The 288,358-nt window shown below is 39.6% G+C and overlaps 13 protein-coding genes across 18 annotated transcripts; 6 read left to right on the top strand and 7 right to left on the bottom strand.

Annotated features, from left to right (window-relative positions):
• Nucleotides 1-48,164: 48,164 nt before the first annotated feature.
• On the bottom strand, nucleotides 48,165-49,016 carry LOC135466273 (dentin sialophosphoprotein-like). The gene is made up of 2 exons (XM_064743684.1): nucleotides 48,879-49,016; nucleotides 48,165-48,809 (listed from the first exon to the last, which is right to left on the bottom strand). The coding sequence occupies exons 1-2, from the start codon at nucleotides 49,014-49,016 to the stop codon at nucleotides 48,165-48,167; spliced, it is 783 nt and encodes a 260-aa protein (XP_064599754.1).
• A 4,832-nt stretch (nucleotides 49,017-53,848) lies between these two features.
• On the top strand, nucleotides 53,849-59,262 carry LOC135466217 (N-acetylneuraminate 9-O-acetyltransferase-like). Its single transcript, XM_064743620.1, has 6 exons — nucleotides 53,849-53,956; nucleotides 54,400-54,451; nucleotides 54,841-54,912; nucleotides 55,187-55,277; nucleotides 57,723-57,828; nucleotides 59,115-59,262. Exons 1-6 carry the CDS (start codon nucleotides 53,948-53,950, stop codon nucleotides 59,190-59,192), a joined length of 408 nt encoding a protein of 135 aa, XP_064599690.1. The 5' UTR covers nucleotides 53,849-53,947; the 3' UTR covers nucleotides 59,193-59,262.
• Nucleotides 59,263-67,256: 7,994 nt separating this feature from the next.
• LOC135469013 (uncharacterized) lies at nucleotides 67,257-75,524 on the bottom strand. 3 transcript variants are annotated; one of them, XM_064747529.1, is made up of 5 exons: nucleotides 75,402-75,524; nucleotides 71,819-72,138; nucleotides 69,737-70,012; nucleotides 68,356-68,646; nucleotides 67,257-67,978 (listed from the first exon to the last, which is right to left on the bottom strand). In XM_064747529.1, the coding sequence occupies exons 1-5, from the start codon at nucleotides 75,434-75,436 to the stop codon at nucleotides 67,755-67,757; spliced, it is 1,146 nt and encodes a 381-aa protein (XP_064603599.1). In that variant the 5' UTR covers nucleotides 75,437-75,524; the 3' UTR covers nucleotides 67,257-67,754. The 3 variants fall into 3 exon arrangements, with proteins under 3 accessions (XP_064603599.1, XP_064603601.1, XP_064603600.1); XM_064747531.1 differs by having other exon boundaries at nucleotides 68,461-68,646; XM_064747530.1 differs by having other exon boundaries at nucleotides 75,275-75,515.
• Nucleotides 75,525-83,469: 7,945 nt separating this feature from the next.
• On the bottom strand, nucleotides 83,470-87,346 carry LOC135466756 (signal recognition particle 9 kDa protein-like). Its single transcript, XM_064744420.1, has 3 exons — nucleotides 87,186-87,346; nucleotides 85,457-85,525; nucleotides 83,470-84,195 (listed from the first exon to the last, which is right to left on the bottom strand). Exons 1-3 carry the CDS (start codon nucleotides 87,255-87,257, stop codon nucleotides 84,097-84,099), a joined length of 240 nt encoding a protein of 79 aa, XP_064600490.1. The 5' UTR covers nucleotides 87,258-87,346; the 3' UTR covers nucleotides 83,470-84,096.
• Nucleotides 87,347-87,539: 193 nt separating this feature from the next.
• On the top strand, nucleotides 87,540-110,882 carry LOC135466755 (vasodilator-stimulated phosphoprotein-like). Of its 2 annotated transcripts, none has more exons than XM_064744419.1 (10): nucleotides 87,540-87,817; nucleotides 103,441-103,606; nucleotides 105,502-105,667; nucleotides 106,148-106,238; nucleotides 106,513-106,559; nucleotides 107,159-107,499; nucleotides 107,940-108,092; nucleotides 108,568-108,701; nucleotides 110,224-110,360; nucleotides 110,816-110,882. In XM_064744419.1, exons 1-10 carry the CDS (start codon nucleotides 87,813-87,815, stop codon nucleotides 110,842-110,844), a joined length of 1,269 nt encoding a protein of 422 aa, XP_064600489.1. In that variant the 5' UTR covers nucleotides 87,540-87,812; the 3' UTR covers nucleotides 110,845-110,882. The 2 variants fall into 2 exon arrangements, with proteins under 2 accessions (XP_064600489.1, XP_064600488.1); XM_064744418.1 differs by having other exon boundaries at nucleotides 108,568-108,716.
• Nucleotides 110,883-116,721: 5,839 nt separating this feature from the next.
• LOC135466268 (prolyl hydroxylase EGLN3-like) lies at nucleotides 116,722-131,161 on the bottom strand. Its single transcript, XM_064743679.1, is given in 8 exon segments — nucleotides 116,722-120,265; nucleotides 121,286-121,356; nucleotides 123,220-123,356; nucleotides 124,044-124,163; nucleotides 127,984-128,096; nucleotides 130,293-130,687; nucleotides 130,778-131,139; nucleotides 131,141-131,161. Coding segments are annotated over 8 exon segments (1,263 nt in total). The 3' UTR covers nucleotides 116,722-120,221.
• A 3,542-nt stretch (nucleotides 131,162-134,703) lies between these two features.
• LOC135469357 (bifunctional glutamate/proline--tRNA ligase-like) lies at nucleotides 134,704-166,123 on the top strand. The gene is made up of 34 exons (XM_064747986.1): nucleotides 134,704-134,840; nucleotides 137,778-137,862; nucleotides 138,569-138,668; nucleotides 139,701-139,857; nucleotides 141,687-141,835; nucleotides 142,709-142,794; nucleotides 143,153-143,279; nucleotides 143,648-143,840; nucleotides 144,259-144,430; nucleotides 145,206-145,330; nucleotides 146,554-146,662; nucleotides 147,196-147,280; nucleotides 147,698-147,757; nucleotides 148,289-148,399; nucleotides 149,056-149,192; nucleotides 149,819-149,873; nucleotides 150,159-150,311; nucleotides 151,096-151,208; nucleotides 151,524-151,638; nucleotides 152,159-152,314; nucleotides 152,825-153,028; nucleotides 153,267-153,488; nucleotides 154,467-154,739; nucleotides 155,114-155,418; nucleotides 157,362-157,413; nucleotides 158,498-158,707; nucleotides 159,321-159,473; nucleotides 159,747-159,848; nucleotides 160,251-160,406; nucleotides 160,768-160,962; nucleotides 161,820-161,993; nucleotides 162,490-162,650; nucleotides 163,986-164,129; nucleotides 164,882-166,123. The coding sequence occupies exons 1-34, from the start codon at nucleotides 134,798-134,800 to the stop codon at nucleotides 165,036-165,038; spliced, it is 4,839 nt and encodes a 1,612-aa protein (XP_064604056.1). The 5' UTR covers nucleotides 134,704-134,797; the 3' UTR covers nucleotides 165,039-166,123.
• A 70-nt stretch (nucleotides 166,124-166,193) lies between these two features.
• LOC135469358 (DNA polymerase eta-like) lies at nucleotides 166,194-174,266 on the bottom strand. Of its 2 annotated transcripts, none has more exons than XM_064747987.1 (10): nucleotides 173,823-174,266; nucleotides 172,408-172,542; nucleotides 170,882-171,096; nucleotides 170,391-170,560; nucleotides 169,897-170,000; nucleotides 169,284-169,403; nucleotides 168,909-169,032; nucleotides 167,906-167,971; nucleotides 167,311-167,483; nucleotides 166,194-167,154 (listed from the first exon to the last, which is right to left on the bottom strand). In XM_064747987.1, the coding sequence occupies exons 1-10, from the start codon at nucleotides 173,945-173,947 to the stop codon at nucleotides 166,194-166,196; spliced, it is 2,193 nt and encodes a 730-aa protein (XP_064604057.1). In that variant the 5' UTR covers nucleotides 173,948-174,266. The 2 variants fall into 2 exon arrangements, with proteins under 2 accessions (XP_064604057.1, XP_064604058.1); XM_064747988.1 differs by having other exon boundaries at nucleotides 173,852-173,979.
• An 897-nt stretch (nucleotides 174,267-175,163) lies between these two features.
• LOC135466265 (lysosomal-trafficking regulator-like) lies at nucleotides 175,164-226,120 on the top strand. Its single transcript, XM_064743675.1, has 55 exons — nucleotides 175,164-175,545; nucleotides 178,210-178,298; nucleotides 179,035-179,200; nucleotides 179,849-179,957; nucleotides 180,233-182,928; nucleotides 183,717-183,869; nucleotides 185,137-185,275; nucleotides 185,939-186,138; nucleotides 186,573-186,639; nucleotides 187,621-187,730; nucleotides 189,164-189,290; nucleotides 190,988-191,161; nucleotides 191,597-191,657; nucleotides 191,991-192,126; nucleotides 192,441-192,609; nucleotides 193,083-193,276; nucleotides 193,723-193,989; nucleotides 194,184-194,393; nucleotides 194,504-194,785; nucleotides 195,565-195,763; nucleotides 196,437-196,550; nucleotides 196,968-197,408; nucleotides 197,780-197,922; nucleotides 198,459-198,628; nucleotides 199,719-199,848; nucleotides 200,410-200,510; nucleotides 201,814-201,888; nucleotides 202,310-202,395; nucleotides 202,823-202,969; nucleotides 205,036-205,566; nucleotides 206,317-206,450; nucleotides 206,707-206,775; nucleotides 206,908-207,039; nucleotides 207,241-207,426; nucleotides 208,118-208,194; nucleotides 208,522-208,710; nucleotides 209,730-209,875; nucleotides 210,305-210,410; nucleotides 210,938-210,999; nucleotides 211,345-211,403; nucleotides 211,619-211,771; nucleotides 212,175-212,419; nucleotides 212,819-212,885; nucleotides 213,420-213,579; nucleotides 213,905-214,045; nucleotides 214,707-214,924; nucleotides 215,470-215,712; nucleotides 216,149-216,341; nucleotides 217,094-217,230; nucleotides 217,782-217,880; nucleotides 218,496-218,638; nucleotides 218,971-219,068; nucleotides 221,675-221,828; nucleotides 222,315-222,389; nucleotides 222,945-226,120. The coding sequence occupies exons 1-55, from the start codon at nucleotides 175,492-175,494 to the stop codon at nucleotides 223,069-223,071; spliced, it is 10,953 nt and encodes a 3,650-aa protein (XP_064599745.1). The 5' UTR covers nucleotides 175,164-175,491; the 3' UTR covers nucleotides 223,072-226,120.
• A 1,363-nt stretch (nucleotides 226,121-227,483) lies between these two features.
• LOC135469036 (U11/U12 small nuclear ribonucleoprotein 48 kDa protein-like) lies at nucleotides 227,484-233,692 on the bottom strand. 2 transcript variants are annotated; one of them, XM_064747553.1, is made up of 9 exons: nucleotides 233,586-233,692; nucleotides 232,425-232,559; nucleotides 232,032-232,148; nucleotides 231,241-231,307; nucleotides 230,634-230,687; nucleotides 230,063-230,224; nucleotides 228,876-228,997; nucleotides 228,210-228,514; nucleotides 227,484-227,668 (listed from the first exon to the last, which is right to left on the bottom strand). In XM_064747553.1, the coding sequence occupies exons 2-9, from the start codon at nucleotides 232,548-232,550 to the stop codon at nucleotides 227,569-227,571; spliced, it is 1,053 nt and encodes a 350-aa protein (XP_064603623.1). In that variant the 5' UTR covers nucleotides 232,551-232,559; nucleotides 233,586-233,692; the 3' UTR covers nucleotides 227,484-227,568. The 2 variants fall into 2 exon arrangements, with proteins under 2 accessions (XP_064603623.1, XP_064603622.1); XM_064747552.1 differs by having other exon boundaries at nucleotides 233,435-233,672.
• Nucleotides 233,693-233,739: 47 nt separating this feature from the next.
• On the top strand, nucleotides 233,740-235,273 carry LOC135467944 (transmembrane protein 223-like). Its single transcript, XM_064745888.1, has 2 exons — nucleotides 233,740-234,310; nucleotides 234,740-235,273. The coding sequence occupies exons 1-2, from the start codon at nucleotides 233,797-233,799 to the stop codon at nucleotides 235,033-235,035; spliced, it is 810 nt and encodes a 269-aa protein (XP_064601958.1). The 5' UTR covers nucleotides 233,740-233,796; the 3' UTR covers nucleotides 235,036-235,273.
• A 914-nt stretch (nucleotides 235,274-236,187) lies between these two features.
• Nucleotides 236,188-250,771, top strand: LOC135467943 (lipoxygenase homology domain-containing protein 1-like). Its single transcript, XM_064745887.1, is given in 14 exon segments — nucleotides 236,188-236,273; nucleotides 237,041-237,226; nucleotides 237,520-237,666; nucleotides 238,647-238,708; nucleotides 239,029-239,193; nucleotides 239,458-239,520; nucleotides 239,523-239,609; nucleotides 240,614-240,785; nucleotides 243,898-244,093; nucleotides 244,784-244,832; nucleotides 247,867-248,008; nucleotides 248,572-248,738; nucleotides 249,502-249,588; nucleotides 249,945-250,771. Coding segments are annotated over 13 exon segments (2,088 nt in total). The 5' UTR covers nucleotides 236,188-236,273; nucleotides 237,041-237,084; the 3' UTR covers nucleotides 250,554-250,771.
• Nucleotides 250,772-255,878: 5,107 nt separating this feature from the next.
• Nucleotides 255,879-273,032, bottom strand: LOC135466828 (BTB/POZ domain-containing protein 9-like). Its single transcript, XM_064744543.1, has 12 exons — nucleotides 273,005-273,032; nucleotides 269,934-270,157; nucleotides 268,804-268,939; nucleotides 267,828-268,058; nucleotides 266,797-267,061; nucleotides 265,182-265,401; nucleotides 264,582-264,701; nucleotides 262,746-262,855; nucleotides 262,018-262,207; nucleotides 260,402-260,509; nucleotides 259,709-259,787; nucleotides 255,879-258,778 (listed from the first exon to the last, which is right to left on the bottom strand). The coding sequence occupies exons 2-12, from the start codon at nucleotides 270,116-270,118 to the stop codon at nucleotides 258,566-258,568; spliced, it is 1,857 nt and encodes a 618-aa protein (XP_064600613.1). The 5' UTR covers nucleotides 270,119-270,157; nucleotides 273,005-273,032; the 3' UTR covers nucleotides 255,879-258,565.
• Between the last annotated feature and the right edge of the window lie 15,326 nt (nucleotides 273,033-288,358).

Raw genomic sequence — 288,358 nt, 5'->3', positions numbered from 1 at the left:
TCAGTAGTCTGGGACACTATGTCAATAGTCTGGGACACCATGTCAATAGTCTGGGACACCACGGGATGACCTACTCCACTCAATACTATACCATAATACGCACCCTATACCGGTCGACTGCCGGCCAGACCTGAGGGGACATCTTGGTCACCAGTTAACGTCGTCCTATAAGACCTTAGTCAGTTTTAGTATACACATACAGGTCAAAAGTTTCAGTCTTCCCTATATCAGGTCTTTAATCCAATGAATGGTGATGTCGTGATGTCGTGGGGCCAAGTGTGTTCGTCTATCAAAGATAGACTGACAACAAAAATGGCGGACGAATAAATTATCTCGTGACCTTTATTGCATGTAAGATAACATGGTCTGTGTAAAATTTAATATGATAATGGCTTTTCTGAAGCTGACTAGCAAGTACATATAAACAACAGTCAATATTTTCATTTTTCGTTAACTACATACCAAAACCTTGACTCAAATATGGAAGTAAAGCATAACTTCATGCTGACAATTTTCAAACAACGCTCAGGACATGTTTTAAAAGTTTATTCTAAAAAAATATTTGTCATCAGCAGAAAAAAAATAGGAATATAAAAACCATTTGAATAAACATTTTGCATATGTTTTTGTTGGTAAAGCAGTTTTGTTTATAGCTTTTTACAATAGAACTGGTTATCAGAACCTTATCACAATATTTTTTCTTCCAAGTTATAGAGATGTAAAAAAATGTTTCCAATTTAGTATACCCAGATATTACCACTAAACTGTTTAGGATTGCCATGCACTCAATCACACCAAGCATTTACCAAGTTCATTTTTTCATTTTTTTCTGTTAAAATACTATCATGTGCACTGTCAGAATGTCAGTGTGTATTTTGGAGAGCATTTGGTTTATTATTGACCAACAATTAATTATAAATAACGTTCTACTAATAGCTAGCTCTTTACGAGAATAGCTGATAATTGGCTAAGAACGTTGTTCACAAATTTTGGACAATTTCGTTTTGCTGCTGTTCAGTCCTAATGTATCGGTGATACAAAATTGTATTCTGAATATTATCCTTAAAATTTATCTCGCCAGCCGCAAAAAACAGCGTTGACATTTCACTGTGCGGATTGTTCATCCAAGAGCTAAACATCGTTTAATGACTTCATATTTTACATGTGAGAGAACGTTCCGATCGGTTTGGCTTTTCTCCCTTGTAGGACATTCCAGATATCTGATAAGTTCTTTCTACCCTCATGATATACTACACATATATTTAATAACTGTTCAAACAAAATGACAACTTCACCTCATCGCTAGTTTAATTAGCGTAATTAAAGACTTAAACTAATAACAGTGGCACGGATCAGCATGTACATACACACAATACCAGTACAGGAATAAATGTATCAGTATAAAACAATAATAACAAATAGATTGAAGTAATCAAAAACCTATCACCATTGCTCATGACCATTACTCGCGTGATATAGAGCCATCCTATATTACAGAACCATGAATGTGAAAATCTTCCCAGTGGAAATCCTGAATTTTGTCTCCAAAAAAGTAGATATGGAGGTTGATACATCACAGTTAAACTTATATGCAGGGAAAAATAGAGAACTCGCGGCCTTTATAAAGCAATTTAAGTTGAGGAAGTAACAAGAGCAACCAATCAGCATCGAAGTACAGACGTACCGAAAAAATACATGTACAAATAAAAGTACATATTATATAAATACTTCGCCCATAGTGTGCCAGAATTATGACGTTTATTAAAAATGGCCGAAATTTGCCAAGGCTGGTCTACTCCTCGATATGTGGGACATAACCCGAGTGTTATCTCTCTCTTCCTAAAGTCTTTCTTGCTACCTGGCTTTACCCTTCAGCTTTCTGTCCGTCCCTTCGGACAGTCTTACCAGTTCTGGTCGCAGACCAGAGGGAGACGCGTGGCAATTTCCATTCAGCTCATTACAAATGCTTACGGTTGACAGAGGGTACATTACTGTATTTTTGTTATGACTGGCTGAGCGGAACAAACATGGAATTTTGTCGACCAGTAATGCATTCCAACCACACGAGGTTTCTGCCATTAAAGTTTCGAAATCATATGATCAGTAACATGAACAAAAGTTTATCTAAAATCTTTACCCCTCGTGCGCCATGTCTACGTCATCTTGGCGTACCATGCATTTTGCACTAAAGTCTCAGCGCCTATCACAGCATTTCCTATTTCAGTTTCGATATATGGACATGTTTATTTGCTGGAATATTTGATGAAATCAGGGACTTTCCTTGAACAGGTTAGATGGTATTTAGAACAAATGAACGTTACTGTATAAACCTTAAGTTTACCCATCAAAGTAAACGCCGTCATTCACGAATCGTGGACTACGTAGTGCATCATCAATATAAAAATAAACCAAAAAAAAATGGTTGAGCTACCCCTAAAATTGATGCTGAAAGTGTGATGTCTTTTTCTCTCCCATGTCAGTTTTGCCACAGATCTGAAATCAGAGACGAAAAGACAAAAGATTTATGTTGGTTGTGCCGACAATTACCTTGAGCACTGCCTCCCTGGTGGTACCTGTACACCCTTGTGTTGCGATTGAACCTCTGAAGCTTACGTACGCCATCTGTAAAAGCAGCCATCTGTCCTCGGCACATTGTCACACTGAGGATATTTACATCATGAACAGGTAAATTTTGAAAAGCGGGTATCGAACAATAGTCATGCTTTCTCAATTTCTTGACTTTGTCTTCATTAAGACCATGTTCACGCCGGAAGGGCTCAAATCCCCCATTGAATTATGTGGAATAAAACATATTTGGGTCTATTCTGTACAAGTCTGACATCGCTTACCACATTGTTTCCCTCATATTACAACAGATTTTCTTAGCAGCAAGCCGATCCAAATGCATATTTATTACTACCTCTCCGGAATGCCATAACAAAGCCTGAAACATGATGTCTTAAATATGCACATGATCATCACCTACGCAGGGGGTAAATATGCACATGGTGATCACCTACACGTTTGATTTCCTCAATATGCGTGTTTTAGCTCACATTGAACTGGGATATCTCGCTTTATCACAAAAAATAATAAGGCACGCATTTCATGTGGGATACTTTACCCATGCATATATATATATATATATATAAATATATAATTATATATATATATATATATATATATATATATATATATATATATATATATATATATATTTCAGATAAGGCACGCATTTTATGTGGGATACTTTACCCATGCATATATATATATACAGTTCTGGAAAAAAGTTTGGAATATTGTTTTCACTGGTGATAGCATTTACCAGAAACATACTTTTGTACGCCTTACATTAAATGCACACATTCTTGTTTGGGTGGAAAATGTAGTGGATTATGTCCCCTTTCAGCTCATACACACCATTATTGCTTGTGTCACCTGAGCAAAATTACAGTTGGGACAAAGCATGACCATCCATTTCTCAGTGAAAAAGTCATGTACGCAGACATGATTATAATTTAACCTTGTAACTCTTATAAAAGCTGGGTTAAGGCATGCCAGTGCTCCAGAGTGTTTCCAACAATACTGCTGTGATCATGAGACGTCAACTGAGTGCTGCAGTCTGCAACCGTATCGTTGGTATGAGCCTGGCTGGAGCAAAACAGAAGGACATTGCAGCAGCTCTTGGTGTCACTCAGGGAGCCGTCTCCAAAATCTTTAAGCGACACCGACAGACGGGTGTGCCGACGCCTAGACCGAGGTCTGGTCGGCCACGAAAGACCACCGAGAGAGAGGACCGGTATCTGGTGAGACTTTGCCGCAATGGCCGTACGAAGAGTTCCAACCAGATACGCGCTGACTGGATGAGATTTACCAATACTCCTGTGTCAAGCCGCTTAATGCGATCCAGACTGTTGACTGCTGAGTATTTGGTAAGGAGGCCTAAGAGAAAGCCTTTGCTACAGCGTCGACACCGCCAGGCACGCTTATCCTGGGCGCGGGAACACCTGAACTGGCAGGTGGGACACTGGCGACACGTGATATTCAGTGATGAGTCTCGTTTTGTCGTCTACCGGGAAGATGGCCGTGTGATGGTGCGTCGTCAGGCTCACGAGGCTCTGAACGAAGATTGCATTATGCCCAGAGTCCAAGGCGGGGGCGGTGGGGTCACCGTCTGGGGTGCTTTTCATAGCACTGGTAAATGCGACCTGCACGTTTTGGATGGACACATGAACCAGCACCAATATCAACGGATTCTGGAAACGATAATGCTCCCATTTGCTCGGCAACAATCCAGGGCAAACTTTGTGTATCAGGACGACAACGCCACGCCGCACCCGACCGAACTGATACGGAATTTTCGGGAACAGGAGGGTGTTGAGCACATGCAGTGGCCAGCCATTTCACCGGATATGAACCCAATTGAGAACTTGTGGGCGGAAGTTTCCCGTGGGTTGAATAACCTGGATGAAGCCCCAACGAACGTGGCTGAACTAACTCGTGCTGTGCTCACTTGCTGGAGAGATATACCGGAAGAAACTTTCACTTCCTTAGTTGCCAGTATGCCAAGACGTGTGCGCGCATTGTACAATGCGAGGGGTGAGCACACCAAGTACTAAATTAATTTTCTTTATTGTTAGTGTTTTGCATATTTAACTTACCAAGTATTGTAGACATATTTCCAATCGAATAAAAGTTACAGCTCGTAATAAAATACATGGGTTTCACTGAATTTCTGCACTTGTTTGGGGCGCTTTCAGAATATCGTGAAAAACTCGTCTCCTATAACATTTAGAAATGTTTTGGTTTGAGGAAACTATGGATAATGCATCATAGAGACTAGTCCAAGTGAAACCAATCGACAGATTATTGACCTGAACGCAACGAACCACGCTCTTCGTGGAGATGGTGTGAAATTCACCAATATTCCAAACTTTTTTCCAGGACTATATATATATATATATATATGACTATATAATGGTATATATATATATATATATGCATGGGTAAAGTATCCCACATAAAATGCGTGCCTTATTATTTTTGTGATAAGCGAGATATCCCAGTTCAATGTGAGCTAAAACAAATCAAATATATATATTTGGTCTCGTGTTGTCTTTTCTTTTAAGTAACACGCCTATTTATGACGCTTTACCCCCTTTAGGTTTTATGTATAGGGTTAATTGATACTGTGGTCTACATATGTATAAAGAAACAGATTAACATATTTTCAGCTGCTGTTTTTGCAAAGAAGTAATTTTTGCTTGCACATAATATGTTCTAGTGTATCTTGATAACCTGCATTTCTTTGGTATACAATATTTGTATCTAGGCGTGGTATAAGATTGTAGAGAGACAACGTCTGAGGGTCAAAGAAATACGGTATGTATATATCAGCATAAGAAACTTTTCGGGGACATATTCGATCTAAATTTAATTATGAAAGATCCTTCAAATTTTACCACACTCCAAGGAGTGTTGGCCAAGTATGTTGAATCACTGCCTCTTAAAAATTGAAAGGTTTCAAAGAATATAGTTACTTTTCGCTTTCTGTATTTAATTTGTCTGCAAAAGACCTGATTGGTAGGAAGTTTGTGCTTTTTCATGCCTGGTGTCCTTCCCACGCCTTTCCAGTGAGGTAGCATGGGGAAACCTGCCACAAGACACTGTCGTGATATACCCTAAACTCTGCAGAAAGCGAGAAAATTAAACGATAGCAGTAAACTGCTATACAAGGCATTTAACAGTGGATATGTTCAAATAGCAAAAGATATCTGGTTTCTGTTTTTACACATTGTCAAACTCTTTCTACCTGATTGTAAATTGTCTATTCCCTATGCTGATGTTAATCAAATGGATAAAGACGCTGAATGATTAGCGTTTTATATTCAAGTTACACATACCTATAATTTGACCGGTTTAGGCTCTAGAGAGTGTAGAATTCTGTAATTCTCCACTGCTATGTAAGATGAAAGTGAATTACAACTTGACTATGGTCCGGTATGACATAGAACTTGTAGGCCTGATGTATGCCCGCTTGCTACATGGAAAGAGTCCAGCTTATATGCCGAAAATTCTGTGTCAGTTCTGAGTCGGGTCTTATCGCCTCCAATAACATATCTTTTCAGCAGTGTCAGTTCTGAGTTAAGTCATATCGACTTCAGTAATGTTAATTTCAAGCGCGGTGTCAATTCTGAGTCTGATACCACCATGCATTCTCTCAATCTTTGTGTGTTTACAGTGACACAAAGAAGATTACAATATTGTTGTAATGGCCTCCAAACTGCTCGACATTTCCGTTCCTTTTTATCGGGAGTATGTTCATTTATACCCCATCGTTGATAAATACGTAGGTTTAGTTAAGTTGTTGTTGTATACTCAGCTTATATAATTTACTTATAAACCTGTATCATAATTATTACAGTTTACTTTCAAAATCGTTATACAGTACATTCTCATGAAACATTCCCTCTCTAAACGGTTAGCCACATTTGGTCTCTCGTTCGGTAAGTCGTTAGCAAACCTACACAGTAGCCACATATCGTCTCCTCTGAATGACCCACCAATGAGATCGCTGTGTTGAAGTCCAGATCATGTTGAGCAAACTTACACAGTAGCCACATATCGTCTCTTCTGAATGACCCAAGATCCCATGACCAATGCGATCGCTGTGTTGAAGTCCAGATCATGTTGAGCAAACTTACACAGTAGCCACATATCGTCGCCTCTAAATGACCCAAGATCCCATGACCAATGCAATCGCTGTGTTGAAGTCCAGCTCATGTTGAGCAAACGTACACAGTAGCCACATATCGTCTCCTCTGAATGAACCAAGATCCCATGACCAATGCAATCGCTGTGTTGAAGTCCAGCTCATGTTGAGCAAACCTACACAGTAGCCACATATCGTCTCCTCTGAATGAACCAAGATCCCATGACCAATGCAATCGCTGTGTTGAAGTCCAGCTCATGTTGAGCAAACCTACACAGCAGCCTCATATCGTCTTTTCTGAATGACCCAGGAGCCCCTCACCAGTGAGATCGCTGTGTTGAAGTCCAGCTCATGTTGAGCAAACTTACACAGTAGCCACATATCGTCTCTTCTGAATGACCCAAGATCCCATGACCAATGCAATCGCTGTGTTGAAGTCCAGATCATGTTGAGCAAACCTACACAGTAGCCACATATCGTCTCCTCTGAATGAACCAAGATCCCATGACCAATGCGATCGCTGTGTTGAAGTCCAGCTCCTGTTGAGCAAACCTACACAGCAGCCACATATCGTCTTTTCTGAATGACCCAGGAGCCCCTCACCAGTGAGATCGCTGTGTTGAAGTCCAGCTCATGTTGAGCAAACCTACACAGTAGCCACATATCGTCTCTTCTGAATGACCCAAGATCCCATGACCAATGCAATCGCTGTGTTGAAGTCCAGCTCATGTTGAGCAAACCTACACAGTAGCCACATATCGTCTCCTCTGAATGAACCAAGATCCCATGACCAATGAGATCGCTGTGTTGAAGTCCAGGTCATGTTGAGCAAACCTACACAGTAGCCACATATCGTCTTTTCTAAATGACCCAAGATCCCATCACTAATGCGATGGCTGTGTTGAAGTCCAGATCATGTTGAGCAAACTTACACAGTAGCCACATATCGTCTCCTCTGAATGACCCAAGATCCCATGACCAATGCGATCGCTGTGTTGAAGTCCAGCTCATGTTGAGCAAACCTACACAGCAGCCTCATATCGTCTTTTCTGAATGACCCAGGAGCCCCTCACCAGTGAGATCGCTGTGTTGAAGTCCAGCTCATGTTGAGCAAACCTACACAGTAGCCACATATCGTCTCTTCTGAATGACCCAAGATCCCATGACCAATGCAATCGCTGTGTTGAAGTCCAGCTCATGTTGAGCAAACCTACACAGTAGCCACATATCGTCTCCTCTGAATGACCCAAGATCCCATGACTAATGAGATCGCTGTGTTGAAGTCCAGCTCATGATGGCTTCGTTTCCGGTCCTACGTTGAAAGATCCACCAGCAACCTGCGGATGGTCGTGAGATTCCCTGGGGATCATATACATGGTCTTTTGAGTTCCTTGAGCTACTGAGGGCACAGTTGGCCACATTAGTCTGTATTTTCATGAGTTGCTTTAGTGCACACCTACACACCTATAAACATTTAGACAAATTTTGTCACTGGGTTCCAAGAGCAGGATTAGCACACCTACACACAGCCAGACATATATTGTCACGGGCTTCCATGAGTAGGTTTAGCACACCTACACACAGTTACACACATATTGTCACGGGGTTCCATGAGCAGGTTAGCACACCTACACACAGCCATACCACATATTGTCACGGGGTTCCATGAGCAGGTTTAGCACACCTACACACAGTTAGACACATATTGTCACGGGGTTCCATGAGCAGGTTTAGCACACCTACACACAGCCATACCACATATTGTCACTGGGTTCCAGGAGCAGGTTTAGCACACCTACACACAGTTAGACACATATTGTCACGGGGTTCCATGAGCAGGTTTACCACACCTACACACAGCCATACCACATATTGTCACTGGGTTCCATGAACAGGTTTAGCACGCCTACACACAGTTAGACACATATTGTCACGGGGTTCCATGAGCAGGTTTAGCACACCTACACACAGCCATACACATATTGTCACTGGGTACCATGAGCAGGTTTAGCACACCTACACACAGTTAGACACATATTGTCACGGGGTTCCTGGAGCAGGTTTAGCACACCTACACACAGTTAGACACATATTGTCACGGGGTTCCATGAGCAGGTTTAGCACACCTACACACAGCCATACCACATATTGTCACTGGGTTCCATGAACAGGTTTAGCACACCTACACACAGTTAGACACATATTGTCACGGGGTTCCATGAGCAGGTTTAGCACACCTACACACAGTTAGACACATATTGTCACGGGGTTCCATGAGCAGGTTTAGCACACCTACACACAGCCATACCACATATTGTCACTGGGTTCCATGAACAGGTTTAGCACACCTACACACAGTTAGACACATATTGTCACGGGGTTCCATGAGCAGGTTTAGCACACCTACACACAGTTAGACACATATTGTCACGGGGTTCCATGAGCAGGTTTAGCACACCTACACACAGCCATACCACATATTGTCACTGGGTTCCAGGAGCAGGTTTAGCACACCTACACACAGTTAGACACATATTGTCACGGGGTTCCATGAGCAGGTTTAGCACACCTACACACAGCCATACCACATATTGTCACTGGGTTCCATGAACAGGTTTAGCACGCCTACACACAGTTAGACACATATTGTCACGGGGTTCCATGAGCAGGTTTAGCACACCTACACACAGCCATACACATATTGTCACTGGGTACCATGAGCAGGTTTAGCACACCTACACACAGTTAGACACATATTGTCACGGGGTTCCATGAGCAGGTTTAGCACACCTACACACAGTTAGACACATATTGTCACGGGGTTCCATGAGCAGGTTTAGCACACCTACACACAGCCATACCACATATTGTCACTGGGTTCCATGAACAGGTTTAGCACACCTACACACAGTTAGACACATATTGTCACGGGGTTCCATGAGCAGGTTTAGCACACCTACACACAGTTAGACACATATTGTCACGGGGTTCCATGAGCAGGTTTAGCACACCTACACACAGTTAAACACATATTATTACTAGGCTACATGAGCAGGTTTAGCACACCTACACACACAGTTAGACATACATTGTCATCCGGTTCCATAAACAGGTTTAGCCCTTCACTACCAAGAAAACAGAAGATATGGCTAAATAGGTGGCCTTCCTAGACACAGTATTCCAACTACATATAAACACGAAAACAATAGAGTTGTAACTTACAGATATGTTAAAATATTCACTCGAATTTGTTCAAGTTATCCTCAAATACAAAATTTTCAACTAGTCTGGTTCACAAATTCTATCTCCATTCCATTCGTAATGTATAGCAACAGATTAGTTCGAACAGGCCATCTCATAGCTCAAGTGACCTGTGGAAATAAAACCATTACATGTAGCCTACATTGCTGGCCAACCAGGACCCGTCCTCTAATGAATTGCGTGCGCAGTGAATAAGACAGTGTTTTCGGCTATTGCCGGTGACATAGTATCGTTTTAGATAGGTAAAGAATTTACACCCTCACAGACACATGTGAACGGCTCGGTCAACCCAAAGGCGGTTTATAGGCTAGGTACAATTTTAACCCGACGGGCAAGCAGGTCTGCCAAAAACTTTTTACTGATTCTCGACTGGTACTACTTTGTTGGTCATTAGAAATCATGTTGCTCAGTACTTACTTTTAATTTAAGTGCGGTCACATTTCCGTTCAAGGTGATTCTATAATCCTTGCGATATAAACGCAAGTGTAAGAATGTCAACACTCTCTATAAGTGTTAAGCTGATAAAACGTGTTAAATGCTGTCAAATGTGATTGCCCATTAAAACTATTAAATCGAGTAATGATTGCATGGCATGTACATAATGTTTGATTAAAAGACTTTAAAGATATAATGCGGTATATACACAAAAGAAGTGTTGTTTGGCGTAAGATAATGGTAAATTACTGCTTTGTCTCCTGATATAAACCGTTAAATTTCTTAAACCGCAGAAGGCTTAACCTAGCACTCTGAATGATTTCACTGTCAGCATGTTGGAATTAGCATTGTTAAATTTGTATACAGCGTTTCAATTTTAGGAAAGTATTCAGTTTAAAACCAAATCAATGTATCAGGGTGACAGCAGGTTTGAATATTTGATTCAACATCAAAAGCTTATCTCACAACAACAACAGAACTGAACAGATGTGACACGGCTCAGCGATATGTAGTATTGCATGATTCTAGACTGCACTGCACCCTGCGGCGTCTACAAAGTGCTGACATGAAACACCCCACATGAAACAGTTCCGAACCATCTGAACCACCAGACATGTCATGCCATTGCTGTGTAGTATATGATTGATATTCTAGGACGTGAGGAGAACGCAAATGTCCGGATCTCTGTGCAAGCTGATGATGATGATGGCTGTAGTTTTATGGCGACGAGTGGTGTGCACCAAGCCATTGGTATATATGTTTAACACACTTATCCATTATTGTTACACTATATGTATCCATCCTGACGAAAAATACAACGAAATATGTGTTTATACATTTTCTTAAAACTTCTGTATAAACAAAACTGGTGCAGTGGTACAGCTGGTACATCTATACTATATTTTCCATACACAAAGGCAGTCGTATATTTAAAATACACAGGACTTACAATACACAGGACTCCACAATTTACCTGATGGATTATAATGATACATAATGCAACCCCATACACTATAGCTACACTGATTGTGACCTATACCAAATCAGACTAAACCATTCAAAAGCAAAACAAGAAACCATGACCAGGAAAATATCCGTCATTATGAATCTACAAAAGACACACGTACATGGGCAGGGTAAATAACTGGACCTAAATAAAACATATTCAATGTCCCATGCGAGCAGGTGTACATTATATGCATATTAGTGTACCTTAATAAAGATGTACAACACCCACGCTGCTAACCACAGTTAATAGGGCCAACCCGTATGTTACGTAACAGACGAACACAGACAATCTTGCCTATGTTAGATTAATCTCATAAGAAGCAGACCTGAAATTTTTGGATGAGCCTGTATATAGCTAGAAATGGTTTTTCACATTAGTTTCCTTCGTGCGTGTTAATTTACAATAGCTTCTGCCTTGCTGAAACTTATACATAGCCTGCTGGTCATTCCGTCTTCACACCGAACCTGCGAGATCTATCGAGAAAGCTTACTATAGAGGCATTAACGTATGAAGCTTGTTTTTCGAAGGAATCGTCAAGTTCATCCTCGGCATCCTGGTCGTGCATTTGGACCTCCCAAATGTTTGTTTTTACTGTAGACCAGTCAACCTTTAGCCCTTGACATACACGTCAACGGACACCTTGATGTTTTCACGCGAAATCTGGATATATTTGCAGAAGTGTATTAATGACTTAGAAATTGCTTTCTTGAATGTTTTGTCTGTAATACAACAGAAAAGTTTAAAAAGCGTCAAAAAACATATATGTGATCAATATATAAATGCTCAAGATTAACAACGTACATTTTCTGCAAATGACAGGGAATCCTCTAGATTCCCTTCATCATTCCCATGACAATAAGTGATAGACAGGGCCCGCTTCGGTGGTCGTTCATTGGGATTAATGTTGTTTCCCTGATCAACAATATGATAAAGGACTTAATTAAGGGATATACAGAGATTAAAAGTCAGAGTATAGTACGCAGATGGTCCGATGTACATGTAACTGATGAAATACGGGCCTATGAAATACATGTCGTTTCTGTTCATCTGGTGAAAATTAATGTCTCACAGTTGGTGATTTGTGTCTTTTGGATAGACCCAGATATGCGAATAACTGGCCCCAGATTGTTATGGTCAAAGGACTAAACGGCGACAAAGTAACAATAAAGTGGTATAAAGGGTCGGTTCTGTCTAAAATCACACCTTGGGTTCTCATCCAAAGTGGCAAAGGTTGCATCCATTGGACAGAAGAAGTTCACAAGAACCTTATTTGGTACTTTGGTTTTGAGATAACAGACAAAGGGTACTTGCCCACAGATAACCGAAAAGTAATTCAGACGTACGAAGAAACTATGTAACTAAGATCATATTTAAATTTCACGAGTATATTCTTCCTCACACATCTAAATGTCACGATTAAACTGTTGAAACCAAAATAAACTGTTGTGAAAAAATGTTAGAGAATATATTCAATGTACACAGTATGCAAACTATATACCTCCACTCGCCCTGTAGAATTACTTTTCTAAATACTTACTTGTTGGAAATGCAGTGACAAATTTTCTGTAATGTGCTGTCTGCAGTTTTATCAGGGAAACGCTCGAACCCTTCTTGCCAAGTAGCAATGCCAGTAATGCACAGATAGATGTTTTTTTTTTGCAAGGTTCATCTTTTTCATGGTTATTGCTTTCTTCTCGGCAGTTTCAAGCGACAAACCTTCTTCTGCCATTTGTTTCAACAGAACATACCTGTCGATTTCAGATAAACGTTGAAATGTTTGCCTGTTGAAACAAGCAATGAAAAAGCTTCTGGTAACATTGCATCCCATTACTAAGATAAAGCTGCTTTGGATTTTCCGTCGTACGTTTTCACTTATATGATGATGAGGTGTCATTATGTGTGTCTACACATATTGTGTCCTTGTGGAAGGGCAAGTTGTTGCCGCCAAAGTGCTGCCGCCACTGAAGTATCATGCCGAAGACATTGAACAGGACATCCCATCCAGTCGCATTATATACTGACAATGGGCCAACCAGTTATGTTTCTTTGCTCTAATCTGTGAGTGCTGAGCGCCGAGCTGGAGCAACAACCAGTACCTTTGGTATGACCAGACCCGGATTCGATCCCGGACTTCCGATTTCGAGGTTGACGCTCTAACCATTAGGCCACAAAAGCGGTCCAGGAATCTTTTAAGGGATAAAGCAATACTTTTCTTACCGTTTTGTTTAACCCCTTTCTGACATTCATAGCTGATTACTGACAGATTTGTGGCTATTAATTCCAGTTGTTCCCATCAACGTAAACTCTACTTGGCAACACGGAAGGTCGTGCACAGTAAATCACTTTTCTGTCAAATGTAAAAAAGAAACATTTCATTTAACTAAATGCCTTAAATATGTATCAAACCGGAAGACTGGTATATAGAGAGGAGTGTAGCATGTGCTTATTGTATTTGTTGCATTTGTTGATTGTGCCGCGGTTACCTAAACGCCTTGCCTTTTCCTTAGACAGTCCAGCATGTATGTCGACGTCTATGAAACATATGTGGTCAAGGTGATGCGTATCCGTTTCGGACAGAATTTCTTGTGTTGCTGTCCTCGAATTGTTACCGACTAGAGCAAATAAGGTATAATCGTGGACTCTTTCAGGATCGAAATCCTTAGGGTTACTCATTCGGGTTCACTAATACTGCCACGTGTGGTGAAGCTGATGACCGCATTGATGATTTGATATCCGGCAGGAGTACTCTTCTGGGGGAGACTGAAGATGTACCATAGACCTCTGAAACCTGCCTGTTGAAAATGAAAAAGGGAATGGAAACATTGTCTCTTTTGTGATATGTTTTTAGTGCTAAACGACAGGAATGTGTGTTCCTGTTATGAATAAAATACTTGTAATGGCGAACAGAGAGCAAATGCAGATTAAAAAGTTCTCGAAAAGAGGCAAGAATTACCTCACAAGCTTTTTCCAATAATATATTTTACCAGTATTCTGTAAACGATTATTGGGTATCGTCGGCGAAAAGATTTAATATACTTTAGATATTCAATGAAACTCATGTTCGATTCACAAGCAGAAAGCTCTCTGCATACGTCGCCTTTAGATAGGTCACCTGTCGTTCTTTCAAACCTTTTACCAGCCTCACAACAGTGAAATTTTAACAGCAAGAAAGATAAATGCACACACTTAACGGTATTTCTAATTTACTCAGCCTTGAAGCGTTATAAAACTGTACAACACTTCAAGGAGAATTGTTAAATTAATTTAGTGATAGGAAAGATAGCAAATTTCTGAAAAGCGTTTTTTCAGATAGACAGTGTATCCAAAGGACAGGTCAAAATCAAATGATAACAAGCAAGCGTAGCATGGCCATACTCTTCGGAGTTCCGTTTGCACACTCGCCTACCGCCAATAAGTGCAAACACACTCCCATTGTCGTCTTTTTCCAATGACCACAAAACTGCCATATTGGGGTGAGTTATAAGATAATGTTAAAAACTAGCCTGTTGCCGATACCTCTCTTTCTGAAAGTAGCACTGTTTCCAGAGTGCTTATAGAGCTGCTGGGGGGCCTCGGTGGCTCAGTTGGTTAGCGCGCTAGCGCAGCGTAATGACCCAGAAGCCTCTCACCAATGCGGTCGCTGTGAGTTCAAGTCCAGCTCATGTTGGCTTCCTCTCCGGGGGAGGGTCTGCCAGCAACCTGCGCATCATCGTGGGTTTTCGTCGGGCTCTGCCTGGTATCCTCCCACCACAATGCTGGTCGCCGTCCTATAAGTGAAATATTCTTGAGTACGGCGTAAAACACCAATCAAATAAATAAATATAGAGGTGCTGAGTCAATGGACTTCAGAAAAAAGGGATTCTGATTAATATTAATACATCACAGCTTAATTAGGAGTAGACATTTTGCAAAGCTCTACATATGACACAAATGTTAAATGTTTTATTTAACGATATTATTGTTATATTGTATGAACATTTTATTGATTGATTTATTGATTTATTTATTTATTTATTTATTTGATTGGTATTTTGCGCCGAATATTTCACTTATACAACGGCGGCCAGCATTATGGTGGGTGGAAACCGGGCAGAGCCTGGGGAAACTCGCAACCATCCGCAGGTTGCTGGCAGACCTTCCCACCTACGACCGGAGAGGAAGGCAGCATGAGCTAAACTTGAACTCATAACGACCGCATTGGTGAGAGGTTCCTGGGTCTTTACGCTGCACTAGCGCGCTAACCAACTGAGCGTATGAACATTTTTCTGATGTGAACAGAAAAGGTCATCTGAAAACTGATCGCCTCTCTGGATGCCGAACACCCATCTGGGTGACGCAGTTAACGTTAATTCCAGCGCAAACGTAAACAAGATTGAAATTTACGATGAGTCCACCGATGAACTCTAGTCACGGGATGAGATAAGTTGTTTAAACCTCCGCCTTTCAGATTTCCATTATTTACTCACTACATTGTATGGAAGTGTTAAACTTGTTAACGGAGAAGCAGTAATTATGGCATCGAATTATACCACACAGTTTCAGCAATTTGTCTCTTATGTAGAATAGCAATCATTCCCTGTTTTCCTTACAGAAATGGGAATGTTCCGTATCTGTTTCATCTTATGCGAATAAGATATTTTAGCTCGGCGTATTGCATTTACGTGACACAAGCATGACTTGCATGATTCGCAGAATTACGCTCACCCATGCACACCACTAGGATATGTTGATAAATGTAATATTTTGTGAACATGGTGACAGGGTGTAATTGTAACATGAATTCGCACATGACCTTGAAATATTCATTATTAATTTTATTACCCGAACGTAACGAACTTAAAGATATGTCAAAATAAGATACGGTTTGTTCTCAGTTTTCTCCAGTGCTGTGGGAATATAGTAATTGTTATAGTACATGTAATATACATGTCGATATTGTGGATATATTTGTTACACTCCGCGTGGGAACTATAAGTTTAGCGGACATGTGTATGGGGAAACGACTGCAGAAATTAATGCTGTTCATTTATCTTTTTAAAAAATTAAACACGTGTCGTTTCAACATAGGTAACGTTCCTGCATGTAGACTAGTTTGTCTGATGGCCTATTTTATGTTATACATGTACGTACATCTGTAATGTTTGCTTTCATGAAAAACATATATGTTCTTTGCTGTACTCATCCTCTCAAAGTAAACTTTCAAAAATGCGTCTTTGATTTCTGGTTTCGTTTATGGGTTTGATTGTAATGAACAATGCCATGTAAAGTATTTTTCCTTGTAGTATTTGGAAACACACGTACCTGTCATTCGCGGCCAAGTTTTCCCTCTTTTTACAGTGAATTCAAGGCGTCTGGGGGGGGGGGGGGAGGCCATTCACTCGGAACCGGTTCGATATAGTTGTACTGGAAAACATCATTGTGCACCAAGCTACCCACATCAATCTCCCTGCTAGCGTAGACCGAGATAATGTATTACGAATTCAAAGGACGGATACTGTGTAGTCTACACCGATAGTAGTTTAATCCGTTCAATAATCCGTGGATGATAGAAACGAATGCAAAATTAAAATGACAACGGCAAACAGTGGGGTTTTTTGACGTTTACATTCGACCTATTGCAAGCAAGAAACTTGTGGTAAATTAGTTTTTTTACTAAAACTTAGCGTTAAGAGTAAAAAAAAAGTCAACAGAACAACCAAGTAGGTGAGACTAATGTCCCGCGCCGTACATTACGCTTTCAGGTGAAGGGTGTGCACGTACCCGTCCTCTCTGGGCGTAGTTGCCCTAGACCTGCCTGTTTTTGGCCTGTCTGATGTCTGCCCTGTCTGTCTGTAACGTTGCATCAAGTTTGACACAGTTACACGAGATCAACCGAAGGTCCTTGCAAAGTGGGCATGGGTGGCTCCCATGAATACCAAACCCAGGGCTCTCTCGCGTTGTTCTGGAGTCAATCGAGGCATTACTTTGGTGGTTTTTAGTCAGTGTGCAAGTCCAAATTATCCTGTAGCCGACATAAAGCCAGAAATAAATCGTCTTCAGTCAACATATGTTCAAAATCTTAGGTTGAGGTAGCATAACTGAGTTCTGTCTCAGTTGAACTAAGTACGAAAGCCATTGATAAAGTACAGATGTGCAAAGCTCGCGATGTTTTACTCGTATTTCATAAAAGAACTTAAGATTTAAGTCATAAATTGCAAGTGCTAAAAAGTTTAACTCGGGACAGAAAAACCCTCAAACTGTGATCTGTACACTGTTCTGTAGTTAGGAATTAGTGTACAAATTTAAGACTTCCTAGAGCAAATCATTTTACTTGCAGCAGTGTTTGAAATCTTGACTTAAGTCTTAAGACGCTTGATGAATATAGTCCATGGCTATCATCGAGTAAGGAAACGGCTTCAGTAAGATGTCAAGGATTATATAAATTACATTCTGTGCCCGTCTTAACAGGATTGCCGCTCATTAAACTGATCTGTATGATGTATGTATGTACAAGACTGGACAGAGCACGATGGTTTATCGATGTTGAACAGTCAGTCTGTAATACTAGACAGCACAAGCTTTATCATTGTCAAACTGTCAGTCTATCCTGAACTCAGTACAATATATGTGGTTGTCAAACAGTCAGTCTATAATACTAGACATCACAATATTTATCGTTGTCAAAGTCAGTTTATACTGGGCCTGAGCACAATATTTATCGTTATCAAACAGTCAGTCTATAATACTGGACAAAGCACGATCTTTATCATTGTCAAACGCCCAGGCTATAATACTGGACTGAGCACAACATTTATGGTTGTCAAACAGTCGGTCTATAAGACTGGACTGAGTACATTATTTATTGTCGTCAAACAGTCTATAAGATTGGACTGAGCACAGTATTTATCGTTGTCAAACAGTCAGTCTATAAGACTGGACTGAGCACAGTATTTATCGTTGTCAAACAGTCAGTCTATAAAAGTGTACTGAGCAAAACCTTTAACGTCGTCATACAATCAATTTTTGCTTGAAATTAGCACCATCTCCATCTTTATCAAAAAGGCAATCTATGATAAAAATCCGACGTTGATAAACGACTATAACAACTGAGAAATGTTCATTTGGTCTGTGGGGAGATTTAAGCTTGCAAAGGCTATTGATATGGGACTGAAAGTTATCGGACTTAATTCTTGTTGATATTGATGATTGTGTCCATAATTTCCTCAAAGCGCCATGGCATGTCTTTGTTGGATTTTGGAACGTCGTGATGTCCTAATGATGATGGTTCACGTTAACGAGGAAGAAGAAGAAAAAACAACTGCTACATTTTTAACCTGGCTGGTTCCCTCCCCCTGAAGTCAGGTGGTGGTAATCGTTTCAACCTGTATAGAGTTCTACGGAGCCGTAAAAGTGACGTGGTGAAAAATGTTTAAAAAATTGGAGAGGGGGTGGGAAGAATAAAAGAGAAAACCTAATTCTTTTAGTGAAGAATTATGTTTACAGTTTTAATGACATAGGATTGTTGAATCATGCTATAAATCGTGATTGTGATGACGTTCCCTGTCGTATAAGATGAAATTTGGCAGAACATAATAATTCGCGAGCTACAGTAGTTGCTCATTTGCATACTGGCATTATAGACCAGGCAGTAGCCGCCTACATGGATTTGACTGGCACAACCACTATCGTTGCAAACGGTTGGTCAGTTAAGTAGGGGCCCGATTTCCAAACCCTGGGTACTGTTGTTCAAATCTGTTTTAAGAGTTAATAGCAGATTTAACGTTAAGCCAAGTATTCAATTTTGTACTTTGCCCCGTAATAATTAGGTTACAGTAAATGAAACATGAACTAAATCCACGGGTCTTATCCTTTGACTTTGGACAACTGCATTGGCTACTGACTTTTTGCCAAATCTTAAATATATAATATGACTTAATACTAGTATTAGCTAATACACTTTCCAGCAGCTTTAGAAGCTTCATGGGTGCGGTGGTGCCGATGGGCTGAAGTGGCGCTCCCGGTTTCGTAGAATGATCTTCCTGTAGACTCGAGGAACAACGGACTGCTCCACAACAGCTCCATCGGACATTTCTGATTGTCTATGTCTAATAGTAAGCCTCTTTTGACAGCGAGATTCAGTACAAGTCTGTTGAGGCCCCATTCATCATGACGCTCCTTCTTCGGCATCCTGTCCTCCAATTTTTCAGAAAGATACCTACTTTTGAGTCATTATTCTGAGCCAACCGTAGGCCCACATCTAAGATCCTGGAGAATGTCGCACAGAATTGCATGCTAGAAAGATTCAGGATCATTGGAGATCGCTGTGATCCAAGTCACATCTTCAGTTATCTGCTTTCCTTGTGCGGCCATTGCAGCTCCTATCACTTCTGGGGGTAGAACCTCAGTACATCGGCTCATCACATCTGTTACGTCCAACGGCAAGCGAGAAAGTCCGTCTTCGTCTGCACTGGCTTTACCAGGCCTGTACTTGATTGTGAATTTGAAGTCACATAGCTCTGACATCCGTATCACCCGCGCTGTATCTAGTTCAGCTGTTGACATACAGTTGATCATATAGGAGGATTGTTGTCGTTGTACACGGTAATATCAGGAGCGTAATCTAGAATGCCTCTAAATCTTTCCGGTAAGTGCCAGAAACTTCAGTTTACCAGCAAGTATGTGATAGTTTCGGCTGGACTTAACGTACGGGAGCCGTGACCAATAACTCTCACATCATCCTAAAGTTGGTACAACCCTGCTTCCAGACTCCTCAATGTTCAGATAGGTCATTACATCAAAACTCACGAGCAAGTCGATCAAGCCTTACAACACTGACTGATGGCCAAGGGTCCAGGTGATCTTGGTACTTGACGGTATCTGATTACTCTTCTGGTTTCTAACTGACTTAACTGTGGAACCATTCCCTTTCAACAAGTCAAAGTGTTGTTTGACTCGGCGACTGAAGTCAGGTAAGTAACGATGGTAATACCCAATGAAGCCCAATCCTTTTCTTACCGTTGTGGCTCGCTGGTCTTTCAACATCTGCACTGCCTCAATGTTAGCTGAGTCAATCCGGTATCCACTTGCACTGAGAGTGTGGCCACGGTACTTCACCTCGTTCCGGAAGAGCTTGCACTTTGATGGCTTCATTTTTACTCCAAACTTCTTCAAACGCCTAAGTACACTTTGAACCTTCTTGATGTGCTGTTCAAAAGCTTTACTGAAGACAATGATCTCACCTTGGTATGGTAGGCTGATGTGGGAAAGTCCTTCTGAGCAGGCGTTCATCAATCGTTGAAATGCTGCTGGTGCATTTGTTAGCCCAACTGGAATTCCGGATCACTCGTACACTCCATCAGGGGTGAAATGTGCTGTGTACTTTCTTGAGTCACCTGAGACACAACCCTGATGATAGGGTTTGCCTTGGTCTAGAACAGTCAACCAAATGTTTCCACCGAGACTGTCCAATGCATCTTGAATTTTCGGTATAGGTTGACGACTGGGAACAATTTTGGCGTTAACTCGTCTGTAATCGATACAGAGCCGTAACGTTCCATCTCTCTTTCTCACACAAACAACTGTTGACGAATAGGCTGATCTGGACCTCTGGATCCATCCACGTCTGATAAGGTCACTGAAATGGAGCCTGGTGTACTAAGTTTATGTCCATTTCCAGCTCCTTGATGCAGCCTATGTCATCCTCGCACTGAGTAAAAAGCGCCTGACCATCTAGCATATCTAACACCCTATCATTTTCCTCTGCAGTTAATGATCCGTGGCCCAGATCTATTAAGGACTTCCAGTTTACCCCAGGATCACTAATATTAACAGTCTCACTTGAAGTCTCACAACCCCAATACTGGTCCACCTACACAGGTAGATTTCTGATTTTACAGGCTGTAACACATCTAATACTGTTCTTCTTGGTAAGGTGTTGACACTGACATTAATTCTGGTCACAGAGTCCTTTTGAAGTGTTACAAGTGCCTCATTAACCTGTAAGTCATCACGCTAAACTTCTTCCATACTAGGTTCTAATATGGCATTTATGTCAGTATCAACAATTCTGGTGTGAAGTATACACTTAACAGGTGCTCTGGTTATGACAACGTTAGTTTTTCACACCTTGACTGTACCAATGTCACGCCCGTAAGAGCTGGACGATTTCGTTTGCCCTTTCGTTACTGAGGCACAGACTGGTTTATAAACTGACAAGCTAGTGAATTTTGTTTTCCCAATTTACACTTACTGATACCCCTCATGTAGTGTTCAATTATATTTTACCCAGTGATGAGCAAGTTAATATCGGGGTTATTGACGATCAATTCAGGGATAAGTAAACACTGACTTTGTCAGCTGACAATGACTGAAATGATACTTCTATCCAACCTTCAAATGGAATGACTGTCCCATTTCTTGCTACCAGCTTAAGGCTGTCTGTAGATCCCACTAACTATTGTACAGACTTAATATCAACATTGGGCAGATTCTTATCTAAGCATTGTTTTGACATTATACAAACCTGTGACCCGCTGTCCCACATGATTTCTGTCCCTAGACTACCCAATATACGCTTCATTTCACATTTCTCACCAAACAACTGTACAAGACGATTTCTATCCTTTGGTGACAGCTCACAAACTATACCTCATAGTTCATTGCATGTTTCATTTACAGTCTTACATTCAGTACGAAGTTCTTTATTCAGCATGGCCACAACTTCTCCCTTGGTCATGGCCAAATCTAGTTTACCTCATTGGGTCTGTTTGGAACTGGTTGATCGCAGTGTACCTTATAATGTTGTGGACTGCTACACCTGAAACACCCACTGCCACTTTTACGGCAGTGAGGACATCCGGTGCGGTTTGTTTCCTTCCCTCCTGTTGACTTATCTGATAACTGCTAGTTTGCTGACGTTGACATTAGCTTCGCAATGTCCCTTTCAGTTCACGGATCTCCGCTGACCATGAAAATTCCTTTTTTTTGCTTGTGGATAACTAGGGGTGCTCTCTGGGTTACTCTCAGGTTGTAACACACTATTCCCTTTAGGTTGCAGCCGTTGTCCTCCCAGTTTCTTTCGACACTCTAGTTCAGTGGAGGATACCTCGACCACTTACTCTAAGAGGTCTTTGTCCGTAATGCTCCTGTCTTGTAACATCAGCATTAACTCATGTCTGAGATGGTCACTTTGTAGGCCAGTCTTACGGGCAGAAAAATTCTCTGAACCAGCGAAGAAACGAGTCCTCGTGTTTGGAGGCATACAGGAAACTTTGTCACAAGTCATTTAAATTGGTGACAAAGTCTTGCGCCTTCTCCTGTGTCTTTTGGGATGAGGTTACAAGCCTCATCATAGCGATGCGAAACATATTTCTCACTTCTCATCATAGTGAACCGCGACATCTTTCTCACTTTTGAAAGCTTCAGGTAATCACATCTCTCAAAGTATCGTCGCATGTCAACACCTGGATTGATGCCCTTATTATGGCTTCTATGACTTTCTTCTCGGAATGCCCCTTTTCCAAGCCAATGTCAAGTTGCCTATTGAGTAAGTTTTTGTTGCCTGACTTCGTGATTCATCATTCAGTCTTAACTCTCTGCGGTACAGGGTTTCGTTCCTTCAGTCAGGGTGTTGTTGTTGGTGGTGACTTGTACCGTCGTCAGGGTGTTCCTGGTCTGCATTCCCATCATCTACAATCAGCGGGACAACATCTATCACTGCGTCAGGGTTCTGAAGATTTTCCGGCGCAAGATCTGAGTTTCCTCGTCAGCCATTGTTTATGTTTACCATTATGCTAAAGCCACCCAGGCAAGGATCTTCAGGATTGGCTTCTGGAACATCAAACATAGACGCTGGATAAATTGTTATGGAACACCTCGTCAAGTTTGACGGCAGAACTGGGCAGGACATACTAAAACCTTATCTCGTCATCAAGTTGATGTTAGAAAAGCTGACATAATGCTTAAAAAAATAAGAGGGAAGGGCCTCACACAATCAAGTAAACGTAGCCATGTTGTTACCCACGGCCCGAGTTCATTTATTTAAAAAAAAAAATTTTTGAGGTCAAAATTCAGACGTGAACTTTTGGTTAGAGATCGCGACAGGCTCTGGGTCTAGTCATACCTAAGACTTTAAAAGAGGAAGTTGTAGTTTCCTCGCTTGGCGTTCAGTATTAAGGGGATAGTATAGCGACTGGTTGACCCGTATCAGTATAATGGTTCGGGCAGGGCGTCTTACTTGCCTTCGGTAAGTCGTCTCAGTGAAGTAGTACTAGATAAAAGAGCGGTGGAAATCCGTCCTGCAACAAGGAGGCACATTACACATACATACACTCTAAGGACTCCTTCGTCGTCATATGACTGAAAACGTGTTAAGTACGACGTTTAACCCCAAGCACTCACTCACTCAACCCTAAAACTGACCCGCAGACGTTCTCGCCACCCAGTAGGCCTACTATAATAAGGCGCACTTTAGGCCCGAACACAACGGCAAGACCTAGTTCCATCCCTTCGTTCTTCATCTCTCCATACTCTCGCGCACTGCATGATCGTCCAATCCAGTTGTGTGTTTTAAGCCAGTCTAATAATTGAATTCGTCAGTGTTTAGTTTAGCGCCTCATAGCAGACAATAGTTATACGTTTTCTTTTTACGTGTATATGGGAAAACAGTAATAGCCATTTTCATTCGTGTCTATACAAAATGATTATAACTAAGCTGTTTTGAGTGAAGAAAAGACCACTGAATCTAGTGAAAAGGTCAGTACATAGGATAACCACGTTAACGTTTTTATTCTGTGCATGTGAAAAAAAACAGGTGATCGAGGGATTCTTCGAAATATGTTGTTGCAGATCTGTGAGTCAGATACGAGTGGCGCAGTCATGAGATGCAGTGTGTTGTAGTCCCTGATAAAGGATATTTTCTCATGTTGTATCCCAAATATAACTGTGTACCAGCTCCACTTGTAGCAAAATAAATACAGAGAAGTTTCTATTGAAACAAAATAAAATGTCTTACATAAGAATAACGCTATATAAAATATTCTGTCTCAATCGAGAATTAAATAAAGATTGCGACTGGATTTGATTTATAGCTCGATTTGTAAATTATTCCACAGTCTAGGTCCTGATAGGTTTGTGGAATAACATGAGAAGTTAAAATGGTACAATGGAGAAAGCCGTTCTCGCGTTTCTTATACATTGGGTGAATATGAACACATAGTTAAAATTCCTCTGCATCAGACGGTAATGATGTATACTTTTTGAACAAATTGTATTTTTTTTGGAATGTGTTAATCTTCACTAAATTTAGCTGTTATAAATCTTTAAACAAGGGTTCGATGAAAGGATTGAAACCAAGACGATTACCCCAATAAAGAGCGATTGGCAACTTGTTCGGGAGTTTTAATCTTCATTTTTGTTTTAATACTCAACAGAAGCCAGACAAAAAGATGATGATATTGATTTAGGGAAGGCAGAGTGACTTGGATACTTTGAACACAGCGCACGCGACATGACGGGTTGTAAATACGACCATTCAAAGCGATTAATGTGAAAGCTATATGCTGGGAACATGGCCTATAGATCTCAGAGCGTGTCATATAGGCCTACATAGGTATAGTTTCATGGGAAAAAAAGGAGAAGCACGGAAACCACCAACCTTTACTAGTCTCCTGCTTAAAAAAAATTACAGATTTCAATAAATCTTTTGCCATTTAGTTCATTAATAATAAGGCGTTTATACCAAAAACTTGGAAAGCCTGCTGTTATCGTAAGGAGTATTAGACTTCCAAGCTGGACGCTGCGATTGCAAAGTGAAAATATCTGGATGATAAGCCTTATGGTGCAAATATCGATCAAAATTCATAAATACGAGTTTATCTACTTTTGTTAAGTATACAGTATTTTGTAAGGATCAGAATCCATGAACGCTTCACCAAACAAACTTGAAAATGATCTGGGTGTTATAAAAAAAATCGTTCCCGGAAAAGTCTTGCCGTTATTCGTTATCTCCGATTTTCCGCCTCTTTTACTCCAGAGAAGTAATTTCACCGAATTATGCACCTGCTTCTGATAAAAACTATTTATTATGAAGCAGCATAGATTGTTGCCCCGTGGGAAATCCTGATGATATTTCTGGCCGTATTACGGCTCCCACAGGTCTTGCTGCATTCAATATAGGGGTGTCAACTCTACACAGCACGTTCGCATTCTGAACTGACGCAAAACTGCTATATCATTCTTTAGGTGAAGGGTAAAATACATTAGCACCAGTCTGGGAGAATTTGTAGATTCTCCTGAAATCTCTATGGATGATCACAAGATGCTGATCAACACCTATGGCCGGTTGTGTCATTGTGTGACCAAAATGATGTTCTTTTTGTGCAACTCATCAATCTTACAAGAAATGAAAGAGGCAAAAAGTTGTTCTCTATCGACGCCTTGGACTTCTTTGGGCTGAGAAACAAGTGTAGAACCAATGGATTATCTCTACATTTTTACAAGTAATACAGAGGTACACAGACACGGCCCGTAATTTCCCGTGTAGAGACCCAGTTACTATAGAAAACTTAAATAAAAGATCAGCATTATTCTGAAGTATTCAATACTAATCCCGTGAAATCACGAACACTCGATCGTCCAGCATGTATAATGTGCACCAAAAATATTGATGTCCGATACCCTTGTAAACCAAAAAATGGAACCATTTCAAGGACTGATAAGCCCACAAACTCTGTTATTCCGTCAACTGTTCATATACCTTGGATAACAAGAAGGATTAAAGTTGAGAAATTCAAAACCTGTCTCGATGGAACCAGATGACAACACCAATAGACCTTTCCGCACTCTCAACCAAGAACAGACAATTCACCAGTCATAAGCAGTATTGTTGCTAATAGGTCAACCGGATGTTCTACACATTGGTTACAAATGTTAAATCTTTCTGTGACATTGGGACGTCACAGTTGCTTTCACCGGGAATGGAATGAAAAGCAACGTTATCACGAGAAGAGGTGGTGGGACATTGAATGTGTTGGGTCCATCCATTGATCCGTAAGAAGACACAGTTAATAACAAAGGCGACATTATTCCCCTTAAAATTGGCCTGGGTATCAAGCTCAAAAAAATAACAATTAATAAAGCAGTACTATATAGTTAGACAAAGCATATGTTGGACTAAGCCGTGTAACATCTGTCCAAGGTCTAATAATTCAAGGTTTCAAACTTCAAGTATCTACTGCACTCAAAATAATACATGACGCAATGGCTGACTCGAGGACGAGGTACACAGACGGTCCAAGTGATAGTAGATCGTTTTCTTCTGTGACGTTGCACTACCTGTGTACTTCCTATATGTTCTATGAGCACGCCTACAACTATAATTGTGACGTAGTAAAGGAAAGAGCATGAGTGCATGAGAGCATTGTTAATGCATAACCGAAACTTGGTTACCTGATGTTCTTCTGGAATCTTGTCTTCATCTATATGGCTTCATCCAATATATCTCAGGTATGATCAAAACAACTGAATTTCTTTGAAACTAAAAAGAACAAGCTCATGGAAATGTTGGGGTGTATGCAAGCAAAAATAAACATGTGGACATTAACACGATACCTGTTAACAACAAAGAAAGCATCCCCTTCCTCATTCCAGAATCAGATCTGCGAGTACCTGTGAGACAGAGTTGTATGAGTTTATCAGTTACGTACACCGCACATCCAAAAACAGCCCAGTCATGGATGACTTTAACCAGACATTCTAATGATAATAATCTAAAGTCTATACATTTTCTGTTTCCAAATATGTATACATGCATTTATGTTCATTCCCAACTAATTCTCTTAGTGCCTGTTAAGATGTAAAAGATGATTTGTTTGAATGCTATGGTATTTTTCAATTCCGAAATAAAGTTTATAATAAAATAACGACTATTTCTCTGAGTGCCTATATTACTATATATTTTATATGAATTCCTCTCAATTTTATGTAAATCGCAGGGTTTTTTGGAAGGCCTACAATGTTTCAATGTACATGTGAAGTAAATGTTCATTTCCTTACCAATTTCTTGTTTAAATGAATGTACACAAGACCGATGACCAATTAAGTATTTTTCCGAATTGCCGAATTTTGAATAATCTAGGAGTATTTTAGTATTCCGACATTTAATTTTGTGTTCTGTTATAAGCTTTGTCAAATCAATGCTTTAATTTGGTATTTCGTTTCTACGTGCTTTTTATACAATGGTAGACTTTTAGTACTGTGATGAAATAGAAGTATAATAGCGATTTGGAACTCTACATGTAGGCGAATCGTTCACTGCCGAAAGATTGTATGCAAACCGAACATTGCGCTTGTTGTTTATAACACTAGAAAGCAATTAGGTTGTTTAAACCATCGGTTATATCATCTCTTATTCAGATTAAAATGGGTGGCCCTATTAACTTTTCTTAAGACCATTAACTGAAATGCCACTGATGAGTTATTGTTTATATATTCAATACATTTGTTAATTAGCATTTCATACTAATGTTTGAGTAGATGCAAATTAGCAGAGGGTTTAACACTGAACGAACAAAGTTAAAAGTATGGAGTTTAAAAGGTTATGAAGGCAATCTAAAAAGAAGTAAATTAATTGCTGACACAAGCAGATTGAGTTATTCAATTTGAAAAGTCAGAAACAAATTCATACGCATGTGATGATGTCCTACTGAATAGGTGAGGGCCTCCCATTTATATCGACCCACGAGCAGCGAGACTTGCAACAACAGCCACACAGACTGTTGATAACTGATAGTGCAACACATGTAAATAAATACAGAAGTATACGACCAAGTCCAGACGGAAATGCTCTAGTTTTCACCACGGTAGCAAGAACAGTCTAAGTAGGCCTACATGTTCTCTCACACTGTACGTGATTTACTCTCATTGAAGATGTCGTGCCTGGTCGAATCAGCGCTTTCTGTGAAGCTTTTTTCGTTGGTAATAGTTTTTAGTACTTTAAACCATTAATATTGTTCATTTACATATGTGCAAGAATTTTATATGTGCATCCTTACAAGTTACCGGTAGTACATAGGACAATTAGTTGTGCTCAGAGTTTATGTTCGAGAATGGTGAACTAATGCCAGCTGGCTGCTACACGCAGTCCAATGTAGGCAAGCTGACAAGCTCGGGCACTGCATGGCTCCTCGGGCCAGGTTACTGTTCCGCGCCCCCCGGCCCCTATTTGGTTTGTCTCCAAAACAGGGTTATTTTTACAGTGACCATTGTTATCATCACTGCAGGTTTTTTTTTTTTTGGGACTTTGATATGTTATTACCCACCCCAAACTGCATAATGAGCAAGAGATAAGCGAAATCGTTTCTCCGTTTTACATATTACACTTAAAACCGTTAACTACTTATCCTGTATTTTCTCTGTCTCCTGATAAATCCCCAATTTCATTCATTACAAACATCCGCAATGGCACAAAATCAATAACACACAATAACTATATACACGCCGTAGACTAATAAATCAATACTGTATGATTCCTACACATATTACAAGTCACCTGTGTTACGCTTTTACCGACACGGGATTTTGCCTTTCCCTAACTCTTGTAGTACTGACGGGATATATATATATATATATATATATATATATATATATATATATATATATATATATATATATTTTTTTTTTTTTTTTTTTTTAACAAGCTCCACATTCATATACACGACTATATATGGTATAGATGAACGTGCTTACGCACGCATAGTTACGGGTCATAATCGGTGCACTATAATCTGTACCTCTACATAGCGGTGAATTACACTGCGTGTTATGGGGAAATACAGACCTAATACACCAACAACGCTCACAGAACTAAGTATGCATCCACACCTGAGACGGTTTATTCTTTGTTCGTGTGTTATAGGTGCGTGTATTTTACTATACATTGGGATCGCTGTTACAGGTAAGTCGTATTCGGAATCATCTTATTGACAAGACTATGTAAACCTGCATTGCTGAGCCATACACCTGTGCAATGAATGATCAGAGAATGTCCTTTAAGATTTCTGTTCATGGGACCAAAATCAAAACAGAGTCAAAAACACATGTTCCGGACATTTCACTATGATGTTCTACCTTGTTTTACTTGAAACGGTGATCAAATCCTTGTCCACCGCGGAGAAAACCATCTTGATTCAGCAAAACTTGTGCCCATATGGCAGAAGGATTTCAACCGCATGATGGCATTATTTAAATATACAGTAACAGAAATTCTTGAGTACGGCGTAAAACACCAATCAAATAAATAAATACAGTAACAGGCCTATGCAAAGTGTTCCTGCATTGATATAAAGGCCTATCGTCTATCGCCCAACACCAGGCCAGATCCCGTTCATTATATCAAGGTCTTTTCCTGGCACATTTTTTACTTCAGAAACTAGTTTGCCCAGGTTACATCATAAAACACATCCATTATAAATATCTTAAACTTTATAATCAGTGGAATACTTTAATGATTACTATAGAAGTATTCGGAACGTTTCGACTTTCGCACCTTTACACTTCCTGAAAATCTGAATATATCCCGGTTCACTATTGAAAAATTCCCACGCAATTTCGACTGGGCTCTCTGGAATTCATCAGTTGGTGCTTTAACGTTAACATAGACTATTTTTGATGAAATCATAGCCAAATTTGCATACGCACTATGTATATGTTTTCGAATACTAGCACTGCACTTTTTTCAGTACCCAACAACACACCTCACAAATCTGAAGTCAGTCAAATAAGCAGTTGTAGAGGAGACACAATATCTAATATACAAAGACATACACGTATGCAGACAAACAGAGATTCTTACCTTTACAGTTGCATTTCCTAGAATTTTCAGCTTGTTATAGCATCCTAAGGTAACTATTTCAATTCGTCCCAGGATAAATCAATTTTAATGGAACTAATAAATTTAACTTGATTAGAGGTTTACGACGTACTCAAGAATATTTCTTGCAGTTGTAATTCACAATATGAAATATAGGCTACCTGGGGAAGTATGGTGCATGCTTTTGTCCAGATCTTCACATCAAAATGGTTTTATTATTTAATTACCTGTAATATATTATTTATTTCTCTCATTTCAAAATCCGTAACAATATATAGCTCATAAAATTAAAATTCCTTGGCTTCGGTAAGTTGTCTCAGTGAAGCAGCACTAGATAAAAGGGCGGTAGAAATCTGTCCTGCAACAAGGAGGCACATTACATTCACCCCAAGGATTCCTTTGTCGTCATATGACTGAAAAATTGTGGAGTACGACGTTAAACCCCAAGCATTCACTCACTCACTTTCACCTCCTGAGAGAAATATATTTCATCATGTCGTTTACATTTAACTTAGTGAACTATGCATTCGTTGCAGGCCATACATCATCATCTGCACTTTGCAACTCTTTCCAACAACTGTTTCTATTTTTTATCGAACGTGTAGTTGAAAAAAAGGCTAAGGAAATGTGAGTAATGTAAATGAAAACACTTAGTAGAAAAAGTAGAAAAATCAGTCTTTTTAATCCATAGCGTTGCTGTTGTGTGCCTACAGCCGATGAAATGAACTGTTTGTGCTCTCTTTCATATCATAAGACCCCCATCTCCTCCACAATAAAACAATAAAAAGAGCAATGCTTTTGAATAATGAGAATTTAGTAAACTGTCAGGCAATTGTGAACTAAACACTTCCTATTTGAAAAATGTGGATTTACATCCAACTAGATCATGTAAAACTGAATCTCGTTCACAGCTATAAAGACCAACTTGATCTCTCGTTATTGAGTGTGTATATCATATCATACGACAGCGAAAATCAAAAGCGTTCAGTGTAGATAAACTTTAACATTCAATATATCAACATGGCAGTTAACATAAAAATTGGAATTTCGGTCGCCATATTTACCTTATCTAACGAATATCGCTCCTAAATGAGCGAACTCACTCGATACCTATACAGGCCTATCGGCTTCTCTTCAATCGGCTCGCGACCGTCAGTCTCGTCTCATTGAGTTCGTTATTAGGATAATTTTGTGCATACATTAAGAGAAGTTGCACAAGCTCTAGTAATCCGAACGACTATTTGAGCCTTTGCCACGCTTACTTCGTTAGAAAAACTAGATAACGTCAAAGAGACGAAAGGCAACTCTAGACTATAGGTATTCTCCATGAATGGAACATTATGTTGCCCAGAATATCTGGAAGCTGGCCTTCTATGGAGATTTTCGTCTTACTCCTACACGACGATCTCGGATGATGCTATGGCTTTTGTGAACGTAGACATACAAACAGATCTTCGGACGTATTCAATGTGCTCTATTTTAGTTTTTTAGTCGTGCGGCATCGCTTACGCCCCTTATTATTAATTAATTAACCATTAATATGGTTAGAGCGAAATTGACGTGTCAGCTTAATACATATATACAGTATGTACGCGTGTACATACGCGTATATCTATCTATCTTTTTTTTTTTTTTTTTTTTGTACGCCACAGCAATCTAGGCTGTGGGAAAACAGAACCAAGTCTGTCCGCGGTATGTAAAACATACCTACATCCTTACTAACAGGACCAGCCCATCATTATATGACTAAAACGTCACAACCGGCATAGATAGAGCCAGGACAGACACAAGAAACAAATATCCATTAAAATTTACAGTAAAACTTCCGCCTCAGAATAGGCGGAACTGCTGAAAACGTGAAGTTATGACACCAGGTCACGAACAATTGCGAAATTAAAATTGGACAACGGGCCTGCCGTTCCGCAGAACGCAAAGAATAGAATTGCGACACCAGGTGGTATTGAATGTCGCCAACTTTCCCAGCCTGCGATGCCGTTCAAAAACAGTCAGCAAGTGGTACTGCAGGTCTCTGTGGAAAAGGCTGGGCACCACCTTAAGATGGTCGATCACGTGATTGTGTGCTATCACGTAGCACCGGTGCCTCCAAATTGACCAGATACAAAGAAACACCTGATCTCTGACGACCGGTTTCAATGAAGGCGGCACTTGTCTCAAGTCCCCCCACAAAACATCTTCCAGGCTGAACGAGAACCCTCGTCCAAGGACGCGCCCAATCGTCCGTTCCAACATCTGCCACATGCTGGACGCAACCGGGCAATGCCACACAAGGTGTTCTACGGTCTCGTCCTGAGACGAGCACAAAGGACAGTCGGCAGATGCAGACAGTCCTGCTCGGACTAACTTATGCCCGACCCACCACTGTCTGTGCCACAGCAGCCAAACAGCCTCCTTGACTCGGTTGTCTACCCCAGACTTCCAGAGCGATAAAAACAAGTTCCTCCAGGACGATGGCACCGAACCCAACTGTTGCCACTTCTAGACTCCGGCGGGGGTTACGCTGTTGTCCACCAGAAGGATCTGATACCATCTCCTGGAGGAAAGCTGAGAAAGGTCCTGTTGGTTAACTTGATACCTCGTCCGGCTGGGATTCGTTACAGTATCCGGCAGATTGAACCATGCCTTCGGTATTGCCCTTCGCACAGCTGCTAGGTGACGCCAATTGACGGACTCCAAGACCAGCCACACTCTGGTGCCTCCATCCACAATATCCGACAATCGCCGGAAACTGGGCGTGGCCGTCTTACCAGGCATCAAAGGTCTTCCACCCTCTCCCAAAATTAGAGGATTTCCATACAAAGGCTGATCCAGAGCTTCCTGCCTCGAAACCGGATCAGCCTCAGTCCGTTTCAGCTTAAAGAAGGTTTTCAGATGGTCGAAGTACCACCGAGGGAGAGAACTGAAACGCGTTGGAGCTTTAAGCAGCCGGAAAAAATCAACCACAGCGTGGGGTTCACTTTTCGACGCCACAAGCCTCCGGCCTACCTGAGCCCACCGAGACGAACTCAACATAAGCCGCTCCAAAAAAGCCAGCTTTAAGGACTAAACCTTCTTGGGGATATCTACGAGGCCTAGACCTCCACTTGCCTTGGGGAGGGTACAAACTTTGGAAGAGACCAGAGGCTTTTTACTCTTCCACAAAAAATCCCGACACATCCCAACTAATGTGTTCTCCTTATCCGCCGGCAAGTCAAAAACTGAGGCAACATACCACAATTTCGACATTGCCAGCAAGTTTAACACAAGGACTCGCCCAACAATGCTTAGTCCTCTCTTGCTCCACCCCTTGAGGGTGCTGCCGACCTTCTGGATGCGGTCATTCCAGTTAACAGAAGCCGCGTTTTTTGCACCTTGTTTTACCCCCAAGAGTTTGACGTGATCTTGTGACCATTCAATACCCAAAGGAGTATCAGCACGACCCCTCCAAGCACCCAAGAATAACCCTTTTGACTTGGATCTGTTGACTTTGCAGCCAGATGCTTTCTGGTACTTGTTCAAGATCGCCTCAGCAATGTGGAAGTCTTCATCATCTCCAACGAAGAGAGATGCGTCGTCGGCATACTGGGAGATTTTGATCGGTTCTTCGACATCAGGGACTCTCACTCCCTTCATGTCAGAAGACCTCACAACCACCCCAAGAACCTCTGCGGCCAGAAGGTAAAGCAGGGGAGACAGAGGACAGCCCTGGCGAACTCCACGCTCGAGGAGAACAGGGTCACCTATAAAACCATTCACCATTACACGACTTACAGGAGACTTGTAAAGAAGCCGGATCCATTTACAAAAAACAGGCCCGAACCCCATCTACTCCAACACTTTGTGCATAAAAGCCCATTCCAAACGATCAAAAGCCTTCTCGTTATCAAGGCTTATGATTGCCGCCTCGATATCCTCGTCTTCGACCAGCTCTATAAGGTCCCGAACAATGAAGCTATTGGTGAGGATTGATCTCCCTGGCACAGAACAGGTCTGATCACTGTGAGCAACAAGGCCCATCACGGATGCAAGTCTGCGGGTTAGCGCCTTCGTCATGATCTTATAATCGGCACACAAGAGTGAAATCGGCCTCCAATTCCGCAGGTCCTCTTTTGGCCCCCGCTTGTGAACGAGCCTGACAAGAGCCTGCTGCATTGAATTGGTTAACTCACCCTGCTCAAAAGCCTCGTTGGCAACGTCCAGCAGGATAGGGCCTAGCACATCCCAGAAAGCCAAATACAGTTCGACAGGAAGACCATCGATACCGGGGGACTTGTTCAGCGTCATGGATTTTGCTGCAGAGTGCAGCTCTTCCAAAGTGAACGGCTGTTCACAGATCGCGGCCTCCTGAGGAGGCAAGATCTGGGAGATCTGGGAGATCAACTCCTCCATGCAATTTCTCTCAACTCCCTCTGAGGTGAAGAGGCTCTGGTAGAAATCGCATGTGGCTTGCAATAAATCCTCGGTGGACCGGACTGAACGGCCATCAGGAGTTGCTACTTCGCGGATAAGTTTTTCTGTGGCACGCGACTTCTCCAAAGAACAGAAATAGCGAGTGGGGTTCTCGCCTTCCACCTGCCACTTGACTCTGGCACGAACGGCGGCTGCTTTATAAGCCTGTTGCTCACCAGCCCGCACTTTACGTTTTAGACCTTCCAACAGGTCAACTAGATGGGTCTCCCCATCACTAACTCTTTTAGAGACCTTGTTGTAATCCTTTAGGAGTTTACGTTGAGCCCGTTTACGGCGACGTGCCCTAGCTTTACTGTACGACAGTGCCACCCTCTTAAGCCCAGATTTGCCCTCCTCCCAGAATTCAGCAGCAGACCTAAAAGAATCCCTCTCTGACATCCAAGCGGCAAAATAATCTCGCATGTTCTTGTGAAACTCTTCGTCATTCAATAGTCTGACGTTGAGCTTCCAGAACCCCGGACCTTTCTCTACCCAGTCCCCTGAATCAAATTTGGCTGTGGCCATAGTATGATCAGACATGGCAGTGGGTTCATGACCTGCATGAACCAGATGTCCAAGGAGATCCTTGCTACAATACACTCTATCCAGACGCGAAGAGTGCGCTCCAGTTGGCGAGGTCCAAGTGTATTCATGGGCATCAGGATGAAGGAACCTGAAAGTATCCGACAGAGAATATGTTTTAATCAAAGTTGCCAAGGGAGCAGTAGACGAATCAGAAGCTACCGCGGCTGTGCTTCGCCTATCTATTAGAGGATTTAAGACGCAATTGAAATCGCCGGCCAGGAAGACGTTGGTGTTTGAATCACCCAAAACTCTTTCTAGACCTTGGAAAAACCGACGACGGTCAGGAACATATGTTGGTGCATGTACGGCGACAAACGTAAAATCAAAGCCTGAATACTCCGCCTCAACCTTGACCCAACGACCACCGGGATCAGTGACAGATGACACTATGGTCCCCGAGGCGAGGAAAGAAGCAAGAAACACAATAGCCGTGCCCGCTCTATGATTCGAGCCGGAAGAGGAAAAAACTTTCCCTTTCACAGCTGTTTCAAACCGGGTTACGTCATTGACGTCAGTAAAATGCGTCTCTTGTAGAAAAGCAACATCTGCTTTTAATGACCTGAAGGTATGGCCAAGGGAAAATTGCTTCCAGTCCGAAAGCAAACCCTGACAATTTAGTGAGACAACATTCAGAGCCATTATGGATCTATTTAAGTTTTGTTTTTCTCGACTTCATGTACAGGGCAGCCTTGCGTGCAGCAAAGTCCTCCTGGGACAGGTAAATGACTTTCCTCTGTTTCCTGACTTTCTCAATTTTTGAGTCGCGGCGCATGGTCCGATAATGGACTCCTAAAGAAGTGGAGACAGGGACTAAAACCTCGCCTTGATCGTTAGCGTATGCCGGCATTGACTCGTCTAGGTCTTCTCCCGGAACGGAATCCTCCATTTCCGACATCGTGTCGTCCATGGGGATAACCGATCCAGAGGCTTCAATGCCGCTAACTTGATCTTTTGAGGTTTCTACAAAAATGGCCTCTGAAGCGGTGCTCCATAAGTATTCATTTATATCTTGTTTTGCAACTGGCTGGGAAAAGGTAAATGACTGACTCCACAAGTCTTGTGAAGAGTCTTGCTCGGGAGACTGACCGGTCGAGCTGTACGGAACCAACGGTTCAGTGAAACGCAACGATACTTCCTCATGTTTGACCTGGCTAGAAACTGATGAAATACCATCATCTGCATTTTTGTCCACATCATTTTCCTCCTCTTTACCCTCTTCATTGCTACCACCCTCCAGCCCATCCTTACCATTATCCATAGCATCTTTATCCTTCCCGTCCTCTGCCTCATTCACCTCATTTTTATCATCATTACCCACTACATCATTGCTACTCTCCTGTCCACCATCCGTATCCCCATTCACCATTTCACAATCATCCTCAGCCTCATTACTATCATCCGTGTCATCATCACTGTCATCCCTTCCGTCATTATCTCCCTGCTCATTGTCATGATCATCATTATTCATATCCTCGTCGTCCTTATTACCATTATGATCCATCGCAACTGCGATGTCATCTTCATCTCCACTACTTGTCCCATTGTCGCTACTCTCAGTGTCCAGATCTTGAGGGCAATTCTTTTGGAAATGACCTTCTTGCTTGCAAATCAAACATTTGTTTCTCAGTGGACAGTCATTTTTTAGGTGGTCTGTCGCCTGGCACAGGTGACAAGCTCGCACCTGCCCTCTGTACCAGACTGGTAACCGAAAAGATGCTCCCACCCATATGGCTTCAGGAATGGTGGACGAAATGTTGCTCATCCATATTCTCCTAACCCCATTTTGCAAGGTTCTGTCGAATAGGTAGCATTCTCGTTCAACAGAGTGCACCGTTCCAAACTGTTTGAGAACAGCCCCTATCCGTTCATCCGGAATCTCATAAGGGCTCTTCACCTTCACCAAAGTTCTGGATTGCTCAACTTCATAAACCGGACAGTTTACTCCATTAAGTACCAGATCTTCATTAAGTAATTTTAGCTTGACCTCCTCATTGGCAACAGTGACATTCCACAGATCCCCAGTAACGTGGACCAAACCCCTCAACACTTTGGGTCCGCTGCCGATGCGTTCCTGCAACCCATGATAAACGTCAATGGCTTTTACATTGCCTTTAATTCGCAATTTAAGGCTAAGAGGCCTTTTAATGCGGAAAGCCATTCTGTTGGTTCAAAAAAAAAAAAAAAAAAAAAAAAAAAAAAAAAAAAAAAAAAAAAAAAAAAAGAACCCCTCGCCCAAAGGTGCTACCCGGCTGACACGTCCAACTGTGTTGGCAGCCAGTCAGGTACTGCACTGTGTGCTCAACCCCTTCACTGATCAATGAACAGTGGCCAATAAACTTCGTGCAAGAGTGCACGAATTTGCTGCCTGTTATTCACAAAAGCCTTTGTGTGCCCTGCTAGCCCGGGATGAATGGCGCTCGACCGGCCAAGCTGACCTTGTTCACTGTCCTATGCTGTAACCTGTATAGGCCTCCAACACAGGCCACGACAACTGGTGCCGGAGCCAAGCCGCGCGGGCTGGCCCACCGGCCACGCTGGCCAAACAGCAAAACGTCAAAAAACTAGTCAAAAATATAGAATTTCTGACTACAAAGTATATCAATGGATAGCTCGTGACAAGAGAAATCTGTGAGTATCAGAAACACACAAGAAATCACTGGAAATTCAGAGAAATGAAGTCTGACAGATGGAGCGATCTGACAACACGTCCGACCTCCAAAGCTCTATCTATCTATCTTTTTTTTTTTTTTTTTTTTTTGTACGCCACAGCAATCTAGGCTGTGGGAAAACAGAACCAAGTCTGTCCGCAGTATGTAAAACATACCTACATCCTTACCGACAGGACCAGCCCATCATTATATGACTAAAACGTCACAACCGGCAGACAGATAGAGCCAGGACAGACACAAGAAACAAATATCCATTAAAATTTACAGTAAAACTTCCGCCTCAGAATAGGCGGAACTGCTGAAAACGTGAAGTTATGACACCAGGTCACGAACAATTGCGACATTAAAATTGGACAACGGGCCAGCCGTTCCGCAGAACGCAAAGAATAGAATTGCGACACCAGGTGGTCTTAAATGTCGCCAACTTTCCCAGCCTGCGATGTCGTTCAAAGACAGTCAGCAAGTGGTACTGCAGGTCTCTGTGGAAAAGGCTGGGCACCACCTTAAGATGGTCGATCACGTGATTGTGTGCTATCACGTAGCACCGGTGCCTCCAAATTGACCAGATACAAAGAAACACCTGATCTCTGACGACCGGTTTCAATGAAGGCGGCACTTGTCTCAAGTCCCCCCACAAAACATCTTCCAGGCTTAACGAGAACCCTCGTCCAAGCAGGCGCCCAATTGTCCGTTCCAACATCTGCCACATGCTGGATGCAACCGGGCAATGCCACACAAGGTGTTCTACGGTCTCGTCCTGAGACGAGCACAAAGGACAGTCGGCAGATGCAGACAGTCCTGCTCGGACTAACTTATGCCCGACCCACCACTGCCACAGCAGCCAAACTGCCTCCTTAGCTCGGTTGTCTACCCCAGACTTCCAGAGCGATAAAAACAAGTTCCTCCAGGACGATGGCACCGAACCCAACTGTTGCCACTTCTAGACTCCGGCGGGGGTTACGCTGTTGTCCACCAGAAGGATCTGATACCATCTCCTGGAGGAAAGCTGAGAAAGGTCCTGTTGATTAACTTGATACCTCATCCGGCTGGGATTCGTTACAGTATCCGGCAGATTGAACCATGCCTTCGGTATTGCCCTTCGCACAGCTGCTAGGTGACGCCAATTGACAGACTCTAGGACCAGCCACACTCTGGTGCCTCCATCCACAATATCCGACAATCGCCGGAAACTGGGCGTGGCCGTCTTACCAGGCATCAAAGGTCTTCCACCCTCTCCCAAAATTAAGGGATTTCCACACAAAGGCTGATCCAGAGCTTCCTGCCTCGAAACCGGATCAGCCTCAGTCCGTTTCAGCTTAAAGAAGGTTTTCAGATGGTCGAAGTACCACCGAGGGAGAGAACTGAAACGCGTTGGAGCTTTAAGCAGCCGGAAAAAATCAACCACAGCGTGGGGTTCACTTTTCGACGCCACAAGCCTCCGGCCTACCTGAGCCCACCGAGACGAACTCAACATAAGCCGCTCCAAAAAGGCCAGCTTTAAGGACTGAACCTTCTTGGGGATATCTACGAGGCCTAGACCTCCACTTGCCTTGGGGAGGGTACAAACTTTGGAAGAGACCAGAGGCTTTTTACTCTTCCACAAAAAATCCCGACACATCCCAACTAATGTGTTCTCCTTATCCGCCGGCAAGTCAAAAACTGAGGCAACATACCATAATTTCGACATTGCCAGCAAGTTTAATACAAGGACTCGCCCAACAATGCTTAGGCCTCTCTTGCTCCACCCCTTAAGGGTGCTGCCGACCTTCTGGATGCGATCATTTCAGTTAACAGAAGCCGCGTTTCTTGCACCTTGTTTTACCCCCAAGAGTTTGACGTGATCCTGTGGCCATTCAATACCCAAAGGAGTATCAGCACGACCCTTCCAAGCACCCAAGAATAACCCTTTTGACTTGGATCTGTTGACTTTGCAGCCAGACGCTTTCTGGTACTTGTTCAAGATCGTCTCAGCAATGTGGAAGTCTTCATCATCTCCCACGAAGAGAGATGCGTCGTCGGCATACTGGGAGATTTTGATCGGTTCTTCGACATCAGGGACTCTCACTCCCTTCATGTCAGAAGACCTCACAACCACCCCAAGAACCTCTGCGGCCAGAAGGTAAACCAGGGGAGACAGAGGACAGCCCTGGCGAACTCCACGCTCGAGGAGAACAGGGTCGCCAATAAAACCATTCACCATTACACGACTAACAGGACACTTGTCAAGAAGCTGGATCCATTTACAAAAAACAGGCCCGAACCCCATCCGCTCCAAGACTTTGTTCATAAAAGCCCATTCCAAACGATCAAAAGCCTTCTCGTTATCAAGGCTTATGATTGCCGCCTCGATATCCTCGTCTTCGACCAGCTCTATAAGGTCCCGAACAAGGAAGCTATTGGTGAGGATTGATCTCCCTGGCACAGAACAGGTCTGATCACTGTGAACAACAAGGCCCATCACGGATCCAAGTCTGCGGGTTAGCGCCTTCGTAATGATCTTATAATCGGCACACAAGAGTGAAATCGGCCTCCAATTCCGCAGGTCCTCTTTTGGCCCCCGCTTGTGAACGAGCCTGACAAGAGCCTGCTGCATTGAATTGGTTAACTCACCCTGCTCAAAAGCCTCGTTGGCAACGTCCAGCAGGATAGGACCTAGCACATCCCAAATACAGTTCGACAGGAAGACCATCGATACCGGGGGACTTGTTCAGCGTCATGGATTTTGCTGCAGAATACAGCTCATCCAAAGTGAACGGCTGTTCACAGATCGCGGCCTCCTGAGGAGGCAAGATCTGGGAAATCTGGGAGATCATCTCCTCCATGCAATTTCTCTCAACTCCCTCTGAGGTGAAGAGGCTCTGGTAGAAATCGCATGTGGCCTGCAATAAATCCTCGGTGGACCAGACTGAACGGCCATCAGGAGTTGCTACTTCGCGGATAAGCTTTTCAGTAGCACGCGACTTCTCCAAAAAACAGAAATAGCGAGTGGGGTTCTCGCCTTCCACCTGCCACTTGACTCTGGCACGAACGGCGGCTGCTTTATAAGCCTGTTGCTCACCAGACCGCACTTTACGTTTCAGACCTTCCAACAAGTCAACTAGATGGGTCTCCCCATCACTAACTCTTTTAGAGACCTTGTTGTAATCTTTTAGCAATTTACGTTGAGCCCGTTTACGGCGACGTGCCCTAGCCCTACTGTACGACAGTGCCACCCTCTTAAGCCCAGATTTGCCCTCCTCCCAGAATTCAGCAGCAGACCTGAAAAAATCCCTCTCTGACATCCAAGCGGCAAAATAATCTCGCATGTTCTTGTGAAACTCTTCGTCATTCAACAGGCTGACGTTGAGCTTCCAGAACCCCGGACCTTTCTCTACCCAGTCCCCTGAATCAAATTTGTCTGTGGCCATAGTATGATCAGACATGGCAGTGGGTTCATGACCTGCATGAACCAGATGTCCAAGGAGATCCTTGCTACAATACACTCTATCCAGACGCGAAGAGTGCGCACCAGTTGGCGAGGTCCAAGTGTATTCATGGGCATCAGGATGAAGGAACCTGAAAGTATCCGACAGAGAATATGCTTTTATCAAAGTTGCCAAAGGAGCAGTAGACGAATCAGAAGCTACCGCGGCCGTGCTTCGCCTATCTATTAGGGGATCGAAGACGCAATTGAAATCGCCGGCCAGGAAGACGTTGGTGTTTGAATCACCCAGAACACTTTCTAGACCTTGGAAAAACCGACGACGGTCAGGAACATATGTTGGTGCATGTACGGCGACAAACGTAAAATCAAAGCCTGAATACTCCGCCTCAACCTTGACCCAACGACCACCGGGATCAGTGACAGATGACACTATGGTCCCCGAGGCGAGGAAAGAAGCAAGAAACACAATAGCCGTGCCCGCTCTATGATTCGAGCCGGAAGAGGAAAAAACTTTCCCTTTCACAGCTGTTTCAAACCGGGTTACGTCATTGACGTCAGTAAAATGCGTCTCTTGTAGAAAAGCAACATCTGCTTTTAATGACCTGAAGGTATGGCCAAGGGAAAATTGCTTCCAGTCCGAAAGCAAACCCTGACAATTTAGTGAGACAACATTCAGAGCCATTATGGATCTATTTAAGTTTTGTTTTTCTCGACTTCTTGTACAGGGCAGCCTTGCGTGCAGCAAAGTCCTCCTGGGACAGGTAAATGACTTTCCTCTGTTTCCTGACTTTCTCAATTTTTGAGTCGCGGCGCATGGTCCGATAATGGACTCCTAAAGAAGTGGAAACAGGGACTAAAACCTCGCCTTGATCGTTAGCGTATGCCGGCATTGACTCGTCTAGGTCTTCTCCCGGAACGGAATCCTCCATTTCCGACGTCGTGTCGTCCATGGGGATAACCGATCCAGAGGCTTCAATGCCGCTAACTTGGTCTTTTGGGGTGTCTACAAAAATGGCCTCTGAAGCGGTGCTCCATAAGTATTCATTTATATCTTGTTTTGCAACTGGCTGGGAAAAGGTAAATGACTGACTCCACAAGTCTTGTGAAGAGTCTTGCTCGGGAGACTGACCGGTCGAGCTGTACGGAACCAACGGTTCAGTGAAACTCAACGATACTTCCTCCTGTTGGACCTGGCTAGAAACTGATGAAGTACCATTATCTGCATTATTGTCCACATCATTTTCCTCCTCTTTACTCCCTTCATTCCTACCACCCTCCTGCCCGTCCTTACCATTGTCCATAGCATCTTTATCCTTCCCGTCCTCTGCCTCATTCACCTCATTTTTATCATCATTACCCACAACATCATTGCTACTCTCCTGTCCACCATCCGTATCCCCATTCACCATTTCACAATCATCCTCAGCCTCATTACTATCATCCGTGTCATCATCACTGTCATCCTTTCTGTCATTATCTCCCTCCTCATTGTCATGATCATCATTATTCATATCCTCGTCGTCCTTATTACCGCTATCATCTATCGCAACTGCGATGTCATCTTCATCTCCACTACTTGTAACATTGTTGCTACTCTCAGTGTCCAGATCTTGAGGACAATTCTTTTGAAAATGACCTTCTTGCTTGCAAATCAAACATTTGTTTCTCAGTGGACAGTCATTTTTTAGGTGGTCTGTCGCCTGGCACAGGTGACAAGCTCGCACCTGCCCTCTGTACCAGACTGGTAACCGAAAAGAATTCTTCTTCAGGAATGGTGGACGAAATGTTGCTCATCCATATTCTCCTAACCCCATTTTGCAAGGTTCTGTCGAACAGGTAGCATTCTCGTTCGACAGAGTGCACCGTTCCAAACTGTTTGAGAGCAGCCCCTATCCGTTCATCCGGAATCTCATAGGGGCTCTTCACCTTCACCAAAGTTCTGGATTGCTCAACTTCATAAACCGGACAGTTTACTCCATTAAGCACCAGATCTTCATTAAGCAGTTTTTGCTTGACCTCCTCATTGGCAACAGTGACATTCCACAGATCGCCAGTAACGTGGACCAAACCCCTCAACACTTTGGGTCCGCTGCCGATGCGTTCCTGCAACCCATGGTAAACTTCAATGGCTTTTATATTGCCTTTAATCCGCAATTTAAGGCTAAGAGGCCTTTTAATGCGGAAAGCCATTCTGGTGGTGGAAAAAAAAAACACACACGCCCAGCGCTACCCGGCTGACACGTCCAACTGTGTGGACTGTCAGTCAGGTACTGCACTACGTGCTCAACCCCTTCACTGATCAACTGTCTAGTGACAGTGGCGAATAAACTTCGTGCAAGAGTGCACGAATTTGCTGCAAGTTAGTTACAAAAGCCTTTGTGTGCCCTGCTAGCCCGGGATGAATGGAGCTCGACCGGCCAAGCTGACCTTGTTCACTGTCCTATGCTGTAACCTGTATAGGCCTCCAACACAGGCCACGACAACTGGTGCCTTAGCCAAGCCGCGCGGGCTAACCCACCGGCCACGCTGGCCAAACAGCAAAACGTCAAAAAACTAGTCAAAAATATAGAATTTCTGACTACAAACTATATCAATGGATAGTTCGTGACAAGAGAAATCTGTGAGTATCAGAAACACACAAGAAATCACTGGAAATCCAGAGAAATGAAGTCTGACAGATGGAGCGATCTGACAACACGTCCGACCTACAAAGCTCTATCTATCTATTTTTTTTTTTTTTGTACGCCACAGCAATCTAGGCTGTGGGAAAACAGAACCAAGTCTGTCCGCGGTATGTAAAACATACCTACATCCTTACCGACAGGACCAGCCCATCATTATACGACTAAAACGTCACAACCGGCAGACAGATAGAGCCAGGACAGACACAAGAAACAAATATCCATTAAAATTTACAGTAAAACTTCCGCCTCAGAATAGGCGGAACTGCTGAAAACGTGAAGTCATGACACCAGGTAACGAACAACTGCCAGATTAAAATTGGACAACGGGCCTACCGTTCCGCAGAACGCAAAGAATAGAATTGCGACACCAGGTGGTCTTGAATGTCGCCAACTTTCCCAGCCTGCGATGCCGTTCAAAAACAGTCAGCAAGTGGTACTGCAGGTCCCTGTGGAAAAGGCTGGGCACCACCTTAAGATGGTCGATCACGTGATTGTGTGCTACCACGTAGCACCGATGCCTCCAAATCGACCAGATACAAAGAAACACCTGATCTCTGACGACTGGTTTCAATGAAGAAGGCACTTGTCTCAAGTCCCCCCACAACACATCTTCCAGGCTTAACGAGAACCCTCGTCCGAGGAGGCGCCCAATTGTCCGTTCCAACATCTGCCACATGCTGGACGCAACCGGGCAATGCCACACAAGGTGTTCTACGGTCTCGTCTTGAGACGAGCACAAAGGACAGTCGGCAGATGCAGACAGTCCTGCTCGGACTAACTTATGCCCGACCCACCACTGTCTGTGCCACAGCAGCCAAACTGCCTCCTTAGCTCGGTTGTCTACCCCAGACTTCCAGAGCGATAAAAACAAGTTCCTCCAGGACGATGGCACCGAACCCAACTGTTGCCACTTCTGAACTCCGGCGGGGGTTACGCTGTTGTCCACCAGAAGGATCCGATACCATCTCCTGGAGGAAAGCTGAGAAAGGTCCTGTTGATTAACTTGATACCTCGTCCGGCTGGGATTCATGACAGTATCCGGCAGACTGAACCATGCCTTCGGTATTGCCCTTCGCACAGCTGCTAGGTGACGCCAATTGACGGACTCCAAGACCAGCCACACTCTGGTGCCTCCATCCACAATATCCGACAAACGCCGGAAACTGGGCGTGGCCGTCTTACCAGGAATCAAGGGTCTTCCACCCTCTCCCAAAATTAAGGGATTTCCACACAAAGGCTGATCCAGAGCTTCCTGCCACGAAACCGGATCAGCCTCAGTCCGTTTCAGCTTAAAGAAGGTTTTCAGATGGTCGAAGTACCACCGAGGAAGAGAACTGAAACGCGTTGGAGCTTTAAGCAGCCGGAAAAAATCAACCACAGCGTGGGGTTCACTTTTCGACGCCACAAGCCTCCGGCCTACCTGAGCCCACCGAGACGAACTCAACATAAGCCGCTCCAAAAAAGCCAGCTTTAAGGACTGAACCTTCTTGGGGATATCTACGAGGCCTAGACCTCCACTTGCCTTGGGGAGGGTACAAACTTTGGAAGAGACCAGAGGCTTTTTACTCTTCCACAAAAAATCCCGACACATCCCAACTAATGTGTGCTCCTTATCCGCCGGCAAGTCAAAGACTGAGGCAACATACCACAATTTCGACATTGCCAGCAAGTTTAACACAAGGACTCGCCCAACAATGCTTAGGCCTCTCTTGCTCCACCCCTTGAGGGTGCTGCCGACCTTCTGGATGCGGTCATTCCAGTTAACAGAAGCCGCGTTTTTTGCACCTTGTTTTACCCCCAAGAGTTTGACGTGATCTGGTGACCATTCAATACCCAAAGGAGTATCGGCACGACCCTTCCAAGCACCCAAGAATAACCCTTTTGACTTGGATCTGTTGACTTTGCAGCCAGACGCTTTCTGGTACTTGTTCAAGACCGTCTCAGCAATGTGGAAGTCTTCATCATCTCCCACGAAGAGAGATGCGTCGTCGGCATACTGGGAGATTTTGATCGGTTCTTCGACATCAGGGACTCTCACTCCCTTCATGTCAGAAGACCTCACAACCACCCCAAGAACCTCTGCGGCCAGAAGGTAAACCAGGGGAGACAGAGGACAGCCCTGGCGAACTCCACGCTCGAGGAGAACAGGGTCACCAATAAAACCATTCACCATTACACGACTAACAGGAGACTTGTAAAGAAGCCGGATCCATTTACAAAAAACAGGCCCGAACCCCATCCGCTCCAAGACTTTGTTCATAAAAGCCCATTCCAAACGATCAAAAGCCTTCTCGTTATCAAGGCTTATGATTGCCGCCTCGATATCCTCGTCTTCGACCAGCTCTATAAGGTCCCGAACAAGGAAGCTATTGGTGAGAATTGATCTCCCTGGCACAGAACAGGTCTGATCACTGTGAACAACAAGGCCCATCACGGATCCAAGTCTGCGGGTTAGCGCCTTCGTAATGATCTTATAATCGGCACACAAGAGTGAAATCGGCCTCCAATTCCGCAGGTCCTCTTTTAGCCCCCGCTTGTGAACGAGCCTGACAAGAGCCTGCTGCATTGAATCGGTTAACTCACCCTGCTCAAAAGCCTCGTTGGCAACGTCCAGCAGGATAGGGCCTAGCACATCCCAGAAAGCCAAATACAGTTCGACAGGAAGACCATCGATACCGGGGGACTTGTTCAGCGTCATGGATTTTGCTGCAGAGTGCAGCTCTTCCAAAGTGAACGGCTGTTCACAGATCGCGGACTCCTGAGGAGGCAAGATCTGGGAGATCTGGGAGATCATCTCCTCCATGCAATTTCTCTCAACTCCCTCTGAGGTGAAGAGGCTCTGGTAGAAATCGCATGTGGCTTGCAATAAATCCTTGGTGGACCGGACTGAACGGCCATCAGGAGTTGCTACTTCGCGGATAAGTTTTTCAGTAGCACGCGACTTCTCCAAAGAACAGAAATAGCGAGTGGGGTTCTCGCCTTCCACCTGCCACTTGACTGGCACCAACGGCGGCTGCTTTATAAGCCTGTTGCTCACCAGCCCGCACTTTACGTTTTAGACCTTCCAACAAGTCAACTAGATGGGTCTCCCCATCACTAACTCTTTTAGAGACCTTGTTGTAATCCTTTAGGAGTTTACGTTGAGCCCGTTTACGGCGACGTGCCCGAGCCTTACTGTACGGCAGTGCCACCCGCTTAAGCCCAGATTTGCCCTCCTCCCAGAATTCAGCAGCAGACCTGAAAAAATCCCTCTCTGACATCCAAGCGGCAAAATAATCTCGCATGTTCTTGTGAATCTCTTCGTCATTCAAAAGGCTGACGTTGAGCTTCCAGAACCCCGGACCTTTCTCTACCCAATCCCCTGAATCAAATTTGTCTGTGACCATAGTATGATCAGACATGGCAGTGGGTTCATGACCTGCATGAACCAGATGCCCAAGGAGATCCTTGCTACAATACACTCTATCCAGACGCGAAGAGTGCGCACCAGTTGGCGAGGTCCAAGTGTATTCATGGGCATCAGGATGAAGGAACCTAAAAGTATCCGACAGAGAATATGTTTTAATCAAAGTTGCCAAGGGAGCAGTAGACGACTCAGAAGCTACCGCGGCCGTGCTTCGCCTATCTATTAGAGGATTTAAGACGCAATTGAAATCTCCGGCCAGGAAGACGTTGGTGTTTGAATCACCCAAAACTCTTTCTAGACCTTGGAAAAACCGACGACGGTCAGGAACATATGTTGGTGCATGTACGGCGACAAACGTAAAATCAAAGCCTGAATACTCCGCCTCAACCTTGACCCAACGACCACCGGGATCAGTGACAGATGACACTATGGTCCCCGAGGCGAGGAAAGAAGCAAGAAACACAATAGCCGTGCCCGCTCTATGATTCGAGCCGGAAGAGGAAAAAACTTTCCCTTTCACAGCTGTTTCAAACCGGGTTACGTCATTGACGTCAGTAAAATGCGTCTCTTGTAGAAAAGCAACATCTGCTTTTAATGACCTGAAGGTATGGCCAAGGGAAAATTGCTTCCAGTCCGAAAGCAAACCCTGACAATTTAGTGAGACAACATTTAGAGCCATTATGGATCTATTTAAGTTTTGTTTTTCTCGACTTCTTGTACAGGGCAGCCTTGCGTGCAGCAAAGTCCTTCTGGGACAGGTAAATGACTTTCCTCTGTTTCCTGACTTTCTCAATTTTTGAGTCGCGGCGCATGGTCCGATAATGGACTCCTAAAGTGGAAACAGGGACTAAAACCTCGCCTTGATCGTTTGCGTATGCCGGCATTGACTCGTCTACGTCTTCTCCCGGAACGGAATCCTCTATTTCCGACGTCGTGTCGTCCATGGGGATAACCGATCCAGAGGCTTCAATGCCGCTAACTTGGTCTTTTGAGGTGTCTACAAACATGGCCTCTGAAGCGGTGCTCCATAAGTATTCATTTATATCTTGTTTTGCAACTGGCTGGGAAAAGGTAAATGACTGACTCCACAAGTCTTGTGAAGAGTCTTGCTCGGGAGACTGACCGGTCGAGCTGTACGGAACCAACGGTTCAGTGAAACTCAACGATACTTCCTCCTGTTGGACCTGGCTAGAAACTGATGAAATACCATCATCTGCATTTTTGTCCACATCATTTTCCTCCTCTTTACCTCCTTCATTGCTACCTCCCTCCAGCCCATCCTTACCATTATCCATAGCATCTTTATCCTTCCCGTCCTCTGCCTCATTCACCTCATTTTTATCATCATTACCCACTACATCATTGCTACTCTCCTGTCCACCATCCGTATCCCCATTCACCATTTCACAATCATCCTCAGCCTCATTACTATCATCCGTGTCATCATCACTGTCATCCTTTCCGTCATTATCTCCCTGCTCATTGTCATGATCATCATTATTCATATCCTCGTCGTCCTTATTACCATTATCATCCATCGCAACTGCGATGTCATCTTCATCTCCACTACTTGTCCCTACTCTCAGTGTCCAGATCTTGAGGACAATTCTTTTGAAAATGACCTTCTTGCTTGCAAATCAAACATTTGTTTCTCAGTGGGCAGTCATTTTTTAGGTGGTCTGTCGCCTGGCACAGGTGACAAGCTCGCACCTGCCCTCTGTACCAGACTGGTAACCGAAAAGATGCTCCCACCCATATGGCTTCAGGAATGGTGGACGAAATGTTGCTCATCCATACTCTCCTAACCCCATTTTGCAAGGTTCTGTCGAATAGGTAGCATTCTCGTTCAACAGAGTGCACCGTTCCAAACTGTTTGAGAACAGCCCCTATCCGTTCATCCGGAATCTCATAAGGGCTCTTCACCTTCACCAAAGTTCTGGATTGCTCAACTTCATAAACCGGAAAGTTTACTCCATTAAGTACCAGATCTTCATTAAGTAATTTTTGCTTGACCTCCTCATTGGCAACAGTGACATTCCACAGATCCCCAGTAACGTGGACCAAACCCCTCAACACTTTGGGTCCGCTGCCGATGCGTTCCTGCAACCCATGATAAACGTCAATGGCTTTTACATTGCCTTTAATTCGCAATTTAAGGCTAAGAGGCCTTTTAATGCGGAAAGCCATTCTGTTGGTTCAAAAAAAAAAAAAAAAAAAAAAAAAAACCCTCGCCCAAAGGCGCTACCCGGCTGACACGTCCAACTGTGTTGGCAGCCAGTCAGGTACTGCACTGTGTGCTCAACCCCTTCACTGATCAATGAACAGTGGCCAATAAACTTCGTGCAAGAGTGCACGAATTTGCTGCCTGTTATTCACAAAAGCCTTTGTGTGCCCTGCTAGCCCGGGATGAATGGCGCTCGACCGGCCAAGCTGACCTTGTTCACTGTCCTATGCTGTAACCTGTATAGGCCTCCAACACAGGCCACGACAACTGGTGCCGGAGCCAAGGGGCGCGGGCTGGCCCACCGGCCACGCTGGCCAAACAGCAAAACGTCAAAAAACTAGTCAAAAATATAGAATTTCTGACTACAAAGTATATCAATGGATAGCTCGTGACAAGAGAAATCTGTGAGTATCAGAAACACACAAGAAATCACTGGAAATTCAGAGAAATGAAACCTGACAGATGGAGCGATCTGACAACACGTCTGACCTCCAAAGCTCTATCTATCTATCTATATATATATATATATATATATATATATATATATATATATATATATATATATATATATATATATATATATATATATATATATATATAGATCTATATATAGACCTGTAAATATATATATATACAGCTTAATACATATATACTGCATGTAGAGAGAGAGAGAGAGAGAGAGAGAGAGAGAGAGAGACAGACAGAGAGAGACAGAGAGAGACAGAGATACAGATATATTTGTTTTTCTTCGTTTTCTTTTGCTTTGCGCTCTATCGTTTCAGGTCCATATTTACAGGAATACCGGATACTAAGAAGCAATCAAGATGTGTACAGATTTTCAGCTGACCTCCAAATCCCATGCGCCGAGAGTCTGCTTCAGGAGATAACGTTAGTCGGGGAAGGTCACGACACTGACCTCCTCCATTCCAGCGGCTGTAAGCTGTCAAATATTACACAGGAGTAAGTCTTCATATACATGTATTTACTTATCCTTTCTAACGTCAACAAGTACCATATAACCGCGCGTAGGCAATGTTGAGACGACATATGTTTTAATCCGGTGAGGTGACCCTAGTGTGAAGCAGAACCTGGAGCCATTGTTACGTCAAGAATGGATTGTAGCGTAACGTCCACCCGTTACAATGTATTACGGTAGCTTCTACTGTAACGTCGTACTGTGTTTAATGTGATGTCATGACGGTGAGCTGGGAAGGAAGAATTTGGCGTCAATAAAACGGCGTTAACGCTCTCCTGCCGGCCGGTTGACAGGTCCCCACTGTAGTGAAAAAGCCCACGGTCACTTCAGACTACATTACGTTGACTAGTGGGGTCCGAAGGCCCTCTGTCACAAAACTTCGTAAATCAATTTTTCGTAGCCTTCTGTCGTAAATGACTCTCAAGTCTCTCATATAGTGCCATAAGTTGCTTTATGGCACTGTAACCTAGACGACGTTTTTTACCAAAAAATGTTACGAGAAATATGACTTTTTTATGACAGTTTTGTAAAAGTGGCCCCTGATCCGCACATATGTCATCTCTCATTGGACTCGCTGTGGCCTTACGTCTAAGGGTTTATCAGGTATACAGAGGTACTTCCCCTCCTGTTCTGTCTGTTCTACTCTGTGGGTTTGTCAGATGTCTGGTAAGGTGCCGTACTTCCCCTCCTCTTTTGTCCGGTCTACTCTGGAGGTTTGTCAGATATCTGGTAAGGTCCCCCCACCCCCGCCCCTTTCTTTCTGGTTTACCCTGTTGGTTTGTCAGATGTCTGGTAAGGTGCCATACTTTCCTTCCTTTTCCCTCTGATCTACTCTGGGGGTTTGTCAGATGTTTGGTCAGGTCCCGTACTTCCCTTCTTGTTCTGTCTGGTCTACTCACGGGGTTTGCTAGACGTATTGTAAGGTACCGTACTTCCCATAGATCTGTCCGGTCTACTCTGGGGGTTTGTTAGATGTCTGGTAAGGTACCGTACTTCCCCTCCTCTTCTGTCTAATCTACTCTTGGGGGTTGTCAGATGTCTGATAAGGAGCCATACTTCTCCTCCTATTCCGTCTGGTCTACGCTGGGAGTTTGTCAGATGTCTGGTAAAGTACCGTACTTCCCACTGATCTGTCTTGTCTACTCTGTGGGTTTGTCAGGTGTCTGGTAAGGCGTCGTACTTCCCCTCCTCTTCTTCCTGGTCTACTCTGGGGGGGGGGGGGGGTTGTCAGTTGTCTGGTAAGGTACCGTACTTCCCATTGAGCTGTCTGGTCTACTCTAGGGGTTTGTCAGGTGTGTGACAAGGTACAGTACTTCTTCTCTTCTGTCTGGACTACCCTGGGGGTTTATTAGATATCTGGTAAGGCACCGTACTTTCCTTCCTGCTCTGCCTGTCCTACGCTGGGGGCTTGTCGGGTGTCAGATGAAATATTTAAATATACAAATACTAATAAAAAGGATGAAAATAAAATAAAAAAATTTTTTAAAACACACTTTTGATTAGACTTTTCTTGTAAAGAGCATATGAGCCATCACAATGGTTCTTACCAAATCGTCAGCGTACAATGTGTGGGATCGATCAAGAGTTAAACATTGTCTTGTCTAAGACACAAATTAACGTTCAGATATGTATAGTGTTCCGCAAGACTAATGGAAGTCAGTGTGATTCATGAATATTTAGCAGGCCGGCCTGGAAATGTGTGCAGCCTGGATTCCACATTGTCTTTGTGGGGGATTCCAGGGTGAGACAACTCTACTGCTACTTCCGGGGAATGTGGTCACATACAGCCACAACGTGCTTTAAATTTCAAAATGACAAAAAATCCCGGCTTGATCGGATGCATCCCATGACAGTGGTGAGTTCCAAATTTAATAAAATCTTGTAAGCACAATTACCAAAACATACCAATTTTCAATGGAGGAGAAAACACGAAAAATTAATAGACGATAAGAATTTGTTCGTTTTATGTCGTAAATATTTTTCACCCTGATCTGTTTACACTACCATTAGACTGACTGTGTTACGTGTTTAGAAATGGTGTTGTATGAAATGATTTCACAAAAATGAAGTTCAGGGCAATACAATTATATGGTAAGTGCCTCATATTCTTTATGCGCTCAGACGTGCTGTCTATGTGGGAAGTGCCTTGTACTCTCGATACGCGCAGAAGGGCTGTCTTCGTGGTAAGTGCCTTGTGTTCTCGATACACGCAGAAGGGGCTGTCTACGTGGGAAGTGCCTTGTGTTCTCGATACACGCAGAAGGGGCTGTCTACGTGGGAAGTGCTTTTTGTTCTCGATACACGCAAAAGGGGCTGTCTACGTGGTAAGTATCTCATGTTCTAAATGCGCGCAGAAGGGGCTGTCTACATGGTAAGTGCCTCGTGTTCTCGATGGGCGTAGAGTGTGCTGTCCATCCAATGAGTGCTTCGTGATGTGTGCAAATGGTTCTGTCCTACGACTGCTTTGTCTTCCCGATACGCGCAGATAGGTAACACCGAAGCATTGTTTATAACCTTTATTGCACCTATTCCCAATAATTTTGAGGAGACTGGATGGTTATCGCTTCCTTCGTATCTGGTATTAAATTTCAAGATAGGCATACACTAGCATTAAAAAGGAATTGAAAACGTTGAAGTTGAATTTTCACGCCTCCTTCAACGTAGCTTTCTGTCTGAAGATCTATTAGAAAATAGTTCTTTTCATTCGGGAGAACAATTCAACGTCTGGGGAAAATTCTCCTTTTCGGAATATTGTATTGCATATTCGAATCTGAGAGTGTCGACAATGAATGCAATTAATGTGATTAATCTGATGTAAGATATTACATAAACCTATTCAATTCTTGTGTGGTGTGAAATTGTTTGATATATGTCAGGAGAAGTTTGCCGACCAGAGCTGCATGGTCGGCAAAATAAGTGTATCATTACAAGCTGGAATGATAATATCGAATGTGGAATACGGGCAGACTGAACGATGACCAGAGAAACACAATTGATGGATTATTGTATATTTATGTCAGTCTGGCGTGTATTTACATACGACAAATAATTTGATAATTATGCATCTGATTTCTGATATTGTTACTATCCTGTGGTTAGTACATGTAGGCAAGGTACCTTTAGACGATAATACATTATCTATAGCCTTACATTATTCTCTATGTAAGGAATTCCAGTGGAGACCTCATATAAACAGTGGACTGACGTTTGACTTGAAAAGTTGGCTATCCCTGTCTCCGGACGAAAGACCTGACGTCATCATTGCGGGAATGGGCGTGGTAAGAATACACAAAAATCCACATAAGCAATAAAAGGATCCATGATTGTGTGGGGTACCTTATTTAGTTACGTATTGTGCTTAAATGGAAGCAGTAAAAATAAATAGTAAATTAAACTCAAGAATGCAGAATTGGACTTTGACACCGAAATACTGACTAATGAGGTTTAGAAAACCCAGAGTTAATCAGTCTAATTTACACGCCTAATAACCTTAGGGCCATCGATGACTTATCAGGATCATCAGGAACTTAAACAATGAGGCAGCATGGTCGACCGCAGCATTAAGTCGGTAGATTTGGTAATTACTTAGGGAAGGGTGGTGGTTTGCTCCGGGCTATATGGTTTCCTCCATCCATAAATCTGATGGGCGTCGTGTAAAAGTTATTGTAGACAACCTTCAACACAAACAAATCAATAAAAAAATATAATCTTTTTGTTTTAGTGGCGCATGTATGAGAGTAATGCGTCAGTGGAAGGCGAAGAATCCTACCGTGGTTAGTTTTACTGTAATATTCTACACATATGGAATAAACGCCAGGGAAGTATTGTAACCTTCAACATTATCCGTCACTACGCGATTTGTAAGCTTTAAGCCAGCTGTATCGGTATATGGTGCAACAGATCCGCAAAATCAATATATTTTCAATTGTAAGAAGCCTCTGCTCAAAGTGAATAACGTCCGAACTGATTTCCCGGTATCTTGAAAATTCTTAATCATTTTTGTTCAACAAATTAATGTGTTTTTACCATACTTTCGTAGAATTTACTTGAATATGGTTTTCCAACATACCATGCTGAGCTTGGTTGAAAAGAAAACTAGCGACCTATGTATTTACTGAAGTTAGGAAGTTCTGAAAAGCTGGGCCTCCTTTTCGTATTTCAGGAAATCTATCAGCTTTGGTGCCGTATTTCAAAGAATTAAAGAAACACAGTCATGTAGTCTGGATGCCTCAAGGTAAGACTCTGCCTTAGTTCTTGGCTTCCAGTAGCCTACAGGTGTCTAGACTGGACCGATGTAATCGTGTGATAAACGGATGCGTTTTACAAATATTTTGATTCTTAGTGTGGGATGAAACTTTAGCAAAAAGCATTCCATTTAACTTTAGAGAAGTGAAATTACAAGTAGAAGTTAAATGCACAGTTGAAAAAGAAACTGGGCTGTGTCCAGGGCAACTATATTTTTTACAATAAAGAAATACTTGTAAAACATCTGCTTGGTTTGTCACCAGATCCTGTTAACGAAAGGATTTTGGATGAAAAAAGACGCATGTTGTCCAACAGGCTTGTTGATAGATACAACACGATAGCACGAGATGTCTTGTGAGTATACAATATCAGTACTTTCCTGTCGTCTATGTAACTTACACGCTTACATGACGTCAAAATAAACTTCATCCACTTTTTACTCACTTTAGTATTATGTATCGTACCTAACAGAGGCGATAGTGTCATATAATTGTCAGACATTTTGAACTGCACCAAACAAAGGGTGTAAACAGACCGCGTACCCTGTTTTGCAAAGAATTAAAACAAAAATATGAAGCTCGCACAGCCTTGTTTGGAGTGGTTCATTGGAAAGTCTCAAACAAATTAGGTTGTTACCGTTATTCGAATTCAACACAAAGAGGGCGGACCATTTTCCCTCATTTATATTCAACCGGAAAGACCCAAAGCATATGCGCAACGTTCGAAAAGAATACCGACTTTCGATTTGTCGACGTACACACAGATACATACAAGTTTACCGAGCGCTGTGTGTATGCTCCATTTCCACTGAATTGACAGCGCCTCATTTAAATATTCTGGCATAATTTTTCATTTTTCAGTGTTGCTATGTAAACAAATATATGTATAGATGTATGTCAGTTTTCAATTTTTTTTTTGTTGTTGTTATTTTTAAACATTCACTTAACGTACAATCCTGGGTGTGGGATTAACGGAAAGCTTGTGACTTTTACTTATTGAGAAAAATACCCGATAGTCATGTCATTCTGTATAACGCCAAAATACTTAGCATGCGGGCGACCATGTCACTTTAACGCTCTGCTTTTGAGTTGACTGGACAAGACCCGGTTGGCGACAAAAACAAAGCAGGAAATTGCTAGAAGGCATTTAAAAAGTGGTTTTAACTTCGCCTACCTGTTTTTACCTGATTGTAGGTTGATTAAAGTTCTACATTTCTCAATACGGCATTTAAACTGGTCGTGTCTATTACCTGTGCTGCTGTTAATCAAATGTATGAGGACACTGAATCATTAGTGTTTTACACTCAAGTTACAAATGCCTATAATATTATGGAAAAGGATATCCCCCAAAACTCCACGCGTACAACCCCTGTGTACTGCATGTTACTGACTCCAATATCCGTGCGCTGTTACAACCATGCCTGCATCGACTAACGGCCATGTTATTCGCAGTATGCTTGCATGGAATGTATTTTATAAACCATTTCCCTAACGATGTAGTGTTAAATCACTGTCAACAGGGTGAGCCGGCGCCGCATATGTGCCTAACGAGTTAATCGCATTTGGGACTTACAAGGCTTTTCTCATATGGGACAATGCGCAATAAGGGGCGCCGTGGATTAGTAACACGAAATAAATAATCAACATTCTAAAACATATCGTAAAAATGTTTCTACCTTCACCCAGGGAGCAGTTATTATTTCAGCAGAGCATCCTGTAGCCATAATGGTGCATTGCCACATATGTGGCTAGCTCTATTAGTGGTAAAGTGACCAGCCCCGTTTGACACATATGTGGCTTACCCTGTCGAAAGAATTGGTTTAACAAACACATTTCACTCCCACATACCACTAGCCACATTGTCGCTAGCCGACAGAGGCATAATGGTAACAGAGTACTGTCATAGCAGTTGGTAACTTGCAATATATGGGTTGTACACATGGAGTTTTCCCGGATATCTCCTTCCATAACTTATCAGGTTATGTTGCAAAGCAAAAGATGTGATCTACAGACCCAGGATCAATCTCGAGTCAGATCAAACTGATCATCTCCACTGTTATATAAGCTGACAATAAACTGCAACTGTATTAGTTCAGCCTAGCACGGTTGAGTCGTGTGATATCTGGTCTCGTAATGTTGGTTTCCAGCTCACTGTCAATTCTGAGCCTGGTCATATCGACTTCAGTAATGTCGGTTTCCAGCTCAGTGTCAATTCTGAGTTGGATCATATCACTTTCAGTAATGTCGGTTTCCAGCTCACTGTCAATTCTGAGTTGGATCATATCACCTTCAGTAATGTCGGGTTCCAGCTCAGTGTCAATTCTGGGGGCCTCCGTGGCTCAGTCGGTTAGCGCGCTAGCGCAGCGTAATGACCCAGGAGCCTCTCACCAATGCGGTCGCTGTGAGTTCAAGTCCAGCTCATGCTGACTTCCTCTCTGGCCGTAAGTGGGAAGGTTTGCCAGCAACCTGCGGATGGTCGTGGGTTTCCCCCGGGCTCTGCCCGGTTTCCACCCACCATAATGCTGGCCGCCGTCGTATAAGTGAAATATTCTTGAGTACGGCGTAAAACACCAATCAAAAAAAAAAAAAAAAACTGTCAATTCTGAGTTGGATCATATCACCTTCAGTAATGTCGGTTTCCAGCTCACTCTCAATTCTGAGTCGGGTCATATGGACTTCAGTATGTCGGTTTCCAGCTCACTCTCAATTCTGAGTCGGGTCATATCGACTTCAGTAATGTCGGTTTCCTGTTGAATGTGTAAGTAACACAAGTATTTTCATTATCTTTACGTGTTCACAGAGAAACAGAGAAGATTCCAATATGGTGGTCATCGTTCCTAACTGCTCGACATTTCCGTTCGTTTTATAGGGACTGTCTTCATATATATCCCATCGTTGATAAATATGTAAGTTTAGTTAAGCTGTTCTTGTAAATCCATTTTGTTTAATGATTATTTCAGCTTACTGTCAGAATTGTTATACAGTAGATTCTCATGAAGCCTTCCCTCTTAAACTCAGTTTTGGACGGTCTTGCAGCAACCAACTGTGCTGTCAGGGCCGGTACCAAGAAGGACGTTCCTAGCTAATAATCGCAAGGCCAATTCCATAAACAATGTTCATCACAAGCCACTAAAGAACTAAGAATGTATAAAGTACTAAATCATAACGGATTGAAGCAATGTAAAGCAGTCATTAGTTTTCATTGATAATGGAAAGACATTAAGAATGTCGTAAGCGAATAAATTAAAACTGTATCGTGTATCAGGTTAGTTTATAAGTTCTCGATAATCAGAGTTTGTATCGCTGTTGCGCCTTGATTGTAACTATTCACATAGTTACAATTACTGACATCGTAACATATGGTCTGTCGGTTCTCTTAGCGATTTCAGCACATCTACATCATACTTTGCGACATTTGACCTCCATGTTTCATGGGCGGTTTTACCTCACTGACATCGTAACATATGGTCTGTCGGTTCTCTTAGCGATTTCACCACACCTACATCATACATTGCGACATATGACCGCCATGTTTCCGGAGCTGTTTTACCACAGCTACACAGTTAGTCACGTACACGTACGGTCGTTTTAGTTCCATTACCAGGTTCAACATATATACACAATCAACCACATAAGATTGGCAACCAGGTTGTTCGATGTGCAGACAGCTTCAGAACACCTTGAAAGTTAGCCACGTCTGGTTTCCTTTTCAACGAGGAGTTTCACAAACATATAAACACAGTCAAACTACGTCTTGGTGGCCTAGATAGTTACTCGGTTGGCTCGTTGCAGCCCGGGGCGTCTGACTTATGAGGTCGCGTGTTCGAATCCCCACCTCATGGTTTTTGCAGCTTTGTCTTTGTCAATAAGCTTGGCAGTACCTGACGTTCATTACTCCGAATACATCGCGTTTGCCTGTACTAATAAACCAGACAAATGTCATATATGTAGGAATTCTTCACAATGGCTTTAACATCAATCAATCAGTAAGTCGCGTGAAAACAACAAGATTTTAGCAGATTTTTTCAACTGAATGGAATTTCATTCAGCCGTTTTTGTCAAAGTTTAAAGTTGGAAAACGAATAATATGTTGCGTGGTCCATAAGCGACATACACTCTTGATGTCACTGTTTTGTTCATACTCATGCAGGCTGTTATTTTACATTATTTTATATTACCTTATTTATTTCAGAAAAGTCAAATACTGGTGAACTGGCTTTGCCAAAACCAGAGAAACGCATCGCATCATAAAAATTGTTGCGAGATGTAAACTGTCTGAATCATTGTGGGCTGTCAGCTGTGTTACTAGTTACTCCTCTGAGTAGATACAGGATGCAAATACTCGGGACGGGGTCGCCAAGTCTCTGTATCTCTCCTCTGAACAAATACAGGACGTAATGACATGGATGTGTTACCTAGTCTATGGCTCCTGGACCCTGTTATCAGGATGGATTACCAAGTCTTCGTGTCTCACCTTTATACATATACAGAATAACAAGGATTGCCATGCCCCTGTGTGTCTGATTTGAGCATATACATAATGCAGTGATCAGACATTCAGTCTATAAGATTGGACTGAGCACAATATTTAGCCTTGTCAAACATTCAGTCTATAAGATTGGACTGAGCACAATATTTAGCCTTGTCAAACATTCAGTCTGTAAGATTGGATTGAGCACAATATTTAGCCTTGTCAAACATTCAGTCTATAAGATTGGACTGAGCACAATATTTAGCCTTGTCGAACATTCAGTATGTAAGATTGGACTGAGCACAATATTTAGCCTTGTCACACTGTCACTTACATGCTGAACTAAATGAACACAATCTTTATCGTTGTCCATAAGGTTAGACTGCATGAGTACAATCACCAAAAAAAATAAACTACAAAAAAATGCAATAGCCATATTTCCTCTCGCCATTTTAGGGGCCTCCGTGGCTCAGTAGGTTAGCACGCTAGCGCAGCGTAATGACCCAGGAGTCTCACCAATGCGGTCGCTGTGAAGTCCAGCTCATGCTGGCTTCCTTTCCGGCCGTACGTGGGAAGGTCTCTCAGCAACCTGCGGATGGTCATGGGTTTCCCCCGGGCTCTGCCCGGTTTCCACCCACCACAATGCTGGCCGCCGTCGTAGAAGTGAAATATTCTTGAGTACGGCGTAAAACACCAATCAAATAAATAAACAAATAAATCTCGCCATTTTATGACCGAGTGAGTGAGTGCTTAGGGTCTAACGTCGTACTCAACAATTTTCGAGTCACATGACGACGAAGGAGTCCTTAGAGTGTATGTAATGTGCCTCCTTGTTGCAGAGCGGATTTCCACCGCTCTTTTATCTAGTGCTGCTTCACTGAGACGCCTTACCGGAGGCAAGTATGCCGGCCCGCTCGAGCTATTATACTGATACAAGTCAACCAGTCGCTGCCTTAATGCTGAACGCCATGCGAGGAATCCTCTTTTGAAGTCTTAGGTGTGACTCGACCCAGGATTGACCCTGGATCTACCGCTCCCGAAGCGAACTTTATGGCTGAGAGCTATGAGAGGAATTAATACAGTTGAACTCGAAAGATTTGGCTACTATAGGGCCACAGTCGACTAAAACCTGAAACTTTACTGAACTGAAAACTGATATATAGCAAATCTCTGTCCAAATCATACATGCATGTATTTATATTTATTTATTAATTTGATTGATGTTTCATGCCGTGCTCAATAATATTTCACTTATAGGACGGCGGCCAGCATTATGCTGGAACGAAACCGGGCAGGGCCAGGAGAAACCCACGACCATCTGCAGGTAGCTGGAAGACCTTGTCACGTACGAGCGCAGAGGAAGCCATGAGCTGGACTCACAGCGACTGCTATTTGTTGTGAAGCGGACAGAGGGAAAAAATAGTAAATAACGGTCAAATTTAGATAAACAGGTTAAAGCTATATCTTACCTAGAACAAGCCACGATAGCATAGGTGGTAGAGCGTCCACTTCAGGGGCGGTAGATCCAGGGGCAAACGTGGGTCGGGTCACACTTAAGACCTTCAAAAAGAGGAAGTTCTAACGTCCTCGCTTTGAGTTCAGCATTAAGGGGATAGTGCAATGACTGGTTGACACGTATCAGTATAATTGCTCGAGCGGTGGTGCTTACATGTCTTCGGTAGGTCGTCTCAGTGAAGTAGCGGTGGAAATCCGTCCTGTAGCAAGGAGGCACATTATTTGCACTCTAAGGACTCCTTCGTCGTCAAATACCTCAAAAATTGTAAAGTACGACGTTAAACCCCAAGGACTCACTCACTCAATCCTATTGCTAGTGACCGGCCGCGATGGCTCAGTTGATAGAGCGTCCACTTATCACAGGAAGGTGTATCTTCCTCGCTTGGCGTTCAGCAATAAGGGGGAGTGCAACAACTGGAGAAAACCACCTGAAAGATGGAAACCCGTCCTGCAACAAGGAGGCACATTGCATGCACTCCAAGGGCTGCTTCGTCGTCATATAACTGAAAAATTGTTAAATACGACGTTAAATCCCAAGCACTCACTCATTCACCCTATATTGCTAGTGGGGCCTCTGTGGCTCAGTTGGTTAGCACGCTAGCGCAGCATAATGACCCAGGAGTCTCTCACCAATGCGGTCGGTGTGAGTTCAAGTCCAGCTCATGCTGGCTTCCTCTCCGATCGTACGTGGGAAAGTCTGTCAGCAACCTGCAGATGGTCGTGGGTTTCCCCCGGGTTCTGCCCGGTTTCCACCCACCATAATGCTGGAAGCCGTCGTATAGGTGAAATATTCTTGAGTACGGCGTAAAACACCAATCAAATAAATAAATAAATAAATATATTGCTAGTGGGGTTGGAAATAACTCGCTACAGTGCATCTAAAAATGGAATGGTTTTAATACGTATAATGCCCAGGTTGTAGAGCCTAGATAGCCTGGGGTTGGCCCTCTGTGACGTTGAACCCGCTGAACCGTACCGGGCCGCTAGCTGGAAATTGGATAGGGCAGTAAATCTATTGTTTTGGTGGATTTAAAGTCATTATTACATTTTTCTGGAGCCCTCCCAGTAATGTACTATTTAAACAGGTTATATTTTTTATAGTTAGAACCAGTAGCAAAATCTGGACATCTTTTATATTACTGTTATATATACAAAAGTAGGCTTACCCTGTCGTGTTGCATGAATGTTATATGGTGATCTGGACAGACGGCTCAATTCAGTCCTCCCGAATGCTCTGTCACAATATAAAGTGCACAGTGACTTTGAATATGTAGGTCTCACAGCGGGTCAATCGTTCACATATCCAACGTAACGATATAGTACCTAGAATTCTGATTCTGGTACGTTATTGCCACGAGCGTACATATACGATTTTATTAAGTTCGCAGCCAGTTGGCCGACTTCTCTTGAAATAAACAAGAGATATATCCATAAAATGACCCAGACCTGAGAACATCAGTATACAACTACCTCACACTATAAGTAGTTAGTGCGACACCCTTTACACCCGTATATCGAGCTCACGAAGACATAATCCGCTTATTCAAGATTCAAAAAGATTCTTAATGACTTATTTACGTATTTATTTGATTGCTGTTAACACAATTCTAAAGCACACTTGCACGAAGACGGTTAGCTTTATGACTGGAGGTAACCGGAATATTTGGGGTAAACCACCGACCTTTGACAAGTTACTAACCAACTTCCCCATGTCTGACTTGCTGATCATGATTTAAAAAGCACGATGGGCTTGTATAGCTTTCTATAATAAAAGTGAAAGAATTTTTGTAGAAATTTACACAATCTATGGGTTTGTCAGTTACGCAAATATGTTAAAACATAGCCCCCAGTCTCTGTTGCAAACCTCACCACAAGAAAATGCTGTCTGGTGGTCAACACAGGTTGGTGTATCTGGTTGGTCTGGCAGACGGATTTTTTCACGGCATAAGGCTCTCAACACCGTCTGACACAAGGATTTGATTCGCTTCATAAGGCTCTCTTCTCGATGTGACAAAAGGATTTCATTCAGGGCATAATGCTCTGTAGTCGGTCAGATTTGAGCATTTACACTCTCGTTTACAAGGATTTGATTAAAGGTTTAGGCCCAATTTCTTATAAAGTCTGTCACAAGGATTTAACTCCTCTCTTACGGGCATTTAGACTCTCGTTCACACGGATTTGATCCCAGGCCTAAGAGCAATTCCTTATACTGTTTGTAACAAGGATTTAGCTCCTCTCTTACGGGCATTTAAACGCTTGTTCACAAGAGTTTGCTTTCAGGCCTAACATCAATTCCTTTTACATCTTGCCACAATGATTTGACATCTGTCTTAGGAGCATCTTAGACACTCTCTCACAAGAGCTTGACTCCTTATGCAGTTTGTCACACGGACTGGACGTCTGTCTTATATCATCTTAGACTCTCGTTCACAAGGGTTTGATTTAAGGCCTAACACCAATTCCTTATACAGTTTGTCACAAGGATTTAACTCCTCTCTTACGGACATTTAAACGCTCGTTCACAAGGACTCGACTCCCGTCTTTTGGGCATCAAAAGATGGTCGTTCAAAAGGATTGACTCCGCTCCCAATGTCATCTCTTTGGAAATCTGTCACAAAGATTTGACTCTTGGCCTATGGGCATCTCCTCAAACGGCCTGTCAGAAGAAGTTGGCTCCCGGTTGCCTTGCTGCATGAGGTCCTTTCTATGGCGAGCTTTCGGAATGCGGTTCCAGCTGCAGACGTTTAAGGTTCGTTGCTAAATCGACTGATAAATCGACTGAATTACTCATCCGTGCTGTTGAGCTACCATCACCTGTTGCTGCAAACAAGAATTGATGAAGACATTGGAAAAAGAATATTAACCACAGAGAAGGTATAGCTAATAAGTAATATGCAGACAAATTGTATCCACATTGTATGTTAATAGGCGCCTTCCCGCAAACAAAGTTTTTAAAAATCAGACGTAAGGGAGACAACTCTGTGAAAATCACCTGACATCTCAAAGACACCATGTACCTTGATTTACATTTACACAAAAGAGTTCTCAAAACTGTATCTTCTCACACATGATTCTGGTAACGTGCTCGTGCTCGTATGTGAGCCGCAGGGGATACATAGGTGTAAGACTTCAAGAATCTAATGTGACAGCATTTGTTCTGAGTTTTATTTCACTATGTTGATCTTGATTTCGCCAGCTTTTAAGGTCTTTGTTATCAACCCATCAACCTTCTTAACAAGATAAATGGTACTGGTCTCTAGCCTAAAGTTCATACAGTAAATGACCTGAAGTTTCACCCTGGGACTCGGAAAGTGTATTGCAAGATTCACTGCGTTTGGTTGTGGTTTTTACGGACTGATCGCCGCGGGGGAGCATCAGGGGTGGACAGGGGATTATACTGACAGTTCACGAATGTAATAAACACGCTCATGCTTCACTGAGCAGTTAGTCTATGCTCCTACCACCAACAGTAACTGGTTTCTTCAGTTTTAATCATAATAATTTTAGTACATGCATTTCGCAACAAGTTGACTGTTTCATTATCGTTATATTGTGATGACTGGGAATTTGGAAGCAAACCCTGTGGAGATTAGGCATGACTACCCAGTACCTTTACGCATGTGGAGTATCATGTCAAATATCCGTTTTTAACCTGTCTACAAAGCTCTAGCAGAATATAGCACAACTCATACTCGCAAACTTTGCCTACGACCAGACGAGTTGAAGATGTCAAAATGTGATCAAAGCGACACCTGCACACTTGCGCTTGCACCGCTGCAGCTAAACATTTATTCATTCTGGCGTAATTTGAAAGCCCACTTCCGCCCAAAGTGACGTTGTATACATGTATAGATAAAAGACGCTTTCAATCACAGGACTCAAAATTTCCACGTTTCGACCCATCAGTTACGTGATTTTTGCTGGCGAGAGGCAAAACAATAATGTTATCTGTCGCTGGCGACACCTAAATCTCGTTTGGGCAGAAGTGTATACAGGAAATCATACAACATTTTGTTCATAAAACCAGTGACGATATTGTGCGAACTCCTAATGTGATAGCAACTCAAACAAATCCTGTCTCCCGATATGACGGACTCGCACACAGTGCTACCAAATAGGGGTAAAAGTAAATTGTGGGAGTTTTCGGGCCCCTTACGTGGAGTATGTTTTCTGTGTTTAATGGAGGTAACCGATATTAAAAAAAAAACTAAAATAAAAAAAAACCGCCGAAAAAGGCACTCTTCTGCAACATGAGGACAGTTGCGATTATAAAGAAGCAAAAGGTGCGTGTTGACTGACATATTAAATCGGAATTTCATGGACACGGAAAACTGATGACAGATATTTTTCGCTTATATTTTCTTATTACATTTTTCGATTGCATTCATATGTATTTAGAGATGTACATGTTCTACTAGTTGGGAGACCTGCACACCTTACTGTCAGTTACTTGCCCGCATGTGGCGAGGATTAGCAGCCAGCCCTGCTAAGTGCCTTGCAGGGTAATGAAACGAGCAGGGGACTAATCATTGTCTTCTGTCATCTTGCCGCCAACTCAGATCGTGCGAAAGTAAACTTTAAGTCATCCACCGTACTTGACTGAAGACTACTTAATAGCCCAGCATTTCTCACCTGGTTGATCCGAATGTGGGTCCATCTTGTGATCCCATTCAAAAGTTTGGGGACTGGACTCTTCCGTTGGGAAGTTTGTTCCTTTCGAAGAGGCGACTTAAAAAATAAATTATAACATAAAATGAATACGTGGTGAAGTTTCTAAAGCACAATGCAGTCAACCACAAAACAATCATGTTCAGTTCATAACTAGGATTAGCGTCCCAACTCGCGTCAAATCTCTATATTGCCAAGGGAAGTAAATTCTGAAAATGAAAAATACATTATTCCTTGTGAAGTAATGTAACCTGAAGCAACGTATGTGAATGTATATCAGTAGCAACGTACGTAAATGTGTACCTGTAGCAACGTACTGAATGTACTTGTAACAATATATAATGACAGTATCTGTAATAATGTACAATATGTACCTGTAGCAACGTACTGAATGTAACTGTAACAATTGACCGCACCTGTAGCAATTGACCCCATGTACCCGTAAAAACATACTGAATGTACCTGTAACACCGCACTGAATGTACCTGCAGCAATGTACTGAATGTACAAGTTACAACGTACTGAACGTGCCTGCGGCAATGCACAGAATGTACCTGCGGCAAATTGCACACTGTACCTGTAGTAATGTACTGAATGTATCCATGGCAACGTATTTGATTTATTTATTTGATTGGTGTTTTACGCCGTACTCAAGAAGATTTCACTTATACGACGGCGGCCAGCATTATGGTGGAAGGAAACCGGGCAGAGCCCGGGAGAAACCCACGACCATCCGCAGGTTGCTGACAGAACTTCCCACGTACGGCCGCCCATGCCAACGTACTGAATGTACCTGCGGCAATGTACTGAAAGTACCTGTAGTAAATTGCACACTGTACCTGTAGTAATGCACTGAATGTACCTGTTACAAGGTACTGAATGTACTTGCGGCAATGTACCGATAGAGCAGCATTTCGTGCAGCCTAAGCTGTGGGCTTAACAATGTAAATTAACACTATATCTGTGATAAACGTACTTCACATGATACACTGTAAAAGTGTGCAACATAAGACACCCAAGGAGCTGTCAAATTCTTCAGAGCTGAAAACATGCATCTTATCATTGATCACGTGTCTGTTAAGTGCCACTATTTTCCTCGGACGGAAAGAACTAAACTTTTTTGGACAAAAATTGACGCTAAATGTTGATCACTTTGGACAAAAATTTACCTTAACATATTTATTACCTTCCAGCTAACTGGGTTTTTTTTTTTAGCATTTTACTGGAATATTTTATGCTGTTCATCTGATTCGAACTGGAGTGTACTATTACACAACATGGGGACAACGCCTGACTCTCGCAAACTCGCGTTCTCTCGCAAGAAGAAACGTGAACCTGCTGACGTCACTCCTGTACAGAGGAATTGTGTGATAATCTCCAACTGGGTCGTTACCCTCTTTGTCACAAGCATTACCAACATTCGCTTATTCTGTTCATACTTCTGGCCTACACCCCTTGAATAGCAGTTGCGAAGGCCTGGACGCGCGTGTCGCAGATCAAAATCAAATTATGGTCTGCAGAATCCTTTAACATACAGACGCTAGAAATAAATGATAAGGTGTGGTACCTTCGAGCTTAACCGAGTGAACCGAGAGCAGTGTGCTGTTCTCAAGTAGATAGATTCGAATGAAAATCTGGACCAATGTTGTTTTTTTTGTTTGTTTTTTTTTTTTCGGTCATCTACTTGGAATGCCATCCCCAGAAAGTCAGCTAGATCTTGAGCTTAATACAAATCGGTTTGTAAAATGCGGCTTCGCTTTACGAAAATACGACGGGCAGTTCAGAACAGGAGTTAACAGGGATCCCAGCCTGCAGTTGTGCATTCTGAACCATAGATGTTATCTTTACTTCCTACAAATTCTTCTACCTTTGATTTACCATTGGGCATCAGTTTGTTTTTTATACGTGCCACAAATCCATGGAGAATCATACTTCCGTTATTTCTGCTGTTTATATCATAAACCATACCCATTATGTATCCGAACATAACTTGAATAGTAATTTGTTTCTGAATTTGTTGTAAATAACCAATGACAGGCCTCACGCATTTTAAGTGAATTTGATAAAGGTGGAAGCTGCCTTTATATTCCTTGTTTACCACAGATTCGCTGTGTTTTGCTTTGTCTCATTTGTCTGAGCATGAATTTGAGTTTCCTACAATAAATACAAAGGTAACTATCAAACTTCTACGAAGACCAAGGGTACGTTTGACAACGAGGTGTCCGTGAGATCATTCTGTATGTCTACGGCTTTCGTCCCCTTGTGAATGTGACAACTGGGTATACTCATTGAATTCCTCCGTAGACGTCTAGGCTTTTCTCTGAGGGCTTTGAGAATGTGTCCAGATTCCTGCTGTTGCAATGGCAATACTGGTTTCTTATTTGTGAAGGCGTTTGTATTCGCTGAAAGAATAGAAAAATAAACATTCATCTTGGTTAGTTTATTGGTGCTAAGTCGAGTTCTTGACAAACCATTCTATCTGTCATCTAAATAGCAAAATGGGAGCTGAGCTCATATCTATTCTTTTTCAAATGTGCAGTTAATTCATGAGCGTGTATGTAGTAGATACAACAGTAAAATATATAGCCCGAAGACAACTGTTATCATATGTTACAAGAAATATTGTAAGACAGCTTTCTTCACACCATTTGTAACTAACTCATGCTATCCATTTTTTTGTGTTCATTTTTGTGTAAAATCTGAATTCGTATTAATTTGTTGTCTTGTCCAAAGGTTACGTGCAATGAAAGGGGAATGAAAGTTAAAAAAGAGAACTTACCTTTATCACAGATTTTTCGTATTTTATTTCGACCAACTTCAACGATATTCTTTAATTCACACATCCGAGCATCTCTGAGTATCTGTATGAGTTTGTCATAGTCACCTATTTTTATATATCCCCTCTTCATAAGAACATCCCACAAGTCCCTTATATCGTTACAGCCATGTACATCCTTGTTGCTCAAGACAAATTTAGCTGCACGTTTAATGTCTTCAAAGTCTGCTTTCATTGCAAGTTGCTGGTAAAGATCCATTGGAATGAGGTCGTGTATACGTTTCATGTCTTCATCTGGGAAAAAATGTTAAATTTTTAAAAATTAAAATATCAGTTTCCAGCGCTCTTGAAATGCGTGATATTAACCCCAGAGCTCCCTATATCCGTTGGGCTGTTGGATTGAGCGGGCATTGCAGAAACCCAAGGTTAAAACCGGTAAATATCAAGCTTGACTCAATCTGTGCATCTAGGGACTAAACCAGTTGGGAGACCGTGCCATATTGCATCATATTTCGCTAAAACCTCCATATACAAGGCATGAAAAATACATTAAACAAGCCATATGTCCCATACTCTAGGGTTTACTAACCACATTGTTAAGCTAATTATATATACGCCCTAACAAGGATTGCTGATACAGCCATCTCTGTGGAATTTGTCTACAAGTGCAGCCTCGTAAGATCTTACCCCACGCCGGGATAAACCGTATGACTAAGCGGGATAAGTTGCAACAATTAAGTTTCTCATTAAGTCCTCATTCATTAAACTGTTTTATTCTTAAGTTAAATCACAAATTATTTCAAGAAAAATAGATAATCAACATGTTCTTTACATGCAAAAGTTTAATACCAAGAAGTTTAAGTTGATTTACATCCATAATGCACGTTGCAGCTTTTCCCATATTTGGTTCAAATGTCAGCGAATATTCTTGAGCATGGCGCAAAACACCATTCAAACAAATAAATAAAATAAATTAGTTATTTTAGATAAATTATAAATAAAATAAATTAGAAGACTTAAGTTTTATAAGAACATCGCTTTCGGCATGTTTTTGCGTGATCCAGAACATGCATTTTTGCTCTATACTCGCAGCTTTAAGACCATGGGGGGAAGGTGACTCTTATAATAAGATCTGCTAAGGAGAGACTACTAAGCTATTTTACTGATTGCTGTAGAAATACTGGCACTATAATATTTTCGTCTGCCGTAAACAGCGGCGTCACATAACCAGGCGTCGACGCAGTCACAGTATTTACAACTATACCTATATGTGACCGACCAACTTGAGACATGTGACACACTAAGGGTCTCGAATTGGAAATGTGTGAAGGTTGAAATGTAGAGGAGTAAATCTCAATGTGATGAAAAACAAATAATAGCTTGCCACATCGATTTTGGGAACCGGGCTCGTCTTGTGTGTATGTCGTCAGGTTGGGCAGAGACATCGAATGTTGGAGTTCGCGCAGCACTCTAATGCCTTGGGTCACCGCAGCTCTCTGACCTACAGACAACTCCCAAAGTAACCCATTCAGTTCACTGGAGGGTAAATGTCGTAAAGCCGGTAGTGAGTTGCAATCATATTTACTCAGTACGTCAACAGTATCTGGTTTAACATCATGTCTGACGCAGAATTCCTTAAAATCCTTGGCGTGGTCAATTTCTGGAAAAGCAAAACATACAAAAGAACGTGTAGGTATATTTGATGGCTGCTTTGTGTATCAACTGCCTACAATATAGAGCCTGCATTTATATGTCATCTATATAAGTAATACATCAGATGGACCCGAAGCAACGCGCCCATTCAGCAAGGTTGGAATCTAGCCATACGTTTCTAGTGTAAATTACGGTTTTGTCACAAAGAATCACATCTTTTCTCGTATTCTGAGTGTTAGTGATAATGTTTCAACAGAAACATAAACCTTGCTTCTTAGAACCCAGGTTTGAATAAAATCAGATAATATAGGGTCACATATACATAGCACGCTCGGTGTTTTACACTTTTTATGGTATGGCCTATATGAGAAATTAGACAACAGGGGCTGATGGTGAAGAAATATTCAAATCACAATGTAAAGAAAATCTGAAAATAAAACAGGGAACTTACGTGGACCACTAATAACTCGTACATAATCATTCGAGATGGAGGAGATTTAGCGTTTTTAATGATTTCAGAAGTACAAGGCCCATCTCCCATGAAGAATCTTCCAGACCTACTAGAAATGTATCGTTCGTTCGGGAAATGAACGATACATTTTGAGGTCAAAAAACTGAGGGGAACAGGAGTATTGCTGGCGCAAAATAGATACCTTAGCTTGGACACAAATTACCATTGTGTCCCAATATCACATATTGTTGTTAAATGAGTTCAGTTCATTTGTTTTTCAGACTAAAGGTTTTGAGTCCACGTATTTCATGAAGAGAATGTCTTTTGCACGGAGTGGGTTAAGTATATATGACAGATCCAGCATTGCCATCTCATATAGTAGTGTCACATCGCGGTGGTGAGACTACGAAGCGATTGCAAAATGATGACGCGATCGCTCCTCACCAAGATGATGATGGGATGTTGTGACGATGGTCTTACCGGGCTTCCGTGCTATAACAAGGATCATTAACTATTCATTTAACGAGGGACAATGTCATACCCGTGTAAATGAGTTTACTAGCACCGCATAAACGCACATAACCCGTTTTGCTATTATTTTCTTTCATTTTTTAAAAGGCCCAGATGAGAGAGGTGCGATCGAGTGGTTAAGACAGATGCTTGTTCATCAATTGCCATGTCACACAAGAGGTGGGTTCATTCCCGCGTTGAACCTAAACAGCATTTGTGAATTCCTCCGCTACCGGACTACTTGGGACCTTGGTGACAATATATACGGTCGACGATTCTCATGTGACCGTTTGTGCAGTATAACGTTCCTTCACCAGCTGTTGTTCTGTCTTCCACCAAGTATCATATGCGTATCTGTTTGTCACATAGTGAAGACTTCGCCCGTAACGTGCTAAGAGTCCTGGACAGCCGCCTATTTGTTCAGCGTGGAAAAATTCAATGACATTTATAGCTCGCCCCACCTTCATATTTGGTATTCCCCGACTCCCTTAACCATGTGAAGTGTAGACATGTCAACGCCTGCTTCGGTTACCATCTTTTAACAGTAATCCAGATGTTCAAACTTTTTAATCAAACAAATCAGACCAAACAAATGGAAATTGTCCTGTTGAGTCAGATACAATGCCCAGTCGGGCCACATGTACTTAGTTAATAGTTTCCTCCACTCGTAAACTACCTCCAAACTTAATCGCCGTCATGTATATATGTAGACAGTTCTGAATATGGCCAGTAATATTTTCTGCTATATTTTAATGCAGATAATTCCGTACTTAAGGTATGATTCGTATGGCCCGGTCTTCATATAAATTTGACATATGTGTTGTAATAATAATATTACTATAGAGTACGTACTGGATACGTTGACACTGTGGTTAGTATCTGTTTCATAAAGGCTCAGACAGGAGATGGATCTTGACCATTTCTGTAGCTCCATTATTGCCCCAGTGATTCGACTCCCGTAACCTATGGACAATTCCCTCGTTAAACACATTGTGCGTTCTTCTGAAATATGTGTCAGGGCCACGATAGAGTCGAGGTCGTGGGATTTCAGTTTATTTTTCAATGTATCGTCAATGTCATATGTGTGGCGCAGGTTTGTGAAGCTTCTGTTGTGGTGGAAGAGACGAGATTCTGCCATGCTTCCTCGTGACCTCTTGTCATTAAAGATACACCTGCAACAAGAGAAAGAGTGCTGTTATACCGATTCAGTTATAAGCAATTGACGAATGATGTGTTTAGTGACAGAGGGCACTGGGGAGACCCGTGGGAAGCCACGGCACTTTATTAAGTAACCGACAAATTTCCCTTCACAGAGCTATAGGCGATCGAGGTGGCAATACACCTGCGTTCATTTCATCATCAGTGCATAAAATATCAGTAGGCCTACATCATCGCGCTAGGCGTTTTCCCAACCCCATAGCGAACTCCATAGCAAATTTAACAGACAATATCTCAAACAAAGATATAAAACATCTTGAGTTCACATGTGAAATGTCTGTTCACATTTTTGTCTGTTTCAAATATCACTGTAGTAGTAGACTGAATGTCACGAACGGCATTATAGGGTCTTCACATTTCTGAGGTACTTTATCCTGATAACTGTCGTAAAAGAACAAACGGACAAATTTTATATCATGCAATTTGTAGTATTCCTCAGATCGCACAGTGTGAACGCGGCTTATGAAATAGCGCTTGCTCTAGCTTCGCTTAACTACTCGACGGGACAATGCGACAAATCAAACCGTGTGAACACGATTTATCCCATTTGCAATTAATTTCAGCAAACATTATATTAAATTCGTGTAAATTAGGCTATATTCTACATTTCAAACACATATTCCTGCATAGTCATTGTACAGTTAGAGATAGCGTCATGTCCTGAACATTTGATGACAATTTGTTCCAGTGGAATGTTCCCTGTAAAGAGAATATAAAATGTGGATAAATATGTGCACATTTGGCGTTGACCCTAGTGTTTTATTTTGAGTGTATTTAGAAACACATCGAATTATTTATGACGAAAGGTTAATATTTTATTGGCAGATATTTGATGTAACACGATGATCGAAATGTCAAACGGCGTTAATGAGTTTAACTGGAGTGGTCTAACTCTCGAAGGTGACAGTTCGGCAATTAAAGAGGAAAACAACATCCAAATAGCCACAGGCCAAAAAACGACATTTTGAACGCCAAGTTCAAGTCCGAGATATCTCCCCAGACAGAAATCACTGCCTGAAGAATGTAACTTTTGGCACATCAAATCTATTAGCAGCAAAACAAAAACTATGACAATCTTAGCAAATCCAAAACAAAGTTTATGTAGCCAATATTTCCGTTGGTTTGTGAACAGCAATGGTAAGTATAAAAGAGAAAGCTCTTAAAGCATTGTATAAATTAGAAACGACTTCACACAGTTGCAATTTCACAGTTGCAATAAACAAACTATATTATTCCACACACTTCTTGCACCTGTCTTTTCGTTTGGTTGCGTAACCTGGGGATATCTAACAAAGTAACGCAAAACCCTAAACATGGAAACAAAACGATCAAACACCAATGTAGTGTTCTATGTTTTACTGAATATAGCATAAAGACAAAACGATCAAACACTAATGTAGTGTGCCTAACTGAATGGATATTGCATGGAGACAAAAAGATCAAACATCAATGTATTGTGCTTGTCTGACTGGATATAACATGAAGATAAAAACATCAAACGCCAAAGTAATGTGCTCGTCTGACTAGATATAACATGGAGACCAAAAGATCTAACACCAATGTCATGCGCTTGTCTGACTGGAGATAACAGGGAGACAAAAACATCAAACGCCAATGTATTGTGCTGGTCTTACTGGATATAAGATAGACACAAAAGGATCAAATACTAAAGTAATGCACTTGTCTGACTGGATATATCATGGGGACAAAAAGATCAAACACAAATGTAATGCGCTTGTCTGACTGGACATGGAGACAAAAATATCAAACGCCAGTGCAATGTGCTTGTCTGACTGGATATAACATGGAGACAAAAAGATCAAACACCAATGTCTGACTGGATGTAACATGCAGACAAAAACATCAAACACCAGTGTAGTGTGCTTGTGTGACTGGATATAAGATGGAGACCAAAAGATCGGACACCATTGTAGTGCGTGTGTCTGATTGCATATATATAATGGAGATTAAAAGATCAAACACCACTGTAGCGTGTTTGTCTGACTGGATATACCATGGAAACAAAAAGATTAATCGCCAATGTAGCGTGCTTATCTGACTGGATATAACATGGAGATAAAAAAAAATCAAACACCGATGTAATGTGTTTGTCTGACTGGATATAACATGGAGACAAAAACATCAAACACCAATGCAGTGTGCTTGTCTGACTGGATATAACATGGAGACAAAAACATCAAACACCAATGCAGTGTGCTTATCTGACTGGATATAACATGGAGACAAAAACATCAATCACCGATATAGCTTGCTAGTCTGACTGGATATAAAACGGAGACAAAAAGATCAAACACCACAGTAGCGTGTTTGTCTGACTGGATATATACAATGGGGATTAAAGGACAAAAACATCAAACGCCAATGTAATGTACTTTTCTGACTGGATATAACATAGAGACAAAAACATCAAATACCAATAAAATGCACTTGTGTGACTGGATCTAACATGGAGACAAAAACATCAAACGCCGATGTAATGTGCTTGTCTGACTGGATATAACATGGAGACAAAAAGCTCAAACACCAATGTAGCTTGCTAGTCTGACTGGATATAAGATGGTAAAACGGCACTGTGGTAATGTAATGTAATGCTTGAGGTTTTACCGGCGCAGTAATATTTTAAGTAGATCTAACATGAAGATATAAAGTTATACAGCACTGCAGCATGATTAGATTTAAAATGACTATTGAACTGTCAAACTGCACTGTAATGTGCAAATCGATGTACAGGTATATGTCATGAAGATTATAGGTGGCCGAGAGCAGTGTGATGTGTGTAACAGTATGTAACAAGAAAATAGCACGACTAAACAGCGCAAAAGTGTGTGTGGCTGGTCATCCATCATCGTAATCAGTGTGACTGATTACAACACGAGGAGTGAGTTCCAGTCCAGCTTCAGCCGTACGTGGGAATGTCTACCAACAACCTGCGGATGGTCGTGGGATTCCCACAGGCTCTGAACGGTTACCTCCCACCATTAATGGTGGCCGACTTTGTATAAGTGGAATATTCTTGAGTAATAGCAATCTAATAAATAATAAATAGAACACGGTGGTTAAAAAGAATACCTCTGCCCTGTTTCCTCAGGGAATAAATGTTTGTATCCTTCCAGTATCTCGATCCCTTTTTTCTAGACTAGCTTAATTCGAGCAGCCATCCTTAAAGGAGAAGAAAATTGAAATATCAAACAAATACCATTGAAAAGAGTATGCATTTCCTCGCAGGTGCATGCCATAAAGAAATTTCTAATATGTACTTCAAGCTGATAAATTATAAATAAAGTCAGTGCCAAAATCCACTGTGGGCGACTCCATTTTGCCTAAGAACTAGTCCTGAAGTCTTCTGTGTTAGGAAGAGAACTGCCGTCGGAAACCGCCGAAGTGCAGTTCGTACATTTCCGGTAGAACTCTTCTTCCCAGAAGGTAGCGAACAGTTCAGTTCGTTTTCCGCTTGACGATCAGGAACCGAGTTTACACGAACAAGCCGGAAGTTTTAACGACTCTCATTGGCCGAGAGGCAACATATCCCAGCATAAATTACAGGGTGTTAAAGATGGAGGACGCGATGAACTCAGCGATTTATGCCAGCTTTGTTGTTCTTAGACTTTACGTGTATGGCGATGAAAAATTGCAAAATTATGCAACAGGCACCACCAGATAGAAAAAATGTGCTCTTTTCAGCCTAAAGCGTCATTGTTTTAGGTTTTCTTCTCCTTTAAAGACAATGGTCAATGATGACGAAAAGTTTTCCCGTCTCTTTAAATTCGGCCATCAGAAGCACTTGGTGTACACAAGAAGTACTTAGTGTACATAAGAAGCATTTGGCGTTCACAAGAAGTACTTAGTGTACATAAGAAGCACTTGGTGTTCACAAGAAGTACTTAGTGTACACAAGAAGCATTTTGTGCACTTGGTATTATTTATCAGGTAGTCTGTCATTTTAGAAGTCTAACTTGCACATATATGCCTCACTAGCCCCAACCCAGTTAAACATGCGTTGTAGATAGCCTATGTGTGGGTCAAACAGGCTAATGTGTTTAAAGTTACTAGAAGCGAATATCGTACAATTCCTGAAATATCCTACCTCTATATGTGGAACAATTCGTCGGAAACAGACGTAGGTAGAGGCCTGCCTCGATCCACGATTGGTTTGATGTCGGAGATGTGGTGATTTTGCTAGAGACAGCATATTATTTCATATAATTGCATGGGAGGTTAGGGGTTAATTTTCTGCCTTGTCCATAACGTAGACACAGGTTTTACCTGTAGATTGTAAATTTTTATGGGTTAGAGATATCCTTAAATTAAATTAGAATTTTTGTGGAATATTTTGAAACATATATATATATATTTTTTTTTTTAACATATAGAGACAGGATATTTTGTGGACTCGTGAGAGCAAGTTGTTTTTGGCGCCTTAATATAACTTTTGAAGGACACATTTTCCGTGGACCCCTGTCCTTTCCAACGTAAGAATTTTAATATTTGATGACTTAATTAGAACACAAATATTTCACGTATAATACATTGACATGTTCAAGGAGTTTCTCTCCAAGCTTGGTGATCAGATACTGTTTGACTAGGTTGCAAACAACAGTTTTTTTAGCAACCTTAAGTTTGGCGAAACATCCGCCATTGTTAATATTTTGAAGTGACAAATTCGAGTAGAGTTTCCATTACTTTTGGACATATTCTTGCTGTAATAAACCACGTATAGCATCTTTCCAGTTAAAACAACATTAGTATACTCACTGACTGTGGCATGATTTTGGCATAAAACGTCCTTTGTACCAAGTTTAAGACACTAAATCATTTTTTTTTGTGGTTGTTGTTGTTGCTTCGCCGCGCACGATCGTCGTTCACGGTGAACTACCGCACCGCTAAGTACAATATACTATGTGGGTCAACAGATTAGAGCCTACGGTGTGAAGCTGGTGATTTATTAAAACATGTTAGTCATTACATTCACTCTTACAACTGACCTACATGTCCATGGTTGATGAAGCTTGAGTAGCCTACATTCTACATTTCGCTTTTCGCCTAGAAACTTCTTTTGGTTCAATTCTAAACATCCATTGTTTTACATGGAGGTGACTGTTAGGGCTTTTGAACAAAAGATAGCCACCCTGGTATTTTCCCTTGATGGCGAGCAGAGCGCGCTCTGAAATCGCCGTGATGGAATCATACGAAACAGACGTGGTACCTGAGCCGTTGTCCTCTTCGAGTAATAATCTGTGGGTTTAGGATCCACTTTGAACAAACCCATTGTGGTGGACTATTGATGACTGTAGAGAGTAAAAATGAAACTTGCGATGATAATTAATAGAAAGTTTATCCATATTAAGGAAAAGAGATGTGTGATGGAATCATAAAATTTTATAATTTCGTAATCAGTACGAATTTTTCAGAAATTTATGCATAAAACATTTGTAAACTTCATTAAACCGAAAGATAAGAAAATATATTATAATGTATATTACAATGTAGTGATATTTAAATATGATGTAATATCCCTTTTGTTTGTCAAGTCGTTACAAGGCCTTTGGCGCTGTGGTTCTACTTCTTATCTGTATGGCAGATAACTCATTTCAAGTATTCTGTAGATTTTATTAAAAAGATATGCCCTTTGAGGTACTGTATTAGCCAAAAATACAGCTAAAGGAACCAAAAGTAGTTCGGGTCTAACTGTGCCGTCTATTGATCATTTGTGCCTCTGCAATGACTTTTTGTGGGCAAACTGGTTACGTATAACTGGTGCATTGGGAGAGAACAATGGCCAAGTCACCTATGACACGAGTTGACATTGCCCGGGGAAAAGATCCCCGTTCCAAGACTGTTACTTGAAGAAACTGAATATTGTTTTGAAGTTAGAAAAACAAAATTAAAGTGATTTTTTATCAATTTGATAATATCATATTATTTTCGAAAAATTGTCTCTTAAGTACACGAAATTCCAAATTTCAGTTTGTAGGAAATTTTGTGTCTCGTTTAGAGATAATCTCTACCGGTAATATGGTCATTTGGATCTGTTAACAAGTACATGGGCTTCTAACTTAACCTTTTCCTATGACCTTGTAGGAGTTAAGATTTTATATCTTCAAAGCTAAAGTTACTGATGAAGTCATAATTACATGTAATTTCATATGTGAACCTATCAGGTGATTCTGTCATGTTTTGAGTGAATCGTCACGCTAATTTTGACATCTTTAAAACATATTTTCACACCATTTTGTCTTGATTGGTCGCGTAGCACTCCATTGGCTTTGGTCCTGACAAAATCTTTGGCTAGGATGTTGTATTACATTGATACTTTTGAAAATATACACTTTTCTTGATGGAATCATCAAATTCGCACTTTAATCTTCAGCAAAGATGAAGATCTTCTAGATACCATTTAAAAAATGTCTGCAACAAAGTGTGCAGCGTTGAAGCCAAACAGAAATTTCCATTTACGTTTCGTTCCTCCTGCATGGGACCAGGCCTAATAAATATTAACAGCTATTATATATTTCCAAGATTCAAGTTAGGCCTACCTTTCGATTCAGTCAATAATTTGTCTCTGATGTGATTTTGAATTTTGCGCTCCCATGTCCGCTTTTCCGTGGAATTTATGAAAATCGTCAGAATAAACAATGTGACGATATATGTAACAAGGAGCTATACTTTCTGCAGCATGTGTACTCTTCCGCATGGTATTTAAAAGTAGAGATTTGTTTATTTATGATGTTCGTATTTAGATTTATTTCACAAATTTACAGCTACAGATAGCCGAGGAAATTACTGCAGTGGGTATGCACTTGTCCATTCAGTTAATACTTTTTCCATCAAATATTTGTGTTTATCTGAACCGACTTCAAACCAAGTTGGTCAAATTCAACGTATTTGCTATTTTCGTTACAAACACATATACTTTATAAACAGCCGTGGTATTGGCTCAAATGTAGGAATTAAGAGTATGGATTTTCAACGACTGTACGGATAAATTCTTTCGAAATACCGGTATCTTTTAAAGTGGATAAAATATTTTCCAAGCAGTTTTGTGTCTTCGATAGCTTATACTTGCTCAGGCATCATTGGATTAACCAGTTCTTCAAATATTTAGGCTGGCCTTGCCTCGCCTTGGGCTCCCGGTCTAGTATACATTGTTCCGTCAATGCAAGCCCAAATACACCGAAATTCCGAGTGGCTGCCAGCTCTGTATCACCTGTCATGTCTGTAGTAAAACACTAGGCTATCACTTTATAATACTTTAGATATATTTTTATCTGAGACCTTATTCCATAATAGAATTCAATATTTCTGTTTTGCCGGACGAGCGAGCCACAATGTCCACTCACCCAGGTCGTATAGGTCGAATCCAGCTATCCCTTAAGGGTCTCCTGATGTCAGATATCAACAAATTTGTTTTGGACCATATCTTACTTTATACTAAACATACCATAACAATAAAAAGACTCAAAATAATCGTTATCAAACAGTGAATATGCATAACCTATTTACAACCACCAGAAATTAAGATCAATCTAACTATATGTCCAAAGACGATGGCATATATCTTTATATTTCTCATATACATGTATAAAATATCATGTAATAAAACATTCATGTGTTAATGAAGGGCACTCCACCTGTGGTTTTGTAAATAATCATATTTCATACCATTAAACAGCAAAAGAAATGTAACCAACGTAAATCGTATGCTGTTGTCAGAAATTTCCAAAAATGTGGGTAGGGTGGCAGGGGGGGGGGGGGGGGGGCGGGCGGTGTAAATGCAACGCCTACTGTAACATTGCTACACTATCGGGCTTGAGACATTTTTTTTGAGCCAAGGTAAGCTAAGATATAGTGCATTGTGTCTATCTCACTTGGGTGGCAAATGTTGGGTTGTGATTGCAAGTAAGACTGTTGCCACTGTGTTCTGTATTCCATAACATGCAAAATGCAACATGTATCACTGTTTGTATGTCTTCTAGAGAAGCAAAGATTGCGTTTAGAAATTATCAACCATATGGTGTCTTAACGCTGTACTCACCTAATCCATGGCGTTCAGTTTTATGAATGGAAGAAACCGCAGTGCACTTGATAAGCCACTGAATTTTGGTAAGTTACTGGCGAACTTTCCTTCAGGTGACAAGTGGTCTTCAAATGTTTGACTGTGCAAACGGCCTCGCCAGAGTCGTTGAGAGCTTATTGCCGTCAAGGCTCCATCTAAGCAGCAGGAGCGTGGAAATCTACAAATTTCCTGTCCAAGACCGGGTTTGAGCCCGCACTTCGTGAATTCTAGCGATTGAGATATTTCAAATCAGTAGATCACGGTTGGCTCGTGAATAATAAAACAAACAAAATTGCGCATTGTTACCTAAAGCAAATGTTGACATGTGCCGTTTCCTTGTAGCCAATGGTGTTACTGTATTATAGAAAGCTTCATAAAAGACCTTTTTAAATTGTATTCCAGACATGTTTATGTGCAAAATGCTAAATTTTACTGAGTGGTAAAATGTGGTCACAGACACTTTATGTATTCGTTGAGGGAAATAATATGGCAAGCATGTATGCATTTCGTTTTCACAAGATTAAACTTAACGGAACCAGTCTATAGGTCATGCTAGGCTTTCCAAATTAACAAAGTTTACGTCGGACCACAAGCTTTGTGAAACGGGACCCTAGTCCGAAATCACTAAAAAAGTTCACTGATCAGTATACTCGGTGTGTCTTAGCTACCTCCTTTCACTTGCCTGGCTTTTGTTTCTCTCAACGCTTGTGGTGCTAATTCATTTCTTGACTTGGGTAGATCTAGAGCTGTGCTCTTGGAAGGTGCTGGCGCTGTCAGAAGTGGGACCTAGTGTGTCTTTTTTGCCTTTTTATCCATTTTGGTAGCATCGTTGACGGTCTGCTTCATTTGCTCTCTGCTTTGCGTTTCTTTAGTGCCGTCATTTTTGGTTGTAAAACAGTTGTGCTTCAATCCCAAGTGATGTTTTTGAGATGTTTGGTGACAATCATTATGTTCCACTTGTTTTCTGGTGGTTGGAACTTCCCATCCCTAAGCACTGTATACAATCATACCGTGTCTTCTCTGGCGTATTCAGCTTTAAAGCGTTGCTTTTGCCGCAAGTCCGGCTTTAGCTCTCGCTGTATACGGTAGCAGGCCCACTACCGCGATTTAAGTCCGGAGGTTTGTAGCTGGCAAATTAGCAGGAGGTTGTTTCTGATATTATACACGTTTCTACGACATAAAAAATGAAATGCAACGCTAATTAGGAATTATGGAGTAGAATCTGACATGTAGCAGTTATTTTTAAGCGAAATTACATGTACTTAGATGGGAAATCAAGATTTACTATCCTGCTGATAATGTCTACACTTTCAACACACATTTGGTTGTCAAAGTTTTCAATGGCTCCCTGAAGTCGAAAAGCCTTGGACCGTTCATCGTCTGATGCAACGTTTGTTTCCATTCTGTCTTACAAGGTGTACGAAACACTCATCTTTTTAAAACCCAACATCATAATAAAGACCTCATCTCATGTCACAACATGCAGAAGCAAGAACTGGTACTTCAGATCTCGTCAGGGACGGCTCAGTATATTGTGAGTGGCATTTCCATAGAACTTCAGTATTGAGTCTCGCATGCAATAAAGTTCGTCATTCAGTAACAGACATGAGCTTCCTTATTTGTATTCATGGCATCTGAACTCACCTCCTTTGCAGCTCGGTTTACTTCAAAATATGTCATTTTGCACATTAAAGAGCATATTTTCTGCTTTCGCCAGCAAGAGTCATTAATTCGCAATTTTGTGGTCAAATTAACTGTAGCGATTCTAGTGCCCTCTATTAACTGGCTGCGACCTCCGTCTTGTCATCAGAATCCACAGCTTTGGTATTACCATGTAATCACTACCTCAAAATCGTGAGATGTCCAATGAAGCCTGAACCTGTGAATGGGCGTGAGTTTCTCTCGGCCTCTTTATGGTTTCCTCACAAGTGAAATATTCTTGTGTACGGCATAAAACCAATCAAAGATTCGTGCATTTGGGTGTCAGGAAAGCTACTCTCTTCTCCATACACCATTCAGATCTACCGACTTCTATATACTCTATAGACCTCTGCATGAGGCGAGTACATGACAGATAAGCAAACTAGAGAACTCTGTCAAGCTTTGTTTCACAGGTAGACCCTTAACACGAATGAAAGTCAGGATCAAAAAACATTCTCATAGAATATCACCAATCAGTCTAGGACTTACTGTTATATATATGTGATAGAAACCATGGGATCAGTTTTTCAGATGTGTAAAAATTCAGATTCGTCAGAAATTTCACCGTGGGGTGTACTTTTACATGGCACCACATAAACAACCCTGAATGAAACAGACTTACTATGCCAGCAGTGAAAGGATTGCTCATGTATAAGTTCCTCATGTATGGCTTAATTAATGAATCAATTGATTGATAGACTGATTGATAGATTGACTGATTCATTTACAGTCATCAAGAATACATATCATAGGAGAACTGTCACATTCATAAACAAAGGGACTTAATTGGGCATACCACAGAGACATTCACTGCAACCTGACCAGTACCCCACTAACCTTTTGCTAGGATTGCTCCCAGGGTTGCCCAATCAACATGTATGCATGTCTGCTTGTTTCTCTGTTTGGGTTAAGTATCAAATTGGGCTAGGCTGGAGGCCTGGCTTGTGAAAAATGGCTGCTCTCCAATACATAAGGGTGAGAGAAACCAAACTGCCCAGGCTAAACCAAAGCTCTTTTCCAAAGCTCTTCCACAAAATAGTCATTAATATATACTGTAAATCTTCAACCTTTTCAACCGCTAAAGCACTTTTTTAGTGGAATTTATGTATACAATTATTCTGAACATGATGCCGAAAATGATTTGCTTATGTATTTAAAGATGCAAGCTTCATAAAACTAGTCTGTGCCAATTATTTCTCTACACCCCACACTTCTCTCAGAATCTTTCAAAATATTAGTTGAAGAGGCAGCTGAGAAGATTGCAGAATTAGGGTATATATATATATATATATATATATATATATATATATATATATATATTCAAAAAGACAAAGGAAACCTCAAATTTCTACAAAAGTTTCAAACAGCAGTTGGAATACAACAGACATCTCAGAATGTTTCCTTTGTTTTTTCCTATGCCTATTCTCCACATCAGAAAAATAAACTTCTTTCTACATATATATATATATATATATATATATATATATAAATATAAATATACACACACATGCACACACAACATGTCTATTGGTAACAAAAATTTCCCTTGGGGACAAATATATATATTTTCCATGAATTTTAACTTTAAATATTCTTTGAAAAGGAAAATGGCTACCTGAGGCTATCCTCAAAGTTATCTGAATTGAAGAATAATGGTCATGCTTTACACTTTATACAAGAACGAATTAAAGAAGAAATGCAATGCTGCAACCTCATACAGCCGACACCAATACGCCTCAATGAATACCTGGGGATTTTATGAGCGAAAGCAATCTTATGTGGTCTGATTAGCTTCATTAAAATAAATACAAGTTTGTATGTTATAAATTATTTGTGTAGTAAGGTAAGAAGTACTGGAGCAGACAATCTTGCAAACTCCCTCCTCCCAAATAAAAAGTTTAAAAAATCACACAAAGAGCAAGACATACTGCCCATCTGAAGCTGTCATGCCTGCTCTGTGAGATAATGGTGCCAGCCTCTTTGACACTGTAGACAATCAGAATTTAACTCTCAAAACCTTGCTAGATGAAAATACAATTGTTAGTCCATATCTTTCAGAATCATCATGTGCCAAAGCTCCTACACATCAGTGAGTAACAAAGAAACTCAGGAATCTGTCTATCATTTTCAAGAGTGTTCATCTCCCTTCTTTGGATGCCATATGTCTCATCAGCTGACTCGTCAGTTTCTCTAGCTTTTTCACGTCTTGGGCATGTTCAGTTCTGTATTGTAGGCACTGCAAATCAGACCAATAAACTAAACACATGTGCATTAAACAAATACTTTAAATAAGTTTTGGACAAATGTGTACCTTTTTAATATTTAACAACATGAGATACAATAAAGGATTGTGAGTATCAATGTCCCTCAAACCAGTTATTTATAATCATCCAGCATATTAAGTTTTAAATCTTAAATACACCGAAAGATATGCACCAACTACAATTATCTCAGATATTCAATTTAAGCTGTCACTTCCATCATGTCCATGATCTGTAATCAGTTTTCTAGGTACACTGTATGACCAAATTACAGAGAACCTGCGGCACGGAGCCACAGGAAAAGCTATGAACCCCCTCTGCTTTTTCAAGACAAAGACATAACAACAGCTGCACTTTCAAGATTTTACATTCCACATTATGCATACAAAACTTATTTATGGATCACCATATATGTAAAAGGTAAGCACAAATGCTGCTGATTTTCTATCTAGATGTGAGGGACCACAAAATGAATCTAATCATGATTTTTTTCCACTAAAATCAGACAATATTTAAAGTAGTTATTGTACAAGAACCAATAAACAATCAAATTACAGGAAATCATTGATATGCAATTCTTAAGAATGGATAGGGCTGACTGATGACTTTGATATGAGATCTCGCATACACTTTGTAACCTCTGAGTTTTAGGATCCTCCTCAAATTAGTTTTCAAATTACACATGTATGAGCAAATTACAGAAAACAGGACCCATATCCAATCGGAATCAAGGAAATAATTAAAATTGCAAATCTTGTGTACGAATACGGCTTGTTTTCAACCTTAATATGAAGTTAAACAAAGGAACCTGCTCACAAAAATTTTACCCAAAAAATCAGACATTATTAGGAGATGTAGGTCATTAAATATGCAATAGTTCTGTGCAGATTGTGCTAGTCCTAAAACTTAACTGGAGGGCTTGTATACTAAGTTTAACCTGTGAGACTGAGAATTCTGCTCAGACTAGTCTTCAAGATACAAGGTAACATGACATCAGGAACAAAACTATCACTATATATCCCCTCTTGAAACATAAAAAAAGATTAAAGCAAGAAGGTACATCATTATGTGACTTTTCTAAAATCATGGAGATCAATAGAACTCCAGACAAAATGTACAATCTGTTTGTGAGCAAGTTTAGGTCGTTTTCTGTACATGATGCCTCACCTGTTTAGAACATCAGATATTTTGTGCCATTTACACCCTAAATTGACCTGGTGTTGGCCTACAACTCACCACTTGGTCATCCGTTATTTTTACATTCAGCTGTCCCTCTCCATGACGATACTTCATCACCAATCGGCACTGCAAAACAGAGACACCACAACTACCAAACAAGAACCTTATAAGACGGCCAATATGTCTGCTTGTTTTGTTACTCCTTTCCTGTTCATGTAACAACACTTAATGAACAGCTGTTAAAAAATGACACTTAAAAAATTTTCCAGGAACCAATTCATGCTGGCTAAGCAAAATGAAAATTTCCAAAACCAACAAAAGGTCATAACTAAAGTTCTTTCAAATTCACCATGAACACAAACCACACCATGAGTTTTACATATAGTCTGTCACTTTTTTTTCTTCGTATTATACTGATGTTTACATTATACAAACATCAGACAGAGGTGAAATATCTTGGGCAGCCAGCAGGTAGTCCAAAGGATCTGTCACTTTTTATTTCTTCAATACCCTCTTCAAATCAAGAGATTGTATTCGCATATAAAGGTTGAGATATTTATCTCTGGAAAGCACATGTTTGGCTTCGTTTTGACATTTGAAAATGTTGCAGTTTAAGCCAGTTCCTCACCAAAAGTCTACTATACTGGATTGGCACATGTCTTGCTGTGATCCAAATTCTATGGAAAATTATGATGGACAGAGAAACATGCTACAGTAATTTGTGCCATATATTTAAAACATTTGTTTGAGGATGTAAAATATACAACTTCCTGTGGTAGATGTGTCAATGTCAAAACGAGGCCAAACAAGACTATGGAAGAAATTGTTGAGTCGGAGTTCTGATGGTTATCTTTGAGTTTCTTTCTGACTGGGTAGGATGGGCCAGGGGAGGGTTATTTATTTATTTACGGATTTATTTATTTAACTGGTCTTTTACGCCGTACTCAAGAATATTTCACTTATACGACGGCGGCCAGCGTTATGATGGGGGGAAACCGGGCACAGCGGGTCGTGGAACCCACAACCATCCGCAGTTTGCCAGACCTTCCCACGTATGCGACTGCATTGGTGAGAGGCTCCTGGGTCATTACACTGCACTAGTGCGCTAACCGACTGAGCCACAGAGGCCCCGGGGGGTTGCTGGGGGGTGACATTTGGGTTTTGTGTCATTTTGATCTGTTACCCTTGTTTCAAAAACTAAGAACAATCCAACTGATTCTACGTTCAGTGATTTTATGGCAGTAATTAAGACTATGTTTGTTATTGTGATAGTCAATGAGACCTTTGTCAGATGCTCATTGTGAAAAGCTGGTTGTTTGAATTGACGTCACTTTGTCATATGATAGCAGTCTCAACTTTCAAATTCCCGTCATTTATCATAGCATGTCAGTTGCCGTCCTCTCAAAATTGACACACCTGTAAATCAAAATTCCAGTCTTACGTTGGATTAAATCACAAGGACAACAACAACAATGGTTAACATTTGGCACAGTAACGTACACATATGCTACGAACATTATCACACGAAACATACATTACCGCCACGCCCAGCTTCGGTCATATCGAAAGTTTAAAGACCTGGATTACTGCTGAAAGGTGGTTTACCAATACTGGCTTTGACATATTATATTTCGGCCGTTTTAGGGAATCGGTGGATAGCAAAAATAAGGTAGAGTTCGAGCATTTTTTTTTTTTTCAGTGAAACTGTCCGCGTGGAAGTCTACGTTACCGAAGCTGGGCGTTATGGTAGCAACGTCCAGCTTAGCTTTGGGGTGGCATTCTTTACCTTCATTGGGTCGGCCAGATACAGGCGTTCAGCGGCTCTTGCAAATTCCTCCCATGATGTTAAATAAGTCATTTTGACCACCGAAAGGCGAAATTTTTTTAAAGCAACAGCCTCCCTTGCTCTTTTCCAGGCGAACTCAGAAACCGGAAGTTTACGGACATGAAGATTCCCGAGGGCAGAATATTTCTCTCTCACTTATTGATCAAAATAATTCTGAAATAGAAAATAAAAATTTGGTAATGATTGCAATAAGAAATTCAAATTGAAAATATTAAATCCCCAGATCTATCAAAAGTCACCCATTCAAACAGTTTATTTTTGACTGGTTGAAGGATGAGCATGGCGTCACGATAGTGGAGAAGGAAGGAAAACCGTACCCCTTTTGTTATGAGATATTTTCCTGTTTCAGCTCTTTATTGAGGCTGTTATTTACAAACTGGGAGACTTTGAACCCCGTCTCCTCGCTGTCGGTCTAAAAGGAACTGTTTTAATGAAAGATCGCATACACTTGATCGTGAAAGAGAGGTTGGGATACATGTAGGCGTGGAAACAGCCCCTTGATTTTTGGTCAAACATCGGGAAAGGGGCCTTTAGTTGATAGCTGTCAACGCTCTTAGGCTCACAAACATGAGGTAAGTTAATGATGTTTCAATGCCCGTATGTTCATTTTGCAGTTTGTTAAAACGTAAAACATGTTTGTCGTTAAAATACGTTGTCCTGGAGCTATTGGCCAAATGCTAGAGCTCTGGGAATGTGAAGTCTGACAAATGGTAATTTTTACGGTGACATCTTGTGTCCCCTCCCATGTATGTGAATTAAGTTATGTGACATGAATGTGGAAAGTTAAGGATAGCATTGTTATGATTTTATGTTGTGTGATGTCACTCTGCATGCACTAAATAGGTAGAAGTACTACATGTTCAGTACAAGGGATAAGCCATTTCTTAGCCTAATCATGAGTTATGCTAAAGATATCGTTAGCTTACAATGCCAAATGCATTAGGCTAATTATTTCTTTCCTATCATTCACATGATACAAGGATGTTTACTTGTTAAGTAAAACCATTTGAGACCACAGACCTCCGGCCATGTACTGTTTTACTCTCATCGGCAAAACAGTGGTGAAAACACTGTCTGAATAACGACATAACACTTGTAAGTCCAAAATTAGGTTTTGTCGGTGTTCACAAGTTACATATGCTGTGCAGATAATTCTTTTGTTCATTATACAATAATTTCCAGTTCCAATCAGCCATATAGTTCTCAGAATATTGCCCAGTGTTGTTCATTTCCCTATACCTTACCATGTTGTTTTTCACCTCCTCGTCTGCTAGCCGCAGCCTCGTGAAAGTGAAGTGTCGGGATGTGCACAATCTCAAACTAGTAACAGTTACAGGTTACATGTTAAGGAGAATAACACTTCATCCCTTCTTTCACATCACTAACGTCACACCATTGAAGATCAATATTTCTTTTCTTTCCAGAAATCATCAAAAAAAATGAGATTATCATAAAATTTAAAAACGAGAAGTATGTCTTGAATGCTTCCTGCTACGCTGGGTTATATACGCGAATCATATGAATGAAGGAGTTCATGTATGCCACAAACCATCAAGAGTATAAGGTGGGCCTCTGTGGTTGAGTGGCTAGTATGTTATTGCAGCACGACGACTCAGTAGCCTTATTGTCACCAAGGTTCCATGAATAACAAGAGTGAGAATATCCAGAAATTCCTTGTCCTTGGCCAGGAATGAACCTGCACCCTGGGTACCTGCACTTTAGAGGCACTGCCTCCTTCCCGGATACTTTTAGTATACATGTGTGCATTTCAGCATGTTAAAAAGCAGCCAGCAACCTTCGGATGGGTTTCGCCCGGGCTCTGCCCCGTTTCCTCCCACCATAGCCCTGGTCGCCGTCATATAAGAGAAATATTCTTGAGTGTGGCGTAAAACACCAGTCAAATAAATTAATAAATAAATGTTAAAAAGCATCCTAACCACATAGATGTGCATGTACATATGTAGAACAAGGATGCTATAATGAACTCAGCAAATGTATTCTCACTTAAACTGATCAGAAATGGACCTTCCCCATTTACATGACTTAGGGCAATGTAACAGAGTAGAAACCTCGTTAGAAACAGTAAATCAGCAAAGATGGTTATTCCCAGACTCAGCATACAATTGAATGAAGCGGTGAAATATTGTTAAAATTCTGTCTATAAGAAATTTCCATGTGGCATTCTTTCCTCATCACATCCGTGGTGGAAAATTTGGGAAGCCAGGCAGATTGGTAACCTTATGTATGATGGCTGTATTGTTACAGTTCTAACTTATGCTGCCATGTCAACACATTCTGTCGAGGCATACAAAAAACATTGAATATGTTACTGCCTGCTGCCTCACTTGGCGATCAGCTCTGAGAGATCAGAGCAAGGAAACTCGACTGGTTGGCCCGGTGTCTGTATATTGTGACTGGGTGGTGTATCATGTCTGGTGTCTTCAGCATGATACTTCAGTGGCAGCATGGACTCACCCTGCCCTAAGAAGGCACAAAATATATGCACATGTACACATACTTAACAACTCCTTTTCAGCATATGAACGAAAAATAGTTAAGCATGAAGTAAAACCCAAAGCATATGTACATGTATATACATAGTCAACATATTCTGGTCTTGTTAAGGACATGTCCTAAAATACCGTAAGTCTAATGTTCACAGACTTGCACATTATCCCTAAGTGAGTACTAAGCAATTGACTGCTTTTTGATCGTCTCATCCGGAGTGAACTACAGACATGTTTGTGACCACATGTTTTTGCTTGTGTATATGTATGAAGGAACTTTCAAGCCAACAAGTACATGTAGATTTGTATATAGGTCATATAAAAGCTGTCTTATCATTCGTATGTTGTGTATTGTAATTCAAGTTATAAAATATTGAACTCATGACGATATCGGGAAGCAGGAAGCAAAATGTAAAAGCAGCTGCCTTACTGTAGTCACTAGACAGTAGGCCTGATCTTATTTTAGGATGTACAACATGGACGAAGCACTTTGACTATTCATATTAGACAAAATTATTTGTTTCTGTCCTAATTTCCTTAACTAGAATCCCAGAATGTCATGATTTGAATTCCACCAAATATATGTTAAAAATGTGTAAAATTATAGGTGGGAATTTTTAATTTATAAAACCATGCAAGTTATCAACTTTCATAGCTTTTTCCTCTTAAAGGGAAGAGTGGCAAACTGTTTAACCATGCTTTTGTGGTTAGGCAGAGGTAATGTACTGAACCATTTCAAAGATAACCTCATCCTTCTGATACAAAGCATATGAGGCACTTTACATCTGATAGCAAAGCCCAGGGGGTGACTGGTCATAATTAGGGCTTGGGCACCATGAATAAAGGGGCGAAGACATTAGTCATATTACAGTACAGTATATGACTTAGTGCATCCAACAAAATTTGCCAGTATGATGATGCAGTGAAAGAATCCTGTGCAGGCTTACGAGCCTAAGTTGATGAGGAGAATTATTACAGCCAGACATAATACCCACTCTGCCCGAAAGGAAATAATTTGCTGCAGTATCATTATTATGGGCTGTTGCATTTATATTAAAGTTACATGTACGAGTCCACATATATCACATCCGTAGCCATGTACATATAGGTGTCTGTATAGGTGTAGCAGGTCACTATGTGTTGATCAGGAACAGTGGGTGGTCTGGAGCGGACGAACAGCTGATACATGCTCAGTTTACCTGACAATGTGATGACAAATATGACAGGGGAACAAATGAAGTAAATGCATCGGGACAAAGCTAAGCATTATGGAAATAATGATGGGTAGAAATGATAGACACTGGACGAAACATTTCAACTAGCATCCAATCATGTGTAAAGGAAAGCTGGTGAGGGTGTACCTGTATATGGTAAAGCATACCATGTTGTAGATGGTATGCTGTGCATTTTATGGTATCTGTTATGTGTATCTCTCATGTAGTAGTTACTTGTATATACTTGGTGATGGTAGATAAACTAAATAATTGCAGATTAAACAATTGCAACAAAATTTTACTGTCCAATTTGAATTCCTAAACCATTGTCTCTTAAGGCCAGGCTATCAACTTGCCTGGGCTTTTCCTTTAAGGAAGCCTGTCTGAAAACTTAGAGTGATGCTTACATGCTTATGAGCACATACACTATCTTATAAGCTTACATGATTATAAGCACATACACCATTTATCTTGTCATGTAACTGTACAGGTGTACAAATGACACCATGGAGGTATATATGGAAGGAGGAACAACTCACAGCAGGACTCAGGCTTTGTTTTAACCTGCCTGCCTTATGGCAGATGATTCGCATGCGCTGGCGAGACTAGTAGCTTTTGACACCTGTGGTTATAGGTACCCAGCAACCAGTCGTGCATTGCTTGCTCACAGCCAAGGCACCCTGTACAAGCACCGAATAATAAAGATATAGGATCTCAGACCACTTTGATTCACTTATCGCAGCAGAAGAAATTGATAGTTTCCTTGGGAATATCATGTTTAAAAGTAAATAACATTATAAACAAAAACATCTTTGCAGTGAATTGAAACGTGGTGCATTGTTTCACCATGATGATATACAAGTCATGTTCGAATTTCATCTTCATTTTTTCAACAAAATTATTGCCAAAATTTTTGTCCTTTTTTCTTGTTTTAAGAGTTATTCAATCTGTTCAGTCGTATTTATCTTATATATATCTTTATTTTATAACATTTATTTATTTACTTTATAATATGTCGCCAGCTAGCCCAAAGCTAAGCTGGATGTTCCTACTGTAATGCCCAGCTTCTTTCATATACATGTAGACTTCCACAGTTTCGCTAAAAAAAAATGGCTCAAACCCTACCTTATTTTTGCTACCAACCGATTTCCTAATATGCCAGAAATGTAATATGTCAAAGCCAGCATTGATAAACCATCATTCAACCGTAAACCAGCCTTTTAAACTTTCGAACTGGACAACGTAAATCAACGTCTGTCATGTTTGGAATCTTTTTTCATGTCCAGGCAAGGTGATGGGCCGTGAAAATATTATCTTACCCAACATTCTCTTTAAGAAATGCATGCCCTGTAAACAGCACTGTATTTCCTGATCTTATTTTTAGTAAAAGTACATTATTAGTTGTGTGAAAATGTGATTTTATGGAACTCAAACAAGACTAATTTTGGATATTTTTGGAAAAGGCCGATGTATTTCAGATGGGCCGATTTCTCAATTTTCAATCATAGTTTTAAAAAAACCTTTAACCTGTCTGCACCAGGCAAATTATACAAATGAATGCTAACTTGAAAACTTAATTTTATCCCCAGAAAGTAGCAAAAAATTAGAAATGTTCCTGATAGCTGAATAAATATCACTGACCTGTACAAACTATATCTTCCGATGCAATAGTCCTATAGATGTGATTAGTACGATCGCTGAGGTGAAAAAATATGATCTTACTATATCATTGTTGTGCGCAGAATTTGGAGTTGACTGTTTTTACTCAAAGTTAGTGTGCATGATGGAATACTTTTCCTGGCAGTTCACCCTAAGCCTGGCTGGTGTACGCACGGTAGGGTGGGGTATCATGCATTGAGCATCAAAAGCTGCATGGCCTTTCATTCAGAGTAGAAAGACGCAGCAGGTATGTCTGGCCAGCTCACTGGGATGACTGGGCGAGTGGATTCTCCTTCCCTATATACCTCCATGGATGACACGACTTAGTGTCTATTCTGTTTGTATGTACTGATGTGCAGTATACACATGTAGAGTACATGAAGTTGGTTGTCTACATCTGTCCCCAGCTGTGCACATGGTCAGCGCTCCACCAGTAGCTTATTTTCGTGCTTCACATCTGCTACACCAATCCTTAATTCCTGTACACTGACTAGAAGCACTATGTTTGCTCCTCCAAAGAGATACATGTATTGGTATTTGTAAACCAAGAAAAAAAAATTTTCAGGCTGGGTCATTTCAGAGAGGATAGGATTTGCAGTTTCAAGGTATGTTATTCTGAGCATGCATACATTTATGTGTCACTCCAATAGCTGTGCTGTTTTAGAAGATGACACTCCCCTCCAATAAAAGACACAGATAGTAGTATGTGAATGAAGTACATGTACATATATATCTCACAGACTTCTGGTGTCATTAGTATCAGTGATGAAAACGATTGTCAGGCGTTAATCAGAGTGAAAGTAAGACAGGTTTTGACAAATAGTATACTTGTGGGTTTAATTTTAATAGGATTTTAAGTTCGATGAGCTTGTGTGTTGTTCAGCTTCAGAAGTGTGAGCAGTAAATGAAAATTATTTGATAATAAAAGTTTCCAGTGTATTCTATTTTATCTAGCAACACAAGATTGACAAATTTTTCTACGAAAAAATTGTAAACTCAAGCTAATTTTTTTATATCTCCGAATACTGTACATGCGAAATTCATGTAAGCATGCAGAATTATTAACAAGCAGTTGTTCATCCATATTCTTTTGCACACTTAAATGCAAGTTAATTGAAATAAACAGTTTTGTTCGGTTTACATCTACATGTTCTTACCATATCAAGTTGCTCTCGGCAGAGTTAATCATTTGAACATTACGACATACTTAGTAAATGATAGGCTGTGATCATTCAAGCACATTTGATACAGGTCACATGCTAAATTCACAGGTTTGCAGCTTCTGGTCTAGGACATTATTGTGCATTGTATATGCTTTTGATCAGTCCATCAGCGAGAACAGGTCTCGCCATTCTGTACTTCAGTATTTGTTTGTGTGTTAGAGGGGATGTTACAGTGGGGATGGGGGTGGGAGGGTGGGGGAGGATGCTAATTGTATGCCTACAGCTCAATGTACATGTACCAGTACAGTTGATGCCCATCTGTTGGACTCTAGGGTACATGTAACCTGAAGGTTCAACGTATGCCGCCACTTACATGTCCTAAATATATATCTATAGGTATGTATTGAGGGATTTAACTCTGTCAGAGTGCTCTTGTTTTCAGCCTCGATTGGGAGGCTCTTGTGAGTGTTCACAACCTCCATGCCATCACCTTGAACTGGTCATATGTTCTACCAGAGGCTTTTAAAAGTAGCATACACTATGCGTGGTCTAATGCAATTTTACACTGCTAATGCACTTGAGACGTCTAGTCTGATGAAGTATGGAGTGTTCTGTTTTAACACCAGACTGATAGGAAAAGCACATGTTCTTAAACTTTGGATATCATATAGCACCAGTTGGTATTGATGCTGCATTCCATGTAAATGCATAATATAGTCATTTGTGAGTCCTGATCTAAATCTGCAGTCTGACGTTGACAAATTTCACTACAGTATGTATTAGCAGACAAGCATGCATGCGTAATAAGGCATTCTACCTTCACCTGCATTGATTTTATCAGATTATGATTAAGCATATGAATTAGAATTCATTCATTTATTTAACATCAAAGTCTGTGGATCTAGAAAAGAATTATTTTGTTCCAATTTTTAAATGTATTTTAAGGGCCATGCTGAAGATGTATGTTAAGTATGAGTATTCTCCCTTCATCCCAGCTTATGCCAAAAATAATTAGATGCTGAATTGATTTCTTTCGGCCATCTTCACGTACACCAATTGGGTACAGATTTTCTTCACATGTCATAGAGACGTGCTTAGGGTGCTCTAGACATATTGATTTATATATGATTATTGCTATTAGTGCCCGTAAAACGAGGAAAAGATAATAGCTTCATGTTAACCAACCAATTTCCTGGTGATAACAAGATGCAGAGAGTTTATGTGTATACTGGAATATGTGTACATGTAATAGGTCCGTACACCCTGGCCATATTGATACTTTGCATTCACACATGCACATACTGTATGTGTACGCTGCATGCGTACATAATATATAAACACTGTATTAAATAATCAAATAAATATAACCACTGTTTGTCTTTAAAGATGTCATACATTCTTCTTTTTTTCTTTGGCTGGTAGTTATTACAGTAATTTTCATAGCTCTATTGTGCATGGACATGCATGTTGCCTGCCTGTATAATTAAATGATAGACCAAGTACTGCTTTCCCTGATTTGTAACTTGGTCTTCATACGTCAGTGCGCTACAACTCAGAATGTCAGAATTGGTCATTATGTCTATCACAAACAAGGAGACACCATCCTCTTGTAACCACTGAAGCAAAATAAAACTTCAAGGAAACAAGCAGTGAAAGGAATGATATTAAAGCAGAGGGTGGTTTATTTTGTACAGGGATTTTCAAGACGTGTTAAAAAGAAAAGCACAGATGGTAAAACCTATGAACATGTTAATGTGTACTCATTTGTGTCACCAGTTTTAGGGCCTTCAGACATTCAGATGATCCTTTGAATGACAATTCCACTCAGTACAGCATAGTTCACATTTCAAGCTTGTCCTTCCATTTCAAATGTTTTAACAACAATCACATGCTCAGTCATAAAAATTGATTTTATGAAACCTGTTTAAATTTTCAGGTTGTGAAAATGGGAAGATGGTTGGCTTTACCGACATTTCAGATAAAAAGTGTTAAGATAATCCTCACTAGGGGTCCTCTCCTTGTCTCCTTACATCTAAGTTAGCCACGTCTTACTGGAAGCATGATGTATGGAGTAGTCTAATGGTATGAATGGCATGATCTTATGCGAAGCTTGATCTTACGGGTAGTCTAATTGCATGAGTGATGTGATCTTACGTGTAGCTTGATCTTACAAGTTCCCTGACCTTACAGAGCCAGAGCTTACAGGATACTCAGATCTTACAGGTGGCCAGGTTTTACAGGTAACCTGACCCTATGGGTAGTCAGATCTTACAGGTAGTTAGATTTTACAGGTAACCTGATCTTATGGGTAGTCAAAGTTTACAGGTTGCCAGATTTTATGGGTAACCTTATCTTAAAGATAGCCTTATTATATGGGTAGCCAGATCTTATGAGTTGCCTGATCTTACTCCAGATCTAATGGGAAGCCTGATCTTACAAGTAGCATGATGTTTCAGGTAGTCTAGTTGTATGAGTGGCCTGATCCTATGGCTAGCCTGATCTTACAAGTAGCCTCATCTTGCAGGTAGCCTCATCTTATGGGTAGCCTCATCTTAAAAGTATCCAGATCTTCCAGGTAACCTGATGTTTCAGGTCTGATCTTACGGGTAGCCTGATCTTACGGGTAACCTGATTTTACTCCAGATCTTTCGGGTAGCCTGATCTGACGAGCAGCCAGATCTTTTCGGTAGCTTGATCTTATGAGCAGCCAGATCTTACAGGTAGCCTGATCTTATGAGTAGCCAGATCTTACAGGTAGCCTGATCTTATGAGTAGCCAGATCTAACGAGTGGCCTGATCTTATGGATAGCCTGATCTTACAGGTTGCTTTTGACGGACGGATGAGACGATACAAGATACTGTGAAGTGGGTGAAATGTCAACTCACTGCTTCTTGCTCAGCATTTATTTTCGGTTAATAAAATATGTACATTAATAATTCAGCCAGCCTGGGATTTATTCATGTTGGATACACAGATATTTCACAAGATACTTTTCAAAACTAACGTATTAAATGTATTTTAAGCTTTGATGAAATGCCAGGACAGTAACTTTCTGAAATACACCCTTCAAATTGCAGCACACAAGCTAAGAGACATTGCCTTTGTCATTGTCACACTGTTTAATTGCTGGGCTGTCAGAGCAGACTGGTAATTAAGTTGTGCTGCATTGTACTGTGCCCCGCTTTCTGCCTTTTAGGTGGGGGCAGTGTGCAGTTAGGGACAACTTGACATCAGAGGGAGAGAATGAAGATGACTGCCTGCTGACATGGGACTGTCACACAATTAGACAGCCCACAGCTGGCAGACTGAGTCACACCACACTCCCACAGCTAGTCCTGGGTACACACACACACACACACACACACAGACAGTTGCCAGACAAGCACAATCTTCTCTCCTACAATGTATGTCTATCTATACCTGGCAGCATACACTTATTTTGAATAATGATTTTTAGCAGTTCTATACAGTTTAAAATATTAAACCACCCTTCACCCTTGCATGTAGGGCCAGGCCTTTATGTACCAGTGCACATGTACATGTAGTAATGCTGACAGCATCATTCTTTAAACTTTTTGTAAGATAAAATAATTTCATTATATCTTGTTGTTGTCAAAAGCTGGTTTGAAACATCCAAAATAATATCTCATTTATGTAGAGGTACATGCACTCAATGAGACTGACTGTTGCTTCTCAGTTTCTTCTGCGAGTGTTGGAGAAATCGGTCCAATTTTCCTCACTAGGCTGTTTCTGCTTATTGTTCTCACAATACTTGACAACTGTGGATGTGTGTCAGAGTAGGTGTCAGTGTGCAGTTATCCACCTGTGTACACATGTACCTAGATTCACAGGAATGCAGGTGACATGAACATATTATACATAGTCAGAAATATTAACAACAAGCTCTACCATGCAGAGACTGCTTCAGTGGCAAAATGGTTAGAGAGGGGCCAAATGGCAATCTGGAACAGAAAAAAAACTCAATTTTGAGTTCTTGGTTGTTAAAAATTTGGACTTCTATGAATCCATGTATATGCATACAGTGTATTGACATTTACTTTTTGTTGTTCTCACAAGGCTAATGTGAAGGCAAGCATTTTTATCTTTATATGATATAGATGTGTGTCAGTCTAATCCTGTAAAACCAATAAGTGCAGTGCCAGCTGTTAACGTACATGTACAAAATGTAGTCTTGTAGATGTTTATAGTGTAATAAAAATTAGCTTGTACATGTACATGTGTGTATGCGCCTTTTTTTTTTACTTTCTGCATGTTTCCCATATTTGATTTATTTATTTAATCTGTGTTTGATGGTGTACTTAAGAAAGTTTTACTTATACAACAGTGGCCTGGCTAATGAGTGGAGGAAACTGCATTGCCTAGAATAAACCGTCAGCCTTTTAAGTGATGTTACAGTGTCTGCATCAGTTAAGTGGGCTGATAAAACTTCATTTGTTGAGGAAAATTGACAGCGAAGTGAAGCAGGTGCCATAGATTGTATGTCTACCGAGGATGTCATGGAACCAGAAGTCCATATTCCACAAAAAAAGGCTTGGCTACTCACTCGGTACTGCTCACCAGTAAACATTGAAAAAAGTTAGCTATAAAAAAGCCTGAGTTGTAAACTTTCAGAAACTTGACAAATTGTCAATACGTGCTTGTGCTTTGTTGGGACGATTGGCCTCGCAAAATATGGAGCTTTTTTAAATTTCTGTGTGTAGAATAAGCCTGCCAGCCAAGCTGTTTTTTGTATACACGATGGACAGGAAGTAGCACTATAGATGACTTATGAGAATTACATGTAGAACAGGAAGAATGTTTCAGCCAATCAAGATCTTTGACACGGGAAATTGTGCTTCTAAGATCCATTTGAGTGCAAGGTTGTTTAGGAAGTTGTATTTAACACCTGCGGCAGTGCACTATGGACAGGGGAGATAACTCAAACTGACAAAGTTTAGTGTGCCTAGTTCTCTCCCTTTTTTGTGAAATTACAGGATTTATTGTGTTTCCATAGTCTTAAGTCAGACACCTCAATAAATCGGTGTGGTAGTTCATACATTTTAAACCAGTTCATTTTACATTTTAATTTTTAAGAATTATCGTAATTTTTACTTTGTAAAAGTCAGTGATAAATAAATCTTCACAAAACACCAAAAACTAAAATTTATTTCATGAAATGCCATTAACATAAAATTATTACAGGTAAAGTGGTTTGCATAGCAGAATTTGTTGGGAGCTGCAAAAATGTTTCCCAGGTCACGGAAGTGAAAAAGTGTTTTCCATCAATTCTGAAATCATCATGCCTGCATTAATATGCCAGTTGTCGACCATTCAGTGGAATAGGAATGGTGCTTATTGTACTGTACAGTATAAAATATATCCAATTCTCACAAAACTCATTTAGGCATTACCCATTTGTGTAACCCATGGGTTATGCAAAAATAATTTGCTTAACCCAACTAGGTTCATAAGTTAAATTTCAGCTAACCTTTCTTCTGATTAAGCAGATTTTACCAATTTTGAGGGCTGCTCAGCCTCGTGTATGTTCTACATGTATGTCTTGGCCTGTATGTACTACATATAGGTAGCACATCTTGATGCTGCTTTTGTTTAATGCATGTTTCATGTAGGCTTAGTGTACACCAGATTAAAGTCATTGCTCTTTGCAAGTATGCATATGTAAAGACCACCTGGATGATGATGTTGTATGTGTAACTACTCAGCTTCTGTTCACATGTTACTAAACTCAACATGACTAAAAATCACAGCGGTTTGTGCAAGATGAAGAAAATGAGGCTCAAATAACAGTGAGATGAATCAGTACACCCTGTACGTGAAGATGTGGATGTAGTGTGGTACATGCATACATATGATGAGCAAGCTAAAAACTGTGAACATGTACGTAGATAAGAGTGCTTCTCGTACAACTTTTGCTGCACAAACAATGTACTAAGCAGGGGCTAAAAAGCTTTGAAAAACCTGGAATTTTGAAAGTAACATTTGCAGGCCTTGAAGAACCTGGAGAATCAAGGGATTTTGTTTTTCTGTCCTAAAAAGCTATAAAAATGAGACTACAGAATGAATCTGGGCTACTGTGTCTAGCACATAGTACAGTATATGCTAACATTCTCCAGCAGACATTTTCCAACATTTTTGAAATTGCTGTGTACAGTGTATGCTGTTATGTATAAGCAAAAGGCAGTTTACCTAACTCAGGTCATTTTACATTGCTGTAGAAACATGTATAAGTGCACACAATTTATTTCAAATAGCCAGGAAAATGTGAATTTGGTCATTAAAAAGCCTTGAAATAAATCTTGACATGAAATTCCTTGAATTGTACAAAGCTGGTGCATGTACGTCTCCAATATGTTTGGGTGTTACAGTACATTGTGTAAGCATACATGTAAGTGTGGTGTTTGTTCTTATAAAGATTATGTGCATACATGAAAGCATGAGGCTTTCGCTGGCAAATCAGACTTTTAATAGTTATGGTTTCTGTCTGATGTCTTTCAGCCTTAGAACAAAATCCAGCTCTCTCTGGTTGAGCTAGAGCTTGAAGCCAAGAGGTCAGTCATGCACCTGTCCTCGTGAGTTTTGATGACTTCCACCAAGCAGTGGTGAATTCTTCCTTTCAGTAACCTGACCACCATTATAGAACTGAAATACTCTTTATAAGAAAAAGTTTAACAAATACATATGCAGAGAATAAATACATGTACAAGTCTTGAACATTTGAAATGAGTCACCACAATTAGAGGTTTCGAATTGTGAAATGGAGGCCAGACTTACCATGGACATGATACTCAAGCTGTAGCTGTTTAACAGTGGACAATTGGTGTGAAGATTGTCAGTTGTGTCCAGAAAGTGTAACCTAATCAGTTTTACACACGTCTGTCAGCTTAGAGGCTGTCACATGTTGGCTAGTATGGCCCTAAGAGCATGCATTTGCATTTTAATGGGATGGTCCATTAGATATACAGTGGATTAATTTAGTTGAAAATCATGCTGCCAGTTTATTGTTATCTAAGAAATTTTGACATCAGGTTATGCCTACTATCTTTAACTTCAAAAGCATAAACCTGCCTTAATACATAGTTTGTCATTTCAGCTATAACGTTTACACATAGTAGAGGTCTAAAAGTTTAAAATTTTTAGTAAGATTCATTGCTAATCAGTGCGGAGTCATGAAACAGCGTGTGAGATTGGAGGTTGGTCATGGGAGAACATGTTCTGTCATAACTGTGGAGTAGAAGCCATAGCTGATATGACATTATACACACAGCATCTGTTACAACACAGCCTAAAACTATAGCAGCACATACTTTGTTGTCCGAGTCTGTCATCAGTAGCTGGAAGCAGGAAGGAGGTGTGGTCTGTGGAGAGCACATGTAGTGTTCGAACAGCATGTCATCTCAAGGGTACCTGCGTCGCAGTCAGTCCCTGCGCCTACCATCGGGACGACCCCCCAGGCAATGGATAGAGCAGAGGAGCTACCTGTATTTGTAAATATAGTTGTCCTGTCCGTCCAAAGTTACTTGTTGCTCTTGTGCTAGGTTTTATGGTTCTGTAGATGATCTGTTTCATCACATGGCTAACCACAGGGACTGTTATGTTTTGAATGGTTGGAATTCCACTGTCAATCCCTACTGTTCAGTGTAATAATGACATTTCTGTACAGTACATAGGGCCAAGTGTAATTTTTATTGTAGTCTACTGTATTGCTTTCAGTGATCATTTGAAACCCAGTGATTTGATATTGTGATATTACCAGCCTTTATTCCTCTTCATATTTGTAGTCAGAAATGTTATTCTTAAATATTAGCAGTAAAGGATTCCTGGGTAGACGGTAAGTGGTTGAGCAAGCACACCTCTCCAGGTACATGTGGATAACAAGGCTCAGTTGACATAGAGCTGAAGTTAGGTACCTGGAGGTAGTTCAAAGGATACATAAAAGGAAGTATGAAACAAAGATTATGTTTCTATGCCAACTGAAGAAGATTATGCCACGAAATTTTTTTAAAAAATATTTCATGTTGTGGGTATTTTTTTATCTGTTAATTATGCTATATTATGCATATTTTCCGTCAACGGTAGGATTTTTTTGAGAAATTGCATCATCATTGATCTTGCTGGGAACTCCGTGAACACCTCAGAAGTGCTCCTAGCCCGGTGAAGCGTGTTGGTACAGTGTGGGCAAGGTGACATGTACATAGATACTGCATGGCTTCTTTGGACCAGCTTAGCACCCCCTCTGCGTCCCTTCTCCCACCTCCGTTCCTATTTAGCCAGTACCGCTTGGTCTGTCCTCGCTCAAAGTTCTTTTTAAACAGTGATAATCGTTGACATCATCACTGCAAGCTGCTTGATTTCCAGACTAACAGCAGGGGCATTAAGAAAACCGCACTTCAACATGTTGAAGCCATTTTTAGCCCCCGTAGTGAAAGCTGAAAAATTTATGTTTACTGTTATATGTTATAAAGCATTTCATGTGTCATTTAACTTATGATCTCCTTAGTCAGTGAAAGGTTAGTGGTCTTGTATCTCTTAATGTACTTCTAGTAACCATACTGTTGATACATATGTATATGTATGCAAGGGATTGTAGCAAAGTGACAGAAGGATTTTTAAATGTGTGCCATATGTAAATGTAGGTACATGAATGCATTCAGTGATTGTATCCAGCCTACGAACTACATGGCCATGTGTGTTCAGGTACACGAATATGCAGGGCAGCTGTGACTGCTCATGCACGGTACTTCATTTATGTGTCCTGACATACATGTACATTCACCTGTTTTACATACATGTTCATGTTGATGTGTATCATGCGGGTTAACGGTATCACTATGCATTGATTCAGCCAGCAGTGAAAGTATAGTTTCGCCAGCCTGCCAAGGAAGTTATGATAGGTGTAATACATGTGGGTGGATGGTGTATATTTTGGTGTACCCAATAGCCCCTCTGATGGCTGTGAATTTAAGTCTAGCTGAGACTGGCTCCATCACAGGTCATATGTGGAGAGATTTCCCAGCAACCAGGCACTGCCTGGTTTTCTCCTACCACACTCCTGGTTGCCATCATATGAGTGAAATACTCTTGAGTGAGCTTTAAAAAAACATCATTCAAATAAGTAAATCAAAATCATTTTGGTGTGTTGCCACTTTGTATTTATGGCAGCTTGTGACCAAAGCAGAAGTGTGGGTTAAATCCCAGTCTTGGACAGGGACCATTCCCTCCTATTATTCCCATGTGGTCTTATATGGAATTACCTGTATATCCTTACTTTACCTTAAGTTGGAAAGTTTACCAGTGTGAAAGGTTGTGATTTACTCCAAAACCATTCATAAAGGAAATATTTAAGTGTCACCATTTTGAATTTTTCTGTCAATTTTTACTGTTGGCGACTAAATTTCTCTAGTTTTCTAGTTTTAGCATGAACCGGCAAGCTCTTTCACAATTTGGTGACACATAAAAGTAGCCCATATTCAAACAATACAATGTAATCTATAAATGTACATGTACCTGTAGCGTGTACCTGTACAGTGTACATTTGCATCACTCATTTCGCATGTGTATGTACTGTTGATAGTTATTGTTATAGTATCATGCTTCTATGAGTATTGACGATGTGTTGTTGTATGGTTTCAGTGAACACGCCATAGTAACTGCGCGGGCCTCAGTGATGGTGTATGACGATGGGAACAGGAAGTGGGTGCCAAGTGGGAATTCCCAAGGGCTGTCCAAAGTTCAAATATACCACAACAGTGCCAACAATACCTTCAGAGTTGTGGGTCGTAAGCTACAGGACCACGAGGTGAGCAGCCTGCAGTGTGGCCCAGATAAATTTATTTATTTATTTATTTGATTGGTGTTTTACGCCGTACTCAAGAATATTTCACTTATACGACGGCGGCCAGCATTATGGTGGGTGGAAACCAGGCAGAGCCCGGGGAAACCCACGACCATCCGCAGGTTGCTGGTAGACCTTCCCACTTATGGCCGGAGAGGAAGCCGGCATGAGCTGCCCAGATAAACACAGCATAGCCAGCTCTCAGGAATCATGTCCATACAGAGATACTGGGTTGCCATGGACATCAAAATAGCTGAATAGTCTGAAATTGTCGTAAAAAAATGTCATGAATTTTCATTTCTCTGAGCATCTATGTATACACATATGTACTTATTTATTGTATTTGATTGGTGTTTTACACTGTACTCTAGATTATTTCACTTATACATTGACGGCCAGCATTATGGTGAGAGGAAATCGGGCAACCCACAACCATCGGCAGGTCGCTGACAGGCCTTCCCACATACCTAGCTGTGTAATGGTGCAATACTGGTTTTCTGATTTTGTCCGTGTGTGTAATGAATTATTGTCAGATTTGGCCATGAAGAGTCATGAAGTTTTATTTTGTTTTGAAATATGTGTACCAAACCTAGAAATAGTATTGGTGCCAAAAGTTCTGTCAACAGTCTATAAAACATTGGTATGACTGAGTAACAAAATGAGGAAGTCATTATTAAGTAATACCCAGTTTTAAATTCTTGTGTCAGTCATAGCAAGAAGTCATATTTGTATTCATTGTGAATCCAGAGCAGTATGGGTAATAGAATATAATTTCTCAGTGTACATTTTAAATAAGGAAGTTCACAGCAATCTCTACATTTGTTTGCCATTACTGTTATCATCATTGCCTGACATGCAAAAGCAGTTTGTGTTTATATGATAATGGTAATATTCTATTTCTCCTGAAGAGGAAGTGTATGTAGAATGGACTGGATCAGGCGTAGACAAGTGTAACTATTGCATCAAGTTAACTATTATGTCAAGAGAAAGAAATATATCCTTTGAACATCTAATCAAGAAATATATGACCAAGTTATGCCATGTTGGATGCTGTAAGAGAGCACTAGGTGCATAGTGATTGATTGATGAAAGAGCAGTCTGGGCCTCGGTTTAATGGTTAGAGCCCTAGCGCAGCACAGTGACTCTGTAGCTTCTTACAAATGCAGTCACTGTGAGTTCAATTCCAGCTCCTCTACTTTCACATGGTGAAGGTCTCAAGTAGCCTGCAGTTGGGCATGGTTTCCACCAGGCTCTATTTGTTTTCCTCCAACAGTAATGCTGCTTACCTTTGTGTAGCGAAGTATTCTCGAATACCATAAAAAAGACATATCTAATAATTGAATAAACTGATGAAACATTCAGGGATATTTTCCAGCAAAGGGAATTGCCATTAACAAATAGGTCTTCATGTACATGTACCTTTGGTATAGCCTGAACAAAAACATAAAATTCATCAACTCAGACACCAAACATCATTGATTTAGTTGATACATGTAGCAAAGGTTAGGTTTAAATAGGCTACAAATATCCTAACATACTTTGAGGCGAAAGAATCTTTGTGTGATATGATCTTGTTTTCCTCGATTTTCTGTCCCTTGTTTGAATGCTGTCCATAGAAAGTTACCTCCCCTGTGCAGCCAATGGACTAATGTATCTACTTTCTCTGCAGATACAGGATTGCAATGTGTTCTATTTAGCCACATAGATGGAGTTGTTGAACACTGCCAACTTGGTTGAAGTTAGATATAATCTGCCCTACATGTGACTGTAATTGTTGATATTTTATGAAATCACTGTTGCCTGCATGTATGTCTGTGGATGCTTGCCAGGATATTATGTGAAAGTGTTGTCTCTTTCAGGTGGTGATAAACTGTGCTATTCTCAAAAGCCTCAAGTACAACCAAGCCACCCCAACATTTCATCAGTGGCGAGATAGTCGCCAGGTTTACGGCTTGAACTTTACTAGCAAGGAGGATGCCGACAGTTTTGCTCAAGCTATGATCACAGCTTTAGACTCCCTAAACAGTAAGTAGTAACAATAAAACATGTTCTAACTTGCTGCTGTATATCAAGAGTTGGCATAAAGTCAGCTTGAGCTATGCAATACCTGGAACTAGTTACCTCTGTGATAATGCCAAGAGTACTCGTGTACCAATTTAGTGTCATCACAAGCTGGGTGTTACAAGGCCATACTTCATATCACTTGTCTACAGCCACTAAGTTTGTGTGTGCTAAAATCCAGTTAATGCTCAGGTGTCTGTCAGTTTACATCCGTCAGTTTTTAAGAAGAATAAGGTGCAGTGGTTTGCTGTGCACTGTTTTCTCACTTTTAACCACTTTCTGACTCATCTGAAGCTCAAAACAATCTTGAATTAGTCTCTTGGTTTTGTCTTTGAGATAGTGACTTTAGTAATGCAATTCTACAAGAATTAAGTTATGTCTCTTTACTGTCTCTCCTACACATCTGTAGCAGAGCTGAGCTATAGTTTTACATGCTTGTTCCAGGTATTTACAGAACACCTGCCCCAGTTGGGCAGGCTCCTCCACCCCCAGGACACCCTTACCAAAACGGACCCCACGACCAAGGTGATATAGTGTAAGTCTCTGAGCTCCACAGTATTCTTGTGTGGTTTTGATTAATATACTTTGTAACTCATTCAACCTGATAAATACATGTAGCACAAATCTTATTCCTCCCTTTCATGCTTATTAATGTTTCAGTATGTATAGATCCACATTAATATTTACATGTACCATCCGCATACCTGATCAGCCTATTCTAATCGCAAATTTTCTTGAGAATGGGTATTAAAATTAGTGAAGTATAATATAAATGGAGTGGAGTTCAGCATTGTGTTTGGCTGTTGCAGAACACAAAGAGAAGACTACCAGACACACCAGAGAAAAGCCTCTCAAGGTACGATGCAAGGATTTGATGATTAGAATGTTTAAATTGAAACTGTCGTTGGATGGATTATGATTAAGGTGTTGGTGTACATATGCCATATTGAGAAACCATAGAAAGGAATCATTTCATTGGACAAAACATTTTTGTGTATTTATTTGTTCATGTGATTGGTGTTCTGTGCTGTACTCAGAAATATTTGACTTATACTACAGCAGCAAGTATTATGATGGGAGGAACACGGGCAGGGAAACCATCTGCAAGGTGGATTTCAGTATTGACCGCATTGGCAAAAGGCTGCTGGATCTCTCTCTTATATAAACAGTTGCTAATACATTATTGAGGAAGGCTGAGTGTTCAGCTGATTTTATGCATCGTCCTTTTCACTCTTGTTACTTTTTTCTATAATCATGAATTATAGAGGAGCTTACTGGTAAGGTTACATATGGTTAATTACATGTGCAAAGTGAGATGTTTTCTTCAAGTTTCTACCTGTCTGTAGAAACCAATGTCACAAGGTCTTAACTGGCACACAAAAATAAACTTGCCTCTGAAAATGAAGAATATGGAATTATACTGAAGTCATTAGACAGAAGTGTTTTCTCACTCAGGTTACAAAGACATAGGCAGTATTCAGCAGACGCAGGGCTGGGAGGCAGACCGAGGCCCCCAGACACCTCAAGCCCCTCCTGCCCCTCAAGCTCCTCCTGCCCCTCCAGCTCCTGCTACCCCTGCTGCCCCAGCACCTCCCCCGGCACCTCCTGCCCCACCAGCCCCTGTGCTGTCAGCTGGTGGCCCTCCCAAAGCCCCAGTGGGAGGTGCTCCAGCTCCACCCCCTCCTCCCCCAATCCCATCTGGGCCTGCTGCCCCCAGTCAACAGTCTGACCCTGCCCCTGTACAGTCAGGACTGGCAGCAGCATTACAAGGGGCCAAGCTCAAGAAAACAACCAGGGTAACTATACCTGTATATCAGTGATCTCCTTTGGTCCTAACCTCTAAGCAATTTAAAAAAAAATGTCAAAATTAATTTAGGTGTACCAATAATATAATTTTTAATGAAATCTTCTCTGATCATCCATCCTAGGCTTTATAAAGATTTTGAGATTCTAAAAAAGTATGTTGTATTGAAACAAATAAAGAGTTAAATAATTTCAGTGCACACTCATGTAGCGTGCACTTATGCAGTTTGTTGAGGACGTATAGTCTGTAACTGTAATTGATTCAATTGGTAATGTATACATTTATGTATGAACTGTACTCCTAATCATAATTACGCAAAAAAAGGTTGTTGAATGATTTTCTTGTTTAAAATCTGGTTTTCTAAGGCTTTTATAATGTAGTTCTTTGTACAAGAGCTTAACAACGAAGTTGACTGTGAGATATTCCTTGCAGCCGGACAAAGATGAGGAAGGACCGTCAGCCGACTCAGCTGGAGGGGCAGGTAACTCTGGCACACTTGGCAGAGCGTTTCTGGGAGGTCGAGATGACATAATGAGTGAAATGCAGAAGAAGTTAGCTCAAAGGAGAGCCAAAACAGAGAATGTGGTAATGCTGGATTATGCTTGGATGATAGTGTACTTGATATCTATTGTAAAGGCTTCAGAGGTATTGTCTGACAGGTTGTCTGAAGTGCTAAGCCCGAGACTGTTAGCTCTTAGCGAGTGAGGTGACATGTTTTAGTACATGTTTTAAGGCCATAGTCTCAGAGTGAATTATACTTGAATATCAATGGAGTACATTAAATGAAGTATCCCCTGACAAGTCTGATGGAATAGAAGTTTGAATGTTAAATACTACAGTTCCATGTCCTATTTTTATTTGACTAGTCAACAATCGCACATTGTGAACACAGCTTTATTATGTTTTCAGTAGACGGTTTGAATGGTTAGGTTTGTCATTTATGGTGTTTGAACATGGGAGAAAGACATCTCTGGGGTAAGATAGCCTGACCTTACTATATGAGGATCAACAACATGAAGATGTCTTTTTTTGCTCACACGTTTTAAATTCTGTATGACAGGACACAGAACCTGGGAGCGCAGCCCCACCCACTGAGGTGAAAAGACCGTGGGAGAAGGCATCGGGCTCCCCTGGGCAGACCAATGGCAATGGGAACAAATACAACGGTTCAGAGTCGCCCAAAGTTGGGAGGAGGTACATTGACACCCAGTGAGACACCATTTGTTTGACTTCTTCGTGTCTACTAACACCCTATACTAACTCTACCGCTGCTCTCCTGTCCTCTGGTGTTGGACCGCTCTTCTCTGGAACCTTTGTCACACAATAAGTAGCTGCTCCATACAAATGCAATATCCATACCCACACGTCTTGATGATGTGTTTCTAGGGTATTCACATTGGATTTGTTACACTGTGAGATTTTCTCCCAAATTTTAATGACAGCCAAATGCAGTATTTTTCTCTTTTTATTGAAATGGACAAGAAAACCTTCTGAAAGTGGCAATTAGAAGTTGTAATTAGTGGCTGACAGCTGTTCTTATGAATAACAACTTGTAGAAATTATTTAGATCTGTGTTGGTGAGTATTAAATAAATTCAAGAATTTTGTTGTCACCTGTAAATACAAGAGCTCATATCTTTTCCATAGGCCAATAAGGCATTTGTTTGGATCTAGGTAGTATTATTTGTGGCTTTACGTCAAAAAGTTTCTCTTTTGTATGCAGCTACATTGTGGGTCAGGTGTCAGAGATGTACCTGTAAACTAATTGCAGAAGTGAATTCTTCAGGTGTTTGCACGAACTTGTCAAGTGCATGGTGTTGGAGATTTTAGCTGATTTATTTACTTCATTGATTAATTTTATCCCTTGCTGTATGGAAGTTTTGTAACACTACCACTCTTTGATTGGTCTTGCTATTTATAGTGTTCTACTAGAATGTTTTAAGTCTCTTACATGTGAAAGTTTCAAGTTGCGGCGTCATGACAGTTTGGTGACAACCCTGTGTGACAGGACGTTATCACTTTATGGCGCAGTGGGGCAAATAACTGCATTTTATTATAGACAGGTTTGGACAGTAATGAAAATTATCCACAAAACATGTCTGAAATATCCTTAGTTACCATTCAAGTCCACTGGAAGAAATATTTCAGGTATATGAAGTCATTGATTGTGGATAGTAATAATTATTGTTTGTACCCACCAATAGAAAAATTATAAAACTGGTCTACTGGAAAAATTGTATGTTTATCACTTATGTTGTTTCCAGTAGATCAGTTTTGTAATTTTTCTATTTTTGTGGTGATCTGGATGTCTAATAACCTTCATTATTCCATACTCACCTATGTTCAAGAGCATTGATGTGTTCCAGCACAAGGGGATGTCACCAGGAAGTTGTAACATTACAACCCGAAAGCTGTGTATTCTTACAGTGGGAGGAGGCATTTTAGTTTCAAAGCCTTTAACAGTACCCTAGCCATGCTGAACATCTAGTCTTACTCCACAAGAGTTTAGAATAGGAATGTTTCTGACTCTATCAAGATTTAGACCTTCATGAGAAGATGTAATCATCAGGTGATCAAAATCCTGTGTAATGTTTCCTTCAGATGGACCACAGTCCTGTTGAGTTGGCATTTAGCCATTTGAGGGTAGATGTCTCTGTGGTGCTGTGTACACGGACATCTGGCTATGACTTATCTTAGTGATGTGTTACCATTTTCAGAAGAAAGGCTTCACTGACTGGACAGGATGCCTCAGCTCTCAGTAACGGAGCCCAGGGGGACCTGGACGCCTTCAAACAGGAAATAATCAGCGAAATAAGACGAGAAATTCAGAGAGCAAAACTAGATATTATTGAAGGTATGGGCAATGGATTATATGCTTAGGTGAATATGAATGGATGACACATGTACATGACTAAGTGGTGTAAGAGAAGCCCAGGGCATTCCAGTCATCCTCCACTCGTAAAACTTTCTCTTATCTGCTGTGTGAATTATTCCCAATTTCGCGTGGTAAAAACTATGAAACTTCAAAAAAAAATAATGATAATTACAATATCCTGCTTAAAATGTTGTTGTAGAAAATAGTAACAGCTACAAATGAAATATTCCATCACTTTGAGAAAAAGGAGAATCTTTACCCCTAGTCATAAGTTGTAGAAAACAGTTTGAAAAAGTCAAATGGGCTTTGTTTATATTTTTCATGCTACTCAGCTGAATGGTTTACTTAATGGTTTCACGATTGTGTTGTTGTTTTTTGGCATGCTATCTCTGTTTTGAATGTGTCTGAGTTATTGATTCCTTTTTTTTTTTCAGCAATCCGACAAGAACTAGGTTTGAGGTAATCTAGCTTTATTAATTTTTTTTTTCTTTTTTTTTTTTTATACATATATACCTGTTGATGTTACACTCAGTGCGATGCATCATGTGACTAATTTTCTCAGTGTTATGTGACCAGTTCCTAAGTGTCAGGTGACCAGTTTGTTCTGTCAAGAGACCATTTGTTACAAGGTCACCTTGGCCATGATGTTTTCCCCAACCTGATTCTACACCCATCCAGTATTGGCCGGTGCTGATTTCACAAGATGAAGTTTACAACTTTTTTCCTGATTAGTTTGTTTTAGCAAACTTTTGTGACCATTTATATGAAATGAATAATCCACATTGTTTTAGAACAACGGTTTTCAGTGTTATCTGATGTTATCAGTTCACAGACTTTTCAGAATCTTCATAGAAACTGATGTTTAACTTTTATCCAGCTTGATGCCTTCATGTCACATGTTTTTGTAATGTTTGTACAGTAAGCACATAGCAGTATGGGGGAAAAGTATTTCTGTTCTTCACAGCCATTTTTCATGACATTTTAAAATTTGTTTGTAAAACAGTGCTTGTAATACTTGTACATTTTATACACACTATTATTTCTTGATTTTTTGATTTTATGTTTTCTTTTTTCATGATTGCGATATGTTTGTATATGAGCTTATTGTATATATGCTCACACTTGTGAACATTCAGATTTGATTTATGTGATACTTGAGACGGGACCTTTCTCTTGAAGGTCAGCTTGTTTCTGGTGAGGTCATGTTCCATGTGTTAAACATTGAGTGACACCTGGTGGTCAAAGCTGCATGAATCAAGGGGGAGGTAAACAATGCAGTGACCTTACAAGAGATGCTAATAATGTCTGTTATGATGTGTTTTGAAGTCCTCATACATTATCTGGTTGAAGATAAGAGAATGTGTGTTATTTTAGAACAAATTCATGAGTTAGGTATTAACACTGTACTGATGTGTGTACATGTCCTACAGTACCAAAGTATTGTGATGTGTTTTATCCAATAGATGAGGCCAACAGTTGTGGGGAAATAGCTTGCTGATATGTTAATATAGTATTCATTATAAATCTTGAGATAAAGGGTTGTTTATCATAGGACAACAGTAGACTTACATTTTGTGTTTATTATAGGAGAGAAAAACTCGTGTAGACTGAAATAATCATAATTGTACACTGCACATGGACTAAACCAAAATGATGACCTTTTTTTTTGTGCTTATACGTGTGCAAGTTTGTTTTGTTTTAAATTGATTCCTGTCATTAGTTGTGTTTTTTTTTTTTCTTTTGAAGTAAAGGTCTTTTCTTGTTATGATTGCCCTGCTGTTAGAACAAAATTAAATTTTAAAAACTGATTTAAATGTGCATTACAAGACTTCTTACCTTGCTTTTGGAGGAAAACAGGTGTAATTACTATCTAGTTGCATGTCAATGGGTGATTTAATGTTGGAGTTCTAAAGTGTAGTGTACTCACATAAACAGGGGCAAATCATCAGGCCTAGTCCAGTAAAGTTATTGTCATAGGTATGAACCTCATTGCCATTTTACTACATGTACCTCACTTCAGTTTGCAAATCTTTTCATCTCTTGATGTATCATATTGCATAATTTGTAGACAATATTTAATCACGTTATAGAACAATAACACACCAAATAAAATTGGCAACACTTATGTGTTTGCAAAAGGAGGAGTTTTCAAGAAGAAGAAAAATATCATTGATTTTTTATATTTTATAAATGAAATTGTTGAATAAAATAGAACTTTGGGGAACTACTAATAGAGGGAATAGACTATTTGTGGGGCCTTGGTGACAACGATGTTCATTGTGGCCATTTTGGCAATGTATCAAATGTTGAAGACCACTTTTCTTCATTAATACAGTCTACATTTAGGTACGTCAATCGTGGTATAGTTGGTCACTAACTTGCCAAAGATCGGTGGTTTACCTCGGGCACTTTGGTTTGCTCAACGCATAAAATTGTTTTGCCATTGTATCAGTGAAAAATTCTTTAGTTTAGTGTTGAACAATAAAAAGAACATACATGTTCTTGTAGAATGTGCGTGCATACTGACTGAGAGCACCTGCAAAGCTACTTGAACTCTCATTACAACAAATCAGGGGAAGACCGCTTTAAAATCAGCATGGTTGATACTGGTGATAGGGATGAGGGATAAACATACATGTGCACTGAAGCATTTGTGACCACTGTGCCTAGCTTTTGGGTCAGCAGTTGTGCTATAGGCTTGTGATGTATAATACTATTGGTGGCCCTCTTGAATTGACTTTCCACATGTTTTTATTGATATGAACTTCATCTAGTGTATCATCTACCTTATTATCCAGCCACACACACACATGTATTACAGGTAGATTGATTTTGATTTGCAGGCAACAGTCATAAGAACTATTTTCTAGCATGGCAACTTATCAGGTGCAGAATCATTGGATAAATTTGGAATTATTGAGCAACTGACATTAATATTTGCAGGAAAAAATGGCCATACAAAATGTTAGGATAGCGTCTCAGTGAAGGTAACAGGGTTGATCCTGTTTGAGATGAAACTGTAGGTTATAGTCAGATGAGTTAGTAAGCTATGTATGTAGAGGGCACAGGAGTTAAATGTGTGTTATACTGTACACAGCCACTAAAGAAACATTTCACCTATTGTGAGTCATACATGTGACAATATGTGACCTCAGTTTCAGTGTCACTGCAGGACCAAGTTTTAAGAGCTGTTCATTCACGAGGAGCCATATCTGCATATGGCATTTGTTTTCTGTCACTTAACATGTGTACAAAGACATATTTTACAAAGAAAAGAGACTGATACTTGATGAATGTTGGTGAGAGGTTTCCTGTAATCAATTTGTCCTGATGTAAGTAGATCATCCAGATGAACATGGCAACAGTTTGTTTTAGTATTTTTTTTTTTTTTGTATGAACAAGAAAGATCAAAACAGGTGGATGTTAATACTGAAGTGTACTGTTTGGTTTTATTGAAACTGAGGTTGAAGTTCTGTCATTTCTTCCACTATGCTTATATGATTACAAGGTGCATTTGTGAATGATAAGAGGTAGTCAAGCAGTTTCCTTGTTAAAATGCTGAAGTACATGTAGGTTCAATAACATTGACTGAAGGTGGCAATTGTAATCAATTCATTTGCCCTTACAAATAAAATTATAAAGATGCACAGATTGTGCCCAGACATAACCTTTTTATATACAACTTTTGGGCCACATCTTACTGTAGGAAGGTTTTCAATATAGACTTTACGTACTATTATGTATCAAATGCAAAACCTTTACATGTGTAGATTTACATGTATAGTAGAACATCCTGTGGCCAGTAGAACATGCTTTTTATGGTCAAAAACTTAGATGCCAAAAATCACAAACTGCAGGATTAATATGTTTGTAATTACAGGAATCCTTTTTGATATGTCTACCAAAATCTGGAATACAGAACAAGTATATTTCCGAGAAAAACTGAGATGTACAGAATCTCAGTGTGTGTGTATATACATGTGTATACATGTACTTGTATTATCTGAAGCAATAAGTCTTCGCACACCAGGGACGCATCAAATTCAGCCAGTCAGTCATCTCGTCAGTCGTGCCTGGTGAAATAAAGTCATATTTTCCACAAAATTTAAAAATTAAATGTGAGGGTTTGTGGGCACATTGGCTTAATTCTTTTTTGGCGTGGATTAACTTTCAGTATATGTATATAGCTTGCATTGTTTTGGTGCTCATTGTTATGTTTTTTTATTATTTGACCACAGCCAATATGGGCAAGTATTTTGTGTAAATTCTATGTATGTCATTGTCTGTATCCTATCTTCAGTTTTCATTAAAACAGCTGGCTGTAACACAATTCGTTGTTGTTTTTATTCCATGAAAGGCTTAATGATTTTGAAGGGAGAATTGAGACTAGATCTTGACACTTTTGTACATCAGGTTGTACATGTAGTGCCCTAATTCTTTGAGGTTTTCAACCATCACCTTGATCAACATTTTAAAACATTCTGAGAGAACATTAGGGTGTGGAGAAATAAGCTGCAGTTTCATAATGAAGATTGCAATTTAAGTGACACATCAAATTTTTGGCATCATTTTTATAACAATTGTATGCATACATTCCACCGAGAAAAGTACTTTAAAGGTTGAAGCTTTACAGTAGCTTGTGAAGGTGTCACTGGTTGATTCTGTGCTGAACCTGTTATCATTGAGAGAAAAGTGCAAAAGCTGGTCGGCCTGGTGTCAGTTTACCGTGTCTTTCTGTTTATTCCACACTGAGCTTCAGCCTGACAGCTCCACTTCATGTACTGTGGTGCCTGACCAGCTTGTCCACAAATGTCCGTTGACCCGTATGGTGGGCTAATCGTTAGTCCGTTCGTATCAAAGTCGGGAGACTGTTCGATCATACCCAGGTCAAGTCATACTAAAAATGGTACTTGTTGCTATGTCGCTTGGTGCTCAGCAGGGAAAATGAGATTGATTGGCCTGGTGTCAATATGATTTGACTGCATGGGGTGTCGTGTGTGGTGTCTTCAGCATTATACTTCAGTGGCAGCAGCACTCGCCCTGCTACAAGAAGACAGTATGTGTGCACACACCTAATGACTGATCATCATGACGTAAAATCTCACACCTACATACAAATGTCCGACAGTTACACCTCGTGTACATGTAGTACAGGTTCCTGACTTACTATAATGAGTCCAGGCAATGCCTCCAGTTGACAACAGCATCATGACTAACTTACCAACCGTATTAGCGAATGCTAGATTCATCCAGCAACCAGTAGTGAGAGGAGCAAACCTTGCTTCGGCTTATTTAAACAGCTACATACTGGTATTGGATATTCTAAGCTGATCTGAAAGCTGCTTTGGCTCATTTAAACAGCTGCGTATTGGGCATTATAATCTGATCAACTCATCCACAAGAGGAGCCTGTGAAAGCTGGATTCATTCACTCAGCCAGAAATCGTAGGACACAGAGTAAACCAGGTTTGTTCTTCATTTCTTACTAGGGATTGTATGTCTGATGTGGGGTAACGTGTATATGTACAAAAAAGCTTCTCAGCTCTTCTTGTGGTGTAAAAATAGCTTTTAACTACAGATTTGGTACGGCCCCAGCAGTCAGTCTGTAAACGGTCGTTCTCATGTTCCCAGTATTTTCTATTGATGACATCATTTCAAAATATATTTCCGTGCATTGACAAAGTGTGCATAAAAAACAAATATTTTTTTGGCCTACCTTTCTTCACTTTCCTCATACCTCCTTATATACTCTTCGTTTTATAGAATTCATGTGTCCTTTCAGCGTATCCACTTTTCAGATATCATTTGATCAACTTATCAACTTATCCACACAAATCACAAATGAGTCTGAAATTATCATTCACTGAACCTGCAGCATTGGTGAGACCAGGGACTGGTTTCCTGAAAGGCATTTAGTTAAGTAAGCCCTTAACTACCATGTATCTTGTAGGGATATGAAGTGCACTTAGCTAAGGGATGCTAACACTAAATACACTTCATGAAACCGGCCCCTGGAACTAAATTTCAGTTGATCCCCTGTCTTAGGAATGTGACCAACTCATTTGCACACGAGTCTGTGATAGCCGATGTCGCCATTCCCAATGGTGACATAAAGAAAACCATGTTAAGTTTCAGTGTATATAAGCGTTTCAAATAGTATCTGACCGAACATCTTAACCAGCAGTGGCTCTTAACACTGTGCACTTAAAAAATGTTAAAAAATGTTGATGAACTCAATAAAACATAAAATAAGCTGTTTGTTTAATCATTCTCTATTTCACAAGTCATTTTCAGCATGTCAAAACAGCAATGATTGACAAACATTCAGCACTAGTATGTATATTTGGCAGCAGCAGCACACTGGGTAAATATTACTGGATATATATTTGTATACATATATAATATATATATATTTATTTACGGAATATCTGGTAGAGACATTGATAGTCAACAAATCATGACTTTTAACATTTGGTTAAACACAAATTTTGGTTTACATAAATCGTTGCCATTCAAAGCTCTCACATTAATCATATTTCTTAAAGAAAATCTGGCCATGGTTTAGTTGTGAGGTTACCTATGTGGCATAAAATTATAACATTTGATTTTAACAAAAACCAAACACCTTCTCCACATAAGTATAAACAAAGAATTTTAATTTTGGATCAATCAAGGAAAAAGTAAATTCATTTATCTGAAGTTCTCAACACTAGTTCACAAACAGGAGGATGTTACATTCATTTTCCTGACTATGAAGTCACTGCAAACAAAAACTATATTGATGAGCTGGCAGTGCGTATATCAGAACCTAAGATAAAGCTCTTGTCTTTATCACACTTCAGTGCACACATGACAACCTCTGAATACATGTACACACTGTATATGAAGCAGAACCTACTATTACCTATCTCGCACTGCAACCTGTCATAACCAATTCTGTCTCCCTTCATTTGGTGTCAAAATATTGTCATTTCAACAAGCTTTTCTTTGATCTGCTTTATTATCCTAAGTTGTTTCACCACTACAGCTGTAGATCAATAGTCTCTGATAAGCATTAATTCTGTAATCTGGACTCCTAGCACAAAAGACACCGAAAAGCCATTACTACAGGATGACAAAAGACAAAAAACATGACTCTAGGAACACAGGACATGCTCATAACATGTAGCTTAACTACATGTATATGTAAACTGGTTAGGTATCAACACAGGTGTATTACAAACCACACAAACCTTGGACCAGACTACTGTAGAGTCACATGCACAAACTAATAAAAGTGACCAGAAGCCAGTTCAAAGCTGTATTTAAGTGAAGCCGGGCATAGATCTTAATACCAGTCTCATCCTAAAGTTAATATTTCCATTAAGTTCTAATACACTTTTGAAAAATGAGTCCCATAGACGTACTGTAAGCATTATACAATCATCATGGTGATTACATGTATGTTAGCCTAATGCTACAGGGCTAATAATCAGGCCAGTTGTACAACAATGCCTGTCTTTTGAAAACTTGAGTTAAATATCAATTCAACTACTGAAACAAAATGAATTTTGATAACAATCATGATGTGAGAAGAAAATATCTGTAATCCCGAGGCAAGCCTATACTATAGTGTTACAACAGCTATACCTTCTGAATTCCCCCACCCCACCCACCAAAAGGATGAGGTTGTCCATATATATGAACACTCATAATGGCACCCGCATTTACATGTATTAAAGTCACTCTCTATTCAAGAATATTTACTACTAACCCTGTCGTATTCATATTCATTGTTTGTTGTCTCTCAGGTCTGTTCTCCATGAATGAACAGTGTGTCCTATACTTAAGTACTCTGAGGCTTGACCTCTATTTACACTGGGTATGTAGTTCCTTCAGAGAAGTTGAATCTAATGGAGTGATTAATTTTCAGTAGTCCACAGAAAAATGAATGAACCACAAATGAATCTTTTACAGCCTTCTTGTGCTTCCTGTGTGGTCTTGTTCCACACTGAGAGCTTACACCCCAGTACTTCCTACCAAGCCCTGCACAGCATGGGCTAGCCTAAACCTGAGGGGAACCACACACTATTATCAATGCTGACAATCAAACAATATCTTCAGCAAACAATGCCACACTTATCATTTATTAACCACATTATTTTTAGTATTTTCACAATGGTTTCAATAGTTTTATATGTCTGTATGGTTTACATTTGACACATTCAAAGATGATCACATCTTTCACACTGGCAAACATTTTTAACGCTGAAGTTGGCCAAGTTTCACTTTCAATGTACAAGAATTCACATATTGTGTCATACTGGCCATTTTTGTACCGGATATAGTTAACAAGACGAATGGCACAACTATGCCTACATTGTCTGCAACTCACATTACAATCTCCTCTCATTTCTACCCACCTTTTTCATACCATGTATGTTCACTAAATGTTCACCATATAGTCTTTTAGACAGCATGGATAAAGGTCTGACACAAAGTTTCCTTACTTTACCTGGATACTGACATGGCTAACAGATTAAAGCCAAACGTACTTGTGTAAAAGAGGATGTGAAGATTTGATATACTGTGTACCCCATTTGAACAGTCTTACTGAATTAGTTTTCACATATCTTGCTCACATGCTAATGCAATATACAAACACACATATCCATCTATGGAGAAGTGCAAAGCAAGATGACCCACTGGATTGGCAAGGGGGCATAACAAGCCAAGGTAAAATGTAACTGTATATGAAGTGTAGCTGAGCTTAGATCACATTAAAATTGTTGTTTCTTATGTTACAAGGTTAAAATTTTGGTTGACAACATAAATTCTGGGTAAGATAATGAACAACAAATTTCAGCTAAAATAACAGAAAGGAACATACAAAATTTAATGAATGAAATTTTAACTAAAGTCTTTGATCTCTTCACGATCCCAAAGAGAGGTCTTTTCCAAAGCACACTTGTAAGCATTACACCTGCATTTCTTCAGAGCATCATAATCATATGCGTAGAAATTTTGCGGAAAATAAAGAACAGCATTTAGAGCCAAGCAAGTAAGCCAAAACTGAAATCTAAAACAATCCATCCCTGCCTCAGTCTTATTAAGTAAAAGCATAGGAGATCATGAAAGTCTGTGTGGGGTTTTTGTCATTAATACAAAATATTTCATAAAACAAAATGCATTTATCATGATGTTGGCATTAATTAGACATAGCACTAGCTGAACTTCATTCATTCTGAGACTTTGTCTTGATCACCACTGACATGAATAGGTTGGTGGCGAAATCTCCTCGCAAGGTCAACTTTACAGTAGAATTTCCATCAAAACCTGGCCTAACTTATGTAGAATAGACTCTTTAAACTTAAACGTGGAACATTCAAAATGTACAATGCACATAATATTACAACACAGGGCAACATTATTATTCAAGGTAGGTTGTTGACTTTGGTAATGCTGATTTCTACATGTACATCTAGATTTGCATATGTGCTAATTACAGAACTGATGTGTTTGAACAGCTAGTCAAACAGTTTACCTAGAGAACATGTACATCCAGAATCTGACAGGGCTGAATATCACGCCAGAATTATCACATCATTCTCACAATAACAATTATTATACAAAACCGGAAGTTGACGTGGACAGGGGAATGATACAATGTTGCTGTTTCCACACAAGCAAATAACTGAACGAGCTTAGAAAAACACTCCAATGTTAATCAGCCCTCAACTATAGAATGTAGGGCAGTTCAACTTCTCAGCTGTCCAATGAATCAACAACACAAAGCCAACAGTTGATTGGAAGAAATCACACAGCGACACCCACTCCTCTTCCACTCACCAATCAAATGGTACTAGTTTATCAGTGGATAAGATTGTCGTTTGGGGTTTCTGTCATCTGTAAAAGACAAGAGGACTGATGAGTATGTCCAAGTATACATCTGTTTGATGTTAATAAGGACTGAATTAAGTAAGTCCACATTTTATCTGAAAGATATTAAACACACTGTTAATAATTCACAAACCCTAAAGTGATGTAAAATCAGAATTACGGTAAAATTTCAGTGATGACTAAGCTGTCTGATTACAAGAGTATGGATCTGTATTCTGACAGTTTGATGGGGAAGGATGAGACAGACATTGATCTACCATTATGGTCTTTTTAGTTTTCAAAACCTCTTTTTAAGTATCCTTCAAAAATAAACTTGTTATTTTCAAACTATTATCCAGTCTAGACAAAAATGTTCTTAAACTTTCATCATCTGAATGTTGATCAGACCAACTGTTTTCAGCATATACTGTATTGTCCTATCATTCATTTACTTTATTTGATTGGTGTCTTATGCCGTACTCAGGAAAATTTCACTTATGCAACAGCAACCAGCATTATGGTGGGAGGAAACCCAGCAGAGCCCAAGGGAAACCCACAACCATCTGCAGGTTGTGGGTCAGTACTCAGGAAAATTTCACTTATACAACAGCGACCAGCATTATGGTGGGAGGAAACCGGGGGCTCAGGGAAACACACAACCATCTGCAGGGTGCTGGCAGTATTACCCTTTATTTACTATATTTGTTTCGTGTCTTATGCCATACTCAAGAAAATCTCACTTATACGACGACAGCGACCAGCATTATGGTGGGAGGAAGCCCCAGGGAAACACAGAACAATCTGCAGGTTGCTGGCAGTATTACCCTATTATCAATAATGTCAATGCTCAACTTCATGTAAATGTTTTAAACTCAAGGTTATAAAAACTGCCCAATTGGTGTAATATTACCACCCAATAAGCATTCTACATCAATGAGCAAAATAGTAGCCTCAGGAATATTTTCTTGCTACAAGAAGATGTTTGAAGAACATGCTGGTTTAAATGCATTCAACTTTTTGTGTATCATGGAACAATGCAAAACTGACCATGGCCTTTGAACCTTGCGATAGCTTCTTCTCTTTCCTTGGCGTCATAGTACCAGACTGTGATTGCGTACCTAAAACACAGAGAGCATTCTGATTTACATGTAGATGAGGTATACAAATAATTTTAAAACAGGATTTAGGACTTTAGAGGCAATATAAAACTATATATACAGCACACCCTGAAATCAACTTGACATTAAAATGGGGCAGCAACATAATTTAAATAAGACAGGAACTCCTTGTCTTTTTTATCCATAGCAATCACAATGCTACCAGATTGTGCATGTCACTGAACAGCGCCTCAAAAATTCCACATGTTGTCCTTGCATTTTAAGATAGGCAAAGTGCTGATGTTATGGTGGCATCATTGATGGACTCGTGTCACATTTGAAAACAGCCCTTTTTTTTTTCTTTCTTCAAAGTACCTCACCTGGCTTTTAGTCACATGAAATCCATAGAAGAAACTAGAACAGCGCAACAGCAGGATTACAAGGTATTAGCCGCACAAATGTGGGTGAACCGAGCAGTACTGAGTGACAATGGCTAGTGGCATTAAACGGCAGGTCCAACAGATCTGTGACTATCAGCTGCAAAACATTAGGTTTTAAACGATGCCACTGTTAGATTTTTAGCACCTACATGTACATTCATGATGAAAAGATGAATGCGCTGTAACATAGCAGATAAAATGAATTTTCTTCTGACTTTGGTGAGAGCAACCCTGTCACATTGAACCTAATTTCAGTTATCAGAGCAGTGCAGTGGTTTGTGTTCAGCAATTTTTGTCTAATGAAAAAGAAATATTCCCCAAAAAAGAAAATTCAACTGGCCCAAATTTAGCGACTCAGTAACGTTACATGTAACGAACAGTTTTTTAATCACAGCTTGGCCAAACCAATGGAAATACGACCATTTTATATAAACAGCAAAAAAGTGAGAACAGACAACATCAACATTTTATAGTAAAAAAAAAACATAATATGATAATTTGACTGGTATTTCATGAATTAAGCACCAAACTTCATAATAATGATGCTCTAGGTAGGGTTTACACACCCTAATAGAAGAAAACCTAACGGAAATAGCAACACACACTGCGGAAGCAGACTCTAAAACCGGAACTACTTTGGTAGATCAGTGACAATTTTCACCACCTAATAAATGCCAGCACCTTAAACTTTCATGGCTATGCTTTGAAAAATAAAAGGGATGACCATAACTTTGACATGGAGGTCTACACAACGATTACTACTTTCTGTGTGACTGAAAGACAGGTGAGGGATTCTCTGAAATCTACTTCATTTAAGTCAACGAAATATCAATCTTTTTGTAGTTCAACTTCTTTTCCATTGTTTCAGGTGCATCTTTCTTTTCCATGCTGCAGACAAGAAATGACCAACTGCTGCCAAATCAAGGGAGGCACCTGCAGGCCTAATGAAAGAAGTGTAGCTAAATAAAATGCAATGTCATTAGCTTTAATAAGCATGACAATGCTTTTGATCACCTCTACATAAAAGAATATTGCGTTTACAATTCTGTACTCACGAGTTTGAAATATTCTGAAGAGTACATGTTTTGTACAGAAACAAGACTAAAGACACAATTACAAAATTCTGTCCCGTTTTTTTGTGTTTTTGTTTCCTCCCTATCACGTTCATTTGGTTTTGCGGTGTACTATAGGCTTAGCAAAAATGTACTTTAAATCATTTCAAATGAAAAAGCATCAGCATAAATACAATCCGATAAACTTGACAAACTGTTGGACCAACAGAAAATAAGAGCAATGAAATCTACAAATTCCGTGCCTTAGGTCACAGCTGATGATCAGCTCATGATTAGAAGTCACGCACCATATCACTGAGCAGCATCTGTCGCCCAACACATATTACAGACATACAGTTAATAAACGAGAACAAAATACAAGAAGATTTTACCTCACATCATGTGCTGGATGTACCTCATGGGGATTTCGTCGATCTGACCAAAAAAATAACAATCTATCAAACTTTGGTGCTATCTCTGCCACGCTGCTTGACCCATCTGGAAAGATTCGTAACAACCCTCCTTTTGCCTGTAACAAAATACACATTAAAGGTAACAGTGGCTCTCTAAATTGTCAATATTCATGTAATTTTTTTGTCTGTTTGGAGTGAAAATTTAAACATTATTTCGACAGTTATCTTTCTACTTACATTTTCACATACACATACTCTATTTGTCTAACATTTTCATTGTAAAGCCTAGTACAGTTACAGGGTTCCATCAAGTTTATTAATGAAGGAATAGGCCCTTGTGAAATCTGGCCATGAAGAGACCATGGTCGCTAGGATTATCCTGACCCCATGGCAACTTGGATTATCCCATGATCATGGCAGCTAGGATTAACCTAAGACCATGGCAACTAGGATTAACCTAAGACCATGGCAACTAGGATTATCCTGAAACCATGGCAGCTAGGATTAACCTCAGACCATGGCAACTAGGATTATCCTGAAACCATTGCAACTAAGATTATTCTGAGACCATGGCAACTAGGATTATCCTCAGAACCTGTCAACTTGGATGATCCAAAACATGGCTACCAGAATTACACACACAACTTCCTTGGTAAAGTAAGCACTGACTTCGTACATGTGCTATGTTCCTGTTACCTGGGCTGAATTTACCCACAGGACTAAGGTTCTTATCTCTGCAGTGCCTTTGTCAGTGTCATAAATATCAGATAACGAAATGGTCAATCTTACGGTAAGATTCTTACCTTTACATCCCAGTTTTTATTGAGGTAATATATACAAGTGATGCAACGGCCATCTTGGTTTGGGTTGTCCACATGTCGCACATATCTGGTTCCCCGGCCTGGGTAACATGCCACCATGGCCTAGGGAGAAAAACAACATGTTTGTCATTGTATGTTAGCCCTGAACTGAACACGAGCATTTTCAAGATACACTGTTTCTGATTAGCTCTGACAACATAAAACAGCACATTTATTTATTTTACATTGGTGGTTCAGCTGTTGTGCCTACCATGAAGGCCTATTTCCGCTGCAGGACGCAACATCATAAAATAGAACACTACTAGTTACGTATATAGCCATTTCCACTGTGCGTGGATGGGTTCCAGTGCGGCGCCTCATCATTTTGTGGATCGACGCTTGATAGCTTAGCTTCTAAGACGTGCGGCTTCATATTAAACCATTCATTTGCCAGTACAATCCTTTGTCCTTTTGTTGTCTATGGTTACCTATGCAGCTTGACTTACAGTGTGCTGCAAGGATTTTACAGCACGGCCTGCAGTGGAAATCGTCCTTTATTCTTTAACCTCTTCAACTGCCTCTGTGACATGTATTTTGAAACATTCTCAGAGAATTCTATGGTGAGTGAGTGAGTGCTTGGGGTTTAACATCATACTTAATTTCTCACAGAGAACTATGGAGTGTAGAGAAATAATTTGTGCAGTCTTACATGAAGCTTGCATCTTAAGTGACACAGACAAATCATTTTAGCATCATTTTCATACTAATTGTATGCATAAATTCCACTGAAAAAGTGCTTGAGAGGTCGAAAATGTTTACAGAATATAGTACCTTGTACCGTTTTAGCAAAAGATAGAGGTGGTAAGTACTTATTTAACAGGAACAAGTATATGTTTTGTACATATCATGTACACTGCGAATAAGACAGACCACTAGTTGTAAATCATGTGCATGCAGGCCCTACATGTACACAAGCTTATCGTGTTTATCAGTCGTCCCCCATTATAACTTGTTTGTCTGCAGACAAAATATCCGCAATATACCCTGTATGTAAACAAACATTGCCAAGTGCTTCACCAACGCAGAAGATATTGCGTTTATGTTTTTAGGTTTGAACATACATTATGTGTACGAGTGCAAGTGTCTGTAAGAAGCATATACATATAAGTTTGTAGTGTCTATTTACTTATATGCAACATCCGTCAAATTTGCTCAACCACCAACTGGAATGGCCCTTCAGCCAAATGATCCTGAGATTGCCCCCTTGGGGAGGGAAGACATCTCTTTTCCCAGGGTTTTACCCATGATTAGAAAACCAGGAATCACACTGTCCTCATGAATCCAGTAATCTAAAACAGGTAGAATCTGTTTGGATGCTCATGAAAAATTCACCATCAAGTTCATAGATTTGGTACAATAGATCATTAAACTAACATCCATGGAATACCCACAATTTGTTCACTGCTATACACTGTGAGCGAATGTTTGATGGTCATAGATTTGGACTACATTCTGGTCGATGCACCTGCAAATGGAATCCACTTTCATTCTGGTAAAAGAAAATATGATGAAAAGAGACCTGCTGCACATATCTGTCTTTTCATCATATTTTCGTGTACAAGTCATCCCATTCTTTTTCATATGTGAAATACGAGTATTTTGGGTGTCAAGACATCAGAACACACACATACATGTACCAGAGCGGGTCCCTTTGCTGATACAGCACTTGGGTGTCAAGATCTCTCTCCCTAGTATACAATTTATTTACCTTAACAAAACGGAACACACTGAGTGTCAAGACTTTCATCTACTCAGTACATACACATGCAATGGTAAGTGTATCTATATCTGCATCTTATTCCGAGACGAGGAGTCAGCACAGGTCTCTAGTCATCAGACAACTACTGCTATCTTACACAATGGGAGGTGACCTAACACAGCTGTTTATACATCTGATATTTTAGGATGTGCCGATCCGTGATGTCAGTTGCTGGAGAGTCTGGCTTTCATCCAACACTCTCAACTATTCATCACTGAATCAAGTCCTCACTGAGCAGCTACTTGTATATATACATATGTGACTTCATTCATAGCGACCAATGGCTGAGACAATGCTGGTTACTGCTGGTGTTGCCCTGTGCACAAGCCGATATTTTTCTGCCAAAATCCCTGCTCCACCAGCCATGTGCCCATCTCCAGCGTCAAATTCAACAAGTATATTCTAGAATATCTAGGTAGTCATCATGCCACCACTACCAACACTCTTACTGGAAAGCTGGAAGCTTACTTTTTTCATACAGAAGAGGTCTTATTTCCTCACCTTTCTATTTCCTACATGTGGATGACAGAATGAATAATGTCATGCAGATGACAGGGATAAAGTTTTATTGACAGGATTCCTACATTTGTATGTGTATGACAGATATGAATAATGTCAGGCAGATGACAGGGCCAAAGTTTTATTGACAGGATACAAGTTGGTGATATGGTCAGCTGAAACCCAGATACATGTACATGCAAACACTGCACACCATGTCTGTGTGGGCGAAGGTGGGAGGTAGGAGTGATAACCAAAATCTGCAACTGTGGTCTCTACTAAAGATGCCAATTTCCAACAAAAGAAAGATAATCTTACAACACTGAGTTTGAGTGTCATGCAACAATTGCACCTGACAGCCATGTACCAGTCTTCTTCAATGTAAAGGAAAATCTACATGTATGACATTTAAAATGCTGACCTAAATTCACTGGCGATGGCAGTTATGCTATTTATGAGGGTTGTATGCATATCATCCTTATACAGAAATTCATGTATATTGAGTAATAATTCAGTTGCAGAGTGAGGTTTAAAGTGCAGGCATTAGGAGCATGTATGAAACACATTCTGACTGGCTAATATGTACTGATCATGTCACTCCGGGTACATGGTAAATGGCTGTTGTGTTGCATTTGCTTAAAACACCTAAATGTCACTAAAATGAATATCTTCTCAATTCAGCTTTGAGGAAACTCAGATAATTGGCCTTCTATAGGGTGTTCTATGTCTATTACATATTGCCTCATTTAAATACTTGAAAACATTTCATGTTACAACTACCAGAAGATGTGTCTTTAGTGCAAAAAGGTAGGCGACAAAGATCATATCCATTGCCTTAAATATACAAAACAACCTAGTCTAACAGGAACAACATTTTCTGGTTGGCATACAAATCAATGTCAAAAGGACAAGAAATGGACTAGACCATTTGTAAATTTGTTAATCGTAAACTATCAAACTCAAGTCTAAATGGTTGCATCACTTGTCAAGCACACACCTCCATCCCTTGATCTTTGAGAAACAGTAGTTTAAAATTTCACAAATCAAGAATCATCAAATTTCTACCATAAAAGTCTTGCAGATCACATCAAGCAACATAAACTGAACATACATGTGTAGATTGCAGAGAAGGTGGGCTCGGGGAAACAAATACATGATGTGTACATATGCATGTATTTTGGTCAACTACAACTAAATTGTAATTAGTTACTCATTTCTAGCTAAAAAAAAAAGCTTTACAGCTGACCCCTTTCTGGAAACCCTAATATGTCTTAACAAAAAATCTTGCTGATTCTTGCCTGTACACATGGGCTGGTTTGGAATATTAATATAACTATTTGGCTTAATAGTAACAGTCTTTCATACATGTCTACGCGTCTACGCATGAAATTCCTTTCCAGATACAGATCCCAAAATTCACCACAAGGAAACCAAAGCGGGGCACAGATGTTCATGCAGGGTGAGAAAGACAGAAGTAACCATATATTAATGTACATATGTGAACATGCATCAAGTCTTGTGTTTTAAGTAAAGGAGTAGGACTATGAGCATTTCACAGGTGCGAGCTAGACTAGTGTGGGGGAGTCCACCTGTCTTCACACACGTACAACCACTGCCTGAGGTTACCAGAGGGAAGGGAATAGGGCATACTGGGGGGAGATGGCTACCACACAGCAGGGTAGACAACTCTGTACCTGGGCAATCATCAACTAGGGCCGATTCCACAAATCCACTTCTGACTTAAGTCAAAATTTAAAATATGATTTTAGAACTTATTTTCAAGCCATGTACCTTCAAGTTTTGACCACCTCATCATTGTTATCTTAAGACCAATGCGTGAAAATTTTGACTTTCCCAAACCAAGAGCTAGGCTTTGTGACGTCTTAAATTTTGACTTAAGTCTGAAATGTCTTTGTAGAATTGGCCCAAACAGACACAATATGCTGTATATTATATATGTGTATCTGAATAGTACATGTACCATACCCCACAAGGTATCTGTAAATGTACATGTACATTTACATTTACATACAAGTCCCCAAACTGTGTATTTCCATAAATCATATTTAGGATCATGTGTGTACATGCACATGTATTTAAATGTTGTAGAATGATTTACACACATGTTCTGTCAACCCTTCAGGTCTGTTAAACTGGTCAGTCAACATAAAATCCAAGTCTCCAAATACAAACTTATAAGCAAACTTATGGGGTGAACATGTCTCCAAGCACAGCTCAACATGCCCATGTAGTGCACAGAAGATATACCACAGCTAGAAACAGACCTATCGGCCACATGTGCAAAAACGTCCTTGATGTAACAGTTGCCTCATCACACATTACAAGTAGCTTTTTTTATGACTTATGGATGTATAAAAAATTACCAATAAAACTTTACATAAAAGTATATAAAATGTGATTTGAAGATGTCTTATTACAAGTATCATTAATGACAGCTTGGCAAGACACAAACTTGGTTTATTACAAGCATAAAATAGAAATACACATATCTTTACGAACAAGATGTACAAAAACAAAGGACTGACTAATTTCAATGAAATAAAACCTACATGTACCTGAGCTCATGAAAGTAAAACCTGGGAATAAATACCATCCAAATCTTGCCAGCTGGCCACTACCCATGATCAGGCCTATATACCCAAGTGATCTTCCAGTTCCAACCATGTATATCCTAACAGTCCTTGTGCCATTGTATAGGTGGAGATCTGAAAACGGCTGAAGCCAAACCCAAATCACCAATCCCACCACCTGCCAATACATGGAGGAATGAGGCCAGGCCTGGCAATGGCATGATGCAGCTGGATGTTCAGAATCCTGCTATAGTCTGCATATCACTATGGCAATGGCTAAGAACTATTTTCCTGGAACATGCTGAAATCATCTGGGTACTAAATGTACAAAAAATAAAGTATAAATCCTTCAAGGTAACCTTCCAACAGCATCTGAAGTTCTTCTGTAGATTTTCTTCCTACAAATGCAACATCACTTCATGGACAAGTAAAATACATGTAATGGCAAAGTACGGAGCCTACATGTAGTATTGCCAGTTTCAAACAATGCACAAGTACATGTAGCAACATGTATATAAACAAACAATACATGTAGTTCTTACTTACACACACTGACAATCAAAAAGGACGAAGTATAACATCTTCCAAGATACACGTAGCACAAGAATCCTGTGAATTGCAGGAAAGCCTTATTTACAAGATGACCAGTAAAACTACCAACTGTGACAATAAACCTTACCATTAATTTATGGTGATGTGTGTAGCAAATCATCGAAACACTTTCAAGGAGTGTGTCAATAATAAGAAACAACCATGTGTGTCATACAAACAAAAAAACATATGTATGCTTATATACTCTGAAAACACTTTCATGACTGTGAAATCAGAGCTGCAGAGACAGGAACCTTCAACAGGAAACCAATGTATGAACTTGTCCACTAAAATACATGTACCTTGACATCCCAATGACCTTGCTGTCCACTGCAATCTAAACAAGAGACTCTAGAGATTTAAAGAAGGGGCCATTTGCTTGAAAGCACAATAACCGATTTCTCTCCAAAATCTTGTGATTTTGTGAGTAGGAGTTTACAGATTGCTGGAAAGTACCTGTCACTTTATGCTTGTTTTGCATGCCGAGAAACAATTTAGATGGGCTCAATGTGCTAGTTAAAAATCCTGTCTCACAAAAATGGCATGGATTTCAAACTCCCTTCCACCTCATGGCAACTGAACTCCGCCACTCATTTTCTAACTGAATCTCTGGCACTGAAATCCTCCAGAAAATGATATTTTCATTCAGTCCTCATAATGCAACCCTGTAGACGGAACACTAGAAACGTAGTTATACAGAGGGTTATCGCATACCTGCGGGTTCAACACCACTCCACTCACCTTCGTTCTAACCATTTATTTTGTAGTTCTGCAGCCTTTCACCACAGCCTAGAATAATTGCATCCATACAGGACACAAGAAAACCTATCTCAGAGCACCCTTCTTCAGTTCCATCCACCCACGTAATGATGTCTCCACGGATATTTGTTGACTGACTTGGGCCAGATGAAGTGCTCACTAGCTGACCCCTATTAAATCGACCACTTTCATGAAGAGACTTTACTTCTTGTAAAATCTGCGTCCCTTTGGCCTCCCCAAGCAAAGTGTCCACAACACAGATGCCATGTTTGTTAAGACAGTTTAACACATACTGAGAAATGGCCTTATTGCGGTGTTTGATAACAGACAGGTAGGCCTGGGTGGCTTGTACGGAGTCCGTGGGGCCTTGGGGTATGGGCATGTTGTGATGTGGGCCCGGCGACACCCAGTCCTACATTCAGATTGCTTTCCTCGATGGTTTCTCCTGGGCCGGAGGCCACTGTTTTAGCATTCAATGCTTTAGCGTCATGGGGTGAGAATGTAAGATTCTGAGCTTCCCCTCCGACAAATTTTCTGTGACAGAGTTTTGGTTTTGCTGACCGTTTATCTGTGCCCCTGAGCTTACGCTCGTGTCACGTGACGCTGGGTTACAACATGCGGCCTTGTTTACACTGACCACCCCGACAGACGGCTTCCAACTTTTCACGCCACTTGCCTCTGTTACTGCCGCGGTTTTCTTTTTACACGCTTTTTTGTGCTCCTTCCAATCTGATTTTTGATGATCCTTACTACAATACCATGTCTTTCGGCATCCCCCACACAACTGAAGATTTTCTAAGGTCCCACACAACTGACAAACGTTTACGTTGAGTTGTATCGCTGTCACGTACACCGTCCGCCATAGCGAATGTGACCTCGCGGAAACTCAGTTCCGACTTCAGCCGAATGTCAGCCTTCGGTCGTTTCCGTACTGCCCAGGGTTAACTGCGGAACGACAGCATCGGCTCGGTAACTTACTAGTTTTTGTTACTGGTAGCGTGAGAAGTAGATATATCTTGCCTGCGGTTTATTTATTTGTGAAACTACTTTTAGGATATGGTAGGCCACATAGTCAGCTGATCTAACCAAGTGTTATGCAAAGTGACACAAATAAATATCTATATAGGGGCTTCCTTACGTACATGAACATGTATGTATGTATGTATGTATGTATGCTGTAACATACTTGTACGCCGAAAATATATACAGACGAGTGTTGCCTACGTGACCGTGCACATATATACAGAATGCTTGAAATGTTATCTTATGCTACATACAGATTTCTCTCCAGGAAGATTTGTTAAGCATTTAAATTTCCTTGAGTGCTTTGTTTGTGTATGTATTGTACGAAGTGTTGCCATAGAAAGTCGCATGTAAATATTGATGCTCTAGCTACAGAACTTCTGCATGCATGCATATATATAGGTCAATGCATAACCAAACGGATAAGACACACACAAGTATATGAATGCTTCCAATATTAGTCTACTGGGTATGTGCATGGTACACCTTACCTCAAGACACGCAGTTCTGTTTTCTACGAAATTTATTGACCTGTTTATTTGATATTAAATTACAAAATAAAATATTACTAAATGAAACACCTATATATCAAAGAATGTGGAAACTGTCTGAGGGTGAATAATTAATTAATTTATATGATTGGTGAACAAAAGTCGTACTCAAGAGTTATATTTTTATAACATATAGGCTAGCTATGACGGCGGTCGGACTGAGGAAAAGAAGAAACCACACGACGGGCGTGTAAAGTAAACAATGCTGAATGTTCATCACCAGGTGTCTACATGACCAACCTCACGATTATCTCCTGACTTAAGCGTCCATCAGAGCCGGACCAATTGTGCATTATAGTATATGAATATAGTATATAACGCATAATATACGGTCCCACATCCGCACTAAGGCAGATGAGTTGGCATTCGACAGCAGGATGAGTATTCTGTATATGTTGACCATTTAGTCTTAGCTTCAGGCTCGTAGGGATGTAGCTTGAATCGTCCTTCAATGACTTAAAAGTCCCAGCAAAAAAAGCGAGGGTCCAGCGGTTCACCAGGGCACCGGAAGCTCTGAAGGAGCTATATCGCTTTAGAGACGATTTGCCGTATCTTAGAAATGCCAACTGAGGTGTTATTTAAGTCTGCCTGAAAGAATTGAAATAGACGTTTAGCTCAATTGTTGACGCATTTGCCTGGAGAATCACGGGTGAACAAAGAACGTTGTAGCAATTTATCAAGAATTCAACATTAAATTTATGCATGTCGGAGATAGGTTGGTGTAGGTTGACTAATACAAGCATTTAACTCGTATGGAGGAGAATCAGTGGAAAGAAACATCCATGTTTTTACTGGGCCTTGGTGGTAAACTTTCCGGCCTATTCGCGCTGGCTTGCTTTACATTGAAATCAATGTCTTTCACATGTATACATGCACTTCCTGATCAGGCCTTTGCCTAAGAAAAAAGGCGTGCGTCTGATTTAGGGAAACTATCAGTAACGCGCCAAAGTCGGTGATTACAGCAGTTACTTATCTTTCCTTCACTGATGAATCTCGCAACCCGTCCTAAGTGGAATGATCTTGGAATGACGATAAACCATAATGAAATAAATAAGTCAACACCGATGAGTGCATATATTGTACAAATGTATTAAATATTCTGCTTTTTGGGTTGAATAGAACTGCAACGTTATCGCATTGAAACACAGTCACTAAATTAGAAAAAAAGATTGTGTTTGGAGACAAATGTGTCCACTTTTTTGTCAAACTACACTGTACATGATTTGCCATTCCATGGAAGTGTAGGCCTATATATTAATATATGCTACTTCTATATGTATACTGAAAGTTAAAACAAGCAAACGTACATAAACCTATGTAATTTTGGGCACATTATCAGTTTGGAGAAACATGTAGGCTACATATAACTTCGAATCTATCGACCGTTGAACTGGACGAAGTTTGTTAGGCAACTCCATTTCAATCGACTAACGAGTTCCATCTAAAGGAGCTAACTGATAAACATATATACATATGTAGGCCCAAGGACGGAAAAAACTTATAGGCCCTGTATTAATAGTAATGTGCACTGGGAAAATTGCAGTTTGTCATGTTTAGTTTACCGAGAAAATATATTTGCAGTAGTGTGATCTTTTATTCGGCGAAGGGACCTGTTTGTGTTACAAGTATATATAATTTCCGGGACCTAAAAAGTGTAGGGGGGGGGGTCAAAAGATATGCTGCCCCCCTTGCTCCCCTTCTCGCTTCCTACGTCCCTGATAGAGCCCCAGAGATTCTAGAAAAATTGTGTCCATATTTACTCATAAGAGAACTACGTACACTATAGTGACTGTAAAGCTTAGGCTGAAAAAGTTTGATGGAATAACCTAAACACCATGCAGTTTTTGCTGTAAGAATTGATGACGTTCCCGTTGAAATCGTCACTTAACACATGCACAGGATCTATAACAAATGCTATACAAGGCGGACATAATTATGCACTTCCTTGTTGGAACTACACAAAATCGGGTTAGCCTATCGATCATAAACAGAACATTTTTGTATCAGTTAGCTAACTAAAGAAGTGGTGTAAACTACATACACCAAATTTTGTCTCATGCATGCATGTACATCTCTTGCATGTATAGATGTAGGCCTACACCAACTCTATCTTGTGTTGAATTAACACAAGGTCTTGTGATGAAATAACACAAGACGTGGTGGATGTTATGCACAATAGGTGTTGCAAACTACTCAAGTTCTTGTTGTATTGTACAGATTAATACATTTTGGTTCAACACGAGTTTGTGTTTTATTATTTTGTAACACACTTCACATTTATTTAACACATGTTTGTGTTGGGATAATACTTTTCTGTGTTGAATGAAAACAACACAAGTTGTTTTGTTGCATTTTTTGTGTCAGGGTTCAGATAAGATGTGCCACCGGGAAAGCCTGTATATAGATTCCTTTAAATCCAGCAAAAGTGAATATATATCTTTTACAGTCTTTGCTATATATGGTTTGTTTTAAGTCAGCATTGGCCGTATTTCACTGGTGAAGTGTGACCATTTGCTGAAGTTCTATGATCTGGGACCAATACTGGCCTAACTGTCATAGTCCCAGCTATGACAATGTATGTCGTCGCTGCTCTGGGTTTTATCCTCTCAAACTCCTTTAGTTATTATAGGCCTATTACATATAACCTAAATGTTATTCCCTGTGCCTAATATGGCCTATGGGATGGGATCTGAATTTCGTACTATTTCATCACCACTACGTCTTAGGGTGCAAATTTCGCAAACAGTTAGCAACACTCTCGCAAACTGTATAAGACTCAACAGCCGTGGGAAGTTTTCTGCTGATTTCCAGATCTCACTAGCAGCAAACTGATTTTCTTCCGTGGGTACTTTTTCCTACAGGAAACACGCCGGCTTGCTGCAGTGGCGGACGTAAAACGTGGGCAAGGAGTTTTCGAAGAGCAATATGAGTATTCAGCTTTCGGTGAACAAATCTAAACCGGCCTCGGGTAAGCGACTTTAAGCGAGACAGAAGTGGTAAACTTCTTGGTTAACTGTTACATCAGATTGTCGAGCGCGGTGTCTTGCAGTAGTAGCCTACAACAACAACAACACAATGTTGAAACTGAGGTTGTACATGCAGTAGTCCTAGACGGACAAACAAATCTCATTTATCTGCAGTGTGAGAATGAAGGTCCGGACAAAGATCTATGTTGTGCCTGTTGCTTTCGTAGCCAGAACAAGTGTGTAACTCAAGAGGAAGCCACCTTACTCACGTCAGGGTCAAAGCGCTTGACAAGTGTGTGAGGCAAGAGTGTGAGGCAAGAGTGTGATTGACACTCACTCATGGGCAGCTCAGTGGGGCTGTGTTTATGTAGAAACATAACTTTATGTGTAAGCATTGACCTAACCTGCACTCTTCGGTTCTCGGTGTGCTCCCTCAGCATATTGATGTTGCCGCTGTATGACATACTTACCCATAATACAAGCCAACATGTAGACTAATGCAATTTTAACACTCTCATAACACTCTCAAAAATCATGGCATAGATTTCAAGCTCCGCATGTGTTCCCACTCATCGCAATCTAATTAACTCACCTCACCACTTATTTCCATGTAATTTTCTGGTGGAATCTGGAATGCTGTTCTATTAATTTACTGGCCTCACCGTAGGGCCTTGATTACGTATACTATCACAGCCCAGTGTTGTTCCAAAAGCTTACCCTTAACACGTGTATACTTCCTTTGCTGGCTTCAGTATACCACTGCTGGGCACCAAATAATTTGTCTGTCCATAGACACAGTCATCTCAGCTATCAGTTCCAGGTAGGTGTTCCCATGTGTCATCACTAGTAAATCCACACTAGCATGAAACTACCGTGGAAAATGGATAAATTCAAACTCAAACTGGCAAGTTTGCTGGCTTCCTCTCTGGCCGTACGTGGGAAGGTCTGTCAGCAACCTGTGGATGGTTGTGTTTTTCCTCCAGGTTCTGCCCGGTTTCCTCCCACCATAATGCTGGCAGCTGTCAAATAAGTGAAATATTTTTTTTTTATGTCATAAAACACCAATCAAATAAATAAATAAATAAATAAATAAATGGAACTGCCATGTTCGAATGAACACTCCTCATAGCCCATACAAAGGAGATAACTACTGACACTTTTATCATATTTTGTACTTATTTAATCTTATCTTCAATTTTGTTTTGTTTATTTGAGAAATGTTTTTAGTGATCAGTGTTGATCATGGTTCCTTCTAGGTCATTACTGGTGAGACTGATCCTAAACTATTAGCCAGAATGCGTGTCAAATGGTCCAACTTGCCTAATAGTGGACAATGGTAATTTTATACATGATTCCCCTCACTGTGAGGAGTATGCATTCGCACATGGCAGTTGGAGCTGAAATTTATCCAGTTTCCACACTAGTCTCATGCTTGTGTGGGTTTACTAGTAATGACACATGGGAACACTTACCTGGAATTGATAGCTGAGACGACTGCGATTATGGACAGACACATTATTTGGTGCCCTGCAGTAGTATGTTAAAGCCAGCAAGGGAAGTACAGAGGTGTTCAAGACAATTTTATGGAACAAGACAGGGCTGTGACAGTTTACGTAATCACAGCCGTGCAAAGCCAGCCTCACCAATGAAACTAATTAACTCGCTTGACTGCTAGAACCTCAGCCGTACTACATGCCTCAGCGTCAACAGTCATTTTGAAGTGTCCAAAGGATATCATTGGTGGCCACTTGTGACATGGACTGATGCCTGAATATAAATGTTTAACTAAAAGCGCCTAAATATGGGAAGTACATTCTTCAATGAATTGATATCAGTCTACCATGTGACATCACATTAGCCAAATTGGCATTTCAAAGGTCTTCCCATACAAATTTGGGTGAGACTAGGTGAGGTTTCTCTAAGTAATGCAGCTGAATGGTGTGATTTTACAGTAATTGCGTGGAGGCAGAGTGGAAGTATGAACAACTTACCGAAGACAGCCCAGCAAGTCGGCCATACATACACACTATGCCTTTGTTCTCGATGAAACCTCTCTTGACCACACAGAGTTTGGCGTTAAATGATTGGTACAGCGCTTCAGAGTAAAAAGTCCTCAAAAAGGATCCCATCATGTGTCAATTCCAAATGATGTAGTAAGGTGATATTTTCACTATTTCAATCAATATGACCGACCACAAGACACTCACAGACAGGTTAATCCCCTGTTAAAACAAAGCTCCTGTTCTGCTGTGTCTGCATCGTTCATTGGACACTTTGAAGAGCCTGAATTGTTTAATGTATAATTTATTTCACAGATCGATCTTAATGTAAATTGATTTATGGCAGCAATTATTTTGTGATCTTTTTGATAATTTAACAACTATTTTTCCCCACAGTCAGTGTGAGAAAAGTTGCTTTCATTAGTGTTCTAAAGTCTGCCCAATATAATCCCATGGTTGTAGAATCGTGCACTGTTAAGCATCTACATTCACTCAGTTCTGATCTGTTGTGGATTTACCAACAGAAACATGACAAACTTGTAGTTTGTTTAGAAATTCAGACCACTACATACACAGCACAGCACTGTAATAATAAGAATTGGCATGTTATGACTTTCAGGTTGGGAAGAGTAGTGGTCAACATGTCAGCTTATGTGTCACATACTTTACATGTACAATGTACATGATATCCTGTATATATATATATATATATATATATATATATATATATATATGTATGGTATGTATGTATGTATGTATGTATGTATACTGTCACTGCAACACAAGGCTATCATTAAATCATGACCATCCTTTATGTCAAAGTTTTGCACTTTGTTTAATGTAGCAGAATGTTAAGAAGCGGATTTTTGGGCATCAGATTGTTACCTAAACTGTAGAAACATGCATTTCTAGGTTTATGTTGGATTTGATTTCTTTCAGCCGCTTTGTTGACAGTAGAGTACATCAGGGGAGAATGCAATGTAACTGTGGAGTGGGGTCAGTCTAATGTCATCAATGCGGGCAGGTAAGTTGTGTGTGGTCAATGTAGACTTGATGAGAGGATGGGGAAAAGAATGCTCAGGCTGCATTAAACTAAGGGTAACAGAATCTTCATTGACTGTATATTTGTGTATGTGAAATAGACAAGCTTAAGGTAAGGTAAAATGCTTTTACCTGTTTTATTGTGGGTTACTCAACCCCATCATGAATTATGCATGAATGCTAAATAATGTGTTTCTTGACTATTATTATAATTTAGCTCTTTATATTTATAATTCACTCAGTTCACGTTCTTGTACAAGATACTTGTAACTTAAAAATCTGAGTGAAAAAAATCAACAAAGCAAGATAGACTTTTTTGAGATGCTTTTCATAAGTTCTCTGATGCTCTCTTCTCTTTTTTTTTACATTTATTTTTTTCGGACTCATAACTGTGAAAGTAGGAGTTAATTGTGCTATATATGTGATCACTAGCCAATGAAATTTTCAATTGTTGATTGTTTGAATGTTCTAATCCAGCTCTTCCCCATGATAACATTTGGAGTTTTCTGACACCCTTGGACCTGACCTCCATGTACATGATCATTGTTGAGTGTTAAACTTCATTATCCTGAAAACAGATTGGAAACCAGTCATATTCCATAGATCTTACCTCAGTCTTCTGTGTATGTACATATACTTTTATATACGGGTAACAGTAGCAAGTATTAATTTTCTTTTGTTGACAACAGTGTCAGCTTTACCAGCACTGCCTCCATCTGTCGTTACTTGGCCCGCCTGGCACCTGGGACTGACCTCTACAGGGGGTCAAACATCCTACAGAGGACTGAGGTAAGATTTATTGTGTGTGATAACTGGGGAAGAGTCCAAAGTGGGGGTGATAAGCTGGTCCCCCATTCCCAGTGTGTTCATTCATGGTGTCATACATGAATATTCCCGACCATTGATGCAAAATATACATTAAATAGAGAGGTTATGAAACATAAAATATGCCTCAAATATGAAGAATTGTTTCTAATCTTTTTTTTTTTCCCTCATTTCTTTGTTCATTTTCCTTAAAACCATATTCGGGGGCCTCCGTGGCTCAGTTGGGTAGCGCGCTAGCGCAGCGCAATGACACAGGAGTCTCTCACCAATGCGGTCGCTGTGAGTTCAAGTCCAGCTCATGCTGGCTTCCTCTCCGGCCATACGTGGGAAGGTCTGCCAGCAACCTGCGGATGGTCGTGGGTTTCCCCCGAGCTCTGCCCGGTTTCCACCCACAATAATGCTGGTCGCCATCGTATAAGTGAAATATTCTTGAGTACGGCGTAAAACACCGATCAAATAAATAAATAAATAAAACCATATTCTCAGGTTTATAGTACCGTTTCATGTATTCTTTAAGGTTCTGTAGATTGCCACAGCCATTGTCACTACAGTTGGTCAAGACCACATTGTTGGCATATAAAAATCAAGCATATTTGTAGATTCCCCCACTTTTATTGTTACAGGGCCCTTTGTGACAATAATGTACTAGTGGTGCGCACAATCCTATGCTAGTCAAAGACAATTTGTCTTCCACCAATATGTAGGTCTTCAGAATGACATGTGGGAAGTTTATATGTATATGTAAGTTTCTAATGATTGTTGGGTTGTCTTTGGCACTCAGTTTATCTTGACCAATAGCAATAATTACACTGTTGTATTTATGTGAAAAATTTTTGAGTTTGGCTTTAATACACAACAGTGAAGTAAAGAATTGAATTTTTTGCTTCCAGATTTACCTTTATACTTGTGTTTTATATGTCTAGTTCGGTCTGGAAGGGTAGAGGTTAGCGATTAATTCTGGTTATAGTGACATGGTATAATGTATGTCTATTTCAGATTGACCACTGGTTAGACTTTAGCGCTGGTCAGTTGTCCTGTGTGGGGGATTTCTCCACTGCCCTGGGGTACCTGGACCGACTTCTTGCCCCTGTCACGTATCTTGTGGGTGATTCACTGAGCATAGCAGACTTTGTCGTATGGGAAACATTACAAGGTATGAGTCCTGGATTAATTCTGTAGAGATGCTTCTTCATGCAGCAGGTGCACAACAAGTGTCCATCTGGAGCAAAGAAGATCAAACGGCACCCTAACCCTGCTGTCCATGAATAACAATATGTATGGTAATTTGATGCATTTAAATGTTGCATGGCACAGGGTAATCCAAAAGGATGGAAATCATGAAATGTTGAAATGAGTCCTGTGTAAAGCTGAAGCCATATTGGTGGAGACCTGATGTTTTTAGCAATGAAAGTAACATGAATCGTCTCTCGCCCTGTTAATGTACAAAATCTACATCTAAATTAACTTTCAACATTTGTTTCTTAGGATAATTTCTTTGCTGTCTTCTAACATTTAATCCAGCTTTGTGAAGCATATTTAAGCTTAAGGAGGACTTTTGCAAGGGTTAATATAGGTTTTACTGGTTATTTTTGCTTGTGTTGTATCTATGGTAAACCGTTAGCATAATAACACTGGGTGTTTAAACTTATCCCCTCCTTATCTTATCTGTGGCTTGGCTTGTGCGAAGTTCGCTCTTGGTATTTGGGATGACAATGGCTCTGTTCAGACATCAACCATACAACTGTCAGCTCTAGGTTGAAGTTAAGGGTCAAATTTGGCAACCTTTTATCTCATAATTTGGACTAAAGTCAAGAAATTGTTGAAATACATGTAATATTAGGCTAAATATTATATTTAAAGGAGAAGAAAACATAAAAATGATGCCAAAATCAGATGAAAGAGCATCAAAACTTATTTGCAAATATGATCTTTAATATTTTTTTGGATTTTTTTTTTCAAGAGAAAAGGGTATTTGAAAATATTTTTTTTAGGTGGGTATTTGGGGCCAACTTCTGGTATTTATCATTGTTGCATAGTAATGTTCTAAATAAGGATGTCATGCTTGTCTGATAAATTTATTTGAATGTAAATTTGTTGTTTATATTGAAATATATGCATTTAACCTAAATTATGATAATATTTATGAACATATTAAAAATATAAATATGATCCAAATTGAGGTTTAATACATTTGTTAGCTGAAAAGAACAAATTCTGGTGTAAAAATATTTATTAAACCTGTGTTACATTCTCATTTATGAGACTATCAAACAAAGACTACAAACACCAAAAGGTGGTCCCAAATACCTACTATACAAAAATTATTTTGAAGTGTCTTTTTCTCCATAAGGAAAAATCGGAAAAAATATTTAAGACCACAGTTAGGAATAACTTTTTGCACTCTTTCAACTGAACTTTGTGTCATTTTTATGTTTTCTTCATGTTTAGCAATAAGGACAATTAAATCGAACATTTTCAACATCAGATAAATGAAAATAAAATTTATCTCAGTTTAATTCAGGCTTTTTCAACCTTTGGGTCATTTTAGGCAACCTTGATGGGTATGAAAAATTTCTTCATTTGATCCTGGGGCCTCCGTGGCTCAGTCGGTTAGCGCGCTAGCGCAGCGTAATGACCCAGAAGCCTCTCACCAATGCGGTCGCTGTGAGTTCAAGACCAGCTCATGCTGCCTTCCTCTCCGGCCGTACGTGGGAAGGTTTGCCAGCAACCTGCGGATGGTCGTGGGTTTCCCCCGGGCTCTGCCCGGTTTCCACCCACCATAATGCTGGCCGCCGTCATATAAGTGAAATATTCTTGAGTACAGCATTATACACCAATCAAAAAAAAAAAAAAAAAAAAAAAAAAAAATCAAAAATCATTTGATCCTGAAATTCTCTTAATTTGCAGCTTTATGGCTACACAGATGAATTCCTCATTTAGTAACTGAATGTACAGAACATGTATATTATGACGTTGTTGCAGCCAGCAGCTTGTGGCAAGGTCTGATAGCCAATGGAGGCACACCACAGAATGTTCTGCGATACTACAACTTTCTGTCATCTCAGGAGAAATTCAAGGCTGTGGCCAGTAAACTACCAGTTGTGGAGCCCAAGAAAGCCCCAGAGTCTTCTGTGAGAAATTTGTGCATTTTATGTGACCATGTTTTCCAAAATAGTATTGCAGGTGATACATGTAGATGTAACTGGTAGAAACAACTATTGTGGAACTGGTACACACAAGTACACTTGTACGACATCTATTTGTTGTAGTTGTTCTAATTTCAGTGCGATGTTTCAACAGCTACATGGATCATCATCATGTTTTCATTGCTTTCATTAACAGACTTTATAACTCTCAGAAATCATTGTTATAATTTGCGTTTTATTAAATTACTTGATGCACAGTCACAATGTTAGCATAAGGTTTGAGATCATATCCTTCAAGTTTTCTAGATGTGGCCCTGATAATAATTTATACCTTCACTGGCCTTAGAATAAAAAGACTACATGTATGTTCCTAATGCAGTTTGAGGATAATAAACTGTTCTGTAGAACATGTTGTGTTATGCCACATGTACCTTAACATTGTCATGTCGCACATGTACCTCAACATTGTCATGTCACACATGTACCTCAACATTGTCATGTCACACATGTACCTCAACATTGTCATGTCACACATTTACCTCAACATTGTCATGTCAGACATGTACCTCAACATTGTCATGTCACACATGTACCTCAACATTGTCATGTCGCACATGTACCTCAACATTGTCATGTCACACATGTACCTCAACATTGTCATGTCACACATGTACCTCAACATTGTCATGTCGCACATGTACCTCAACATTGTCATGTCACACATGTACCTCAACATTGTCATGTCACACATGTACCTCAACATTGTCATGTCACACATGTACCTCAACATTGTCATGTCACACATGTCAGACATTAGACACTTCTTATTCTCATTGGTTTTTTTCTCTGCTTTGTCAGATCCGTAAAGATGAGGGTAAGTTTGTGGAGCTTCCAGGGGCTAAGATAGGGGAGGTGGTTGTCAGGTTCCCTCCAGAGGCCAGCGGGTAAGAAAATACAGCAAGATTTCGAACTGATTTCAAAATCAAGTTTCTCTTTTAAAATTCAAAGGAATACTGTAGACAGTATTGGGTGGTTGATGGTTTAAACCTTAAATCGTAAATTTTGAGGCGTTAATGTTGCCAAGCCACTGAAGGTAGTACTATGTGTTGACTTTATTTTGTTTACAGTTTCTAACAGTTTCTTATCAGTTTATCTCTTCTGTCCTATTATGTTTGTCCTAATAAGGAATTTTCTTCACACAACTGAAAACATCACAGAACAGAAAACCTTCAGGTAAAAATTTATCTTTGAGCTCAACCATTATCTTTATTAATTATATAAAAAAAACATTTTCTTCTGTAGTTATTTGCATGTGGGGCATGCCAAGGCTGCTTTACTCAACCAGTATTATCAACAAGCTTTTGAGGGCACTCTCATCATGAGGTTTGATGACACCAACCCAGCCAAGGAGAATGCACATTTTGAAGAGGTAAAAGCTTTGTCCACAAGGGCTTTGTAATGCAGAACGGGGAATTCTGTTATGTGTAGCATTTACAGTGCCGCATGTTCAAGCAAAAATTTTCATAATAATTTCAGTGCAATTTAATCAGTTCACACTGTAACTGGATGCAAGATACATCTTAAATTTCTTCTGACACCATGATTGTAAATAATTACTCTTCTAGCAGGACTTTTAAAAAGGTAAAGTGCAACTAAAGTAGTCATTTTAAAGAGAAAGAATACATGTAGATACTAAAACAAGTTAAAGCAGTATATTAAATAACTTGCTGGTTCAGTATCAGGTGGAGCAGGCATTTCTGATTTAATCCTGACACATTTTCCACCTGTTTTCAACAGGTGATCTTGGAGGATGTGGCCATGTTAGGTATCCGGTATGACCGTCTGACTCACACATCTGACCACTTTGATCGTCTGTTGGAGCTGTGTGAGCGAATGATCAGGGAGGGGACAGCCTATGTGGATGACACTGACCCAGAGATCATGAAGAAAGAGAGAGAGGAAAGGAAAGAGTCTGCCCGCAGAAATGCCAGTAAGGGCAGATAGCTCTGGTCACATCTTGTCAAATACATGTACCTACAATAGGTTTGGCAGTTTTCTGGTTTGGTGCTGTGATATTTCACAAGATTTGTAAATTACCTAAAATTTTGCCCATAACAAAGTTTTGTCTGGCTCTGAAAATTGTATTGACCTCAGAAAGGTGAATTGAGGTTTGTTTGGAAGGTGCATGCACATGTAGGTACACGTCCTACTGGAAAAGTAGAAGTGTCTGCAACAAAAATAATCTTTTGTGACATGTATTTGCATCTAAAAATACACTTAATTAGGGAAAGTTATGGATGATTTACTGAAATTAAGCTCAGTGTAAACTAGCTTGTGGTATAAGCAATATTCTTGAGTTGATAATATCAAGCTGGAGCTGAGATTGTTTAATGCTGTTGTTGTTGTAGATGTGTCTGAGAATCTGCGGCTGTGGGGAGAGATGAAGAAAGGCACTGAGATAGGCCAGAAGTGCTGTGTCAGAGCCAAAATTGACATGAACTCTGACAATGGCTGTATGAGAGACCCGACCATGTACCGCTGTAAGAATGAGGAGCACGTTCGTACAGGCACAAAGTACAAGTGAGTAATCAGGCCAGGGCTGGCTCATCTGGGTGAAGTAATGCTGTCATCATGTATGATGAACATGTATGAACTGATGTTATGGAGGTTGGATGCTCGAATCCGGTTCGGGCTCGATTGGTTGTATTATTTGTGAAAGCTTGGCAGGTGTCTGGCAAACTTTAAGGGTTTTCCTTTTCTCGGATCTGCCCAGTTTCCTTCACCCAGAAATCTCACTTCTGCCACATGAGGGAAATACATTTAATGATGCAAGTTAGTACACACAACTCGTGGTCTAGTGGGTATTGTGTCTGCCTCTAGAAAGTAGGTCTCACAGAAGACATCAAGGCCACATGGATTAGATCAAGGAATAAATCTTTTTCAATTGCATAGAAGTTAAAAAAAAATATGACTTAAAAATCATCTGATTTGTGGAAAATGTGGACTAGCAGTTTTTTTCTTTTGAAACATATTAACATGATTGGAAATCCTTGAAAAGAACACGAAAATCATAAAAACATCAAGTATTTTATTTCATTTTTTGATTTTTTAGTGTGGGCCTACATGTAAACATAAAATGAAACTAGTGTTGCCTAAAGGTTATTTTTGTAATGTACAGTCAGTTTATACAATGGCAGGCAGATGTACAAGCTACACATCAAAGCTCCCATAACAGGGAACCCAGCTATTTGGCATAATGCAATTAATCACATGAAAGTGACCACTGTCGGTGAAATAGTTGTTAATATGCTTAATGCTTGATTACAGATATTAAAATTAAAAAGTTTAATTTCAGAGTGTACCCTACCTACGACTTTGCCTGCCCGATTGTGGACAGTGTGGAGAATGTGACCCATGCGTTGAGGACCACAGAGTATCATGACAGGGATGAGCAGTACTTCTGGTTCCTGGACACCCTCGGTAAGTTAAGGGTGTCTGCCTCAGTCACATTGATGTCTGACCTGCTGATATGATATGTATAATGTGGTACACTGTGTATATGAATCTGGACACCCTTGGCAAGTTATGGGTGTCTGCCTGGATCACATTGATGTCTGACCTGCAGATATGATATGTATAATGTGGTACACTGTGTGTATGAATCTGGACACGCTCGGTAAGTTAAAGGTGTCTGCCTCAGTCACATTGATGTCTGACCTGCTGATATGATATGTGTAATGTGGTACACTGTGTATATGAATCTGGACACCCTCGGTAAGTTAAGGGTGTCTGCCTCAGTCACATTGATGTCTGACCTGCAGATATGATATGTATAATGTGGTACACTGTGTGTATGAATCTGGACACGCTCGGTAAGTTAAAGGTGTCTGCCTCAGTCACATTGATGTCTGACCTGCTGATATGATATGTATAATGTGGTACACTGTGTATATGAATCTGGACACCCTTGGTAAGTTATGGGTGTCTGCCTCGATCACATTGATATCTGACCTGCTATTTTGATATGTATAATGTGGTACACTGTGTATATGAATCTGGACACCCTCGGTAAGTTAAGGGTGTCTGCCTCGGTCACATTCGTCTGACTTGCTATTTTGATATGTATAATGTGGTACACTGTGCATATGAATCTGGACACCCTCGGTAAGTTAAGGGTGTCTGCCTCGGTCACATTGGTCTGACCTGCTATTTTGATATGTATAATGTGGTACACTGTGCATATGAATCTGGACACCCTCGGTAAGTTAAGGGTGTCTGCCTCGGTCACATTGGTCTGACCTGCTATTTTGATATGTATAATGTGGTACACTGGGCATATGAATCTGGACACCCTCGGTAAGTTATGGGTGTCTGCCTCAGTCACATTGATGTCTGAACTACTGATATGATATGTATAATGTGGTACACTGTGTATATGAATCTGGACACCCTCGGTAAGTTAAGGGTGTCTGCCTGGATCACATTGATGTTTGAACTACTGATATGATATGTGTAATGTGGTACACTGTGTATAGGAATCTGGAAAGCGTGTTGATGGCATAGTGATAGCTGGCTTCTGACTTAGGTGTAATGTTAACAAATAAATATTGTTCAGAGTTGAAGAAAAATGTGTGGATATCTGAGACAAGACATCTCCCAATCCAGTTTGGTCCACTTTACTTTGCTTGTTCTTGACCTTTCAGGCCTGAGAAAGCCCCATATTTATGAATACAGTCGTCTGAATCTCCAGAATACCGTTCTTTCCAAGAGGAAACTGACGTGGTTTGTGGATCAGGGTATTGTGGATGGGTGGTTAGTATCTGTTTGAATGTGCTGTGATAGCTAATGTACAACTGAACAGGACCTTCATTCAAAAAATGATTCTGAGGAATCATGGACACTCAACATGATATATGGATACTCAACATGATATATGGCCACAGCTGATAGGCTTCTGACCAGTAAAGTGGCAGACTTGAATCCAGCTCTCCCTGGTTCAAGTTCCAGCTAAAAGTCGGGCAGTTTTATGGGTGCCTGGTGAATGGTTTATTCTTGACTCACTGTTATCCTTCACCTTTCTACATGACAGCAGTCTTGTAAATGAAAAATGAGGTATTTTAGAGTACAACATGTAATGGCAGTCATATAAAGACATTAACACAGACACTGATAGAGATGATCGAATGACAAGAAATGTCTTGTTATATGTATCTAGTGAGTTAAGATATGTCACTGAAGTGTCTAAGGCTCCAGTATGTCTATCAAAGCGAGTGAACAGAACCAGACCATCCGTCCTTAAGGGCAGTAGATATGTTGAGTGAGTTTTCCTGGGGTTTGTGTTTCAGGGATGACCCTCGCTTCCCGACAGTCCGTGGTGTGTTGAGGAGAGGGATGACTGTGGAGGGGCTCAAACAGTTCATTGTGGCACAGGTGAGGAATCAGGTGGAAGGCTAGGTCAGCCCTTGTACAAGTCACTAATTGAGCTTGGTGTCGCAGGTGAGGAATCAGGTGGAAGGCTAGTTCAGCCCTTGTACAAGTCACTAATCGAGCTTGGTGTCGCAGGTGAGGAATCAGGTGGAAGGCTATGTCAGCCCTTGTACAAGTCACTAATCAAGCTTGGTGTCACAGGTGTGTCACAGGTGTGTCACATTGTTGTTCTCAGTGGTATGATCTGATTTCGGCCAGATTGTACAGTCCTCACTCACAGGGAAAGGTCTGGAAGGTTAAATGCAACCCCTGTGTATTGGATTGAAGTTTGTGAGGGGTTCTAGGATATGTCATGATTATGGAAGGCTGTACCATTTCCAAAGCATTTTACAATTTTAACGATTTTTTTTTCCCCTGCAGGGGTCATCGAGGTCAGTGGTGATGATGGAGTGGGATAAAATCTGGGCTGTTAACAAGAAGGTAATCCTTATTGTAATTGTTTTAATGTCTGATGTGGATACTGTCATTCTTCAACTTTTTGGCATGTTTGCAAGGTGTTATTTCTAGCATATTCTGAAGGCATTGTCCTGTTTAGACTGATAAAATCATACTTTTTGTGGAACCATGGAATTGGCCAATCCAACTAATGTAGTTTTGTCACCAAAACAGATCAGAAATGTGCATAAATTGTACTGAAAGTTGCTCTTTGATATGCGAAAGGGTTGAGGAATTAGCATACATGTGACACATCCTGTTACTTCAGAATCAGAGCTGTTTTACTAAAATTTTAGTTGACAAAATTAGTGTCACAAAATTAAACAAGAGTTAGATCATTTTTGAAAATAGATTATGGTGCTAACATGAGACTGAGAATCAGCGCTTAAAGAAATTTAGATTTAGATTTTTCATAGTTTGATAAATACAAAGGCTGGAGTACATTGTTACATGTAAAGCCTGCAAACGAGTTTGTTCATGATTAATGATATTAAAGTACAGGTATTTCAATTCCAGGTGATTGATCCAATCGTACCACGTTACACAGCTCTGCTGAAGGAAAATGTCATCCCGGTGCTTGTGGAGGGAGCCAAGCTGGAGTCAAAAGAGGTTGCCAAACACCCAAAGGTATAGACAAATGGTGTGGTGTAGTTGGATTAAGTATATGTGTGAGATAGTACTGTATTTGGTTGGTCTGACCATAACATCTTCTCTGTGTCTGCTTACATGTGGTTCAACAACACATTTGTTACATTTTGCATTTTATTTTTTGATTTACATTTTTGTATGCTTACATGTATGTATGAGTAGTTCTTGTCATCCAGTTTTATTCACCAGTTTATTCAGATACATACATTCATTTTATTTTTGATGATGAAATAATTCTTGTACTTGTTAGATTTGTGGTTATAACCCTGTGTTTAATTGGCTGACAGAAACCTGAAATCTTTCTGGTATGGAGGAATTTTTCTGATTGATTGTGTGTGATTGGGCAACAGATTGCTGATGTAGGCATGAAGTCTGTCTGGTATGAACCAAAGATTCTGATTGATGGGGCAGATGTGTTGTAACCTGTGTTTTGATTGGCCAACAAAATGCTGATGTAGGCATGAAGTCTGTCTGGTACGGACCGAAGATTCTGATTGATGAAGCAGATGTGTTGTAACCTGTGTTTTGATTGGCCAACAGAATGCAGATGTAGGCATGAAGTCTGCCTGGTATGGACCAAAGATTCTGATTGATGGAGCTGATGTGTTGTAACCTGTGTTTTGATTGGCCAACAGAATGCAGATGTAGGCATGAAGTCTGTCTGGTATGGACCAAAGATTCTGATTGATGGAGCAGATGCTCAAGTTCTGAAAGAGGGAGAGATTGTCACCTTCATCAACTGGGGCAACCTAAAGATTAAGGCCATCAAAAGGTAAGAGATAAGTAGTTCTTGAACAAGTAAGGCATGCCCTTGCTGGCCCATTTGGTTACAATGTTACTTCGCTTCAACCAGTTTGATGTGACCATTGAGATAGCAGACAAAAATTCAGCAGACGATAGTGCTGCCATGGGTATAAGTGACTTATGCGACCAATAAGGATTTGTGTTCATTTCCAGCTCTGGCTGTGGCTTTAAATTCAACGACACCATTGCAGTCGCTGTGAGTCCATGTACAGCTCATGCTGGCTTCATCTTCGGCTGTACATTTTAAGGCCTGACAGCAACCTGCCGATGGATGTGGGTTTCCCGTAGGCTCTTCCAGGCTTTTTCCCACCATAATGCTATCCACCATTGAATAAATGAAGTATTTTTGAATATAGTATGGAAACGCCAATCATATAAAATAAATAATTTAAATTCAAAGGAATTTACCGGGTACCTGGTGAAGGTCATTGATTTATCCCAGGCACTCTTGTTTCCTCCATGCAAAATGTTTTGAGAACACTGTTTAACACCATTCAATCAGTCATTCCATCATAAGTAGTGTACGCATTTTTTCACGTTTGTTTTCATAGTATTGTTTGCTGTTGTTTTCTAATTTGATATTTCTTTCAACAGAGATAAATCTGGAGCAGTTGAATCCATAGATGCTGTGCTGAACCTTGAGAACACGGTGAGAACTGAAACTGTGAATTCCAACTTCAGAGATTCTGTAAAGCATGTTTCTTTGGGTCAAACTTTGAATCTGTTAGTCTTCCTCATTTCCCAAGGTGAACTGTGACATCCTTGTTTTATGAAACCTGATATTGATGGTGAAGCTTGCTCTGACATGTGTTGGCCAGTTTGTCTTCGCTTGACAATAATATAAATGAGCTAATTTGAGTGTGACACAAGTCATGTATAGAAATGAGTAAACCAAATGGCAGATCTTAGGACATGTTAATGTTTTATTGTGTAGGACTTCAAGAAGACCCAGAAACTGACTTGGTTGGCAGACACAGAGTCCTCTCCTCTTATCCCCACAATCTGTTATAACTTTGATCACATCATCACCAAACCAGTCTTAGGCAAAGATGAAGACTTCAAGAGTTACGTCAATAAAGATTCAAGGGTGAGTAGAATCACTGTGACTTATGTGGGATGTGCTATCCAGGCCTTAGTTCTTTGGTGTTATTAAGGGTTTCCATGTTTACTTTTTAGAGTTGAAATGGCTCTCTACATGCGCATGTAAGGTGTTACACTTCAAATAGATAAGTCACTAAATAGTTGAGAACCTGTATGTAATATCAAGGCACTGTTTTACCCTTCCTGACTCAAACATGTAAGGCATGACCCTCACAGCACACATCAGGCCTTCATTAATGAATTTGCTGTGTAATTTCATGTTTTCGTCTGGAGTGACTATCTGAGAAGGCCTCGCCGTAATGCAGGCCGACGTCATATAAGTGCAATATTCTTGAGTACAGCGAAAAACACCAATCAAATAAATAAAATAAAACGCATCAAAGAAGCCAAACACTACATTTGTTACCTGGTTGATCCACATGTAAACATAACTGCAAATGTGTTTGGGTGATTGGTTCTTGGTTATGGCAGATGACCCAAATCATATAAATAAACAATTCAGCAGTTTCTGTAATTCTTCAACCTTGTTGCATGTTTGCAAGGTGTTTATTCAAGCATATTCTGAAGGCAGGTGTAGGCTGATAAAGTTATTCTTTTTGTGAAACCCTGACATTGACCCATCCAGTCAAGGTAGTTTTGTCTTCAAAATCAAATTAAAAATGTACATAAGTTGCACTGAAAGTGGGTCTTTGATATGCGAAAAGGTTGAGGAATTAGGGTAGTGACATTTATTGGCAATGTAATAGGCGTTGTTCTGGATTGTCTTTCAGAAAATTGAGCCTATGTTGGGTGACCCATGTCTGGCTGACCTAAAAAAAGGGCAGATAATCCAGTTACAGAGGCGAGGTTATTTCATCTGTGATCAGCCATATGAGCCAACCAGGTAAACGATTTATTATAGTTCACCGCTGTATTGTTGTCAGTGTTAAAGAGGAAATTTAGTAAAACAATGCTTCTCTACGGTGGATTGCCGCAGTATGGCTGAAATATTGCATTAAGTGGTAATCATTTTTTCATTCATTATGGGGGAGGCGTGTTTTAGCCTATAACTTGATGGTAAATATTTTGTAACATGGAAAAGATGTAGGATGCCTATTGATGAGGATAAATGTAAAGAAGATAGAAAAACATTAAAGTGGTTGTGATAATGTAGTATGCTTTGTCTTTCAGCTATTTGATGTTGTTGTTGTTGTTGCAGCCGTTACACTGGGAAGGCTTGTCCATGTGTGTTGTTTAACATTCCTGACGGTCATCAGAAGGAGATGCCCACCTCCGGCTCAAAGCACAAGGAAACTGGAGGAAGTGCTAAAGAGGTGAAGATTTGAGTTGTGACTACTTTAGATTTTACACATACTGTATGTATGGGCATAGCTTGTGAAATAGTGAAATCTTGTCAGATATCAAAGTTGTTTTTTGCAGAAAAGACAGTTTTTTTTTTTTTTGTCATGGCATATATGCTGCTTCATTACATACAGTTTTTAGTTCAACTATAAGAGAGCAGGATCTTGAAATTGCAATACTTCTGGGAATTAGAATATCCTGATGAATTTTAAAAAAAAACACCTTCAGATAAGGAAAGCTACATACTTTTGTCTTCAAAAAGTTTTCCTTTCTCCTGAGTATCACCTTTAAGCACATCATATTTGTAAGTGGCACAGACTCAATAGTTTAATTTACTTAGGCTCCTGAAATTAAAATTTTGCCAACATTTACATGAGTATGATAAGTTGGTAAAATGAGGTGTATGGAGAATTTACTTTCTGGGCTTTCCACAAGAGATTTCATAGGTGTGAAGCGGGTAGGTTGCATGTCATAGCTAATACTTGTTTACAGAAATCCCAAAGCAAGAAAGGCAAGAAGGCTGAGAAATCCCCGCAGGATGAAACACCTCCGTCGCTACCCTCAAGCAGCAATGCTGTGGAGTTGGATAATAAAATTAAGCAGCAGGGAGAGAAAATCAGAAAACTCAAGTCTGACAAAGCTGAGAAGGTACATATTTGTTGGGTTAAACAAAGAAATATGGACACGGGTGCGATTTTTCAGGCTTTTATTTGTGATGAAAATATACCTCACAAGGCTAGTTTATGAATCTGTTAAATAATTTTGTGAACCAGCATAAAATTCTGTAGACAACCTGTAAATTAGAGGCTGAGATGTATGAGACATTTACCAGTTTTCTACACTGCTTTTTCTCTGACAAATCGCAGCAGGAGATAAAGCTGCTGTTGTTTGTAAAAGCATCATGAATTAGAATTTTCTCAAAAATCCTGGTTTGATTAATGGCCTGATATTGAAACTTAGGCCCTGAAATGTCAGACTTCAGTCTGGGTTTTACCAATGCTTTACGTGGTATTTTCTACCCTCTCTCTAACCTAACAGTTATTTGATTTATTTTTACGCCGTACTCGAGAATATTTCATTTATACGAGGAAAGCAGGCAGAGCGTCCGAGAAACTAGATTGTTACATTCTGTTCTGAACGTGTATGTATATTTTCCAGAGTGTTATTGAGCCTGAAGTTAAAGTGCTATTGGGACTGAAAGCTGAATATAAAAGTGCTACAGGGAAGGACTGGAAACCGGGTGCAGAGCCCCCTACTGATGGAAATACTACCTCCAGCACAGCTGGTGCTGATGACCTTAACAACAAAATCACTGCTCAAGGAGACAGAATACGTGGTCTTAAGAGTGCCAAGGCAGCAAAGGTGAATAGGGCTTCTTTATATGTCTTCACACTCATATATATACCGTATACGAGAAAAAAATGCACAGTTGTGAATTATTGTTTGATATTTTTGTAGTCATCTTTGGATTGTAATATTTGAAGTCTGTGTTCAAAGTCTGCAGTGAACTGTATGATGTCTGATGGGTCTGGCTAGTACTGGTTTTTACATTAAATTTAATTGTAGTAAGAAATATTTTAATAATGATCTGTCTATATAGGCTGACATTGATGCTGAAGTGAAGGTGTTATTAAGCCTGAAGGCTGAGTTCAAGTCTGCGACTGGGAAAGACTGGAAACCTGGAGCTGTTAACACCACTGTGACCTCCAGTTCTAGCACCACCGTGACCTCCAGCACTGGGACAGACCTCACTGACCTCAGTGCTCAGATCACAGCTCAAGGAGACAAGATCAGAGCTCTCAAGGCAAACAAGGCAAACAAGGTACAGAGTTTGGTTTATTTGCTCGCACATTTGTAGCAAGTACATATAAGCCAATTTTCGGGTACAGATAGTAGACATTTGCTTGTCCTGAAACTATGATTTCATATATGTAGTTACTTATAGATTGTCTCCACAATTCCTGAAAAACATAATCAGTGATGACAGAGCCATAGTTGTCCATATCATATGTTAGTTTAGGGCAGATCACTGGTGAATGTAATAGAATTATAATAAAGAAGTCGAGGCATCACCACGTAAATGTAAAGTGTTTCACAAGCTTTCGATCCACATGTCGCTATCTTTTATGATTCGGGCCTGTGAATTGAAAGCTTGTAAAACCTTTTATGTGGTGATGCCTTGACCTCATTATTATTATTATTATTGAACCCACGTACAAGTGTAGGTCAGGGGGCCTCCGTGGCCGAGGTGGTTAGCACACCAGCACGGCGCAATGATCCAGGAGCCTCTCACCAATGCAGTCACTCTGAGTTCAAGTCCAACTCATGCTGGCTTCTTTTCTGGCTGTAGTTGGAAAGGTCTACCAGCAACCTGCGGATGGTCATGGGTTTCTCCGGGCTCTGCCTGCTTTCCTCCCACCATAATGCTGGCATTACAACTATGAGTCTTAAGCAGTATATAATAGAATTGTTCATCTGTTCAAACAGGCCATCTCATGGTCATTAGTGAAGTTTTTTGTCATCAGAATATAACATATATGTGTTCATATGGGTTTATTTATTTTTTTTTTTCAAGTACATGTATGTTGAAAACTTTTGAAATGAAAATCATCCCCTAAACATGTGGGTGGCTTAAATTCATTAATTTTTTTTGTGTGAAATGCTTTTGATTTAATAAATACATCTTACTTCAACAAAACAATCACAGAGTAAAATATGACATGTATCTATACTATTTAAGATAACACATTATCAAAGTGTTTTCCATCTTGTTTCATTGTTGATATGTTTGTCTTGCCAGGCTGATATAGATGCTGAAGTGAAGGTGTTATTAAGCCTGAAGGCTGAATACAAGTCTGCGACTGGGAAAGACTGGAAACCTGGAGCTGTTAACACCACTGGGACCTCCAGTTCTAGCACCACTGGGACCTCCAGTTCTGGCAGCACTGTGACCTCTAGTTCTAGCACCACTGTGACCTCCAGCACTGGGGGCTCTGTTGCTGATAACCTTAATGCCCAAATTACAGCTCAAGGGGACAAAATTAGAGGCCTGAAGTCTAGCAAGGCAGAAAAGGTACCACTACTTTAGAAATATTGGAAAATGATTACAAATTTTGATAATAAGTAAAGAAAAAATTCTAAATATAAATGAATCAGAACTGGACTTCTGTAGAATTTTTTAAATCAATACTTTCTGTTGACAGATAATGACACTGAGTTGAAGTCATAGAAGTGTTCTGTAATTTACTCTTTCATAAATTAGCACCAGATTTTCATGTACGTTTATCGTCGTCATATGACTAAAAAATTGTACGACATTAAACCCCAAGCACTCGCTCACTCATGTATGTGTAAAGTGTACATGTATGTACTATGTACTGTCAAAAAAATTGTACATGTATAGGGATGGTGTGGGAGATTATTCCTATTTGTTTTGGTGTTTTACAGCCTATAATTGATTCTGAAGTCAAGACCTTACTCAAGCTTAAAGCTGACTACAAAACTGAGACCGGGAAGGACTGGAAACCTGGGGCTCATGTTTCCTCACTGGCAACAATAACCCCCTCCCAGCCAACAGCAGATGAAAAAGCATCTAGTGGGTCTGACCATGGCAGAGGCAAGAAAGACAAAAAAGGGGAGAAAAAAGATGGAGGCAAGAAAGGAGAGAAGCACAAGGATTCACCGGGGAAAGCAGAGAAGGTGGAGGTAAAAAAAGAGGGCGCTGCTGACAGAGAGGTCAAGAAGGTCACCAGGTAAGAAGATGACATTCAGTATCAGCCCTGGTCAGTTTGTGCACTGTAATGTGGAAAACCAGTGGTAGGAGCAGAAAATAAACATCAAGTTAATTTAGGATATTAATAAAGAATAAATAAAGAAAATATATAAAGAAAAGTTAATCTTAAGAAAAGCGTGCAACATGATACTGATACAACCGATACTGCTACAATAGCTAACAGCTTTAAGGCATACTTCAATTCTGTAGCCAGTAGTTTGGACATTCTAACAATAAATTAGCAGTTTACAGATTACTTAAACGAACCATTTGCTGTTAATATTACCTTCCCTCCTGTCACAACAGGTGTTATCGTCAATTTTTCTGCGGATATTGATGGAATTACAATGTCACTTGGTAACTTGATCTCTGATCACATTTCTGCCCATCTGTTGCATATTATCAATTTATCATACGCTTCAGGTAAAACATCTGGTTGCATGAAAATTACAAAAGCCTGGCCTGTATGCCATGCAGGAAAGGCTCCTGTACTGGAACCGATATCTGTACTTCCCTCCTTCAATGAAGTATGTGAACAAATAAGTTCAAATGCAGTATATAGCTGTGTAGAAACTAATGATAGGGTTTATAAAAACCAATCTGGTTTCAGAGCAAATCACTAGACATCCCTAGCTGCTTGTTCATTACATGATTGTGATAAATCTGCCAGAGGGAACAACATGCACAGTATATTCACATTTCTATCCTTAAATATTATAAAAAGAAAATATTTGCCTGTAACTGCTCTGACTAAAAAGTAAATTTTACCATCTTCTCTTAAAACATGTGACAATGAAATACAAAGATTTTACAAATTAAAATTTATTGGTGTTGTCTTTAATTCCAAACTTAACCGCACATCCCACATGGATTATATTGGTACAAAGCCACATAAAGTATCCGGTTAACAAGAAAATATTGATTCTTCTGTTTTTTTTTCTTGTATATCCTTATGCAGAAATATCATATGGTGCAATACATATCAAACTCATATTATGCCCTTACACACTCTGCAGAAACGCGTCATTCGAACTATCACCCATTCAAAAGGAAATGCTCACAAGCTGCGTCTGTTCCGTCAACTATGTACGTGTATCCAGGTACTGCGATAGCTGAACATCCTGTATCACGTTTACCACACAAGTTTTTTGATCATCCCGAACTTATTCCTCTCAGCTTCAAAACCTATGTGTGCTGTTATCCATTGCTATGTGAGCAGAGCAATGTGATAAGATTATGACAGAACTACGTACAAACAAAACCTATTGCACTTCTTGTTAAGAACAATTTGCCCTCAATAGTGGAATTAACTAACCATCACTCTCAGCAGTATAAAATCCACATCTCTCTTTAAATTCAGACTTAAATCACATCTCAATGAATAGTTTAATTAAGGCGCAAGTTTGCTTGCTCAGTTAGGTTAAATGACACATGGCAAAAATCTAGTAAAATGAAATTCACATATAAATATCCATAAAGTTTTTTACATCTTTTATGATTCCTGTTTGTGTTAATTTGTTTTGTTGCTGTGTATGTTTATATCAGATGCAGTGTAATGCTATCAACACATGCAAATATTCCCTTATGCTCTGTTATTCTACTTTCCTGGGATAGAGCAAGCTCATTTGAGCTTTATTCCCACTAGTTGCATTCAGCACATATATCTTTGTATTTATTTTTAAGATTTATGGTGAATAAATGAAATGAAATGAAACAACAGGTGGTGTTCATATCTTTGTTGTAAGATGAAATGGTTACAGTAATGCCTATTTATCTGATGGTTTACATGTGTATCTGATGACATAAAGTAAGCTGCAAACATACATGTACATATAAAATAATTTTAGGTTTGGTGTAATTTTGCATAACAAGTTGATAAATATATGAACAGTCACTCAGTTTATGACTCCTGTCTCTTCACAGGTTAGGCATGGAGGCAAAGAAAGAGGAGAATTTGGCTGACTGGTATTCACAGGTATGAACTGGCACGTGACAGTTAGATGACATACAGAACTGGTCTACAGTATTTCACATGATGTTTAATTTTTTAGGTGACTCATATTGCCTGATTCTGATTGATTCAATCACCTGACATGGCTGCTCAAGTTTTGCAACAATTTTAAACTGCTCTCAAATGAATATATTAGGGTTACTCTGAATAACCTCATTGTTACACGACCGCGACTATGACATAACGCGAATTAGTTTTGAGACGTGAAACTATGAGAAGTGGGACTTTGCCTATTAAAGCATGCTGTATGTAGGTTATGTCAACAGTGACAAATATTTTCTAGGCAACAAGATGTAAAAAAAGACTTTGAGAGCCATTGAAATGTCGAGAGATCTTAAATGAAGTCAGTGTTTTTCAACTTGAGAATATATATCTCTTAAGATGAATTGTAATAATCAGAGCCAAGATTTTTAAATTACTCCAGAATGGATTAAAAATGTACATTTTTTATGCTCTTTCCAAATAATTTACAAAATCTGTCTTAAAGCTGTAGGTCTTCAACTGGCTTAGGTCACTTTCACTTTGAAACTTGCCATTGGCCATTTTCTGGGGTCCCACCTAGCCACAGTGTACTCCTAAAAAGGCACACTTTAAACAGGAGAGTGACCCCATGGGAGGTAATTCGGTGTGGCCCTGTTAGATATGGTGTGATTTTAATATGGGCACTAGTTACGAACTTTGATAGGGCTCACTAGGTAATGCCCATTTATTTATTGAAATCAGCTGCTATAGAAAAGATATTTGTCAGGTTAGCATTAACCCAGAGAAGCACCAAAGAAAATTCCAACAGTGGAGACATGAGATCCTGGGGTACTGGTAGCTGCTTGAACCTATAACATATTTAACTTCATATAGCATTGCAAAGAATTGTTTATTAAAAATAAATTTTTATTTAATTTCAAGTTTAAAGTGATGGTTGAAAAAGTCCCTTACATCTACAGATGGTTAGTATGTTAGATATGGATGGACTTTCAACTGGGAACCAAGGTACAATATGTGGCAGGTATAGACGTTCTCCTGCATTGTGATGGTGTGTTATATTTTGCAGGTGATAACCAAATCGGAGATGATTGAGTACTATGATGTGAGTGGCTGCTACATTCTTCGTCCATGGGCATATTCTATCTGGGAGAAGATCAAGGACTTCTTTGACACGGAAATCAAAAAGCTAGGGGTGGAGAACACTTACTTTCCCATGTTTGTGTCCCAGAGTGCACTGGAGAAGGAAAAAACACATATTGAAGATTTTGCCCCTGAGGTGGGTACATGTTCTGTCTGTATGCTTTTCAGTATGACTTGATGTTTGCTGAAAATTATTATACTTTATTGAAGGTGTGTGTTGGGTGGGTGGGCGCATATACTGGCATAAATCCAATACAATCTCAACCCTGAATTCTTACCTTGCATCTTGTCTATCACCTGAACTTATGCATGTTTAAGTAATAATTACCCCCATGTATTACTTTGGGTAATAGTGCTTTTCCATGTATTCACATTTTATCCATGAAGTGCTGAACCTATTTCCATTAGACTTGGCATACAACTTCTTCCCTGTCATCTAAACTTGTGTATAATTAAGTTTAATTGTAGTCAGGTAATTATTTTCATAAATTCTAGTGTTCAGGTTTTTATATTTTTGGAAATGTTGGGGGATGGAAGTGGGGAAGATTTCAGACCTCTGGATTGTACTTTATTATTAAGTTTATATTCATTTCATTGCATACATGCTGTCAATCTGTTCAAATGTCTGATGTGCCCTCATGATGGTCACGCAGTTTTAAAAAGTGAGATCTGCTTGGTTTCCTCTGTGGTAATGGGTATTATTTTTATTTATTTATTTTCATTTGTTTATTTATTTATTTTTTGGTCAGGTTGCCTGGGTGACCAAGTCTGGCCAGTCTGAGTTGGCTGAACCAATTGCCATCAGACCCACCAGTGAGACGGTGATGTACCCTTCCTACGCCAAGTGGATTAAATCTCATCGTGACCTTCCTGTCAAGCTCAATCAGTGGTGTAATGTTGTGGTGAGTGAAGAGCTGTCCAGTAAATAAAATAGTGTTTGCTGTTTTACTCGGGGTGGGGGTATTGTTGTCTTAGCTGCCTGAAAAGAGTGTTTTTTTCTGCAGACCAATGACTCTTATCCAAGGCTGATGCAGGTTTGAATTTGGGAGATTTGTTAGGTACCTGGTGAAAAGAGTATGTGATGCTGCCATATGAAAAAGACATGGACATAACACCATAGAGATGAACAAAAAAATATTTGTATTTGACTGTCAGCCACTGCTTTTTTTTTTCAGCGTTGGGAGTTCAAACACCCTCAGCCGTTCCTGCGCACCCGAGAGTTCCTTTGGCAGGAGGGGCACAGCGCCTTCGCGGGGTACCAGGAGGCTACGGAGGAGGTGGGTGTATGGGGCGCTAAGAACAACAGAAAGTCTTATCTGTAGGGAGGTTATAGTGGGGAATGTACATGTACAGATCTGGATATTCTGGAAGTTTTATTATCCTCATAGAACAATTATTTCCCAACTTTGTAGCTCTCAAGGTTATATGAAATTAAATATCACCAGCCCTGAAATTTTCTGTTAAGTTCATAACAGAATGAGAAAAATTTAGTGGAATTACATCGTAGGTGCTACAGTATATACATGTATTTAAGGCATTGATATATTGTGTTATATTTCTACATCAGATGATCTGATTCCTTACATGTGAAAATGTTTTGAGTATGTGTAGAGACAAATAAATCATTTAAAAGGTGAAGGTTTCAAAATAATTCTTTCATATTTACTGAATTAAAACAGGTGTTTACAATACTGGAATTGTATGCTCAAATCTATGAAAAATTTCTGGCCATTCCTGTCATTCGTGGAAGGAAAACTGAGAAAGAGAAGTTTGCTGGAGGTGATTTTACAACGACTGTAGAGGCTTATGTGTCAGCCAGTGGTAGAGCTATTCAGGTAAATTGTGATTATATATTGTACAGAATGTGATACATTCTCAGGCAGAAATTCTTACAGAATGCTGACAGTATCCTAGAGCATTGAAGGTAAAACATTTGTTGGAAGTTTAGACTGTTTAATATGACACAGTTGTACAGGTGTTGTTCACTTGTTATTTTAGCATGGTGCATGTATTCCGTAAAGAAAATTAAAGTATGTGACATGATATTGGCAGTAAGTAACTCAGCAAAAGGTATAAAAACTGAGAGATTTTTCTGAGGGAATTTCTGATTCCATCCTTGTTTTATCCCAGCTCGGTCATTATTCTTTTCTGACTTCTGTTTTAATTCTGGATCACGTTTCATTTTTTGTTCCATAGGGTGCCACCTCTCATCACTTGGGGCAGAATTTCTCCAAGATGTTTGAGATTCAGATAGAAGACCCTGACACTCAGGAGAAGACGTTTGTGTATCAGAACTCCTGGGGACTCACGACCCGCACCATCGGGGTGATGGTCATGGTGCACGGAGATAACAAAGGACTGGTGCTGCCCCCTAGGGTGGCCTCCATCCAGGTAAGGGTAGGAAGTCATCAGTCATACCCACGAATGTCCACATAACCCATGGGCCACTCTGTGTATTACAGGAATGACCACAAAACCCTGCACTTGTGAGAATTATTTATTTCATTGCAATGTACAAAAAAAAGAATGGTATTGAAATTCAATTGATAACTTACATAAAGCCATCTGCATAATTGTTGATGTTTTGGGGTGCATGTATTACATGTAATTTATTTGTTTCATTGGTGCTTTATGCTGTACTCAGGAATATTTCAGGGCAGCCACGTGGCGTGTGACATTGACGGTATTACACAGTGGAACTTGAACTCTTTGAAGATGTATTGAGAATGAAGGATAGTTCATGAAATAACCCATTTTGTTTTCAGATTGAATTTAACCTGGTACAAGTTTCAAGTCAGATTCTAATTTCAGAATGTTTTTATCCTGTATTGCGACACTGTTTTTCAAAATAGTTGGTTATTCTGAATCGAGACATAGTACATGGCTTCTTCAGACTAGTTACAGACCAAGTTCTGTTTTGGGCAATTGCGTCCATTTTCAACTCAATACTGGCCATTTCTGTATTGTTGTGGACTAATATATATGTCTCGTAGCTAAATATGCATGTATTATTTGATGCCTCAAATCCGTAGGGGACATTCCAGAGTGTTTGATTATAATTATTGTTTCTTTGTGTTTTTCTGAGATGTATGTAAAGGCTTGGGTAAGACCAAGTCCTCTTGGTCACTGTACCAAGAAGGATGTTAAAAGCATGCCACAGTGTGGAGTAGAGTATTTTTCACTTTTATATAAAATGAGAAGATTGCTGTTATGATGTTTTCAGAACTTGATTGGCTGTTTGTGTTTAGGTTGCAATTGTCCCTTGTGGAGTGAACATTAATCTGGCGGAGGCTGACAAACAGCGACTGATGACCAAGTGTGAGGAGCTTCGTGACATGCTGATGGAGGCGGGGCTACGTGTCAGGGCCGACTTACGAGACAATGTCTCACCTGGCTGGAAGTTCAACCACTGGGAGTTAAAGGTCAGTCGGTAGATGCCTTGTTGTTCAAGGTGAAGACATCCAACTTAGTCATTCCCCACGCAGATTTTCAGTTTAAAACACAATCCAGTGAATCATTTGTGGGATAGAAACAGACCTTTTTGTTGTTGAAATCATCACTTTTGAAGAATTGTCTGAGGCATGTTGACTTTGTCTGTTCAAATTCCCATACTTGCAATTGCAACAAAATATGCTTCAGCTTAATTGCACTGCTGTATTTTATGTAAAACCTGTATTGCAGTGTAAGTATATTCTCAGGTATCAGGTGAAGGACGTTGGTTTTCATATGGTTCTCAGGTTTCCATAAATCTGTCTGTAGTTATACATAAGCAGCATGAAATACCAGCACTGTAAAACGTTAATGAAACAAATAAAATGCAATTGCTAATTCAGTTGTAACTGTAAAATAATTAGCTTACCTTTGGTTCAGATATATGGCTTTTCTTTTCAAATGATGTATTTTATTGTGTCACTGTAGGGTGTTCCCTTGAGGATTGAGCTTGGCCCGCGAGATGTCAAGCAAAACCAGTTGGTCTTAGTTCGGCGTGACACATCCGACAAACAGACCGTCCCATTTGCCGATGCCGCGAATAGAGTGAGAGACATGCTGGAGATGATACAGACCAGTATGTATGATAGGTGAGTCACCAAGACTTCAAGGGTTACTGGTGAAGGCTATACACTGACAGGAGACAGTATAAACCAGCATGTATGACATTAGGGTTTATAGGGCAAAGTGAAGATTATATTATGGAGGGAAACCAGTGTGTATAACAGGTGAGTCTACATAACTTTAGGGTTTACATGTCAAGATTATGTGATGGCAGGAGACCACTATGTATAACAGGTGAGTCACCAAGATGTGAGAGGTTATAGCTCAACGTCAAGATTATTCAATGGCAGGAGACAGTAGATACTCACCTGTACGTATGACAGGTGAGTCACACCAAGGTTCACAGGTCAAGAATATGTGATGGCAGGAAACCAGTATGTGTGACAGGTGAGTCACTAAGACTTGAAAGGTTATAGCTCAAGACCATGGTTATACAGACCAGTATGTATCACAGGTTGTAATAATCATCAAGACTTTAGAGTATATAGGTCAAGGTACAAGGTTATATGATGGCAGTAGACATTAGAGACAAGTATACACGACAGGTGAGTCACCAAGACATAGAGATTTTGGCCCACGGTCAAGGTTATACGATGGTAGAGACATTAGAGACAAGTATACATGACAGGTGAGTCGCCAAGACACAGGGGTTATGGCCTAAGGTCAAGGTTATACGATAATAGGAGACAAAACAGACCAATATGTATGAGAGGTGAGTTACCAAAACTTCAAGGGTTATGGATCAAGGGTATGCGATGCTGGATTTGCTGATGGTGAAATAGGCAAGGAAGATGCAGCTAATGAAGTTTATTGATTAGAAAACTTAGAGTGCGCTCCTCTTCAGTGTGTGGGTCTCGTTCACACTACCTGTATACAAATGATTGTTCCAAAACGTCCTTGTGACAGGAGGACTGCACAAAGAGTTGCTGACTTGTCTTGGTGCACTTCTTTCCATGTGTAATAGATGAGGGAGCATTTTTTACCCTCCTTCCAAAAATGACAAGGTGTAGTGATGTTGTCTTCCCATGCTGTTCACACTCATGCATTTGAGGAAGATAAAGATACATTTCCTATACATAGTTATATTGTGACCCAGAAGTCATCGTACTGACAGTGTATTGAAGATTTGTGCTTAGGATTTAAAAAATTTCTTCATGATCAAATGAATTCATGTCTGAATGCAAATTACCACATCAAATATTTTATGGCGTGTGTCCTGTAAGTGTTGAAACATATTGCTGTTATTGAGGGCATAACCCTGTTTTTGTTTTTCTGTCTGTCACGTAATGTAGTGACTTTTGTCTCTGCTAAGCAGTAACAAAGGATGTTGTTTTAAAATGATGTTGTTGTTGTTAATACAGAGCCAAGTTTGATCTGGACACTAACCTGTCATTGTCTGAAGATTGGGAAAATTTCTGTCAGAGCCTCGACAAGAAGAAGCTGATCCAAGCCCCATTCTGTGGAGAGATCCCGTGTGAGGAAGCCATCAAGAAAGATAGTGCTAGGTAGGCCAACTCACAACATGGGTAACATTGGCTGAAGCCTCCGCTCAATTTTTCTCTATTTTCTGCTAAATTGTAGGTTCAAATAGTATCAACAAAAGAGATGTATAAGTAGAATGTACAAGTTTAATAATGCCTCACGGAGCAAGTCATATTTACATTAATTGAAGTAAATAATTGGAATGGCTTGTATATGAACTGTGGCTGTTTGTTTACCGTTTGAGGGCCCTTACTGGCTCAGAAGGATGGTTTATCGGTTAACAGGACTATCACCAATGAAGTCTAAAATTCAGATCAACCTCTGACCACTTCAGCTGTGGCTTTATGTCTGGAGGTTTTTCTTGGCATGGGGCTATGGCTTCCTGGACTCGTAAAAATCATCAGTGCAGTGTTCAACACCATTCAGATAAATACAACGTTCATCACACAAAAATGCATTCTTTATGTTTTGGTTTGGAAAAATATTTTTTTTTGTATATATAATTTTTAAAACATGTTATATACAGATGTTTTAGTATGAGAGTACATGTAGACTGCCCCAAGTCACAGTTCTGGCCATGGATCAACTGACTCAGCCGCAGCCTGTGGTGACAATTTTGTCTCAGTTACCTGGCCAGGTGTGGTGTCCATCTGTTAAACCCTAAGAATACTGTCATAGCCAAGAAATGCTCATAACGAAAAGAAAAAACCATCACCAATAAAATAAATTACATGCAGAACTATATGAGAAATCTTGTTGAATTTGTGTGTTTCAGAGATGTGGTGGTAGAGGAAGGAGCCCCTGCCATGGGAGCTAAGGGACTGTGTATACCGTTCAAGCAGCCTGCCGCTCTTAAACCCAATGCCAAGTGCATACATCCCAAGTGCAACAAGCCGGCTAAATTCTACACGCTTTTTGGGAGAAGTTATTAGACACAGTGAAGGCGAAAACGACAAGAAAAAACAGAAGAAAAGTTGTCACATTTCAAGGGCATTGACTTGTGTGTTAATGGAGAAATATGGAAAGTTTTAATGATAAAGAATATTTAAAATCATATGATTTCTATGTGAAATGCAATTTAATTAAAATGTATGGAAAGAAGTATTTATAGATCAAATCATCACACTGTGAACTGCTAATCAGCTTAACTATTGTCTCATGGATTTGATTGTATTACTGCTGCATGTAGTAATTGATTGGGATAAAATGTCTGTTCTGAAATGAAGAAAAGTGAAATCATTGTCAAAAGGGAGACATAGTGTTGACTTATTTATTTCAAAGAGAATTGATTTATTTGATTGGTGTTTTACGCCATACTCAAGAATATTACACTTATACGACCACGGCCAGCATTACAGAGGGGGGAAAACTCATGACCCAAAGAGATATGAATGGCACAAGAGCAAATGCGTATGGTACAAGGTTAAATTTGTATGGTACATGGGCAAATGAGTATAGTGCAAATATATTTACAATTTTCTCCACATACAATTTAAGACGAGTAATAAATTATGCACATCTATGTAACACTGAGAAATACTTAGATGTTTTAAGGTAAACTGGACGTGTTTAACACAAATAAAACCTGGCCAAACCTGCTGACCAGACAGGACAGTGTTAATTATGACCAGAGATCTTTTAATTTCTCTCTGTCATAATAAGTGGAAACAACTAACACAGAATCAGACTGGCGTTAAAAATGACATAACCTTTAGAGAGTGTGCCCTGAGTTAATATGGGTGTATGATGTAGTGATAATTTGTGAACAATTTTTTTTTAAATTTTTGTCAGACATACATGTACAAACCATCAATAAAAAAAAAAAACAGGAAACCACACAAACATTTTTCTGACCCACCTAATGAACAAATTATTTTACAAAAAAAATACTAACAAGCTGAAAATAAAACAAAAGAAATACTAACAGTGTCTACACAGCAATAGTGCTGATGTGAGATCAGGAAAACAGCCAGGTACCAAAATTCCACCCAAACCTGGTTCTGGCCTTGAGAGCAATAATACAACAATCTGACATGCAAATTCTTAATAATTTTAAATGTTCCATTATATACATCTTAAACAGGTTTTTACTTGCTTTTAAAAAATGAATGAAGAGAGGTAACCCCTTTAGCATATTTGGCTTTCTTGTCACTATGACTGGAGGTAATGGGAGTGTCAGACATTCTTTTCTTGGCCAAGTTTTTACACCTGTTCTCTAGTCTTACAGCAGGTGAGGCTTCCTGCTCAGAAAGCTCCAAAGCAAAATGAAAATCCAGATGTTCTGGTAATTCCCAGGCTGGGATCAGTGTGGCACACTTGTCACATCTAGTCAGATCAGAGGTATCAGTATCCAGTGTACCAACACCCTTCTGTGTACTCTCAGGCAATGCTGAATTCTGTTGGTCTTCGTTATGAAGTGATATTGCCCGTTTGAGTTCTACACATTCATCATCTGTTGCATTTTCACCACAAGTAATTTTGGTAGTTCTTTCCTCCAGAGAAACTGTTGGTTTTTCTCCGGATCGTATGATTTCAAAGTCGTCATTTCCATTCTTGAATTCCACTTGGCTGCAGTTTGAATTCTCGTTAGATGACATCATGCAAGTTTTCTCTTCACTTTTTGTTGATTCCCCTAGATATACCTTGGAGGCATTCGTGTTTTCACTGACTTGGACGGAGGCAAAAAATCCAAGTCTTTTGTTTCCGGTCAAACTACTACTGGAATTGGATGAATCAACATGAGGCCTCTTTTCCTCAGTGATATCTATAATGTCAGGTGAGTCTTTGTCACATGCATTTAATTTGCCACTGGAATTTTCAGAGTTCATTTGCAGAAAGTTTTCTATACTTCCTCTCTTGACTTTCTTTGCATTTCCTAGTTTGGACGAACTACTAGGTACATGTAGCTGGGAACTGGGCAACTGGGAAGAACCCACCAAGGAGTTGTCTCCCTTCTTTGCCAGGTAGCCTGCTATTCCAGGCGTGACACTGGTTCCTTCCTCCAGAAATTTGCTGGCGGATACACCCAAGTGGATGAGTGGGGGTGTCCTGAAATAAATAATTTCACTTATAAAATATTTACTGAATGTTGATGAATAAAGTTTGTAGCAAACTAAATTAAGTTCTAACGTATGTGTAATTAAAGTAATTCAAAAGGCCTGTATTCAAAAAAGCTTTATACCAAAGCATATCAAGTGTCATTACCATGCTCCTTGGGCTGGATTGCCAGTGTTAAACTGCAGAAGTAAGGAGAAGGCATCAGAGATGAGTTTACCAGCATCGTAACGCACAATAGCAAATGACCTTGAGACTAAAACTGGCTGAGGTCGGCACACGTAGGACAAGGACACAGTCATTGTTTTGGCAACTCTCTTGTTCTAAATTTAAGAAATAAATAAATAAATAAAAGACTGAGTTTGCAGTATTTTCTGAAAAAAACCTAAATAGAAGTATATTATGTACCAAAGTTTTACCAAATTAGACACTCAAAAAATGCTACCAGTAACAACTATGTTCATTGTGTAAAATTGAAACCAGATGAGTCTGTAGTTTATATACAGTAACCGTATGAAAGTATGAAATTTATGAAAAGTCAAAAAGCCAGTTTACATGCACATGTACATTTAAGCCAATGAAATGCATTAAAGACTATCAGTGACAACCTGTGTTTCTCCAAGGCACAACTACAACAGAAAACTGGATTTGGAGTCAAATCTGCATGCAAACATTGTACACAACTACACAACCAATCCATCTACATGTTGTAAATGTCATTACACTGGGTATCAAATGTACTTACATCAATTCTGTCCTTTTCTAACCTCTCCACTACCTCACTCCCTAACTGTTGTAACCAGTGCTGCACCTATAACAAAGCACACAGGTATATAATTGATTCAAATTAAAAACAAATTTGCACCAAAATTATAAAGACAAACTGACGGAGGAAAAAAATCTCAATGAATACCATTTTCTAAACTGAAGATTATTTTCTGTGCAAAGGCTGTATATTCTAATTTTGGATTAATGCTACGTGAATATTTTAAGTGAGAGCTGTATTCGAGCTCATGCTACATTCTAGGTGACCATATCATGTTGAAGTCTACATGTACATTCTGAGTGAGTGTTTTGTTTTGTGATTCGAGCTTATGCTACATTCTAGGTGACCATATCATGTTGAAGTCTACATGTACATTCTGAGTGAGGGTTTTGTTTTGTGATTCGAGCTCATGCTACATTCTAGGTGACCATATCATGTTGAAGTCTACATGTACATTCTGAGTGAGTGTTTTGTTTTGTGATTCGAGCTCATGCTACATTCTAGGTGACCATATCATGTTGAAGTCTACATGTACATTCTGAGTGAGTGTTTTGTTTTGTGATTCGAGCTCATGCTACATTCTAGGTGACCGTATCATGTTGAAGTCTACATGTACATTCTGAGGGAGTGTTTTGTTTTGTGATTCAAGCTCATGCTACATTCTAGGTGACCATATCATGTTGAAGTCTACATGTACATTCTGAGGGAGTGTTTTGTTTTGGGTACATGCTAGTTTCTACAAAATGGATGTTGTATTCCAGTCAAACACAAGAAGCATTCAGAAGCTGTTTTAAAACGGTTATACATGAATCATGAAAGTAGTAAAATTTCAGAAATACATGTATACAAATACTGACAATTTACATGTATAATGTAGCCTTTTAGTCCTCACTGAGCCATGTTCAATCCTATGTCTCTTTGTTGTGCCTTACATCTACATGTACGTGTAATTTAGAGTAACAATCTATTTTCTGTGTCCTACCTTCTTCTTTGTGTCCAGACATTCCTTGCCCATAAAGTTCTTGCTGCAGCCGATGGACTTAGGCAGCTGCCTTGGGGAGACTGGCTCATGGTCGATCCCACGGCAAATCTGGTACAGCCATTTCCTAGTGGTAAATAAGGGTATACACAGGATGAGGCCAGGTCAGCAAAGAGCATGAAGTCTACTCATGATCTCAAGTGATACAAGAAAGGGTTTTGTAATTTAGACATCCGATATTCTAACATTCATATATAGGCCATGTGAACTGGCAGGATAAAACCAGCCTTAGATCACGGACCTGGATCATGGATCAGCTCGTATAAAGAAGGATCAACTGTGGATCATCTAATTTCTCTTTGTTGTACTCTGACATACCCAGTTTTATCTCCAAAGCTTTTCTTCAGGTCTGCTTCCTCCACAGCACATAATTCTCCCATGTTCTCTATGGCATACTTCTCCATGATGGCAGCCCCCATTTTACCACCAAAATTACGTCTGTTTAAAAAAAAAAGAGAAAAAATATACTGAGTGCTTTAAAGACAAAATCTTTGCAATGAAACTGAAAAAATATATTTTTCTTTATTTCCTAAAAGCATGCATGTGCACTCTTTCCTGGCTCTGGCATGTTTTCTCCAAATAATTCATTCAGGCTATATGTCACACACTACAAATACAAAACATATAGCTTATATTACAATAATATCATTAAAACTGTCTTTTAATGTCACAAAAAATTTCTGGACAAAATAAAACACCGTATAAATAGCAGTTCATAATTGTGTGTCTTATGTCATGTGTATGCTGAGGTCAAGGTCACAGTACATAACTGCTTACAGCAGTATTTGCAAAATTAATTACATGTACCATGACAAGACAATGTCTGCAGCAGCAAAACTCAGAGTGGTTACAGGTAAATTAAGGCTATGTGTACCTGGTAAAGCAGACCTGAGATGTTATATATCTACATGTGATCAGACAAAACACTTACACCTTCCTCAGAGGCATACAGTTGAACATGGCGGGAACAGAGCTCTGAGGAATCACGGTTTGTTTGTTAGGTTTATGAAAACCACACACCAGCTTGGCCAACATCTGAAAGCCATCACCATGTTTAACATGTGCATGACACTACATGTACATTTGCTTTTTTGATTTAGTTTTCCTCTCATTTATTTTCACATCAATTTACATCTTGTAAGTTGCATGTACCCAGTACTTCTATGTGACTATTGAAGAGGGCTGACCCATTTTACACCTTGAATCACTTCCTGATGACAAGCCAGAAGGTGAATTCAAATGCATTACTTAACTAAATAATACCCCTCCGACATACAAAGTTCACATCCTGATCATTCACTTTCACTGTTCTTTTTATGGCATAAAATCAGGTCAATAATAAAACATTTATCGATATCTTTCCCCTACACTGATACCTTTTGCCTACTGCAATTGAACCAATTATTGATACGAGACACATCTGACCTTATTGTGCCCGATGCCTGCGGAACACCTGAATCCCGTTTCTGCGTACACGGCTGCTCTCATTTCTTCAGCGACCATAGCACCCATGGCCAGAGCTCGCTGCTGAGGGTCATCATTTTCTGGGTCAAACACTGACCCCAGCCAGTCTGATACACCCATCTCACGACCAGCTGTAAACAGGAATAGAGATCAGAGACTGGGATTCTTTTTGTACCAAACAAACCTTTCACAATGGAATAGCTATTTAGTTATTTTGTATAGTTATTTCACTGTTCACTGAGCATAAGTTGTCGTCATGGTAACACATTTTGCTGTGAATGATTTACAGATCCTTTCTCAACTATGCTTCGAACAAATGCCTTGATCATCTTGTGACTTATCACAACACAGACATCAGCACTAAATTCCTGTTATTACACAGTAAACCTGAGATTTAAAAGACTTAAAATGTCTTTTTTTCATTGTTATCTGATAGAGGCCGCATTACCCACCATCTTCTTCAATTTTGTCAGAATCTGGTTTCCATCCCTGAATGAAGGTATTTGGGAGCTGATTGGCAGTGATTATCTCCCCTTCTCCCAGATCCGCTAACCTCTTTCCCACCTCCTGGGTGAGGTCAATGTAAGCTTCATCGATACTGGCGCGTTCCACACAGGAACTAAATCTGCTGAGTACCTCGATGACCTCTACCCCAGCCGCACGATATCTGTGAATACAGAGTAGACATAGTCTACACCTAAGCTTCAAAACCATTTGGATAACTGTAAAAGTTGCATCAAGTGTGTTCATGTACATGCTAACAAAAAGACATAACTAACTCGAGCAGTTAAGCAGATTAAAAAATGTTGTGTAATTTCGGTATTAGACATCAACTGACTTTTATTTGCCTCTAAAAATGAACTTTTGTGGGTGAAATTCTAGGTGATTTAGGGTACTTACTAAGGCTCTTCATTACACCTATAGTGGTTGCATCACAAAACATTTGTGACTTAATGGTTCGATGAAGAAGTTGTTTTAGGTGATTTAGGGTACTTACTAAGGCTCTTCATTACACCTATAGTGGTTGCATCACAAAACATTTGTGACTTAATGGTTCGATGAAGAAGTTGTTTTAGGTGATTTAGGGTACTTACTAAGGCACTTCATTACACCTATAGTGGTTGTATCACAAAACATTTGTGACTTAATGGTTCGATGAAGAAGTTGTTTTAGGTGATTTAGGGTACTTACTAAGGCTCTTCATTACACCTATAGTGGTTGCATCACAAAACATCTGTGATTTAATGGTTGGATGAAGAAGTTGTTTTAGGTGATTTAGGGTCCTTACTAAGGCTCTTCATTACACCTATAGTGGTTGTATCACAAAACATTTGTGACTTAATGGCTCGATGAAGAAGTTGTTTTAGGTGATTTAGGGTACTTACTAAGGCTCTTCATTACACCTATAGTGGTTGCATCACAAAACATTTGTGACTTAATGGTTCGATGAAGAAGTTGTTTTAGGTGATTTGGGGTACTTACTAAGGCTCTTCATTACACCTATAGTGGTTGCATCACAAAACATTTGTGACTTAATGGTTCGATGAAGAAGTTGTTGTCCACAATGATGAATCAACACAAAAAAATGTTTTTTTTTTAATACTATGATACACAGGTAAAATGTTTTCCATTAAAATATGAAAGCAGCATGACTCACTTGTACAGCCTTACACGTGCTGCTGACTACAACATGAACAGGTTAGCTTTACCCCTGACTTCAGCATAGTCACTTGGACAGGTAACATGTAGCTTTACCTGACTTCAGCATGACTCACTTGGACAGGTTAGCTTTACCCCTGACTTCATCATCACTCACCTGAACAGATTAGCTTTACCCCTCGCATCAGCACGACTCACTTGGACAGGTTAGCTTTACCCCTGATTTCAGCACGACTCACTTTGACACTTTAGCTTTATCCTTCATTTTAACATGACTCTCTTCGACATATCAGCTTTACCCCTGACAGGTATGACTCACTTGGACAGGTTAGCTTTACCCCTGGCTTCCTCCACTTGGACAAGCTGTATGGCAGGACACTTCTCCTTGGCTTCATCCCCTCTCATATGACGTGTCACCCCACATGCTCGGGCCTCATACCCCACAGCGATGATCCTAAAAATAGAGGAATTATTTAAGCATTTTCATCATATTTTAAGCAGAAGTTGGGGTTATTTTCTGATAAAATGTTCAAAGCTTAGGGATACTGTATTCCTAGAATAGGCCAGAAAACACCCATGAAATATAATGTTTGGATGTGACTTCATTGACGTACTGAGCAATTCATTGTATACTGCCATTCTACACAAATTACACTGATTAATGTGTGAATCAGTGTAAGGACAGACCTGAAAAGGCCAAATGTATACCTAGGAGTACTAATGATCATCTCAGAAAAAGTTCAGGAATTTAATTTCAACAGGTTCAAGTCAGAAAATGGGGACAGCTAAATTAAGGGGGCAATGACAATACTCCTTACAAAGACTTATTTGGGATGAGTGAAAATAAGGAAAGGAACTAAAACTGTTTGTGCTTTCACAGCTTCCAAGCTGTTTCCACGAATGATTTCTAGCTTCTTCATCAGTACAGAGCAGTCTGCAACATGGCAATGTTGTAACAGTTGGTTAGCAACACAGCAGGGGCACTAGTATAGTAAGATACACTGCCCTTTTGGGGGAAATTATAGACAGTTTACTGGGCAGTTTATACAACATACAGTTGTCTAGTTACCCTCTAAGTGTTAGTCTAAAATATTTGAATGGGCTTAAATTTCTGTTTCTGAAATGTGGTAATGTCTTGTAGCCAGTGAACAATTGATGCTAGCTTAAAATACCCACTGTAATGCAAACAAAAACAAGATCTCAGGCTACATCTGGCTGCAAACTGCAAATTTCTAGCTCTCATAGTTTTCAATTTACAGACCAATGAAATTATAAACATGTAACTTCAAAACCTAAAATTTCTTTTTTTGGACCACATCTCAACAAGTTATAAACATAGACAAAAACCAAATGCAGATTAGGCAGCACCAGCCCAAACTATTCTGGAATACATCAAAGTTCCCTCAAAATTTAAAACTTTTGATGATGGCAAATATTTGAACAATAACAAGTTTCTAAAGTTTTTAAAGAGATTTTAATATCTTCTTCAAAGTTTATGTAAACTAATATCGCTCTACATGCATATCAAATTTTAGAAGGATCCCTCCACTGGACACCAAACTAATTAGTGACCTAAAAGAACTTTACGACCGTAAAAGATAACAGTCACATGTAATTTGCAGTTTTTTACAAAAAGCACTGTCCGAAAAGAGTTTTTTAAACTGTTCGAGCAGAAAACAAAGGGCTCCCAGCTTTATGCTTGTAAGCCTAATAATATGGGGTAGAATTCCTCACGCTCCACCCTTCCACTTGTTGTACTGTACCACAGCACAGGGCTTTCCCTTCAGGCTTGGTTTTTCCCTTTGCTCCACTTGAACATAGAAACAGTCCATGTCTACCAGTGCCACCACTCGATCCATCGCACTAAACTAAGGCTGATTAGCGCATAGACAGACAGACTGGTTTCCTAATTGTCCTGCTTTGTATAGGCCTATGCCACGTTACCTGAGGTAAAAGCAAAAGAAAAAAACAAACAATTATTTATTTATTTACTTGATTGGTGTTTTATGCCGTATTCAAGAATATTTCACTTATACCACGGCGGCCAGCATAATGGTGGGTGGAAACCGGGCAGAGCCCGGGGGAAACCCACAACTATCCGCAGGTTGCTGGCAGACCTACCCACTTACGGCCAGAGAGGAAGCCAGCATGAGCTGGACTCACAGTGACCGCATTGGTGAGAGGCTCCTGGGTCATTACGCTGCACTAGCACGCTAACCGACTGAGCCACAGAGGCCCCCAACAAACAATTAGGCTTTATTCAAATATACATACATTTATATGTATGATAGGTCAAGATATGTACATCCACATCCACACCAACTGAAGCAGCTCGATTCTGAACCATATAACACAGGCAGCTACGAGCTGAGCGTGCCATGTATGATAAAACAAATACTGCGGGGGATGAAAACTGTTATGTAAAGGTTTACACCTTATATAAATGCATGTGACTTACATGTGATCGTCACATGACTGTAGTTTATACCAGAGCTTGATATACATAGATATACGTAATAAATGATCTAACACAGCATAGGCCCTATAACCCTGTTTTCTGTCACATCGATACTCATCTGACTAGTAAGCTGGCCAGCCTTCTTCGATCAATGTGACGTTGGCCTACAGTGTACAGATATGCCATTTGGCAAAGATTTGAAGTCCTTTTATGGACATCCAAGACAACTAACACACCTACATATGTATATGGCAAAACACAGGAAACAGTATATGATACAGTACAAGTTTGTGAACACGTAAAGTACTGAGAGATCAGTTGTTACTGCATGAGAAGAGAAGATCAGTGAGAAGATTTACAAAAAAACATCTTCAGTTTAACATCGGTGTGCTGTTTTAAAATTCTGTTTGACGTTCCAACAAGCAACTTATTTTTAAACTCTGTGTTATGTAAAAAGAAATATAATGAAAAACTTAAAATCAACCAAATTCTCCCATAATTGCTTCCGTTTACCCTGCTCAGTGGTGCACTCTTCACGAATTTCCCTCCAACTTCCAGGGATATCCCGTGACCTCTGACATCATGACGTCAAGAGCTTATCACGTGCCAATAACATGGCGAACTTTGTTATGTTTATTACATGTGGAATTGGACGGGAGGCGTGAAGATGGAACACGAAATGCACACCAGCTGACAGAGAAAATTGCACACTCGCCGTATATCACCGGTAGCTTAGGAAGAAAGAGAAAGATTCGTTAATTCGCGAGATAGGCTCTGGAAAAAGCGTGCCACCTGTTCGACATACGGAGTGCCGGTGAAATGGGGTTGCATAAACTGGGACGTCTGCTGAGAAATTGTCGGGAGGCCTGCGGCTTTGAAAGCCCACTGTCATCTGGCGCCGCTTGACAGTTTCATCACAGTATCGCACGCTTCTACACAGCCACGATGTCAGGACAGAATCTGAGGTTTCTGTGGGAGGCTTTCATGAAACTTCCTGATGTAAGTGTCTAGTACATCAACCGAGAAAGCCCAAATTTCTGTAGGCCTATATAATTCAGTTCAAAATAGAACTTTAACTTCCTCTTTCTAAGAATTTTGACACTATTGATGTGAAGTTAAGTATTATACCAGATTGACTTGCATTAAAATATCTGCCTGTATATAGGCCTGTATTATACAATTATTTACCCAGTTATGTACAAAATGGATTTTCAGTGGAAATTAAAAGCATTTTATTCCTATATCAGAGTATTATTGCATTACAATTTACATTCAAGGAACGTTTCAAGAGCATAAGAGCATGTTATTTTGCTGCCACTGGAAGACAGTTCTCATGAATTATGGGCATTGTTTGTTGTTGTGTGCGTGTGTATTATATTACTGAAGCACTATTAATAATGGTGGTTAGCATAATTTACACATATGTATAGGCCTAAATTGTTCATATGTGTGAGTAAATTTAGGTCTGAGGTATGAGCCAAGTACTTTGTCACATAGTTCCACCTATAGCCTACTTCCTCTGCTCTAGTGTTCTGTGAAGTGTAATACAGTTATGACATATGGATGTTAAAAAGTAATATAATTATCATACAGTGAGAATCATCTCATAGGAGACTAACAACATATGGAAGTGATGATAGTGACGTCAGTTGTAAGTGTGAAACTTGCATCTCATTGACATTTTATTTCTGAAGGCCAAGAATTGAAATAAAACTCATTCATTTAAAGAATGCACTGAAACATTTCAGGTAAAAGATACTAATTGTAAAGTAGGTACATGTATATTTAGGTATTTGGTGGATGGGTGCTAAAGAAGACACAGTGTAATATATCCATATCCACTGAACAACTCTTCACTGCCACATGACTTAAAAATTGTTGAGTGATGTACGGCGTAAAAAGCCAGGAATACACGTGTAATTGTGAAATTTTTCATCTTCTAAAGTGTAACCAGTAAATTCCACATGCCATAACTGTTCACAGTCTCAGTTTAAGACATGTGTATGTACAGTAACATATGTCAGATTGATACCATTTCGGTTTTTAAGAGTACAGTAACAACATAGCCTGACATACATATACATATACATGTAAGTACACAATGTTAAGATGTATTCTGATACAAATACATGACCCTGATATAACTTTATCAGTCATGTCAGTAGCTGTTTGAACCTGTTTCACCTACTTACATGTATGTCTATCTACATTTACGTTATATGACATACTAGTGCTTGCTGAGTTTATAAATGATTTGACAGTCGTGATTATGGTGGTCTGGTTGTGTATTATACATGTATCTTTCTCTTGTTTGTTTTTGACAAGGATAACCATGTTATGCTCAAGGTCCGTAGCTGTTCAAAGATTTTAATGTAAAGTTTATCTTTCTTGTTAAATTTCTGAAATCCTGCAATCCTAACACATGTTTGGAGTGTGACAGGTTTCATAACAATGACTTCCAAGCTTCCATGCTATTCGCTTTGTTACATCTACATATATGTGTGTTGACTGACCACATACTGTTGAATGAAGACATACTATAATTCTTCAGCTTACTTTTTGCATGTTTCTTAGATATTTATTCAAGTGTATTCTCAGATTATTATTCTTTACAGACTGATGAACTTTTTTTGAAGCCCTGAAATTGGCCACTCAAAAGTTATTTTGTCCACAAAATCTAATAGGGAAGTTTCGAGTTCAAACTTTTCCATCGTTAAAGATAAAAATGTTAAGCAACTATTGCGAGATCAACTTTACCATAACACGGGAGTCTGCAAAAAATTACCCAAACAGTTATATATAGTAGACAAATGCTAGAGAAAATTGAGGAGCTGAACATTTGTGAACTTAAGAAGTTTCTAATGGAAATATGTGTCATTTGTGCCTCTGGGTCACAGTGAGATGATTGATTGGTAATTTAATGTCTACTAAAATTGCCTAACATTTTGCACAAGTCACATGAAGCAGTAGGATTGTTTTACCTTTAACCGCAAAAGAGTTATAATTCAAAACTCCTCTATTAGACAGGTGCATAAATTGCACTCAAGTTGCTTTTTCACATGCGAACAGTTTGAGCAGTTAGGGTAGTCTGAGTGAATGGGTACTCTGGCCAGTTCATCTGTAATATGTCAGAGACAGGGTAAAATGAAATATTGCTTTGAAGGTAAAAATAGTGAGCTTCATAGTAAAGATAAATTGTCAAGATGTGATACTTGCTTCAGATCTTATAAATATGGAAAAAAATTTAACTGAAAACATTTAATTCAAATTTACTAAATTGAATTCAGATTCACCTTGTTAACTGACCTTAACCACATTATCATGCAGTATCACCTTTGATGTAACTGAGCTTGGTTAAATAAATGCAACCTATCATATTATTTTATTCTTACTACGTGAACCCCTGAATGCAAATAATTAACTTTCAGTTGATATATCATGATTAATTTAAATTTCACAGGTCTACTTCTGTTCTAATGAGGTTTGTTTGTCAGCTGAATTAAAAAGAGAGAAAATTTAAAGCATGTAATAAAACTAATTTCCATGATTCCAGTTTGTTAATGTTCATCTGGCAGGAATTGTAATCAAGGGACATCCTGTCCCAAAAGGTGGCCTCTAATGTTTTTTTCTGTTCAGTTATGAGGTTATGCATCATGATTGTAGAGGAAGCATGAAGCACTGGACAAGTTCCTTTGGGCTTACTGTCAGAAATGCAAACACCTGGAGATGGATGCTGAACTAGTCAAGTTTGGGTAAGCCGTTCACCTTTTGACAGAAAACTACAAGTTTTTGAGAGCCATCACTTGTATGATTTATAACAGGCTTTGCTAGAAGACGACTGACCCTTGACAAATGAGGTCAGCTCCTTGTTTGGTTATAGTTTTTATTCGGGAAGTTTGTCAGACTTGTGTTTCTAATGTGGGGTATTGGATTCCACCAAGCTTTTTGCCTGGGCTCCTCCACACGTAAACCCAATCATGTGGACCGATACATATTCACATGGATGAGATATCCATGAATTCAGAGTAAAACAATCAAGTGAATAATTTAAATAATTTAAAGTGTGGGGGGCCTCCATGGCTCAGTTGGTTAGCGCTCTAGCACAGCATTATGACCCAGGAGTCTCTCACCAATACGGCTGCTATGAGTTCAAGTCCAGCTCATGCTGGCTTCCTCTCCGGCTGTAAGTGGGAAGATCTGTCAGCAACCTGCAGATGGTCGTGGGTTTCCCCCTGGGCTCTGCCCAATTTCCTCCCACCATAATGTTGGCCGCCGTCGTATAAATGAAATATTCTTAAGTGCGGCATAAAACACCAATCAAATAAATAAATAAATAAATAAATCAAGTGTGTGATATTACATGTATTGTAATATAAATTAAACATAGCATATCTATATATTACATCTATAAAAGCAAAGCAGATGCATAAATCAGTTAGTCAGCAGGTTTGTCCGATTTGTAATACAAATGTGTCATTTGTGTAACAGGGACATGAAGAGTGTGTGTAACATCCTGGCACGTGAATTTCTGGCTGACATACAGCGTGTGTGCAGCCTGTCAGATGACGAGGATGACACTGGGCATCTGCGAGACTACTTGCTGTGTCAGAGAGGCTGGAGGCTGTTATTTGTCATGCACAAGTTGGGACTGGAGGTAATTGTCATGGCTAGTGTAGTGGATAGGAACTGTTGTTTGTCATGCAGAAGTAGACACTCAAGGTACTATAATCCTTAAACTTTTTCAACGGTGTCTGCAACCATTATTTTGAAAGATTTTGTGAGAACTATGGGCTGTAAATAAATGCTTTGCACAGTTTTGCAAATAAATCCTTGATAACATCATTTTCATGATAGTTGTGTGCATAAATTCCACTTAAAAGAGTGCTTTAGTGGTTGAAAAGGTTGAAGATGTACAGTAATTGCTAGTAGGTTAGCATAGTATTGCTGTTTGTCATGCAGAGATTGAAACTAGAGGTAATAGCTACATGTAGTGTGGTGACTGAACACTCTTATTTCCCAGTTTGTCATGCGAAGAAAAAAGCAACATGTACATTGTAAGTGACCATCAGCAGAAAGACCACTGGAAACTGTTTTGAGAGATCAGTAGTTATCCTTGAAAACTCAAAACGTTTTTCATCAAAAATATGTGATATGTGTGGTAATAATGATGCATGGGTTCTTGTAAATGTTAGCAAATTGTGGTAAATTCAGAACAAAAGATCTAAATGTAATGACACATGTTTAGCATTTCAGCATTCTAAAGACTGAAAAAGGTGTCCATATTACCCCTCTTCTATTGTAGGGTTTATCCTGTGGCAGAGATCTGGGGGGTCTGCTGGTGTCACTTTTACCCTGGTGTCAGAAATTTGTTGCTGTCCCCACAAATACATCTTCATGCTCCTGGCAACAAGGTAAATATTTGTATAGCAGCAATGGGCCTTCTCCTGGCAGAATGTTAGGTTTTCTTTTCTTCAATTTTGAAAATAAATTGCTTGTCCATGTAGTTCCCACATTATATTGCCTCAGTCATAATGAATTTTTGAGGGCATAACAGTGTACATTTTGTACAGATTGGATCATTTTAAAAACAATTTAAGCATGTGTAGTACATATACTGATATACTGTGACATTTAATTTATTTATTGGAAGGAAAACTCACCTGAACCCTAATTACATATGTTTCAGACATACCAGCAACTCTTGTGGATGAGTGTTTCTACTGTCTGTCCAAGCACACCCCTCACCACACTGTCCAGGTGACAAGAAATAAACCTACCGCTCCTGGGGGCAAAGCGAAGGGAAGCCCGCTGTTTCAGAGGAGAGCGGAGTATTCCATCAGGAAATCCTTTGTTAAAACTAGTCATGATGGGCCAAAGGTCAGTTCAGACTCAGGTGAAGAGAGCACATTCAAATTTGGCAAACGAAAAAGGTATAGACGTCTGAAACCAAAGAGCAGCAAGCCCAAGAGTCATTCCTTGTCACACTACTTCAGTCAGCAGCAGTTAAGTCCCTTTGAAGACGGTGATGACCTGGATACTCTGTTATCAGAATTAGTCATGGATAGCAACGACATTTTGAGTCCGCTAGAATTGTGCTGTTTGCTTTTAGACATTGTCAGAGATTTGTGTTTAGGAGATTCCCAGCCACTCTCTCCCACCAAAACCATTTCCTCTACGATTATTCCTCAGCTGTTGCAGAGCTTGACACAGCCTTCAGACGAGGAATCAGTGGATGTTCAAGATTCTCAATGGCCTGAGAAAAACAAACTTCTTTTTAAATTGCGTCTACTTCATGTTATTCTTACAGCAAGTGCAATGACTGTTGGCCATCAAAATGGAGTGAATATTCTAGTCGGTCACAGGATCATTCCTACACTGTTAAAAACTGCCCAGGATATTGTTGGTCACAGATCCACAGACTGGGAGTCACCAGAGTCACAGTTGGCATTCAAGTTTCAGTCTGACTCTGTTCAAGGATGCTTAAGACTCACTGAGGCAGTTTTCCAGTATTTGCCATTCAATTTAACATTCATCAGGAGTGCAGTGAACTTGATGGACGAGTTCAAGGAAAATCATGGGTTTGAAATGCTGGAGCAAGTGGTGCTAAAGGAAGATGATGTCTGCTGCAGAAAACATTCAAACAGTAGCAAAACTGGCCATGATGCCTCCTGTAACAGTAGTATAGTGTGTATAGCATCAGATCTGATTTCCACTCTCAAGATTACCAAAGTGAACTACATCCATACCATGACTTGTCTGAAGAAAAAACATCGTAAGTGTCAGTTTAGTCAGTATTTGGACCACCATCATGGCATTCTAGGTCCTGTTGAAGGTTCCAGCGAATCAGGACCCAGCACTGCAGGTCGCTTTCAAGGTAACTCAATTGCCTCCTCTGTTTTGACAGACACAGGGCCTCTGTCCAATTCCACCTGCCTGGTTGCCATGTTAGCGACCTTCCTTCTCAAGCTCCTGCCACAACTGTCCTCTAAGCAAATCCAAGTTCAGGTTCTCTCTGCTTTATACTCAGCTGGTATATGTTGCTGCTTATCACCAGATGTTTTACTTGATGTCGTCATTCAAGCTGCAGGTCCGATGTCGTGTTCTGTCAGAAGTCACCTCTTTGAAATCATGGGCAGGTTGTTGTTGGAACAGCTATTTGCCGGTAGTGGAGTGCAACACCTAACATGTCCTGTCTGCAGCACGGAGGACTCTGGCCCAACAGAGGATCCTGGAATAGGAAGTGCTGCTCATCTGGTCGCAGACAGTGGGTTTTCCAGCAATGAGGCTCTTGCGGGCTGGTCACAGCAGGAGAAACATGCAGGCATGTCCAAGTGGAAAGCTCTCACAAAGTTAAAGCAGCTTGTGTTTGCTGAAGACCTGTCTCTTGCTTCTTTGGTGACCAGACATCTGTGTCTGTTGGCCATTAAAGGAAACAGCACTGTCAGGAAACAGTTGTTTTTCAACATCATCTTCGTTGTGTTTCAGTTATTCCGACAGAGAAAACCAGACAGTGAAGAGTCTTCTGGCAACGAGTTTCCAGTTGGCGGAGCAGAACCTTTGTCTGGTAACCATGGTAACGTGTCTTTTCCTGTTATCCACCATTGTTTGGCTGCCTTGCCGTACCTCCTCCAGGAAGATCAAATTCTGAATGCATTCTTGAACAAAAAAGGACTGCAAAAGCTCTGTACTCTTTTAGAGGAGAATTCACTGAGGCAAGTTGTGTTGAAAGTTTTAGAAGCGTTGGTGATATTTGATGAGCGACGTTCAGATAAGTCCATGGCATCCTCCCAGGTTTTGACGGTGGGAAGTCGACATGGTTCCAGTTCCTCGGGGTCACAACTGACCTTGTCGGAAGCGTCTGACACTATTGGCAAAATAGTTATCAGGTCTATACTGAGCATACTTTGGACTAAGTCAAAACCTTTCCGAGCTGGGGATGCTGACATTCTAGTGCATCGCCAGACAGTACCTAGAGACAATAGCTTAGACACTGACAGTTACGACTCAGAAACCAGCGACTCGGCGTTCTCCACTTCAGAACTACTCAAGCTGGAACAGCTCACTGTTCTAACAGACTTGTGGAACTCTTGCCGATTTTTATGCCAAAAAAGCCCAGGATTTGTTCAGATGTTTTTGGATTCTGATCCACCTGTGGCTGCTCTGGCATTTGAAAAACTGAAGGATGTGGTGGCCTCTTTGTCCAGTGCCAACCTTATTCACAGACAGTCACGGGATGAATCTCAGCAGCTGGATGTTAAACCAACAGTGTCTGTGAACAGTGAGAACTCCATGCTTGTCTTAAAACATCGTTTGGTGCTGACAGAGGCTCTCATGGGCGTGTGTTTTGTTGCCTCCGCCAATCAGCTGTCAGGCCCTGTACACGTGAGTTTGTGGTAGTAATTAAACTATTGGATTTGAAAACAGGTTGACCACCTTTTCAAATCCTGCTTCACAATATCCCATGTCAGAGAGTAATGAAGCAATCCATTCAGTACCGTACGTGAACCTTCATTTTCCAGATCTATTAATGTGTGTGGAGTTTTCTCCACACATACATGTAGACCTAATTGAAGCAAAATATCCTTGGTGACATATGGGATTAATGTAGATGGTGGGATTCAGTATGATGCTTCTCTGCAGGAGCTGGACTACTCACACTTTTGGTCCCCTGTTCACAATCATCTTGAATTAAGAACAGAGAAAAAATGCTGCAAATGTGTGCCATCTGAAGCATGAAATTGTGAAGGTGTTAAATCTTTTGAAACTTTGATTTACATATGTTTATTAAGTGTACATGTACTTTGTTATACTTTTATCTGTAATTTAGACCAAAATTTTTGTGGTCTACATGTACATGTAACTCAGTTCTCGAAGTTCAAAGGTACATGTAAAGATTGTTCTCTCTTTAATACTGCAGAATTGGCAACAGGGGTATTAAATTTAAGTTATCCATGAATATTAATGTGAGAAAGTCTGTTTTCTTTAGTTTTATCGCATAACAAGTTGTAAAACTTAAAAGCTTGATATATTGTGATGACCAGCTTTTTAACTTCTTTCTGTTTTTGCCCATGTGTGCTCATTTCCCCATTTAGGGACAGCTCATACAGCCTGAGACTCTGGTCAGGCTTCTTGTTCCATTCATTTATCCTTAATGTTGTTTTATTGGTCAGAAGCTAAAGCAGGTTGGTCAGCTGGTGAGCTTCCTGCGAGAGGCATTGTCGTTGTGCCGTCACATAGACAGTATACGACTGAAGCTCTTGTTTGATATGTTACTGGCGTGCTGTGGAATCCTGCCAAAGACGTGTAACAGGCATGCTCCCAGGGTAAAGCAGGGGATGTTCATATACATGTTAAAATGTTACAACAACTCTCGCAAAATTTGGGATTTTCCCATTAATAGAAGTGCTCCTAGGATATTTCACAATCTCCCATAAACATGCATGAACAGAAATGTTTCAAGGATAAGTTTATAACTAAGGTAGCCCCTGCAGACACACAACAGACATTACCAAATGTCTTTCAACCTTCTCGATCATAAGTAGAAAAAAGTTGAATGTTGAGAAGTTTATTTACCTGTAGCTCAGACATGAAAATTTACATATATGTGTAAGGTTGGTCAACTACAGAGCAACAACTTCTGATGTCTTTACATTTTAACAAGTTCAAGTGTGTTCAGTAACTTAGAAGAATCACCATTAATGCACAGATCAACCTTGAAATCTTTTGAAAAATCATATACATATCGTTATGACCTGGTTTGCCAATGTTCATTTACATCATCTTTGCTGTGCACATTATGAAGATTGGAGATGAAGACATTGTAGTGTGTGACATTGTTTTTCATTGTACATCTGGTATTGTTGGCTGTACAGACAACACCTGATATTGTTGGCCATACAGACGTGATATTGTTGGTTATACAGACAACACCTTATATTGCTGTCTGTACAAACAACACTGATACTGTCGGCTATATAGACATCTGCTATTGTTGGTTGTACAGATGACACCTGCTATTGTTGGTTGTACAGACAACATGTGGTATTGTTGACTGTACAGACAATATTTGATATTGTTGGTTGTACAGGCAACACCTGCTATTGTTGGTTGTGCAGACAACATCTGATATTGTTGGTTGTACAGACAACACCTGCTATTGTTGGTTGTACAAACAACATCTGGTATTGTTGACTGTACAGACAATATTTGATATTGTTGGGTGTACAGGCAACACTGCTATTGTTGGTTGTACGGACAACATCTGGTATTGTTGACTGTACAGACAACATTTGATATTGTTGGTTGTACAGACAACATCTGGTATTGTTGACTGTACCGACAATATTTGATATTGTTGGTTGTACAGACAACACCTGCTATTGTTGGCTGTACAGACAACATCTGGTATTGTTGATTGTACAGACAACACCTGGTATTGTTGGTTGTACAAATAACATCTGGTATTGTTGACTGTACCGACAACATTTGATATTGTTGGGTGTACAGACAACACTTGCTATTGTTGGTTGTACAGACAACATCTGGTATTGTTGACTGTACAGACAACATCTGATATTGTTGGTTGTACAGACCACATCTGATGGGGACACTTCTGATGAGCTTCATGGGCAGTTAGCGAGCAGCAGCGAGGACGACAGTGGGACGTTTCATACTGAAGTTGGCTACGAGAGTGACAGCGAGAGCTCACAGTCTGACACACACAAAATGGGTATTGTGTTTTTGCTATAATGTTTTACCTTCACACCATGGTAAAAATGTGTCAGCATGCAACTATGAGGTATATTTGTTCATCTTAAGGCTCTGAACGAAGTGCATTTATGTTCACCTTAGATCATTGCGATAAGTCAATGTTCAGCTGGCTTGCCTGTGGCATGACATTACACATAAACAAAGAGGTTGTCAGGTCTCATGCCACAGGTCTCATGCCACCGGTCTCATGCCACAGGTCTCATGCCACAGGTCTCATGCCACTGGTCTCATGCCACAGGTCTCATGCCACTGGCAGAAGTTCTTGATTGCCATCATGCTGTATCCTAAAAGTGAAAAGTGTGGCATGAAACTGTGTCAGTTGAATGTTTCATTGAATATTATCAACTGTTTCTTATTTTAAAACGATCTCATTGCTTTATAATAGGATATTATATATACAAGTTATAAACTACATATAGTAAAGAGTAAACTTAAATGGTTAAACAGGACCATAAAACTGAATTAAAAAGCTCTGGTCTGAAATAATGAGGCTGAATTCCTAAACTGCTAGGAGGAAGGTATACTGATATGAACATTGCATGCCTGTTACATATGTGTATCATCATAAGAATACAGATTTTCAAAGGCTTTTGCTAACTTTCATATTGTTGCCTTCCCACAGGTGATCACAAGGTGCATCGAGGCCAGGAAGAGGAGATAAACAACCTTGATCCCATGGCTCCTGTGCACCGCATTCTGGTGGACGTTTTGATAGAGATGAAACAGTTACCAACAGCAACCACCTTAGTCCCATATGTGCTGCAGAAAATCATACAGGGCATTCAGGCTAACAAATGGCATGCAGAGGCCTTGTGTTCACAGGTAATTACTACCCCTACATTTTTTATGTAAAACCTAAGTACGATTGAAGTATAAATATTACCTGAATATATCTATTATTCATCAATTTATTATGTAAAATTGAAAGGTGTTATTGAAAGGATATCTCAGTAGAGCCGTTTTATACAATACAAAGCCCTGTAAATTTATAATGATTGCCCTTTAGAAAAAGGGTGTGTGGGGCCCTGCCAAGTAGAATGTCTTGATGTGCTATGGGTGTGAAGATACAAAGATCATAGATGAAAATTAAAATGTGGTTTAGCTGAACATCCTAAGCCTTTTGAAGTGTAGCAACATCCCGTCCTGTGTAGGGGATGTATTTTACTGATCTGTTTTTGTATCTGTTGGAAAGTATACATATATACATGTACTTTGTTTCATCTGTGTTTTGATCTTCTAATATATCACTCCCACAGGGTTGTCTGGAAGCTCTGCTCTGTGGTTTTAAAGAGGTCTTCATTAGTCAGACCCCAGAAGATAAAGGTATGCTTCTACAACTTAAAATCAAGCTACATGTAGGTCAGTGTCTCTTTGTATTTAGCAGAGCTTGAGGGATTTGTGTTGTATGTCATTTCATCTTTCCTTGATTTCCTTGATGTGCAAACAATAACTGATGGCCTTCAGATGTGGAACGTCTACCAGCAACCTTTACATGTTCGTGGTTTAATTTACATGTAGCAGTGTTTCCTCCCTCCACAATGCTTGCCATCATCATAGATGTGTAATTGTCTTGAGACACCATGAGACACCAATCAAATAATAAATAAACAAATAGAACTTAGAATGTGGTATGACATATATTTGTATGCGAGAGTGGCTGGAATTTTTTTTTGTGGGACCTACATAAAACAAAATGCCCATCATGTATGGCCATGTTTGTTTTCTGGAGGTTTAATATTGACCAGAGAATACTTGTTAATGCTATGACTGATTACCTTCAGACTTGGTGGTATAATATCAATGATATATCAGGCTAGTATATGTCATTATAGAGAAGACAGCTGCTGCAGTCATCAACTGCTTATTATCACCAGGTTCCTGCGTACAGTGAAAACAGTGGCATCCACAAAATTCCTGTCCAAGACTGAACTTGCATACACCTCAATAATATATCCTAGCATTTGAAAGATAAGCATCCTAACCACTTAACCAAGGTTCAACCAAAAAAAAAAAAAACCAAAAGAACAGTACAGTATTAAAGCTGGTTTTCAGTAGGTGGGTGACAAAAATGGGGGTGACACTTATCGTCTGTTATTGGCACAACGTTTCTAAGCCTGATATTTTTGAAAACCCAGCCATAACTCTTGTAGAAGGCAGACCAATGTTGCCTCTGTGGTAAAATGTTGGACCAAGGTTACTTGGCCTAAGTCACTCTGGTCTGATATTATAAATCTTTAACATGTTAAACAAACACACATGCATGTACATGTATATTTGTATGATGTTCATATCTTGTTGTCTCAGAGAAGCAGGGCCTGCTACTGGAACTGGTTCAGCTGCTGTCACAGAATGAGATCACCTCTAGAGAACTCCAGCATTTCCTACAGCTCTTCCACACACCCACCGCTCCTGTGGTATGTCCAGGATTTTTCTGACAATTAGAGATTTATGTATTTATTGATTGATTTGTGCTCTGTATTCAGGAACATAGTTAGGTCATTTACATGTATATGGTTGGAGGCATTTGGGCTCAGAGGAAACCACCATTTTTAGACAGACACCTGACAGACCACATCATGTATTAATTAAAGAGACATACATGTATTGCCAACATCGAAAAATGTGTTCTTTATTTTTATTAATTTTATCTGGGGTTTTCCATCTTCTCACTCAAGTCACTATATTTAGAAACATGGCCAGAGACTGACGTTTTTGTCTGGGCTACCTCCCCTTTTTGTCTAGACAAATGTCAGACAAGGTATTGTATTGTAATTATACGGCCTACCATGTATTTTCAGTTCTGCTGTACAGATCATTCACATTTACGAATACTTTATAATACATTATCGATAGAAAGGGAGATCATGTTTGGTTTACCTGACTTACATGTATAATGCACTTTCTTTGTTTTCTTATTTTTTTTTTTTGTTTACATTTGTGATCCATTAGTGAACGGTGCATTGTGGGAATCTTTGCGCTGCTTCATTTGCATGTTATATCTTGTTGGGCAGACATTTTAGACCAGTGACGGATTTCCCCTAGTAATTCTCTTAACTGACATTTTTTGGAAAAGCCCAGGAGGTTTAGTAAGGAGTAAAATGCAGCTCATTTTTGTATTTAGCTGAACCTACTAAAAAAATATGTATTTCTTTTGGCGATATGTCCCTTAAAGCTTTACCTGAGCTAATGAGAGCTGAAATCTAAGAAGCTTCTGCATTGGCCTGCACTGTGATTGTCTACAGTACAGCTCAGCCAGTAACCTCTGTCTGAGATTCTGGTGAACACTGAAGGGTTCAGAAACTGAAAGAAAACATGTACATGTATCTGCCTTGTATCTTGATGCCAGCTCACAGTTGTGTTAGGTATAGCACAGTAAGTAAATTTAAAAAATAAATAAATAATAAGAAAAAAAAATAAAGCAAATAACCATTTTGGTATTGAGATCTGCTTTCTTGTACACATTGTTGTTTCTGACTGATCTTGTCCAGTTTCATAAAGTTTACTTAGAGTTATGATGCCCTTAGCTAAGTGCTCTTTAGTTGCTGTGAGTTCAAGTCCAGCTCATGGTGGCTTCCTCTCCGGTCGTAAGTGGGAAGGTCTTCCAGCAACCTGTTTCCCCCGGGCTCTGCCCGGTTTCCTCCCACCATAATGCTGGCCGACGTCGTATATTTTTGGGTACGGCGTAAAACACCAATCAAGTCAAGTAAGTGCACTTTATGTCTCTACAACATATGTTGTCGTGGTAGTTAAGGGCTTGCTTAGCTAAATGAGCTTCAGGACACCAGCCTGAGGTTCTGTGTTCTAACAGCATTTCATGCACTACAGTGTTCTGTGTGCTTTATTTCAGTCTGCATTGCTCTCTACACTGATGACTGTGGTGGAGACATTCTCTATCAGCCCACACTACTTCCTCTCCTTCCCTGTACCGTTTTTGCCTGATCCCCCAGGTCAGATCAGAGGAGCACAGAAAACAGGTGAGTGCCGTCAGTCCGTGAGTATATAAGTTTATTTTTTCTAAACACTGTAAATTCTAGGCTAACCATTGGTTGAGAGCAGTCACATGTAGTGCGGTAAATGTTCATAGCACATTGCAATGGCATGTCCCTGCCAAACGGAGCTGTCAAGCCATTCGCAACTTGCAATAATTTCCAGATGTAGACAAAAAATAAAGTGTCCGTAAGTGGAAAATATTATCAAAAGTAAGTAAAATATGTAAAGTAAGTAGAAAAGTGGTAGAATTTTAAAGTTCAGGTAAATGCAACAGTTTTGAAGAAATTTATCGGTACAGGTTTCATGGTAGGCCTACCTCTGCCTACCACTGGACAGATTACTGTTTTATTTCTGACCATGCAGTAACATTGGTGATAGGACTTTACCTGGGTCATCCTCAGCAGAACCCTGACCAGTCTAGGACTCCCACAGAAAGCTCCCTATCAGCCTCACATATCCAGCAGCAAAACTCACAACTTACATGTAGACCTACCGTACAACTTTGCATAAATTCACTGCAAGTGGACAAAAGGACCTCTTTTGTGACTTTCAACGGCTACTGAGACAACCAAATCTGTTGCTGATTTTCTCCAGATGTAACATCGTTAAGTTGAATATCCATTGCCACAAAATTATGAGTAAAATAGAACACTATCATTTTACATTTATATTTTGCAAAAGTTGAACTGTCCCGACATCAGTCTTTTGGCAAACCTATATTTGACGTCACATTGTGACCTGAATTCCTGCAGTCCATATCCCAATTCTATTTTCTGATTGTTTTGACTTTACAGGTCAGACTCGACACAGATTGACTAGGGCTGGATAAATTCTTTGATGGGTTATGTAGTAGTCTACTGGGTTACTTGTGAATGCTAAGCGCTTACAGAGAATTTTAGTTAGCAGTATATTTGTAGGCCTAAATCAGTTGACATTTTGAACATTGTGAAATGTCTCAAATACCTTTTTGTTTGGTGGTAATGTCACTATTCTGTGTTTTTTATAGTCAGATTTCTGTGAAATATGACCATACATTATACGCTAATTGCAAAAATGTAAACCATTTTTTACTGAAATCGAGGTCTCCAGTGTTACATTTTAGCGCCGCATTGCAGACACTATGTATGTTATCCTATCCCTGCTTTTTGATTCTGAATTTTGTACTGTTTCTTTGTGAATGCCACACTTCCCGCTTTGCTGTTGTATGGTGTTTTGGCCAGGAAACAGGATAAAATTTTGTATCAAGCTGGCAGGGACGAGGTAACTTGTAATATGAATGGTAAAAGATTTATGTGAGAATGGCAAAGGCTGTTTTCTGTGGGTAATTATGGCCATTTGAAGTATTATAGTGCTGATGTTGCATTCAAAGTGATGGCTCTTTTATATGTGAATAGTGTTCAGCATGGGGAGATTGTCATACTGAATTAACAAAAAATTCAGTAAAAGATAAGATAATTTATTCAATGTCTTTTGAACGACAAGATATAAAGTACTAGAGCTCACAAGTAGCTGTTATCATTGACACATCTAACAAGATGAATACCTGAATAATAATATATAGAACAGTTTTGATTTAGCATATGAACTTTACAATTAAAAATGTACAAAATATAATATAAATTGTTTATATTAAACAGATGGTCCTTTTTTTTTTGAGAAGATTTTCTTGCTATTATTTTAGTTGCTGCAGGAAATGTCTGGGACTTATGTGCACTTCATCAACCCATTAGCGACACCTTGCCCTGGCACACATACCAAGTGTCCTTCACCTTGACACTTTGGATTGCCCTGGGAGATGAGGTCACCAAGGCCACACGAGGGTCAGCGTCCAGCGGCCTGTATTCTGCACAGAGTGGTAAGTTTACATTTCTTATGCGTAGCGTTCTTTGTCAGACTTTTACCAATGTGGAATGTAGTATGGAATGCCCCCTTATGCTCCATCTGGCAAATTTGTTAAGTTCCCATATTTAATGATGCAAAATAGTTTGCTATTTTGAATTATAGGTTGTGTTATGAGATCTCCATCAATGAGTGGATAAACAGTGCCATCTGCCGCTATTCTGTTGGTCTTTTAATGCTGTTAACAAGACTTTTGCACTTTTTCAAGACATTCTGTTTTGTGGTTGTTAGAACGTTTTTGGAAGCTACTGACTTACACGGCTAGTTAATAAAGAAAAAGACTTCGCTGATGCAACAAAATAAGCGACCTCTGTTCTTGCAAGTGGTTTATTTTGATTCCAACATTGGATCAAGTGGTATGGTATATTTCTCTTATTTGCGTTCCCTTCAGATCAAACTGGAAGCCGCCAAAAGCGAGGGAAGACTGACCTCCTGAGTAACATGCCAGGAGAGTGTTGTCACGTGGTCTCCGTGGAACGGCTGAGAAACTGATGGAAGTCTGGGTTAATCTGACAAGTGGCTCAGTTATTCTCAGGTTAGTCCCATCTGTTGTGATGGTTTGAGTATCTCTAATGATGATATCAACTGCACACATTGATGTTTTTTGCTGTTGTTGTGGTTGTCTTATGACTGATGTGCACATGAAACAATAAATGTTTACATGATAGGTTTGAATAACATTGCTTTCATGACAGTGCCAGTATGTGCAAATAATCAGATTTTATTTTGGCTACACGGTGATCGTAAATAACTACTTACTGATTCTGTTGCGTGATTTCTGGCAGATTGACAAGTGATATGTTGGATGGAGAACATATCTTGACAGAATTTGATTGGTCAGGAGTTTTGGTGCAGAACAAGTGGCACCATTTGCTGGTGATGTACTCAGAGAAGCTGGATGGAAGCACACTGGTGGGAAAGGTAACACAAACATTGTCTGCTTGAAAAATACCAATTTTTCTTTGCTTTATTATTATTCCTGCTCATTGTTGCGAATTCAGCATCATATAAACACCAGTGTGTGTGTTTTTTATACTTTAATTCTTTATGCTGTTTAGTTTTGAAGAACTTTGAGAGTCGTAAAGTTTAATTGGAACGCTGTTTGTGAAGCTGGGTGTACTTTCTGTCAAAAACTAAGTTTTGTGGATAATATGGATAGGTTGACAAATTATGGAGTAAAAATTCTGAAATATAATTCTAGAATCATTGAAAGCTTTAATGTTCTGTATTTTCAGGCCACCCTCGTTATTGATGGCTCTGATATGAGAGAATTTCCGTTAGATCATCCGGCCCTTAAGGTCTCAGCAATGACACCTAGCATTCTCATTGGGCATTGTACTGAGACAGACAGTACTGATTGGACAAGGGGGAAAATGAGTATTGGCAATGTTATGCTCTTCAAAGGTAAGACCTATAATACGTTGAGCTCAGAAAAAACAAATTTTCAGATTTCCCAAGGTGGACCGACATCTGGGTAACACTATGCCGAGGAAGGCTGGACTAATCACTATTAAAAGAGGAGTGATTCTGACAAGATGTCCTCAATGACTCCTCATAATGTGGACAAAATTTTTGACAGAATAAAGGATACATTACAAGGTACTATGAAACAAATAGTATGGTGTGAAGAAATGTGAAAAAAAATAAGGCAAAAAAAAATTTTTTTAAATATTTTATATTTCTTAATAACTTCTCTGCTATGGCCTTATGAAAACTGTAGTTTTAAGGCATTTTGACTTTTTGAACCTTAAAAACCTAGCCTTTCTTGTATTTTTTACTGCAGAATACAGTTTAATTGTATGCTTGTATGGTCATCAGTTTTGTTGTAGATATAGAAAGTTTGTTCACAATACAACCACTTGCTACTTCTCTTACAGGGTCGAATTTTTCCTGTGATACCTGCTTCCACCTGTATACCCTAGGACCTGATAACACTAGTATCAGTAAATGTGACTGTTCAGGTGGCAAGGCCAACTACAGTAGTCACCTGTGTAAAAAAATAGTCCTCAACTCTTCTGTGAGCCATGATGTTCTAGTCGGCCTGAGGACAGTGATGTTGAGTGATGTACAGGTGAGTTCAGTTGTAAAGTCACATGAAAAATTCCAAGTCAATCTTAAAAAGCAAAACTTCATTTGTAACTTGGAAATTATCTCTCACTTAAACCCAAAAAAAGTTGTGCAGGAATGAAAAAGTTAATTTCAAAATGTGGATTAAGTAATTAAAAGTTTATATTTGTTATATATATATATATATATATATATATATATATTTCAAGAAATAGAGAAAGATTCCCTGGTGGGGAGAATTTACATTGGAAAAAATTAATGAAACACCGTCTCAACTTTCTACATTCTGTTATATTCCAACTGCAGTTTCAAACATATTCTTTGAAAATAACATGAAATTTGAAACTGCAGTTGGATATAACAGAATGTAGAAAGTTGAGAAGTTGTTTTATTATTTTTTCCTATATATATATGTATATAAAGATATATATGTATACCTATGTGTTACAGGAATCTCTGATCCTTATGTACTCTCCCAAGACCTGCCAACTTTTCTCTATGTACCCACCGACAAAACAACTAGATCTATCTGCTGCCACAGGAAACATTGCAGGACCGACCCCATCAGCTGTCAATGAAAATAGGCTGCTCCAACAACGCCCAACTGTTACACCTGCCTTTATCACAGGTCAGCTGAAGCCAAAGGTCAGACAGAGACTGGAACAATCCATTCAGCATGCAGGAGGAATAGGGGTGTTCCTCTTTTTGGTGGCAAAGGTACAGTTTCAGTGATATTTGTATTTAGTGTCTCTTTTTCCTTGATGCTGCATGTAGTAAAAAGAGTAATTTTACATGAGGATAAGGTTTAAAGGTATATATTCATTTTGCTTCATTTTGCAGTGTGGTAATATTTTCATATCTGTGCAGTTGAATCATTTCCCTCATCTACATTACACATTTTCATTGGGCAGATTTTTGAGCATCCTGTCAGTGAGTCAGGGGAGGTAACTGAAGGCCTGGCGTTGACCGAGCAGCTGCATGCCCTGGTGACTCGTCTTCTGTTGACATTGTTACAACATATGCCCAGCTTGTCTGTGCAGTGTGATGAGATGTCAGGTTATGCTATGCTGGCCAAATGTCTAACCAGTTCACGGTGCCATGTGGGCAGTTACACCCTCAAGGTACAGTATATATGTGTATATTTGGATTGGTTGAACTTCAACTTAGTTTTGCTACATACCAGATATGGATGGATCTCAAAATATTAATAAAATCTATGATATTATTTTAGGTATTATTTGACTCCTGTACAACAGAGTCCATTTTGAGATATGATCGTGTCGGTGGCCGCTACGTACTGAGGAGGAACACCGAAGCATTAGTGAGGAATGTCAAGGTTGTGGCTGAACTTCTTTTGGCCTGGAGAATCTGGGTAGGATTGTCTCCCCTGCTCATGGAGACCCTCTTTGCGGGCCTAGAGCTGCTAGTGCGAGATGACCATCCCCATCAGGAGTTCAATGTCAAACAGTTCCAGTCGGCCAGCATCACTCACAAGATATTCCTCATCTATCAGGTTTGTCAGGTTTTTATGTCTCTGATGTCAGTGATATAAACTGAAGATTTGTTAGCCAAATCCCAGACATAATTACACAATAAATCACAAGTATAGATGTGATATAGCCAAAAAATCCTACCACATTGGTGATTACTCTGGTAAAGGAGAATTAAACGAGCACGAAGGGAAGTCAGCACCATGTGTCACAACACTGTATACTGGAATGGACAGGAATGAGATGTGTCCGTTACTTAGACTCCTGTAGTAATCATTAACAGTCCAGTACATGTTGTTTTGACATTATAGAACGTCCTTTCATTTGAGGTGAATTTAGTAACAGTTTTATCACATACATATACTGTATGTCTGTTAATGTTTGATAAGGATAGAGATCAGATTTGTTCTTGCATGAGCAAGTATGCTACCTCATGTTTTATAGGAGACAGTGTGATTGAATGGCTTAGACAGGTAACACATGGTGGTTATGGCCACCTCTGGTCAGACCAAAAAGATCTGGAACCAATTCCTCACAACCATTTCTGACTTAAGTCAAAATTTGAAATATGATTTTAGAGCTTATTTTTTGGGCTGTAGAAATTAACATTTTTACCACCTCATCAGTGTTACATTAAGGCAGATGTGTCAAAATCTTAACTTCCAGGGGCAAAAAGTAACCATTGTGTTGAGATTTTAAAGTTGACTTAATTCAGAAGTAGTTGTATGGAATCGGACAGTGGAGTAATTTTCAAAAAGAGAGCTTGAAGTAAGTTATGATTCTCCACCCATGCTCTTTCCAGGAAAGGTTACAAGAAGGTTTACCTGCCCTTCCCCCTGCCGTCAGCCAATCAGTTGTCAGTATCACCAGGAGCATGATGGGACAGCCGCCGGATTCGCACATGATCATCTCAGTGTTTGACTTTCTGCTAATTATGCATCCAGCTGTCAACACATACGTGCACAATCAGAAGGAGGAATACTTCTTCAATCTCTGGTGGAGTGAGTCGAGTACTATTTGGTCGCTTTGGTCAGATGAGTGTAAATGCTTATCAGCTTGTTATTGCAGCTTTGGACTTATTGCTCTAATATTGCTGTTGTACTTACGTGGGAAAGTTGAAAATCCTTCTTAACCCTGAGTACTAGTGTCTAAAATGAGGGGATCAGAGTTCACATCCAGATGTTACCCACAGAGTAAATCCTCACTTTACAAAAAGAACAAAACCAGTAAATACACATGTGTAATTTTCAGTGATTCACGTACATGCCCTGCAAAATCTGCCACAGTTTCTAAGTTTCTAAAATGCAAATTATTAATGTACTTCAAACATTTTATCTGTCACTTGACAAGGCCTGTTGTATAAAAAAAATCATCCCAGATGCCAAACTCGGACAAGAGCAGATTACACAGCTTGTGATCAAGAAGCAAGAGCGTCCAGTATTTCATTTGCCCAAGCTGGTTTTTGTTTAGCTTCATACTGGAGTATTAAGATGTTGAAAATGGGATTCAAATCTCAATTTTACTTTATACTAGAGATTTATATTGTTTAAGTTTATGGAACAAGATATAATATATTTATATTTATATTTCATTCCTCCATACTGAAAGACCATGGTAAAATGTGTACGATTGTTATATAAATACGTGTACTTACGCACACACGTATGATTGCAGATGCTCCAGCTGTCCCTGAGAAACAAATGGCTGAGATCCACGCTAACAGAAGAGTATCCCGGACTATATCCAGCAGAGATGTTATTGATACTGAACAGAGTGATCCAGGAACAGGTCTGTGCCTAAATATGTTCTACTTGTTGGCCAGATCGTGGAGTCCCAGTCAGAGACCTAGGGCTGATTCCATTACGTTATTTCTGACTACAGCCTTAACTTGAAATATGATCTTAAAGATTATTTTGGGGCTTTAGAAATCAATATTTTGTTACCCTCATCAATGTTATATAAGACAAATGTGTCCGAATTTCAACTTTTACAACACAAAAAACTAAGAATAATGTTGTTGTCAGACTATAAACACTCATGAAGATATTTGGTTTAACATAGTATTGTAAACTAGGCCAAGGTATAACACAAGTATGAAGAATTTAAAAAAAAAACAGGTCCTCAAATCCTTAAAAAAGTGTTTTCTACTGTGTACATGGTTTGTCTTTCTCAAACTTTCACAAATAGCAATTGTTTTGTTTGCAGTCATCTTGAGGAAGTCCATGAGCATGACTTCAGCCCCTTTGGCCATTCAGCGATCTCAGGGAGGCTCCCTACAGAGGACTGAGACTCTCAGCAGTGAGGGGAGCAGCTCTGAGGATGAAGTCTCTGGGAGGAAGAGATCCTCCTCCTATCCTCCCATCACCGTGGCAACTGAGGAGGCCTCTGAGGAGAGAGACTCACTGACGTCAGAATGTCTACCGATACAGTTTACAGCCAGACCGGAACACATCCCACAGAATGATGGGGGCCCCTCTTCTACAGCCTCATCGCCTGTCATAATAGATGATTATCTGACAACAGAGGCACAAGAGGGGATCCCTGAAGATGTGACCAGAGGGCCCCCTGACCCTTATCCTTTCACCTATCCAAATATGAGTAGTCAGAACGATACACGAGAGGCTGGGGTGGAAATGCTGTGTGAAGGTATATGTACCGATAGTTTGGTTCTTAGTTTGTTAATATTATTATTATTAATATTCTTGGTGACCTACCAGAAATGATGTAAATCTTATAGAGCACTTTGTGTACGTGCATTGAACATTAGTTGAAAAATTAGTTCAAATTTTTCGGTATGTGCATTGCGTGCTTATTTTGGCACTTTATATGTACTTTATCATCTATATCATCTGATGTGGCCTTGTTTTTAGTACACTTAACAGGTGCATAATAATCAGTTTCCAGGGTAAGTTGTGAATCCAGCTCCAGTTAATCTGTTAGAGACTGTGCTGTTTTCAGATTAGTAATGACCTAGTATAGGAGCTGTTAGAATTAATATTATGGATTACTTTGTGCAGGCCTGTTACGCTTGCTGTGTGAAGTGGTGGACAGTTTGCCTGATAACATGGTGTTGGCTACGCTGACTAAAATAGTCCGTCCTGAGGTGTTCATCGTGCTGGCTCAGAATCAGTCAGAGACCATCAGGGTGGCCGTTGTCAAGGTGAGGTCTTAAATTATTATGCCTTTGTCAGGAAATTGTCATCTTTATGGTAGTTGCTATCATATTTGTGTTTTTGTCATATTTGTGTTTTTATTTTTACTAATGTATTTCCTTTGTTGAACCACAATGATTTGTCTGGTAAAATCAGATGGAGGATAATGTACTGTAATTTGCAGTCACACAAGAGATAGATTTATATGTTAGACTTGAAAAATGCATCTACTATGCCTTTGAAGTTGTGAAAGGAATGTTTCCTTCTGTTTAAATAAAGTTAATGAGTTTATATATTCAGAGGCTGCCCTGAAGACAAGCCAGTGGCTGCATTCTATGTTGATATTTGCAGCTGTTGAGTGTTCAGACATACATAACTGAAGGCATTCTATGTTGATTTGTGCAGCTGTTGAGTGTGTAGATATGGCTGAAGGAATTCCATGTTGATTTTTGCAGTTGTTGAATGTGTAGATATGACTGAAGGCATTCTATTTTAATATATGCAGCTGTTGTGTTCTGAAGGCATTCTATGTTGATATTTGCAGCTGCTGAGTGTTTACTTGCTGAAAGCTCAGCCCAGCCAGCAGGAGGCATTCATCAAGAAAGAGGGCTTTAAGTTAGTCTGTAACCAGCTCAGACAGTACCCAGCCAGCCCACAGATCATAGAATTGGCCACTGCCATGGTGTGTGGACAAACCGTCGCTATAAGCCTGGGGTAAGTGTGTCAGTTTGTTAGCCAATCACATACCACCGTATACCAAATATGCATGTGTATGTATATCTAAAACATGTCATAACCAGTGAAACTCTCTTGTAACCACTTAGTTTGTGGCATAAAAAATTATGGGAAATCTTTTAACAAGCCAATGTTGTCAGTTGCATAGACATGTTCCTTGTTCCAAAGTGTAATGGTTTGGTTTGTGTTGTCAGGATGGACAATGCCCCCTGTTGCACAGAATAATGTTGTGGTTTGTGTTTTCAGGATGGACAATGCCCCTGTTGCACAGTGTAATGTTGTGGTTTATGTTGTCAGGATGGACATGCCCTGTGTTGCACAGTGTAATGTTTTGGTTTGTGTTGTCAGGATGGACATGCCCTCTGTTGCACAGTGTAATGTTTTGGTTTGTGTTATCAGGATGGACATGCCCTCTGTTGCACAGTGTAATGTTTTGGTTTGTGTTGTCAGGATGGACATGCCCTCTGTTGCACAGTGTAATGTTGTGGTTTGTGTTGTCAGGATGGACAATGCCCTCTGTTACACAGTGTAATGTTGTGGTTTGTGTTGTCAGGATGGACATGCCCTGTGTTGCACAGTGTAATGTTTTGGTTTGTGTTGTCAGGATGGACATGCCCTGTGTTGCACAGTGTAATGTTTTGGTTTGTGTTGTCAGGATGGACATGCCCTCTGTTGCACAGTGTAATGTTTTGGTTTGTGTTGTCAGGATGGACAATGCCCCCTGTTACACAGTGTAATGTTGTGATTTGTGTTGTCAGGATGGACATGCCCTGTGTTGCACAGTGTAATGTTGTGGTTTGTGTTGTCAGAATGGACATGCCCTCTGTTGCACAGTGTAATGTTGTGGTTTGTGTTGCCAGGATGGACATGCCCTGTGTTGCACAGTGTAATGTTGTGGTTTGTGTTGTCAGGATGGACATATCCACTGTTGCACAGTGTAATGCTGTGTTTTGTGTTGTCAGGATGGACATAACCTCTGGTACTTTGTGTAAAAGTTGTGGGTTGTGTTGGCAGGATGGACATGTCCCCTGTTGCACAGTATATTTAATGTTTTGGTTTGTGTTGACAGGATGGACATGTCCCCTGTAAGCAGCATGTCCCCCACCCAGAGGGGGGCGCTGACTGTACTGCTGGCTCTAGTAGACAGGACTGTCACCAACACCTCTCTCTGTCACAACACACTCTACATCCTCTCACAGGTAAGTTCTTGTATGTTAACCCTGTTCGTCACCGTGATGAGATTTGTCTGTATTTCATAGCATGTATAAAACAATGTCTTACTCATTATACGACATGTATGTATAAGATTTATCCACATTTCCATTCCACCATAAACATAGGTGTTAGTTTTATTGTCAGTATTTTTCGTGAATGATTTTTCATGTCTAATTAATTCTCCACTCTACCTCAGTTTCGTCTACCCATTGACCTCACTTTCGTCATAGAAGTTGAATATTCTTGAACTCAGCATAAAACACTCTATGCTGGTTGACACTTGTTTTTCAAGCCCTAGAAGATGTGAACACAATCCTGGTTCTGGGTATGGAAGCTGTTGATTTTCTCGCTCTCACTGTCCGTGACACCTCCTGTAGTCATTTGATCAGTGTAATGCTTATCAAGGTACATGTCTTCTAGCAATATGATGTGGATGTTTGTATGGTCTATACACATGTAGTTCTCCAGTATAGCTTTAAACAATAATCATATAAAAATAAATAGACCAAAGCACGAAGACTTATCAAATGAAATCAACTTTTCAGATATTCGAGTCATCTCCATTTGCTGCTGCAGCTTTGTTGGACTTTGGACTTGTGGAAACACTGTGTAATCTACTGGCAGCTGTGCACACATCACATACTGGGTAAGTTACCACTTGATCTGCTGGCTACTGTACACACATCACATACTGGGTAAGTTACCACATGATCTGCTGGCTACTGTGCAACACATAACATGCTGGGTAAGTTATCACATGGTCTGCTGGCTACTGTGGAACACATAACATGCTAGGTAAGTTACCACATGGTCTGCTGGCTACTGTGCACACATCACATACTGGGTAAGTTACCACATGATCTGCTGGCTATTGTGCACACATCACATGCTGGGTAAGTTACCATGTGATCTGCTGGCTATTGTGCACACATCACATGCTGGGTAAGTTACCACATGATCTGCTGGCTTTTGTGCACACATAACATGCTGGGTAAGTTACCACATGATCTGCTGGCTACTGTGCACACATCACATGCTGGGTAAGTTACCACATGATTTGTTGGCCACTGTGCACACATCACATGCTGGGTAAGTTATCACATGATCTACTGGCTACTGTGCACACATCACATGCTGGGTAAGTTACCACACGATCTGCTGGCTATTGTGCACACATCACATGCTGGGCAAGTTACCACATGATCTGCTGGTTACTGTGCACACATCACATGCTGGGTAAGTTACCACATGATCTGCTGGCTACTGTGCACACATCACATGCTGGGTAAGTTACCACATGATCTGCTGGCTACTGTGTACACATCTCATGCAGGGTAAACTAAAACCCAGAAGTAAAGTCTGTAGTGGTAACACATGATGTTGTTATTGTCTGAAACAGATATATTTTCCCCAAGGTGGCCTTTATAATGTCTTGTAAGCAGAATTGTTTTGGCATTGGATTATTTGCCTACCATTAAGTATGTGTGAATAATCTAAACATACAATATTAAACTGAGGAATGAGACTGTGTGTTTGAATCCAGCTCTTGTTTTGACTACAGCTATAAGTCAAGAGGTTTTCGGGTCTATGGTCTTACTAGTTTCCTTCACCAATAAACCTGATCATTATCATAAAAGTGAAATATTCTGGGGCATGGCATGTAACCCCAGTAAAAAAGATAAACAAACAAAGAGATCAGACAAATCTTAATAAGGGACCTGAAGAGGGAAAGTAGATCTCAAATGTTCTGATTCAAGTCTTGCAGGGAAAAGTCGTTGGATTCTTAAGCCTTTACATAGGTTCTGTCAATAAAATTTGACAGGTGTTGTCGAGTAAGTCAATACTCATAGAGATATGCATATCAACCATGAAGTAAACAAGTGTATGTATTGATGTGTTTTGTGCTGCTTTATCACACATTGAGTACATGTAATCTCCTCTCCCTTCAGAAGTGGTGAAGACCGTCAGTTGTTGGTGGACAGTATCCACAGCCTGACCATCATGACAGCCCTTAGGGAATTCAGGTGAGTCTGCATGGGGTCAGGTCTCAGTACAGTCCCTTTCTTGTATCCACAGCCTACATGCACTAAGCCCATTTCTTATTTCTTAATAACTCTTCTGTTTTATGGGTGTTCAGAAATGATGTCGTCAATGAACATACTTAAGACACCAGCATAGCACCCCAATTTTGTCTCTGCCTCCTACAAAGTCAGTTTTCTTGACAACTATTTGCCGCCTACTTTATTACCACCCCAGTAATTTTTGGATAGATGGTTGGGGCCTTAGGATAACAGTAGTTCAAAGCTATTTTTACACCCCATGAAGTAAGCTAGGAAGCTGTCTGGTATTTATGTATGTTAGGCCACTCTCTAAAAGTGACTGTAAAAGTTAAGTCCATTACTTGTCAGCTTTAGTGTTATAAGACTGTTCTGTGAATAATTTCAGCACGAGTGGCATTGCCCATTATCAGCAGTTTGAGGACCTGATGACCATACTGAAAACACTGGAGGAGAGAGAGAAAACTGTGTATGGTAAGGAGTTCTAGTGCACACATACATCAACATGCACTGGTCTTGGAAGGGTTTGAAGGACAGATGATGGACATCTATAGGCAAACTTTCTAGCCTACATGTATAAAATATCTACGTTCTGTCCACTAAATCCTCCACACTCTTTTATAAATTTTATCTAGTCGCAGAAGCTGTATTTTCTGTGTATGGTGATGAAAATGAAATCTTTATTTAAGAGGGTAATCAGATAAGCCTGCAGAGTAATTTGAATTGGATAAAATCCTTTAAAATCCATCTTGGATCATGTGATACATATAAATCCTGTGATATGTGTTTTTCAACCGTTTTGTTAATGAGATTTTTGAGATTGGAAGACACACAGGTGAGGCCAGCTGTATTGAGGTAGTATAGCGGTAAAATACTGTAGACCAGCAATCTGTATTTCCAGGGAAGGATTCCAAGGAAGTCAGCGATGTTCAGGTTTTACAGTGGAAGGTATTGAAGAGAGTATTGGAGTTTACAGAGAGATCAGCTGAAGGAAAAGATGACACTGTCAGCCATTTTCACAGTGTGGAGACCTCACAGGGCTTCAACAGTATGTGTATACATTTACCTGTACTGGAATTTTAGAGCATTTTTTAGCAGTGAGCTAAAGATATATAATTTCCAAAACAACACAATATGGTAGCCAAAGTTTTCATGGTGGTGTTGAAGTTGGAGAAGGAAAAGCTTCTTCTACCAACATGGTAACAAAGTTCATTAGTGTTTTGTTGGATTAATTTTAGTTAAAAAAATGGACTTCCTTATAACACAGGTGTTGGTTGATTATTGGTGACGTCATTTGTTTACCTGTCTTTCTAACTTGTTTTACACTGATCTCAAACTCTGTGTACACATTTCTGAGCTGAACATGTAATACCATTAGACTTTATGTGAATCATATGTTTTGCTCTTAATTTATTCTTGTTTATTTTACTACCTTATCTCATGCTGCATGCAGTTCTACTGTGCCAATTTTTTTATCCCCTAAACGTGGTATATTGCCTGTTGCTCAGCATGTGCTGTATATTCGTGTGTGGATAGATTGACATTAAGTAAGAATATCAACACCTCCCCAGCACGTCATAGTAACCTGAAATGTTGTAATGTAGTGAGGTGGATGGCTAAAACTTGTTACATCTCATTCCATCAGTATGTAGTGTTACAGTAACATCATTATGACAACAAAGTGACATCTTGTAGCAATATGACATTGCCTCTTTAGTTAACTAGCGCTACTTGCCTATCTTTAACATGGCAGTATTCATGTGTATACAGAACTACTACCATTTGCAATATTTAACATCGTCACTCTGTTGTTGTAATGTGGTATCTTCAAACCTGCATATTGACAGTAGCTTATCTGAATGCTCGCTCTAACCTTTGCTGTGGCCTTTCAGTAATGAGCAATGCACATCATCACTGTTTCACAAATCTTGTCCATTGTACTTTGTAACTGGAGGCATGTTAATGTTGTATTGAAGCATGTGGATTAATGGTTTGTAACTTTGCATGTCACACGTAAGCTATGATTCGGGTAGTATGCATATGGGTTAAACAGTGTGAAACTGGGGGTATTACAGATATAATATAATTAGAGAAATACAGCATAGAGAGCAAAACCAAATCTTGAGGCGCGATGACAGTGTGATAACTGCCCTATGCTCTCACATGGAACTGGTGAAATATGGCCTCATGTCAATTTACCTTAGTCAGGGTTTTGCTCTAACTGTTCATATAAATGCATAAGTAGTAGCAATTTACACACACCCCTAGCACCATGGCTTAAGCAGAATTAGGTAAAAAAAATGCGTTAATGTTAATTGCAATTTATTTGGCGCCCGTGGTCTAGAATTTAAAGAATTTATAGTATTTTTTTTTCTTTTTAACATTAGCTAACCATTCAATTAATTAAACAAATGACCTGAAGTTAGTATATTTTTGTATAAACTTTCAAAGAAACAAAAGAATAAGATACTTTTGCCATGATTTAGAAAGGTATACTATTACACATACTATATCTTAATTATTTGCTCATAGCTACTCACGGTTGAAGTTGATGAACAGTCTGAAATTTGGTGTTTTTATCTGTTGATTTGTGGTAATGTGGTTCCATGGTTAGGGTAGGTTGTCACGTTATTTGGCCTGGCTAAACCACCGTTACACACTGCCATCAGATAAACTCTCATCATGTCTAGAAAGAAAGAGAGCTCAAATCATTACAAAGACCACTGAAAACTGGTTTGAGAAAGAACAACATAATTGTAGATTTTTTAAAACTGAATTCAGGAAACCTTAAATTCCAGAATAGCTCCTTTGATACACTTATGAAGTTCACTATGCAGCATTGTGTCCAAACTTTCTTATAACTAGAATGTCCATATGACATCAATGTGCTTTACACAAACAGCACACCCCAACCTAGTTTTCATGGATTTGACTTTAATGCAGCAAAGAAAATGTTTCTGAAAAAAATAGGTGATCTTTTTCAGCTACAGTTTTAGCGGTGATTCTGTAGATTATTATGTTTTTGATTAGTTTTTAATATAATCTTCTGTGTTTGTTTCGTCCTAAGATATAGTGATATATAAGCACTGCTTTCCCTCGACTTATTTACCACAGGCCTTAAGTCCTTACTGATGCCTTCCTTCTTAACCTCGCCAAGTAACCATGGTAACAAAACCTACAGTGGCGATGTCAACTCCCGACCCTATCCAGCCAAAACTTCTGCCAGCCACACTCAGCCTCCGCCCCCAGTTAGTGCAAAGACTGCCCCCTTTCTCACTCCCACAACTGCAGAAGAAGGCTTTGTGCGAAGAAAGTTGTCTGCAGTTCTAGATTTCATCATGGAAGGCTCTGATTCGGTGTTTCTTGGCAACTTGTCAGGGTTTGAAGAGGGAGGGTTGCATGGCATGACAGCCTATCCTGCTCATGGGGGAGGTGCTTCCACTGATCATTACTCCAGGGCTATGTCCCTCGATAGAAAACTCTCCAAAGCCTTCGCTCCGATCTCAGATTCTGGCCCTACCACATCATGGAGTATGCAGATGTTCTCCCCAAAGAAGAAGCTGTTTGTTTCTGTCAGCCAATCAGAGCTCTTGGACCGCATGAAGAAAACCATCACCATGACAATGGATCTTGTCATCTTTGCAGGTAGATATCCTAACGCTATTATGTGTTAGTGTAAGAATAAGATATTTATCATATAACAGTTGTCTTTATACATTATTAACAGCTTTATTAAGCTTATGCAAAAAAATTCACTGGTTGCATATGAGACTTTAATAAGGTGGATAGGAATTCCAGGATTACCAGATCCTCATCGTGCGAAGTCCAATGACAGTGGGTCTTCTCTAGATCCAGGAAGCTGTCATAACCTACACTGTACATGAACCAACAGGCCTCTTCTGTTAAATAGATTGAACAATCTTCATGAGCTGAAGTTTCCAAATTCAGGCCTTCAGAAATGTAATCTTGGGTATTGTGGATAGTGCTTGGTAATGCTCAAAAAGTTTGTAAAAGAATCTCTGTTCATTATAAGCTTATGCGTAAATTGGTATGCTTGCGACAGTCAAACTATAACAGTCTAGCCTGGTCAGAAACGTCTGCCGACCCTCAGGAACGTAAGGGCAACATAGTATTAATAATCAATTCACTTGTTTCAGAGAAATTTTGGTTCACGAAATTGGAATCAGTTGACCTAGTTTCTTGTACACAGTGAGGTCTTTCAACCAGTCGTTATGGTTGAAAGACTCCATTATTTAAGTGTCTGAGACAACAATTTAACTGAGCACAATTTCATCAGCCAAAATTTTTTATCATGGTGGCTTAAATAAAGTCTGACTGTACAAGTGCATAGATTCACATCCTTATGCTATATGGTTTTTCCTGGTGTATTTTCAGATCATGTGGAGACCAAGAAAGTAGAGTTAGAGAAGAGAATCCCTCTGCTCTTTGACCGTGGAAAAGAAACCCCCTTAGAGGAATTTGAGAAGTTTATGTTTGGTTTCTTGTTCAGATCCCTGATCACTACACTGGTAAGTTTTGTCATTGAATCCTAAGATAAAGTTTTTAAGGAGAATTAAATTATGAACTTAGTTATGTATTAATCAGATTTATTTATACGCATGTGTAGAAGGCTTTTAAGTTATTTTCTTTAAAAATGAACAGAAACCAATCATCTAGTCTGGGTTCAGAAATTATAAGCATCCCCACCTTTTGTAAATGATTTAGGTTCAAACGGCAAAACTTTTCTTGTGTCAAAAAGTGTCATTTATTGTATTGGTGTTGCAGGAGAAGACATTCTTTGGAAGAAAGAAAAATGTAATAATGTGGAATGCCAAAGATTTGATCAAGTCCCAGGTATGTATTGAGCCATCAGACGTCTCATGCTCATCGTTATACGTATCATCAGGTACACCCTCATGAATGATACATCCTGTGTTATAATGAATCTGAATGCCATCTCACTGTTCTCCATTCTACCTTTTACAGTTTGGTCGCCTACTGATCATCATGCTGTCCCCCAAAGTGACCTTTGAACAGAGACGATTTGCCCTGTCGTCATTGGCTGCTGATCAACATTTCAGAGAAGTTCTTCGTCTTGTCATAGCCAATCAACAACAGGTTCGTACCAATATGTTATGTAATCAGTATTGTTGGCTTCTACACTTATACATGTCTTGTCAATTTTTCAGGAATCATTTCTTAGACCTATGTGTGTAGGGCCAAGTAGTGTTCTTATGATGAGTATTTTTCTTTGATTGTTTGCCTTTATGATACAGGTGAATACACAGAGCTTTCTGACAAGCGTGTGTTGTGTTACAGGGCACAAAGATGGGCGTGTATCTGCATGATCTGTTGACTAAATGGCGAGAGTGTCTGACATCATTTGAGGTGGAGGAGGGGTGTAAAGTGGTCACCAGTCTGAGACAGGCAGGGTTTATTGTGCCTACCACAGACCCCACGGCCAGCCGATCTATGTCCCAGGAGGTCAGGGCAGGCATGGAGCAGGTAGGGAGACCTTCACTCAACACACCCATAGGATGTATTTATTTATTTGATTGTTGTTGAACAACGTATTCAAGAATTTTTCTCTTATACAGGGATGGTCAGGGCTTCCAATCTTCGGCAACTTGCTGACAAATTTTCTCACCTGTTATGCACAGATGTGCACACCATAATTGGTGAAAACAAGTGGTCTTCAACATTAGTGTACCCAAACAGTCATGCAAGCATCATTGACCACTATAAGCATGTCCCAACAAACACTGAGTGTTGGAGAATATAAATTTCCTCAAATGAAAGTACATAACCATGGCTGGTCAAAATCAATAAATTGTCTGTTTTTTGGGCTTCTGTCTCATCCTGCCTTGATGTTAAGAAAATGTAGGTAGTGTTTATTTAAATAATGAGTTCAATTCAAAGTTGAGTCTCCGTGGCTCAGTTGGTTAGCGCAGCATAATGACCCAGGAGCCTCTCACCAATGCGGTCGCTGTGAGTTTGTCCAGCTTATGCTGGCTTCCTCTCTGGCCGTAAGTGGGAAGGTCTGCAGCAACCTGCGGATGGTTGTGGGTTTCCCCCAGGCTCTGCCTGGTTTTCTCCCACCATAACGCTGGCCGCTGTCGTTTAAATGGAATATTCTTGAGTACGGCGTAAAACACCAATCAAATAAATAAATAATTCAAAGTTTTCTTGTTTTCAGGATGCAAAAAACTGGGACCAAGAAACAGAAAGAGCTAAGGAGAACTGGATTAAAAAACGTGGAGTAGCTTTAAACAGGTAAAAGACATAATACTCCAACAAGACATATCTGTCTGTCGAGACCTTCCAGTTCTATTTCTTCTGTCGTATAAAGGTAAAAAAAATTAATAAGCATCTTTGCTATTGATTATTCTGATATCTGCCTTGAAGGAGTGGAGCAATGATAATTTTGAATCTTGTGTGAAGTACATGAATTAGAGTGGGGCTAAGTATAAATTCAAGGAAGGGTCAATGGGCATGTCTATGGAAAATGGCTGGGTTCCCCAAGACACACACCTTTCCTCCCAAGCATACCTCCCTCCGGTTCCTCAGTGCCCTGAATAAATTAGTATGATTGTTTTTCAGAATCTTGACAAAATATGAAAGTATTTCAAACAGAATATCTGCCAATGCATCAGAAGTTACCCAGCTGGTCACTCAGCTTCAGAATGCTGAAAGAAAGAAGTTCTTTGACCACATCAAACAGTCGATGAGTTACAGGATACATGTGAAGAAGTGCTGGCAAGATCTGGTACAGCAGCTCACTCATGAAAGGTAAGGAAGCAATATTATATGGGTTGATCGAGCTTTGTTATATAACCATGGTGAAAAGGCATATAACCACGGTGAAAAGGCATATAACCACGGTGAAAAGGCATATAACCAGGGTGAAAAGGCATATAACCACGGTGAAAAGGCATATAACCACGGTGAAAAGGCATATAACCACGGTGAAAAGGCATATAACCACGGTGAAAAGGCATATGACCACGGTGAAAAGGCATATGACCACGGTGAAAAGGCATATAACCACGGTGAAAAGGCATATGACCACGGTGAAAAGGCATATGACCACAGTGAAAAGGCATATAACCACGGTGAAAAGGCGTATAACCATGGTGAAAAGGCATATAACCACGGTGAAAAGGCATATAACCACGGTGAAAAGGCGTATAACCACGGTGAAAAGGCATATAACCACGGTGAAAAGGCATATGACCACAGTGAAAAGGCATATAACCACGGTGAAAAGGCGTATAACCATAGTGAAAAGGCATATAACCACGGTGAAAAGGCATATAACCATGGTGAAAAGGCACAGAGTACAGTACTAGCTAATACTTTTATTTGAGCAACAAAAAGGAAGCCTGTAGCCAGCAAATGATTTCCCTGGGGTGTGCCAGTGGAATGATATTGTGGGACAAGAATGAATGTTCAGGTGTGCCTTTAGTGCTCTTTAACCTTAGTAAATTTTTATGTTTTCTGCATATAATTCTGCATCAAAGTGCTTCAGAATAGGGTCAAGAAATTATTTTAGCATTTGTTGAGACAGTTGCATTATCTATGTTCACAAACTGAATCAAAGTTGAGAAGATCATAGAATTGGGAAATAATGAATGGGAAATGGTGTGGCAAATCACCTGAAAGGTTTTTGTAGCTTGGACACTATAATGCTGCCAGCAGTAATAATGCGACCAAAATAATTATTAAAGTGAAGTTAAATCTATAGAACAGAAGACAAGAAGCTTCTAAATAGTTTATTCTCATACATATGTATTCATGTGATTTGTCAGGGCTGTGTGGCACTGTCCAGAGTCATCTCCCCAGTCTTGGCAACTGGATCCCACTGAAGGTCCATGTAGAGTCAGACGAAGGCTGCAGAGGTGTCACCTAGGGCTGGAGAAACGCTTCCTCAAGAAAGAGGCACAATACAAGCTAGGTCTGTAGGATATACATGTATCAGTTCCACAGAAAACAAATGTTCACAGTCAAGATTTACATATATTGTGCTGATATTGTTCTAAATGTTCGACCATGAAAATAGGTTTTAAATTTGAATTAGCGGAGAAAGTTGTTTGATTCTGATATGGAAGTATTTGAAAACATATTTCAAAGGAAATCGGCCTACTGAAGTATTTAATGCTATACATTGTATGTGTTATGTACTAATACACAATATGTTTTTAAATCATTATTTTGCTTCATTTATATATTGTGATCAGGGGTTTTACATTTATGATTTCAAATAGAATTTATATAACATAAATCACTGAAGCTAAACCTCAAGTATTTTGCAGTTACCGGTACACATTTCAGGGATGCCCTGAGATTAGAAAATAGTTAATTCATGACCCATCTTGTTTCACAGATAAGGAGAAGGCGACGGCACCTTTGATTTACCTGTTTGAAGATGACCATCAGACGTCAGATTCTGCTGCACTCATCTATCGCTTGTACACCAATGAAAAAATACAGTATGCTCAATTATTAACATGAACATAGTCTTATAGGGATAGAGAATCAATGCTGATTGGCTGAAAGTGGAGATAGGGTCCCCTGGGTTAAACCCGGCAGCCGTGGTCACGCTTGAATAAATGTACCATACCTAAAATTCAGCTAAGCCCATGTATAGCCTGGGATTGTCTATCTCTCGCATGAGGCAATCAGAAACGATTATGTATCCCATGAAAGGTTTCAAATAAATGTGATACTTGTTGATATACAGTCAGTAGCTGGCCAAGTGATAGGCTGTATAACTCTACTGTGTATTTACCATTCATCATAGACATATATAATGTAACATATTGCTTGACAGTTCTAATCCTAATTGTATTGTATATATAATACATGAGGTTCACTCTTCAAAGACTTGGTAATGAAATATGTGTCAACCAGCAAATTTCAAGAAGCAAACTTGTTGTTTGGTAGAATTTTTATTCTTGCAATTAGTTTATTTTGTAGCTTTTTACCAATTAGAGTTTCTTCCTTGTTCCAAATGTAGGCATACCTGTAAATGTACAGCAGTGACACCAGCCAATGAGAGCAAGGGGGAGATCCTCATAGGTAAAGTGCAAGTGATGGAGAAGTTTATCTCTTACATCAGTGGAGTCAGATTTTATGCAGCATTTTCAACAGAATTTACTGTATAAATTGTATTTTGTAACAATTCATATGGAATATTTTTTATTTCCTTGAAACTTTTGCCATTAAGAATCAAATTACATGTATGTTGTGATATAATTTGCATTATCATTCATTATTACAAATCAGTATGTACCTGTGCTTCAAGTACAACCAAATTTATAGAATCAATAATTGTCCCTTACAGTGATGTCAGACTACATAATTTTGTTTTCTTCTTGTTATTTCTAATTGTCAGATATTTATGCCGCTTATTTTTCTTTGAAGGTGAAAACTGTGTGTATTTTGTGGCAGATGAGGCAATGTCTGATGCTAACTATACACAGGTACGCCCTTTACATTATAATTCAACTTTCTGAATATATATGGAAATGTGTTTTGTTGTAATGCAACATCTTGTATAATACTCTACAAAAGTTAAAATCATGGCCAGTATGATGAACATGGTTAAATAGTGCATGATCTTATCTTGAGATCACCTCAGAGTACTGGACTCTCAGAATCTGTTACAGCACTATGATAATATCTTACTTATTCCCAGGTGTTGCTGGGTAACAAAGACCAGTTGTCCATGACCTGGCCTCATGTTGACATCAAGGAAGTTCACAAGAGGAGGTATCAACTGAGGAACATAGCACTGGAGATTTTCCTGACCAATGGCAAGACTTACCTGCTGGCTTTTGACAGCTCAAAGGTGTGTGTTCTCATACACACACAGGCATGGAACAGGTTCACATCTGATATTTGTATAAAGAGAAATACTGTATTTCTTCACTATTCTTCAGTGTTAAATTGTTACCAATTTTGAAACATTGAAACAAATTTTAGTGATGTATATTGGTCAACTTGAGATACTCTAATATTAGTTAACCCCAATTTGTGCTGAAAGTAAAATTATTTTTGTGTTAATATGGAATTCAGACAGTTTGTTCGATATTTTGAAAAGTAGGTTATGTTGTAATATCTTGATATTAACTAGATGAGCCTCTCTGTGTTGCCTATTTGATGATGTAGAGATACCCTGTTTTGAGCCTAGATAATGACATCATGAGCTCTCCACAGTTTTACCGTCAGTTCATGGGTCTTGTGCTTGACAGGAGAGAGATGAGTTAGTGAACCATCTGGACAACATGGAGTTACCTAACCTGATTCCCACGGAGAATCTGACCGCCATTCAGCAGCTGTGGGTGGAAGGTCACATGACCAACTTTGAGTACCTGACCCACCTGAACAAGATGGCTGGTCGGTCCTTCAACGACCTCATGCAGTACCCAGTCTTCCCATTCATACTGAAGGATTATGTCAGCAAGTCCCTGGACCTCAACAACCCTGGCATTTTCAGGTGACGAGAGGCAAATTCACGCTCACATAATTGACCTCATAATTGGTTGTCCTGATATCTGTGTCTCTGTTTGCTTTGATTACAGTTTAGGTTTACATGGCTGTTAATTCATTGTGCAAATCTGAAAGTTCATGATCGCTTTGGGCCTGTCTTGATATCCTCCAGTAGTAAATGTGAAGTCACCAAATGTCTGATATCCTCCAGTAGTAAATGTGAAGTCACCAAATGTCTGATATCCTCCAGTAGTAAATGTGAAGTCACCAAATGTCTGAAACTGTGGATTCAGAACTCATAAACAGGAAAACAGAATATGTGGTGCTTTTATGTCCTTTAATTCCACATCGCATTAGATTTGCCAAAGCATCTTTGTTGACAGTAAATTTGTGTATCATATTGCAGAGACCTGTCAAAGCCCATTGCTGTGCAAGATAAAGTCCGGGAACAGAAGTACATCGATAACTATAATGTAAGGATCTTTGAAAAAAAACAAAAACAGCAAAAGTCTACATTTTTTCTTATTTTTATATTATTAGAGATGCTTACAACATGTACTGTGATGAAGTTTGCCAAGGTATTGGGATGATGTGGGAAAATGTGGGTATCAGAGTCATCTGATTGAACAGGCTTTTTACTTAGCCTACATGTAGATTGGATGTGGACAATGTATAAGTGTGTTGAGAAATGTGGTTTTACTTTATTTCAGCTATGCACTGCAATGAAAGCCTAAAGGTATATCTTTAGCAGCTGGTTGTCACTTTTTGTTGTTGTTCATTAACCTGTAAACTGACTGATTAGACTTTTTCGTTAGCAGATGATATTAAAGTTTACTGGCAAGTTACCCTAGGTCACCATTGACACATGTCACTTTTACCTTTCTTGCTTTACAGCACCTAAAATTGGAGTGTAAGTGCTCAGTGAATGATGAAAACTATGGTGATGCATCAAGTAACTCCCATTCCACTACGACAGACATGTCATTTTTATCTTTTTTGGTTTACAGTACTTAAAGTTGGAGTGTGAGCGATCCATGAATGATGAAAACTCTGTGATGTATCAGGTAACCCCATTCCACTACGGCAGTCATTACTCCAATAGTGGCACAGTTCTCCAGTTCCTGGTGCGCTTACCTCCCTTTACAAAGATGTTTCTCTCATACCAAGGTGAGGTTTCACTGTGAAGAAAGAATGAACTCACCAGCAGTGTTTATGTAAGAATACAATAAGTGGGACCTTCGTTACACCTATGTTACCTGTCCCGTAGATGTGTCATACATGTTTGCAGAAGCTGAAACGGAAAGATTTCCATGGGACATTATTGCTGTATTCATAACATTTTGTCTTGTGAGATTTATATTTACAGTTAGTGTAATATGGTACATGTAGAAGTAGGTGACAGCTAAATAATGGAATACATACATGGAAGTATACTGACAATCATATGATTTTGATGACATTTTACTATACATGAATATAATTTGTGATTCAGACAACAATTTTGACATCCCTGACCGGACGTTCCACAGCATGAATACTGCCTGGAGACTGTCAAGTTACGAGTCAACCACAGACGTGAAGGAACTTATCCCGGAATTCTTCTTCCTGCCTGACTTCCTCCTCAACAAAGAAGGTAACGGTACATGTACTAAAACACAGTGCGCATGCTATAGAAACATATTGTATACTAAAACACAGTCTGCAGGCTATAGAAACACACTGTATACTAAAACACGGTCCACACGCTATAGAAACACACTGTATTCTAAAACACATTCCGCACACTATAGAAACACACTGTATTCTAAAACACAGTTCACATGCTATAGAAACACACTGTATTCTAAAACACATTCCGCACACTATAGAAACACACTGTATACTAAAACACGACCCACACGCTATCGAAACACACTGTATTCTAAAACACATTTCGCACACTATAGAAACATACTGTGTACTAAAACACTGTCCACATGCTATAGAAACATACTGTATACTAAAACACAGTCTGCAGGCTATAGAAACACGCTGTATACTAAAACTCAATGTACACTAAAGCACACTGACTCTACAGCACATTGAACACTAAATTCTGTACAGTTCTTATCTGACCAACCACTGACTGACGAGATTTTATGTTTGGTTTTATATATAACCTTACAGTGTATTTTTGTTGACTTTAAATGTACGGTACATACAAATGGATAATGGAGTTACAATTGGCTTTGTGACAATATGAATGGGTGTGACTTGTCTGATATCATGCCCCTGCTCCCGCTCTTGTTTCTCAGGGTATAACTTTGGCCGTCGTCAGACAGGGGAGGAGGTGTCAGATGTGATCTTACCTGCCTGGTGTTGTCAGGATGCTCGTCAATTCATCCTCATCCACAGACAGGCCCTAGAGTCCACCATCGTCAGCCAGACTCTTCATGACTGGATAGACCTCGTCTTTGGCTACAAACAGCAGGGAGAAATGGCCATCAAGGCTGTCAACGTCTTTCATCCTTCTGTACGTAACCAGGAAGCACTATCACTCTTTGTCTACCATACAGACTTCAGTCAGAATCACACAAACATGCACTTCAGATCCAGGCGAGGATTCCTTTACTCTGGTTTTGACATTTTCAGCTCTATATGATCTTGTATCTGTTGTATGTACCTTGTATATATTAGGTAGTAAAATTAGGAACTTCTAACACATGATGTGGTACGACAGCATTCTAAATTTGGGATTATACTTCAGGTCAGAGCAAATTAAGTGCCTAATTGCTGATGTTTTGGTCAGCTGTATGCTTTTGGTTAGCTGTATGCAGTTTTCCATGTTTGAGTTTCATGAAAAAGTTTCCTTGTTGAAGGTTCACACTCCATGCACATCTTGCACAGATAGAGGTATAAATGTCAAGCAAAGGTTTTCTTTTGAAGGTTTAATTGCACGCCAACATACCAGTTTGGAAGCTGAAAGATCCGCCAATTTGGCCCCTTTTCCAGTAATATATTATTAGGTTCCCCCCTCATATCCCTTAAGCTGTGATTTGGATTACCTGTACTGTTTAGACATACTTCGGTGTGGATGTGGAAGGAATCAAGGACCCAGTGCGACGTTATGCCATGAAAACCATGATCAAGACGTACGGCCAGACCCCCAAACAACTGTTTATGTCACCTCACCCACCCAAGTCCTCAACCAGTGAGAACACTCCTGTAGGACTGGAGAAGATCACCCAGCTGTTCTCAAAGGCATCCTCTCCACCCTCACAGCCGTCACAGCTCATGACCAACTTAATATCTGATGATACCGTAAGTCAGGAAACAATTTTGGATTAATATAAGTTTTACAGGAGTAGCGTCTGTACTTAACAGGTTAAGAAGAAGAAAAAAAAGAAAAAAAAATGGTGTTATATACAAATATTGTTTAATTAAATGAAAGGGAAAATTTTTTGTTGATTTTGTGTGATGCTAGGATTCCCACAGTTTGTAGCCAGTAAGAACCATAAATATTTCCTGCAACAATCGGAAGTCTTGAATAAAAGATTTTATTTTAAACTATGTATATCAGCATAAAAATATCAAAGTCTTACATCAAATCAGTTAGACTTGTAGTAGTTTATAGGTAAGATTTGAAAATGTATTAAGATTCATTTTGCTTTATAAAATTTTACTTGATATCACATTTTGCTATGGATTTTAAACAACACGAACTGGAATGTATAGGTCTATAAAACATTGGTTTCAGATGAGCCCGTCTCGCCAGGTGCTGGGTCTCTCCTGGGGCATGTTTGTGGGCTCCCCGGATTGCCCTGAGCCTGTGCCCATCTGGCAAACCCACTACGACAAGGCTGTGGCCTCTTTGGCATCTCTTCCCACAGGGGAGGTGTTTGGGATTGGTGTTAATGGTTGTCTGCTGGTCATGTACAGCAAGGAGAGAGGTCAGTAGCAGACTTTTTCTGGAAGCTTAAATTTTGTGAATGTGTGTGTTTGTATGGGTGGTGGTTGGGTGGGGGAGGTCGTGGAAGAAGGGGATAGGAGACTGACAAACCATTGATGCTGTAAGCTCAACTTTAGAAATACATTTGTTTTGTACTGCATAGTGTAAGTATGGTAATGACAGGTAATCATTTCCCCCGAGCTGTCTGATTTTCATATTTTTATGTTGTGTTTTTCTCTTTAACCTAAGCGAAATGTGCTTGATTAGTTAGGAAGTTTGTCTGGTACCTTGCAGTAAAATATTCTAGTGAAGAAATGATACATTAATAATAATAATATTATGATGCCGGCTTCATGATTTTGCACAAGCGTTACATGTAAATATGCTGAATAACATTTCTTTTTGACTCGACCTGAAGATGTAAACTTTGCCTTGTCATTTGACTCACTGTTGCTTAGTAACGGTAGAACTTTGATCACCAGTTTCATTGGCCCAAAGAATCTCTTTCATAAAATGTGCATTCTGGAGCCTGCGACGTTCCCAAATCAATTGACCAGCATTTTTCATAGTTTGAAATGAAAGTAAAACGGTAGATAACATCGTTTTATTCCTTAAATTAAATTGTAAGGATTGCCTGTAATATTTTTTTAGGTTTATTGGGGTATAAACGAAAAAAACGCCGTGTAAACTGTATGAATCCGCATAGCGGCTCATGCAAAAGTTTACACTGATCTGATGTAATTCACCTTGCAGGTGTCATCTCCATGAACACAACTCTGGTTGTATGGGCAGCCATTATCAGTTGGGGATATCCTGATGGAGTGCTGAGGATACAGAACAAACAGGACATGCCCAGTGTTAACTTCCTGCCAGAGGAACCCACGAATGGGGTAACCTAAAATTAACAGTTATTGTGCATTAAATACCTCTGGTAACACTGTTGATGTGGTGTTCAGCCATGATCATTCAGCCATTCATTCCTCTGGCAATGTTGTGTGTTCAAAATGTCACAGACAAGGTCATATTAGAATGTCGTCCATGTGTATTTACAGCACTAATCGTGTAATATCTAGCTTCATATGACTTGATAAATGTGTCTGTATATAAATGTTAACAGTGCTCTTGTATATCATTGTAAAGAACAGTGACACTAGTTCCATTGTTGAATAATGCCCTGCTGTGTAAATTTCTGTAAATTACCAGATTCATGACCTTCATCACTATTTTGTGTATCAGCACATCAGGTACATTGTATTTGTTGAAGTACTGTATGTTTTGATCTGAAATTTTGCATTCGTGTGTCTTCTACAGAGGAGCTCTTTTTGAGCCTTGCTACCGTGTCTATGATATAGTATCATACGCAGAGATCAGTTCCAGTTCATGAGGGTGAAATGTCAGCCTTTTCATACAGATATATGTCTCTTTGCTGTTTTCTATGAAGGTGTGTTGTTGTGCCTCGCTACCTGACTGTCGACTGTTGTTTACTGGAGGGAAGACAGGTGTGATAACTGTCTACAACACTAACTACCACTCTGCCAAGGTAAGTCATAAACAGACAGGTGTGATAGCTGTCTACATCACTTTACTAACTAGATGTACCTCTCTGCCAAGGTAAGGACTAAACACACAGGTGTGATAACTGTCTACATCACTAATTACCACTCTGCCAAGGTAAGGACTAAACACACAGGTGTGATAACTGTCTACATCACTAATTACCACTCTGCCAAGGTAAGGACTAAACACACAGGTGTGATAACTGTCTACATCACTAATTACCACTCTGCCAAGGTAAGGACTAAACACATAGATGTGATAACTGTCTACATCACTAATTACCACTCTGCCAAGGTAAGGACTAAACACATAGATGTGATAACTGTCTACATCACTAACTACCACTCTACCAAGATAATTAACTTTAAAACATCAGTAATGGAAGTCAGCGTACCAAGAACATGATCAAAACGTAAAAACTGCTGAGGAATCAACCTCCATGAACCTTAACTAAATATTCTCTCCTAAAATCATAGTATAAAACAGTAATAGTTTGTCATGCTTCTTTGTGCTGTGTTTTTATTAGATGAGTTTTTGGTGACAAGTTTATAATATACTTTATAAAAATGTGAAAGTCTGACTTGTGTGTGTTGTTCAGGAAAGTGACATGATGGTGATGGGTCACTGTAAACACCTGTATGGTCACAGTGGGGCGGTCAGCAGTTTACAGGTGTGCTGGCCCTACAGTATCCTTGTCAGTGCCAGTGATGACCACACCTGTATTATATGGGACCTCAACAGGTAAGCACCAGATATAAGTTTGACAAATTTGAAAAATCTCACTTTATTTCTTGGAGAACAGTTGTCATACATTGAATGTTAAAGTTTAAGCAGACAGTGAAGAAATTATTGGCCGAAGATCATACAATGATCAGACCATGTACACTGGTTGACATGGATATCATATGTGCACTGTCTAATTTGTAAACTTGAGGGTCCTTTTATTTTCATTGAACTGTAAAGAGACCACACAGGGGGTGAACAAAGGGTTTTCTCATACACATGTTAGGTGGACATTCATTCCAAAGATTGTGGTACTCCAGTAATTTGGGGGTGTTTGGGTGTCATTTCAGACTGACATATGTGAACTCCATCACCAGTCACAGGAGTGCTATAAAGTGTGTGGCTGTGAGTGACACACTGGGGGACATTGCCAGTGTTAGTGATGAAGGTGAGTGTTATAAGTGTGTGGCTGTGAGTGACACACTGGGGGTCATTGCCAGTGTTAGTGATGAAGGTGAGTGCTATAAAGTGTGTGATTGTGTGTGACAGACTGGGGACATAACCAGTGTTAGTGATGAAGGTGAGTGCTATTAAGTGTGGGGCTGTGAGTGACATTCTGGGGGACATTGCCAGTGTTAGTGATGAAGGTGAGTGTTATAAGTGTGTGGCTGTGAGTGACACACTGGGGGTCATTGCCAGTGTTAGTGATGAAGGTGAGTGCTATAAAGTGTGTGGCTGTGAGTGACATTCTGGGGGACATTGCCAGTGTTAGTGATGAAGGTGAGTGTTATAAGTGTGTGGCTGTGAGTGACATGCTGGGGGACATTGTCAGTGTTAGTGATGAAGGTGAGTGCTGTAAAGTGTGTGACTGTGTGTGACACACTGGGGACATTGCCAGTGTTAGTGATGAAGGTGAGTGCTATAAAGTGTGTGATTGTGTGTGACACACTGGGGACATAACCAGTGTTAGTGATGAAGGTGAGTGTTATAAGTGTGTGGCTGTGAGTGACACACTGGGGGCATTGCCAGTGTTAGTGATGAAGGTGAGTGTTATAAGTGTGAATGGCATTCTGGGGGACATTGCCAGTGTTAGTGATGAAGGTGAGTGCTATTAAATGTGTGACTGTGTGTGACACACTGGGGACATTGCCAGTGTAAGTGATGAAGGTGAGTGTTATAAGTGTGTGGCTGTGTGTGATACACTCAGGACATAGCCAGTGTTAGTGATGAAGGTGGGTGCTATAAAGTGTGTGGCTGTGTGTGACACACTGGGGACATTGCCAGTGTTAGTGATGAAGGTGAGTGTTATAAGGGTGTGGCTGTGAGTGACATTCTGGGGGACATTGCCAGTGTTAGTGATGAGAGTGAGTGCTATAAAGTGTGTACATATGTAGCTGTGGGTGACACATTGGGGAACACTGTAAGTGTTAGTGATAAGGGTGAGTGCTATAAAGTGCGTGCATATGTAGCTGTGGGTGATACATTGGGGACATTGTTGGTGTTAGTGATGAAGATGGGTGTTATAAGTGTGTACATATGTAGCTGTGGGTGACACACTGGGGAACACTGCAAGTGTTAGTGATGAGGGTGAGTGCTGTAAAGTGTGTACATATGTAGCTGTGGGTGACACACTGGGGAACACTGCAAGTGTTAGTGATGAGGGTGAGTGCTGTAAAGTGTGTACATATGTAGCTGTGGGTGACACAGTGGGGAACACTGTAAGTGTTAGTGATGAGGGTGAGTGCTGTAAAGTGTGTACATATGTAGCTGTGGGTGACACACTGGGGAACACTGCAAGTGTTAGTGATGAGGGTGAGTGCTATAAAGTGTGAGGCTGTGAGTGATAGGCTTGCCAGTGTTAGTGATGAAGGTGGGTGCTATAAGGTGTGTACATATGTAGCTGTGGGTGACACACTGGGGAACACTGCAAGTGTTAGTGATGAGGGTGAGTGCTGTAAAGTGTGTACATATGTAGCTGTGGGTGACACAGTGGGGAACACTGTAAGTGTTAGTGATAAGGGTGAGTGCTATAAAGTGTGTGCATATGTAGCTGTGGGTGACACACTGGGGAACACTGCAAGTGTTAGTGATGAGGGTGAGTGCTATAAAGTGTGAGGCTGTGAGTGATAGGCTGAGAGACATTGCCAGTGTTAGTGATGAGAGTGAGTCAACCTGTGTGTGCCTTCTGAGTCACTCAGTCCTGTATGTCTTCCTCGGTTCTAAGATGTGTTCTTCCTTGGTTATAAGATGTGCAGTTCTGTAACAGCTACATGTAGATTTCCCATGTCACTTACAGCAATCACATTTTTAGGTTTACTTGTCTCTTGTGTGTGCAATATATCATTTGTACTGAAGAAAAGGAAATCTTGAATGTATTTGATACTTACGTCCTTTAAAAGTCTGAAGCAGCTTGCTTAAAGCTTTATTTAAGCCCAACTGGTAGCAAGTAGAACATTTATGTACATATGTGTTATATCTGTAGCCATCTTGATGACACCTGTAATCAACAGCATTTTCACAAAGCCTTCTCAGGCTAAGATCATCAGCTTATCATGGATAAGAATATTTTAAACTATGAAAAGTGTGACACAAGAGGCCAGAACACATTAAGGGTGTATTTTGATGCCACAAAGAACTGATAGGCTTTATTGGCATTGAAGAGATAAAACTTTTTCGCTGGTTCCCATTTAAATCGTTACACAGGTGTACCACACATGTACCACACATGTGCCACATGTATATTTATGACTAGATAACAGATTTGTGTGTCTCAAACTTGTTAAATACTGATGACAATTTTTTGGGGGGTCAGGTCAAGGTTGTTACATGTACATTCAGGTGTTAGAATTGCACTGCAGTGGATTTTGCCATTTGCCCTTTCCAGTTCATCCACTCCCAAGCTCATCCTCTTCTGACCTCACCCACTCCCCAGCTCACCCAGTATACCAGAGACATCTGCTAAACATAGGCGATTACTCTAGCCAAACTGAGATCCTTCAGTCATTTTCAGACAGATATGAAGTGACTGATTCATTATTATAGCTCCTGTTTCAGGTATTGGTAGCAGTCTTCAGTTACACACTGTCAATGGAGAGCCCATCTTGTCAACGTATTGTCAACAGTCGATAAACTGTGTGTCCTTCTCCAGTGCAGCAGAAGGGAGATCTGTCAATGTGATCGCTGGTGGCCTGAGTAGTGGCGTTGTCAGGTAGGCCCCTATATCTGCTTTGCAACCTTTCTTTCTTGTCATTTTTCGGGGAGGCAAATTTGTAATGCCCTAGTAGTAGTTAGAGCATGGGCCAAGTGTGCAGAAGACCCAGGGCCATATTTTAGCCTCATCTTGTTGAGGAATTTACAGTGGCAATACTACTTTTTTCTTTATTTTGGGTGTCACATGATATGCCTGTATCAGTACAGAGCTTATTCTCTCTGTGTTATGATCTATCAAAAAAACTGGATAGAAATGTCTTAATTTATTGTGCAAAGAATAAAGTGCCCTATTAAAGTCATTCCCCAAAATATTAAATTCAGACTTTACCTTTGCCTGATTTTCTAACTGTATAATTTAAATTGAATATAATATTATTAAAGTGAACAGTATTTGGTCTTATTTAATTTTTGTTTCATGATAAATATTGACTAACCACTCAGTACATCTGAGTCTAACATCTGTATGCTGTGATTGTTACTGTAGGTTGTGGAGTTCCTGGGATTTGAGTCATGTCCGAGATTTACAAGACCCTTCCTTGTTAGCTAAGCCAGTTATCAGGTGAGTACAGGCAGGCACGTTGTGCTGTGGAATGAGAGGAAAATCATCTACCTGTAACCACTTACATAACATGTCTTCTTCTGGGTGGGGGTGTGATTCAAGGCTGTAATAGAGTAAACCACTAAACAAGATGTTCCTTATGGATGTACAACTTCTTGGTTTATTCACACGACGTTTCGATGTACTTGTAAATATTAACATTGCACATAACGATGTTAGTATCTACATATACATCCAAACGCCGTGTGAATAAGTCGAGAAGGTGTATACATGTATCCATAAGGAACGTCTTGTTAGTGTATTCCCCCTCAACATCTAAATGCCAATGCAGCAGAAGAATAAACCAGTTCAATGAATTTCATATAACTGTAATATGAATATAAGCGCAGTCTTTTGAACAGTTCACAGTGATTTCACTGCAGTGTATTAGAATGTTGTACACTTCTTCACATTTCATGGTGATGCCAGTTTAGGTAAGAAATTCCTCTATTGTCACGTCACACCGATCTTGTTCTCCTTACCATGTGCAGTATGTTGTATCCCTTGTTATTCCAGCCTGACTTTCACCTGTGACAACCAGCGTTTGTTCATGTCCACTGCTGATGGCACCATCACCGTTTGGGAATCGCCAGGGTCAAACAAGGGCAAGAGATCTATGGTCAATTTTACACCTTTTACTTAAATTCTTCAGAAAATAGACGTAAGAAGGTTTTACAGGTGTAGTTAATATTGCAGCAAATTTTGCTGTTGTTGTTTACACCAGTATTATATCATGTTTTAATCTGGATGTGTATAATACCACACAGCCATTGTACATATTATAGCATGCCCCTGTACGAGAATGTTTGGCATTGAGATCAACTTCATTCTTGTGGCATTTCCTTTGTAATCAGAAATAATTGATGATGCTCTGACTCTAATGTAAATATACATAATATAATTAATTTATGTGCAAGCCAGCATTGCAGTATTATCATCCAATGGAAATTTCCCCCTACTTGTATATGTATTTTTGCATATATTTAAATGATACTATAGCGTGTATTAAAGGTAGTGAATATACAGGGTCGTCACAACCGGTAAGCATATATTAATTTATTTGCAGTACATATATATGGTGTTAGATTTCAGGGTTTTGGAGAGGGAGGTAATTCTGTAACATTTACTGGTTGAGCGTGATAAATCTGTGTTTATAGTAGAAATCCATTGTCATTTGATGAGTAGCGTTGGGTTTCAAATCCAGCTTTTGCTGGCTTGTCGAGCAGTGTACAGATGCAAAGACGATGCCCCCTCCCTCTAGCCATATGTAGTAAGTAGTATAATCAACAAGGGCACTTTATGTAGTAGTGTCACCACAGTCTGAAATATACCTGTACATGTAGTTTATTTCATGCTGATTAAGTTTGCCTCTATGCCCTACTGCAGTTCACAATTTATTGATGATATTGATCAATACCTGGAACTATTAGTCCCAGTTAATACTTGGTATTGAAAATGCTGTGACACAAGAAAGAGGGCTGAGGGAGGAGAATGTTGGAAATGAACTCTGTTTTTGAAACCTGGTTTTAATTTTGTAAGCATGTACATGGAGTGAAAATCTAACAAACAGAAGTGTAATAAAACACATATTAAATGTGCAGGTAAGTGTACCTGCATATGTATTTGTAAACATCTTTCCACCTTGATATGACTTGCATGTAATTTTATATAGTATGTGGATTTTACAATGTATTTGTATATTAAATAGGTTTTAAGAAAGTAACTGAAACTTTAACTTGATGTAGCAAGTTTATTGTGTGAAATTCTGAATTAATTGTGCTTTTATAACATACAGTAATTACCTGCTCTTCACTTGGAGGAGGTTCAAATGGGTGTGGTTTTAGTGGTGTGTGCGTACTCACTTGTGTGTGTGTTGTGATATGAATATATTTTAAATATTTATATATGTTTATCAGAATACAGATATTTGTTATTACACAGGTACATACAGGGGTAAGAATGAATTTGTATACCCCTTCTCTTATTCCATTAATGTCATAAGGAAAGAGTGTATTTCTGTTGTTTAGGCTTCATGTATTTGAGGCGTGCATATATACGAGGGTTTTCATATATTTAATAATAACGAATTCAGTATTGGTGCTTTAATCAGTAAGTGGCAATGTGTTATTAACAGACATGTTTATCTGTGATGGTGAGCCGAGTACATCACTCCCACACGGGGTCACTAGCAGGACTGAAAAATTGTTACTCTCTTTGGGCTGTTTCTCTTGGCAGGAACTTATCAAAATTGTCATTTACTTCCTTGGCAATGCACATGTACACGTTGACAAGAATCCTTCATAGTCTTCCCAATGCCTGTGGAGCAGAAAAATTTAGAGGACTAAAACCTCCATTGACCAGCATATTTTGATGTTGGACAAAGTTATTGATACATGCAGTCTACTCTTATCGTATCAATATCTTAAACCTGTTGGAACATTGGACATTTGCCTTACATGTTAACTGTTAAAACCTGCATCAAAAAACTCATATTCCCTCCACTGATCCCTCACCCCTGCCACCTCTTAGTTGCCTTCACTTTATCACATTAAGGTACAGTTGCACCGTTTCTTCACACTTGTCAAAAATTGGTGGTGCGTTTGCTGGTTAGATGACACTGAACCACTATGATGTTAATACAACTCCAAAAGAAAGAGTGGCTGATGCCTTTTTAACCAGGTTTGACTCCATGTTTGAATAAAGAAACTTCTGTCTTGTTTTTTACAGTGTAGGGGCACTTTTGAAAGTCAACATAAAAACATCAGAGTAAAATGACACCTATTAGTATGTACATGTATTTTTATTGTCATCTTCGGGTGGAGGTGTTGACAGAATTTACGACACCAGTTGTCAAGCTTATAAATATAATTAGTGAACCAACAGATAAGCCGATTCGATTTTTCATTCGGATATTTTGGTGTATATTGGAACATTAATGTTAATGCTAGGGGAAGCTAGTCACAGTGCAGAAATCTGGTGTCTGATCTCTAGTTACCAGCACATCAAAGTGTATTATGGTGTCTTACAGGCGTTTACAAGTAGTGCTGAGTGTCACAACATAATGGCTTATGATATGTTTCACATTTAACAGGTACGTGTTATGTTGCTACAGAATCAACAGCAGATGTTTTGTTGTTACGAAACCAACAAATGATAGCTGTCAAGCGAGAGATCTTGTTAGATGTGTGCAACTAAAACAGGTGTCACACAAGCATGTTAAAACAGTACGTACATGTAGCCTAGTCTGTGTGAGACTGGCAATGTCTGATTTTGATCTTTTCCCATTCCAGCTCATTATTTTTGATGTGCAATTATCAGTTTCATCATCTTAATTGTGAAAAGTTATACTGAAGGTGAAGGAATGACTGTCTGAAAAGATACTAAACATTTGATATTTACAAGGAAGCTGTTTGATATTTTGAATATCTAACTTTTGAGATTTGGGACCAGTTTGTCTGTACATGTATTTATGAGATTAGGTGTGTGTGTTGTATCAACTTGATATATATACATGTATGTTGAACTTCTTCTTGTCTCTGTGTGCAGTAGGTCAATGTACAACATCGTATGAGTGAATGAGATATATACTGTTGACATTACCAAACAAATTTTAGGTTTGATGAAAAACATGTTAGTGTTATTGAACTGAATATTATATTTCTTCATTTTAATAAACACATCATTGTAACACATTTTACCCGTTGTTGTTTCTCATGATACATCAGTGGGGAGGCGTCATATTTTTTAATCCCATGAGGTGGCGTTAGTGTGAAGCAGAACTTCGAGCCATTCTTACATCAAAGTACAGATTGTAGCATAACGTCTACACAGTTACAATGAATCTGTTCCTAAAACAGTGTGACGTCACACTGTTTTTACTGTGATGTGATCGTGATGAGGTAGGAAAGGAACATTTGATGTCAATAAAATGACATCAGAATCCTGCTGCCTGGTGTTTGACAGATCCCTGTTCTCAATGTGTGGTAAAATAGATGTTTCTGGAGACTACGATGATTTTTATGTCAGTCACAGAAAACATGTAACTCTTGCTGCAGCTTAATGTCAGCAAAATTATAGCTTACAAGTATTACCTTTTATAACAGATAACCTATATAGGGGCCACTCTTAAAAAACTTCTTCCATACATTTCATCTGGATGAGTATGACTTCCTCATTTGGGATTTGACCCACTTTCACATAACTTTGTAAATCAGTTTTTCGTAATTTTTCTTGTTAATGGTATTGCTTTGTGGCACTAGAAGCAAGACATCTTTTACACAAAAATGAGAAATATGACTTACGCAGTTTTGTGAATGAGCCTAAGGCTACATTCTGTGATTATTGTGACACCTACACGCTGCTCTGTGCTGTTGTTTTGCTCCAGTGATATCTGCTGATCTGTGCCTCAGCTGCCACATTCATACCTGACAGTGTGTACCTGGATTATTGTGACACCTGTACAGGACTGCACATTTCTGTGTGCTACTGTCTTGCTGCAGTTATGTCCACCATCTGAGCCTGGTGCCACATTCATACCTGACAGTGTGTACCTGGATTATTGTGACACCTGTACAGGTCTGCACATTTCTGTGTGCTACTGTCTTGCTGCAGTTATGTCCACCATCTGAGCCTGGTGCCACATTCATACCTGACAGTGTGTACCTGGATTACTGTGACACCTGTACAGGACTGCACATTTCTGTGTGCTACTGTCTTGCTGCAGTTATGTCCACCATCTGAGCCTGGTGCCACATTCATACCTGACAGTGTGTACCTGGATTATTGTGACACCTGTACAGGTCTGCACATTTCTGTGTGCTACTGTCTTGCTGCAGTTATGTCCACCATCTGAGCCTGGTGCCACATTCATACCTGACAGTGTGTACCTGGATTACTGTGACACCTGTACAGGACTGCACATTTCTATGTGCTACTGTCTTGCTGCAGTTATGTCCACCATCTGAGCCTGGTGTGACATTCACACAAATTCCCTGACTTAAGGTCAAAGTTCATACAGCCTTTTATATACACAAATACAAAAGAGTAATGGTAGGGCAAATCTTAATTTTAATTTCTCACTGTCAAGGTATACACAAAGATAAACACGTATTGGTGCTTAACTGTTACAAATCTGGACACACTATGATTTATGTGATTTGTGTTTTTTGTGTTTCTTCTTGTGATGACGAGACCCTGTTTTATGTCGCTCTGGGCTGTCGTCGGTCCCTCTGTCTGATTGGCTAAAAAAACAAATATTAAATTCATACACTTGCTATTAAATACCATCAGAATGCATGAAAGCATCATTCGTCAGAGTTCGTCAGTATGGAGACTTGCAGCCCTCACATCCAAAAGTGTGCATATTTTATTTGTCACTTTATTTGATTACACATTTTCAACCAAGCAATTTGATGGCAATAACAACCACACATCTATGGTCTGGGTCCTAGCTGCTGATGAACTGAGATGGTATAATGCATTCCCACCATACAAACACACAAAAAACATGTCACAGCACCAGCCATTGTGGGATGGATGCTACTCTAATCGATAAGTTTTTTCATCCAAGACATTTTACCAAATGCTGTTTGTTTTTATATAGGAATAAGTAGGATATTATGAAGGTGGGAATGCATTGTAACTACATTTTCGCTACATCTACAAGTAACCATATACAGAGGTTTGACTGAACATTTGATACAATGTACGACTACGGAGACTTTATAATCCTGTCCTGCTTCACAGGAACAGGATTGTCCAAACAAGGGTTCACATGCTTACCCTGATCTGAAAGGAGACCTCCTTGATCTTGAGGATGACCTTGACCTCTGTTGTGACCTGGACCTAGATCTGAATCTCTTTCGTGAGTCTGACCGCTTCTGTGACCTTGACTCAGATCTCCTCCGACTCCTTGACCTAGACCTTCTACGTGACCTTGACCTAATATGTGACCCTGAGCTGGAATGTCTGGTGGTGGGAGAGCTTGATGTAGGTTCTTCTCCATGCAATGATTCTGACAAGGAGTCTGATGCTTGAGCGGTTTGTCTCAGCATGTCGGTTTGGTTCTCAATCACTTCACGAATCACCTGCCCAACAGAGTAATCATACATGCAAGTCAAGTGCAAGTCTAAATATGAACAACTGAGCTAATATTTGAGAGACATGCTAAAGCGAAGCTTGCCATGCACAATTGTAATTAGTTTTCTCCACCCTCACAATGTTTCATTCAGTGTGAAAATTAAAAGGACTGGTCAGATTCATTGAGGTTGTCATGTCCAGTGTTCAGAGCATTTGACACCACTACAAAGGACACACATCATCACCTTACATGTACATCTCACACATGAATATGTCTATAGCATGTAAATACAGCAACATCTGATCAAATCTATTAGTTTAAGCCTCAGAAAGAGTGACAGATAGTAAGGCCCCTCACCACATACTGACCTCTGTGTAGGACTTTTTGGTGATATGTACATTCTTGGCGCGGTATGACTGTCGCCTCCGCTTCAGATCCCGCTGTAGAGCGAGGGCTTCAGCTTTAGACTTGGGTTCACTGTCTTTGCTGTCTGTAGCACAAAGTCCACATTTTCACACATGTGTCATTTATTTAACTCATACATTCAGTCCACTATAAAGCCTTCATTTTATGCTCAAATGAATGTATATATTTTCTTGGGCAATTGACATTCCTAATTCCCATGAAAACTTCATGTGAACATTTGTGCATTATTAAGGAAGTGGTAGCCACAAGAAAAGTGTGTTTGCAAATTTTCTAAGTCTAAGCTGTGAGATCAACATTTCTATCATTCTATACCTTGTACACGTTTGTTGTTATCCTGTTGTCATGGTAAATATGGGGGTGACTACTATTACAGGTATCAACAGCATATAATTTCAATAGTTTCACAATATTTTCACTGTATAAGATACAATTCTCTGATTTGTGTGAAGTTTTCACAGATCATATGAAAACAAAGAATACTTTTTCACTTTTTGCAAAATCAAATTAGTTTGGGAAACTAAGTCACCTTCGAACTTATCTACAGGTGCCCATGTCCAACGTTTGTGGTGATTATCAGTTCATAAATAGTACAGTAATATAGAGACTATACTCATTCTTTTTCATATTTTGCAAGTTTAAAATTTATCATGAGTAGGAATGGTTTGAATCAGCAAGCTAGAATACAGCAGATTTGTGAGTATGTCACATCACCCTTGCCATTGATGTGTGAGGTTTGAGTGTACTGTACAGCATCAAGGATTTGATGGGACAAAGAACATAAGTGGAGGGATGAAGGAATATGGCTTTATGTCACACAATACTAAAGCCATGTAATCCAGGTGATATAATCATTTATGCCAGAAAAAGGAAGAAAAAAATCTATGAGATGCATTGTTGTTCCCTTGAGTGTTTGTTTTTCTGCTAATGATGGAGAACATTTCATTTTTGCAGGTGTGATTTTGGAGCAGCTCATATATATTTATATAGAAGGACATCAGACTTTTTGTAAAGGTTCACATTGCCCACATTTCCTAGAGCAGAATAAATGGTTTGGTTCTGACTCAGTTTACCAATGCACATGTACTATTTCTTTCATCTTCAACAGATGTTTAAAATTAAGGTAAAATACCTTCCTTCCTGGTTAAATCTGCAAACAACAGGGCATCCGAAAGTTCTGACACTGGCTTTCCAGCCTCTTTAGCAGCTTTGATCACATATTGATGAACAGCCGATCTCTCAGCTGGTGTCAGTTCCAATGTTGCCTGTTGTGGTGTGATCGGTACTTCCTTCTCTGTGAAAATGAAAAAAATGGTAACTGTCTGGCTTTAAATATCCTTTTGTCTCAGTAGATCGTAAATGTGTTACCAAATGCATGTCAAATCTCACCACTGTCCTCACCACTTCCCTGACAAACCTCTGGGCTTAAAGCCGTAAACTTAGCAGCCAGTCCTGGATTTGAACATGTGAACAAGTCCTGACAGTCGCAGCAAGTAAGCACTTTAACTGTCTGAGTCAGAGAGGTCCAATTATATGTTCATGTTAAAGGACGAGACATTACTGTTTTATTATGATTTTACACTTTTTATTTTAAATTGCCCTTTCCTTACATATACACGTACCTTGCCTTCTGTTTAGTCTATAACCATTTATCCACATGTAAAATCAATAGAGTGATAAGAAAGTGAGATTATATCACATACCTGTAGCTAATCCAGGATTAAGCTGACGCAGTATGGAATTTTGGGTTTCCTTATCTGAATGAAACACACAAAAGAATCATTATTGCTAAAAATGTATGATATATATATTTTTCCGTATTTATGTCTGTATCTCTTTGTACTTCTATTTCCAGTCATACACTTCTGTTGACACAACCACTATAGTATTCTTAAGAGTGGGCTGTAGCCAAGTGGTAAACAAGTTTGCCTTTGCTAGGAGACAAGAGGTCCAGGTTCAAGTCTAGCCTTGGTGGATTCATACACCTCTCACCATTTGTGGCATTACTGCAATTAAGCAACTGACCACATATGCATATATGTGACCGTCTAATGTTTGTTGAAGACCACTTCTCTTTCACCAACATGGTGTGTCTTACTTTTGTCAGAGAAAACTCTGACAAAATGTCGGTTGTTTAACCCCTAGAAATCTTGTTTCATCGACCCAAAGATTGTACCCATGACTGATTATATGTGACAAATCCTTCAATAAGACATAGGGCGACAATTAAATACAGTACTATAGCTACACATGTCAGTAAAGAAGGTGGAGAACTATTCCAAAGAAAAGGTAATATTAACACAGACTCACCTAGGACTGTAGAGAAGACATTGTCTGATTTTGAATAGTAGAACTGAGAACTGGGTGCCAACTCATCCTGTCAATGTAAAACCAAAAGTTTAATTAACTTTTTCATACTAGAATGAAACTTACTTTGCAAAATATGACCTTGAAAAGGATTGCATACAATTTAAACTAGATAAACCATCTCCCAATAAACCACCTGGGACTGGGGCTAGCATATTAAACAGGCCATAACTCAATGAATCATAACTGCTGAATAAAAAAGACTTTTAAAAAAACCCAGATTTTTGGGACAAATCATAAACTTTACAAACTTTATTAATTTAACATAAATTAACTTAAACTTTCCCCAAGCCAAACTGCTAAGTTTTAACTTGGAGAACTGGCCAAATATATACAATTCATCATCCATTTCTGTAACATTTATACTGTTAGATAACTGTCCATGTATTAATCTCTTTATATGACTGGAGTTTTGTGCAGCACTCAAAAATATTTCACTCATATGATGGCGGCCAGCATCATAGTGGGGGGGAACCCACACTTATAGCTGCAGGTTACGGGCAGATCTTCCAAAGTACCAAAGAGGAAGCCAGAATGAGCTAGACTTGAACTCACAGCAACCGCGTAACTGTTAATGAACAAGCATATCCCAGCTACGAGCAAACTCAGCATAGGAGAAGAAAACATAAGAAGTGAACTGCACAGATTTCAAATGTGTGCAAGCTCCATCTGTTAACAGTGGAAAACTTTAACAATTCAGCTATAAGGCAGGGGATAATTAGTGTGGTACTGACAATATCCTCCTGGGTAAGATTGTGTCTCCTCAGATAGCATTGCTCCTCATGCTTAAACAGTGAGTCTCTGGGAACACGATGTCCCTGATCATACTGACAGCTTACCAGGTCACTGCTCTGTAACAAACAAATGATAATATGCCGTATTAATCATCAATGGTCAGGTGGAATTTTTTTTTTTACTTTATGAGTATACATAATCCTATTACCAGGACGGCAGAAAAGGCAGCAGATCTATATGACTATAGTTTCTCCACTTTCAATAGCATTACCTTCAAAGCGCATATAATAATTCCAAACTATTTAAATTCAAAAGCATTTCACTTCAATATATTTTTACTTTTTGTAGTTTATATTATAGAGCAATACAGTATTTGTAGCAATGATTCTCACCTCAGTCTTCAGCTTGACTTTTTCCCATGATAATGCTTGGCAAACACTGTCAGTGATTTCATCACACTGCTTACAAAACACCTTGATCTCTTCAATAGCCTTTAACCTTGCTGCAATAATTTCCATTTGGGACACCTGTAAAATGAGTATAAAATCGCTAAGTTGTAACCTTATGGTGCTTCAGAAACATTCAGATTTGTAGTAGGCCTAATAATTGTAATGAGTGATGACATGACCTTTAATACTCCTCATCACTCCTCACTCACAGCCTAACAGTCACATATAGACACAAAACTACTGCTCTCTTTATTTTATATGCTGATGGATGGAATGCTATGCAGAGTAAAATCTAATGAAATTGGGCTGGTAACCTGTAGCTGTTTAGACAAGGATCACTCGCTAAACATTACAGAAAGAAAGTAAGGGCCAGTAGGCTAATGTTCAATGAAATGAATCTATTTTCGAGGTATCGTTATTCACATGAGGTACCTTTTCCAACTCCATGTTGCTGCATAGATTCGTTGTTGATTGAACCTGATCCATAATCGTAGGCCTACTACCCAGCTCAACATCTTGGAAAACCACTATGTGTGCCATGATATATGATAAACCTTGGTAAAAATTGCTTCAATCTTGATAAATTATACACCACTGAATGGAGAAAATCAATAGCAGTCAATCTGTAGAAAGCTGTCACTCAGACTGGCTTTTAGGCCAGAGCGCCTACTACTTAGTCCCAACTTTTCCACTAGAACTTGCCGCAGATATTGTGATAAGCCTCACGGCATGCGGCAGTTCTAATCAGAGGATGCTCCATTTAAAATCAATACTATATATCAGTACTACTATACTCATGCATACCAGATTATATTTAAGAAGTTAAAATCTATGTTTAGCCTCGGTTGTCTTGCCAGAGGTATAAAAATACTTTAATGATCTTAGTGAAGTAACGCAATTAGTCTGAGGGCCACCTAAAAAATTTAAAAAAAAACCCAAAAATGCATGCTAACTTTGTTCAGTTGTTGTCTTCTCACCCGTCTTCCTCCAGCTCTTACGAGTACGAAGTACAAAGAGCTCTCATCTGCACAGCGAGGTTTCTCAACACATATAGCAACGAGTATCAGAAGATCAAACATAAAAATTACTTAAGCCTGTGCTTACACATCTGTTTACCACAGTACGCTTCACAGAAGTTCCAGCAGTCAAAGGATTAAATGTTCAAGGCAGGTTCAGCCGATTGTACTGTTCTTGTTGTTACTATTGGCCTAGATACTCGCCACTACAGGATGTGCACATATGTAAGGTAAAAAGAGAACAGTCGCGGGCATGATCTGAGGTGGGTTGGAGATCCTGCATTTCCAAACTTACGAACATGTTCCTCACCGTTGCCAGATATTTGCCGAAAGAATGTCCAAACTTGTACCTTATACGGCATTCTTGTGGAAGGGGATCTGTTCTTCCTTCTGTTGAAAATTACACTCTATGTGGAAAGTTCACCACTAGAACAACAACAACTTTTGCAGTAAGAACGTCATTCCGCGCGACATCAATATGGCTGAAAACATTTTATGAGCACAATTTGCTTAGTACAGCGTTTAGATTTTCGACGCGACCAAAGGACATTCTTCCATTTGAGAAGGAATTCAAGATAACTAAAAATGTTTTAGTCTACTCTTATGACAACTCACGCTTTTACAAACTTTTGTCTTATTTTGGAGCAGTTCAGTTTGTATTCTGGTTATATTTGGCAACATTTTCGTACTCTTCGTTGCGTGATGTACCAATTCCTGGTGAAGAATCACCTGAAGATGTTCCATGGTGGCGACTTGTTAACCTTGGGAAGAACAAGTACAAAAACGGAATAGCATTGCTGTGCTTTTCTGTTGGTAGGTGTAGCAGTTAAGATTGTGTTTCATTATTTTGAAACTCTTTACCAAGTTATTTATCTGATTTGTGTTTTACACTGTAGTCAGGAATATATTTCACTTACATGACAGCCTGCAATATGGTGAAAGGGAACCTATGTTATTTATGAAATATTACCTTGTGAATCTGAATGATACACTATATGTTCTTTGAAATAAGCTTACTGTTATACTTTACATTTAATTGAACATATGAAACTATGCCAAATAAAGTATATACACTAAATGTGGCATAATAAAGTATCCGCTATGAAGACTTCCAGTTTATGATATCAAAGATATTGGTAACATTTGTGTTCAATATTATATCACGAAGATATATAAAACATATTGTACAATTTTTTTGTGTAACATTTATCAGTCTTTGTTGTCTTCTTTTTTTCTGTATAGGGTATATCGTCCTGTTTATCAGCATCATGTACCCTCTAAGAGCTGTCAACTCCCTCTGGTTATTCAAGGGAGGCAAGTCAGTTGGACTCGTCACACATGCACCATTTGGAAAGAAGCTGACTCATGTGACTCCTTTAGAAAACATAAGCTGTGTGCAGTCTCGAGCACAAGCTCAGAGCCAGGTGCCTTTGAAAGTAAAAAACAAGTGGTTCTTCTATCTCCTGGATAAAAAGGGAGTTTTTCATAATCCAGGACTGTTTGATTACATGGTCGGACTTCGAAGGAACTTGAAGTGATCCTAATATGTACTTCTAGGTACTTTTATTGTTTGCTTATAGTATAGTGTGAGTGTACATAGTTTTGTGTAGGACTTTATGATATTAAATAGTTTATGTGTGATGTAAGAAACTCATCTCTGTTCTCCTTTTAATTATAGTGAATGAAGTTGTTTTGAGGCCTTAATTACACTACATGAGTTATTTGGCTTGTGTTTGCTGAAGGTTGGCTGTTGTACAAGGGAAATCAATCCACAGACTTTGAGGTGCTGTCCTATATCTTGTCACCTTTGAGGGATTCTTATCGTGAAACTAATTTACATGTAGTAGAACATCCATTCACAGCTATCAAACTAGACAGTCTGTTTGAGATGTAGGCAGGACAAGATTATGTGAATTCTATGAATAAGAACTGTTCTGTAAAATTCCCAGTTTTGTTCTATCAGTTCTACATATTAACTTTATTACAGACAAATAGTTCTGCTTTATTGAGCAGGAAAGTAACTAGATCTTAAATGGGTTCTCATGGTGTCTCATTGTGTTAATAGTTGTGTTAAGGTTCTTGTCTTTCATAAGCTTGGACACAGGAGGTTCACATTTAAACCTCACCATGAAAAAGATATTGTAGACCCCCCTAGCCACACTTTTTGTTGAGCTTTGGGGACAACTTGTCCTCCACCAGTGTAGTTTTCATACACTACCTGTGGGAAAGTTCATCAGTAGCTTGCCAAAGGTTGGCGATTAATGCCAGGCTCTCAGCCTTAATCCACAAATAAAACTAATCATCAGTTAAGATTCAGATTCAAATTTATTGTATGAAAAAGCCGACTTAATCATGAATAATAAGGTACATTCAGAGAAATGACAGGAATACAGAGTTCATATACATGTATGTGTGTTCACTCACTGAGATCCAGTAGAAATACTGCAGGCTGTTTATACACGTTAATTCATACAATTTAAAGATACAGACTAAATTTGGGGTATTGAGATTTATTTTTACCTCTCTTTTCTTTCGCCTTTCCAAGTCTTGAGTACTCGGTATATGTGTTGAGGAAAGTAAATACAATCAAAATGCAAGCAAAGCAAGTTTTCCAGGCATCAAATCTTCAGGGTGGTGTGATTACCTCCCTTGAATGAAGCTCTTCAGCCATGAAGTCTGTGTTACTCTGGCAACAAGATAACATGACAGGTGGCCGTAAAGATGACAGGAAAGTGACCTGAGATGGTCCAGTTTATGTGTCCCGTTAATTTCACAGGTAAAATATTCCCGAAAAGTTGTTTTTGCCCGTGTTATAAATGTAAACCTCGAAGCAAGACAGGGATGACCATAAATTAATGAAATCCCCTGAATTTTTCACCCGTTGACCATGCCCTGGCCCTTTTGGGCCTTTATGGGAGTTATTTATTCAGCTGTAAGCTACGATAACAGATGCCATCAGAATTAGTCCTTATCAGCACCTGTGGGGCCTAAATCACCATAAATTAAACACACAGACACACAGAAATGAAGGGACTATGTCTCATTAACGTTTAGAGCTTGCAAATTGTTTACTTTTCCTCATCTTGTTCGTGAATGTATTGTTTATTATTGGTTCTTCAAACTTTAATATGACTACTTGTGTGAACAGGCATGGCTGCTCATGACAAATTTTTCTATTTAATGGTTAGCTGTATTATAAAAATTAAGGCAAGAGAGGGTGTAATCATCTGTTACTATAGGAGACTTCAGTTGTACTGGAGGGGAAATGTGCAGAGATATACCTGCGGTCATGAAAAGTTTTACTTTATATATAATATTAAAATATAAGCTCTCAATCCTTGCATCTTAGTGTGACACAATATGCAGTTAAGTGTGTATAACAATCTCTTTTGTAAATTATGTCTATATCATTCAGAAAAGGGAGCAAACTGATTTCTGTTAACCAGTTTATTTGGTTAAAAGATTTGAGAGCCAACTTTGAGCAAAAAAACTTCAGTCAGCCTTTTTTTTTTTTTGAGCAGTTTATTCTTTGGTTAATCCCAGATTAGAATAACCTGACTGTCAGTGTCAGTGACCTGCTAATCACCATGGAAACTGGACACTGGACGTGTGTGGGCCTGGTCAAACCTGAACTTTACAGCCAGAACTTAAAGTCTTTGTGTAAGCAAACTGAATGGAATCAAAACCGCTTGAAGGCAGAGATTGAGAAAACACCTCGCCCCAAGTCCGGTAAGAGCTCATAAATAAAAGTGTAAATTGGGTTAATAAATGACATAGTGTATTAAATTTTATTGTGTTAAAGAACAAAATAATAAATTACCATACAAGATATCACAAATTATCTAGTTCTTAGGACAAAGAGTAGTTTTCTCATTTAATTTGTTACTTTGTATAGCTATATGTACAATGTCATTCACATACAAATAATTGAATGTATATGTTGTATATGTATATGCAATAATAAAAAAAAAATTGATGTTTTGAAAATTTATTTTGTAAAGATATGTCTTTGTTATAAATAGCCATGGAAAGAGCAGATGACAACTTTTATAACCCTTTCATGGCATGGGAGAAAAAGGATGTGATGTTTACAAGTGCTGAGGCAGTGAAGAATTTAGGTGACAACAGGACTATCGGCAGTGACACAGAAAGTATTGTTTCAACGAAAGGTAGGGATGGCTACAATCTTATAGACATAGATATTACTAGTACTATAGGACAAATCTAAATGTTTCGTAACTTAAAATCAGTAAAAGTGAAGGCCTTCATGCATTAAATATTAATACATTTTGATTGTATTACTATTTAAACACAAGTACATGTATTCACTATGTAAACATGCAGTCCAGTTTAGTAAGAATAATTAAGGACGTGCTATTTGGTTAGCTGTTTCAGCTGTATATGAGCAGGTTTTTTGTTGTCACTTTTCCTTGTATTCAGATGTATTTTGATTTCTGAATTTTCAAATTAATTTTGTAAACTAACTATACAAAAGAGAATGTTCAGATTGTAATAATTGCTGTGCGATATAGTGATGCTGGGATATTAAGTTGTGTAGTCCACTTTTGGAAGTCATGGTGAGTTAACTAAGCTGCTCAAGAGCATGTGATTGTCCAGTTACCTTCTTGGTCTATGTTGTATAAAGGGGATAAAGTTTCTGTTCATGAAAAAAAGGTGATGTCATTTAGATACTTCTAGCGAGAAAACTTTTAATCATAGCTCCAATATGTTCAGGAACTGCAGAATTGACATACCGTGGGCTACATTCTGGTGCAAATTACAATTTTCTGGCTCTCATAGCTTTCAATTTACATGCCTTTGAATTAATGCAACTTGAAAACCCTAAAATTATGTCAAAAAGTTACATACAGAGACAAACAAGTGCAAATTGTGAATCACAGCCCCATAACAGTGGCAGCCTAATGATAAGTACGATATGATACACACAGTGAAGTAATGGGTACGGCTTGGAAGAAATAGTGTTCTCTGTGAATTGGCTGGCACATCTAAACAATATTGTGGCCACTTCTCTATGGAGGAAAAAGTTAAAGAATACTGAAATATGATACACCAGGAATACTGATACACAAGGAAAAAGCATCTCTGACTTTTATTTAGTAATTAACATGGAACAATTTGATTATTTCAGCTCCACCAACAACATTTTGCTATCTTTGTACTACACTTGAGGAACATGAGAAACATCATGAGGTTTGTACATCACCTTGAAATCATCTGGTCTTGGAGAATGGCCCTTTGTATATATTATTCATCAGCTTGGTATTTTTGAAAATTTGCTGAAAGTACTCGTTACTATTTTACATTTTGATAAACTTTACATTTTGATTAGTTTTTGATGCAGACATGAATAGATTGAAAAAGTTGAGTATAATGGATACAGAAATTGTAGTTACGTGTACCAAGTGATAAAATTTAATATACATTTATCCTGAATAAATCCATTGAGATATATTTGTATTTTTCAAGCAATGTTTAATATTGTTATTAAAATCCATTTCTCTTATTTTCAGAGAACGTTTCCAAAGAAGGTTCGCAAACCTCGTATTATGTTTATAGCACCTCCACCACAAGTTAGAAAGAAGAAAGAAACTAAGCCATCATTTATGAGCACCGAGGCTTTGTATAAAGTAGAGGTGTTCACAGCAGACAAGCCTAATGCCAGCACAGATGCTAATGTAAGAAGACCATGTGGGAGCTTTTTCCATGTTCTTTGACATGGTTCTGTATCAAAAGGAGGTTTATGTTGAAAATGCAGCTGTTAATTAAATTAATCAAATAATTTTGCATTTTGTTCTGGGTTTAAAGTGTTATCTGTGATTCTTTTGCATCTAGTATGGAGAAAGTTTTGAAAATCTCTTGTTCATCTTCTCAGTTGTTGTTATAACTGTTAACTGTTAAGGTATGTTGTAATAGTATGGGATGTCTTTTATTGTTTGCAGGTCTACATCAGCATTAATGGCAGCGAGGATGTTTTACCCAAGACGAAACTTCACAAAAACACTGTGCACGATTTGTGTTTGGCAGATCTTCAAGGGAGAAATTCTACATCAAAGGTCCAAAACTGGGAAATCTTGAAACTTTAATCATTGAGGTATACAGTAACAGCCCTCAATACCAACAAGTCAATATAGGTGATAAAATTATGAATGGAGAAATCATTCTATTTGGCATATGATCTGGGCAGCTTTTTGTGTTAGCCAAGAATGTGGAGATAAACTTGTGATAAACTTTGCCTGGAATCTTTGCATCATATTTGGGGCTACTCCTTTGTTTTGTTAATATCTAGAATCTATACCTCACACATGAGTTTTTAGTGTTATGAATATCTAAACTGTCAACAGATACTCCTTTATGCGTAAAGCATCTGAAGTGAAGAATCTAGACAGTGTAACAGGATATCATAATCTTATACGTGGAGGATATCAGGAATCTAGACCTGACAGCATTTTGGAATATAGATGTATCTGTGATGTAAATATATTTGGAAATAATCTTTTGTGTATAAATATAGAATAGAATCTAGACATTGTTTGTGATGATAATCTTCTGTGTGAGGAATGTAGTCAGTTCATCTGACAAGAACCATTAATAGAAAACCCTAAAGTACTAATCGAAATGATAAATGTGGACTGGTTGGTTGAGCACTTCCCAAATTGTAGAAAAATACAACTGAAGATATTGCATACAATTTTCCACAGGCAAAAAAATGTTAAAATAGAATGCTATACAGCAACTGAGTTTAAAATTTGCCAATAAAAATGAATTAGCGACAAATAAAGATCAGTAAGTAAAACTGTTAGTGCTGGAACTTAAATTTTTAAAGGTATGATATCATCCTACCTTACAACCAAGCCAAATACCTTTCTAACTACGAATCATTAGAACTCTCAAAATTCGGCAGCATGATTAATTTAGTCATGGGTAAAATTTAAGATAAGTTTTTTGTCAGTTATGTGGGGTTTACGCTGAGGTATTTGTTGTGTGTTGTAGCATGATGGTGTAGAGGAGAAGCACAGCTGGTGTCAGGATAGGGTAGAAATCAGAGACATGTAAGTTATGTGGGGTTTACGCTGAGGTATTTGTTGTGTGTTGTAGCATGATGGTGTAGAGGAGAAGCACAGCTGGTTTCTGGAGAAGGTGGAAATCACAGACATGGCCACCAAAGATTCCTGGGTGTTCCTCTGTCAGAAATGGCTTTCCCTTCACATCAAAGACTTCAAGATCAAACGTCATCTGAAAGCATCACCAAAGGAAGTGGTCAAATCAGGTACCAAGTGTCAATTAATATTACTCCTGATCAGAGCATTTAAACTGAAGTATTTTTAGCTCACCTGTACATAGTACAGGCATAGCTTATTTCCTTCCCCCGAGTGTCAGTCGGTGTCAGCGTGCAATAACAGGGAAAGCAATGGTAAAGGGCAAGACAGCACCTGGCTAAAACATATTTCAGTCAAAAGGAGGATAGTCAAACTTTCTAAAAAGCATCATGCTTTATTATTTTGATGAGAATACTGCTTAAATGGCTGGTGTGAATCAAGGGAATCTGGAGAATGCAATCAAGCGTGTTGAGTGACTTGGCCTTTACCCATTCACTCCTCAAAGTGACATATGATAACACAAAACTACTGCATAAAACATCATTTTGAGATCATTTACAACAATTTATTTATGTGTAACCGAAGGGCCATTTCACGCAGTGATGTTGGACAGGTCTGTGTCATTTACGGACCACTGCCGATCTAAAATCAGTTAATTTACAAGCCGTGCAATATTCACAACAGTATCGCAAATTATGTCAGACAGCAACATACTGTCTCGGCCCAAAGTGCATTCATTTCGCTAGTAGACCTTAGGCCTTCTTACATATGCTGTTATACAAATGCAATTTTTGTCATTCGTGATATGCAAATAGTCAGCATGCAGTTGCTAAATAACAAGTATCAGTCAGCGAAAAATTCACTAGAGATGCCGAAAGTTTATGGGAATGAGAAGACTGCATCTCATCGTACAATGCTTAAAACTTATTAAACCTCATGATACAATTTCTTTTACCTGAATTTATTAGAACTGAAGAATTTAAATTTTGCCCTCTGTCTTTTTCGCATACAAGGGATGTTTTTTTTTCTGTTTTCTTTTATAAAATACAGTAATATTATTGAAACGCCGTATTTGAGCCAAGGTGCTTTCTCTGATGTCTGCGATAACTACATGTAGCTCAGCACTGCTCTCATCTTAGAAGAAACCACAACAAATCTGATGCATAAATTCTAGCGACTGTCGAATGTCTAGATCAGCCTCAGTGGTGCTTAGATTTATTTCCATTTGTGTCAGAATTGAGCATAAATCCAAATGTACAAGAATCCTATTGTAATTTTGTAAACATTTAATATGGGTCAGAATTACTGGTACTAGCACAATCCCTCTGGAGGCTATGACCTGAACCAGGAATACCGAGGCCGTGCATCTGAAGGCTACTCGTAAACTGTATAAATGATATAGTAGGCTTACTGTATGAACAGTTCAAGCAGTTTAGGAAATATCCTTCCAGTAAGTCCAATTTCCAAGAAAGGTATTTATCACTTGGTCCTTCATCACCGAAATTGGCAGTTTTAATCTGCCCTAGACTATTGCTTAGACTATTATACGGGAAATACCTTTGACCTTAGAGAGCTAGAGTAAACGTTACGTCAATTTGCTGTCGATAATAGAGTTGCGCAGAACTGTGTCAAGATGAAGTTTCATTAAACTTTTACTGGGTTGAAAAGAATAAAAATGCCAGTTAAAGATACTTTGAATGGTAGTCTTTCATTGGACATAAATATTAGTCAGGTGTTGTCTTTCACCTTAAAGTAAATGTCATGGGTGGGTGGTATCTCAAAAAGTACTGTATAGACTTCACTACTACCTGGATTAAGGTGAAATTTTGCGTTCATGTGTCTCCTTGCTTCCAAATTTAGGTTTTTATTTTTTCTTCATATAAAAAGAATATCCTTAGTACCCTCTAACAATTTAATTGAGGAGATTTAAAAGAAATTTATGAAAGATCATGTTCAGTAGAAGGATACAAGGTTGTGGAATGAATTAATGTGGTTTAAATAATTAAATATGGTTTGAAGTGACTAACATCTGATAAAGATTAGAAATCTAATTTGCAGCAGCTTTAAGTATGTGGTAAAATGAGTATGTAGGGGTTGGATGTATGACATTGGGCATGTTAAAAGAGTTATGAAACATGTCAGCTTCAGCTAACAAGTCAACATCAGTGTATTTAGAGTAGATGGACTCTCATGTACAATGTATGGTGTGTTTAGCATCATGCTTAGTAAAAATGCATTGGACTCTCCCAAGACATTACTAGCATGAATGCACAAAATGCTAGAAGTGACATAAAGCCTGAATACAAAAAGCTAGCCAAAAGAAACAAAAGAATGTTTACATACAACATGTACCATTGGCTTGTATTTTAAATTTAATGACAAAGAGGATGAGGCTCTTCAAAGCAATATGGTCTATAACGTTAATTGTGGACAGTGCACGGCCTCTTATATCCGCCTCACAAAACGCCACACAAGCATGAGATTGCTGAACACCATATTCTAAAAAAGAACAGTAATCAATCTGCAATTACTGAACATTGTTACAGTAAAAACCACAGTCCCAACCTTTTGTTGAATGAAATAATAGACTTTTCTACTAATTGTTCTCTTTTGGCTTTATACAAAGAATAACTGCCTATAAGCCGACTCTCTCCCTCTCTTAACGTACAAGGCAGCTCTGTACCCTTAAAACTGTTCAACTGGTCACCATTGCTGTCCACAATTTAGTTGTAGCTAAACTAGTTTGGCTTCTCTTCAACAGAATGGCAGATACATATTCAGCATTACACACCTATTAGCTATTGTAAATTGTCCATGTTTCTTTTATGTTATTGTACTCATGCTGGCTTTCTCTCTGGCCGTACGTGGGAAGGTCTTCAGCAACGTGGGGATGGTCGTGGGTTTCCCCCGGGCTGTGCCCGGTTTCCACCCACCATAATGCTGGCCGCCATTGTATGAGTGAAATATTCTTGAGTACGGCATAAAATACCAATCAAATAAATAAGTAAATAAATATATGTTATTGTACATAGTTTTGAACAGAATTCACTTGTGTGTATATATGAAGGTCTGCCCATGAGAGCTATAGTGTGTACAATATATGATGGTAGGAGCCATTGCTCTCGAAAGTTCATATCAATAACAGTTTGTATAGATTGGTACAACTCGTCCTGTGTCTATTGGCCGAATAAACAAAAGAATGTACATTTATCAAGTGCTTTATTAACTTTTGCTCAGCAAAGCTTCAGTTCAATTATCCCTTTGTCTTTGTTGTCTGTTTAGATTACAAAATCATCGTTCATACTGGCAAGAAAGCCTTTGCTGGCACAGATGCAAATGTGTTCATTACCCTGTATGGGGAAGAAAGAGACTCGCCCAAAATCCTGCTCAAAGACCCCACCCAAAAGTGCTTTGAGAAAGGCTGTGTGAACAGCTTTCAGGTCAGACTGGCAGAACTGGGAAGACTGAAGAAAATCAGGTGAAGTTTTGTTGGTCACCAAATACGGCTGCTGATGATAGCCACAGATTTCAGGTCCAGCTCATGCTGGCTTCCTCTCCGGCCGTACGTGGGAAGGTCTTCCAGCAACCTGCGGATGGTCATGGGTTTCCCCCGGGCTGTGCCCGGTTTCCACCCACCATAATGCTGGCCGCCGTCATATAAGTGAAATATTCTTGAGTACGGCGTAAAACACCAATCAAATAAATAAGTAAACACAGATTTCAGGCTGTCTGTGAAGCCAGTATCTGGTTTGTCTCTGTATTAACATGGCCATGATTTTGGTAGATCTTAAGAGTCTGTTCACAAACCAGTATTTTCACTTCTGTCATGATGTCTTCACGATTTGACGTCACAAAAATACACTGCAGCTTCATTCAGTGTTGATATTTATCTGCCTGTAACTTACGTTACAACAAGAATTTTATTCTTTTTGATGACATTTCACTTCTAGCCATTAAATGTTGTTAAAACTCAAGTCATGGGAGTTGATGGGTTTTTTACCTTAAGTTCAGCTTATTTTGTATGTGTTGAAAAATGTGATTGTAGTTTCACCTGTAGCGAGACTAACACTTTAATTATTGTCTAAACATGCTGTAGAAGTAATCCATAATGTGTTTTATCAAATTGACTGTGAAAAATTTGAATTATTGAGTCAATTTTTGTCCTCAGAATGGAGCATGATGGAAAAGGTTTAGCGCCAGGATGGTTTCTTGATCATGTGAGTATACTCTTCTACACTGAATGTGTGTATCTCATTACTGTTAAACATTCTCAATCCGGTATTCATTCATTTATTTGGTCAGGTGATAAAAATTTTTTACTTAGATGATGGCAGCTTTATAATTGGAAGAAACTGAAATGCCCAGTTAAACCATCAGTCTTTCGCAAGAAGCTAACAAACCTTCCCCCATTTATGCATTATATTGGTGAAGACAAGTGCAAACAGCCACACAATAGTAGTGCCATCTACGTATTGTCATCAAGGCTCCTACAAGCAGTTTGAGTGGACGAATGCACCAGTTACCTGTCCAAATGAAGCCTTTATCAAGTGTGAACACACCACCTTAAGTTCTCTTTTATGTGATTTTAACACCCAGGTTCTTTAAAAATTTTAAAAGATGTTTGGAAAATTTAGAAGAGTATGTTTCAGATGGCTTTATCTGTGCCTTATGACCACATTCAATTTAAAGTTGATGAAACAGATCCTCTGGATTCAGTGGCAGGATTTTTTTTCAGTGGGTGAAAACAAATAGAAGAATTTTCTGTGAAGTTTTATTCAGTACCAGTGAAATATGCAGACATCAGAGCAAATAAGAAATGCAATTGAAATACCATTTTCTTTTTATTGTAAATTATTTATAAAAATCCATGTCAAGAGTAATTTAAAGCTTTGTGATTTAGGGTCATTTATTAAAGATGAAATATAAGTCAGTATTGTGTCTAATGTATAAAAATATTTACAGATAATTATTACATTGATTTTTCAAGAAATCACAAATCAGATGGACTTCCGTTTAGAAGTTCATTGTTTGCTAACCAAATAACATGGCAGAGATGTACTTTTTTACATGGCTTTTCATTTCTCTATTCACATTTTCTTGTGGAATAGCATTCTAAGGTGAGATTTGTATACTTTTGTTGTAGACTTTTACAAGCATGTGGTGACTAATTGTTTATAATGTCCATTATTTTGTGATTTTTCCTTTTAACTTTTTTTTCGTAGAAATTGATGTGTCTGAGGCAGTAAGCCCTGACAGATAAGTTTTTCTGTTCATCTCTACCACTCTGTTCTTTAATTCATTATACCTTCATGTTGTAACGTTTGCCAGGCATATGCAGGAGTTTCTGTTCTTGAACAAAAGTTATATTGAGTCTTACTGCTTGCTGTTGGAAAGAAGAGTCACTGTTGTCTATGCCCCTCAAGAAAACAACCACTTGTGTTACGTGTTTAGGGACATGTGGCATGAATTTTCTGGAAGTTGGAACAGCGTTATTTCCTTTTCCTTTATTGATAAAGTGAAGTTTTTATATTTTTTGGCACCCGGTCATCAAACCTTGTTTACCTGCTTACCGCTGGTAAAACCATGGACATGGTGTGGTGAATCATTGGCTCTGATAAACCAGTTGTATGGTCTTACACTGTTTGGTAAACTATGGACATGTCTCGTGAATCAGTGGCACACTGGTAAGCCATTGACATTGCTGGTGAATCAGTGGCACACTGGTAAACCATTGACATGGCTGGTGAATCAGTGGCACACTGGTAAACCATTGACATGGCTGGTGAATCAGTGGCACACTAGTAAACCATTGACATGTCTCGTGAATCAGTGGCACACTGGTAAACCATTGACATGGCTGGTGAATCAGTGGCACTCTGGTAAACCGTTGACATGGCTGGTGAATCAGTGGCACACTGGTAAACCATTGACATGGCTGGTGAATCAGTGGCACACTGGTAAACCATTGACATGGCTGGTGAATCAGTGGCACACTGGTAAACCATTGACATGGCTGGTGAATCAGTGGCACTCTGGTAAACCGTTGACATGGCTGGTGAATCAGTGGCACACTGGTAAACCATTGACATGGCTGGTGAATCAGTGGCACGCTGGTAAACCGTTGACATGGCTGGTGAATCAGTGGCACACTGGTAAACCGTTGACATGTCTGGTGAATCAGTGGCACTCTGTGGTAGACCATGGATTTGTCTGGTGAATCAGTGGCACTCTGTGGTAGACCATGGATTTGTTTGGTGAATCAGTGGCACTCTGTGGTAGACCATGGATTTGTCTGGTGAATCAGTGGCACTCTGTGGTAGACCATGGATTTGTCTGGTGAATCAGTGGCACTCTGTGGTAGACCATGGATTTGTCTGGTGAATCAGTGGCACTCTGTGGTAGACCATGGATTTGTCTGGTGAATCAGTGGCACTCTGTGGTAGACCATGGATTTGTCTGGTGAATCAGTGGCACTCTGTGGTAGACCATGGATTTGTCTGGTGAATCACTTCATACGCTGGTAAACCATGAAATGGCTGTTGAATTAGTGGAACTCTCCATTAAATCATATGACATGGTGTTGTGAATCAGTGGCACTGGTAAACCATGGACGTTCTTGTGAGTCAGTGGCACTATCCAGTAAACCATGGACATGTCCTGGTGAATCCGTGGCACTCTCCAGTAAACCATGGACATGTCCTGGTGAATCAGTGGCACTCTCCTGTAAACCATGTACATGTTCCGGTGAATCATTGGCACTCTTCAGTTAACCATGGACATGTTCTGGTGAATCAGTAGAACTATCCAGTTAACTGTGGACATGTTCTGGTGAATCAGTGGCACTCTCCAGTGAACCATGGACGTGGCCTTGAAGGAGACTGACATTCTCTGTTAAACCACAGACATGGCCTTGTGAATCAGTTTAACTCTCCAGTTAACCGTGGGCATGCCCTGGTGAATCAGTGGCACTCTCCAGTAAACCATGTACATGTTCCGGTGAATCAGTGGCACTCTTCAGTTAACCATGGACATGTTCTGGTGAATCAGTAGAACTATCCAGTTAACTGTGGACATGTTCTGGTGAATCAGTGGCACTCTTCAGTTAACCATGGACATGTTCTGGTGAATCAGTAGAACTATCCAGTTAACTGTGGACATGTTCTGGTACTTTTAGGACACTCTTTGGAATAGAGATAACTTAACCTTTTAGGGTTGTGACATTTATGTGCACCTGTCTGAATTGTTGCCCAGGTGGTGATCTACAAACTGTCCTGCCCGTCCCTCAAGTGTTACTGTTATTGTAACTCATGGCTGTCGCGTGACGAGGGAGGGGGAAGACTGTGGAAGGAGTTACCCGTCAGGAACAAGCCTCGTAACCACAATGGCCACAATGGTAAGGTATCTGAGCCTCTCGATATTTGACAAACCGTGCAAATCCATCATGAATTATGCTGATAAACAGATCTATGTGAAAAAAGAATGGAACAATTTGACTCTTTTCAGTTACTTTTCAGTTAATTTGTCTGTGAGATTTTCTGGACTTCATGATTAACATTTATGGCAGTAGAGCTCTCTGGATCTAATGGAATTTACGGCAGTAGAGCTCTCTGGATCTAATGGAATTTAAAAGCAAGATCAAGAGTTAATTGTGAGATCTGTCAGTTTTAATCTCATCAGCAACATGCGAATATATTTTTTTAATCTTTTTTGTTTTTTATACTTTACCTGTGTATGTCTTATAGAGTTATTTTACTTATTTAATCAACTTAAGTATAAGTAACCTTGTCTGAAAAGGCACATGTAACTGTTGTGTACGTTTTTTCATGAAGATTTGAATTGGCGAACTAAATCCAAATCATTTGGAAGATCTTTCATCGTAACTTGTTGAATGCATGTACACAAATGTATGTTGTATAATTTATAATATTGCCACAATCATTCATTTATTTATTTCAGGTAATATAATAAAGTATGAAATAAAGGTGAAAACAGGGGATGTTAAATATGGTGGGACGGATGCTAATGTTTTTATCCAGATGATTGGTCCAGAGGGAGTCACCAGTGAAATATCACTTGATGATGCCAAGAACAACTTCGAAAGAAATATGCTGGATGTTTTTACGGTAGGTATTCTCCCAGGTTACACATCAGACTGCAGTCTTCACTGCTGAGAAACGTATCTGCCAGGTTACATACCACACTGCACCCTTCACTGCTGAGAGACTTATCTGCCAGGTTACATAGCAGACTGCATCCTTCACTGCTGAGAGATTTACCTGCCAGGTTACATACCAGACTGCATCCTTCACTGCTGAGAGATTTATCTGCCAGGTTACATACCAGACTGCATCCTTCACTGCTGAGAGACTTATCTGCCAGGTTACATACCAGACTGTAGTCTTCACTGCTGAGAGATTTACCTGCCAGGTTACATACCAGACTGTAGTCTTCTCTGCTGAGAAAATTATCTGCCAGGTTACATACCAGACTGCATCCTTCACTGCTGAGAGACTTATCTGCCAGGTTACATACCAGACTGTAATCCTCACTGCTGAGGGACTTACCTGCCAGGTTACATACCAGACTGCATCCTTCACTGCTGAGAGACTTACCTGCCAGGTTACATACCAGACTGTAGTCTTCACTGCTGAGAGATTTACCTGCCAGGTTACATACCAGACCGTAGTCTTCACTGCTGAGAGACTTATCTGCCAGGTTACATAGCAGACTGCATCCTACACTGCTGGGAGACCTATCTGCCAGGTCATACATCAGACTGTAGACTTGCGTGCGTGTTGGGTGGATTCTCATATTATTGAAATCATATTATTACATAAGGCCGAGGGAGACCATGTAGTTGACCTGATTTCTCTGCTTATGTTTCAGATTGAAGCTGATAATGTTGGGAGTTTGGAGAAGATTTTGATTGGTCATGACAACTCTGGCGTGGGCGCTGGATGGTTTCTGGACAAGGTGAGTGTTATTGTAATGGTGACCCTATTAAATTGTTCCTAGATGTAGCACTTGCTCACTGAAGCTGTATATATGTGTACTGTGTCTGGTGTGCCTTATTGATGCAGCATGCATTAGCAATCAGTATATTTTTGAGACACTCAGCTTTTTCCTGAATATTTCGACCAATTTTCATGCTGTGTTTACTAAATTTATTCAGGATTTTGTGAGGTTTCTTTTTGGTTCTGACTGATTTCTGTCACAAAAAGTCTGACTATGGCTATATGAATCATATAATGCAGAAAATGTCATGATTAGAAATAATAAATCAGTGTGAATAAATATATTTTCACCTATTTACCTATATTCTTGAACAGGTGTGTATCCGTAGGTTTGTGCCTCCCAAGAAAGAAGGCAGACGGAAGAGCAGAGCTGTGAACACCTCTAGAGGTCATGTAACATCAGTGAGAAAGACACAGATAGACAGCAGCAAGGAGCTTAAAGAACTGGAGGATTCTGATTCATTAGGAATTCTGGAGAGACAGATTCTATGTGAACTGAAAGCAGAGGCTGACCTGATCCGGCGAGAAAAGTGGGTGGTTCCTCAGGAGAGACGGGGCTTAGAGGACGACCTCAGTGATTGGTCAGATGAGGACGACAGGTACAAGGGTAGGCAGAGATCATATACTCCAGACAGAAGTGTAGAAGTGTCACCAGACATGACAGATAGGAGACGATCCTCGGGTAAACAAAGACAGTCAACTGCAACAAGAAGAAGTCGCTCCAATCACCCTGATCAATCAGAGGAAGAGGAAGAGCAGTCAGGTTATGGTCGAAGAGCCTCTCGAGTTAAGCAGGAAGATCGCATTCCCGTTTTTGAAGATTATGTGTTTTTGTGTCACCAGTGGTTGTCATCTGATGAAGGAGACAAACAGATTGTAAGAGAACTGATGTGCCAAGACAAAAAGGTTCACTACAAAGACTAAACCATAATAGGTACTTCTGATTTACCTTTCTCATATTAATCAGTTTGCCTCCATGACTTACATATGGCATATGGAAACCGTAAAAAAAATTCCTGTGATAATTCGGGCCAGAGGTGAGAAAGTCAGTTGATGACATCCATGTTAGTGTTTTGACTTTGTTGCATACATGTGAGGGGCGTTAAACCCCAACAATATGTTCATACATACATACATACATACATACATACATACATACATGTGAAGATGTTACAATGTCATCATATCTAAGGTATGGGAATAGGTTTTCTCTCAAAGTGCTTGTTGTAGGTGATTTTATATACAGGATATATTTTCATAGTTTTACGTTTATTTTTATAGTGTATACATTGTTTTTGTATATGTAGATGACAGTTATTATGTACTCAATGTCTTTCAGACTTAGTTTATGAGGGTAACGATTTATGTATTCTTGGTAACCACAGGTAACTTGAAGAACTAATATGTTTGGCCTGGTACCAATATACTTTTTTGTAACATATTAGCACCTGATTTGACTGACAAAATCCATTCAGCATACTTAGTGTGGGAAGCCATTGACTTGTCACTGTACTGCAACTATCTGGCTGTAGTTCAGTGTTATGTACATGTATAACAGATGCCAGGTACATGTAGAGTACCGTAATATTCACAGATACTAGTTACTACTGGAAGGAATATGCAAATCGCTCAAAAATACAAAAAATATAAGGTACTATATTTAACTTGTGTGTTGCTGCGAGAATGATTCCTGTATGCTTTATTTTGTTCAAAACCAGAATAAAATTTTTTTTGCCAGCATTGCCTCTTATGTGTCATGTAGATTTAAAATACTTTATTTCACCTGAAGCTAAGCATTTTTCAAGTAGTGTAATTTGCTTGACTGACTGATTCATTTGCTTTTTAATATAGGCCCACTTTAGAGTTTTTTGTGAAGTTTGATTCATTTCTTATTAGAAAAACTGTGTTGGCATCAAGCATATCATCTTCAGGCCTTCGTGTGCTTCTGTTCATTATTACATTGTAAACTTTGGGTGAAATAAACTGTGTACTCTAGTGTCCAATAGGCCAACTATGTGTACCTAATATTTGATGCTCTAAGCATTTCAAAGAACCAATCCAAATGAAGGTCATTAATTATTATGCTCTCCTCTTATTTGTATGAAGGGCTACCAGTGAGCTTCCCCCAGGTTTTGCATGATCTCCGCCCAACTTAATGCTGGCCGCCATTGTATAAGTGAAATATTCTTGAGTGCCAGTGTGGTGTAAGTATCACTGTCCTCTCACCAAAACTGTTATAGCTCAAGTTTACCAGCATATTTACTGTCAAAGACAAAACATCTATGGAAGGGAATATTAGTTCATGGAACAAGGCCCAAAATTTCAGATATTGGTACCACTCAGTGTGGCCAAATCTGCTTGCTACATGTATTTATAAGTTGGTACATGTCTTTAGTTCATGTTTTGAAATAATAGCCCTCTAAGATGAGTAACTTTGTATGAGTTATGCGCCCTTAATAAATAAACCTACCTAATAATTAATAAACCTACTTGTTGATCAGTGTGCAAACTAGTGTATTGCCAACAGTCATGCAACAATAGCACTAGTTAAACCCTCAATCAACTCAGGAACAGAGAGTTTACATTTAGGAATATTTCCTTAAGTAAAGCTATTCATCTCAAACAGAATAATAAGATTGGTCAATGAAAATGACATTTTAGCCCTCTCTGGGAGAGGGGTAAGCTACAGGGGCGAGAAGGACTGCATCACCAATTTTCTTTGCAGCCAGGAAAAGGTAAAGACATAAAATTTATGTTTTGTAACATTTTAGGGCATTCTTTGGTGATTGTGTTAACAATTAACTCTTGACTTCATGTCTAAATATCCAAATGGTAAATTCAAAATGGCACACAGTAGGGGTTTTCCCTTGACCCCAAACACCAAAGGAAACTTCAAGACTTGATTCTTTCAGAGGGACTTTCACATTCTTATTTATTTGTCAGTGAGTGCCATGGATGTTTAAATAACATATTGCTCCTTAATTTGATGTCTTAATTGGATGGTGGCTTTAATTACAGAACCTTGGGTTTTGGCAGTCATGGGTTTTATGTGAGGTCAACCCATCTGGATAGAGGAAAAGATTGCTGGTCTAAGTATGCTGCCATCTGCACCAAGCCAAGCTTACTGGATTGGAGGCATGTTTGTTTTCGTCCATTAGAGAACAACTGCCTGATAATCCTTGAGACATCTTTATCTGCTTTACTGTTGGAATAGTGTGCACGCACAATTTCATCTCTACAGAGTGAATAAGTTGAGATCAAAAAAACGTTTTGGGTGGAACGCTCTGGAAGTAGTTGGTGCATTCTCTTTATGGTGAAAATGCTACTAAGCTAGCAGTCATGTTACATTTTTGAATTTGTTCATGTTCAACTCCTGTTGCGTGATGTCCACCACTCTGCGTAGAATGTTCCACGAACCTAATCTCATCACAATGTCAAGGATTCAGAGAAACCATCAAAGCAATAAATGATGACAGACTGCTCCATTTGCATAGTTGTGCCTTCTTTAATAAAAGATTAAGAGAAAATTTGCTATAGTGTCCATTCAGTTAATGCATTTATGGCTCTATACAAGTATGTCAGTGAATTTTAATGTAATAGTTTAGCAGTCTGCATTCATCAAGTGGCAAAAACCTTTTTGACGTTATTGCGCACAATATGGTCAGAAAAGGGCACTCGAGTATCCAGTGTTTTAAAGGAAATTTACTAGGTTGTAAAAATTTGACAAAAAAAAACAAAGAATATTGTCTGAAATACACCGGCTGGTACATAATAGTGATTGTTTCTTCTTCTTTTTTTTTTTTTATTCTTTTTTTTTGGTGTTAACTTCAAAGTTGACATTTACAATCTAGAAATAGTATTATGGGATAATTTAGTTCTTGATCTTAGTGTTTGGCGGAACTTTCAATTACCAGCATTCTTGATGGAAAGACAAAAAAAAGACAAAAAATCTGACGAATGGTTTGCTCTGACATTGTAGTTTTCAGACATGTAAATCACAGGTAAGGATATGACATGAACGTTAACTCATCGTAATAATCGGTGTAAATAAAAGAAGTACACAGCTGCATGGGCATGTAAACTGTTGATAAACTGTTATCAACCCAGCTGAAAACCGTGCAAATCTTATATGTAAATGTACAGGTCCATTCAACAGTCAGCTGATAACACATGAAATACAGACGAAATGTGATTTGCTTCATTTTCTTTGCTTCATAAAAATCTAGCCACCCTTTTAAATTGGTCTTATTATCTTATTAACTGTGATTCCACGATATACTGATGTTTTGCTTGCATTTTTTAATTTGCGCAACACCTTGTAAGGTGATTTTTCATTCTAACATGCTCTAGTTGTGGGCCCTGTGCAAATATACATATTAAACAGAGATGACCATTCAAATAACATTGAGTGTGTCACGCAACACACCGACTGGTACATTTACCTCTCCAAGTAATATCATATTATGCTGTTTATGTCTACAATTAAAAGAATTTGAGTTTGTTTACTTGCTAGATTTGCTTCCTGCTTTATATAAAGATGGACTATCTATTGGAATTTACTTCAGTTCTTTCGCACAGTTTATAGATATCGTTTCTGTTTTTACATTTTTCATATTTTACACCCAGACGCTACGACGTTGAAAAGGAAACATTTGTTCAAGACATTCCAATCTGAGCTCAGTGGTATGACATCATAATGGATGTACAGAAATTTTTTATTTTTCTAGGTCACTCAATGACACGTCATACATACGCAGGTTTGACGTATCTAGGTCAACTGTCATGGCCTAAGCTTGCCGCTGATTGATCTAAATTACATGACCTCTGTGGAGGAAGTAATACAGAATGGCAGCATGAAATATGCATTTTTCCCATATTTTTTATAATTTCTCGGGTAGAATAGGCTTTAACACCGTCTTGGTGTTTCTTGTATAACTCGATATCGTTGAACCTTGTTTCGTATATCGTCAAATCCCTTGAATGCTGCACATTTTTGGTGTTTGATTCGGTACGAAATAAGGTTCAGCAGTATCAGGTTACGCAACACACACCTGGTGAGGTGTAGTGGTTTGTCAGGTACCTGATGAGGTGTGGTTGGTTGTCAGGTACCCGTCGAGGTGTTGTGGTTTGTCATGTACCCGGTGAGATGTGGTGGCCTGTCAGGTACCTGGTGAGGTGCGGTGGTTTGTCAGGTACATGTGTACCTGATAAGGTGTGATGGCTTGTCAGGCACCTGGTGAGGTGTGATGGTTTGTCAGGTACCTGATAAGGTGTGGTTTGTCAGGCACCTGGTGAGGTGTGGTGGTTTGTCAGGTGTACCTCACCGGGTATAGGGCTTTGTCCGATCTACTTGTCTTGTTGCGTTTTTGACAAGATTTCCTCCACCTATAAAAAAAAAAACACAACCATAAAACTGGCATGTATGTCTAAAAGTCCTTTGGTGTTATCCCCTTACCAGCGAATAAACGATAGTTGTAAAGTTTGCAAAACACCGTCTAATATGACCCGCTTCTGCATAGAGCCAAACCTCTTGCACAGAACGAAAAGTGTACATGCTGAGAATTTACCATCGCTACATGTAGTTACGGTCTACCATAACTTCAGCACAAAAACACTTTGTAAGTTTGCAAGATAATGACATTTATTTCAGCCATCCAGTACAGCATCAAAATCAACACAATGTGAATCCACACTATCAGCTGATCAAAGACATATCTCATGTTTTAAAGCCAACAATAATATTTCACAGCCTTACATTTTAACTTAAATTTTAACTTGAAATTTTGATCCTTGCTTCTTAGTTTGCACTCACTAGAAACATATAAAAATATTTCGCCATTCTATGGTGAATTCTAGTATATGCTTCCCCACTTGATACATGAATCCCATAAGTTACCATTTATATGTACAAATACACTTCTCAAATAACCCTGAGAATCCCTTCAGATAATTACAGTTACAACTTACTACTTCTGAACAGCATGGCACATCAGTTACTTTTCAGTCCAGGCTCTTTTCCACAAGAATTTGCTTTCACATGAGACAACAAACGCAGTTTGCGAGACATGAATGCTAAAACAGGTGATCATGGGAATGTGGGAGAGGTCCACTGGAACACAAACCCTGTTCTTCACCGTCAGCTCTATAGTGAACACAAACGACAACTTTAAAAAAAAAAAAAACCTCTGTCAATCCTTAGTTCAGCAACTGACAAATAAAACCAAATACATCACAGCATTTTTTTCCACTTGTGTAACAAAACAACTTTGTTCCTGGCTTGAAGTTGACCAGTGATGACTTGGAGGACATAAATGGTTTCATCTGTGATTTCCAAAAGTTATAAAATAGTCTGCCACAGTAAGGGCCTCAGTGAAAAATTCTTGAAGCAACCAATGAAATTGACACAAACATCTTTCTGACACATCGGTATCCAAATAGAATTTCTTCAAATCAGCATACCAACAGCTGAAGAATTTCCAAAGATGAATCGCTTAACTATTGACCTTTCCACATCTGTAGTAAAGGAGAAGGCAAGCCTTTGCCAAAGTTAAATGTACAATTCACCCACTAGAAGCAATACTTGGCATGTTACTTTATATTCTACCTTGCTGCCACGGAACGCAGAATCATTTTTAAAAATCCTGGATACAGGTTTTGATCACCTACAGAATTCAATGGAACTGTGTTTGGCCCAAGGCTAAGACCTTAATGTGCACTAAATTTCATCTAGACTGGTCAATAACCCTTTCCGCAAAGTTACGCACAGACAGGCAGGCAGACAAATGCCACCAAAAAACTGATGGTGGTAATAATATACCTGCCATGATAAATCTGTCTAAAAGCTTATAGTACATAAACCATTATTACATCCTGTGATGATTCAAAATTCTTCCACAGTAGTCAGCCTGATTTAGTCATTGATGCCTGGCACTGACGTGAACCATTGAGAACACCACCATCACCACAGATCCATCAATCTTCACATGAAATGCCTGCAGGTAAATGCACTTCAAAATCCTACTTGAAAATCACAGTGTACCTCTGAGTTACTGTTCACAACAACCTGATATTAATTAAGCTGACCTCACCTTTACAAAGAGACACAAAGGGGCATTACTCTGAGGCTTTCCTCAAAAGTGCCAGTTGGGAATCACGCGATCCTGCTTTACAAAACGGGTTGGTCGGTGAGAAATCTTGTTTTTAGGAGGGTATTTTTTTTTTGTTGCTGAAGTTAATACGGAAGTACATAATCGCATACGCCGGTAAACTGGCATCTAGCAGTCTAAAGAAGAAGAAAATTGCAGAAATAGTACCATTTACATTAAAACTAAACCTGAGGGTTGTACTAAATAGTAAACTGTGCTGGCCCAAGGTACATCATGCTTCTAAATGACTAGTGTGAGTACCTCAGAAGCAATGCTGGACTATAAAACTGTTGCATAAAATAATCATTATTTAGTGTCTTCGCTATGACATTTACGCAAAAGACAGTTAACACTATTACTGATTACAATGATAAGAAAATATTCCCCAACATCTACAACTCTGATGGCGGTGACAGCAGGTAGCGATAAAACTTTATGGTCAGAAAGCATTTTGATTGGTCGGTCGAGTTACAGCTAACAGACTATTCTAAGAATGGCCTGATTTCATTACAACGCTAGCACAAAAGGTGTAACCGAAAGGAAAGTAGAACAAAGCATTTGAACTGAAGCCAAATAAAAGCTGTATCAGCCAAAAAAAAACCCACCTGTAAACCTGGTTAATCAGCAGTGTTTTACGTCCCACAAGGAAAGCTGTACATAAACCAACTGCATGTATCACATATACACTACCCATCCCATGAAACCCAAGCATCACTTGCTGGCTAAGACATGGTTTAACCTTGTGCAAGAAAATATAGCGCAATAACCTTTAAAACTTTTACCACATCATAAATGCGTAAACCATTAGATTTTTGATGACAGGATTCAACACACAACTACAACACAATATTATCAACAGCTCTGAAAAAATCTGAGATCCAAACATTTTGTTCAATATAACTAATTAGGTAAATTAGCATCCTGTCATTAATATTAGCTGGCACAGCTGTTCTTGCCTGAAGATTGCTCCTCCAGATTACTCAGGCAGCTTAAGGTGTTAATTTGAAAATTGTGAAAACAAGAAAATTGTGTGATAAGAAAAAAAACAAAAAAAAAATCAACAATATGTGGAGAAGGCAAATTTCTCCATATAATATACAACACAATTTTTGGGGTCTCCTATCAGATCGATGGTAATAGCATCCACTTTGGCCATTCTTGCTGATAAACTACCACCTGTTGACTCCATCTTCAGCATATTGAACAGGGAACAGTGACAATTGAAACAGGGAGTCCAAAGGACCATTAACACCATCACCTAAACTCACCATTGGAACTTTTCCTTTCAGGACAAAGACTTTCTGTCATACTTAAAAAAAGAGTGCTCTTTTCAACGGAGTATAAATTTACACAACAATCACCCTAATTCTGAATAAAATTTGCTATATATCAAAAGTTTAAGCCACAGACCCTGGCAACAAATGGACGACATATACATGCACAAAGCAGATAATCGAAAACAGTCTGATACCTTGTATAAATAACAATGCACAAAGCAGAAAGACATTTTAAGCACTTGGTGAGCATTTAAAGCACTGTAATTTCATGAAGATAATATACAGCATGAAATGTAGATCTAATGTATAAATGATATAACATGATATGTTTTTGGTTTTCCATTACATTTTGCTTGTCACACTTAATATTTCACCACCGTTGTTATGGCAAGGCAATAATCAATAAAATAAATAACGTCATTTCTCAGTCAATCATGAAAGGCAAAACTGAAGCTTTTGCTCTTGTTTTTCAGATGTATGCCTGGGCAATATCCATCAAGTACATAAACTGAAATTAATTACTATCGGCACTGGACATGCTGGCAGTCTCCACGGGCATTGTTGCAAAAGCAGCTCGACCCTGGCTGTTCAGGTTGTGAACAAACGGGGGAGGAGTTAATGAGAGGGGCATCGTGACGGTGTTAGAGGCGTTGGCACTCGGGGACACATTACCAGAACACACCACTGACGGGTCAGCGGGACACTCAAAATGTACCACGTGGAAAACCTGAAGTACAGAGGAATCTAGACTGAGACATGTTTAAACTGTGTCTATGTGAGTTCAACATAAATGTTAAACCTGATCAACAAGATATCGGTATATAATACCACTCCCATCATCAGGTGTTTGTCACTGAAGCTGGACCATGTGGGAAGTAACATTTCATCTCACAACAGGCCTTAAGAGTTGACAGATGTGATCAATTTTACTTCCTACAACTCACTTTAAAGGCAGAGAAAGTATAAAAATCGCATAAAGTTCAGATGACAGAGTGCAAAAAATTAGTTACAAAAGGTCATCAATATTTCTCTTTTCAATTTTTCTTTAAAGCGAAAAAAACTATTAAAAATAATTTTTGTATGGTGCTTATTTGGCACCACCTCTTGTCTATGAATAATAATGTTATAAATGAGAATGCAACACATGTTTAACAAGAATTTGGTCTTTTCAGCCAGCAAGTGTTCAACCTAGATTTTGATCATATTTATATTTTTTATTATATACATAATTAAGATTAAATGCATGTGTTTTGTATAAAAATAAGAAATTTACATTCAAATGGATTTATTACACATGCATGACATCTTTATTCACAACATTCTTATGCAAAGACATATACCAAGGGATGGTTCCAAATACCCACCATACAAAAATATTTTCAAATATGGCTAATTTTTTCTTCTGACTAAAAAATCCAAAAATTACTAAATAAATAAATAGTCCATATTTGTAAATAAGTTTTCATTTTCTTTCATCTGATTTTAGCATAATCACTGTTTTCTTCTCCTGTAAATTAGCCTAAAGAATCAGAAGTTAATATGTTTTCGTCTCCCTTAAACAAGCCTAAGAATTAGACATTAATATGTAGGCCTTATAATTTCCATTTAACTTCTTGTTAATTAATACGCACAAAATCTAACAGACCCCAAAACTCACCTCATTAGCTGTGTTATGTGTTCCTACTATTTTGATGAAAGCTACTGGTCTGCTGGGAAAGGAGATAGTTTGCCAGGATCTGTAACGAGATGGTTATAACCATGACAATTCCCCCTGTCTATGCGTCACTGCTGTTCACCCATGCAAACTAACAATTTAAGCTGCTTGGCTTTTTTGTGAGTGTGTGTGTGGACATTTTAATGATATGCTTCTAATATAATCTTTTAGGTTTAGGTATCTTGCAACATTTAACATTTACATGAGATTTGCTGAGCAGCCCTTGATTAATGATGTGGCAGTATCACAGATATATTTGTCAGTATAAATGACCTTTTTATGCAGCCTAGCTGCAAACACACTAAGCACAGTTTCCTGTGAGTTGTATTCAGGCAGTTATGTCATGTGACCTTGTAAATCATATGATGCAAACAAAATGGCACCGGTCAACAAAATTTCACGATGTTTGATTGGTTAGCTTGGTTGTAGCTGCAGACAAAACTACACAGAGTAGAATCACCGGCATATTTTTTTGTTCGTACCTGACATGTGAAACATGGGAAATTCATATCGCACAACATTGTCTGTGAAATACGCTGTTATCGGCGCCGACACATTAGGTGAATTTTTAGGAATTTAACACATCCGCCTGTACAAGCCAAAAAATACTCTTTGTGTGTCCCGCGCTTAACTTACTTGCAGCCTTCATTCCGTCTGTCAACCACCATCTCCCAGCTACCCTGGTCTTTTGACACTTCTATGTAATAACTGTATCGTCGGTCATCACAGTCCCACAGCAACAGCCTGGCAGACAACAAATAAAGCATTCAATAGTTTCATCTCCTACACTCCACTCACTACTTTTGTAACTGTCTATAAACTGTTACTATTTCATGAATTTAAGGCAGGTTGATCTCCCCATACCTGCTGCCAGACATTCAAAAGTTAAGTCACCACGATATGGCTGAAAATATTGCCGAAGTGGCTTTAAGCCATAATCATTCATACAAAAGTTAAGTAAAGTGAACTGAGCATTTGTCTCAATATGTGATTTCTAAGGTGGTAGAATCTGCCTTGCATGACAATCATACAGAAAGTTAGTCAATTTAAGTTTCAACATACCAACGTATGAGAGTACACGTGCATGTACATCTGTGCCCATTCTTAGAATTCTCAAATTGTCCGAAAATTTGACCAACCAAATCATAGAGCTACTTACAGTAAATGGCCTAAAGTTTCGCCCTGGGACTTGGAAAGTGTATCCAGGATTAATTGCATTGGTGGTGGTCGTTACTGAACACCACGGGAGATCATCAGGGGTGGTCAGGGGATGACAGTTCAAGAATGCAATAAACAAGCTCATGCTTCACTGAGTAGTTAGTCTATACTCCTACTACCAACAGTTCCTGTTTTCCTCAGATTTAATCATAATGATTTTAGTATGTGCACTTCGCAAAAGGTTGACTATTTTATTATCGTTCTTTCATGAAAATGGGAATTTGGGAGAAAACTGTGCAGATAAAGCGTGACTACTCCGTACCGTTACTCTTGTAAATATCCATTTTTAAACTGCAGGGCTCTCTGTATACAAAGCTGTAGCAGAATTTATCCCACCCCAAATCCATACTTACAAACTAGGCCTACCAGCAGAGGAGATGAAGATGTCAAACTGTGATCAAAGCAACACCTACACATGTGCACTTGCGCCACTGCAGCTGAACATTTCTTGTTCATTCTGGTGTAATTTGAAAGCCTGTCAAATTCCGCCCATATTTCATAAACATGAATACTTAATTTACTTAATATTTAATAAAGTCCATTTTAGTCGTACAGATTGGTTTTATTGACAAGTAGATACAAGCCACTTACATTCACAGGACTCAAAATTTCCACGTTTCTACCAATCAATCACATGACTTTTTCAGGTGAAAGACAAAACAACAATCTTATCTGTTGCTGGCCACATATAAATGATGTCTGGACAGAACTGTACACAGGAAATCATAAAACATTTTGTTTCCAAAGCCAGTGACGGTGTCGTGCGTTCTCCTAATGTGATAACAACACAAACAAATCCTGTCTCCCGATATACCGAAAAGGGATAAAAGTAAATTGTGGCAGTTTGGGGAAACCTTGCATGGAGTATTGGCTAATCACTCTCTTCTGTCATCTTGCCGCCAACTCACATCGTACAGAAGTAAATGACAGTAACTCATGCGTGAAACTTTAGGTCATTTACCGCAGTCTTAGCAGAGAACAGTCTAAATAAAAGCATCATAGGACAAATGAAAGGCTAACAGTGGGGTGTATACCTCATGGAGCCGATGATGTAGGGCTGAGCCAGCTGTATGACAATGGCCCCACTGCCCAGCTGGTGGCATGTGTACCCAGAGTCCCAGTCATACTGCTTGAGCTTCCCATCAATCAGTGCATTCCGACTCCTGCTCACACCCTCTATCACATGAGCGCTACGCTGTATCGTTGCCACATTCTCTGAAGGAACTGAAATTTCAAATTAAGTGTAATGTTTTACTGATTAGATTATTTTCAAATATTGACCATAATGATATCCCTTTGCCATGCTCTGCAATCTCAGGATTTATTGTCAACATAACAAAACTAACATGCATGCATTAACATTGAAAGTGTTTTTTCCCTACCTGTAGACTCATGTCCATATACTTTCTGTGTAATGGTACTCCTCAATTATAAGGTAGTGCATAAGTTTTGATGTGTCATTGCAGAAAATAAAGAGTCAATTTACAGAGCCTGGGACCAAATAGCAAACACTGGGAAAGTCTGACATGGGTAGTAATCTTTACTGCTAGGCCACCATATTCAACAATTATACCGCAGGTGAGAAATAAACACTGACTGGCTGTACCTAAAATAGCGACACTGCAAAAATTTTACATGTACCTTTCCGCAAATATTTATTATTTCATTTCTTGCTGCAGAAAAACCTAAAACGATCATGAAGTAAAATGCAATTAATTTGCAACAAAGTGTAATAGGGTAAAGATGTTTGCATACCACATACCTATGAGACCTCTGTCCAGTTGGAAGGGTTTGTGTGTATAGTAACACTCTATAGCCACCAAGTGGAACACACGGTTGACCGTGTTGTGAGAGCCCACCACCCGCACATATCTGAAAACAGGACAGGAACAGAATTGGAAACAATTTCAGCTTACACATTTTAATAACAACATTTAAAGATGTTAACGGTTATATAATAATAAAAATATATATATCTAATAATCCTGTTGTAGCTGGAGTACAGCATGACAGGTATTCTTAAATCCTCCTCCAATTGCGGCAAGCCAGTGGGCTTATGGTACGCGAGTTGATGGCGAGCAAATCTACCAACACCACAGGAGATTGTTGGATCATGAAGCTATGATAGGTGTATGATTCACAAGATTATTTGATGACCAGCATACTAGTTTCAGTTTAGACTTATTCAGAATATTTACTCTGCTTTCCTGTAAGACTGTGATGAATGACTATGTGAAGGCCCTTCCAAATCCAATAAAATGACAATAGTTTAGTCCGTTATCCTACCATGCACAATATTCATTATGAATTTGTGTAACTCAAAGTCTCAAAGCCATGACCGAGTTGACCTACTTGCTCTGAATTCCGAGCTCCAACCGTCCAAGTTTTGCATCTGGGAGGTCCCAATAAAGCTCAGCTTGTCATCATCAAATCGCGTAATGCACTGAGTACAGCATTTGTCTAAATTATGACATGCGGTTTTTCAATCTTTGCCAGCCAACTTCGAGTTGGCACAGTTTTGCATGTGGGAGGTATGTTAGTCAACACCTGTGGCTTCATCACACAGATCCATGCATTAAGTACAGGCTTCCCAAACAAATAAGATAAGGTGGCCTTTTGATCCTTGACACTCAGAGGCACATGTTCAAAATGGCCCACAAGGACATATGCTTCAACTTTCAGTTGTCTGTAATGGACAGAGTTGAGAATGCATATCAACTAAAATTAGATGCTGAGTGCTGGATTAACAGGTTTCGTTTGGGTCTTATGATGGCCTGGCCATGTCCTCAGATGAAGAGCTCATTGATTTAAAATGACTGGAATTGAGTCGGCACATCCAGCAAAAAAAACAACTGGTCTGCCAGAAAACGGTACCTGATAATATGATCAAAGTATGCCAACCATCGGTGGATCATCCTTGTTTGATGGCAGGAGGATCGTCTCATCATGTGTATATGGAGAAGAACATGACCGGCGTATGATACGTGGGAAGGCCTGCCAGCAACCTGTGGATGGTTATGGGTTTCCCTCAGGCTTTTGTCAGGTTTTCCCACCATAATGCTGGCTATTGTCGTACAAGTGAAATATTCTTATATGCATCATAAAACATCAAATAAATAAATGACCTGTGATTGGTTGGCGGACAATCAGCGTATCATCGCCAACCGTCTGTGTATCCTTGGGCCACATTGGGTGCAGGATGTAAGGTTAGAATATGTGTATGCTGTATGTGATCATTTAGTGTTATGGAGGACTCTTTGCATAATGTATTTAGCAGGCTAAGCTGCCTTGCACAGAGTGGAGTCGCCTGAATTCCTAAAACGCTAGCTGTTGCCAACTGGCAGAAGCTCAATAATCGTGGGACATCTGACCATTTCACAACCTGTCACTGTTTTCAGGGGAGTCGATTCAGTGTAGCAAATCACATATCATGAGCAGCTTGCTACTGATGAAATTGTCCTTTTTGTGTAAAAATCAAACTTGCCGACCCTGCTGTTACAATTACATTTCCAATTACCAAACCTTCGATCCAGAAATGCTATTCACAAATATCTCTTTACAAACATGAAGGTTAAAGAAAGGAACATGAGGAACGCACCTGGCCACCACAGCTGGGAAGTGAAGGGTCTGCCATGATCTGCACAGGTAACGGGAGTGGTCTACCACCCGGAAATAGTCCTTGTCATCCATGGACACCTCCACGTAATACGAGTATGACCTGCCGAAGACAAAATGTAAAACAATTGGAAGATTGAAATCCATGCAAAAAACATTTACTTATTATGTTCCAAAGAAAAAACAAAAAAGGGCAGATATTCTAGGAAATATATAGATTAATTATGATACAAGAAAAGGGAACTTTGCACTCTCTAAGTGAAAACTGTACTGACAAAACAACCTGGGATCTATTCCACAAAGAGAATGAAAGTTACATTGATTTTAAGTCCCATGGCAATAATTGTTATGGCTTGGCAGTTACAACCAACTTAATAAATCTTAACTTAAATAAATCTTTCATATAATTTTAAAAGCCCAGTCTTCTTCCTCTACAAATTAGCTATAGTTATAATGCACTAATTCAGACAAAAGTGACAAAAGAAGATTTTTAACTTAATTTTGACCTAAAATTTGCATGCAAAAAGCTTCCATTATTTCATTTTGAGTCTCATATTCCATGAGCAGAGCTGCAGTGTCTTACCGCATGTCCCTGTCCCACAGGAGCACACGTACAGAGTTGAGTATGTACGGCTGTCTCAGCTGTACGACGATGCCCTGTCCCTTGTTGTCATCAATTGGGTGGCGTGTAAAGCCGCGATCCAGGTCATAATTCTGACAGTCTCCGTCCAGCAGGCCTGCTTTCATTTCCCCATGAATCACTTGAGCTCCGTAACGTGTTGTGGCCACATTCTCTTCAGGCACTGTAACAGTGAAACATACTCATAATACATGCAAATCAAGCACTGTAATATGCAACACACTGTAATATGTAACATACTGTAATATGCAACATACCCACAATTACAATAAATCACCACATCTGCTGGTAAGTACAGAAGCAAGTACATGGAGCAACTGAAGTTCACCAATACACTGATCGGATTTTGTTCAAACTGCATCCCATGATTCCTAGCAATTCGTAATTCTTGATACTGCTCGACAACAGCTGTCGATGGGATGATATGGAGGTCGGAGGGTGTTCTGGAGTTAATATCTGACCGTTGACAAACCAATAAACAAGCTAGAGATTGTTGGAGAAGTCCACTATAGGCTACCATCACAAAGTATTGTTTCTAATTGAAGTTTTATCCTGAAAATGCACCACAAACAGGAATAACACAAGTATGAGTTTTGGTATGAACATGAAATGCACAACTTTGTCATACTGTTCTGTAATCAAATCTGTTTTTCAACAAATTATAGGCCCATAATCTACAAGCACTCAGGTTTGTCAGTTTTCACTTTAAGATATTAATAAATTCACAAGAGATATAACAAAACCAGAATGAGAATGTGGAGAATATGCGCAGCCAGACTGACACTGGGGATCACTGCCTGACTGTACAGCAGGGGGCTGAATATACGCAGCCAGATTGACTTGGGGATCACTGCCTGACTGTACAGCAGGGGGCTGAATATACGCAGCCAGACTGACACTAGGGATCACTGCCTGACTGTACAGCAGGGGGCTGAATATACGCAGCCAGATTGACTTGGGGATCACTGCCTGACTGTACAGCAGGGGGCTGAATATACGCAGCCAGACTGACACTGGGGATCACTGCCTGACTGTACAGCAGGGGGCTGAATATACGCAGCCAGATTGACTTGGGGATCACTGCCTGACTGTACAGCAGGGGGCTGAATATACGCAGCCAGACTGACAATGGGGATCACTGCCTGACTGTACAGCAGGGGGCTGAATATACGCAGCCAGACTGACACTGGGGATCACTTCCTGACTGTGCAGAAGGGGACTAATAAACCTGCCTTGTCATCAGTCTAATGAAAGCTCTTGTTGGCGATATTTAATAGATCAAATCTATCCTTGAACTAAATTTAGCCATGAATAGAGTATACATGACCATTAAGACATGATATCATTTCATTCCTGTTTTTAGTTTTCTAAGGTTCCAACTCAAATGCTGCACAGCGGTCATACAGGTGAATACATGCTGCAGTACAGGTATATATGTGCAGTAATGTATACAACTATTAAATATAAAGTTTTACTTCACAAATGTTCCACAACCAAAATGAAAGTTGAAAATAAAGATTGCTGTCAGAAAAGGTACAGAAATGTCTGCATGACTCACAGAGAAATCCTCGGTACTTGAGTTCCATGTCCCTAGACTCTTCACGGACTTTGATAGCATCAAGGATAGAGTCAGCCGAGACCAGGCCTGTAGGTCTCACTGTGTTTAGTAACTGCCGCATTGTCATTAGCGGCAAGCGCACCATCTCCAAGATAGGAGTCGGGTCCTGCCCAACATTGTGCTCTGACCAATCACACACAGACTTGAAAATGTCAATCTCAGGGGCACAGAAAGAATCCCGCGCTATGAGCTCTCGGATTGAAGACTGGAAAGCATAAACGTCTCTGAATTAAAGCACACCTGGCGATTGATCACCTAAACATTTAATGCTACATTCACAAGTACAACAAATCTTGGACCTATCAAACTTTATAAACAGCCACAACTATAAGCCACATGTGATATATACTGACAAGTGAGTTTGTTTTCAACAAGAACATCAGATCAAAAATATATTTACCAAACAACTTAATCATGTTCTCTTATGTCAACGAATATTAAATGACAACAGCCTGGAAAAAAGCCTGGCTATTTCCACACACAAAAAGTCCTCAATATTGTAGACAGCCTCATAACTTGTTGAAGGTTGGTGGTTTACCCTGGGCACTCCTGTTACCTCCACCCATAAACCTGAATACCATTGAACACCAGGGTGTTAAAAAAAACTTAACCAATAATCAAATGAAATGAACAGACAGCCAGCCTTATAATGCCAGGCCCCGGGATCATGGAGGGATCACAGACTTATATGTATGTCACAGTTTCAAATCACTTTTGTTATTTCTTACATAGTAAGGTCAAAATATTGCTTCGCTCCGTAAATTCTGGGAAAATCACTGTAAAACAAATTTCAGCTAAAATAACGGAAAGTGCCAAGTGTAATGAATGAAATTTTGACTTAAGTCTTAAATTGCTTTGTGATCTCAGAGCCAGGAGTTAACTGTTTTAGCCTGAAGTCAACTGCCATGGCTCTGATTCACACTCTTAGTTTTGTGAGGGTGAGTGTTGTGAGAGAGAAATTTGTGGCAAACCTGTGACAATGAGAGGAAGGCCTCTCCAGTGAGTACCTCCTCTGCATTACGATCTATGTACTCCACGCACGTCTGACACAGGGACTTGAGATTGTACATGTTAGCCAGGTCAAAGATGAGACACACATTGCGGATGTTTAAAATGGCCTTGAGAAAGTCAGATATAGCAGACTCCAGCTCCAAGAACCCATACTGGTGAGCCAGGCCTAGGACATCCAGTAAAATCTCCTCCTGAAAGTACACAGTTCAGTAACATGTAGCTCAATGATGAATAAGCTTGAAACTCACAGAAACAGTATGAAACCTTCACAATAAACCAAAGCAGTCTTTTTAGTCTCTGTTAAAAGATTGTATGCGGTCGACAGCCTGGCCAGTTCCCTTCCCTGACATCAGGTGGTGTTTATCACTTGAGCCGAATGAAAGATGGAAAAAGAGGAATGCATCAGGATTTATAAAATAAGAAAATCTGTATAAATTCAGAAAAATCCAATGACTGATATTGTACACAGCAAATCCAAGGTTAACAGTAGAGTCTACTTGAAAACCTACACCTTCCCACATCATCACATGACCTCACCTTACCTAGTAACAGTAAGCTAATAACAGCAGAAAGAGGTATTAACTACATACAGGTATATATACCACCACAGAAATTTGTAAGATTTACATATACATATGTAAAAAACAAGAAATGTGATGCCATACAAGTTCAGTTGTATATCTGATATGAAAGGTAGCATTAAAGCTGAACAGTTGGATATCACTATCTGGTTATGATTCAATATACATGTACATGTATGTTGCATTTTTGATCAAATGTGACAAATTGAACATCGTGAAAAGGATCATGCATCATTTCCCAATTAATTATAATCATCAATTCATGACTTCATTAAAAATTAATATTTTTAATGAATAAGTAGTCATTTCTTGAGAGAGGCTGCCCCATTCACGTAACCACCAATAAAAGCAATACCTTCAGTTCAGTGAGACTCATCTTGCCAGTATAAATGTAGCGTAGAATAGCCCGAAATGCAGCTGCAGATGTGTTAGGGAGGGTAACCTCCCTTGTCTCCGGTAATGATTCCCGTAGGCCACCAAATAACATTGCTCTGTTAAAAGGGAAAACATGAATGAGTAAACTCAAACAAGTAAAGAAAGAGAAAGTGGGCATATGGAATAACGAAAATGACAGTAAAAAGATTGACGCAGAGGCCAACTTAAAACAGGCCTCCCCTCCATCCCCCAACCTCACCTCAAAAAAAAATATCGCAAGCCAAGCATGAGATGTCAATGGATGGACAAGTGTAAGTTCTGCTTTCTAATTTATGGCGGAATGATAAAGATACCACGCATTTATTATTCACCGAAAGCACAGTAAACACTGTTCGCAGCCATTGCAACCTACGGAGAGATGTTGCAGGAGATAACTCTGTGCCGAAAGCTACTTAACAACAAAATTAACTCTCTTCGCTCCTGTGCACATGTGCGCTTGCATCTTGGCATGCACTTTTGTTTTGTGTAAACTAAACTGTGCTTAGATTTATTTCCATTTGTGTCAGAATTGAGCATGAATTCAGCTGTACAACAATCCTATTATGATTTTCTAAACATTTATTAAAAATTAGAATTACCCGTATCACCAAAACCCCTCTGGAGGCTACAACCTGAACCAGGGATACCCTGGCCGTGCATCTGCAGGCCACTCGTAAACTGAACGAACAATGTAGTAGGCCTACTGCACAAACATTTCAAGCAGTAGAAAAAAGTCCTTCTAGTATGTCCTATTTCCGAGAAAGCTATTTATCAGAGTATCAGGGCTACAATAAATGTGACATTACACTGCTGTCAATAATAGAGACATGCTGAAGCTGTGACAAGACCAAGTTTCATTAAATGTTCACTGGGTTGAAAAAAAAATCTAAAAATATATTTAATGCTGGTTTAAGATACTTAGAACTATGACCAGAAACCTTGTTATTTAACCGATGAACTACAAGGTAGACACAATCTTTCTGACTCATTGTTTACAAAGGTTAAAGTGGGCAAATGAAACAATATTAAAAAAAATACACACAAAGATAACAACACAATATTCTTCCTTACCTGAAGTATTCAGATCTAGCAGCCAGTATAACTTTATGGGCTGAGAATTTAACATTTTCAACGAGGAAAGTAATGTCAGCATAGTCTGCTGATAGGAAAAGTCCAGCCATGTGGTCAGAGACGAAGTTCATGTGCTCCACTGCCCCAGAAGGGACAGGAGAGAGCAGGTGATGCCTGTCACACATCCTGTCCTACTCTGTTACATCGACAGCACACAAGGGAAGCTGCAATATAACAGAAAATGGAGTAAACGCTGTCCTCTTCTTTGACAACCATTCAATGTCCCTGGAACCCCAGGTAAGCCCCTGAACCCCACTTTGGAAAAGGTTCTACTGTCGCTGGACAGTATTAACAGCAACTAGTAATCCCCATCTGTATTCAGAATATGTATGTCAATAAACTATACTGCAAACTCAGTCCTTGAGTGTCATCATTTTCACATAAAAATTTCAGCAACTAATATAGCAACATTTGCTATCACCAAGCTCAAGAACCAAGACAGCAATACATATTTGGATGATGAGCCAAAGAGAAGAGTTTTCAAGACAGCCGCCATGTATTTAACATGGCTGAATACAATATTGGGAATGTGCCAAGAAAACGGACTTAGTTTTTTTTCTGACAGTGTTAGTGATAATCTTAGTCTTGCGCATTATTTTGCAACACAATTTTAATATTTTGGAACTGCTTTATTTATAGTATCATAATTATGCACTATCTTAAATAAAGTCAACTATGAATTATACAGTCCAGGAGTTTGACTGATGACAACGATTCAAATGTTCATGTGACCCGAGCTAACGAGGAGGCCTTCGGCGGTGGTGTTGAAATCACTTACAACAGTATGGCCTGGAGGCATTTCACGCCTGAAACGATACTTTATTGGATTATCATAGAGGTACATGTGAGTGAAGCACTTACTCCGTCTGCCACCTATGTCCCACCATTTAAACAACACTGTTTGACTGTAGGTCGGGTAGCCAGGAATATGGCATTTCCAAATATTCCTCAACCAACAGTCACTGTACTTGTTACCAAGTGGAATGTTGCGTGCGCAGGCGAAATAAGAGGTAAGAGACGCAGTTGACACCTGTTTCGGACTGCAGACATCGCTTAGGAAGGACTTAAACGACATGGCGTGAAACGACATATGGTTTACCATTGATTGCCCCTGTGGCCACGATACTCTGCCAGCCCAGTATAAGGCGAGGAGCTGAAATAGCCACCTAGAGCTATATTGGCCCTGAAAGATTTCAACTCCTTTACTTATACTATTTTAATATTCTGACATTCATCAGAACAATGAGTTCATCAACGCATCTCGAAAAATATGGCACAGGTTTCAAACTCCCATCTCTTTCCAACTTGTGGCACTCCAAAACACTTCCTCTGTGCATTTATATGTAATTTTCTGGTGGAATCTCTAATACCATCCTCTTAATTTACTACCCATACGAATGGAACTAATTCACTCGCTGCCTTGCGGTCAAACTGACAGCTATAGCTGGCCTCGCCGTAGACAGCCATTTTGCAGTGTCACCTGACCTACTTCTGGGTTTAAATTGCACCTGAGTTGCAATCCTTGAGAAAACTATCATATTCCCATTGCCGTTTGCAAGAACCACTTCAATCTTCGTAATTCAAACCAAAAGGGTATAAAAAAAAACAAGTATTTTAGGTAAGTTTGGATGTTGTCAGCGCAAACACTGAAATCAGCCCCATTAAGTTAGAGTGCGCAGATATGCGGCAATTTGTTAAAGAGGTGGCAATGGACTCAGTGCTACAATGAATGTCAGAATATTAAAATAGCACATTGAGTTCATCTAGATGGACAATAGTCTGTTTCTTTTAGATAGTCAGATTCTTATTCATAATGTTAAACTCCATAAGCTCAGTTTCAACACCAGTGCCTCTGGTGACTATGCCTCTGATAATTATTCAAAAACAAGGTGCATGCTGGACAATGGGCATGAAGAGTAATTTGTTTTACTATGGCTGCACCAACAAGTGGTCAGAACAAACACCATGCAATAACATAACTTATACTACTGTCTCTGCGAATAATATCGCTTTAATTTCCTAATGTCCACCTCTACAGCTACACTGTCGTGAGATCATATACTACAAGAAATAAAGTAAAATTCATTTATTAAGGTTACATTATATTACAATGTGTGAACGGTTTCAAATATGGCAGATTCAGAAACAGGGTTTATGCTAAAGTTTAGGCAGCTGGTGTCACCCTCCTTCAACACATGTCAAACTCCACCCAATACCCAGCATGCCACTTCTTTAAAATAGTTATGACATCATTCGAGGCAATTGGTTCTTGCCATCGAAACCGAGCTTATGGACTTCTACATATTGAATTAGAAAAAGTGTTCTAACTTCCTTTTCCCAGGAAGGATATGAACTTCAAACATATCCACGTTTACAGCTTATGTTGTTATGTGACACTGACTTAAGTCAATTTTGGTAGCGCGAATGACTGATTTTAAAGACTGTTGAATATTGGCGACTCTAAAAGAAATAGACTATTATACAGATATTTAAAATCACATGCATGACAGGTGAAGGCGAACGTTATATTCTAGATGTTCAAGATATGGCTGTATTACCATAGTTCACATTCATACCCAAAGCATTTTTTCACCCTGTTCAACTTCATTCGAATGAATCAAGTAGTCATGTGTTCACATGCTGCTTTGCTATCGCCTTGAAAATAAAAACAAAACAAATTGTTCTGTACACACACTGAAAAAGAAAACATTCTCCTTTCCTATATGCACTGATGAGCTGGGAGATATAGAGCAATAATTAATGTAATTTACCCCGCCTGGTGGTAAGAAAGCTAGACATGCCTCAAATACAAATTACGGTCGCCGGTTTCGGATTTGGTTAGGCATTGGCAACTCATAAGTGTGACCTGTAGTAGACATCTCAGTTAAAGAGACGTCAACATTCGTTCCTTTAAACACACACACAACAATCACTTACAATATAACACAATCATCGAGGCCTAAGAGTTAATTTGCGAAGTATGAAATGTCAAAACACAAACACAAACATACCTTGACAGATCCACCATTTTGTGATTCGTCCCAATCGATTCCGAGACAAAGTAGGTCTGCAAAGAGAACGGTATTTAAATATCACTGAGGCGTAATTATTTATATCTATGTAGTTAGCAGTTTGTATTACGTTTATCACCAGAAAGATTAAGAAATTAATGTAGGCTTGATAAACTGTTTGCCTTTCACAATAAAATGACGGCCACTTAATATATTACTGCGCACACAAATAGTTCTGTTGACCTGGAATGAACCCAAGCATCTGTAGCCTCGCCGAAGAAACACTGTCACGGGTTACCTGTCCTATATCAGGCAGTCTGGTAACGATAAAATTCGACATAACAACAGCAACCAAACATAGACTCCCTTATAATGAAATCAGTATACAAATGAGGTTCGTTTTTAAACATCGCTTTACACTCTTTATTACTTTTCTGATAAACCTAGAATATGTGATTTATTTGAGAAAACATGGTTGAGCGATCACAGAGCTTATCATGGTTTATTTTATTACTTAGTGCAACTGCATGTTTACACGCCAAGGGAATGAACAAAAATGATATCGAGAGAAATATTGACGTTTATTGACGAGACTTAACAAAGATCTTGTGCACATGATTTAATAAAGATCTCGAGAGCACGAGATAATTGCTACGTCTTGCCTGAGACTAATTATAGCGCATATATATTTTATGTTTTATTAGTCCCAGGTCCTGCGCGCGACTCAACAAAGATCTCGTCAGCACGACATAGTTTTGCAACTTGTTCTCTCGAGATCTTTATTAAGCTGCGCCTCGAACAGTTTATTATGGAAAGCAAAACGTAAGTAAAACTTTTAAAGTTGTGTTGTTATTCTTTTCTGTTTACATTTTTGTTCTCACCATGTCACTTTCACGGCTCCGAACTGGTTCCATGATTTTCGATATCCGTGAGGTTCCTGGTTAAACACCAGCCTCTTGTACACAAAGGAGCAGCCCTTAGTCATTCAAGCGATAATGGTTTTAACAATTAATGAGCCAGCATAGGTTCGAGTCTTATAGACTTGAGTGTTTTACTTGACGATCTACAAATCTATACATAATACATCCCCTTCCATTGGTAAGCGCTAATCAAAATGTTTTTTTAGACATGTAACAGTGTGTGCTCTCTTCTGGTACTATATCTTTCCATTGCATTTGCAACAGCCTTTCTATGTTAATCGATGTTTTTGCACTTTGTCAATAACTTCAGCTGTCTCACGCAAACTGCACACCGCAGGCCACCGAATCTTTGGATGTACATGCATGTCTATAAACATATTTTGACTTCAGACGCTTGTGTTTTTCATAAGAGATATATGGGTTAAAGGGACATTCGGTATTAATAAATTAGTGTTAACTAGTGTCACGTTACAGTGTTTGCTTATTGCCCGGGAAATATTATTTATGTGACAACACCAAGTTTCGATGTTTCGGTGTATAGGCCCATGCATGAAATATATATTAACTGTGCAAATGTCACAAACATACAGTACATTGGCTAGAGCAGAAAGCCGTCACATTTAGAATCTATCCATCTGTTTCCGGACTTGAGGGCCGTGGCTGCGATGACTCTCCAAACCACTGAACGGTCACCTGTCTCAAGAGGATGTGTTAAGAAAAAGATCTGCAGAGCAATTGAACAGGTAGATATGGAAACGTTTTGAAAAACTGTTTCTTATGTAGTCAGTGCGTATACAAAAAAATCTAGATGCTCAAGCTCCATGTACTTATCGCTCGATACGTCTGTCGGTCAGTAATGTTTTTCACAATAGTTTTAAGCAATCATTGGGTATGAATACATGATATACTTTTTGCCGGATGTCGCATCTATTTCGAAGTAGTGCTTGATTTTCTTTCTTCTTCAGGCGCATAAAAATGCAGGAGAAACCTGTCAGAGCCCAATGACAATGTGTCTTATCCGTTTTTCTTAATCTGTATATGTTTATGTTAAGTGGGATACAAAAGCATAAAAATAAATCAATGTCTTTATAAATCTACCCCTCTTTCAGAAAGGATGCTCTTGTTGGATGTATTCGCTGTTGGTGTCAGGTTTGGTGTCAGTCATGGTAATACCAGTCTACACCGAGGACACGGACTGTGACTCAGGTATACATCATGTCAGTGTATCCAGCATTCCTATACTAACGATAATACGGTGCATTCTATAACCACAATAATGTTATAAGACCAGTTAGATTAAGTTACAGCCGAAATCAATTCAGGGTAGTAATTATTGACTGTATCGGATTGTATGTGGACCAAATTTCTCTCTTGCAGCATGTATGGGGAAATTGTTAAAAACTTTCGGCCTATCACACTCAACTCAATGGCGCTAATGTGAAGCAAGACCTTCAGCCATTGTTTTGTCAAAAATGGATTGTTACGGAACGTCTATAGTGTTACAATCTATCAGTTTGTATTGAAACGTCGTACACTCTTTATGTGACGTCATAATGAGGAGCTGGGGAAGGAACATTTGATGTCAACAAAATGACGTCCTGCTGCTGGGCGTTTGACAGGTCCCCATTAACAAACATTACAACTGTGTGTCGTTAATAAGGCTTGAAAATGGCGGTGTTTTCTTACTCTGTATGTGTATGTATGTGCGTATGCCTTGGGATTTACGTCGTAGGCCTACTTACCAATTCTTCCGTCATATGGTGACGAGGAATCATTCAGTATGCGTACATAATTATATATGCTGTATCTTATTGTAACACGGTGAATCCGCCGCCATTGAAGTATCATGCCGAAGACGATCATTCCCTTATACCCTAAAGATTACGAGATCACTCTCAAAAGGTGTAATTTTGTGAGACAATGATAGTGGCAGTACAATTGTCCATGCTTTGGATTTCTTGTTGCCTTCAAACAACTATACATCTTCTGCTTTATAGAGTAAACATTCTAGCTGTCTTTTCCGTTAGATTTCACGAAGGGATCTGTGACACATATAGTGTATATGAGTCTGTACCGGCTAGGATCTTATCAGAACCATGTCCAATGGACTGACTGTAGGCAGCTACGCTTCGAGTCACAACTAAACAGTTCCAAACAGCTGATATCAGTCCATATGCCTTAAGGGTTTGACGTTCACTCTATATATTATTATTGTATGGACGCAATACTCTTGTATTGGTGAGACTTTATGGTTATTTATTTATTTTATTTGTTTTAAGCCGTAGTTTAGAACATTGCGCTGACTCGACGGCGTAAATGACCACCGAATACAATCGAAGTCCTGGGGTCCATTCCGTTCTCTTCTCGGTGGCCACTAGCGCGTCGTTCCACTGGCCACGTTCTCGTGATAGAGTTACTTTTCATTCCATTCCTGGTGAAAGCAACTGTGACGTCATGACGTCATAGAAAGATTGAACATTTGCAACCAATGTTTGGGACATATGGTTTGCATCACTACTGCTGAAGGGTTTAACACCTTCGTCATGGTGTGTGTTGTGTAAACCGATACCGCTGAACCTTGTTTCGTTACACAACACACACCAAGACGAAGGTGTTAAAGTCTATTGTACCCCTTAAAACGAAAAAACTGCATATTCCATGCTGCCATTCTGTTTTACTCCCTCCACAGTGGTCATGCACTTTAGATCAATCAACGGCAAGCTTAGGCCAAATGTTGCCTTTTCGCGTGACGGTGTCTGGGTGTAAAATATAAATTCTGTTACCCTTCGATTCCTTTTCATTACATACAATGCACTGCTTGGCTCTGTGACATAATGTTCGCGTCAGGGTAGTCTACCACTGATGTGACACAGACTTGGCGGGCGAAAATGTACGTCACTTGTCGTCAAGATAGTCAGCCGGTGTTGTACTTGGGGCAAGTCGATTTCCTCCACCCTCAAAACTTAGTCTTTAAAGCATTCTATACTGCGTGCAAAATGGCACAACGTTCTTTTATACAGTTTCTAACTGTTCAAGGAATTGCTCTTGCTCCTTTAACGCTGACTGTTTTCCACGCCCCTTTCTATGGACTGAAAGCCTGAAATAAAGTTTTATTATTGTTGTTACTGACTGAGCACACCAATCAATCAAATCAGTGCAGTGGACATCACTTTCAGTTGACAATCATGTTTCAATCAATTAAATGAATGAACGCTTGGGGTTTAACGTCGTATTTAAAAGTTTGCCAGTCATATGACGACGGGGAGTCATTAGGTGTTTTTACATAGGCCTATACATATACTGTGTCTTCTTGTGGCAGGGCGACAACATGCTGCCTCCACTGAAGTATATCATGACACCCATGTCATGGTGTACTGACACTGGGCCAATCACTCACGTTTCCTTGCTCTAACCCATCAGTGCTGAGCGCCTAGCGAGGCAGCAAGAAGTACCACTTTGATATGACAGACCCGTGTTTGATCCCGGGTCTCCCTACTTCAAAGTAGACGCTCTGACCATTCGCTCTAACCAGACGCTTTATCAATTTGAAAGAGAAAGATAAGATTTTTTTATTCGCCTGTACTTTAGCTTATGCTGTACCCCGAGCGTCGGCGTCGACGTCCAGCTAAACAAAGTGTTAGGAGTAGTGTACTGCTTGTATTGAGCTCAGGTTGTCCACGTACATTTAGAGCAAAATAACACAGGTGTCATGTCCCATCGGTGATATTAAATACCGTAAATTACCAAATTCACTACTTAGCCTTTTGTATATTAGAATCAATGTTAAACATAATATTAGGAGTGGTGCTTCAAAAAGTACTACATATATTGAGCTGAGGTTTTACATGCATATAAAGCAAAATGACACGAGGGTGATGTGCTCACGTGTTAATTATGGTAAATCACAAAATATGACTTATTGTATCAGGGCGATAGGGCTGTTCCATAATGCATATTAATCATTCTGAATTACCAAATTCACGACTTGAGTACTTCACGTACTCAAACGAAGTTTGAAATTCATGTGTCTTCTACAGGCGAGCTCTTTGGTAGCCTTGCTATCTGAACCAAATCTAAGTTTGCAGTCTGAAGTTCTCAGACCGAACGTAGGGATTCAACAAGTAGGGGTGTGTGAGTCTTGGGTGCCACAATAGGACAAAACAAAGTGGGTATAGTCGGTAGAACACTCCGATGGACTATAAGCACCCCTTACCAAACAGGCAATTAATCACCAAGAGAGTGGCTGAACGATACCAGCAGGAAGGAAAGCTGCAAACCCATGTTCAGATCACTTTATGCCTTATAACGACACTCTTCTGTTAGGGAGCCAGAAATCGATAACTGATTACTGGTCCCTGCCTTAATGTCAGAAAAGCTCAGCTATATAATGCAGAAAGATCTTGGTTTCCTAGTACATGATTAAGCAACGCCAGCTTTGCATACAGGAAACGTATGACACGAGTGAGACACGAAGAGCTATATTATGAACTATGGATTTTACAGGTTATACATTTAATCATTTGCCAACTATCGCACCGTCGCTGCTGCTCTGGCATTATTCTCTAAGGTGTTGCAAAAATATTACAATATTTTTTTGTAGAAGTACAGGTAAATATGGATGGAGTGTCTAGTATCTCTGACGCTCTGTTTCATAACTGTATATAAACACACTCAACCGGGAGATAATATTTCTTGGATATTTTTCTGTGGTTTAATTGTGTTAAAAGTTGTTCTGGAAATTGGTCTTGTGTATATTAATCCACATTTTGATGCGCCTCGGAGGATGGGTGCAGGGTGTGGTATGCCGATGGGGGTGGGGTGTGGGGGTGGTGGGGGGGGGGGGGGGTGGTGGTGATGTGTTGAGGAGATTTTATTAGAACTGGGAGGGACCCCATCTCTCAGCCCACCAGTCCTTCACAAGAAAGTTTTCCGGACTTCAGAGTGTTGATTTGACACTGGGTACATTGCTACACCATGACAAGCTACAAATCAAGTTCTGGTTTCGTAATATTTTGGCCAAAATTATAACCCTTTTTGCCCACTTTTCATTACAAAGTTTTATGGACTTTTTCAAAATATTGATTATACTTAATTGAAAATTGGTACTCTGCACCATGATATGCTACAGATCAATTTTTGTTCAGATCAGTTTTGAGGCCCTTTCATCCATTTAAAACACAATTATGGCCATTTTTCATCTGTTGTTTACCTCGGCAAAGCTGCGTGTGTTATCCTATTATCACAAATTGTTATGGGACACGCGCAAGCGTTACGAAAGCAGTACCTCCTGGATTCTAGTTTAAAACATGATGGTTAGCACATTTGGAAATTTTCGTTAACCGCGTGGGCCACAGATGAGTAAGAGAAGTAACTCTTCAAATGAAGCTTTTGAAACTTTTGCTGTTCGTCGGCAGAGGTGTGCATTTAAGTCGCTTCAGGAAGAAACTGGATAAAATTCTCGTTTGTATCATTTCAAGATATGTTGTGAGCTCGGGTAAGTCTTTGGGACGTTGTGAGTGATTGGCATTTTGATGCACAGCTTCTAAATAAGTAAATATCGATCTATTCGTCGAAAAGGACAACAGCGGTCAACCAAAATGGACGTTCCGTTCAACAATCGCAAGGCGAATTCACAAAACGACGTTTAACGCAAACCACTAAAGAGCTAAGAAAGTATGTAAAGTACGAAATAAGGACGGTATGGCGCGAGGAGAAGCAGTCAATACTTTTCAGTGATGATGGAACGACAAAAACTGTTTTAGGTGAATGAGTGAAGCCAGTATGTAAATCGTGTACCATGGTAGAATCCAACACTGTTCTGACACAATTACAGTTTTATATTCAAATTTATGCTAAACATATACCTGTAGCAGTTTTGTCATCTATAGTTACGGGACAATGTCGATTTCAGAATATTTGACTGACATCCAAAGGCTGAGTGTCAGAATTCTGGTCAGGGTTTGATGCCAGTTTCCTATGGATACATGTAGTGAACAAGTACAAATCCCTTGGCTTTAGTTTCAACAGCACATTTTCTTGACAGTCCCATATCAATTTCTTGTGCAAGAAGGTATTTCCAAAACTGGAGTCTCTATAAGACATGCCCGAAAGCTTATTAACAAGACTTTATCAATACTTCATTCTACCTTGATCTTTTGCATGGCAAGGGAAATTGGGCAAATAAACACCAATATCACCTGCAGATGTGCGTGATGTCACACAGGTTAGAACTCTTCTTACCTCGCTGAGTCTCGAAAGATCCTTTTGTGGACTGAATTAAATCTCTACCCTTGTCGTCTTATTGCCCATAAAATTTATAGGCCTACACCACCTGTATCTTTTACCCCATCTCCTTTTACAAATTCTTTATACTCCACAATCTTCCAGTCCAAACTATCCTACTAGGACCAAAACCTAAATCTTTACACACTTTTTTTGCAGTCGCAGTATATTAAGGTTTTAAAACGTCTATACGAAAATGGTGAATTAAAGTTGAAGGTGAGGTTATGGCCTAAGATCACAATCTCCTCCAAGTCATTAATCTTTACTTCCACGTCTGCAGCCTTCCATGTCTTTCCTCAGAATGTTTCAACTTTGGGCCGTCCCATAAAACGGATATCACCCTTTACTACTACCCGCGGGATGTAGAGGAGGCGTGGCAGACGTGCAGGGACCAAAACGGCTGGCTCTTCACAGAGTACTTCGCGGGCACGTTAAACTCGTGGCTGACTATCGTACGCGACAACTGGGATGCATTACTCCAGTAAGTTAATACTAATCTGCCATGTCCAAAAATGTTAAACAGAGGTCTGTTGGAAAAATTATAATGGAATCATTAAAATGATGTTTAATGATCTTTAATCCGACATATACTTTAATTTTAGTGTTGTTGTTGTTTTGTTTTTGTTTTTTGTTTTTCTACCTTTAAACACCAGTCCATAATGTACAAATATATGTAGCCCTATACAGGAAGATCACTATACCCACATTGCTATACTGTTACATTGCTTACTAGGTCGAAGATACATCTTGTGACTGACGGGATCACGCTTATCAGACAAGGCGAAGAGACGAAATTTGATTTGATAAAGCCGATGTGTCCTGATCAACTTGTGGTTAACCACACTGCCTCCAGCGGTTACCGAATCTCCGGTGGGATAACGATGCAGCTAAACCAATTAGAACCGAGAATTATGGAAACCTTTATGGAAGGCACCAACGTGTCATTTATCTGCGCAGTTGAAGGCGGTAAGTGTTGCCCCTGGATGGTGTACAAGAGTTATGGGTTTCTACAGGAGATGATATATAAACTTTATAAGCTTGTCATGGTGACGGGAACCTTTAGGGACTAAAATTGGAGATGAAAAATGTGTGACTTTTGTGGATTAGCCACAAACCACGACCAATTATAAGCTGTGGTATCAACTTTACACTATCCTATTCCATACTAGGAGACAACTGATTGGCAACAGGCAGAGAATGCATTTGTGATAGTATATAATAAAATTAAACGACATTAGGGCCTGTGCAATAAAAAAAGAAAAATCTACAAACAATTGAGTTAACACACTATAATGTATGTGGACGACCGGGTTAAACGCTTGCACAGAATACTGAATCCTATACATGTTTTACAACATACATTGCGGCAACTAGGAATACCATTTTTCCAGCTTTGCATCCACATTTACGGCTCTGAACCATCACGTTAACTAATCTGGAACTGCTTTCATGGGAGGAGGCTGCACTGCCCTCTGTGTGTTGATGTTGAGCATTACAAAACCCGAATTAATCAGTCTAATCATAACATTTTCTGTAAATTAAAAATACCGTATTTAAGGTCATAACTAAGAAAAAACTGGCGCATCTCCAAAACTGACAGCATGCAATAGGGTTTGTGATAGAATACCTATTCCATAATCACCATTATTTTCATTTACAACATATGTGTTATAACAGTTGTTATTACGTACCTCTGTTCGTTGTTGCCTTGATGAGACATCCCAGACGACAGGATCGAGTTCCACATTTAAAAGAAATAAAATGTTGGCCCTCTCTCTTTATTGCTATGGTAGTTAGAGTAACGCTAAGATGACTTCGTGTAAGCGACCACTGTATCTCCTAGTTACGTGAGCGCTGATCTGGCTTCTTCCAAGCGCACAAAGTATTCATTAAATACATTAACGCTAAGATGGTTTAGTGCAAGCATATTTAAGTATTGACACAAACGCTAAGACCTCCACGTGTAAGCGCGCACAGCATTTCTTAAATACATTGACGCTAAGACGGTTTTTTTTGAAAGCCAGCACAGTATGTCTTAATTACATTAATGCTAAGAGTGCTTCTTGAAAACGGACACAGTATCTCTTTTAATGCTAGAACTGCTTTTCGCTAACGTTCACAGTATTTTTGAAGGTAAGGCAACAAATGTCGGCTCCTACCCAATAGCACATAGTAGCCCTATTCTTCTAAACTGTGATGGAGACACGGCGTACACTGAGACGACAGATTTCATTGCCATGATGAACAAGACCTAGTTGTATTACCGCAAAGCCGTGACCTGTACAAAACTGTCATATTTATTAAACTGCTTATTTTTTGGTTTAAGGCGGATGTGCGTTCAGTAAAATGAGTTATACTCGCATCCCAGAGGCTTCTCTTGAAAATACGTCAATAAGTTTGAAGATTGTAAATGTAACCGATTACACGGAGTGCCTTGTCACCTGTCAGGGATACCAGGACAAGGTGAATGGAAAGGAGTGCTGGTTCAGCGGTGTGACTACAGACACGGCTGTCTGCATTCTTTACCTTACATCCGAACCACTGACGGACACAAATATTACAGAAGAGTCAGCTTCCTGGGATCTGTATATCAAGGAATGTTTCGAACGTAAGTTGTGGATTTCATGTAATTTGTAGAAGTTTTACTGCTATCAGATGGTATAAATTCCTTCTTTACGCTGAACACGGTGTAACATACTCATAGTAGATCAGGTGTTCAACAGACCCTGGGGCCGATTCCTTAAATCGTTTTTTGACTTAAGAATAAATTTAAAACTTCAATATGGCTTAGAAAGTACAGATTGATTTAGGCCCAGTTCAACAAAACGATTGGTTGTAGCTACCATGACAACATATATATTTAGCATATGTTGCAATAAGGATCACAATTAACCAAGTCTGTGATAACTTTATGTAAGCAGACACCATTAAGGACATCATTAATTGTTGCACAAATTTTGTTTACAGCATTTGTAAACTTTGAAAGGCCTAAAATTACGGTTTACCAGGATGAGTATTTTGAAGTAGAGAAATACTGTGACATTATTCCCCGTGAAGATCCTTACAACGGGTGTCTGCCAACAAAGGAACAGGAAGGGTTACCTACTAAAAGTGATCTGACAGAGGAACCATCCACTTCTGCAGTTCTGGCTTCATCTCCAGCCATTGAACCTACACCAAGCTCGTCATATGGCGTCACTGAGGATGAGATGCCGACGTCTGTTATGACCAGTTCCATTAATGCAGTAGAAATAACAGCATTGGATATTTCGCACTTTAGTTTGGAACCTTCTGATAATACTGATCTGACATCCACGCTTATGACGCCAGCTGAAAGAACACCAGTGGAAATAACACCCACAGGGCAAATGTGTACCGAGATGTCGTCGGATGATTTTCCATACATTGAAATGACGTCCACGCTCGAGATCAACGCCACTGAGGTAAGCATGAAGACCAAAACATCAGTGGCCAACGCATCTCTTACGGAAACGATCGTGGCCACCGAGTGCGACTGTACTTGTATTATACACTTAACGTCTACACGTGACCGACAGGAATTTTTGTCTAGTATTATTCAAGACCTTGAAATCAACAAGAAGAATATTTCCAAGCACATACGGAAGTACAAGAGCGTAAATATGGATCGACGGTGGCAAACGTTGAGCGTTGGGTATCTGGGGGTGGCCATGTTGCTGTTGATATTCGGAGGTATTCTCTTAATGGACTTGGGTACCATGATCCAAGACATTAAGATGATGTTGGATAACCTTCGTCACTACTGGGGATATGACCGGGACGATCCACCAGAGGACTCACCTAGAACCCTACCACAACCGTACAGACAGATGATTTCACAAGGAGATTTGGACAGGTACTTAGCCATGGCAGCAGAGGTCTGTCCCAAACCTAGCCCTTATCCGCGGTCTTCAAGACAAGGCCACCGTCAACACCAGGACAACAGAGACAAGCACAACCCATTTGTGGGCTTTCCGAGGACCAATATCTACAGCACTAACTGAGTAGCTACACCTGCTGATTACCATGTCCAACGACGACACAGTCAGAAATATAGGGACTGGTTGTCTGAAACGATGAAGTACCCACATTGTCTTTTACCGTTTACTGCCTGTTGCCACAACTTCTTGTTTGCATACCTTAGCGATATACCTATTTCTGAATCGGAATGTCATCGATGATAAAAGCCGTTAAAAAATACAGCTATTAACACAAAGAAATGATGACACTGTTGAAAACATAAAAAAAATTGTACATGGACAAGAAAGGATTCAAAAGAAACAAAGGAGCGCATTTTGAACACAAATGATTAAGAAAGAAAAAAAACAGAAACCGCGGGTTCAGAAGGGGTCTGGTTAGTGTGCAATGTAATTGCAGGATTATAACGTGTTATCCGCACTAATGTCGGCCAACTGATCTAACGGTGCACTGACGTACCGAGCAGTACTAGGCCACACTGACTGGTGATGTTAAACGGTAGGTCCAACGGATGTGTGACTATCTGCTGCAGCAAACCGTTAGGTTTTCAACGATGCCATTGTTAGATTTTTAGGACCTACATTGATGGTGTGAAGATCAATATGCTGTAATGTAGTTGCTGAAAGGAATTTTCTTCTGACTCCGGCGAAAGCAAACCTGTAATATTGAACCTAATTTCGGTAAATCGGAGAAATGCAGTGGTCTGTGCTCGGTAATTTTTGTCTCCCGAAGAATGAAATTCCCAAATTTCTCGAAAAAAAATTAGTTGGCCCGAATTTATTGACTCTTTCATTCCACCCTCAACAAACATTTGTTTTAATCATGGCCTGGCCGATTCACTGGAAATGCAACCATTTTGTATCATACAGCTAAAGAGTGGAAACAGACAACACTTAAATTTTATTGTAAAAAACATAATTTGACCAGTGTTTTATGAACTGTTTTAAACTTAGTATTGTGCTGGTTTACATAAACAAATAGAAGAAAACCTTACGGAGATGTTAAAACACACCGCGGCAGTACACTCTAAACCTGGAACTACTTCGGTAAATCGGTGTCAGTTTTCACCACCTCCGAAATGCCTTCGTACGACTCGTGTCTGTTTAGCTTCCATAGCCTCAAAACAAACAAAAACGATGTATTGTTGACAAAGCTGTTTGAAAATGTAAAAAAATGTATCACTGTGTGCACAACTGTTGTATTATATTGTATATAATATGGGGATGTTTAAAAAAAAGCTACTTGACGCTGTTTACTTTTATTGCATTGTGATATAAATGATGTCGAGTTTGATGCAAAAATAAATTGTTTGATATGACATGTGGAACACTGTGTAGGCCTAATTCATCTGTTGTTTTGCACTGCGATGCGGGACTCCTTTTTAAACTACCACTTTGCTGGACCAAAAGAAATAAGTATTTGGTTTACCATATAAAGGCATTCTTTGTATTTCATTTATCACTCATTTATAAATGTGATAATCAAAGTTCGAGAATCAATCAAACGTGTGTTGGGCGTCGGATGCATTGCGTGACTTTTTCATGAATAGTTGAAATATAACCCTAAATAAAGAAAAACCGGATTTCACCAGTCAGGTACGTCTGACCACTTGCTATCACACTGCCGCCACTGTTCTGTATGCTGGAGTCTGCTATGTTAGCCGTGACTGTCAACAGTAGTTCACAAATCGTCCATGGAGAAATCGTTACACCCATTCTTCCTGTACTGCGTATTTGGCGCTCTACGCTCGCTTTACATCAGTGTCGCCACTTGACAAGGTTGGAGCCTGTGCGATGCACATACGCTTATTTAGGCTTAGTCTCACCACTGGTGTCCAGGCGCGGAACCATTTAATTAGCATTCAACAATAAAATAAAAAGTGTTTCGGGTGTTGGTTAGAATCATGTTGTGCATATTTTAGATAACAGGAATGCATGTGTATATTAGAGTATTATTAGAAACAAGGGTTGAGGTTTTGTATTTTCTGTCATCACTTTATGCCTCATTAAAGTGATTCCAGCGAACTCTCCGTTGTTCACGATTTCTCTACAAAATTTGCTAGTGGTGGCGGTGATGTAAAGCTAACGCAGAGAGCGACACATGCCCTGTAAGGAGTAAGCGTCACACCGTCACTCTCGCGAGCTGACGACATATGCTGTAAGTCTCTAGTTGCCTAAATGGGTACTTCCTGCTGTGACGGAATACGCGGGGTAGGTACTTACAGGTACTCTGCGAAACCAATAATTGGTTGAAGCTGTCAGGATGGTATGACTGATTGTGACCAACCCGATCAAGGAGATGTGCTGGTGAAGGTATTATATCTACGCCTTCCATGTTCTGACCGTATTATCAAAGTGGGGCTTATCTGAGCATCAGATGTATTTATTTGTTTATTTTGTTGGAGTTTTACGCTGCACTAGAGGATAATTCACTTATACGACGGCAGCCAGCGTTGTGGTGGAAAGAAACGGGGCAGCTAAGCCTTAATAGATGTTCTAACCCTATTTTTAGACTTGATGAAATCTGACCTTTACATGTTCTGACTCAAGTCTGACCCTTAAATGTTCTGACCTTATTATCCAAAAAAAAAAATGATTATCACTGATCATTCTTTTGAGATATTATTTCATGTTCATGTACAAGCCAAGGGAGGTCACTCTGGGGCCTTTACATCGCCTCCATCGATCCATGTTATTTCCATTGCTCATCATCAAGCCTATAATCACCATGTAGCAATCTTAACCGCTCGACCTATATCAAAATGACATCTGACAGGAAACAAGATAAACATTTATTTATAGTAAGTATTGTAGAAAGGCATTAGACCGGATAATTACCAAGGTCCATTGACCTACAACTGACGACAAAGTGCTCCGGTAATGATGAACGAAAATCAAAGATCGGTGGCAGAATTCCTTTACAATTTTACCTTAACGGTATATCACTGCCAACTTCATACAGGCATTGGCCTTCCATTGTAATTACATTCTTAATCAATTTCCTTGATCCATTTGTGAAATAACCTAATTCACTTCGACAAAAGCAATCACGGCGGAGCCACAATCGATTAGCTGTGGACAATACGACTTACAGTGTATTCTGGCCACGCGTTCCGGCGTCGTCCGTTTAGGGAAAATAAAAACTTTCTTGCGCCAACACGACGATAAAGTCATGTGAAAACAGGGTATCTTCTCGTACCATGGATGTTGATATCAGATGCTTGTTACACATGTATTGCATGTATTGACCGAGTCACGCGAATGCTGACGACAAGACAATCAATCAACCTGTAACTCATATGTCCACTATGGCAGTGGAAAGTACTTGCACCCTTTTAAAAACTTAATGATGATACAAAAATAACTGATAACAGAGTTCTGTGCCGCCTATCAGATAGAAATCGTTGAAGATTAATAATTTCGGAAAGTATTCAGGATAATGAAGAGCCTTAACTTTTGAATTCGTAAAATTAGACAGACAGGTAGATATGTATGAAACGACAAAAGGGGAACAAATCTGCATGTTGTGCAACTTAGACCATGGAATTCATACGTGAACTATGTTATGACACTGTGGTATCTGCCTGAAGAAGTTTCTGTTGAAAAATGGAATTGTGCTAACACATGGCAATCAAGTTTTCTGTATTACCACCATATTTTATTCTGTCGATTTAACAAGATAGCTGACGACAAAGTCCTCCGATAAACTGAGCTACCTGAGCTCAATTTACATATAACGATACATATTCTGTTGATGTGTTTCCTGCACTTTTTGTGGAACGAAAAGTATTAGATATAAACGCATGGTATTGGTTTTTTCCGGCAAAATGTATAAAGCTCAAGATGACTGCATGGGGGTTAGAGGGGTCAGGGCCAATACTTGGTCACTTTGCGGAAATGTTCTTTTCGTAAAGTTTCTTCGTAAAAAACATGGCTAATCCGCCTTCTCTACTGGACGAGATCACAAAGCCAAGTAGATCGACCCCATGTCACACAGGTGTGAGCCAGGTGTCAGGGAATCTGACGATGTTACAAGGACAGGTCAGGTTGGAAAATCTATTAGAGGACTTCAACAAAATACATGTCGTTCTACCCGTGAGAGCCAGGTGGTGGAATCTGCCCGAAGACTTCGACAAAAGACATCTTTCTATCCGTGT

The sequence above is a fragment of the Liolophura sinensis genome, chromosome 6, assembly GCF_032854445.1.
Source record: "Liolophura sinensis isolate JHLJ2023 chromosome 6, CUHK_Ljap_v2, whole genome shotgun sequence".
Taxonomy (NCBI): domain Eukaryota; kingdom Metazoa; phylum Mollusca; class Polyplacophora; order Chitonida; family Chitonidae; genus Liolophura; species Liolophura sinensis.
Note: the sequence above shows the minus strand (reverse complement) of the source record. Positions and strands in the feature narration are given on the sequence as shown.

What these genes read in the sequence shown, in the direction of transcription:
- LOC135469036 (XM_064747552.1), bottom strand. Translation starts at nt 233,560, where the DNA reads ATGTTTGATCTTCTGATACTCGTTGCTATATGTGTTGAGAAACCTCGC. An exon ending in AAGTCAAGCTGAAGACTGAG is followed by an intron (nt 232,149 to 232,424) that starts GTGAGAATCATT and finishes TGTTTGTTACAG; the next exon opens with AGCAGTGACCTGGTAAGCTG. An exon ending in TAATCCTGGATTAGCTACAG is followed by an intron (nt 230,225 to 230,633) that starts GTATGTGATATA and finishes TCATTTTCACAG; the next exon opens with AGAAGGAAGTACCGATCACA.
- LOC135466756 (XM_064744420.1), bottom strand. Translation starts at nt 87,257, where the DNA reads ATGACTTATTTAACATCATGGGAGGAATTTGCAAGAGCCGCTGAACGC. An exon ending in ATCTGGCCGACCCAATGAAG is followed by an intron (nt 85,526 to 87,185) that starts GTAAAGAATGCC and finishes TCTGTTTTGCAG; the next exon opens with TGCCGATTGGTGATGAAGTA. An exon ending in AAATAACGGATGACCAAGTG is followed by an intron (nt 84,196 to 85,456) that starts GTGAGTTGTAGG and finishes TCTGATTTGCAG; the next exon opens with TGCCTACAATACAGAACTGA.
- LOC135469357 (XM_064747986.1), top strand. Translation starts at nt 134,798, where the DNA reads ATGAGTATTCAGCTTTCGGTGAACAAATCTAAACCGGCCTCGG. An exon ending in AAGATTAAGGCCATCAAAAG is followed by an intron (nt 149,193 to 149,818) that starts GTAAGAGATAAG and finishes TTCTTTCAACAG; the next exon opens with AGATAAATCTGGAGCAGTTG. An exon ending in CTGGAGGAAGTGCTAAAGAG is followed by an intron (nt 151,639 to 152,158) that starts GTGAAGATTTGA and finishes ACTTGTTTACAG; the next exon opens with AAATCCCAAAGCAAGAAAGG.
- LOC135466755 (XM_064744418.1), top strand. An exon ending in AGCTTTAGACTCCCTAAACA is followed by an intron (nt 105,668 to 106,147) that starts GTAAGTAGTAAC and finishes TGCTTGTTCCAG; the next exon opens with GTATTTACAGAACACCTGCC. An exon ending in AGGAGGTACATTGACACCCA is followed by an intron (nt 108,717 to 110,223) that starts GTGAGACACCAT and finishes TACCATTTTCAG; the next exon opens with AAGAAAGGCTTCACTGACTG.
- LOC135469013 (XM_064747529.1), bottom strand. Translation starts at nt 75,436, where the DNA reads ATGCACCTGCGAGGAAATGCATACTCTTTTCAATG. An exon ending in CCACAGTGTCAACGTATCCA is followed by an intron (nt 70,013 to 71,818) that starts GTACGTACTCTA and finishes TTGCTTTTCCAG; the next exon opens with AAATTGACCACGCCAAGGAT. An exon ending in CGGTTCCCAAAATCGATGTG is followed by an intron (nt 68,647 to 69,736) that starts GCAAGCTATTAT and finishes ATTTTTTCCCAG; the next exon opens with ATGAAGACATGAAACGTATA.
- LOC135466828 (XM_064744543.1), bottom strand. Translation starts at nt 270,118, where the DNA reads ATGTGTGACAGGCATCACCTGCTCTCTCCTGTCCCTTCTGGGGCAGTG. An exon ending in CAAGTACCGAGGATTTCTCT is followed by an intron (nt 265,402 to 266,796) that starts GTGAGTCATGCA and finishes TCACTGTTACAG; the next exon opens with TGCCTGAAGAGAATGTGGCC. An exon ending in TACATCATCGGCTCCATGAG is followed by an intron (nt 260,510 to 262,017) that starts GTATACACCCCA and finishes GTTGTCTGCCAG; the next exon opens with GCTGTTGCTGTGGGACTGTG.
- LOC135466217 (XM_064743620.1), top strand. An exon ending in AGGCGAAGAATCCTACCGTG is followed by an intron (nt 54,452 to 54,840) that starts GTTAGTTTTACT and finishes TTCGTATTTCAG; the next exon opens with GAAATCTATCAGCTTTGGTG. An exon ending in ACGATAGCACGAGATGTCTT is followed by an intron (nt 55,278 to 57,722) that starts GTGAGTATACAA and finishes ACGTGTTCACAG; the next exon opens with AGAAACAGAGAAGATTCCAA.
- LOC135466273 (XM_064743684.1), bottom strand. Translation starts at nt 49,016, where the DNA reads ATGGATGATAATGGTAATAAGGACGACGAGGATATGAATAATGATGAT. An exon ending in CTGAGGATGATTGTGAAATG is followed by an intron (nt 48,810 to 48,878) that starts GTGAATGGGGAT and finishes GATAAAAATGAG; the next exon opens with GTGAATGAGGCAGAGGACGG.
- LOC135469358 (XM_064747987.1), bottom strand. Translation starts at nt 173,947, where the DNA reads ATGGATCGAGTGGTGGCACTGGTAGACATGGACTGTTTCTATGTTCAA. An exon ending in GGTAAAGCTAACCTGTCCAA is followed by an intron (nt 171,097 to 172,407) that starts GTGAGTCATACC and finishes CTGTATTCACAG; the next exon opens with ATATCGTGCGGCTGGGGTAG. An exon ending in TGACAAAATTGAAGAAGATG is followed by an intron (nt 170,561 to 170,881) that starts GTGGGTAATGCG and finishes TCCTGTTTACAG; the next exon opens with CTGGTCGTGAGATGGGTGTA.
- LOC135467944 (XM_064745888.1), top strand. Translation starts at nt 233,797, where the DNA reads ATGTTCCTCACCGTTGCCAGATATTTGCCGAAAGAATGTCCAAACTTG. An exon ending in ATTGCTGTGCTTTTCTGTTG is followed by an intron (nt 234,311 to 234,739) that starts GTAGGTGTAGCA and finishes TTTTCTGTATAG; the next exon opens with GGTATATCGTCCTGTTTATC.
- LOC135466265 (XM_064743675.1), top strand. Translation starts at nt 175,492, where the DNA reads ATGTCAGGACAGAATCTGAGGTTTCTGTGGGAGGCTTTCATGAAACTT. An exon ending in GGTGGAAATGCTGTGTGAAG is followed by an intron (nt 197,409 to 197,779) that starts GTATATGTACCG and finishes TACTTTGTGCAG; the next exon opens with GCCTGTTACGCTTGCTGTGT. An exon ending in ACTTAATATCTGATGATACC is followed by an intron (nt 215,713 to 216,148) that starts GTAAGTCAGGAA and finishes CATTGGTTTCAG; the next exon opens with ATGAGCCCGTCTCGCCAGGT.